The sequence below is a fragment of the Schistocerca americana genome, chromosome 5, assembly GCF_021461395.2.
Source record: "Schistocerca americana isolate TAMUIC-IGC-003095 chromosome 5, iqSchAmer2.1, whole genome shotgun sequence".
Taxonomy (NCBI): Eukaryota; Metazoa; Arthropoda; class Insecta; order Orthoptera; family Acrididae; genus Schistocerca; species Schistocerca americana.
The window spans coordinates 409,994,016-410,282,373 of NC_060123.1; the positions used below are offsets into that span (position 1 = coordinate 409,994,016).

General features: G+C 40.2%; 1 protein-coding gene and 1 non-coding gene across 2 annotated transcripts; both read left to right on the top strand.

Annotated features, from left to right (window-relative positions):
* Positions 1-73,731: 73,731 nt before the first annotated feature.
* Positions 73,732-224,799, top strand: LOC124616178. Its single transcript, XM_047144464.1, has 8 exons — positions 73,732-73,812; positions 110,633-110,730; positions 112,633-112,761; positions 113,301-113,429; positions 114,145-114,273; positions 137,711-137,839; positions 206,428-206,588; positions 224,223-224,799. The coding sequence occupies exons 2-7, from the start codon at positions 110,646-110,648 to the stop codon at positions 206,529-206,531; spliced, it is 705 nt and encodes a 234-aa protein (XP_047000420.1). The 5' UTR covers positions 73,732-73,812; positions 110,633-110,645; the 3' UTR covers positions 206,532-206,588; positions 224,223-224,799.
* Trnat-cgu lies at positions 108,465-108,538 on the top strand. The gene has a single exon. It is a non-coding gene; the product is annotated as a tRNA-Thr (tRNA).
* Positions 224,800-288,358: the final 63,559 nt, after the last annotated feature.

The following is a 288,358-nucleotide window of genomic DNA, read 5'->3' on the forward strand; positions in this document are numbered from 1 at the left end:
AAGGCTACACCATATTGCTTTATGGATCTTTTGTGTGGGAATGTAGTGCAACCTACAGCCATGTTATGTGATAGTGCAAACTGAATAACTCGGTGTCCATTATCATTTGCGTACTCATGAAGGCTATGCTTTCCCATCGTGGAATTCTAATGATCTTTTCCAGTTTGTGCATTGAGGTCTCCCATAATTATTTTAACATCATGCTCAGAGCATCTGTCATAGGCTCCCTCGAGGTTCTCATAGAAGGGATCTTTATCCTAATCATCTGCTGCTTCTGTAGCTGCATGTACGCTGATCAACGAACAGTTTGCAAATCGGGTCTTCAGTCTCTTGTGAGATTCTAGATGTTATTCTAATAAATCCACCCACTATATGTTTAAATTTTTGTCTTACTGTGAACCCTGTGCCAGATTTGTGGTTGCTCTTTGGACCATGGTAGAAAATTATCGAGCTTTCCATATCAAGCACTCTGTGTGCATCCTGCCCAACACTGAAGGTGCCTCTGACAGGTGCCCTGGGAGGGACATCAGTGATCTGGTCAGCAGTTAATTCTACTTCTATTGTACAGTCAACATCTGCTGTAGTGATCCACTCACGTCATTTGCCTACATGTCTGGTTGTAAAGACAGCATCACGTCTTTACATTTAGTTGGTGTCATTAGTTTTATGTGCTTTAATATGTAAGAACAACACTGTCAGTAATTTATAAAATAAGTGCTCGTGCAATAACACTTATTGATCAAGTCAGAAACAAGTTATTTCATGTTAAAATTGCTTGAACTATCACACCTAGCAGCGACAGCTGACTACTGATACATATCGCAAACCATGAGTCACTGACAAGTCCTGTAGCAACGGCCCGTGTACATTAAGCTCCAGATACTGGTTAGTTGAACTAAGTGGAGAGTCAAACCATCCAAGGTCAAATTAGTGAGGTTCTGCTGCACTGTCACTAAGAGCCATATTTGCCCCTTCTATTAAGCTTGCTATCACCACTTCACGCAATACGTTTTACTCACTCAGGTGCAACATGCTTTTCCTCTTTGCCCACTGTCATCAGCTTGAGCAACCGCTCGTAAAACGCTTTTTGTGTGTGTGTGTGTGTGTGTGTGTGTGTGTGTGTGTGTGTGTGTGTGTGTGTGTTTTTTAAAAAAAAGCAGCAGTAGCCTCAAAGCTAAAGGTAGTAAAATGGTTGGTAGCAATTTCTTATGTTCTTTATTTTACAGTATATCAAAAATTTTCGTTTCATATTATGTTACTGCTACCCTTCTTGTAGTTACCACAAAGTAAAGCTCCTATACTGAGTACTCAGTTGTTCAAAGTGATTACCAGTGCATGGCACACACAATTTTACCGTGCACTCTCAAATATCCCTGTTATCCATTATACATTGAGACAGTTTACACTGTAGTTTCATACACTAACGACTTCATGTAACCTCATTATTGAAACCGAGTCATTTTATTGAGTACTGCAATGTTTTAAACCCTGCATGGAAACCACAGTACTTACTTAGGTCTTGTATTGGAAAATATAACACTGTTTGCCGTATACTGGGTACTACAATAGAAGTTTACATAACTAAATATTGGCAAATAACACTTGTAAATTGAGAAATACACTTCAGAATAACATGGATATTTATACTTATACAGTGTGTCCCTGGAATAATAGCCAATATTCAAGGATATGACAGAGATGATCATTCAGAGCAAAACAGTGCCATAAACACGGGCTCTAAATTGCATACCTTACGAGCTCTGAGCACTTGTTAAGTTGGTAGAGCACATAGTCATGAGGGGTAAAGATCCCAGGTTTGAGTCCTGGTCAGGCAGGAAGTTTCACAGTACCTCTTTGAATCATATCAAATCTGTTGAGTTGAGATGAAAACCAAATATTAAAAATGTGACACTGAAACAATATTAAAAAACTGGAAAAGTTGTGTTCAAGGGAAAAGATGACATTGAAGTGTAATTTCAGATTCTGGAGTATCACAGCAATCACCAAGCTCAAATTCCTCAAACAGTTAAAAACAGAAATACTAAATTATATTTATACAGAATATGATAATTTAGAAGAAATGGAGACATTGTATGAAAGTTAACATCATCTGTTTAATATTTAACAAACAAATTGAAAGATTATTAGTGGTCTGCCTTAAGAAGCTAAAATGTGAAAATTGTTTTTGGACCAAGTGCAACATGTTTCTCACAGAAAGGAGGAGGACAGAGTTGCTGATGAGATGTGTTAGGATACAGGCATATTATGTAAATTCTTCTCAAGTTATAATGTTTCACAATTTTAGTTCTTGTATTTTGGCTGAAATACTTCTAAGGTATAAGCTGAGCAAGAAACCTAAATAAATCATGAAGAGTATTGAAACTTAACAGCTGGTGTTTTCTTTATGCTAATTAAATCCATTATGAGTTCTTGCAAAGATGTGAGTGTGAGCTTAGAGATACTAACTATGCAGTTTCAACTTGTATGGGATCATTGAGAACAAAGCTAAGTATCCTGTAAATATTTGTTTTTTTGAACAGAAACAGAACTTGTAATGCTGAGCTTAATGTCAGATGTGGTGGAACATGCTAATTCCAGTGGAGATATCGAGCAGTGATTACATTACAAGAGGTACAAACTCCAACAGAATGGCACCAAATCTTGAATGAACACAAGGTAATGTGCAGTGTTCGGAAGAGATAATAATTAAAGTTGACCTTCTACAGTTCCAGTCCACAAGTTGATGGAAGATTGTTGCTGGTGGTTTGAAACAAGTGTAGCATATCAATTTTCATCACCCATGACATGGCTGTTGTAGCAGCTGATAACTTCATCTCAGTTGAGCACACAATTCAAACTTCAGGAAGTTCTGCACTGCTGTAGTGGTCTGAATAATCCACTGACAGAACTGAACTCTGGCTTCAAAATCAGTAGGCCTCATTGTCTGCGTAATTGTTTATGATATGATTGTAATTGTAATGGCTGCTTCACTGGTATTCCCCACACTGTTTTCTTTGAAGTGGACTTGTTGACTTTGAGTTACTGATAAATCTTCTCCCACTTTTTCCAAAACCATCCCAGATACCACTGTGCAATCAGTTCTTTGTCAAGAACCTTGGCCAGCTCACTGAGGGTTTAACAAGGTTGTTCCTATCCGTGGTAATAAATTTCTCCCAATTAGGATGACACTTATAGTGAATTTTTTTGCTGAACATGTATTCTGCTTTCCTGACACTCGATCTTGCTGCACCATACATTAAAGCATGTATGCAATTTACTGTAATGAGCGATGGTCTGCAATTGATAATCAGTCAGAACTGCAAACAGTAAAATCTTCCCCTTGGACACATCACAGATGCCTATGAATTGTTTTTTAAGGTTTTGCAGCATCACTAACACCAGTGGAAGACTTAGTTATTTTACAATTAATTTGTGACATCAATATCAGCATTCTCTCTTGTTAAAAGTTAAATAAGTTGACAAGAGCTCCACCATTTGTTCTGTTTTTGTGACTGGATTATCATTGATGTTACTGTAGTTTAAAAAATCAGTGAAGAGTCAAGAAGCCTTTGTTACGTTAAATAAAAGCTTAGTTTCTCTGCTTTAATGGTGTATGAAGTTTCCATTTCAATAATGTGTGCAATATGATTGTAAATTTTACTCCAACAATGGTTCTGGCCCAATGAGTATAAATGTATATAAGCACTGCATTAGTGCCAATTAGATGATCTAAAACTCGTGTGTGACGAATATGAAATATTTGCCATTACCAGCCGAGTATCTTTATGCAACACATTTAGAAAGCATTAATTGACACTGAGCTGCATTCATAAATTTCACAGGAAAGAAAACATGTTCTTTTAACAACAGGGATGATGGAGAATAGACAAAGCATTGAGAAATGGAGTATACTGAATTATGCTTCCTGGTCGTACCAAATGAAAATGATTTCAACGGATTCTGATCCATGGACTACAATAGAACCTGGTGAGAGTGCATCATTTGGTGATAAAAAGGCATATACAGACTGTCCCACTTGCAAGGGGTCCCAGGAAAGATAGTTCTAAACATTATGATGAAAGAAGATACGAAAACAGGTTAAGGTAAGGCGCTAGCAAAAATCTTACTTTCCACATCATAAAAAATCTGACAATTCCAAAAACAGAATGCGAGGAACTTAAAAAATTAAATGCCCCAGATGCCAGCAAATTTTGCTTTGTGTAACTTAGATGGAAATTATGTATGCTAAAAATGAAGTATTGTGAATTTATGAAAAATTCTCTAGGACTGATAAACAAAACCGTAGCAGACTATGGAAACATTGGTGACAAAACTGAAGATGGATATCAAGCAATAACGAATGGAATGCAGGGCAGGTTTGTGCAGTTTGCCAGATAATTAAGTGTGGTACAATTAAGAGCCATCTGCTTACTGAAGATGGTAGGAGTTATGAATATAATGAAGATAAATATTCTGTAATGTCCTTGAAAGCTAATATTGGTAATCAAAGGTAGTTACCATCTTGGACACAGAAAGACAGGAAGTATGGAGCAACAGGAAGTTTTGGATAAAAATCGGGAGAGGACCCCAGAGATGCCACTCATACAATGTGGTAAAGATATGTCGCCAGGTCATGTCATATGCTTTACGTAAGTCAAAAAAGACGGCAACCAGATGGCGTCTGGAAAAGGCTGTTTGGATGGCAGACTCGAGGGACACATTGTGGTAGACCACCCCTGGTGGAAGCCACCCTGACATGGAGCCAGTAGGCCACGTGACTCAAGGACCCAACCCAACTGCCGACACACCATATATTCCAGCAGCTTATAAAGAAAGTTGGTGAGGCTGATGGGCCAGTAGCTATCCACATCAAGCAGGTTTTGGCTGGGTTTGAGCACCGGAATGATGGTTCTCTCCCGCCATTGCAATGGAAAGACGCCATCGCACCAGATCCGGTTGAAGATGATGAGGAGATATTGCTTGTAGTCAGACAAGAGATGTTTGATCATCTGACTGTGGATCCAATCCAGCCCAGGAGCTGTGTTGGGGCAATGTGCAAGGGCACTGAGGAGCTCCCACTCCGTAAATGGGGCGTTATAGGGTTCATTGTGGGGGGAGTTCTCTGATGCAGAGACTTGAGCATAGTGCTCAGCAATCGTGTTTTGCGTCGGTAGGTAACACGCCATTTATGTTAATGCCAGGGACACCTGTTGGGGTCTGGTACCCGAAAAGACGTCTGATCATCTAGACTTGGGAAGGTGTTATATGGCACACCCAATGGTCGACACGTACCTCTCCTGTTTCTGTCGTTTTATAATCTGCTGAACGCGGGCACAGAGCCGCTTAAAGGCTATTAGGTGCTCTAGGGAAGGGTGTCACTTATGTTGCTGTAGAGCTCACCGACGCTCTTTAATTGCCTCAACGACTTCCGGCGACCACCAAGGGACTGTGTTTCACCATAGCACCCTAGGAACGGGGGATCAGCGTTTTCCGTTGCAGAAATGATCATTGTAGTGACCTGCTCAACAACAACATTGATGGCACCATCTGGGGGAGATTCAGCAGTGACAGCAGAGGTGAAGGCTTCCCAGTCTGCCCATCTGGGTAGGCGTCCATGGGCAAGATGCCGTGGGAGTGACAGGAAGATGGGGAAGTGGACACTACCACACAGGTCATCGTGTGCTCTCCAGTGGATAGATGGGAGAAGGCCAGGGCTACAAACCGAGAGATCAGTGGCTGAATACGTGCCGTGTGCTACGATGAAATGTGTGGGGGCACCTGTATTTAAGAGGCAGAGGTTGAGTTATGACAGTAAATTTTTGACCTCCCTACCCCGGCCAGTAAGCATGGCACCACCTGAAAAGGCGTTATGCACATTAAAACCTCCCAAATGTAGGAAAGGTTTAGGGAATTGATCAATCAGTGCAGCAGGCACTGCACCATCTGGAGGAAGATATACATTGCAGACAGTTATTTCCTGCATCATCCTTATCCTGACAGCCACGGCTTCATGAGGGGTTAACAATTATGTGCTCCCTCATTGACAAACCACTGAAGTTCACATACTACCACTGTAGCAAAATAAACCGTACTCAGATTAATGAGTTTGGGAGGATCCTTAATGCAGCATGTCATTGAAACAACATGTTTTCATAATGTATTTGTATAAATATGAAGAACATCAAGAATGGCATGTTAAATTCAGAGGCAGTGGGCTCATTCTGACGCTGATCGTTGGTGGGAGAAGGAAAGTGATGTCACAAAATTGAAGCATTTCTAACTTTTGTGGCATGACATTTTTCCCTTGCTCTCATATATTCACAAAACTTGCCTGTTTATTCCAGTAACTGAGGGCAGAGTGTACAGTAATCGCCATGTTATTTTCTAGACAGATATAGCTTATTTACTTGCATTCGGTGTCCATTTTATAGCAAATGTCACACTGCGACACTCGCCTCCAAGCACAGAGGTATTGAGGTATCTATGCCACTCTTGGAAATTAAAGCCTAACCTGCTTCATTCGTGGAATAGATTCTAACCTAACCTAACCTCCTTGACCCTGCCACAAACTGACGAAGGAGATTGGACACACTGTGACCATGCTGTTGACTGATGTTTTCGGGTGAACTCTTGTGACAGCGTCGGACAACGGTTGTTGGTACCACTCGAGCACAGCCTTAAAGCTGAACCACTTTGCCCACATTGAAGTTAGACACGATCCAAAGATCACCAAAGTGCTTCGTCTGCCTTTTCATTTAGCAATTGTTTCTTATTATGCTGGTTATTAATACTTTTGAAATGATGGAATGCTAGCACATTATTGAGAGATGCTTAACTAGCAAGGGCACAAAAGATCCCCATTAGATACCTTCTGAGATTTAATTCACTAAGAGTTTCACCTGTTAGGCTAAATATACCACTCTCTGTGAAGAATGCCTTACGAAATCCCAACTGTGTAAATGTGCGGAAGCCATTTTGTGTCATAAGGCCATAAATCCTATCATAAACTACTCTCTCAAACAGCTTTGAGAACACTAGCAGCACAGAGATGGGCTGATAATTTAGTATATTCCTTGCCCCAATTTTGTGAATGGGAATCATTCTTGCATGTTTTAGTCTGTCTGGAAAAATCCCAGTTTTCATTGACTGATAACATAAATAGCATAATATGTGATTGATTAAGTCTGCATATGATTTTAGAATCTTATTTGATATACTATCAAATCCAGAAGATCCAGAAAGTTTTAAGTAATTTTATGACTATTTTTTTTTTTTTTTTTTTTTTTTCAATTTCCTTAGGAGTTGTGCTTTTGAAATGCAGTGCTGTATTTGGTGTGATTTAGCAGCTCTATGGCTTCTGTGGGAGGCTGTTTATTATGATTCATATTCTTTCACCTACAGTGAGAAAAAATTTATTGAAGTCAGAGGCTATAAATTTTTGATTATTCTTGTCTGAACCACTACCAGAGGACTGTGGAGACCTGTTTATTCAGAATTTATGTTCCTGTTAGTCTCACTTTTTATGATGTTCCATATGGTTCTTACTTTATTAGTTGACTTTCTGATTTTCTCTGCATAAACCATTTGTTTGGCCGTCCTGATTACACATGTTAGAGTTTTTTTTTTTTACCTTCACTGTTAGGTTTGTACTAACCCTTTGTTCTATATACAGGTCTCTCTCTCTCTCTAGCACATGATATTTTGATGCCAGCTGTTATCTACTCTTTCTTTCCGCAACAGGTTGATTTCATTTTAATCTATCTTTGGGAGAAGCAGGCCTCAAAATGTTTGAGAAATAAGTCCAGGTATGAAGTGAATTTCTCATTTGTTGTAGCTGCCTGATACACTTCCTCTCATTGTTCGTAGTGTAAACTGTTTCTAAACGAGCTAGTAGATTTCGTATTTATTATTGTAACATGTTTAACCTGGGTGTGATCATTTACTGTTTTTGTACTAGTGAGTTTTAAGGTTGTGAACTGACCATCATGACCATTTATTATGGCTTGTGTTTTTACGTTATTGTAATTTGTGCGGACTAGAAACAGATTATCAATCAAGGTCTTGGTGTGCCCATGTACACTTGTTGAGAGTGAAACTGTTGGGGGTAGATTGAAAGTTGAGCACAATGATTCCAGTTGTTTATGACTGTTACTATTAGTGTAGCTTTCAAAGTGCTGTTCAATACAGTACTGAGCTACATCTGTGGTTTGTGATCTAAGAGTACAGTGCATATAAATTGCGACCCCATCTTGCTGTAAATTGGTCTTGCAGTAGTAATAAACAATTCTATAACTATTTAAATATATTTAATTAATTTCTGTAGCTTCTAGGCGATGTTCAGTTAGGCATAGCACATCAGCAATAGTTTTATCAGTGTCAGCTGTTTCTTGAGGAGAAATCAGTCATTCTTCTTCTTTATTTAAAAGGCTTCTTATATTTTGGTGAAATATTTTTAAACTGTTCAAGTAATCTATTGTAATTCCAACAGACTTCATGACGTTAGATTTGACATGAGCTAAATTATTATTAATGGGTACAACATTTACTGTGTAACTTTCCCTATTCTCTAGCCTAAAAAACACTTTCTTTGATTGTTAACCACTACAGGAATGTGCTGTAGTGGCAAACAATCACTATTTCTCTTTTTTTTAAATGGGAAACACAACATTTTTTAAAACTTCTCTTGCATCTGAAATGGGAGAATTACAATGAATAATTTTCACATGTAGGATGCTGCTGCTATGCGTTTATCTGTTTCCTTGAATGATGTATCCCCCACTACTAATGTTCATTTTATATAAGCCTGATGCAGGCATCGTATAATTCCTGAACCATGATCGGATGTGAACGATGGACACTATATGTCTCTGGAAAGCTATAGTGTGCTCGTATCACACAGAGCAAGTGTTTTACAGTAGTAGTTTTTTCAGTTTTACAATTTGATAACATAGTTTATCGTAGAGAAACCAGGAAGAAGGATATATGTCATGCTCTTGAAAAATATTTCTCACGATAGAATATTAACAACGCTACATTCCATATGATTGATAGGTCGGAAATGCAGGCGATCTAACATTATAGCCTGTTTTAAGTGCAGAACGTTGTAGCCTTAGGAGTGTGTGTGTTTATGTTCTCTCTTACCAATACCTTCCCTGTACCGATCCTAGACTCTAGAACAATACTTCAGAGTTGATATATGTGAAAATGCGCCGAACTCCATTCGTCTGGAGCTCTGTCACATATAAAAATCATTTGTTTCTTGTTCTTCTTAACTGTCTGCTATTACATCACAGCACTTTGAAATACGTTACTATACATCGATAAGGAATGCTAAGCCCCTTGAAATGGTCGCATCTTGAGAAATCTCATGCACTTGGACAGGTTAGGACTCAGAAAGCTCCATTCATTCACGAAACGTGGAGTGTAGCTGTCTTCTTCTGGTTGGTTGCAGAGTAATTCGCTAATGGTGCTGCAGGGCAGGTTGGTCACTGGCAGTGTGAGGAGGGTCTTTCACTCTCTAATTTTATCTGAAGACAGCGAGAATGCTCTGTGACTCCCATATGCAGAGAGATAGATCATAAATTAAACACTATGCTCAAGGTGATAGAATTATGCGGAGCGCTGTCTGGTATACTTTGATGATTTATATGTTCGAGAATTAACACTGAATGGACATACTGCACAGTCATCTATCCATGTTCACAATGATACTCGCAAAGTGTAGAGGAGGTGGTTTAACTATGATACTGAAATTGGGGAAACAGGCTGTCACATCATTGGCCGGTGTTGAAGTTACTGTAAAATTGCTAAAATTGTTCTCGCTATCAACTGTGATACTCATTATTAGAGTACACCAATGGTGTCTTTTCCGTACCATCCATGGACTGGCACACTGTTGGTTACCACATAATGATTGATTGATATCGCTTGTTTGAGTTGGGAGAAAAGGTTTCGGTGGATGGACAGCACCTTCTGGGGTGGATAGCGCTGAAACACTGATCATGTTCATGAGTGAAATATGAGGAATCAGTCGAAGGGAACGCGGAGCCATCAGCTACTCCGTCATTGTGAGAGACGAGTCTAAATGTAGAGCTCGTGAATCACCTTCAGACTGCAGTTTGGAAACCTATGCCGATGCTGTAAAACTCTTCCAGTTTGCTTGTGTTGTAACTGTCTTTTATTTAAAATCAGCCGATGTGTGGCATGTTATGCTATCCGCCATAAGAATCTGATTTACACTGTGCAACATCTAGTTTCCTGCGAAAGGCCATGGATCAGAACTTCTTAATGTCAGTTTAGAACCTGGCACGGGTCTCGAAGTTGTGGCAGAAAAAAGGAAATGTTTGACATTGTACAAAAGCGTGTAAGAAAACAGTGTTCGAAACAACTATAAGGATCAGTGGGAGCGTCTCCTGCAATTTAGTATAGTCTGTGGGATACGATCAGTCGCCTAGAGAATAGGTGATCAAATTTTAAAGTGGTTTCTGCGAAGCCGGTATATGTATAGGATCATGCCATGGAGGCAGCAGCAGTAGCAGCAGCATTTTGAGGTGTAAATTCGATGAGAGACTGGGTATACCGTTAGGAATGCTTGGATGGCTGCACACTGTGCTATTCTGCCGAGCATTGTGAAAACTCTTTCTCCGTGCTGGACCAGACTGCAGCTATGCATCATTGTGCCAGCATTGGTGCCTAGGTGGCTTCTAAATCGGATGAGCTTTTATAATTCGTAATTTTTTTTCTCTGTTGGGGGGTAGAGAATAATGATGATATCATATTGGGCTGATTGATTTGAATGGACGCGGATCTGTAGTACTTGTATGTAGTTTGCGGATGTACCACATTGCGCGCATTTCTGCCGAATGGTCAAAACACAGTCCTGTTGCTCTTACTGAGGTCGTTTTGTTTCTACACCGGTTGCAGAATGTGATGGATATGTCTTTCTGCGACTTTTGCTCAGTTCCAACTGAAAATTGGAACAATCACGTGCGGAAAGCTGTAGAAATGGAAGCAGTTGGAAGATGCGTAGAGGGTGACTAAAACCATGTTGCAATTTTACTGTAGCTGCTAGTTTCGAGGAAGGTGACTCGTTTCGAGATATGGGAGTGCCAGAAATATGATTGAGTAGTTGTTGTAATCAATAAAGGAATTGTCAGTAGGATCCAACGCAGGTATGTGCTTGAATGGAAAGACCCGATTCCAAATCATGGGCATCATTTCTAGCGGATAGCATAACACTATAGATCTGGGAAGCTAGTGTACATTTTCTTACAGACTCAATCGGCACATCATCTAATACTGCTGTTTGTGTTCCTTCTCAATCAGTCATCGTCTATAACTCAGTGGATATATCGCGGAACCTCTGATATGGTTTCGAGTCAGAATGTGCTATAAATACTATAGAATTATCTAGCTGGGGCGGTGTGAGGGAGTCGCAAATACCGCTTACATACCACGTTCTTTAGTCGAATCACTTTCAAAATTCAGTGATTTTATCACGAGGTCGGTATAACAGTGACTGTATACTCAGGAATAGAGGCAACTTCACCTAAGTCCAGCTGCAGCTTGCAGCTGCACTCCCGCCTGATCACGCCAGCACCTGTGTCTAGGTGAACATGTATTTGGATAGGAGTTTCTCTGGTGTCAACTATGAAAGGGATGTCGCCGCCTCATGCCTGAGGGCACCTGTGTATAGTCTGAGAGCTGATGGCTACGTTACTTCGCGAGGGTTGCCGCTAACCTCGTGTGCTCTCTACTGGACGGGGTGGCCGGCGGACGGTGTCTGCGTCCATTGACTGCGGGTCTGTTGCATTTTTTTGCGAGGAGGTCTGTAAGCTGCGCTGTGCGTTATGTGGACAGTTTACAAGTACGGAGCGTGTCTACACATCACTGTGCTGCATTGTTAAGGAGGAGTCTGCATGTCTGTACTGAAATTATTTCGGTAAATTAGGAGTTGTTTGTGTCTGGAGAGCATTATATAGGAGTAGTTTAGATCTGTGGGCTGTGTGGCGTGACCCCAGGCATGTCAGAGCGTGCATTTTGTGTCAGTATGATAAATATACTCCATCTCTAAATAAAATGTTCCAAAATAAATAGAGTGCACTGCTTCCTTACTCTACCCAGCAGCCGAGCTAAGGCTGAGTCATTTTCACACCATTTTCCCCCTACAGACCACCATCTCGAATTACATCACAGGAGGGATGACAACACCCTCTGGTGGCTGTATTGTGTACTAGGTCAGTTGGAGTCTAGATCTCATGGTGCAGCCACAGCTGCAAAATAAGAACTGATGTTCAGCACAGGCAGAGTCGTATTCCTGCCATTTGCCCCCACCATCTTGGGTTTTGTCATGAAACAGATGACAGCGCTCTCTAGTGGTGGTACTGAGTACTAGGTCCAGACTTTGTCATGAACACAGAGTTTGATGCCATCTTGGATAACTGCACTTACATCATCAGCTGGTGTCATGGCTGCAATCTCGGACGACAGCACCTCTCTGCTGGTGGTTGTGTGTACTATGCCAGTTGGAGTGCAGACCTCCTGGCGAACTCACTGGATGGTGGTGCCGTCTCTGATTGTTTAAGTAAAGACTGGGGCATGATTTCGATAGTTAACGATTAGCATGCATGTTTGCAGAGTATTTTAGGTGGATTATTATTTTGACAATGTACGAGTTGTTTGGCTCTCTGGACGTAAATGTTTTGCATTATTTACGAGTGGTTTGCATGTCTGTGGGCTGTGCAATGCGTTATTTTGACAGTTTACAATTAGTAAGCACGTGTGTAGAGCATTATACATGAGTTATTTAGGAGTAGTTTGCAGGTCTCTATGCAGTGTGGGATGTCAGAGCATGTGTTCTGTATCACTGTGATAAATATACACCATCCATAAATAAATTGTTCCAAAATAAATATAGTACACTCCTTCCTCTCTCCAGCAGCCCAGTGCAGGCTGAGTCCATTTCCCACCAATCCCTCGGAAGAGGTGGCGGTCAGGTGACTTAGGTTGGTGGAGGTGAGCTTTGTTTCCCGCAATTTTGTTAGGTTGGTAGAGAAACCCCAAGTGACCTTTCTTTACCGGCAAAATTCAAACTTGGCGCCAGTTCCTAGGAAGAGGTGGCAGTCGGGTGACTTAGGTTAGTGGGGATAGCCCAAGTGACCTATCTTCCCACGATTTTCTTAGGTTAGTAGAGATAACTGTGGTGTGATGTATTATCCTGTTGGAATTTGAACTTCCAGCCATTTTTCTAGAGGAGGGGAGGGGGCTGACCGAGGTGGCCGAGCAGTTCTAGGCTCTATAGTCTGGACCCGTGCGACTGCTATGGTTGCAGGTTTGAATCCTCACGCAGGCAGGGGTGTGTGTGATGTCGTTAGGTTAGTTAGGTTTTAGTAGTTGTTCTAGGGGACTGATGACCTCAGAAGTTAAGTCCCATAGTGCTCAGAGCCATTTGAACCATTTTTTGAGGGGAGGGGAGGGGGGCGTGGCACTTGCCTGCCAAAATCTGCCATATTGAATGACATCATAGCCGCCATCTTGGATGATGTCATGCACTGTTGCCAAGTCTATACACCGCCATCTTGGATGATGTCATTATCGCAATCTTGGATACATCTGGCAACAATGCAGAGTGGGCTCGTGCTTGCTTTGTCGCAATACTGCTCTGTCATCGGGCCCCTTGCGACCTATCCAGCGCTTGGGTACAATGAAGTTCAACCAATTACGTACTGCGCTATGCCAGTGAGGTGGCACACCATCTTACTGGAAAATGAAGTTCTCTGGCTCATCGTCTTCCAACTGAGGGAAGAGCCATTGGTCTAGTGCATCAAGGTAAGAACTGCCATTTACAGTAGGTGCACCAAAAAAGAAAGACCCATAAACTTTCTGTCGGGAAAACAGTCACTTTAGGGAAATCTCGTTGCATTTGTACCACCTTGTGAGGATTTTCTGAGCCCTAGATGTGCACTTTGTGAGTGTTATCATGTCCACCAAGGTGAAAGGTCGATTCATCACTGAAGACAACAAGATCCAGAAAATTTTCATCATCATGAAACAACATTTCATTTGTGAAGTTAGCATTTAATCCATGGTCTGCTGTCCTTAGAGCCTGTAATAACTGTAAATGGTAAGGACATAGTTGTATGCGTTTTCTTAAAACTTTCCAAACAGTCAACACGGGAACTTGTAATTCACGACTAGCCTTCTGGACTGATTTATTTGGACTACGACTGAACAACTCTCTCACTCGCTCAACAGTCTGTTCCCTTTACAAAGGCAGCCGGTATCTTCAAATTGATGATACCATCTACGAATGTTATTATCACTTGGAGGATCACAACCGAACTTCAGCCGGAATGCACATTGCACAGTAACTACAGATTCGGTCTTTTCTGTTCATTAGTCGCCATCTTCGCTACTACCGCTGTCTAGCAGATTGCGGCGGAAACACTGCATGGTGCGCATGCGCACTGGTGCCAAACAAAACTGAGTTGCTCTTTCATTTAACATATCATTTACAACTGTAAGTTTAATGTCATAAATATTATAAAGCGTTAAAACCCCGATATTCATTTATAAACACCCTGTATAGTATATAGTAATAGTTCGCGTATAGTACTGCATGTATATTAATTTATGTGTGCATGCGACAAAATAGTCACGTTGCCATGGGCTGAATAGATCACGTCCGCTATGCTCGCTGCAACTGGCTAAGTAGATCACGTGTCCTGTGATCAGATTGCGTAACAAAAGTACATTGTACAGTGCAATCTCAATTTCACAGTTTCCGACGCTACGTGCCGTATTTGGTGGATTCCGTATTTATACTTGCTTAGTGCGCAAATAAGCAGTTTTAATGCTACAGCACATTCAAGATGTATCACAAAGACGTCCTTTTCTTCTTGATCTATTTTGCCTGAAATTGCGATACTGATGTATAAAAATGTAACCATAAAGTAAATTTATTTTCTATTAACATTTTGGTGGTCATCTATGGTCTTAATTAGACCTTAGACCCCCTTTTATATCTTCTTGGATAGATGCAGCCGATGGGTCTGGGACAGAAGACATGGATGCATGCATCTCATTTGTTCTTGTCTTTCGAAAGATGAGGTTTAGGTCATCATAAGAGTGACAGCATTTGTTCACCCTTTTCAATGCAAATCTTACGAGCAGTGGCAGCTCCTGTTTAAGAGCGCAAGTGCATTCAAACACCCTAACTTTCGACACCTTGCGGATATATCGGTTATTTTTCTTTGAATGTTGTTAAACGTAACATAGATCCTGCAATCTGAAAGGTATGGCACTGCGCTACTGCTCCTCCAGAAACCACGAAACTTGGCAACAGGATCGCGAGCACACCTTCAGTTGTGCTCGTTTTAAGGAGCTTTCAGACATGTGCAACTCGTGCGATGCAGTGTGATGCAGTTGCCACACAAGGATTTGATAAACAATGTGCACGATTCACAATGTGCACAGCTAACCTTTGCCACTCAACTAGACGTTTACATCACTGCAACCAAGTTGTAGCACACTGCGGCACACTTTTATCCCCATTCGCTGGGCATAAATACTGCTAGATGATAGCACGCTTCTCATAAATGCTAAGTTACTCACTATACACTGAAGTGAAATTAGATCAGACGTCAGTATATGTTAAAGATGTACTGTCAGTAAACCTACTTTGTGGGATTCTGAATGAGATGCAATATATTATGTTTAGGATTTTATCATACAGTAATCCATTTGAGGTGCTGAGAACCATAAAGGGCCTAAAGCACATCAGCGTCAGTTGTGAGATTGTAGCATTTATTCAAGCTTCTGAAATCTGTTGATATTGTGGTGAGTCAGGTTTATCTTTGCTGTAGGCCCGCATGGTATATGAAAATGCACGAAAAGCTGTATCACTGGTTTCTCTGGTATTCACTTAAAAGTGGGATCGATGGCGATGTGTTTTAGGCCCTTGTGGATCATGGCGCCTCATTCTAGTCAAGTGGCCATGTTGGTAGACATCGCAACTTGAGTTTAATCATTTCCACCAACTGCATTTTGTGTTTGGAGTTGGCTGTTTACTATGCAGAAATCGGCTTACCTGTGCAGTGTAAACATGAATTATGCTGAATCTATTTTAAATGCAAGCACAAAAGTAAAGCTGTGAGGATGTGTTGCGAGTCGTGCTTCTGTAGCTCAATTGGTAGAGCACCTGCTCGCGATAGGCGAGGGCCCCGGGTTCCAGTCTCGGTCTGGCACACAGCTTTAATCTGCGAGAAAGTTTCATATCACCTCACACTCCGCTGCAGAGTGAAAAATCTTATTCAGCGAACGGAAAAGTGAATTACCAGGAAGAGTTAAACGCAAAGGACCTAGCGTCTCCGGGAATGGATCCTTTGATTGAGAAAGTGCCGAAATCAAATAAGGGTGACTACAAGCAAACATTTAACAAGGAAGTCTATAATAAACACAAGTTGTTGTGTTGGTGCAGCTTACGAATATCAGATTTTCAGCCCGGTAGTAAATTCGTGGACTAATACATCTGATAGGTATCTTTTACATTTGCCCGAAATAATGGAAAAGCACAAGAACTCCCACTTATACAAAAATGCGAAATGGAGACTTCTATTGTATTGTATTTGCGAAAGCTTACACATTATTTTGTTATTGCCCTAAACTGTACTTAATTATATACAAAACAACAAAATCTCACAAAAACAATTCTTTCTTTTGTCGGATACATTACGTATCCTATTGTCATTATTATTATTATTATTATTATCAGTGGCTGTACTTGTATAAACTTGCTGATAAGCATAACTGTTATACAGCAGATGCTATTAATTTCACACTCACAGATTTATCTGAATCCAAAAATTTGTGATCACCCAGAATGTATACTCACCAGCCGCCACTGTTTACGAATAAAACTGCGTTTGAGTCTGAGGTTGATACATTGTTCCCAAGTTATTTTATCCATGTTAACTTAGCTAAATACATGCTCAATGTCCACGTCAGAATATGGTAAAATTAAAAATTTTGTTGCAAATTTAACTAGTTCTGGTAAAGGTTTGTTTCCAGCAACTCCTTTATAGTTCAGAACTTTACACCAAAATTCAGTTGTGGATTAAGTATGGTGCCATTGTGAGTGGACAATAATTCGGTTTTGAGACATAAGTTTATCAGTTGGTGTCGCATTGATCTTAAATTTCTGCGCTATTTCGACAACTGATGGGTTAATAACCTAATGGGTTTCTTGTACAAAAAACATTGGCATCTTCTGTAGAACTAAGAAGCTCGTGGTCAGTTTTGGTTGTAATTAGTTGATAGATTTCAGAGTAAAACTTAAGCATGGCTGTTTGACTTATTGTGCGACTTCACACGTTATGTTATATTCACTTACCTTTGTCTCGAAAGCATACCCCCATACACGTACGACGACGGATCTTTTGTCTTTGACAAAGATAAGACAGGTATTGCATTAAAAAAAGTCTATTTTGAATTTTTTGGCTAGATGCATACACTATTTTTACCTGTCTAAGATAAAAAATGAGTATGTTTTTGTTGTGGCTGCTGTAAGGAGAGAACGGGTTAGGTACAGCACGAGTTGGTGGACAGAGGTTTCCGCTTGTCTAGTTCTCAGAGAACGCCAGACAAGGTTGGAGAAAACTGCTACAACTCATGATGAAGACTACACCTCTCTCTTGGCCACAAATGTACTCACAGTCGCCGTAAGATTTTCTGGGAAACACTTTCAAAATGATATAGTTGAACGAACAGTGGCAGTGTGGTATCTTCTGACGGGTCTAGTGAAGCAGGGGATACAACCCGTCGGCTTTGAACAATGACGTCATTCCTTAGTCATAGATAGTAATGTCTTCACTTCGAGGCATAGATAATAAAGCAGTTCTGTGTTCTAATAAGCCCTATCATTAAAATAATTGAATGTGAATCTAAAAGCGATCGTTTATCTATATTTCACTATTTTACCATATTTCACTTTCTTATTCCACCAATATGCTTCAGTAGCTGATAAGTGTTTTTTGGCTTATTAAAAAAAAATATCTCACGAGATAGAACAAACTGATCCTAAGATACAGATGCTTCAGTAGTTGATAAGTGTTTTTTGGCTTAAAAAAAAAAAAAAAAAATCTCACGAGATAGAATAAACTGATCCTACTTCATTAAGCAATCAATAAAAAAACCAAACTAAAACATAACATTAAAAAGCCAAAAAACACTTATCAGCTACTGAAGGGAGCTACAACACTAAGAAGAATCGTTTCTCGGCTTTTGACAAGATCACTGTGTAGTTCCCTTTCAACAAGTGAAACACAAAGGTTAAATACACAATCAAAACGTATAAAATGAAACAGGTTGCAAATGTAACGTACGTGTATTTCCACCCATTCGTTACCAGTGTACATATATCAAGGTCAATGGAAGTCTGGTATACATATACACTCCTGGAAATGGAAAAAAGAACACATTGACACCGGTGTGTCAGACCCACCATACTTGCTCCGGACACTGCGAGAGGGCTGTACAAGCAATGATCACACGCACGGCACAGCGGACACACCAGGAACCGCGGTGTTGGCCGTCGAATGGCGCTAGCTGCGCAGCATTTGTGCACCGCCGCCGTCAGTGTCAGCCAGTTTGCCGTGGCATACGGAGCTCCATCGCAGTCTTTAACACTGGTAGCATGCCGCGACAGCGTGGACGTGAACCGTATGTGCAGTTGACGGACTTTGAGCGAGGGCGTATAGTGGGCATGCGGGAGGCCAGGTGGACGTACCGCCGAATTGCTCAACACGTGGGGCGTGAGGTCTCCACAGTACATCGATGTTGTCGCCAGTGGTCGGCGGAAGGTGCACGTGCCCGTCGGCCTGGGACCGGACCGCAGCGACGCACGGATGCACGCCAAGACCGTAGGATCCTACGCAGTGCCGTAGGGGACCGCACCGCCACTTCCCAGCAAATTAGGGACACTGTTGCTCCTGGGGTATCGGCGAGGACCATTCGCAACCGTCTCCATGAAGCTGGGCTACAGTCCCGCACACCGTTAGGCCGTCTTCCGCTCACGCCCCAACATCGTGCAGCCCGCCTCCAGTGGTGTCGCGACAGGCGTTAATGGAGGGACGAATGGAGACATGTCGTCTTCAGCGATGAGAGTCGCTTCTGCCTTGGTGCCAATGATGGTCGTATGCGTGTTTGGCGTCGTGCAGGTGAGCGCCACAATCAGGACTGCATACGACCGAGGCACACAGGGCCAACACCCGGCATCATGGTGTGGGGAGCGATCTCCTACACTGGCCGTACACCACTGGTGATCGTCGAGGGGACACTGAATAGTGCACGGTACATCCGAACCGTCATCGAACCCATCGTTCTACCATTCCTAGACCGGCAAGGGAACTTGCTGTTCCAACAGGACAATGCACGTCCGCATGTATCCCGTGCCACCCAACGTGCTCTAGGAGGTGTAAGTCAACTACCCTGGCCAGCAAGATCTCCGGATCTGTCCCCCATTGAGCATGTTTGGGACTGGATGAAGCGTCGTCTCACGCGGTCTGCACGTCCAGCACGAACGCTGGTCCAACTGAGGCGCCAGGTGGAAATGGCATGGCAAGCCGTTCCACAAGACTACATCCAGCATCTCTACGATCGTCTCCATGGGAGAATAGCAGCCTGCATTGCTGTGAAAGGTGGATATACACTGTACTAGTGCCGACATTGTGCATGCTCTGTTGCCTGTGTCTATGTGCCTGTGGTTCTGTCAGTGTGATCATGTGATGTATCTGACCCCAGGAATGTGTCAATAAAGTTTCCCCTTCCTGGGACAATGAATTCACGGTGTTCTTATTTCAATTTCCAGGAGTGTATTACATACGTAGGTCCTTCTGTCATCAGTAATACTGATATGTACGTAAGAAAGGACTGTTAGTAATAGCGGAGACGAAATAAACAGCACATCTACAATCTGTATCCTGTGTTCCACTTAGGGTTTACTGAAGCGGAGGATACATCGTTCAGGCGAAGAACAGGGCAGCAATGCTAGTGAAAACGAAGAAATCGCCTTACGACAAACTCGTATTCCGGACTGTACTTAAGCAACACACTTCGAATCAGCTTTTAATTTGTATCGGGTGTTTCATTTGCGGTTTAGCGAAGCAGGGGATACATAGTTCAAGTGAACAACAGGACAGCAATGCCACTTGAAACTAAGAAATCGAGTACGCTGAACTTGTATCCTGTACTGCACTTAAGCAATACAGTTCGAAAGACTTTTGAGATACAATTGACATACATGCAACGTGATGTATTCTTTGCTAGTAATTTCATTCATTTCTTTCCATTGTATTTTGCGCAGAAATACTAAGATACAAACACGCATTATCGTTAACGTGAAAATACTACTGGCCCTTACATATGTGAAATAAAGTTTATCTCTCTCGCATACCTTTGTTTCTCAACATTCTCCTCAGCTCTTTCATCTTTGTAATACATGCTCTCTGGCGACTTGTGACGTCATTGTTCAAAGCCGACGGGTTGTATCCCCTGCTACACTAGACCCCTTCTGACTAACAAACTGGACGCTTAGGGAACATCTTGAACACACAAGCTGAGGGCGAAATATTGCGCGTCGTTCGGACCGTGATAGTACCAGATTCGCCCAGTATTGTTAATTTGTGAAGAAATCACTTCCCACTGCATCGCAAAACATACTAACAGTTTTTTTGTTTTTTATTTGAAGGTACGGGGATCCAACATCGAATAAAAGTTCGTAAAAGAAATTTATCTTTTCCACAAATTCAATTTTTTACTCTTGATAATCGCGATTACATGTTGACCTCTGCACTACACATTACTTCTATATGCAAAAGTATGTCCAACAACAACAAAAATACTATGTCCAATCGGCATTACTTATTTCCAACAATTACAAGAAAACATAGATGCTCCTCTTTTCTTTTCAGCAAAGAGCTTTGTCGTCAGAGCAAAGAGCGTTGCCGTATCAAATTCCGGAGCGTGTCATCACTGGTATTCGCAGCCGTAATATTACAATCATATTACATTACTTAGGGGCATTACACACTTATCTCCATTGTCATTTCCTAATTCCTGATAAAATGTAGTGCCAATTCTTTCTTGATTAAACACTGAAGCGCCAAAGAAACTGGTATAGGCACGCGAATTCATATACAGAGATACGTAAACAGCAGAATACGGCGCTGTGGTCGGCAACACCTATGTAAGACAAGAAGTGTCTGGCGCAGTTGTTAGATCGGTTACTGCTGCTACAGTGGCAGGTTATCAAGACTTAAGTGAGTTTGAATGTGATGTTACAGTTGGAGCACGAGCGATGGCACACATCATCTCCGAGATATCGATTAAGTGGGGATTTTCCTGTACGATCACTTTAAGAGTGTACCGTGAATATCAGGAATCCGGTAAAACATGAAATCTCTGACATCGCTGCGGCCGGAAAAAGATCCGGCAAGAAAGAGATTAATGACGACTGAAGAGAATCGTTCAGCGTGACAGAAGTGCTACCCTTCCGCAAATTGCTGCAGATTTGAATGCTGGACCATCAGCAAGTGTCAGCATGCGAAACATTCAACGAAACATCATTGATATAGGCTTTCAGAGCCGAAGGCCCACTTGTGTACCCTTGATGACTGCATGACACAAAGCTGTATGCCTTGCCTGGGACCGTCAACATCGACATTGGACTGCTGATGACTGGAAACATGTTGCTTGGTCAGACAATTCTCGTTTCAAATTGTATTGAGTGGATGGAGGTACACAGGTATGGTGACGACCTCATGAATCCATGGACCATGCATGTCATCAAGGGACTGTTCAAGCTGGTGGAGGCTCTAAAATGGTGTGGGGCATGTGCAGTTAGGGTGATATGGGACCCCTGATACGTGTAGACATGACTCTGACAGGTGACACGTATGTAAGCTTCCTGTCTGATCACCTGCATCCATTCATGTTCATTGTCGTTTCCGACAGACTTGGGCAGTTCCACACACAGAGAATTGCTACAGAATGGCTCCAGGATCACTCCTCCCAATTTAAACACTTCCGCTGCCCACCACTTTCCCCAGACATGAGCATTATTGAACATATCTGGTGTGTTAGTTATGTTGGTCGATTTTGCAATAACCATGCTGGGAGGCAGCCCAACAGCTAACACAAAGTGTATGAATCGGCATGAAATGAGAGATAATTACTACTTGCGGTACTGGAATTAAAGCATGAATGTTGTTGAAACTAAATTTGGTGCCATGAACAGTCTACCTCGCAACATAAGAAAAATACAATGCACCATACCAAAGTCACACAAACCGTATTTTGCAGCAACTTGGTGCTTAACAAAAAGTCAATTGTTCTATATAAAGGAAGTCACTATTAAATTACGCTGATGTTACAACTAATGTTCTGTGGCTGCCAATCATACAGTCCATCCATTAAATCTTAGTGTATGTATATATTATGAGACCTGCTTGTGTACGTAAAATACTTACGAATGGATGAGAGTGTATTTCAGTATTTGCTCAGCAAAGTGGCTTCTCATATTACAAAAAAGAATACTCTTCTGAGAAATGCTATAAGTGCAGAAGACAGGCAACATGCGACACTGGTGTTTCTTGAAACAGGAAAGAGCTACTCTAGTTTACAATACGGCACTCGAATATCACATTGCACATTAACTACAATATTTCCAGAAAGATGTGAAGCGATTTATAAAGCACTGAAGGGGAAATATGTGAATGTAAATAAATGTTTAGTACACTATATGAGCGATAAGAACTATTTTTATTTTTGAATAATTAGTGGAATTAGTGTCCAACAATTACAAAATTAATAAAAAGTACGAAACAGAAGAAGCGCTTTTTAACTAGTGGCATCTAGAGTACAAGAATAAACAAAGTAGGATGGAAAGCTAAGAACGAATTTCTTATTTTCTATTCTCTACTCGGGCTTGCTGAAAAGCTTCCTGGATGTAGCTGTGATTGTGGACATGAAATCTCCTGCAGCATTTTCCACTTGCCCATCAACACACAATTAATAGCATCCCCTTGCTCACCCACACTCTTGTCGAGGCAATTTTATTAAAAAACAAAGAGTCGAAGGAACACACCAACTTTGAAGCCATATTTACAAACACACTACAGAGTACAGAGACTTCAGATAGCTGTAGCGACGCTAGCGCTCCAAGCGGTTACATTTCACATTGCAGTGAACAGAAGAATAACGACTTTATGTTCAAATCTACGCGAGGCACTAGATTTGATCATATTTATTTGACAACAGGCGACATTTGACAAAGTTCCCTATTACACTATCAAATTTCTTTGACATATCAACTTTGACAAAGAAATATGATAGTGCAATACCGGCCTTAGGCAGTATCATATGATTAATTGGTTGCTGTCTATTACCCATGTGGGGAGCAGGTCAAAGCCCTTTGTTTCTCGGACTTGCAAGTAGACGTATGTCATGTTAAATGGAGATGTCAGCTTTAGCTTATGATGTCTACATATAACAAAAGAAAAACTAGTTATAAGAAAAGGGGTACAATTCTGTGCGTAATCAACAACGCTTGGTCAAGCCTCTTTCATTATTGCGCCCATGCGCGTGGCAAGTAGTTGGCGGCCTGCACTGGCACTTAAACGTTTGCGTCCTTGCTGAATACTTTTAACTCGTGCGTGTCCATTTCACGCGGAGTGAAACAGCGAAGTCGCCTTGGAGTCCCCCACAAATAATTTGTTCGTTTCTTGGAGACGATGAGCGTGCTTTGGGGTAATTTCGATGCTGTGACAGAAGACCTCCAATTTTACGGCCCGGGACCCATTGTTCACCCATGGTAACGCGCATGTTCAGCGGAGAGGAAATCCGTTGATCAGCACCCGACGAAGAGGTAAGGTCTTTATAAAATATTTCTCCATTTATTCAGAATTGAGTGTAGTAGGTTTGCACACGCGTACTAAGCGTCAACACACTTCACATTAAAAAAAAGTCACTTTTACACAGGTTCCTTGCCGAACTGCCGTCCAACTCTATTATTCACTTATTTTGCACAAAGTGCCTGCTTTCCAATGCTGTTACTCTTTAAACAAACCATTATCTACATAGTTACAATTTTAATACATACTTTTGTTACATATTATTTCTGACATTCCACTCACACTTACTTCATAAGCAGTCATTTTGATTATTTGCACAAACAGTCATATCACATTAGTTTGTAAATAATAGGCTCATTCACATTCAGATTATAGAATAAATATGCGTAATCTCATCTAACAGCGATCATCCACATAAACATATAGATACGTATGTTTGGGTATGACAAATCTTTACATAATAAGTATTATACATAACTCCTTTCACATTATTCATAGGAGCTTGTTATTTATTTATGGAGCAGGTGAGAAAGCATCTCGAAATAACACCGCAAGTTTCCATGCTTGCTATTAAATGGAGCCGGGTTAAAGACTTCACGTCTTAATCTTTCTTGAACGACTTCCGACCAGTACTTATCTAAGAAAGCACGTTGAGATTACTCGTAACTGTGACAACATTCTGCTATTTCAGTGGCCCACAGAAGAGCATCACTTTGGGTCTAACCAACAACAAATCTTATCTTTAGAGCCTTTGTCCAGTTACGCGCAAGTACGTTGTGGAACGCACTGATAAAAACTACCGGGTTCTTCAGCTTTCCATCTGCCGAATAGTGGGAAACTGCCTGTGTCTAAGCAACCCTTCATCAGCGATGATGGATGTTAAACATGCAGCATTAACATCAGTGTGTCGCTACAAGTGTGCGGAGCACTGTGTGGCAATTGCACTTGTGTTGTAGTTACTGCCGTAGGTAAATTACGAATTTTACAGTCTTCACTTGCGCTCACTATCGGGCTTGTGACAAGATGTGGACAACAATTACACGCATTCGTCTTGGGCACATGTAGTTGAATATTAGCAACCTGACCTACTTCATTTGATGATTTGGTTTCCCTTTTCTTCATGGCCTCTTCTACCACATTTACATATGCTTTGCATTCAGATACTATCTTCTGCGCTAATGTACTACTTTGATATAAGTTACCTGCTTTGGTCTCTTAGTTATGTCGTCTATTTTTTCTATCTGAGTTCTTTCTTTTTTGGCACATTGAGACTCTAATTCCAAGCTTTCTACTCTTATTGTTAGCTCCTCTACTGCCAGTTGTAATCCTTCATAGTCCTTGTGTAGCGTGTTGACAGTAGTGGTCACTTTTTTTATAGTATTACACATTTGGTTATGATTTGCTCTTATATTATTATTCATGTCCGTGATTTTCTTTAATTCACTTTCTACGTGTTCTTGATTGTCACTACTTAAACCTACCTTTCCGTTCAAAACAACAATACTTTCTCTAACATCAGAAATAACCTCCTGTTTTGTTTTTTCGTTTGCTTTAAATTTTCAGATAATTCCGTGTGTAGATTTTCTGTCAGATCGTTGAATTTTTGTGTGACACTGTTTTGGAAATCATCCAGCAACTGTTTTTGTCCTTTTGTGAAATCTGAAAAACCTTACGACAAATCGCTGCATTTTGCGTTCACGTTACTAAGTTGTTGTGTAACTGTATTGAATTTCGTGTTCATATCGTTCACAGTTGTCAGTAATTGCTGTAACAGCTCATTGGTGGTACTATTATCGTTGCTATTAACTGTACTTTCGTACTGCCGATAATAGGTATCCGTTCTATGTTGTCAAAATACATTGCTGTTTCACGTTCCTCTGTTTAGTTTAGCAGCGATATATCGCTTCGGGAGATGCGTGAAACAGTCTCATCGATAGTCATCATGGTATCGTCATAGTTTATGTATCTGTGCTGTCGTTTGTTACATCTGGGTACCTATCTCTGTTGCATGTCGGCTTTCTGTTAGCTCCGCAGTGGGTGAGTCTGAAAGCGCAGGATGAGTCTGAATGCACACCGGTAAAGTCAGACGTCTTTGCATTCAGATTCACCTCTCCGGGGCGGTTGGCTCTTCCTTTTCATTTATCTGTTCGTGCGAATCACCGCCATCTTGGCCGATTGCACGTTCCTTACTACTACTATCAACAACGGGTAATTTTTGTTCAGCCGTTTCGGTCGTGCTAGCAATTACCAAAAAATAGTAAAAATTAGTTGAAATTTTTTTATGAAAATAAATCTTGCACCTGAAACCAGCAATTTCCTGAAAAACACATTGCGATAAACTCCTGTCAATTTGTCGAAAAACATTACGACACAAATGATTGAAATTTCCGTGATAATTTACACAATGCTAGTGAGCCAAAGCTTGGTATGATTTTTGAATCTTTTCGATTAATAAATTTCGTTCTAGGGAAAAGGCGAGGAAAAAGGAAAGAAAGCTAATTACGACAAAAGAGGCGCTATTAAGCATAATCATGCAAGCTATTGCGCAAATTTACTACCTTCCCTGCGTGGTCAAGCAGCTCACTTAAAGTCTCCCGTTGATGAATATATTGGACTTCTTAATTCTCTGCTCCTCGTTTTTATATTATGATCTTCGTTTTCATATAATATGACTTTTGTTGCACTCGTATTCATGCAATTAGAAAACACAAAAATTAGTTTTTCTTTTACACAATATAACAATTTTTTCGTATATTCATTTAACATTCGCTAGAAAAAGGTTGTTCATGTTTAGTTATGACTTGGTTCTGGAAAATCGGTCACCAATTGCGTTAGTTCTGTTGGTCGATTTTGCAATAACCGTACTGGGAGGCAGCCCAACAGCTAACACAAAGTGTATGAATCAGCATAAAAATTACGTAACGAGAGATAATTGCTACGTGCAGTACTGGAATTAAAGCATGAATTCTTGTTGAAACTAAATTTGGTGCCATGAACAGTCTTCCTCGCGACGTAAGAAAAATACGATGCAACGTACCGAAGTCACACAAACCGGTTTTTGCAGCAACTTGGTGCTTAACAAAAAGTCAACTGCTCTGATTAATATACACAAGACGTTTTGCCGGATGGGAGAAATTGCTGCCACAATTGCAGACTAAAATCAAACGTAAAAATAAAAAATATTCTTGCGTCTTTTATAACTCGCAATATATATTTTTTCCTTTTGCTTTTTTATCACACACAACACTTACACGTTGTTGACACAGGAGTAAAAATTACACGTCCTTCTTGTGTGAGATCTAAAACATAAATACTCTCAGGCAGGATTTACACAAAAGTTGTTAAAAAATTGAATATTCCCCGGACATATATCGTTGGTTACAAAGATTACTTTAAATTCCTATCTATGCCGTTTTCTGCAGCGATGTACCGATTTCTTATTACTAATGACGAAAAGAAAACATTCCTGTGAATTGATACTGCGGGGAAAAAAAAGTATTACACACTGGGATGCCTTGCAACGTGCTGTTCAGAAGAGATCTCCACCCCCTCCTACTCCTACGGATTTATGGACAGTCCGGAAGGATTCATGATGTCAATTCCCTCCAGCACTACTTCAGACATAAGTCAAATCCATACCACATCGTGTTACGGCACTTCTGCGTGTTCGCCGGGGCCCTAGACGATATTAGGCAAGTGTACCAATTTCGTTGCCCCTTCAGTGTATTTGTTCTTTGGCTATGAATGAAAGTATTTGCATTCTTGTGTTAAATGGTAGTGGTCAAAATAGAAGCATACTCCCAACGTTAGGCGCGATAAGGGGCCCCTTAGGGACACGGCTGCCAAGCAGAGGAAATTGGAAATTTGTGATAAGTTCCCATGGGACCAAACTGCTGAGATCATCGGTCCCTAGGCTTACACGCTACTTAATCTAACTTAAACTAAGCTATGCTAAGAACAACACACACACACACACACACACACACACAAACACACACACACACAAATGTCGAATCTCCGAAGGCGACTAGACCGCACGGCTAACCCACGCGGCGAGCAGGGGAAGAATGCCAATGTGCACTCCGTATGCATACTGGGTGGAATCATTCCAGATATGGAACGGGTCCTTCCGGATGCCATGAAGAGCATAGGATGCAGCCAATTGCAGCTGGTCGCTCATGACGGTACCAGTGATGTGAGTCACTTTGGATCGGAAGAGATTGCTCTGGTTTCGACTGGCTTACAGAAGTGGTAAAGGATTTCAGTCTTGCTTGCGAGATGAAAGCAGAGCTAACCATTTGCAGCATAGTCGACAGGACCGATTGCGGACGTCTGGTACAGAGCCGAGTGGAGGATCTGAATCAGAGGCTTAGGCGGTTCTGCGATCGTGTAGGCTGCAGATTCCTCGACTTGCGCCATAGGGTGGTTGGGTTTTGGGTTCCGCTGAATAGGTCGGGAGTCCAGTACAGGCAGAAGGCGGCTGCAAGGATAGCAACGCCTGAGTGGCGTGGACTGGGCGTTTTTTTTTTAGGTTAGATGGTCCCATCGGTATAACAGTTGTAAATGTGTAGGGAAAGTACAAGAGTTCAGAGCGCTAATAGAAAGCACTGAAGCTCAACTCGTTATAGGCACTGAAAGTTGGCTGAAGCCGGAGATAAGTTCAGCCGAAATTTTTTTCGAAGAACCTAACCGAAAGGACAGGTTACACACAGTTGGCGTTGGCGTGTTGTTACTGTTAGAATTAGTTTACTTTGTCGCGAAATTGAAGTATAGCGTCAGTATGGGCAGAGGTCATTCTCGATAACCGGAATAAAATAATAATTGGATCCTTTTACCGACCTCTCAATTCAGATGATACATTTGGTGAAAGGTTCAAAGAAAACTTGAGTCTGATATCAAACAGGTACCCCACTGATACAATTATAGCTGGTCGCGACATTAATTTGCCCTCGATATGTTGGCGAAAATAGTGTTCAATTCCGGAGGTACGCATAAACCCTCGTCCGAAATTGTGCTAAACGCTTTCTGTGAAAATTATTTAGAGCAGTTAGTTCATGAGCCCAAGCGAATAGGAATTGGCTGTGAAAACACCCTTAACCTTTTAGCAACAAATAATCCTGAGCTAAGCGAAAAATATACCTAAAAAGCAGATAAAAATTCACTTGGCACCTTCCTGAAAGACGATCTCCATTCCTTCCAAATTGACAGTGTAAGTGTAGACCAGATGTGGCTTGAACTCAAAGAAATAGTATCGGCAGCAATTGAGAGAGTTATACCAAATAAATTAACAAACGACGAAGCTGATCCTCCTTGGTACACAAAACGGGTCATAACACTGTTGCAGAAACAACGAAAAAAAACATGCCAAATTTAAAGGGACTCAAAATTTCTAACATTGGCGATCTTTTACAAACGCTTGAAATTTAGCGCGGTCTTCAACGCGAGATGCTTATAATAGTTTCCACAACGAAACTTTGTCTCGAAACCTGGCAGAAAATCCAGATTCTGCTCGTATGTGAAGTACGCTAGCGGCAAGACACAATCAATGCTTTCTCTGCGCGATAGCAATGGGGATACTATCGAAGATAGTGCTGCCAAAGCAGAGTTACTAAACAGAACCTTCCGAAATTCCTTCACCAAAGAGGACGAAGTAAATATTTCAGAATTCGAATCAAGAACAGCTGCCCACATGGGAACTAGATATCCTCGGAGTAGTGAAGCAAATTAAAATCACTCAATAAAAGCAATCTTCCAGTCCAGATTGTATACCAGTTAGGTTCCTTTTAGAGTATGCTGATAATAGCTCCATACTTAACAATCATAAACAACCGTTCGTTCGACGAAAGATTCATACCCATAGACTGGAAAGTTGCACAAGTGACACCAATATTCAAGAAAGGTAGAAGGAATAATCCACTAAACTATAGGCCCATATCATTAACGTCGATGTGCAGCAGGATTTTGGAACATGTATTGAGGTTAAACATTGTGAACTAGCTCGAAGAAAACGGTCTATTGACACACAGTCAACACGGATTTATAAAACATCGTTCTTGTGAAACACAGCTAGCTCTTTACTCGCACGATGTATTGAGTGCTATAGACAAGGGATTTCAAATTAATTCCGTATTTCTTGATTTCCGGAAGGCCTTTGAGACTATATAAACGATTTGTGAGACAATCTGAGCAGCCACCTTAAGTTGTTTGCAGATGACGCTATCGTTTATCGACTAGTAAAGTCATCAGCGATCAAAACAAACTGCAAAACGATTTATAAAAAGACATCCGTAGAGTGGGAAAATTGGCAATTGGCCCTAAATAACGAAAAGTGTGAAGTCATCCACATGAGTGCTAAAAATAATACGTTGAACTTCGGTTCAAATCTAAAGGCCGTAAATTCAACTAAATACCTAGGAATAACAGTTACGAACAACTTAAAGTGGAAGTAACACATAGGGATGCTAACCAAAGACTGCGTTTTATTGACAGGACACTTAGAAAATGTAACAGATCTGCTAAAGAGACTGTCTACACTACGCTTGTCTGTGTTCTTTTAAGAATACTGCTGCGCAGTGTGGGATCCTTACCAGATAGGACTGACGGAGTACATCGAAAAAGTTCAAAGAAGGACAGTACGTTTTGTATTATCGCGAAACAGGGGAGAGAGTGTCACTGAAATGATACAGGATCTGGGGTGGACGTCATTAAAAGAAAGGCGTTTTTCGTTGCGGTTCAAAAATGGCTCTGAGCACTATGGGACTCAACTGCTGTGGTCATCAGTCTCCTAGAACTTAGAACTACTGAAACCTAACTAACCTAAGGACAGCACACACATCCATGCCCGAGGCAGGATTCGAACCTGCGACCGTAGCAGTCGCACGGTTCCGGACTGCGCGCCTAGAACCACGAGACCACCGCGGCCGGTTTTCGTTGCGGTGGAATGTTCTCAAGAAATTCCAATCACAAACTTTCTCCTCCGAATGCGAAAATATTTTGTTGACGCCGACGTTCGTAGGGGGAAACGATAACAGTAATAAAATAAGGAAAATCAGAGCTCGCTCGGAAAGAAACAGGTCTTCGTTTTTTTCCGTGAGTTACACGATTTTGCAATAGTAGGTAATTGTGAAGGTGGTTCGATGAACCTTCTTCCAGGCACTTAATCGAGTATCCATGTAGACGTAGATGTATATACATATAAATATAGGTAGTGCGTTTTTAGTCTTTTGTGTGTTCAAGTTTTTTGTCTGTATTTTCAGAACTCAACCTTCGTTTGGCCTTTTAATGATTCCAGACACTAGATTTTAGCCACAATATTGCAGTTACAATACTTAGAGTATGAACTTGTGAAATTGATTTTCGTCAGTTGAAATCTCTCTTTAACCTCGGACATCAACCCCTACTCTGAATGACTATACTTCGCCGTCATTGTCACTATATTACTAGTGAACTCTAACCACTAACCAAACTGTTCGTCCACGTAAGATGGCGATTGGCGTGGTGGCTATCGGGAAAGACCGTTCCAACGCAATATGGCTGCCGATGGCAGGGACGCGGTGAGGGGAAGGCATCGACTGCTTGTAGTAGTGCTGTATTGCGCTTAATCTGATGCAGCACACGTGGAAATAGTGCTTGCTAAAGTGTCACCTCCGTCGGATCCGAAATCACCTAATTTGTTAACATATTCATGCTTCAGAGAGTTTTATCTACAACTTATGTATTATTTATGTATCGAAAACAATGAAAAATGGTTGTAGACGAATGAACAACTTACGACACTATGAATTGAAAGTCAAAAACTGATTTTTGGAATTTGATTCAACATTGCATTTATTAAATGCAGCACAGCAGTAATGTTATAAAGTGTATTTAATTACGCCTGGAAGAATTTTCAAAATGATGTTCACTAAAGGTCACTGTCATTTGTATTTGATTCAAGATCATCATCATCATCGTCATCACATGAGGGAGTGATATTGATAACTTTATCTATGGCCATTTGCATTATTCTGTTTCGTGTTCCGGCTGGCGCACATTCCAGCAGTAAGGTCTTGTGAAGTTACTGAAATGGAAACAGCACTAAAAAAATTCCGCAGTCTCTGGTCTCCGTGATTTTATCCCCGACGTACGCTTTCACGGCTAGTTGTTTTCCTTTATTGTAGTTAACAGTTCAGCTTTCCTCGCTGAATCATTCTACATACTAGCCATTAAAATTGCTACACCATGAAGATGACGTGCTACAGACACGAAATTTAACCGATAGGAAGAAGATGCTGTGATACGCAAATGATTAGCTTTTCAGAATATTCACACAAGGTTGGCGCCGGTGGCGACACCTACAACGTGCTGACATGAGGAAAGTTTCCACCGAGTTGTCATACACAGACAGCAGTTGACCGGCGTTGCCTGGTGAAACGTTGTTGTGATGCCTCGTGTAAGGCGGAGAAATGCGTACCATCACGTTTCCGACTTTGATAAAGGTCGTATTGTAGCCTATCGCGATTGCGGTTTATCGTATCGCGACATTGCTGCTCTCGTTGGTCGAGATCCAATGACTGTTTCCAGAATATGGAATCGGTGGGTTCAGCAGGGTAATGCGGAACGCCGTGCTGGATCCCAACGGCCTCGTATCACTTGCAGTCGAGATGACTGAGATCTTATCCGCATGGCTGTAACGGATCGTGCAGCCACGTCTCGATCCCGTAGTCAACAGATGGGGACGTTTGCAAGACAACAACCATCTGCACGAACAGTTCGACGACGTTTGCAGCAGCATGGACTATCAGCTCGGAGACCGTGGCTCCGGTTACCCTTGACGCTGCATCACAGACAGGAGCGCCTGCGATGGTGTACTCAACAACGAACCTGGGTGCACGAATGGCAAAACGTCATTTTTTCGGATGAATCTAGGTTCTGTTTACAGCATCATGATGGTGGCATCTGTGTTTGGCGACATTGCGGTGAACGCACATTGGAAGCGTGTATTCGTCATCACCATACTGGCGTATCACCCGGCGTGATGGTATGGGGTGTCATTGGTTACACGTCTCGGTCACCTCTTATTCGCATTGACGGCACTTTGAACAGTGGGCGTTACATTTCAGATGTGTTATTACCCGTGGCTCTACCCTTCGTTCGATCCCTGCGAAACCCTACATTTCAGCAGGATAATGCACGACCGCATGTTGCAGATCCTGTACGGGCCTTTCTGGATACAGAAAATGTTCGACTGCTGCCCTGGCCAGCACATTCTCCACATCTCCCACCAACTGAAAACGTCTGGTCAATGGTGGCCGAGCAACTGGCTTGTCACAATACGCGTCACTACTCTCGATGAAGTGTGGTATCGTGTTGAAGCTGCATGGGCAGCTGTACCTGTACACGCCATCCAAGCTCTGTTTGACTCAATACCCAGGCGTATCAAGACCGTTATTACGGATAGAGGTGGTTATTCTGGGTACTGATTTCTCAGGATCTATGCACCCAAATTGCGTGAAAATGTAATCACATGTCAGTTCTAATATAATATATTTTTACAATGAATACCCGTTTATCATCTGCATTTCTTCTTGGTGTAGCAATTTTAATTGCTAGTAGAGTAGTTTCTTTGCCTGTCTTGCAACCACTCTAACATCGTAATTCTGAAATCATATTTATTAAGCGTTCACTCGAACATCCTGCTGTGGTTTGGCGTTTGGTCCATACAGTCATAGAATTGGTGGAATGTTACGAACCACTGAATCTGCATTTCCGACACCTCCCCCCTCCCCGTCAAAGTCCGCTAGTTTCGTCGATTTCAAGTTGTCAAGAAGTTTGAAATCAGTGCACATTCCGCTACAGGATGACAATTTGTTCCAATTTCTTGAGCAATTTCTTGCACCTTACTGCAAGTACTTACCGAATTATCTTTTCGTTGAAGTTCGCCTCAAACTTACAGAAGTTGCATGTGTTCAGTACTGGTGTAAAAATAACATCATCGAAAAAGAGAATGGCACAAAGACAGATGAGCCGAAACAAATATACCGTCGGAGCCCCCAAACACGCATAATTGGCACCATCAGTCAACGAACTGCGAAACGAATTTACCAGTTAATTTGTTTCACCAGAAGGGGAAGTAGGATGGAAATACAGACGTCTTTAAGCTTTAACAGATTTTGTAATGTTACCATAAACATAAATGCATTGCATTTGTGGTAAAAGTCGTAAAATACCGCTTGCCAAAATCAAAGAATAATTAAAAGGCAGTCTCTTGGTGAGATACTGCACCGCATTTTTGTTTCCTCTTATCATATACTTGATTGTACAATAGATCAGAGATGTTCGGAATTGGCATATGACATCCGCAAAGTTTCAGTCTAGGTGAAGTCCTCTGGTTTTAGTTAACTGAGTTATGTTTCTTGGTAACATCAATATGTACTCTCTAATTTTTTTTCTTCCCCCCATGAACCATGGATCTCGCCGTTGGTGGGGAGGCTTGCGTGCCTCAGCGATACAGATGGCCGTACCATAGGTGCAACCACAACGGAGGGGTATCTGTTGAGAGGCCAGGCAAACGTGTGGTTCCTGAAGAGGGGCAGCAACCTTTTCAGTAGTTGCAGGGGCAACAGTCTGGATGATTGACTGATCTGGCCTTGTAACACTAACCAAAACAGCCTTGCTGTGCTGCTACTGCGAACTGCTGAAAGCAAGGGGAAACTACAGCCGTAATTGTTCCCGAGGGCATGCAGCTTTACTGTATGATGATGGCGTCCTCTTGGGTAAACTATTCCGGAGGTTAAATAGTCCCCCATTCGGATCTCCGGGAGGGGACTACTCAAGAGGACGTCTTTATCAGGATTTATATATAGTTTGGACAAGAAGAGAATAGAAGCTTTCGAAATGTGGTGCTACAGAAAATGCTGAAGATTAGATGGGTAAATCACATAACTAATGAGGAGGTATTGAATAGAATTAGGGAGAAGAGGAGTTTGTGGCACAACTTGACAAGAAGAAGGGACCGGTTGGTAGGACATGTTCTGAGGGATAAAGGGATCACCAATTTAGCATTGGAGGGTAGCGTGGAGGGTAAAAATCGTAGGGGGAGACCAAGAGATGAATACACTAAGCAGATTCAGAAGGATGTAGGCTGCAGTAGGTACTGGGAGATGAAGAAGCTTGCACAGGATAGAGTAGCATGGAGAGCTGCATCAAACCAGTCTCAGGACTGAAGACCACAACAACAACAACAACAATTTATTTTGTGTTTCGTCACGATTTTTATCCATTAATAATAATGCAACAACAGTGGTGGCTGCTCTGGTTTCTAAGAATAGCTGCACTTCTTTAAGAGGTACTTGCGGCAAGTTAATGAAATGAATTTTCCCCAGTGGCTTGGAGACGTAAACTTGAGTGAGTTTTTGTTCTAATGTAAAGAACTGAAGGGCTTGCAGAAGATACTTGGTAGTGGACGTAAGCATTTTGCAATACTTTTCATTTAGCGGCAGCTTGACGTTGCAGCGCTCGGAGACATATGAACATCTTTCAAGCAGCGTCCGTTTTCTTCGCTTCTGGCACGTTGGCTAAATCGTCATGTTAGCGTGGCCAAACAGTACAATCACCATCCCGCAAGAATGAGTAGCTAACAAACAACAAAATCAACAAATGAACCCCGATCTGAATTTGTTTAAGTTTCGGACGTAAACTTTCGGGATTCACCTGTCCATCCACAACGAACTACTTTGGATGTTCAAGTACGACATTATGACACTAGATGGCAGGTTTAATGTGGATAAAGCAATGTGGTGGTAAGTAAAACGTTCCTGATAATGAAATTGTGCTTTTTTGTGCAAAAAACACACGATCGTTGACTTGAAAAAAATGCTAAAAAATATGGTATATGCTAATTTGACTTCTTTCGTGCTACATCATTTGAAAACATGCTACATTTAGCAATAAAAATGCTAAATTAGCAGCGCTGTGGGTAACCGTATAGTTTCAGTTGATAAAATATTCCAGGCTATTTTACTGAGGTCGAATGAATTTCACCTTATAACCTAAAGTTCGTCCCCAACTGCGGAGGACGTTTTCAAGAGGGATCGTAGCTTGTTTGAATGTCCGATGCACACCCTGGCTCGCTACTAACCACCAAAATTCCGCTTCCGCGCAGTGGCGTGACGTCACATGTTTTGAATCTGCGAACGCAATTTGCCGTTGTCGACTGCCACCCCATGGTGGACGACTGGTACACATCTTCTGCAGCACCAGGATCCAGATGTCATTCAGTTTCACGCCATTCTCCTCCCTAATGAAATTCCTGGGGTGTTTTACAATCTCCATGGCCTCTCTGCATAACCTTTTACGGTATCCCCGTGTGTCTTCCAGTGTTTGAGCCCTAAAAAACGAATGTGGTGTCTCCTGGTTGCAAAGCATGTTCCTCAACAGCGATCTGTCAATCTCCCCTCTTCTGCAATTGCTCTTCCGTTCTTATAGTCATTTTTGACCGTTCTTTTTGAAGGAACAGGGCGAAAAACTGAATAACATCCGGATTCCCGTACTGAAGAAGATGTGTCCCTCTCTCCCAACAGGGGGTGACAGCAACAGAGGACGACGGCAACGCCCAATTGCGCTCGTGCGTTCAAAACATGAAGTCACGTCACTACGCGGAAGGGGAGTTTTGCTGTAGCCAGGGTGTGAATCGGACATTCAAAGAAGTTACGATACCCCTTGAAAACGTCCTTCAAAAATTGTTCAAATGGCTCTGAGCACTATGGGACTCAACTGCTGAGGTCATTAGCCCCCTAGAACTTAGAACTAGTTAAACCTAACGAACCTAAGGACATCACAAACATCCATGCCAGAGGGAGGATTCGAACCTGCGACCGTAGCGGTCTTGCGGTTCCAGACTGCAGCGCCTTTAACCACACGGCCACTTCGGCCGGCGAAAACGTCCTCCGCAGATGGGGACGAAACGTTGGGTTTTATGGGTTTTAATGCGAAATCTATTCGACTTACATTTTATAACAGTGTAGTTTGTTCGCAAGATCCTGAGCTAAATTCCTGGATCGGCTAAAGCCGGTGAATTCGGTCGACGTCTGAGTGTACTCTATTCGTCATAGGAATAAACCTGATGTAAACAAACAAAAACACGATGATTGGTCAGAAGCATATGTACACTGCTTGTGTGTTAGATATCTTATTACTTAATTACGTTGAATGACACTTTATATATTCTAAAGCATTCTAAAGCATTAACAGCCATCAACGTTTTTTCTTAGTCACTCTTTAACTGTGTAGATTTTATTACGAAAATCGTGTACAATCACAGTCTCTGTACTTTTCTACTCTGATTGTCGCGCTGATAAAGCGCAGTATGAAAATGGCTGAGGCTGCTTCCTGCGGCGTAGTGAAACACACTTGCGGAACACGATTAAAAGTGCCGAGAAATGGATTGTTCTTAATGTTTTTCATAAATTTACAGAAAAATCGGCTTTGAAGTTGTCCTTGGCAGTGTCTTTGATACTGTTGAGATACAAATACACACTGGGCATTAAGCGGAATCAGTAGCGTAGTAGATTGACAATCTCGTGCAGATCATAGATCACTGGTTAAATTCTGGCCTTAGTCATTTTTTTCGTTTGATTCGAAATAGCTACATCTCGGAATTGTAAAATTAATTATCGTTTTTTACGAAAAATCAACGTCTTCTCCTTTCTAATTGCATATTGGAGGAGAGATTCCTGTTTTCATTTCAAATGTAAGTTCTTAATTATCGATATATTACGAAAGACTGTTAATACAGGTTGCTTAAATTAAGAAAACACAACAATTTAACTTTTTAGGACAAAAATTAAAAACCAAATACTCTTTAGACAATATCCATTATTTTATATCACATACAGTCTCACACAAATCAGAGTGGTAAGTGCTGCAGAAAGATGAAAACGATTATTTTCACAGTATGGAGCACTTTATACACATGCTGCATTTTTACATTTGCTATTGTACCATTACAATATGACCCCAACAGGATTGATCTCGAGCCAAGTTAAGGGATTTGTCGCGAGAAATAACAAGAATGTTAAGGTACAAGATGAGCTGGAACTATTGCAGGTAGCCTTTACACGTCGGACGTCGGACGCTGTCGGGGTATAGAACGTCATGTTATAAAAGACGAGGAGAAAATGCAGTGCCTGGGTGGCTTCGTGGATTCTGTTGATCGACTCGTTATCAACGTAGCAGGTGACAGTCCCAGAACAGAAAGGTTTTTCTCAAATTCGAATAAGGAAGGCGCTAAGATACACCAGACGACTGCCTGGACACGACTTGGCTCCCGCTCCACGTGAAACGGAACCCAATGAGATTCAAGCAAACGCGGAAGAATACATGGTGTAATGTTTATGTCAAGTTTATTCTTATGATGAAAAAGGTATGCGTAGGGGGACCATACGTCCCGATTAGTCGGGATTGTCCCGTTTTTTGAGGCTCAAAAATTTGTCCCGACTTTTTTTTTAAAAAAACAAGCTATTTGTCCCGATTTTCAAGGATTGTTTTCAGACATTTACAAAGTGGTTAAAATATTTTCTGAGTGTCGATTTTATAAACTATCAATTGAAACTGACATTCCGTACGTTGGTACCCCCTGATAATGTACAGCTTAAGCACTATAATTGTTGCGTACTCTTATTTTCTTTGCTTTTGCTTGCCATTGTTGTCAGCACTGAGTATCAGTTTCGCGAAGTGCTAGCACATCGTGGCGATGACTAAACGAAAATCAAAGTTTTCGGAAGAGCTTCAGAGGAAATTTCCTTGTTTCACTCTACAGACAATGACTGTTCGGCAAAATGTAACTGTGCTGTATCAGTGTCTCATGGTGGTGCTGCAGATCGCAAGCATCATATGGAATCAGAGAAACACAGGAAGAATCTTCGATCGGCAGGTTCCTCGCAAGAAATGACGAGATATTTTATAACTTCAAATACACAGGAACAGAAAAACGTAGCTGCAGCAGAAGGAACCCTGTCATTCCATGTTGTTAAACACCACCACAGCTATTATTCTAATGACTGCATTGTTCAACTAAACAAAAAAAAATTTCCTGATTCTAAGATTGCAGAAAATGTTTCGTGTGGAAGAACAAAGTTTGAAGCAATTATCAACAATGTTATAGCTCCGCATTCCCAGAAACAGGTAATAGCTGCTGTAAAGAGTGCAAAATACTTTTCAATATCTACTGATGCTAGCAACCATGGGCATCAGAAAATTTTTCCTGTGATAGTTCAGTATTTTTCTGTAAAAGAGGGTGCACTGCAGACGAAATTGCTTGATCTTAATGAATTGCAGAACGAAAAGTTCGAAACAATTTACAATTATCTTTCTCATGTTATACAGTCATTCAGTATCATCTCAAAGTGTGCTGCATTTGGTACAGACAATACTAACAGTAATTTTGGGGGGTTAATGAAGAAAGAGGGTAACAATGTTTTGACACATCTGAAAGAATAATTAAAAAACTAACATTGTTGGCATAGGTTGTTCAGCACATGTTGTAAATAACACACTTCAAAGTGCTTGTGATGTTTTTACCTGTTGACATTGACTGTATTGTCATGAAGTTGTACAACCATTTTCATATTTTTTCTATTCGTGTTGCAGAACTCACTGAATTCTGTGAATTTGTTGGTGTCACAAAAATTTACTTTCGTTTTCCAAAACAAGGTGGCTTTCATTGTTGCCAGCCATAGAAAGGATCTTGAAACTTTATGAACCTTTGCAATCTTACTTTTTGTCACAGTCTAACTCAAAGTGCCCTGCAATCTTAAAGAGTTTTTTCAGTGATCCTATAAATGAATGTTATTTACTTTTTGTACATTCACAAATGAATGTTTTCCAACAATCCATTCTGAGCATTGAGAAACAGAATAATGCCATATGTGAAGTATTAGCAGTCTTAAATAAAGCTTTGACAAGTCTAAATTCAAGGAAACATGAACATTTTGCACCACTAAGTGTAAAAAACTGCTGAATGATTGTGATGACCAGTCTGTTAAGAAATTTGACATAGCAGTATCAATGTTTTATGATGCTTCAGTAGACCCTTTATCCTCATGGTTACAGGGAATAGCTGAGTTTTCTGTATTCTCATGGATGATGCTCACAGAATTACCAGAATGGTCAGTAGTTGAAAATACTTTAATGTGGCTAGATGAAAAGGGCATTCTAGTAAATGACAGCCTCTTATTTGATGAAATAGTTCATATACAGTCATTTGTAAAACAACAAGTGGAAACAGACAGTGAACAATGGAATCAGTTGATGGCACATGAAAAATGGTGTAGGTTTTTCAGATCTTGCCAGTGTAATGAACAGTTCAGAGAATCGCTTAATATAGCGCAGTACTTCTTTTCACACCCTGCCCACAATGCAAATGCTGAAAGAGTTTTCAGCTTACTATCGTCACAGTGGGCAGATGAGAGGAATAGATTTACGGTGAGGAGCGTTAAGTGCATTTTACTGACCTGTTTAAACTTCAGTAAATACAGTTACACTGACTTCTATTCATACCTATTAGGCAAACCTGAGTTGCTGAATGAAATTTCATCTTCGAAGAAATATGATTGCAGTGTGAAATCCACAAAACCATAAGTTCCTTGTGTTCACTAAGAACTTTTTTTGTAGTGATTGTTACTGTATGTCTTTCTACATTCTGTGTTATAAATGTTACATTTCTTAATAAGTAAATTTCTGAAAACTTGAAATGTACTTCTTTGCAGTCTTTCCGTTCTTTGTTTGGTTTTGAACACACACACACACACACACACACACACACACACACACACACACAAATATCAGTGAAGGCTATGTTTTGCAGAGGAAGAAGAAATGTTAGCATTAAAAGTGATATTTAACGAGAAGTAAAATTTGTCCCACTTTTTGGCCAAGAAAATGTTTGAAAGTCCCACTTTTGTCCGAAGAAAATATGGTCACCCTAGGTATACGTGTTTTTTGTCTGGCCACTGCCAACAATGGCAATCCAGCACTGCAATGTTGTGTGTCCCGTAGTCTTTACGAAGTAACTGTAATGCCGTGACGAGCCAAATGAGTGAGGTCCACATGTTAGGCGTCGTTTGCTTCCTCTCCAGTACGTCGTTAAACTCGTAGACTTGTAGAGCAGCTCCACTTTGTTAAAATAAATAAATAAATAATAAAAATCCCAGGTGGCGTTGCGGCAAGCATAGCACCATTGTCGTGCCCCTACATAAATCGGCTCTCGCCGTTGTTATTTATTCAACAATCTTGTGACGCTCTATGATAAATATAAAAATAGCCGACTGCACAAGTTCGTCAATACACACTGCTGAAGTGGCTCCCAAGTACCGGCACGAACAGTTATCTGCGATAATCATATCACGTGGAAATGAATGGTGCAATAATTTAATCTGGAAATGAGGAACAGACCGTCATTTCTCGGAAACATCTGTACGCTAGCGTTGAAAAAGATGAGTTGTTTGTACATTTTGTTTGAGGCGTTAGAGTTTTTTCTTATTCTACATCCGACTTTAGGTAAGTAGTGTGTCGTTCATCGTTTTTTTACCATTCCCGGCAGTGTAGTAAGTTATTATTCTTACGAGAGCCTCACGTCAGGTGTACAAGTAATACGTTTGCACCACAGATAAAGCTGCAAAATGTTATATAAAATTTGACTTATTATTTCGCTTGAAGATGTCCGATCGATCTACTGGTTGCAGTGGCGGCTTCAGTATGTTCACTTGGGTGGGCTAGATTATAAAATGGGTGGGCCTAGCTTTGAGCTCACATCGATAAATATGGAGGGGAAAAGCAGCTTAAAACATTAATTTATTGACCTTACATAATCCACCAATAAATTCACGACAGCAGATATAAAATGCCGTATTTGGTTTGTACTGCATATCAAATTTAGGTCTGTGTACTGTGTTTGTAGTCACTGTATACTTGTAGTTATTATGTGCATTTAATATCTGCTGCAACGAGATAAAATTTCATTCATTGGCTCGATGTATTTGCAGTGTAGTGAACTTATGTTTGCCATTTGCTTCTTTAGTTACCCACCTCCCCCCCCCCCCCCCCCCCTGAAAATCCTATCTCATTGCTTTTCATTAACTTGAAATTCCATAGCTCATGATAGCATTGTCTATTCCTTGTGAAGCAGTAAACAATGTTGATTTCTGTGCCCAGTGTCAGTAACAAAGTTTTAGTGCAAAACCAGTGAAAGAATCACACTTCCATCTATAAACCAGCTTCTCAACATGTGATTACTTAACATCTAAGTCAATGACCTAAATATTTGACCTTAAACATGTAAATGAGAAACAGTTTGGGGAAGGTTTGAAATTTTGCTTCAAATTCTTTGGAAGTCGTTAAGTGCTCTCATTATCAAATACTGGATGAATATAATCTGGGTAATTTGCGCTAGTTTTTCATGCGTCAAAATGAATTTAGCCTGATGTCTCCTGAACTGTGTGTCGTGCAATCATATAAGTTTGCAGGTACATTCCGTGACACACGTAGATACTACCTGCAAGGTGGATTACCAATAAAGTTAGTAGTAAGGAAATAATAAACTAAAACGTTGTGCCTGATGCTGATGTTTTATTGCATGGACAGCGGAAATGTAGTAAGCAATAAACTTTTTCCTTTCAGTTTCCCACTCCATCGTGGCAGGCTGTTACAGCAACTGGTTTAAAATTGTTTCAGGACAGAATCGAGACCGTTTCTGTTATGAAAAACTTTTTCCTTTCGTAATTTTGTGGACGCTACCAGCAAGAAAAAGTTTCTAAAAGCTTTCAAATTACGTAAAGTTTCTCGGAAGTCCTTGCGTGCTCTCATTATCAAACACTGGATGAATAAAGTCCGGGTATTTGCGCGCCATCAGCTACGTTGCCTCGAGACAAATGCACCGTTTCTTACTATAGTTGCCTTATTGTGTTAAGCTTCTAACTTTAGTTTACATCTCTCAACGGGTAGATTATGACAGCTCTTTGAATCCAGAATGAGATTTTCACTCTGCAGCGGAGTGTGCGCTGATATGAAACTTCCTGTCAGATTAAAACTCAGTGCCGGACCGAGACTCGAACTCGGGACCTTTTGCCTTTCGCGGGCAATCTGAGCTACGGGGCGTGAGCCGTGCTTGGGTAGCTCAGATGGTAGAGCACTTGCCTGCTAAAGGCAAAAGGTCCCGAGTTCGAGTCTCGGTCTGGCACACAGTTTTAATCTGTCAGAAGTTTCAGAATTTTGAATTTTTAAAGTTGGTCAGTAACCGAGCGAAATATTGAAAGTCAAATTTTTGTTGCAACTCGAGGCCGTTTGAGAGACAGCCTGCAGATAGATTTGGGTACCCTGCCCCGGGTAAGCCGTGTAATATTACATACAGGGTAATTTTTTCCACCGTTAACAAACTGTAGGGATTGATCGCGGAGAGGATACGGAACAAAAAGTGTCTAATGAACTTATGTCTGGAAACGCATGGTTTCTATGCTAGAGACTATTTATTCAGTCACACTTTGTTACAAATACTGCAGTCTAATGAGCGCTGTACCATGCAGCCACAGTTCCAGTCTGTGTTGAGAATTATTTCCATGCGCCTCAATGCATGCTTGTATGCGCCATAGCATGATCTGCCACACACGTTCACATCGGCCAGGCTGCATCCGAACAGCACAAGGGGAGCACGAATATGTTGCTCCAGTGTCTCCACATCTGGAACGGGCTCTGCATACATTGCTACATAACCATAAATCGTACGAGTTGAGATCCGGTGAACGAGCAGGCCATGCAACTGGACCTCCTCATCCGATCCATCGACCAGGGAAGACACGATTGAGACGCATCCGGACATTAACAGCGAAGTGAGCTGGAGCACCATGATGTAGCAGCCACATAACCCTTCAAATCATCAAAGCACTTCTTCCAGCGAGGGAGGCAAAGCCAGTCGCAAGAAACCCCGATAGTTCCGATCTGTTTGGCGCCGTGGAAGGAAGACTGCTCCCAAAATTGGTCGCCAATTATCCCGGCCCACACATTCCGGCTGCTGATTATTCGCTACCGCCACACCATCTACATCTACATCTACATTTATACTCCGCAAGCCACCCAACGGTGTGTGGCGGAGGGCACTTTACGTGCCACTGTCATTACCACCCTTTTCTGTTCCAGTCGCGTATGGTTCGCGGGAAGAACGACTGTCTGAAAGCCTCCGTGCGCGCTCGAATCTCTCTAATTTTACATTCGTGATCTCCTCGGGAGGTATAAGTAGGGGGAAGCAATATATTCGATACCTCATCCAGAAACGCACCCTCTCGAAACCTGGCGAGCAAGCTACACCGCGATGCAGAGCGCCTCTCTTGCAGAGTCTGCCACTTGAGTTTGCTAAACATATCCGTAACGCTATTCCGGTTACCAAGTAACCAAGTAACCCTGTGACGAAATGCGCCGCTCTTCTTTGGATCTTCTCTATCTCCTCCGTCAACCCGATCTGGTACGGATCTCACACTGATGAGCAATACTCAAGTATAGGTCGAACGAGTGTTTTGTAAGCCACCTCCTTTGTTGATGGACTACATTTTCTAAGGACTCCCCCAATGAATCTCAACCTGGTACCCGCCTTACTAACAATTAATTTTATATGATCATTCCGCACGCATACTCCCAGATATTTTACAGAAGTAACTGCTACCAGTGTTTGTTCCGCTATCATATAATCATACAATAAAGGATCCTTCTTTCTATGTATTCTCAATACATTACATTTGTCTATGTTAAGGGGCAGTTGCCACTCCCTGCACCCAGTGCCTATCCGCTGCAGGTCTTCCTGCATTTCGCTACAATTTTCTAATGCTGCAACTTCTCTGTATACTACAGCATCATCCGCGAAAAGCCGCATGGAACTTCCGACACTATCTACTGGGTCACCACATGGGTTCTGCACACTATCCCACAGATGACTCTTACGAAAGTTAAAGGTACCACTCGGCGTAAATGTGGCCTCATCTGTGAATAGGATGGATGAAACAAATCGCAGAATCGTCGTTGCCTGGTGAAGAAACCAGTGACAAAACTGCTCCCGATGTGGAAAGTCTTTCGCTAGTAAGCTCTGCACTCGATGTAAGTGATAAGGGTAGTAACAACTGTCATGGAGAATGTTCCACACGGCCGTCTAGCTTACCCTGTATTGGTGGGCCAACTGTCTGTTACTGACACGGCAGTCACCTTCCACAGTGTAAATCACATTTTCCTCCAAATCTGGTGTCCGAATATTTCGGCTGCGTCCTTCATGATTTCCTGCTTCCCGAAACGACCCCGTCTCAGACAAACGGCAAAATGCTGTTGCAAATACTGAATGCTGTGATGTTTTCGGCGGGGATAGGTTTCCTGATACAACCATGCTGCCCGCTGCCCACTGCCATTTGCCTTTCCGTAAGTAAACAACATATAGGCAAGCTCTCGTTACGAATACAGAACCATTATGTACAACGCTGTATCATATCTACTAAAAGGTGAGCCATCAAGAGAAGTGTATCGGACACAACATTACCAATTACTGTGGCAGAAGAGGGCACTAGGGCATGACGTATGAGGAACGGTACCACCCTCTAGGGGGAAACCATGCATGTTACATCGCGTATCAGACCGCAGTATTTGTAACTAAGTATGATTGAATAAATGGTCTCTAGCATGGAAACCACGCATTTCCGGACATAAGTTCATCAGACCTTTTTTGTTCCGTATCCTCTCATTGATCAATCCCTAGAGTTTGTACATGGTGGAAAAACTCACCCTGTATATGGATAACCTTTCCACTGCAGAAAAAAAAACCTGTAAGGAAATTCAAACCATCACGGCGACTTTACTTGTTGCAGGCAAACGAAATGTAAACCAGTGTAATTTGCGCATATACCACCTGAGGATTACGGAGTAACTACCGAAATGCATTGTAGTTACGTAATAAAGCCAGGGTCTGATTCTCTCTTTTCGTTGGCATTTTAGGTGTACTGGGCAGTAACAGACTCAGAAGCCAGTGCACCACAGACGAAAATATTTTCAAAAAAATACATGCGATAGTGAATTTACAAATGGCTCTGAGCACTATGGGACTCAACTTCTGATGTTATTAGTCCCCTAGAACTGAGAACTAGTTAAACCTAAGGACATCACAAACATCCATGCCCGAGGCAGGATTCGAACCTGCGACCGTAGCGGTCCTGCGGTTCCAGACTGCAGCGCCTTTAACCGCACGGCCACTTCAGCCGGCAGTGAATTTACACAGGTAACTTAGTAACTGTAGTGACTTAAAGAGGCAAGATAGCTGATTAATATTTCATTTCTACAACATTTCCAGTTTCTTTTATTGTTGAGGTCATAAGTACAAGGGTCTCTTTTGCTACCTTACAATCATCACTTCCTATGCCAACCTCACGTAAATCCAGATAGCCTGACATTTTCTCTCCTCTCTAAACAAACTATCGGGAGAGCAGCGAAAAATTGAGGCTTTTGAAATGGGACAACAAAAACATTACAAAAAACGACCAATAAACGGATTCGGAAGCCACAGCACATCTACATACGTAATTATCTTTCCCGATTCATGTAGTCCCTGGCACTAACAGTAATATTCTGACAAACATTACCATCCTTGTATCAGAAACTTCAGTACACCAGTAAACATAAAGCTTATCTTCCATTACATGCGCTCTCTTATAAAGCAAAATACTAAAAAAACATTTTCATTTTGTATCCGAAACTAAAGTACACCAATGTATATAAGCTATAGTCTGTAATACATAGATACGCTGTTAACAGCCAAATCTTGAAAGGTGTATTGTAGCGATCGCTGCTGCGTAAACAAACAAGAACACGAGCGGCCCGAAGAGGGAGGAACGTAGTGGGCGAATAAGCCCCACCTCCCTCTCGTAAAACTAGGGCCCTGTTCTGTATCGTTCATACGGTTCGGTCCCGTACGTTAGCTTCGGTAGTGACGTCAATTTCGGTTTTTTATCGGAAGTTCCTATTTAGTAAGTATCTGAGACCTGATACCGATCAGTCCTCCTGCCGATCTTTCGACAATTGTACCAAGAGGATTTAAATTTCAGTATGGCCCTCTCGTTCGGTTCGGTATGTTTTATTTACACCTAGAATTTGTTATTTTAAACATACTGAGCGGTTTTAGCTTCGGATTTAGTGGTTGTGTTACTGAAGAATCACCAGGACGGGACCGGATAGAAAGTGTGTAGTTCATAATAGACTATTTTCCTTTGTTAGAAATATGGTTTGTATTGTTGTTACTGTGAATGATTATAACATAAACATAAAAAAACAGTTTCGGTTGATATTCTCACAAAATACCTGTTATTTTTACGTAATTAAGAGTTTAAATTTCAAAAGGTCGGCTGTGCTTTTTCTACAGTATATATCATGAGTGTTAGCTGAAATTACTAGTGACTTGGCGCACTCTTTTCCGCAAATGGTTCACTTTTTAACTATCGAACTTGTAAGTAACAATGCAAAGGAATTTTGTGAAGCCTGATGGAGGAAACCTTTCGATCGGCAAAATGGCGGAAAGAAACAGAATAGGGCCCTGGCAGGCTACGTCCGTATTCTGCACTCCTGAGAAGTCAGAACTAAAATAAAGCCTAGTTTACACGACGACATTGGGTTGCCCCACTCGCTCCGTGGAATGAGTTGCACGCAAATGGTTTCATATTTGACTGTAGACACGGCGAAGGCCAGTATACACATCAGTTTCATCGTTTTGTGGGCTCCTGCCTGAGTCGTGTCTGAAATGAAAGTTTTGGTAGCTGCACGTCGCACGAGTGGTGATGGAGTTAAAGCTTGTGGCGTGGAATCGCTGCATAGGAAAAAAATAAGGAACGTGTTTCGATTCGTGACTGTATAAAGAAAAGACGTTGGCTCGGTTGCTCAGCATCCTTGCCGAAATAATTTGTAATGGGAAACACAAGAAGTTCTTTTAATTATCTTAGAATGTCACCAGAACTGTTCACGTTTCTTCTAGAGTCAATTATGCGATAAGGAGTAAAGGTACTGTAATGCATGAAGCACTGTCGCCAGAACTGAAATTACATGTCATATTGCGTGCAATAGAAACTTTCGAAATGTGGTGCTACAGAAGAATGCTGAAGATAAGGTGGGTAGATCACGTAACTAATGAGGAGGTATTGAATAGAATTGGGGAGAAGAGAAGTTTGTGGCACAACTTGACTAGAAGAAGGGATCGGTTGGTAGGACATGTTTTGAGGCATCAAGGGATCACAAATTTAGCATTGGAGGGCAGCGTGGAGGGTAAAAATCGTAGAGGGAGACCAAGAGAGCAATACACTAAGCAGATTCAGAAGGATGTAGGTTGCAGTAGGTACTGGGAGATGAAGAAGCTTGCACAGGATAGAGTAGCATGGAGAGCTGCATCAAACCAGTCTCAGGACTGAAGACCACAACAACAACAACAACATTGCGTGCATTACAATCGAGAACACTCGGCTTGCTATAAGATACGGTTTTAGTTGGTGATAACGCTATTTCATTAACACTAATAATTATTAACATTAACAGTAATTATTATTAACATTAAGAACAATAATTATTCAAAGCTGGTCGCATTAAGAAGAGAACGGTTTGCAAACTACTCTCTTGAAGATGGATCTGTACAGTGGCTATATTTCAAAATTCTAATATATGTGGATAGGAAGCACAGCTGCGATGTTTTAAATCGATGAATATTGAATAAAGAATGCAGCTTCTTGAATCTGTATAGCCTTCTCTCCTGCCAACAACATTCCTTTACAAAGAGTTGGCCAACTCAAACGATAGGACTTTAGTCTTGTAGACGAGAGAATTGCCACAGCTAGAATTACACTTGCTTGTATATTTCTTAATTCAGTTGTGTATGTGCTCCTAACTCAACAAATTTTGCCATGCAGCTCGGATATTGTCAGACCATTTATGTCATGATCGCACATGAGTCTCAGCGACAGCAATTTATTGCTTATTTTTCTAATCAGTATGTTTCTTATTTTTCTAATCAGCGTCACTGAAATCTCACAAACACCTATGCAAAGCACAGATACCCAAAAAGCGAACATTATTATGCGTTCCCCACTTCATATTTCAGTTTGTCTACACTCGACGAAGAAACGTAACCTCAAAAGTCATGCAACTAGTGTCGCCAATGTTGGAACACGCCGGAAGTGTTTAGTTTCACCAACGAGTTGCGCAAACGCGCGGCGAGCATGCGCAATGGCCGGTAGAGCAGTGTCGTCATGTAAACTAGGCTTTATGCTCATTATGGCTCACCAATCCCAGCTCGTGTTTTGAAGGACGAACTCCAACTCTAACATGGACGATATTTAGTCTCTTCCTTCATTTAAGAAAACAACGATCAACGCAAAATACAAAGCGAAACAAGTACACCAAACATTCGCCAATGGCTATAGAGCTATTTTTTGCTGAAGTTGGCAGTATCGTAAACGTATTTCGTGACCGACCTCTAATGGTACCTTTAGGAACCACAGACGAAACCACCTTCTACCTAAAACTGCAATTATTACCTAAAACTGCCTAGATATAGTATCCACATGTAACATACTTCGATACAAATGGCATCTCTTTCCTGAGATGCCACATGACAAAAACAAATTACGCCTTAAAACAAGCAATAGCATGAGTACATTAATTGTTATGTTCAGCTGAAAAACAGGAAAATTAGCACCACTGAGAAAAAAAAGAATGAAAAGCTGTGAAATACAAAATAAGAAACAGGTGTTTACTTACTTTTAAAACAGATTAATCCTGTTGTTGTTTTCAGTTATGACGAAATCATCAATTAGGCCTACTCTTTGCAAGTCAGTGGTCTTTGTCACAGTCCTTTATTGTAAGAATAGCTAAATAACTTAAGCGTTCATCAGGCACTGAATTCCGTAAATAACATTTTACACGCCACATATACAGAAACGTTCTCCCACATGATGCAGAGTGAACTGGAATAGTCACTGCTGTTTCACTTAACTTGTACAAATCATGTAACACAAGTGTATATTTGCTCTAACAACTTCAGCAATGCAAGTGTACAAGTCAGTCTTCACTCTGGTCTGATGTTCATGTCTAATGACTGTTCATATCTAATGATAAGAATTTTTAACATATTAAATTATTCCATAGTTTGAAATACACGTTTCTGAAATTCAGTGTCTATTAATACGTAAAACTTTATCAACTACTAAAGATATGAAATCACTTTGTTGTATAGGTTCTAGGCCGTCTTTATGCGGCAAATTACAAACAATTTTCCAAGATGTTTTGTCAATTTTCGTATTCTACCAAGAGAAGAGGAATTTGTGGGAGCATCGGCGCCAATTTTTATTGCCATGTCTACACTTTCTTTCCGTACATCTGATTCACACATTTGATTAGACTGATCCCTTGTAGCTTCTACTAAGTTGACTGCAGCAACAATATCACATTTTGCCCTGAGGGAGCCAATGACTTGTCCAATGACTTGCACTTTTCTAGCAAACATGTAAACAGGCATAAATGAGAAACAAGAGAAAAATTAACTTTGCATTCAATCCTGATGCTTCTGCCTCTCGTTCTGAATTTTCTGCCTGAATGTTTACTAGTGTTGCAGCAATAGCTTGAATTCGTCACAGGCAGACATGATTAGATTAATACTAGTTCCATGGATCATGAATACGATATTTCGTAATTATGTGGAACGAGTCAAATTTTCCAATACATGACATAATTAAGTTAATTTAACAAAATACTTAAGTTAATATAACAACCTTTTTTTTGTGTTTTTTAATTTTTTTATTATTTTATAATTTTTTTTCTTAATTTATATCTAAAAATTCCTCTATAGAGTAGAAGGAGTTGTCATTCAGAAATTCTTTTAATTTCTTCTTAAATACTTGTTGGTTATCTGCCAGACTTTTGATACTATTTGGTAAGTGACCAAAGACTTTAGTGGCAGTATAATTCACCCCTTTCTGTGCCAAAGTTAGATTTAATCTTGAATAGTGAAGATCATCCTTTCTCCAAGTATTATAGTTATGCACACTGCTATTACTTTTGAATTGGGTTTGGTTGTTAATGACAAATTTCATAAGAGAGTATATATACTGAGAAGCTACTGTGAATATCCCTAGATCCTTAAATAAATGTCTGCAGGATGATCTTGGGTGGACTCCAGCTGTTATTCTGATTACACACTTTTGTGCAATAAATACTTTATTCCTTAGTGATGAATTACCCCAAAATATGATACCATATGAAAGCAACGAGTGAAAATAGGCGTAGTAAGCTAATTTACTAAGATGTTTATCACCAAAATTTGCAATGACCCCTATTGCATCAGTAGCTGAACTCAAACGTTTCAGCAGATCATCAATGTGTTTCTTGCAATTTAATCTCTCATCAATGGACACACCTACAAATTTGGAATATTCGACCTTAGCTATATGCTTCTGATTAAAGTCTATATTTATTAATGGCGTCATACCATTCACTGTACGGATCTGTATGTACTGTGTCTTATCAAAATTCAGTGAGAGTCCGTTTACAAGGAACCACCTAGTAATTTTCTGAAAGACAGTACTGACAATTTCATCAGTTAATTCTTGTTTGTCAGGTGTGATTACTATACTTGTATCATCAGCAAAGAGAACTAACTTTGCCTCTTCACGAATATAGAATGGCAAGTCATTAATGTATATTAAGAACAACAAAGGACCCAAGACTGACCCTTGTGGAACCCCATTCTTGATAGTGATTATTAAAAATATTTTCAACTTCTGACTTTTTGTTCGTAAAGTTTTCATTCAATTTGATGGTAATACTGTCTTCCTGTGCTCTTGGTTGACCTGTTTCTCTTTTAATAATATTCCAAATTGTTTTAATTTTATTATCAGAGTTGCTGATTTCAGACATGATACACATACTTCTGGATTTTTTAATAACTTTTCTTAATATAGCACAGTAGTTTTTGTAATGTTTGATAGTTTCTGGGTCACTACTCTTTCTTGCTGTCAGATACATTTCCCTTTTCCGGTTACAAGATATTTTTATACCCTTAGTAAGCCATGGTTTGTTACAAGGTATCTTATGAGTATATTTAACTATTGTCTTGGGAAAGCAGTTTTCAAATGCATTTACAAAAATGTCATGAAATAAATTATATTTTAAATTGGCATCAGGTTCACGGTACACCTCATCCCAGTCTAACTGCTGTAGGCTTTCCCTGAAATTTGCAGTTGTTAAATCGTTGACTGAACGTACTACTTTGGAGGACTGTTTAGTATTGCTGAATGGAGCTATGTCATATATTGTAACTAGCTGTGCACCAATCTCAACAGGCTGAGCATTATCTGGTTAAACTTATCTTGGTCTATAAAGAAGTTATCTATCAGTGAGCTGCTATCCTTTACCACCCGAGTACGAAAATCAATAACGGGTGTCAAATTGAAAGAACCGAGTAATACTTCAAGGTCATTTTTCCTATTACCCTCTTTCAGAGAAACTACATTGAAGTCCCCGCAAATAATAATTTGCTTCCTCCTGTCTGACAGATAGCACAACAAGGAGTCCAAATTTTTCAGAAATAGATGAAAATTTCCTGATGGGGACCTATATACAGTTACAATTATAAATGTGCCTTTATTTAATTTAAGCTCACAGGCACATGCTTCTATATGTTTCTGTACACAAAACTTTTTTGTTTCTATACATTTTGCACAATGATAACTTTTGACATATATGGCAACTCCTCCTTTCTCCATATTTTCTCTCATTACATGTGCAGAGAGCTTATATCCACTTACATTTACCTTATCTATATCAGTAACAATGTGATGCTCAGACAGGCATAGTATATCTATTTCATCCTCAACTTCTAAATCTTCTAAACAAACCAGAAGCTCATCTACTTTATTCTTTAAACTCCCAATATTTTGATGAAATATACTTACATTATTTTTAATTATTCTTTTATGAGAACCTCTCCTTCTTCTAACATTTGCAGTACTCTCCTGTCTGAGTTTCTCATTGTGCTTAGGCCTAGTTCCTATACCAGTGGTCACATGGTGTTCAGAGAGGCAGATTATGTCAACTGGGTTGGGTGACTTTAATTCATCACTGCAATTACCTAGGACTGAGATACAACTTGGTGGAGATAAAATTTCTGGTGATTGGTGAAAATTTATAATTGACAAATGTGATTGGTGATCCAATTATATTAACAGGCCCATCTAGTGTCACTTAAATTTTTAAATTCCACTTCTCCAATCTTCGGTTTTATTCGTGTATTAATAGACATTTGATGCAGTGCCGACCCCCTTATTAAAACATAGAGCCCTTGCGGTGTCATAAAAAAATTTGTAGTCGACTTGATCCCTCTGCATTTTGCTACTGTGACGAGATTCAACTTATGGATCGTACAGTATGTGTAGAGGTCTTGTGGGACTTCCCTGCTTAAAATAGCTTGAACACTTGCACAAGAACCATTCATAACTGAAGTTCCATCTTAAGTTTGTGGAGTACAGTAATTAAAACTAATTCCACTGTTTGCTAGTGTTTTTTTTTTTTTAAATACAGAGTAACAAAGAAGCAGCATCAAATATTTTGCAGGTTCAAATCCTAGAAACCTTTCATATATGTTAACACCTAAATAGTACAAAATTACAATTGGTAGTTGCTCAATTTTTGAACAATCTTTTGTTGTGGATTGGGACTGGGCACTTTGATGAAAAGCTCGCTGCCTCAAAAAAAGATACTAATGTATATACCGATATACTGTCCCAGCTTCCTTCTCAGACCACTGGAAAGGTGAGTAACATTTGTCAGTAGTGTTGAGAAATGTCTAAAATTGAACAAGGATCTTCAGCCCAATAGGATACTTGTCAGGTTATATAGAGAATATTCAGTTAAGTTGAATCCTGTTTTAATCATAATATACTGTAAGTCTGTTGAACAAGAGACTGTGCCTAGTGATTGGGGAAAATGACAGATTTTACTTTTCTACAAGAAGAGTGATCCACAAAACTGCCATCCCATCTCATTGATGTCTATTTGCTGTAGAATTCAAGAACATATTCTGAGTTCAAAAATAATGAGGTATTTTGAACAGAATGACATCCAGGCCAACCAGCTTTAATTCCGAAAATATTAATCATGCAAAATCAAACTTATGCATTTCCTACATGACATCCTGAAAGCCATTGATTAATGACCAGGTAGATGCAGTCTTTCTTGACTTCTGAAAAGCATTCGGCTCATTACAGTACCACAGTTTTCTGACATCAATATGATTATATGCAGTATTAAAAAATTGTTTCTGTGTTGAGAATTTTTTGGTATGGAGGACACAACATGGTATCTTGGATGGAAAGTCATTGGCAGAAGTTGAAGTAAATTCAGCCATGCCACAGGGAAGCGTGCTGAAATCCTTGTTCATAATTGTGCAAGGGTCATTCAATAAGTAATGCAACAATTTCTTTTCTGAAAGCAGGTTGGTTTTATTCATAATTCGAATGCACTATGTCATTCCCCACTCTTCTGGCTGCAAACCCCTGTTTTAACTGCCTTATGCTACCTTACTGGGAGGGCCTGTATGCCCACATGGTATGACTCTACTGGTCGGTGTCAGAACAAATGTCATGCTGCACCAAAAACCTCCCCATAAGTCATGTACTGCTTATCGTAGGATACATCATTGGTCCAAACAGATGGAAGTCAGAAGGTGGTTGAGGTGGTCGAGCAAGAACAGTCTAATGAAGTTTTGTGGGCTTCTCCTGGGAATGCCGACTTGTGTAGTGGGACTTCTGCCACCGAATGTATCAGGATGACCAAATGTAGTGGGAAGAGGTAGAAGGCACTGTATTAAGACTCATCTGAGCCTTCTAAATGATTTATTTGTTTTCACTACAGTGCTCCATTCATCTCGATCCACGTCACAGGGTCCTGCAATGCTGAGGCCACCACCTCAGGGACCCAGTGCAATGCACTGCTGTGTTTTGGCCTGGTAGGGCTGCGTCGTCAGGGCTGCAATGGCAGGCGACTCAGCAGTCTTCTTCTCCGTTGAGTCAGTGCTGCTCCGCTGTGAGCCGCCGAACAGCCCACTGCATCCTTCCTCGCTAGCGTAGCTGAGATCGCGGCGACCACAAGTGTCCGTGATCCGGCATCCAAATCTGTGGCCCTCGCCTCGGAATGCCTCCGGCATGTGTTGGAAGCCAGGATGAGTGCCCTCGGTAGCGACCCGAAGAGTGGCCCGCCTCTGGCTGGCTGGCTACAGGCCCCTTGTAGGCCTCAAAGGGCCGAAACGAGAACCTGTTGTGGACTTGGACGCTGGCGCCCCATCTGCTGCTGCATGTAGCTGGTGATGTGACACGCCCCGCCATCCAGGAGTGCTGCCACACTTGAATGACTCCCGTTAGAAAACGGCACCTATTTATACTCGACTGTGAGTCCCTGTTTTTCTAACGCACTGATCCGAGTCATGTACTCACTACACCCAGGTTGCTCCAGTTGGCCCCTTGTGCCTGTAGCTTGCGCCATGCAAACTGCTGCGCTTATGCTTTGCGGTGGTCTGACGGCCCTGTGGCCTCCATTCTAGTTCCCAACCATTGGTATGTGTAACTCACTGCAATCTGGCCCACATCTGGCTATAAATTGTGCTCAGAGTATTGCACAAAACTAACTTTCTCTATCCTAAACAGTGGTAGCACTTCATTATTCCCCCCTTCGGAAAGACCCAGTCCGTGGGTTGATCCTTAACTAGCTCTAACTTTTTTGGGTCGGCACCTATGGCGTATTTCCTTACTATTGGATAACTTAAATGTGGTCTAGTGCCCCTTAAAACCATGACATGAACAACACGTAAAAATTCCTTACTGGGCGACCATTGCTCCATCAGCCCCTTACCTACTCATCTCACGGCCTCAGTATCCAATCCACTGGGACTTGACTACCCTTGGTTTCCTTTTGGAATTAGCTCTCCACCTGATCAGAAAGAAAACAAAACATAACAAAGTTAAGGCTGCGATGACACTTGGCACAGAGGTACTCAAAATGATCATTATTTGCCATTGCCTTTCCCTATACTGAGCGACATGTTGCACAAGCTGTTCTGCTGATATGCGCCCCTCTTGCTCTAAAATGAACTGGTTTATGGATCTCAACAGATCTGGCTCCAGAGTTTTATTTAACAAGGTCAGATTCTGCCTTGGCAAAAACTCTAAAGTAGCTTCTGGCCAGTACAGCTGTGGCTGCGTAACATTCAATTGTGTGACTCCTGAAATTGACGCTGGCACGTGGAAGGCTAGTCCTGTTATGTTACACTTAGTTCCATTGATTAAAATTCCGCTCCCCTAGAGATCTATACGTTTCGCTTCTGCAAGTACTCCCCACTCAAAATAACTTGCTACTACTACCAAAGTCTCGTAGGTGGAGAAGATCCAATGCATCCCGACCCGTTGCAAGCTCAGTTCCACGATGTCCCTTGGACAATCTATTCATTTCCCCCTGGCGAAAATTAACTGCACCGTGCACATGTCCCACATTTGTAGCTTCACGGGTTTTCCTCCAACATTCACTATTTTTGATTCAAACTCAGCACCGATTGTGTGACTACTTTCATCCTTAAATTACATTATATGAACTAGTGCAATAAACACGACTTTCCTGACCCAGCACTGTCGATAACTAAAAATTTAAACAGGAAATCGTACGACTCTGACATCGTTCGACACATATTTATTACGGCTTTGCCGCAAAATTTACTCTGACTCATTTATTTCTCCAGAACTGTGTTTGATTCCTCGTCCAACTACACACGCGTTAGACGCTACACTTCCCTTTTCAGTGACCTGAGGACAGGGATCACCATCACCCTTCCTCCCTCTTCAAAAAGACTGTTGTCCCTAGCAAGCTCACCGTACTCGAAAATACATATACGAAAATGCAATGCCTACCTAATCTATGCAAACCCAATGATACATAACAAGAAAACAAAAAAACAAAATACTAGAAATACTTTACTGCTTTCTGGATTGCAAAGTATACGGTACTTCATGCTGGACTCTATCTCCCTGGTTATCTCTGTGCTTGGCACCTCTCTTCACTCTCCCTTTCTTGCTCTTTCCTTCCTGTGACATAACTTGAATCACATCCGGGCAACCCTTAAATGGCCGCAACCGCCCAATGTGTACTATCGTTGTTCTAGTTGGCAGCTGAAGCTTAACATTAACGGGGGATGTGCTTTCAACAACTTGGTATGGCCCTTGATACCTCGTGACGAACTTCTTCATTTTCCCTTTTTGCGTATAGGGGCTGGACAGCAATACCCATTGCCCCACTCTATACTGCGGTAAACTTCCATTCTGCTTTATTGCCTCTTCCTGCCTTTCCAAAGCCTTTGTATTCACCTTTTGTACCCATTTCCAAACATCCTGAATTGTTCTTGCAAATTTCCGTACAGATTCACCGGTCCTTCCTTTCTGTATCTTCACTAAATCAAACAGTGACGGCATTTTTCGCCCGTACCCTACCTCGTATGGAGACAAACCGGTATTTGCATGGACTTTTGCATTATATGCACATACAATATGCTTCAAATACTCGTCCCACTGGTGGTGATGAGAATCCACATAAAACTCAGCATCTTTCCGATTGTTTATGTTTACCCGTTCTGTCCTTCTGTATGCTTGTGGATGCAACGTGCTCGTCCTCAACTTCTTTACATTCAACAATTTACACAGTTCCTTGACTAAATCCGACATGAAGTTGGTCCCTTGGTCAGTCTCCAGTACACCAAACTTCAAAATTCAGTTGTTTACTAACGTTTTCGCGACCATTGCTGCCTGTTGATTTGGCATAGCCACCATCTCCATGTACCTCAAAAAATGATCTATTATTGTGAGAACGAATCTGTTCCCCAATGATGTTTGCCTAAAAGGTCCTAAGATATCGATGTCCAACAAAGAAAATGGACATGTCGCTTCTGGCAATCGTTGTAGCTATATCTGTTTCCAGCTCAAATCTGATCTCTGTGCAAATGGTATACAATTCTTGACATACTGATCCACATCCACTTTCCTACCTCTCCACCAATACCTCTCCACCACGACTATGCCTGGTTCCCAGCAACTATTACTATGCTCTATAATACCGTCCACAAGCTGCTGATCAATGAAATCCACCACAATCGGCTGAAAATACCTCGGTATTTTGTATAGTTTACAGTAAACAGGTGCTTCATTCCCTGTTAGTATCCTATGTTGAATTAATGGAGCTGCTGGTAACGGCTCTTGTGGAAAAACAAATCCTTGAATTCCCACAACAATTCTTTCATATACTCCTCCTTTCAAATACTTAATTTTGTCACGCTATGCAGTTCTATCGGCAGTTAGTGGTTGATCACTTCGCCTATCTCTTGAACACCAGTCTTCGTCATCTGGCACATCAAATTTGCTGCGAAAACTCCTTTACTCAAATTCGCGTCTACAGCGCTAAAATTATCCACGTTCACGGGAACTACTCGCCTGTCATTCCCCTCCTGTACGTGTACAACACTACGTTTCACAAAACAACCCAATGGACCCAAAACTTCATTATCCTCCAATGATTCAATAACACATACTGTACCCATAGGTAGATCTGACTCCACACTTACCCAAAGCGACTTCCTGGTGCCACTAGACACACACTCATGCGAATTAAGCCTTAGTGCTAATGTATGCGGTTCAGTTGGTTTGTTCATTACGTTGAACGCCCCTCATGACAGCTCCGCATTGACTACAGTTTCCCCTAGCTGAAATAACATTCCACCAAGATCCACAGTTCGTCGTTCAAGGTCAATTTTGGCATGATGTTGATGCAAGAAATCTACTCCTAGGATCATGTCATAGCCCTCGCTTATCCATGGTACTACCTCCATGCATGCATTAAATCGGAATTTCTTTATTCGAAAGTCAACTGTCACCAACCCCAAAGGCGTGACCGCCTTATCCCCCACTCCATGCAACCTATAACGTGGTGGGTCTAGCTTCCTTCGTCCCATTATATTCCTAGTAGCCGCTGACACTTGTGCCCCTGTGTCCAACAAAATCTTTAACTTTTTAGTTCCTATGGATCTTACCACTGACATTCCAGCTCTGCATACGTATTCGTAGCATTGAAATTAAACGGGAGCTCTCTTAGGTGGGTCTTGGGCCCCCTCTGCCGTTTAACGCTTGTCCACCTCTCCTATCTCCATTTCTCCATCCACCATGCTGCTGATTTCCACCCCTTCCCCTATTCCTCGGTGACTGGGTACATTGCCTCTGCACATGTCCCGCACGACCACACTTAAAACATTTCACAACCACTGCAAACGCTGTTTGCCTCTTACGTACCCCTGTTGCCATGTCTATTTCCTCACATTGGATTGCCAGCTGAATGGCCGAATACAAATCTTTTGGATCCCCGTCACGCACTTTCTGCGATATATGCAGCGGTAACCCTCTCAAAAATACATCAAGTGCCCTTTGCTCGGTCTCCTGCAACAGAACACCATTCATCTCATCGCTTTGACCCAACTCGTAAGTATACTCGTTAATTTCTCTTATTCTGTTCGCAAATTTCCCTACCGTCTCCCCTGTCTCATCGTCATTGTACTCACCCTCTCCCTAAAGTACCGAGCGCTATTCTGTTTCTCGTACCTTTGTAAAAGCCCCTCCTTCAACTGCTTAAACAGCCCTGCCTTCCTTAAGGCCTCAGAACACCTTACATATTTCTTCGCTTCACCCGTTAATCTAATCTTGGCTACGTGTAAAAGTTAAGTGATTTAGACAGGAATATAATTTAGTTTAACGCCGACAACAAATTAAATACGTGCATTAGTGTATCGTTTAGTCTTGCCGTAAAAGGTTTGACTTTTCTTTGCGTATTTTTTCAGAAAACACGAAAAGATCGTAACTTCGCGAAGTCGCGCTTAGGCTTAAATTTTGTAAACGTGTTTGTTTCTTGTTTCACGGTAATTTAACTAGTTTCTCGGTAACAAATAAGTAAACTACCGTAAATAGCGTATAACTTCATTGTTTTAATACAGATTTCAGAAAAACAGCGTAACTTTATATCAGAAACTTGCCTATATACATTTGTTTATAGGCCTAATTCTCGTAACGTTTTTGGAGAATCAAAGTTAAAGTATCTCGTTTAATTGGCCTTTTTTTCATTCCATCGAGTGAAATATATAATAAATAGCGTATACCTTCGTTGTTGTAATACAAATCTCAGAAAAACAGCGGAATTTTAAATCAGAAACTTGCTTATATACATTTGTGAATAGGCTTAATTCTTGTAACGTCTTTTTTATTTTCGGTAATTTAATTGATTTATTCTAGCTAAAGTATTATTTTTGCCATGAGTGAGAAGTGCCTGACTTGCCGTAGAATTGTTAGTTCCGGGGTTTGGTGTGATGGATGCAGTAGTTTTTTTCACTGGGGGGACTGCAGTGGCGTGGGTGTTGGGAAAGTGGATCAGGCTCATCAGTGGTTATGTAGGATTTGCAGCAGAGATAGGAAGATAGTGGAACAGGAGGGGAAAATTGCTGCCCTTCAGGCTGAGCTAGATCAGGCTAGGGAAGATCTGGACAGGTTAAGGAGGGAGAAGGGCAAAGAGAGGTGGGAAGTGGCAACAGGTAGCAGAAGGAACAGGCCTAGAACTAAGTCTGACAGTTTTGTGGTGAATGTCAAAAATAAGTTTGACCTGTTGCTTCAGTTAGAAACTGATGAGCCTCAAGCAGAGGTAGGTGTAGACAGGACACAACAAACTTTCAATAGGAAATTGAAAAAGAATGTAGGAAAGTCATCGAAAAGGAAGAAAGTTTTGTTGTTAGGCAGTTCTCATGCCAGAGGTGTAGGCCAACTTCTGCAGGAGGAAGTAGGACCAGAATACCAGGTCACAAATTTTTTCAAACCAAGTGCTAGTCTGGATCAGGTGACAGAGGATTTAGGTTCACTCTGTAAAGGATTTACCAGGGAAGACACCGTGGTTATTGTGGGAGGGCCAGGGAACAGCATCGACAGAGATCCTGGGTACAGTATAGAGTGTGACCTGGTAAAGATTGCATCGGCATCGAGACACACCAATGTTGAATTTGTATCTGTCCTGAGACGCCATGACTGGCCTCATTTGAACTCTTCTGTTGGGAGAGTTAATTTGGAGTTGGAACGGCTGCTTGGGTCGGGTGCGGGGGCTCATATTGGTGTGGTACCTGTAGATTATCTCAGTAGGTGGGACTATACCAGGCATGGCCTACATCTCAACAGGAAAGGGAAGGGGAAACTGGCTGGAGTAATAGCAGGAAATTTAAGGGGGGGGAGGCACTGCCATGAATGGTAAAATACCAGTGGTTACAGGTGTTGGAGCAGCACCTTTTTTAGGATAGATAAGACAGAAAGATGTCAAGTTCTACGAGAGGTCAGGATTGAAACAAATCTTCAGTTTAGGAAAGAAATTAAACAGCACAATTCTAGCACATTGGATCACCAATCACAGCTATCAATTATAAATTTTCACCAATCACCAGAAATTTTATCTCCACCAAGTAGTATCTCAGTCCTAGGTAATTGCATTGATGAATTAAAGTCACCCAACCCAGTTGACATAATCTGCCTCTCTGAACACCATGTGCTCACTGGTATAGGAACTAGGCCTAAGCACAATGAGAAACTCAGACAGGAGAGTACTGCAAATGTTAGAATAAGGAAAGGTTCTCATAAAAGAATAATTAAAAATAATGTAAGTATATTTCATCAAAATATTGGGAGTTTAAAGAATAAAGTAGATGAGCTTCTGGTTTGTTTAGAAGATTTAGAAGCTGAGAATGAAATAGATATACTATGCCTGTCTGAGCATCACATTGTTACTGATATGGATAAGGTAAATGTAAGTGGTTATAAGCTCTCTGCACATGTAATGAGAGAAAATATGGAGAAAGGAGGAGTTGTCATATATGTCAAAAGTTATCATTGTGCAAAAAGTATAGAAACAAAAAAGTTTTGTGTAGAGAAACATATAGAAGCATGTGCCTGTGAGCTTAAATTAAATAAAGGCACATTTATAATTGTAACTGTATATAGGTCCCCATCAGGAAATTTTCATCTATTTCTGAAAAATTTGGACTCCTTGTTGTGCTATCTGTCAGACAGGGGGAAGCAAATTATTATTTGTGGGGACTTCAATGTAGATTCTCTGAAAGAGGGTAATAGGAAAAATGACCTTGAAGTATTACTCGGTTCTTTCAATTTGACACCCGTTATTAATTTTCCTACTCGGGTGGTAAAGGATAGCAGCTCACTGATAGATAACTTCTTTATAGACCAAGATAAGTTTAACCAGATAAATGCTCAGCCTGTTGAGAATGGTCTTTCTGATCATGGTGCACAGCTAGTTACAATATATGACATAGCTCCATTCAGCAATACTAAACAGTCCTCCAAAGTAGTACGTTCAGTCAACAATTTAACAACTGCAAATTTCAGGGAAAGCCTACAGCAGTTAGACTGGGATGAGGTGTACCGTGAACCTGATGCCAATTTAAAATATAATTTATTTCATGACATTTTTGTAAATGCATTTGAAAACTGCTTCCCCAAGAAAATAGTTAAATATACTCATAAGATACCTTGTAACAAACCATGGCTTACTAAGGGTATAAAAATATCTTGTAACCGGAAAAGGGAAATGTATCTGACAGCAAGAAAGAGTAGTGACCCAGAAACTATCAAAAATTATAAAAACTACTGTGTTATAGTAAGAAAAGTTATTAAAAAATCCAGAAGTATGTGTATCATGTCTGAAATCAGCAACTCTGATAATAAAATTAAAACAATTTGGAATATTATTAAAAGAGAAACAGGTCAACCAAGAGCAGAGGAAGACAGTATTACCATCAAATTGAATGAAAACTTTACGAACAAAAAGTCAGAAGTTGAAAATATTTTTAATAATCATTTTCTAAATGTTGTGGATATAGTAGGATCCAGGTGTTCATTAGAAGATGCTAGGCTGTTAATGGAAGAGGCCATACCTATGCAATTTGATACAATTGAAATCTCACCCACTTCTCCCTCTGAAATTAGGAAAATAATAAACTTGCATAAAAGCAAAAACTCACATGGAATTGATGGCATTTCCAGCAAAATACTAAAAGCTTGTTCTCAACAGATAAGTAAGATTCTCAGCCACCTGTGTAATAGCTCTCTGGAACAGGGCATTTTCCCTGATAGACTGAAATATGCTATTGTTATACCTTTGCATAAAAAGGGGGATAGATCTGATGTCATCAATTACCGTCCAATCTCCCTTCTAACAGCTTTATCCAAAATTTTTGAGAAAGTAATGTATTCAAGAGTAGCTTCACATATCTGTAAAAATGAAGTACTAACAAAATGTCAGTTTGGTTTCCAGAAAGGTTTTTCAACAGAAAATGCCATATATGCTTTCACCAGTCAAATTTTGAATGATCTGAATAACCGAACACCACCCATTGGGATTTTTTGTGATCTCTCAAAGGCTTTTGATTGTGTAAATCATGAAATTCTGCTAGACAAGCTCAAGTATTGTGGCATGAGTGGGACAGTGCACAAATGGTTTAATTCGTAACTAACTGGAAGAGTGCAGGAAGTTGAAATAAGTAGTTCTCGTAACATGCAAAGATCAGCACATTCCTCAAACTGGGGAACTATCAAGAATGGGGTTCCACAAGGGTCAGTCTTGGGTCCTTTGTTGTTCTTATTATATATTAATGACTTGCCATTCTATATTCATGAAGAGGCAAAGTTAGTTCTCTTTGCTGATGATACAAGTATAGTAATCACACCTGACAGACAAGAATTAACTGATGAAATTGTCAATACTGTCTTTCAGAAAATTACTAAGTGGTTCCTTGTAAACGGACTCTCACTGAATTTTGATAAGACACAGTACATACAGTTCCGTACAGGGAATGGTATGACGCCATTAATAAATATAGACCTTAATCAGAAGCATATAGCTAAGGTAGAATATTCCAAATTTTTAGGTATGTCCATTGATGAGAGATTAAATTGGAAGAAACACATTGATGATCTGCTGAAACGTTTGAGTTCAGCTACTTATGCAATAAGGGTCATTGCAAATTTTGGTGATAAACATCTTAGTAAATTAGCTTACTACGCCTATTTTCACTCATTGCTTTCATATGGCATCATATTTTGGGGTAATTCATCACTGAGGAATAAAGTATTTATTGCACAAAAGCGTGTAATCAGAATAATAGCTGGAGTCCACCCAAGATCATCCTGCAGACATTTATTGAAGGATCTAGGGATATTCACAGTAGCTTCTCAGTATATATACTCTCTTATGAAATTTGTTATTAACAACCAAACCCAATTCAAAAGTAATAGCAGTGTGCATAACTACAATACTAGGAGAAAGGACGATCTTCACTATTCAAGATTAAATCTAACTTTGGCACAGAAAGGTGTGAATTATACTGGCACTAAAGTCTTTGGTCACTTACCAAATAGTATCAAAAGTCTGACAGATAACCAACAAGTATTTAAGAAGAAATTAAAAGAATTTCTGAATGACAACTCCTTCTACTCCGTAGAGGAATTTTTAGATATAAATTAAGAAAAAAAAGAAAAAACAAAAACAAAACAAAAATATTAAAAAAATAAAAAAATAAAAAATAAAGAAAAACAAAAAACAAAAAAATAAAGTTGTTATTTAACTTAAGTATGTTGTTAAATTAACCTAATTATGTCATGTATTGGAAAATTCGACTCGTTCCACATCATTATGAAATATCGTATTCATGACCCATGGAAGTAGTATTAATCTAATCTAATCTAATCTAACTGCTCATCAGACCAACCATTCATCACAGCTGAAGTCTCCAACTCCTCCACAAATGAACACACATCCTCAGATGCCTTGCCAGAAAACGGAATAATCGAACTTGCGGCAGCTGGATCAATCTCCTCCACCCTGATCAGATGCGGTTTCCCGCTCACTTCTAGATGTTAATTCATTTCTCAACTGCATATTGTCTGTTGTCAACTGTGCTACTTTTCGAACAAAGTGCATGCTGCTTCTGGTTCTGACACACCTCGCGTCCCCGACTCTGCCATTGTGTTGCTTTCATTCCCAGTTAGTCCCGAAACAAAACATTTGTGCAAGAACAACCTGACTTCCTACAGCTCCGTATAATCACACTCAGTATTATCATAAACCCATATAAAGGTAATCAAATGCCATGAAAAAAAAAAAAAATAAACCTTACTGCCCCAAATACACTAACGCTTACTCTGAAAACAAAAGATACTATGCCCACGCAAAACATCGACAATGTGGCTTGCCAGGAGCCATACTCGAAAAAACAACCAAAAAAGGTAAGAAAACATCCAATACTCAAAAGAAAACTGGTGAAAATTCACCACATCTTGTGACTGTAATGCAGGTGATGGGCTCGAACATCATTCTGGACAGAAGACGTCTGCCATTCTGACACCAAATGTAGTGGGAAGAGGTAGAAGACACCGTATTAAGACTCATCTGAGCTTTCCAAATGATTTGTTTGTTTCCACTACAGTGCTCCATTCATCTCGATCCGTGTCACAGGGTCCCGCAATCCTGAGGCCACCGCCTCAGGGACCCAGTACAACGCACTGCTGTGTGTTGCCCTGGTAGGGCTGCGTCGTCAGGACTGCGATGGCAGGCGACTGAGTGGTCTTCTTCCCTGTTGACTCAGCGCTGCTCCGCTGGGAGCCGCCAAACGGCCCACTGCGTCCTTCCTTGCTGTCGTAGCTTAGATTGCGGCGACCAGAAGAGCCCATGATCTGGCGTCTGAATCTGCAGCCCTTGCCTCAGAATGCCTCTGGTGTGTGTTGGAAGCCAGGATGACTGCCTGCGATAGTGAGCCGAAGAGTGGCCCGCCACTGGCCGGTTGGCTAATCCGCGTGTCAGCCTCAGAGTGTCGAACCAACAACCCGCCTTGGACTGGGATGCTGGCACCCTATCTGCTGCTGTGTGTAGCTGGTGATGTGACATGCCCTGCCGTCCAGGAGTGCTGTCACACTTGAATGGCTCTCGTTAGAAAACAGCACCTATTTATACTCGGCTGTGTGCCCTTGTTTTGCCAACACACCGCTGCAAGTCATGTACTCACTACACCCAGGTTGCGCCAGTGGGCCCCTTCTGCCTGTAACTTGTGCCATGCAAACCACTGCATTTAAGCTTTTCAGTGGTTCGACGGCCCTGTGGCCTCCATTCTACTTCTCAACCGTTGGTATGTGTAGCTCACTGCATTCTGGCCCGCACCTGGCTGTAACTTGTGCTCAGTACTTTGCACAAAACTAACTTTCCCTATTCTAACGGTGGTGCCGCTACACTTGTGTGAGACCTTCAGTTATCATAGAGAAGGAGAAATTTGTTTTCATTTTTGTGGCAATATACAGATTGAATTCGTTTCTTCAGTTTCCTTAGGGTAGCACAATACACTTCAGACTTGATTATTGCATGATGAGGAAGGGCATCAAACAGATTAATCCTTTCAGAGGCCCAGAAAACTGTGACTGTGCCTTTACTGGCTGATGGTGTGGCTGTGAACATTTTCTTCAGATGAGAGATGGTGTGGCAACACTCCATGGATTGCCATTTTGTTTCAGCTTTGAAGCGACACATGGTTTGGTACCCAACAGGCACAAATCTTTTAAGAACCGCAACTGGTGGATGAGTGTTTCAGTACTATCAGCAGAGACATCCAGTTGTGCATCGAGGTGTTTGATTTTGACCCATCAATCAACTCAGTTGAGAGTGTCCACATGTTCCAACATTGCAGCCATCACAGTTGTGTACAGCTGGCCAACCCACAGGAGATGAGACCTTGCTGTGATGATGACAAATGCCTTGTCCAACAACTCACCCTGCTGTTGTTGACTGCCAGGTCTCTGTAGACTTTTGCAAGCACTTATGAATATCTGTGATGCTCTGGTTTTCCACAAAAAGAAACTTAATGACAGCTACTTGCTTGGAATGCACCTCCATTACAGACACCGTTTTGAATGCTGTGTATAGTGCTGCAACCTTTCTGAACTTCGTGAAACTATGGGGGCTGAAGTGGAAATATTCAGTGATGGCCCACAACAAATTGTGCATTTTTCAACTGAAGTTGGCTGAGAAAAAAAATTGTGAATTACTTACTGATCACCCCTCACATATTAATTGCTCGTAGAAAATATTAATTGTAACCACAAGAGTTTTTGCGGATGATAAAGTTATCTATAATGACACTGTATCTACAAAAATCTGCAGAAATATTCGGTCAGATAGTGATAAGATTTCAAAGTTGTACAAAGAATGGGGTCTTGCTTTAAATGTACAGAAACACAAACTTATGCACCTCAGCAAATAAAAATAGAATACTTACTTTTGACTACCATACAAGTAATTTAGAGGAAGAATCAGTCAGCTGGTACATACATTTTGGTGTAACACTTTTTAGATATGTGAAGTGGAATGATCACTTACATGCAGTCATGGGTAGGTTAGTTTCAGTTTTCAGTTCATGGGCAGGCGGCTGGGGTAATGCAGTCTGTCTACAAAGGAGGCTGTTTAAAAAGCACTTGTGTGATCAATTCTTGAATATTGCTCTAGTCTGTGGGACCCGTACCACATAGGATTGACGGGGGATATTGAATAAGTACAAAGAAGGGTGGCACGGATGTCCCCATGTTTTTTTTCACTTGCAGGAGACCATAACTGACATGTTGATAAACCTAAATTGGTAAACTATTTATGAAAAGAATAGTTGGTACTCACAGTATAGCGGAGATGCTGAGTTACAGTGAGGCATAACAAAAAGTGTGTCAGAAAGTGAGGTTTTGCACAACAAGGCCTTCATCAGAAATAGACAATATACACACACACATTCCTGCAAACACAACTCACACACACATGACCACAATCTATGGCTGCTGAGGCCATTACATGCCATCCTGGATTTTCCATTTTTAAATTAGTAAACTCTCAAAGATAGGTGCAGTTTATCCCTTGGCAACCTAATCCCAAAAATTCAAGAACCAATAGGAAGGGAAGAGTCTAAAGGTATTCCTCAGCTCTCTATGTATCACTCACATTTACATGATTAGACTAATTGCAGGATCCACTGAAACATTTAAGTAGTCATTCTACTCATGCCCAATACACGATTGGAACAGGAAGAAACTCTAACTTATGGTACTATGCTGAGTCTGCCATGCACTTCAAAATTGTGGAAGAGTATGTATGTAGATGTCAATGTAGAACAGCCCAAAAGATCCAGTTAAAGTCTAAAATACAAAGGGTAATAGGAATGTTTTGCAATACGACGCAACAATAAGTCACAGGAGGCTGATTGCTGCTCTGTTCTGAGATTATTTCATACTCGCATTGTAGCCACTGTGGGCGCAGTCGTTCTCTAGTAGGGTTAGTCTGAAGTGCTTGCTATGGCATCGTGATCACGAAGTGAAATTTGGGAAGTTTTGCAGTACAATTTCACGCGTGGTTTAAACATAGACCAGTTCTTTGAGGAAATGGCTCTTGCACTTGGTGACATGTGTCCACATTGTGCAACTATGGTCAGGTGATACAGAGAATTCCAAAGAGAAAATTTCATTCTGGAGGACGCGGAGAGGACAGGAAGGCCAGGACTGTCAGTTAAGGAGGAAAACATTGATGCTGTGAGGAGAATGCTAGACAAAGACATGTGAATCACCCATAAGGAGGTAGAGGATACCTTAGTGCTAAATGCACTAGCAATTCATTCGATTCTGCATGATCATTTGGAAGTAAAGAAACTTTGTCGTCTCTGGATGCAGCGTAGACTGACGAAAGGGCAGATGACAGGACGTGTGACTTGGTCCATGGAGATGTCAAAGCAGTTTTCTAATGGGAAATCTCAATAAGTGAATAACATCATGACAGGTGACAAGACTTGGCTCTACTATTATGAGGTGCTGACTAATATGCAAGTCTGGGTCTTTGAAGGTGACGACAAACCTGTAGCTATCAGAAAATCTCGATTAGCAAAGAAGAAAATGATAGCTTTTCTTTTCATATCAAGTGAATTGTGTAGTGTGTTGTTTTGGACACACAGAAGACAGCCACAGCTAAGTGGTATACTGAGCAGTACCTATCCAAAGTCATCCAGTCTTTGAAGAACCTGTGACCGAAGTCAAGGATAGACACTTGGTTCCTCCCTCATGACAACGCTCCAGCACACCGTGCCAAAGCATGCACTGAATATTTGTGAGGTACAGGACTGAAACTTCTTGAACACCCTCCTTGCAGTCCAGGTCTTGCACCTTGTGACTTTGTGCTATTCCTGCATGTGAAAATGGAGCTGAAAGGAATGTAGTTTTCAAGTGATGAGGACCTCCTGAGGGCTTGGGACAATGTGTGTGCCTTACTCCCTGCAGAAACTTGGGAAAACTGATTTAGAGATTGGTTCTGGAGAATGGAGATGTGTAGTCAATGTGGCAGAAATTAATTAAAAAAATTAAATAAATAAAGCTGTATTGCAAAACTATCCTAGTACACTATGCAACAGTGAGGTCATGTATAGCAAACAATGTATGGATTGAAATGATAGTGACTTATGTTGTAGTAAACTATTTGATATACTGAGCACCTTGCTTAAATAGCCTGTGGCTCTGCACAATTCACACTTGACTCCCCAGCACCTGTGCACCACAATTCACACCTGGCTCCCACAGCATCAGTGCACCACAGTCCACACCTGGCTCCCACAGCCCCAGTGCACCACAACTGGTGAAAGTCATTGAAATATATGCTGGTCACAAAGTTAATTGTCTTATCACTGGTACTGGCCATTAGCGATACAATAGTAACAGGTACTGCAGATGCTGGGTCTCTGATAATGGTGGCGGTTGTATCATGAGTTATATGTGTTAATTGGATAAACCACCTATGGCACTGCCTCACTTTCATGTCTGTGGTATCTGTTCTTCAATTCTATTGAGATTCACCATGCTACTTTCACCTACATCTGCTCCCTCAGTGTTCCAGCTCAATGGCAACATTTTGAAGAGTATTATACTCATCATCTTCTGGCAAAGTGTTGAGATATTGCGGAAGCAATAACATTTATACTGGTTGTGTAACCCCTCCCTCCACCTGGCTACTGGCAGTTGGGTACTGTCCAGTTGGCAAGTGGGAAGGGGTCTGAGATTGCTGTGGTGCTGGTAGTGGGTGCATGTTCGCATCTTTGTCTAGGCATTATGGGTGGATCTTAGAACTTGGACAGTTCCGGTGTGCTCTTGTCATATTGTGGCTAGTGCTGATGCTGGACTCATTTGTTATCCTGCATCCCTGTTGACCAGTTTCTCATGAATCTGTATTGCAATGGATCCTTTTATGATGCTGTTCCAATAGTCAGTTGCTCAGCATAGAATCCCAGTGTTCTGAAAGTCAATGTTATGGTCTTCCTTGATGCTATACTTTGCTATCACTAATTTTACTGTATGGCTCCTTATAGCACTTTGAAGTACAGTGCTGTGGTAGTCCAATCTGTCATTGGCCACATTCACAGACGATGCTGTAAATCTATTGTACATTCAGTTTAAATCAATCTTTCACAGAGCCCAGCCACTGTTTTGTCCTTTTCTAGTAGCCTTACAGTTTCGGTTGTTGAGAATGGTCACAGGTATGGAGGGCAAGTGAGTCTCTTGTCTCCTCTTCCTGTTCCCAGTTTGTTGCACCTTTTCTGTTCTTGAATGCCCTCCTAATCTGTGCATCACTGTACCCACTTTTTAGAACATTTCCTTCAGGTGTTGTAGTTTGTCTGAAAGCTTTCCTTGTTGCAGATGACATGCACCCTATGTACCATGGTGATCAACACTGTCTGCCATTGTATTGGACATGACAGTTCATTGCATGCAGGTACAGGTCTGTGTGGGCCTCCTTCATGTATACTGAATGGCCTAATGTATCATGTGCATTCATTTTTGTTAGTATGTCTAAGAAGGAAGACAACCACTCTAATCTATTTCCACAATGAAAGCAATGTTTTGATGGATACTGTTAAGGTGGTCCAGAAACTCATCCAGTCCCTGTCTGCTGTACTCCGATTATGTGAGTGAAGAAATCGTGCGTTTTTGAGGTGAAGAACTCATTGAGCCATGTTCAGGGCTCATTTTCGTCTGGAAAGGAAGTTCCTTGAAGGTTGTTTGGTAGAGAGTGGAAAAGGTGAAAATCTGAGGCTGCAAGAATCAGGTGAATAAGGTGGCTGCAGAATGACTTCCCAACCCCTATATAGTGTTTTTTGATGGCCTAGCAGAAAGCAAACGGGAACTATTATGGAGTAGTATCACTTCATGCAATCTTCCTAATCATTGTTCTTGGACTGCATCTGCAAGACATCTCAGCTGTTGACAATAAATGTCAAACATGATGGTTACACATTGGGGAAGCTATTTGTAGTACACCATACCATCGCTGTTCCACCGGATGCATAACATTATCTTTTCTGGATGTGTGCAAATCTTTGTAAAGGCAGATGCTCTTCTCTTTGGTCTCATCCACTCCTTCCTTTTCAGTATGTTAGCACAAAGACACCATTTCTCATCACCCCAACGATGATACAAGATAGGAATGGTTGGTGTTCTTCATGAGGTAATTGATGTTGAGCAAGCAGAGACACACATATGGCCAAGTGCTGATTTCGCTTACAGCGCTTGGTAACAGTACACTAAATTTCTGAACCTCCCCCATTGCAAGCAAATGTTGCACGATGGTGGAAAGAGTACAGTTCATCACATTTGCCGTTTCTAGAGTACACTGAGGTGCGTAATTGTGAATTAATGCATTTAAACAATCTTTATGAAACCTCCCAAGATCTTTCTGAAGGTAGAGGGTCACTAATGTCAAAACATTCCTCCTTAAAATGAGAAAACCATTTTATTGCCATGGTATTTCCAATGGCATTATCCCCATTCATGGTGCAAATATTTTTGGCTGGCTCTGCCCCTGTCACCCCTCTATTGAATTCAGACAGAAGAATATGTATGGAATGTTCGGATTTCTTCATTTGGCACTCCCATTTTCTAACATCCACAGCTCCATCCACTATCTCCAAATGACAAAATGACAATATGTGAACTCAAATAGCATCAGTGAACTGCAAACAAAAAATGATAATCAATAAATAAACTCATAGCAAGTGGAAAATCAGCATGCAAAATAAAAATCCTAAGAACTTATACACCAACCTAATAGAACAGGGCTGTACAGACTTGTTACTACCTTGGGCTGCAAAACTTCTTAATGTGACTACATAAGGACTAGAGAGTTCAAAAATATAACACCGTGATGCAAGTTGTCATTCTGAATTGGGGTCCCCCTACCCCAATGCCAGATGGACTGGGATCAAAAGAACTTGGTTCTACAAGGGCCCATTCTCCATTTTTGGAGGGAATAAAACACAAAACAACAAAATTACAAGAACAATAGTGTGGGGCAGGCTGCCATCAAATCAACCATGGGCTGCATGTGTCACGTGGGCCACAATCTGTGCATTCTTGATGCAGAGATTTGTGATCCCTCTAGTCTGCCAACCACTGTTCATGATGAAAGAGTGGCTTGGCTCTGAGAAAGACCCACTTAAACTGAATGTACCTGGGAATAACAGCATCACTTGCAAGTATCCCAAGCAATACATTTGGCAAACATAACACTGTATTTTGAAATGTTGCGAGGAGCACATCAGGCATATGTGACTGGTACATACAGAGAAACCAGTAACAAAAAAGCATTGCATTAAGGAAGAGCACAGCTCTGACTCTCAGACCATCAATGTGCTGTGCCAAGCAACTGGCTATTGGGACATTATTATAAAAGGATCCATTGAAATATGGATTCACAAGAATTCTGGTCAACAGGGGTGAAGTACACCAACGCGGTGCAGCACGGAATACAGTGTTAGTGGCAATACAACGACAGCACACCAGCACTGTCTGTCTTGCCAGAATGCCCAGCAGAAATCTGAACATGCATCCACTACCACCACCACAGCAACTTCAATCTCTGGCTGGCGGTACCCACCTGCCCATAGCCAAGTGGAGGGGGACACACTACTAGTATAAATATTATGAAATCTGTAATATCTTGTCACTTTTCCAGAAGGTGACGAGTATGACACTCTTCAAAACATTGTGGTACTTTAGCACTGCCATCTGGATGGAATCACAAGAGCTTTTCACCAAAAGTATATGCTGGGAGAGTCTGCACTCTCACATACTGCATTTTGTCATAGTGTCAGCCCTCTTTGCCACATCACTTTTTATTCCTCTTGTGTGCTGCTTACATACTTACAGCCGAAAGCACATCTCCTTATAGAACATTGATCCACTGGTCTCCCTCCACTATTTTTGATCTGATGTGCTCCCCAGTGCTGGTACTAATGACTCGGGTTTAAGTTACATGCTGTGACATGGTTGTGATGTAGTAACAGTGAAACCTTGCTGTCGACTATTTAATGTTCTTCAAAGTTTAAAAACTCATCCAATTCTGCAGTCAATTCCATTTGATCTATAATACTAAAATATCCTGCCACACTATTAAGCATTCCTGCTTTACTGCTTGATAACTGAAAGACAACTGAAACAGAAGGAGCATTATTTCATATAGTAAAATTAATGCAGTTTATGAAATTGGTCTCCTGTTTGAAATATGTGAAGCAGGTACAAATTATGTTTTCCTTTTTTGTTATTCATTGGTCTGTTGCAGGTGATGTCCACTTTTCAACCCTTTTTCCTCCAATACATGAGTGCTGTGCATCCGTACAACATGAACACAATGTAAAAGTTCAGTAAGTAATAGTCCTTATTGTTAATACTTGGGCAGCTCTCCAAAAGTATGTCTGGGTAGCATATACATCTTCCTATACCAAAGGTTTTATTTTGTTGTTATATCAAGGTAACTGTGCAGAGTATAAATATCCAACAACTAAATGTAGCAGCTTTTGTAGTCAGAAGAGTGTCCTCATATTATTAGGTACATATGTTAACATGTTGAATCCACATACTGTTTTTTGGTACATTTGTGAACAACGAATTTGAAGACACCCAGTTGCAAAGAGTACTCAGTTTTATCCTTTTTTATTTATTGCTGGCCTTCACAAATTCTGCCATCTGTAAACTACAGCAGGCTATACATTTTTAATTTTTATCATTAATATTATTCTATAATTTTATCTAGTAACTTTTCCTAGATAATTACTATTTAACAGCACTTGTTGAGAAAATTTAGCTACTTACTATCTCAACTATATCCTAATTAAGATGGCTATCCTTCCATTTTTCTCGCACCCTAGTTTACAGATAACTGCATGAGTTAAAAATAAAAATAGCTATTATTGCCATCTGCATAGTGAGATTAAAATTATAATTCTATTGTACTTTAAAGCAGATGTCATCATTTGTAGCCTCTTGCCCTAGTATGAATGTTACTGTAATTTGGAGTACCTAAACTGGGCAAAAATGTCAAACTCTTGTAACTTAAACATTTGGTTAGAAGTTTCCACTGATATGCAATGAGTTAACATTTATTTTACATTCTAATAGGCCAATTTTGTGCCACTGTCAGTGCCACACATCCTTCAGTATTGCGATTGTTTTCATTACTCCAGGAAGGTCTAAAGTTTTTGATGACAATTGGATTGCAATCTTCCAACTTCTTTTACAAGTGTCGACTTACTTAGTACGCACAGCCGATCTTCTTCTCCGGATGGCTGGCTACGTCAATCTCTAAAAAACTTCTTTTCCAAAGAATGATGCTAGTGAAAGGAACATTTAAGACTCACTCTCTCTCTCTACTCATGAAATAAGTAGGTACTCGTAGAATACTTTTAGTTCACCATTGATATATTTCAACTTCCATAAGGAACAAAATTTTCATTTCTCACATAAATATTCAACTTCTTGTAAGTCACCTGTGTGATCTCACATTAAACACATTAAGATATGTGTACAGTATAGTTGGTTTAACAACCACAGAAATTGTGAACATGTCTTGTCTCTAGCAAGTCTGTGTTAAAAGTTACTAAAAATATTTCCAGATCAACTGTTCTTTCATCACTAACAATAGTCACAGTTACTAAACCGCACAGAATAACACAGAAGTTCCTTGGTTCTGACGTGCACTTTCATTACGACTTCCATGGACCTACCGACAAATACTTGTCGCTGCCGTTCGACCGCCGTGTCTACAGTCTTCTCATGGCAAACTTCCAACCTGCACACACAGACAGGTGACACGCAATAGATACGATGTCTCACACTTATATCTAAAATATCATGTGTTTGAGACGGTAGAAGACCGAGTGGTTCTAGAATTTACGCAGAAATTCTCGAATCCCCCCCCCCCCCCCCCCCCCCCCCTCAGATCGAACACGCAATATTTTACACATAATCAATATGTACATTAATATGACACATAAGAACAATTCACATTTTAACAGTATAACCTTTTGCTTACTACTTACCTATTCTTTTCTCATTTTACTTTAATAATAAAGAGTGAGCATTTCACTTAAGGGTAAGGAATATAATTCTTTTTCTTTTTTCTTCTGTCTTTCCAGTCGTAGGCTCCAGTTGTTCATGACACATGAATAATCAACTTTTGTTCTCACCTATTGTACTACCTTTCCAAAGTATGTACACATTCATTATCTGTTGTAGTTTGGAGGCACTCTGGGCAACATGAAAGTGTTCATTTTGACACTCGGAAAACTTACACAAAATGTAATAGTGCTCGTTGTGCATAGAATTCACACCTTCCAGAATAATTCCTATAAAATGTGTGACTTCTGTCATGATACAGTCCTTTTCTGCTAGGATCAGTATCTATACCTTGCCTGTGGGTTGACCATATGAGTGCACTTCCTCTTTTCATTGTGGTAGGTATGTCCCTTTATAAAACATTCCTATTTTTTAGGCCACAGCTCCTATCTCCATGTAGGTACAACTTCCCTATATACTTAGAAAATGCCGGATACACCCCCCTTATCCTTTCTGAGTAGGCCTCATGGTTCATTACCCCAGTATATGTTCCTATGTATACTACAATAAAGTATTTTCTGGTAAAGCTACAGTCATTCTCCAGTAAATCATCAACTCCCTAGAGTCCTCCTCTACTCGTCACTCCTTACCCTTAGTATATACAATGTCTATCTATAATTCAAGTCTCACTATCCTATTATTCATCAATTTATCAGAGTATTTGCTACACTGACTTTTCTTAAATATGCATCATGATTAATTCCAATCTTGCTTGCGTTCTCTTTCAATACTCATGCCTCCTTTTTATGTGCACTCAATGTAGAATCGTCATAGTTCATACTTCCCAATATGGAATCATCATAGTGTTTATATACCTATATGTGTGTGTTCTTATATCTATATACATATAGATAGGTTAGTTTTTATATCAATAGGCGATGTAGAACCATCATATTGTTTATATACCTATATGTGTATGTTTCCCTATGTACTCATATTCTTTCCCCTACAATACTTGGCGGTTCTCACATTGCGACCAGTTTCTAGTCTGTAATTTTAATATTTGTTTATAAATGTAATTTTGTGTGTATGCGGATTTGTGTTTGTGTAGTCTGATTCATCAGCCTTCTTATCGAAAGATAAGATGTAGGTTATTGGAAACCACAGAAACCAGGAAGGACTTCTGCAATAGAAGTAGGTGAATATGGAAAGAGGGAAAAAATAGATATGTCCTAAAATGAGTAGTACGAAAGAAAGTAGATAGAAATGTAGCTAAGATCATATAACAGAAAGAAGATAGCCCCAAAGACAGGTAACCCTTCCCACCCCCCTTCCCCAGGATCCCTACCTCACAGGTACTTGAGCGAGACACCGGAGGAGGTTTGGTGTTAAATCGTTTCCTGCAGAATGGACATTCCCACTTGAGGTTCCCGAAGGAAATCCTAGCAACCCTATGGAAATTGTAAGTGATGAAGAAACAGGCACACTTGTTTGTGAGGGTTGTTTGAAAGGTGTGATGTGTGTTTGGCGTTAGTCATGATTTATGTGTTCTCGTAAATCACGTTTTTATCCACAATACCCACCCCTTACAGAACTGATATAAACACTCCCATCAACATCACATCTCATAAAAGGTGTAAAATATTCTATACAAAGTAGAAAATCTATATACTAAGTTGTCACAGTTGTTTTATTAGTCATCCACTATTATATGTTTTGCTAAATAAATATTTCCTTCAGTTCACTAAGAAGAATATGTATCAGGAAGTATAAATTGGAACTCTGGACCAGTAATGTTACATTCATTGTACCTGTGGTCTAGGGGTAGCATCTTTGATTCATAATCAAAACGTCTTTGGTCCTGGGTTCGATCCTCGCCACTGCCTAAATTTTGATAAATAATCAGCATTGGTGGCCGAAGACTTCCGGCGTAAGAAGTCAGCCTCATTCTGCCAACGGCCTTGTCAAAGAGGGCGGAGGAGCGGATAGAGGTTCAGGGCACTCTCTTGTCCTAGGGGTGGGAAATTGCCCCTAAAGGCGGAAGAATCAGCAATGATCAACGACATGAGGATGCAGAAGGCAATGGAAACCACTGCATTAAAGACACGTAACGTGTATCCACAGGACATGTGGCCTGTAATTGAAGAAGTGTCATGGTGATCTCTCCATTGGCAAAAGATTCCGGAATAGTCCCCCATTCGGATCTCCGGGAGGGGACTGCCAAAGGGGAGGTTACCATGAGAAGAAGATTGAATAATCAACGAAAGGATAACGTTCTACGAGTCGGGGCGTGGAATGTCAGAAGCCTGAACGTGGTAGGGTAACTAGAAAATCTGAAAAGGGAAATGCAAAGTCTCAATCTAGATATAGTAGGGGCCAGTGAAGTGAAGTGGAAGGAAGACAAGGATTTCTGGTCAGATGAGTATCGGGTAATATCAACAGCAGCAGAAAATGGTATAACAGGTGTAGGATTCATTATGAATAGGAAGGTAGGGCAGAGGGTGTGTTACTGTGAACAGTTGAGTGACCGGGTTGTTCTAATCAGAATCGACAGCAGACCAACACCGACAACGATAGTTCAGGTATACATGCCGACGTCGCAAGCTGAAGATGAACAGACAGAGAAAGTGTATGAGGATATTGAAAGGGTAATGCAGTATGTAAAGGGGGATGAAAATCTAATAGTCATGGGCGACTGGAATGCAGTTGTAGGGGAAGAAGTAGAAGAAAAGGTTAAAGGAGAATATGGGCTTGGGACAAGGAATAAAAGAGGAGAAAGACTAATTGAGTTCTGTAACAAGTTTCAGCTAGTAATAGCGAATACCCTGTTCAAGAATCACAAGAGGAGGAGGTATACTTGGAAAAGGCCAGGAGATATGGGAAGATTTCAATTAGATTACATCATGGTCAGACAGAGATTCCGAAATCAGATACTGGATTGTAAGGCGTACCCAGGAGCAGATATAGACTAAAATCACAATATAGTAGTGATGAAGAGTTGGCTGAAGTTCAAGACATTAGTCAGGAAGAATCAATACGCAAAGAAGTGGGATACGGAAGCACTAAGGAATGACGAGATACGTTTGAAGTTCTCTAACGCTATAGATACAGCAATAAGGAATAGCGCAGTAGGCAGTACAGTTGAAGAGGAATGGACATCTCTAAAAAGGTCCATCACAGAAGTTGGGAAGGAAAACATAGGTACAAAGAAGGTAGCTGCGAAGAAACCATGGGTAACAGAAGAAATACTTCAGTTGATTGATAAAAGGAGGAAGTACAAACATGTTCCGGGAAAATTAGGAATACAGAAATACAAGTCGCTGAGGAATGAAATAAATAGGAAGTGCAGGGAAGCTAAGACGAAATGGCTGCAGGAAAAATGTGAAGACATCGAAAAAGATATGATTGTCGGAAGGACAGACTCAGCATACAGGAAAGTCAAAACAACCTTTGGTGACATTAAAAGCAATGGTGGTAACATTAAGAGTGCAACGGGAATTCCACTGTTAAATGCAGAGGAGAGAGCAGATAGGTGGAAAGTATACATCGAAAGCCTCTATGAGGGTGAAGATTTGTCTGATGTGATAGAAGAAGAAACAGGAGTTGATTTAGAAGAGATAGGGGATCCAGTATTAGAATCGGAATTTAAAAGAGCTTTGGAGGACTTACGGTCAAATAAGGCAGAAGGGATAGATAACATTCCATCAGAATTTCCAAAATCATTAGGGGAAGTGGCAACAAAATGACTATTCACATTGGTGTGTAGAATATATGAGTCTGGCGATATACCATCTGACTTTCGGAAAAGCATCATCCACACAATTCCGAAGATGGCAAGAGCTGACAAGTGCGAGAATTATTGCACAATCAGCTTAACAGCTCATGCATCGAAGCTGCTTACAAGAATAATATACAGAAGAATGGAAAAGAAAATTGAGAATGCGCTAGGTGACGATCAGTTTGGCTTTAGGAAAAGTAAAGGGACGAGAGAGGCAATTCTGACGTTACGGGTGATTATGGAAGCAAGGCTAAAGAAAAATCAAGACACTTTCATAGGATTTGTTGACCTGGAAAAAGCATTCGACAATATAAAATGGTGCAAGCTGTTCGAGATTCTGAAAGTAGGGGTAAGCTATAGGGAGAGACGGGTCGTATACAATATGTACAACAACCAAGAGGGAATAATAAGAGTGGACGATCAAGAACGAAGTGCTTGTATTAAAGAAGGGTGTAAGACAAGGCTGTAGCCTTTCGCCCCTACTCTTCAATCTGTACATCGAGGAAGCAATGATGGAAATAAAAGAAAGGTTCAGGAGTGGAATTAAAATACAAGGTGAAAGGACATCAATGGTATGATTCGCTGATGACATTACTATCCTGACTGAAAGTGAAGAAGAATTAAATGATCTGCTGAACGGAATGAACAGTCTAATGAGTACACAGTATGGTTTGAGAGTAAATCGGAGAAAGACGAAGGTAATGAGAAATAGTAGAAATGAGAACAGCGAGAAACTTAACATCAGGATTGATGGTCACGAAGTCAATGAAGTTAAGGAATTCTGCTACCTAGGCAGTAAAATAAGCAATGACGGACGGAGCAAGGAGGACATCAAAAGCAGACTCGCTATGGCAAAAAAGGCATTTCTGGCCAAGAGAAGTCTACTAATATCAAATACCGGCCTTAATTTGAGGAAGAAATTTCTGAGGATGTACGTATGGAGTACAGCATTGTATGGTAGTGAAACATGGACTGTGGGAAAACTGGAACAGAAGAGAATTGAGGCATTTGAGATGTGGTGCTATAGACGAATGTTGAAAATTAGGTGGACTGATAAGGTAAGGAATGAGGAGGTTCTACGCAGAATCGGAGAGGAAAGTAATATGTGTAAAACACTGATAAGGAGAAGGGACAGGATGATAGGACATCTGCTAAGACATGAGGGAATGACTTCCATGGTACTAGAGGGAGCTGTAGAGGGCAAAAACTGTAGAGGAAGACAGAGATTGGAATATGTCAAGCAAATAATTGAGGACGTAGGTTGCAAGTGCTACTCTGAGATGAAGAGGTTAGCACAGGAAAGGAATTCGTGGTGCATCAAATAGTATTCTCATGAATTAAAAAATTATTTTGAAAGTAATGCTCCCAGACAGGGTTCTCCAAATTTATCCAGAAATATGCGACCAATAAAGGAGTTACCAGGCATCTTTCAAGAATTCAGTGTTGGAATCATTGTAATGATTCAATAGAACACACAAAATTGATGATGTTGATTTTACCAACTTTTTGCAAAGAAACTGGTGAAGAGATTACATACCAAGACCATCTGAAGCAAAAATATAACCTAATTATACATGGAGACTGCACTGATCAAAAAAAACTGAGGGAGAGAAGAACTGACCAGGCAGACTTAATATATCTTGTCCCTGAGCTGTGCCAAATGACAGAGATCAAAGACAACAGGTGTGCAAATTTCCACCTCATGCTGCAGCTGAGCAAGGTCGGGACAAGACCAGACTGGGGACAGGCAGGTGCGAATGCACTGTGCAAATCCTTACCTCATGCATGCTCTTGCAGAGTATATAAGAGTAGTACCAGAAACACATATGCAGAAGGCTCTTTAGTCCTCCAAGAGATTATATAGTGAGCCAGAGGTTGTTAGTAGTCTGACCGAATGGAACAAGGAAATCCCCCACCAGGAACCATTGTGAATGACGTAATCACAAATGCTATTTAGTATGATCTTTTTTTTCATAGTATATCTGTGTGTGGGATGGTAGAATACTTTAAGATTTTGAAGGAATTCAGTGCATGAAAACCACTATAGAAGAAACACTGAGAGCAACTCGGGATCCGACGGTCGTCACTCCGCCCATTAACTCAGAACGTTTACATCCCTGGGGGATATATGACTCTGCCCGGATCCCATTGATCTGATATTAACGTCACTTGAGCAAGTGCAGACCAGCACTTTTCATTAAATTTTGTTTGAAAATCTCCCCACTGCAAAATAATCACCACTTCACTAGGTAACACAGCATTAGGTGAAGTTATTCTATTTTCTACTCTGTCCTGGATAAGTATGTATTGTATTGTATATTTATTGGTCCTGTAAATCACACATTATACAGGGGTACATAATGATATAGGACAAGTCAAATAATTGCAATAAAGTTTAACAGAAAACTGCTGTATGGTTTCCAGTATATAGCAATATAAGTCTAACATATGGGAAAAACATTTCACAAATACACAAATAACTTTTACACGTACACATTTCTTACTTTCGGCCTTGGTTATCGGATACACACATATGGCAGGTGATCAAAAAGTCAGTATAAATTTGAAAACTTAATAAACCACGGAATAACGTAGATAGAGAGGTAAAAATTGACACACATGCTTGGAATGACATGGGGTTTTATTAGTACGATGTTTATGCAGAATGGCACTCCATCCCATATTCCACGTGAAAGATCTCATGTGCACGTCGTTTGGTGATGATGGTGTGCTCAGCCACCACTTTCGTCATGCTTGGCCTCCCAGGTCCCCAGACTGAAGTCGCAAGTGTATTGTGATCGACCGACATCTTTAGGGATGCTGAAAGACAACATCCAACGCCAATGCCTCACCATAACTCTGGACATGCTTTACAGTGCTGTTCACAACATAATTCCTCAACTACATCTACATACATACTCCGCAATCCACCATACGGTGCGTGGCGGAGGGTACCTCGTACCACAACTAGCATCTTCTCTCCTGTTCCACTCCCAAACAGAACGAGGGAAAAATGACTGCCTATATGCTTCTGTACGATCCCTAATCTCTCTTATCTTATCTTTGTGGTCTTTCCGCAAAATATAAGTTGGCGGCAGTAAAATTGTACTGCAGTCAGCCTCAAATGCTGGTTCTCTAAATTTCCTCAGTAGCGAGTCACGAAAAGAATGCCTTCTTTCCTCCAGAGACTCCCACCCAAGTTCCTGAAGCATGTCCGTAACACTTGCATGATGATCAAACCTACCAGTAACAAATCTAGCAGCCCACCTCTGAATTGCTTCTATGTCCTCTCTCAATCCAACCTGATACGTATCCCAAATGCTCGAGCGGTACTCAAGAATAGGTCGTATTAGTGTTTTATAAGCGGTCTCCTTTACAGATGAACCACATCTTCCCAAAATTCTACCAATGAACCGAAGATGACTATCCACCCTCCCCACAACTGCCATTACATGTTTGTCCCACCTCATATCGCTCTGCAATGTTATGCCCAAATATTTAATCGACGTGATTGTGTCAAGCGCTACACTATTAATGGAGTATTCAAACATTACAAGATTCTTTTTCCTATTGATCTGCATAAATTTGCATTTATCTGTATTTAGAGTTAGCTGCCATTCTTTACACCAATCACAAATCCTGTCCAAGTCATCTTGTATCCTCCTACAGTCACTCAATGGCGACACCTTCCCATACACCACAGCATCATCAGCAAACAGCCGCACATTGCTATCCACCCTATCCAAAAGATCATTTATGTAGATAGAAAACAACAGCGGACCTACCATACTTCCCTGGGGCACTCCAGATGATACCCTCACCTCTGATGAACAATCATCTTCGAGGACAACATACTGGGTTCTATTACTTAAGAAGTCTTCGAGCCACTCACATACTTGGGAACCAATCCTATATGCTCGTTCCTTAGTTAGGAGTCTGCAGTGGGGCACCGAGTCAAACGCTTTCCGGAAGTCTAGCAATATGGCATCCATCTGATACCCTTCATCCATTGTTCTCAAGATATCATGTGAAAAAAGGGCGAGTTGCGTTTCGCTGGAGCAATGCTTTCTAAAGCCGTGCTGATGCATGGACAGCAACTTCTCTGTCTCAAGGAAATTCATTATATTTGAACTGAGAATATGTTCAAGAATCCTGCAACAAACTGATGTTAAGGATATTGGTCTGTAATTTTGAGGATCCGTCCTTCTACCCTTCTTATATACAGACATCACCTGCACTTTTTTCCAGTCACTCAGAACTTTACATTGGGCAAGAGATCCGTGATAAATGCAAGCTAAGTAAGGAGCCAATGCAGTAGAGTACTCTCTGTAAAACTGAATTGGAATCCCATAAGAACCTGTCGATTTATTTATTTTCAACCCATTCAGCTGCTTCACAACCCCAGGGATGTATATTACTATGTCCTCCATAAGGGAATCTGTATGAGACTCAAACAGCGGTATGTTTGTATGATCCTCCAGCGTGAAAGATTTCTCAAATGCTAAATTTAAAATTTCAGCTTTTGTTTTGCTGTCTACAGCTATTGTTGAGGAATGATTGTGGACATATTGAGCATTTCCTGTAAAGAACATCATCTTTGCTTTGTCTTACTTTGTTATGCTAATTATTGCTATTCTGATCAGATGAAGTGCCATCTGTCAGAAGTTTTTTGAACTTTTGTATTTTTTTGGTTCTAATAAAACCCCATGTCATTCCAAGCATGTGTGTCAATTTGTACCTCTCTATCTACATTATTCCGTGATTTATTCAGTGTTCAAATTTATACTGACTTTTTGATCACCTGGTATGTAACAGACCACATATAATACACAGATAATACTATTTCTTATTTTGGCCCTAATTGTATAAACTATTTATAATTTTCACATATTTACATTGTAGATAAAAATGAATTGACAGTATAGTACCAATTCTGTAGCAAGTAGTCACTCACTGCAGTTTTGAATTTATGCATGCCGGTTATTGCCTTAATGTTTTTAGGTAGTTTATTATACAGTCTTTTTCCTGCTTGCAAGGGTCCTTTTTGTTTTAGTGTCGTATGTGAAAACTGCATATGTAAATCTTGATTATTACTTGTGTTGTATAAATGGATATTTTGGTTTTTTGGAGCAATCTTGCTATTTTCAGCGATTTTCCTTATAAACGTTATTGTTTATGGGATATATAGGCATGGTAATGGAAGAATATTAAGCTTTTTAAATGAGGGTTTGCACGAAGATCGAGGTTCTGTGTCTTCCATGGCTCTTATAATTCTTTTTTGTGCAACAAAACAGCTTTTGACGGATGGTGAATTTCCCCAGCATATTAAACCATATCTTTGTAGCGATTCTGCCTGGGCATAGTACACATTTTTTATGACTTGCATTGATGTGCGTCCAGCAAGAACAATTATACCCTAACAAAAGGTATTTAATTTACTACATAGGTGTTCTGTGTGTTTCTGCCATCTTAGGTAATCTTGGATCCAAACTGCCAGAAATTTGGTGCTATTTACAATTTCAAGTCTTTTGCCTAACAGTTCTATGGTTGCAGTTGAAGGCTGTTTATTCTGCACTGTGTGTAGATGCATAGTGTTTGTTTTATGTATGTTTATTATTCAGTTGTTCATTGTGAACAATTCTGATACATGTGAAGTGCTCTTTTTTATTTCATTTTGGAGCTTCTCTGGGGTCTTTTCTTTGATAAGTATATTTGTATCATCAGCATATTTAATGTACTTATAGTTAGAGCTGGATGGTTCCAAGTCATTTACAAACAGCAAGAACAAGATTGGTCCCAGTACAGAACCCTGCGGCAGACCATATTTAATACACTGTTTTTCTGATTGACAAGAAATTAAATGTTTTCCTTCTTTGTACAAGACTTCAACTATTTGGTGTCTGTTTTGCAGATTTGGCTTTACCCACTAATAAACTGGGCCTCTGACACCAACATTTTCTAGCTTTCTAAGCAGTTGACTATGGTTAATGATGTCAAATGCTTTTGAAAGATCTAGGAATATTGCTGCTATGTGTTCTTTTTTATCTAATGCATTTAAAGTTTCAATCAATAATAGCTGTCTCAGTGGATTTACATTTTCGGAAACCATGCTGTGTAGCTGAGAAAAGTTTATTTTTTTCAATGAAATCTTCGAGTCTTTTATAAAAGATTTTTTCAATTATTTTTGAAAGAACAGGTAGTAGAGAGACTGGCCTATAATTTGTTATATCTGTTTTTTCACCCTTTTTGTACAATGGCTTCACTTTAGCTATTTTTAACCTTTCTGGGAAGGTTCCATGAGAAAGTGAAATATTGCATATGTCTGCCATGGGCCTAACTACTAAGGGTGCACATTTTTAAATGATATGGTCTGGTATGTAGTCAATACCAGAGGAAAATTTTGATTTTAGCTCCCCTATTGTTTTTAGCATTTCCTGTTCACCTGTTGGTATAGGAAGAGAGACTTGTTACTATGGATATTTTTAGTGTGATTTGCAGTGGCAGCATATTGAAATTTTTGCTTCACCAGAATCTCAGCTGCCTCAGAGAAATATGAGTTAAAATTATTTGCTATCTGCTGGGAATAAGATATTACAGAAGAGTTTTCTTTCAGTTTCATATTATGGTATTCTCTCCATTTTACTCCTGTTCCAGTACCAGAGGAAAATTTTGATTTTAGCTCCCCTATTGTTTTTAGCATTTCCTGTTCACCTGTTGGTATAGGAAGAGAGACTTGTTACTAGGGATATTTTTAATCTGATTTGCAGTGGCAGCATATTGAGAGTTTTGCTTCACCAGAATCTCAGCTGCCTCAGAGAAATATGAGTTAAAATTATTTGCTATCTGCTGGGGATAAGATATTACAGAAGAGTTTTCTTTCAGTTTCATATTATGGTATTCTCTCCATTTTACTCCTGTTTCATGCCTTACAATGTCCAATGTGGCTTTCATTTTATTTGGTGCATTTGCTATGAAGGAACTATTTGCCATTCTTTTTGCTTCTTTTATGATTTGTGTTAAAATCTTTTTGTAATTCTTAAAAGAGGAATCAAATTCTGGGGATGTGGTATGCTGTCTAAATATTTCATGAATTAATCTCTTTTTCTGCGCAGATATTTGTATTCCTGTTGTGACCCATTTTATTTTCAGATCCTTTTTTGTGACTGTCTTTTTATGGAGTGGAAAGCAAAGTTCCAAATAATAGCTAAAACTATTTAGGAGTTTGTTGAACTTATCATTTGTACTTCTACATTCATAGATGTCTTCCCAAGTTTCTTTACTCAGGTAGTTAAGGAAATGTTGTATATTCTGATCATTATACTTCCTAGATGTCGTTGTTAGACATTCAGTTGAACCAAACTGTTTTCCTAATCTTATACTAATTTCTTGGGCTGTGTGGTCCCCAAAGCCTGTATTGTGGGGCTGTGTTGAATATTGCAAGAGCACATTTGTAAATGTGTGATCAAGGATTGTGGCTGAGGTTTTTGTGATGTGTGTTGGTGTTTCTGTAGTAGCCTTTAAATTGAAAGTTGCTAAGAGGTTCAGTAATGCAGTTTTTTGTTTGGACTTACTTGCAAAGTCAATGTTGAAACCCCCACATATAATAAGTTTTTTGTGTGTAGTCTTGTGTAAGGTTCTTTAACACGATGTTAATATCGCCAGTTTGTGCCCGGTATAGGCAAATTATAGCAATTTTTTCACCTGAAATTTCAGTTCCATTTACCTCAATATCCTTCTCTACAGATAATTTTTCTACATGAGGCATACATTTAAAATTAATGCTATTTTTAACATAAGTGTAGCTACCACCATGTTTACACAATTTCTGAAAAAAATAACTACCCAATACAAAATTTGGAATGCATATCATATGAAGTTTCTCTTTATCAAGTCAATGTTCAGCAAATATAATACAGAAGTATTTTTCATGTCAATTTCTAACAAAATATGAAATTTGTTTACTCTATTGGATAGCGATTGTACATTTTGATGAAATACTATCAGGTTTGGAGTTAAACACGAGTTTTGAAACTTACTGCCCTTAGTACTTATATTTATAATGGAAATTTTGCATGGAAGATGTTTTTTATATTCAATTTTCACTTTTGAATTTTCACCCCCTTCACACAGTATAAGTTTCCCTTACTCTTAATGATTTTACAGATGTCTGTAATCATTTTACTGAAATTCATTGAGCCTAGTCTATTTAAATGCACACCATCCTTTCCCAAGCATTTGTCACTTAAAAATTTGTTGGGGTCAATGAATATTGTGCCGAGTTCTGTGCAGAATTCCACTTATAACCAGTCTTGAGTTTGTGTACAATGCTTTGACTGAACGAATGATGTTTCTCGTCTCACTTGCAATTCCTTCCTGACTGCTCCTCCGTATTGAATTCATCCCAGAATGAATAAAAACACCTTTGTAATTGGTCTTTGGATCATTTCCATTTTTAGTTGTAAACTGTTTTGCATTTAAGAGATTTTTAAAATGTTTGTTGAGCTGATGAGGTTGGATACCAGGGCGAACATTGATTTCACACTTAGGTGAAACTACATATTTTAGTATTGAATCGCCAATAACAAAGAATTCATTTTCATTAATCTGCTTTTGTGAAGCAATTTCACATTTCATCCTTCACTGTTTTCCAGCTGTACTTACTTACCGATCTGTTTTATGCTCTCGCATAGAATTTGGGCTGCGTCAATGAGCGAATGTGTAATCAGCACCGGTGAGCAGGAACTGGTGCCAGTGGCATGGGCTGTTGGTTTCTGCATAGGCGTCAGTGAGCGGATGTGGAAGTAGGTCAGCATCAGTGAACAGCAACTGGTGCCGGCAGCGTCAGATGTTGGTTTCTGCATCTGTGTACCCATGGTATGTGAGAGCTGTATACTCCCCACACAAAATCTTCTTAGTCATATTGTTCTAGGCATATCTCTTCTTAGTCTAATATGTTGAGATCTTCTCTCTGGTTTTCCACATTGTGACTTTCTCACTTCTTCTCCCTTATTTGCATTCACAAATTCTCTCCATCGGATATTTGGGAAGAATCGAATTCTGTGAAATGGTCCCCTTGTCTTGTTTTGCTCAGTTGCTATGGCAACACTTATAGCTTTTTCTCTCATTTTCATCTAAAAATTCCATTTTTCCTTTGGTCCTTTCACACCAGTCACAACATTCTAACGTTTTTGATGACAAGAATGTGTGAAGTTGGATTGCAACCTTCCCTCTTCTTTTACACACATAGACTTACTTGATATGCACAGCCCATCTTCTTCTCTGGACATCAACCTCTAAAAAACTTCTTCTCTGAAAAATAATGCTAGTGAAAGGAACATTTAAGACTCGCTCTCTCTCTCTCTATTCGTGAAGTAAGTAGGTACTCGAAGAATACTTTTAGTTCACCATCGATATATTTCAACTTCCATAAAGAACAAAATTATCATTTCTCACATAAGTATTCAACTTATTGTAAGTAACTGTGTGATCTCACATTAGACACAATTAAGATACATTTACAGCATAGTTGGTTTAACAACCATAGAAATTGTGAACATGTCTTGCCTCTAGCAAGTCTGTGTTAAAAGTTACTAAAAATATTTCCATATCAATTATTCTTTCGTCACTAACAATAGTCACAGTTACAAAACAGCACAGAATAACACAGAAGTTCCTTGGTTCTGCCATGCGCTTTCATTACGACATCCATGGACCTACCGACAAATACTTGTCGGTGCCATTGGACTGCCATGTCTACAGTCTTCTCATGGCAAACTTCTGACCTGCACACAAAGACAGGTGGCGCACAGTAGATAAGATGTCTCACACTTATATTTAAAATATTGTGTGTTCGAGACAGTAGAAGACCGAGTGGTTCTAGAATTTATGCAGAAATTCTCAAATCACTACAAAGGATATGTGCTGTCCCACTACAAGTTAATAGAATTAACAGATTTTAATAGGAGCTCAGAGCAGTGGGTATACTGGCTTCCCTCCCATTTCTTGATCCAAATCTTCCATTACCTCTAATTCCTCAGAACCTCCCATGACCTCTACTTTTCCTGTTCACTTAAATCACCAATCACATTACAGTGAGAATAGCAGAGGACACAGCAGCTATTGGATGTGTGCCATGAGTGGTTTCAATGCCTACAATTTGCCTCTGTAGTGAATACAAAGTGAGAATCATTCCCACAAGAAAGTGAGATGAAATGGTTAGTTTCTTCTCTCTGCAGTGCAAAATGCACTATCTCCTGAAAAGAGAGGTATGATGCAAATTTTATTCCTTCACCAATTTGTGGGTTTGTGCCCTTGATAAATGTATCCACAACTCTCACCCCTTCAAGAAGCACATCATTTCTTCCTTCTCTGATCCCAGAATGTAAGTATGATGTGAAGTGGATTGCATGCAGTCTGCAAAAGTCTCAAAATCTTTTCCAGTCCATAGACAGAGAGTGGACAGCTACAGCTTGCTGTGGCAAAACTTTTTACCCTTTTTGTTAGTATATCAGTCAGATAATCCATTAGTGTATACATCAAACTGTGATTCAACTGACTCCACATAGGATTTTGTGTCTCCAGTCAACTGTCAGTGCACACCATTCAGCTGAAATCTGTCAGGCCAAGAATGTATTAAGCCAGCATTTTATTTTAGGGTTTCTTATTAGGTTCCCTTTCAGCAGAAGGTACATTGTTACGTGAGATGTCGGTGACAATTAAACACTGCTACACCAGTCCTCAAGTTTTTGGAGTGTTGTATTGCATTTGTCTTCTATAATTCTTCTGTAGTCACCACTTACAAAGAACAGCATGTCATCTGCAAATGCCACAGATCTGAGGGAATAGGATATAGTTGTGGATAAACAACTAGAATTCTCTCAGATACAGATTTATTAGCACTTCTTCCAGTGGAAGCGGTCGACTGGTAGGAGACCGGGGGGGTGAAACCCGGTACATCGACAGCGAAGTCAGCAAGCGATGCCGGCGGCTGTGGAGGACGTCCTGTCCTGGAGTGGAGGTGTAGCACTTCGTCAGCAGGCAGGTGGAGAATCACCTTGCCAGAAGGCCTAACAAAGGCATGTAAATTGCCACACTCAGCACTTGTTCTCAATTTAAAGCAGCGCACCACACGAGTTTCTGCACTTCCTCCCTCAACATTGTCACACGTGAGTACCACAAACACCGTATCGCCATCTACGACAACAGATAATTTATGTATGTCATGAGGGTGTACATGTATTGTGAATTCTTGGGTGGCACCTGTACAAGCAATGGCAGGGTGGCAGGTAACGCCATGGCAGGGGGAAGCATCTGCGAAGAGGGGGGTGGCAGGTGCACTGGACTGCGCAGGCGATCAGCTGATGGACGAGGGAGTGACCGAAGGCAACGAGGAGCCAGCATGGATTGAACGGCGTGACAAAGAGCTGTCACACGAAGACGGTAACACAATGGTAGAATCCGAGTGGTTGGCAGTTCGACTGCGAGGGCTGTGAGGAGTGAAACCTCGAAAAGATTGGCCACTCGAATTAGATGAACACGGAGAAGAAGCATGCTGTGGAGAATTAATACCTGAATGTGTGGTATGAGAAGATGGATGGGCGCTCGAAGCAGGAGTGGGAGAAATGGGGGCAGAATTAGGGAGGTTCACCTGAGGCTCAATGAAAGCTGGTTTCACTCGGTTGAGTGAGACTGTGGTTACAGAGTCTTTTATGAGGAGATCCATGTTATTATCTGAGCGTTTGACGACCTTGTAAGGACCTGTGTAGAGTGACTGAAGCGGGGCTTTGATTGAGTCGCCTCTGAGAAACACGTACTGACAAGAGTCTAGTGTGCGCGGTACATACACGCGCAGAGGTGTATGAGTAACTGGAGGTGGTGGCTGAATTTTGCTGCAGTGCAAGTTCACTCGCTTGAGAAGTGAAGGGAGTTCAGAGGGCTGTGGAAGTGGGGTGGGAGTGACTAATTATCCAGGCAAAACCAGAGGTTGGCCATACACAAACTCGGCTATGGAACCCTTGAGGTCTTCCTTGAAAGTCGCACGAAGGCCAAGAAGCATGAAGGCAGTGCTTCTGTCCATAGTGAGTCATGGCAATGCAAGGCAGACTTTAAGGTGCGATGCCATCGCTCGACAAGCCCATTGCTGTGGGGATGGTATGCGGAAGTATGAATTTTGACAATACCACACGTTTTACATAAGTTGGAGAAAACTGAAGACTCGAATTGTTGTCCCTGGTCAGTGGTGAGGTAAACAGGTGAGCCAAATCTAGAGATCCACGAATCTAAGAATGCTTGACTTACTGTCTCAGAGGTAATGTTCAGAATAGGCACAGCCTCAGCCCACCGAGTCATCCTGTTAATAGCTGTAAACAAGTAACGGAAACCCTCGGAGGGGGGCAAAGGGCCTACGAAGTCCACATGAACATGGTGAAACCGGCCTGGTGGTTGGGCAAAACAGCCAAGGGGTGGGGAAGTGTGCCTGGAAACTTTTTTCTGTTGACACAACACGCATGCCCTGGCCCAAGACTGACAGTCGTGGCACATGTCTGTCCAGACAAACCGTTCAGATACCAGAAGGGTGGAAGTTTTGACACCGGGGTGTGTTAATGTGTGTAATTTGTCAAAGACCTGGTGTTGAAGTGACTTAGGAATGAATTGCCGCAATGTACCAGTCGATTCATCACACCACACTAAGTCAGATATGCCAGGGAAAGTAGAGCGTACTGGTTGGAGAGAGGAGCTGTGGTCTGAAATTAACTGGATGGTATCGGGGTCTGCTGATTGCAACCGAGGTAGGTCCGTTAAGTCAATTAAGGTTGTGACAGCACCAACGCATGAGAGAAAATCAGCAACCACATTGTCCACTCCTCGGATGTAGCGAATGTCATTTGTAAATTGCAAGATGTAATCGATGTGACAAAAGCGTCGTGGGGGCAGATCAGCCGCAGGATTTTTTATGGCAGGAACCAATGGCTCGTTATCAGTGAACACATAGAAATCTTATCCCTCAACATCAATTCTGAAGTGTCTTATGGCCTCATAAACTGCAAGTAATTCTCTGTCGAATGCTGAGTATTTCTTCTGCGCGTTGTTTAGCTTTTTTGAGAAAAACTGGTGGGGGGTCGTAACATCATTGTATGTCTGACTCAGTACTGCGCCGACAGCATTGTCACTAGCGTCAGTAGCGATAAACATTGTGGTGTCCGCACATGGGTGAGCAATAGTGGCAGCAGAGGCCAACAGCTGTTTGAGTTCGTTAAATGCCTTGTCTATGTCTGGTGTCCATGGGACCTAGTGGGTGCCAGAAGTTTGTGGGCCAACGAGAGCATCTGTGAGAGGAGCCTGCACCACAGAAGCAGCTGGCAAATGTTTACGGTAATAATTAACTGTTCCGATGAACCTGCATAATTCCCTATAGGTCTGGGGGCGTGGCATCTCGAGAACAGGCTTGATCTTGTCCTGCGGTGGTGTCAGACCGTCCAACGACACAACATGACTTAGGAAGGTGACGGATGACTGGTGCAATTGAGTCTTTTTATTGTTCAGTTCAATACCAGTGGCTGCTAAAATATCTGTCACGACTTGAACACGCTCCTCACTCTGTTCCAAAGTAGAAGCAAAAACCAATATGTCATCCATGTATGCAAAACAGAAGTCTTGATGGGATACAGTTTGACTGATGAAACGCTGCCACATTTGGGGGGCGTTTCTCAACCCAAACGGCATAAATTTGTATTGAAACAGCCTGAAGGGAGGGGTTATGGCAGTCTTTTTAATATCCTCCAGAGCCATAGGAATCTGATGAAATGCGTGCGTACAGTCCAAAACAGAGAAGTACTTTGCACCTGCGAGTGCATGATTGAAGTCCGCAATGTGTGGGACTGGGTATTTATCAATGATGGTGCGGTCATTTAAACGCCTATAGTCTCCGACAATATGCCAAGTACCATCTTTCTTTTGGTCAAACAGCATAGGACTAGCCCAGCAACCAGAAGAAGGTTCGATTATTCCCTTTTGTAATAGATCATCTAATTGTTCTTTTGCAATTTTCATAAATTCCGGCTTGAGGTGGCATGGGCGTTGCGATATGGGTGGCCTGTCAGTTAGACGTAACTGATGAACTGTGCCATTAGTGACTACTGCAATACGTGGCATGGCACGACAGTCAGATGTCCGTGAAGCAGAGCAGGCAGTGGCGGATGGGCAAACCTGTGGCGCTGAGGGCACGGAAGTACAGGTGTGCCAACCGCTCGTAGGCTGTGTAAAGGCCGCACGTGTGTTAACATGGGCGAGGTTGGAACACTGATTCTTGGTAGCGGGCCATGCCGCTACGAGCGCTGTAGGCATGAGTGGACGTGGCCGAACAGCAGATGGCTGTAGTTCATTCCCACGAGCTTGGGAAGTTAATTGTCCATTTGGAACGCAAGGAACATGAGCACTCGGGCATACACTGTCATTACAAGAGGGGGTGCTGACACAGTTTACAGAGTTCACAACATTGTAGTTAATGTGTGCGGCACGGGAACACCAGATTGGACTGACCTTGTCTGTAGCCGACGAGTTGCCTGCTTGTTGTGTCACGAGGCGTTGTTGTGTGGAGGCCAACTCGTGGTGTATGTTGCGGAGATGCAGCAGCATTTCCATACGTTCCATCCGCAACTTTGAAGACTTGGCGCACTCCACTAGCCACTTGTTAGTCCAAGATTGCATCTCCAAGGATAGGTTTAAACACTTCTCAGCACAGCACACATGTTTAGTTTTAGCCGAACTGTCACTCGGCAGAGCGAAAGGAATATGTTTGTTTAGTGGGGGGTAAAACACAGTATTTTGCACAAAATCTAGTGACATCTGATAGTTCTTGAGGAAATCAATTCCAAGAATAGGTTCTTCAATTGTTGACACTAAAAACGTCCACTCCAGCTTGCACTTGGGCGAAAGTTTCACTGTATATAGAGTAGAACCCGATCACTGTAGGGTAGACAAGTTCACTGCACGAAGTACTGTTTTGTGTGGTTGCACTTTATTGGTTGCTAAGCAAACCAGCAGCAAAGAGGTGTCTGCACCAGTGTCTACCAGAAAATGTACACCTGATTGTAAATCGCAAACATAGACTCAACCACACTTACTGTTGTTGTCCGAAACGGAATGCAACGTTGGATGGTGCCTGTTCTATACATCACAGGAGGTGGCACCGCAGCCTAGCTGCGGTTGGAGTTTGGGTAAGAACACGGTGACTGGCAGTTGCGAGCTTGCTCCCCAAATCTTGCATGGAAGTAACAGTAACATTGGGCGGGCCTGTGCTCCTGCAGGTAGTTGCTAGGTGACAGAGTATGTGACCCAGAGTCTTCCACAGAGGCCGATGCACTGTCGTTACGGGGAGTTGAAGGTGTAGGCAGGGCAGCTAGTTTAACAAACTTGTTATTAGCAGCACCAGCCAAGGGTGTGGTGTCAGAAAGCTTCTTAGTGCGGTCACGTCCAGAATGCAGTGCACGGAGCTCACATTGCCTGGCGGAGTATGCTCTGTTGGCGGCGTGTAAACATTCATTTACTGGCCTATCTTCATACGCAGAGATTGCAGTCTGGACAGGCAAAGGCAGCTTTTCTGTCCAGATTTCTGTGAGTGTGTCATCAGGCATAACTTGCTCATGGACGAGAATATGGATGCACCGCCACAGCTGGGACGGAGACCTGTCACTGAGAAGATCTTCGTAGATGAGCTGCCGCACATTTTCTCTCCTGGTTTTCGAGATGCGCTCCAGTGTTGTCTGTTTTGCCACAGCATACTTCACTGCTAGGGGGGGGTGCTTTGACCAGATTGTAAATTAAATCGACGCGGTTGTGAAGATGGTTTATGAGGCAGGCGAAGCACAGACATTGAATGTTTGCTCAACCAGGATAACCAGAATTCCGGGTGAGAGGGTTTGAAGTCTGGTAGTTTTGGCAGATTTGGCACTGCAGTCACTGCGGAGGTGCATCTATTTCTTCGGACGGAATTAGAGCATGCAGAAGATAGCGAGTGTCCGAATTATTGGCGCCCCGTAATGCGGGTATCACGGAATTCACTTGATGCCAGGGGGGGATGGGGGGTGGGGGTGGGCGGCTGAGAAGCGACGGATGCTTGAACAGTGGGAGGATCGTAGTCAAAATGTGCATTCTCATTGACGTGGTAGCTCGGAGAGAAGCCACAAGTACTTAAGTACGCCAGTGAATGTCCGTTATGCACACTGTATTCACTCGACCGTGAGTGGTGGGGCTGGTTGTAGATGTCCAGATAATTACTGTCCAGCACAGAATTGTTGACTTGATTAGAAGCAACACAAGGATCCCACACATGTTCACTAGGATGCACACTCGGTGTGATATTTGCTGTTTGGCGAGCATTGAGCACCTGTTGACTAGCCGGCGCGGAAGGGTACACATGTGGTGGGAACTGATCCGAGTTTGAATTTACTACTGGATTTTCAAAAGTAGCAAAACTTCGCTCGACGCCCTGAACTGTATTGAATTGTGTGTTCGACACAGGAGTAGGAATGTTCCGAACAACACTCTGTGGAGAACACGTGGAAAGGTCTAGGCTAACAAAGCCAGAGTTCGCGACCATTGGTGGTTGGAAGAAACTGGCGGCACTCGATGAATTCCACTGCATGTTTGGGCTGAAGGATTCCAAAGAGTCTTGCAGCATGTCCACTATGATGGCAGGAGTGCTGGAGAGATGTTGCTGAAATCCGGGCAGCGGTGAATGCTGAAAGGCCATTGTCTGAAGCTGAACAACGGCCCTCATGATCGCGAAGAAACACGATGCGGTAGGCACATAAACAACCTTCGGGTGGTAACTCGGATGCATATTACACAAAAAATGGGGTCACCAGTGAGGGAATAGGATATAGTTGTAGGTAAACAAGTAGAATTCTCTCAGATACAGATTTATTAGCACTTCGCTTCTACACAGATACAAGTCCATAGGCTAACTGCCGTTAGCGGCCAGCATCCTCCCCAAAGCCCTCTCCTCAAAGATAACACACTTATACACTGAACAAATATTGGTATTTACAGCACTCTACGTCACAGGTCCATTTATATTACCACTGTCAGATAACTTCTGTAGTTTGGTCTTCAGTGCTACATCCCAAAACTCTGGACTACGCACTGATCCCTGCAAAGATACTTTTTTATTATCTTTGTTATTTTCTTTCCTGGGCATGTTAAAGAACCATGTAACCATTCGCAATAATAACTCAGGCACTTGTGCTTCTGGACACTCCAAATCTCTAAGTGACCAAAGGAAGTCAGCCACCACATGTTATCAAAAGTGGCAGCAGTATCAATAATCATCCCTACAGTGTATGTGGAATGAGTTACCTGTCACTAGAAAAAATGCCTTTTGCATCTTCAGTTGACTCGCCTCTTCAAAACTGTACTCATGAGGGCTCATCCCATGTAGCAATCTGTGTGCTTGTAATCTTTTGCATAGTAGTTTTTCAAATGTCTTTGCGAGAATGTTCAAGAGACAAATTGGTCTGTAGGATTTGGGTATCACTGGATCCTTATCTTGCCCTTTACTAATTATTATGAGTGATCTTCCACAGTGCAGGGACCGTTCCTTGCAATACACACTCATTGTACAGTTCACACAAATAACTATCTAGTTGGTCACACAGGGTGGTGCAGGAATGTGGTGGCATTTTCAGATGTCTTTCCCAAGAACAGTGGTACGAAAATGACAATGGGAAAACTATGCTGAACCATAGTACAGTAGAAGAAATTCTGGCACGCTTAACATGCTTCTCTATAGTTACCTGAAAGTTTAAGCCTACTTCCTGATTGAATGGGATCCTTTTTTGCTTGCAGCTGTTACTGGAATACTGCCTGTCTTTGCAGTAAATTACATTTGTGAGTGAGTTGTAGGCATTTTGCCCACTGAAGTTAGTGAGAAGGCCTGCACAGAAAAATTGAAACATAAACCTGCAAATGTGCTAAGAGTTCTCCCTTGGATTCAGCACCTGAAAGTGCATCAACATAAAAATACTCTTCCCCAGCTACTGTTGCCTCATCTTCTGGACAGGTCGGCAGCTGTAAAGAGGTGCTTTAGCAACACTTAACAATTGTCATCTCGATGTTAAAGTGATGATGATGCTGTGGGGTGTGAATGGCTCAGGCAAGGAGACAAGAACAGCTATGTATGCGACACGCTAGACTGGCTGCATGAACAGTGTAAAAGGTGTTGACAACACGGCAGCAGGCAACAGTGAAGTGTATAGTGAGCTGACTGTTTATCGGTCCAGGACTCAGACTGTCACTTGCTAGGCCAGCTAGCTTCTGACGCTTAATACATGGCAAATGCTATAGAATACTTTAAAAAATTGAAAATTTGTGCCAAACTGGGACTTGAACCCATATTTCCCACTTGTTGCGAGCGATCACCTTAACCACTTCAGCTACCCAAGGACACTTTCAGGAGCAGCCCAAATCCCCATTTGTCCTGGTGTCTACTGTCTCTTGTGCTATGATGATATTACCATGATTCCTGCCCAGGAGGGTGACATTGTTTTCTCTCATCATTGCCTCGCTGTATCATGCAATATTACAGTGCAGTGTGTGAGACACTGCATTGACAATAAACAGCTGCATCAAATTAAGAATCAACTCACAAATTGTGATTATGGTTCCACATCAGCATAGAATATTTCAGAACAGGGTTCTAGTACCACTACAGCACAAATTTTCATTTGTTCTAAAATATTATACAGCTAATGTGGAAACATAATCACAATTTGTCAGTTCATTCTTAATTGAATGTGGTTATTGACTGTTAACAAAGTGTCTCAGATACTGCAGTGCAGTATTTCGTACCACAACAAGGCAATGATGAGAGAAAACAGCATTCACCATGGACCATGGGTGGGAATTATGGCAAAATAGTGTGGCCACAGGTGAGAGTAGACACCAGGACAAATAGAAATCTAGTCCACTCTTGATAACAAGCTTGAATAACCAACATGGTTAAGGCACTTTTGACAAGTGGGAAATCTGGGTTTTAATCCCAGTCCATCACAAATTTTCATTTGTTCTGAAATATTGTAGAGATGATGCAGATTTATAAACATAATTTGAAAGTTCATTCTTAATTGAATGCAGCTGTTGTTCATGGAAAACTTTACCACAAAATTACAACCTACCTTATAGACCAAAAGGTGGGCTATCCCACTTCTGACACCAATTTGTACAGGGTCAGAGTGGCTCCTGGCTGGGATAGTGAAGGATGTGGCACCCAAAGGAAGCTTGTGTAATAAAGGAGTTATTTAAAAATTAATTTGAAATATTCTTTTGACATAATATATGTAGGCATGCCCACACTGGCCTGTGTATATTGTTAGGTAGCCAAGGTGGTCGCACAAAAGTGTTAGTCTTAGTGGTGGAACAAAGTATAAAAAAGAAGGAGTAAGAGGAGATGGTTCATGTCATAACTACTTGAAAGCTGATACCAGGGAGGAAGCATCCATTTTATACAAGATGCTCCAGATGATGGTCAGCAGCCAACATATGACTTCTATCCCATCCTCCCTCTTGGCTACTTACAGCAGTGTACAGTAAATTGTTTGTCAGCAGGTTCCACAGGAAAAAGCAATATTTACTGAAGTGACAGTCCTACTAAGAATGTGGGCCACAATGAACTTAATTTGAACACTGCAGATGAAAATTTATGTGAGAAATAAAAATTTGTAATACTTCCTTGACTGGCTGGGTGGCCTGCACACCAGCAAATCCCTGAGCTTCAGCAAAGCACACAAATACTTTTGCCAGACACTTAAGATAATCATGTAGCATGGGATTACAGATGAGTAGGGCAAGACTGTTGAATATGTATCCATCATCCCTAACGGAGATAAAGATAGGACAGCTTAATACCTTGAGACGTGTCAGCCTGTTGCATGAGGTTAGAAGAGCGGCAGAAGAGTCACTGTTAGATGTATTGTGCCTCCAAGAACAGTACACAAAGGCATGAAAGATCCCCAGTATGCCAATAACTGCCCAGACAGTCACACAAGGGCAATGTCCTATGACAGCAATAATAGTACTTAACAATGACCTAACAGTGATAAAAATATCACAATGCTGTTCAAACATGTAATCTTTGTGGAAATGTTAACCAAAAGGGAGAGTTGCATCTTTGTTTCCATGGATTTTAGATTTATTGGTGAGAATGATTATCTCCTAAGACTAAAGGATATTAGTCACCTAAGATGAACTAAGCCTCTTCTGTACTCCATTGATGCAAATGCAAAGCCAGTATTGCAGCATAGCCACCTGACTGATGATCGTGGAAGACAACATGAATAAGCCTTTATGGAACTCAACCTACAGGTATTGAATGCACCTCACAACCTGTCAACGTATGAAGGGAAGGTCAGAGCAATGTCAAATATTGATGTCACTTTAGCAAATATGGCAGCGGCATGCTGTATGAAAAGCTGGAAGTTTTGAGAATGGAATGACGTTGATGACTACAATATCATACACTATACAATCACTGGAAGAGAAATATAAGATGCCACAGTAAACATGCGCATAATGATAAAGTATAAGATCAAGGATACTAACTGGGAAAAACTAATGAGGGTGTTTTAGTGTCCATGAAGTCCATTGCCGGGTGATAATGCAGATGTTAAAGCCCAAGAACTGGCGGTGGCTATTCATAGAGCAATGGAGCCATCAATACCTGTCAGCAGAGGTCATTCTAAAGGAGTACCTTGCATCTGGACAGAGGTGCTGTAGAAATTAAGAAGTGAAACAAGAGGAGCCATGAAGCTACACTAGAGCAGCATGGCCCAAGAAGAAAGAGTCCAAAGTTGCATTGATTCAGGTATGTTATGCAGTGTTTTAAGGAACAGTTAGGGAAAACAAAAATGGAAGGATAGAAGCAATTTGTGGATGCTATCTTAGAAACTGTGATGGGGGTGTACCATATGAAATAGTCTGCAAGAAAATATGATCACCACCAGCATTACCCAAGCTTAAAAGGAATGATGGGACAGTAACAGAAAATTGAAACAGCCAGCTGCCCTGCTAATGGAAACACATATGATGGAGATGAAGGCAAGACAGATGATCAGCATAGGTTACAGAAAATGTTATGGGAAGACTACAGAATCAATAAACTTGTGTACCCATTCCATAAGGCAAACAATTTTAAGACAGGAAAAAAAAAGAAAAAATTCTCCGTGACTGGATGGGGTCCCTGCTGAAGTAATACAAGCCCAGTGTGACCAATTAGATAGTTATTTGTGTGAACTGTACAATGGGTGTGTATTGCAAGGAATGGTCCTTGCACTGTGGAAGATCACTCATAATAATTAGTAAAGGGCAAGATAAGGATCCAGTGATACCCAAATTCTACAGACCGGTTTGTCTCTTGAACATTCTCACCAAGACATTTGAAAGACTACTATGCAAAAGATTACAAGAACAGAGGTTGCTACATGGGATGAGCCCTCATGAGTACAGTTTTAAAGAGGCAAGTCAACTGAAGATGCAAAAGACATTTTTTCTAGTGACAGGTAACTCATTCCACATACACTGTAGGGATGATTATTGATACTGCTGCCACTTTTGATAACATGTGGTGGCTGACTTCCTTTGGTCACTTAGAGATTTGGAGTGTCCAGAAGCACAACTGCCTGAGTTGTTATTGCGAATGGTTACATGGTTCTTTAACATGCCCAGGAAAGAAAATAACAAAGATAATAAAAAAGTATCTTTGCAGGGATCAGTGTGTAGTCCAGAGTTTTGGGATGTAGCACTGAAGACCAAACTACAGAAGTCATCTGACAGTGGTAATATAAATGGACCCGTGGCATTTGCAGATGACATGCTGTTCTTTGTAAGTGGTGGCTCCAGAAGAATTATAGAAGACAAATGCAATACAACACTCCACAAACTCGAGGGCTGGTGTAGCAGTGTTTAATTGTCACTGACATCTCACAAAACAATGTACCTTCTGCTGAAGGGGAACCAAATAAGAAACCATAAAATAAAATTAAATGATGTAAGAATTAGCAGAAATGCAGTAATGAGATACCTAGGGGCGTTTCTGCATGAACATCACAACTCAGCACATCATGTAGATGAAGCAGGCAAAAAAGGTACAAACATGATGAATGAATTTATAACCACGACAAATAGGCAATTTTGGCTTCCTCTGAAAACAGTCAGAGTATACCACCAATCTGAATTCTCACGTCATAGGATATGGTGCAAGCATTTGGGCTCTTAGTTTGCAGCTAGTGAAGCCAGGCTCATTAGTGAGAACAGCTGAATGAGCAGTGCTACTAAGATTAATGGGTGCCTATTGCGTATCACAACAGTGGCAAAAAGAACGGGACATTTCAGGCACAGGCAGGAGAATATGTGAATATCTCCCTAACATCAAGGAGAGATTGCAAATGAGATTTCTTAACACAATAAGTGGATTGATACATTACCTGACTGGCCATGTCCCTTATGCTACATATGTATACGAAATCAGAAGACGGGTGAATGATAGCTGCGCCTGTGTGGGCACACAAGAACACACATTGTGGGACTGCATGCTCTATGAAGATGCAGCAGATAATGGACATTAGGTATTAAAGATGTTGGATCCTAAAGCAGCTCTAAGGGACGAGCCGACCTGGTGCACCTTGGACAGTGCTGTAGCCATAGTACCCAGGAAGGCCAAGGAAGACTTCATGAGGCATTCAACCATAAGTCACCATGCTGACATCTGGGCTAGACAACATACTCTATAGATGGAGAGAAGATAACTGAAGTCAGTGACTACTGAATGAAGTACTGTCTCAAGAATCTACATTGCAGTTGTGCAAGTAATCACAGAAGTGTGGACTTTAAGATGTAACAGTGATCGGTGGAATTACTTGCTTCAGTGAAAATGCTGCTGATGTGCTGCCCAATGCCTAATGAATCCAGCAGACATTGCTTGTTGACTGGGGTGGTATGAGGGCAGATCCAGTAGTAGAAACAACCATGTACAAGCTAAGTGCACCTAAATAAATGAACAGACAGAGAACAAAGTCTGTAGTGCCTGTAGTAGATTAGTAGTTGGGTAACTGTTTCATTGTAGCTTTGTAGTAGTAAGAGTTGCATTAGTTTTTAAAAAAAATTAACTAATAGAATTGGATAGTTAATACATAATTTATTATTAATGAAGAAAATGTGATTTGTACAGCCATTTTACCTTTTCAGATAATAGGCTGCATTTATGAATAATAAATAAATAAATTCTCCTAAGACCTTTGCCTTTAGCATCATTGAAAAATATGTAATAGAGACAGATGTCTTAAATACCACCTAACATTACTCATGTAAATCACTTAGATGGAGTATAACATCACCACTTACGTCTTAACAGATGTCCTATCATTCTGTTCCTTCTTCTTGGCAGTGTTTTCCACATATTCCTTTCCTTGCCCATTTTGCGAAGAATCTCCTCATTCTGTACCTTATCAGTTCACCTAATTTTCAATATTTTTCTGAAGCACCACCTTTCAAATGCTTCTATTCTCTTCTGTTCTGGTTTTTCCCACAGTCTATGTCTCTTTGCTATACAAGCTGTGCTCCAGTCATATGTTCTCAGAAATTTCTTCCTCAAATTTAGACCTATGTTTGACACTAGCACACTTCTCTTGGGTAGTAATTCCTGTTTTGCCAGTGATAGTCTCCTTTTTACATTCTTCTTGCTTCATCCATCATGGGTTATTTTGCTGCCTAGGTAGCAGAATTCCTTAACTTCATCTACTTCATGATCACCAATTATGACATTAAGTTTCTTGCTGCTCTCATTTCTGCTACTTATCATTACATTCATCTTTCTTCAATTTACTCTCAGTCCATACTTTGTACTCATTAGACTGTTCATTCTGTTCAACAGATTCTGTAATTCTTCTTCACTTTCACTGAGGATAGCAATAACATCAGTGAACCTTAACACTGATATCCTTTTATCTCGACTTTTAATCTCACTCTTGAACCTTTCTCTTATTTCTGTCATTGCTTCTTTGACATACAGATTGAACAGCAGGGGTGCCCCTGTCTTACACCCTTTTCAATTGGAGCACTTTGTTCTTGGTCTTCCACTCTTATTGTTCCCTCTTGGTTCTTGTATGTATTGTATATTACCCATCTTTCCTTATAGCTTACCCCTATTTTTCTCAGGATTTTCAACATCCTGCACCATTTTACATTGTCGAACACTTATTCCAGGTAGACACATGTTATGAATGTGTCTTGATTTTTCTTCAGTCTTGCTTCCATTATCAGCCTTTCTCAAAGCCAAATTGACTGTCATCTAAAAGGTCCTCAGTTTTCATCTCACGCAAATATGAAATCTATTTACAGTAAAATTTGGTCCTTTCACACTGACATTTCTAGTAATGGTTGTTAAGCAATGATGTTGTATAGTGTTGTCAGTTTATTGTGTTTAGCCCATTTTCAACACAATCCTGTTATTTCTAGGATTCTAAAATATTAATGTGATGGATATTTCACTTACTAAAAGTTTTATGCATTTACATCTGTTTGTTTGGAAATGCATGGCAGGATGCTTCATAGCAGTAGCTTTCTGTATCAGTAAAAAAATTATGTCCAATTTAGAAAGATTTTTTTGGTCTAAGTACATCACACTGCTTCAGAAATGGAAAGGTTTTATGATTAACATCATAGTTCAAGTAGTTGTGACTGAGAATCAAAGCAGAGCACATTTCAATATCCTAATATTGACTTGGAGGAAGGCAGAGATGCTAATACTGGCCTCATAAAATGCTACTATACGCTCTCACATGGGTCACACACAATTCATATAATAGGCAACCCTGTGATGTTCTCAGCAGAACATGAATGTTAACCAAGCAGTGTGATGGGTCCTACCAAATTTGTTTTTGAAGACTTCAGTAAGTGTCATTCAGACACATACATACAACCTCGTTTTCCTTTGTTTATGATGCTGATTTTACTCTTGATTCTTGACTTGGCTTATGAGTGTTTGGCTTCTGCTTTGGTTACAATTTGGTTCTGAATTCATGTTTGACTATTTCACTATCATCTACCAGCCATGTTGGTAGACTGTTCTCTCAGCTTTGCTGCTCTGGACCAAACTTGTGTAGCTCTAATATTAATTCAGTGCTTGGAACATTCACAACTCAGTCCCAAACTAGTTTTTATCAAGCACAATAGATAGGTGGGAACTGGATCAATTCCTTCTGTACAGTGACTTTTTTAATGTATGTCCACAGTTTTTTTTTAGTTTATGGAAACAAAAGTTGGAATTGTAGTCGTAGAACAGACTGTGCAGGAGTGATTAACCAAACATCAAGAGCAACACTAGTAATGCTGCATTTTCAGCAGAGATAGAATTGCCAGCTGATACAGCTACTGAAACGAACTCAATTGTTGGCAGCTTTCTTCAAGTAGTAGAATATGAGTTAGTTTAAAGTGTATGGCCGTTATCTGATCCTAGCTGCATGAAATTTGTGATCTGCTTTCTGGCCATTATAGTTAGCCGAATAATATCTTGCTGGCCGGTGTGGCCACGCCGTTCTAGGCACTTCAGTCTGGAACCACGTGACCGCTACGGTCGCAGGTTCAAATCCTGCCTCGGGCATGGATGTGTGTGATGTCCTTAGGTTAGTTAGGTTTAAGTAGTTCTAAGTTCTAGGGGACTGATGGCCACAGATGTTAAGTCCCATAGTGCTCAGAGCCATTTTTGAATAATATCTTGGGCTACAAGACTCAACTTTAATCATTGTATCTAACAATCAGATCAACCTGATAATAGACTGTGCATAACACTGATTAGAGCCATCATCAAAAAAAATGTGATGCAAACTGCTTCCCCTGTTGTATGTATAATTAACTTTGCCAGTGTGTGCCTCATTCAGCAGGCATCCAAAAAGTGTTGCAATGCAGTTGTGCATGGTACTGTGCTGATACAGCTGGTGGCATATTGTGATTAATTGCTAGGATACTGGGAAACACAAGCAGTCTATAAATGAGATTGCTTACTAAACACTTGTGTGACTCATGTAGAAAACTGTCCATACCAAATAGTACTGACAGCAATAGTGAACACTTTAGGACAGTACAAAGACCACAGGTACCTTTTTTGCTTTGTTTTCTTCCCATAAATGCTGAAAAACCTGTCCTCACAGATACTTGAAGACAGATGTCAACTATCCAGTGAATGCCCATTTATGAAGTTTCAAGAATCAATATTAAATGAGGAATATAGGATTATATTTCAGTCCTTTATGAATCGATCCCATATGGACTAGAAAGGCAAGAGGTATTTAAGCAGTCATTTTCCCCCACACTTCATACACAGCTGAAATGGGAAGGAACCATAATATGCGGTACGTGAATGGTACCCTCTGTCATGCTGTTGATAGTGGTTTATTGAGAATGAATATAGGTCACGTTGGTCACTAATATTCATAAGGTGCAGTTCTCAGTCTACATGGGCTTAATTAAATTGCACAGTTAGCACTGTGTTGGCTCCTTGTCACTGCTACAACCTCAGCAGCACATTGACATCTACAATGGTCAAGGTATTTCACTAAGAGACCAAATCAAAGTCAAAGGAATGTGAAAAAATGTAGCAATAATATTATATCTTCTTGTAACCAAAGTGCTGGTGACAACTAATACTTTTGATGGAATTTTTATCAGTTTTGTTTTAAAGTTTATAATGAAGCATCAATAGCATCAACTGTAATGCTGTTTGGCACCCTAAACAAGCTAAGCATTGAATATCATCAACTGTTTAAAACCCAAAGCAGGCTGTGCAAAAATTTTAATGTACCTAAATGATCAGGACAGCCATGTTTTTGCAGAGTACATCCAGGACCATGCCTACATTTTTTGCAGATTGATCTTGATAAACATTTGTAGCTCCTCTTAGACACAACAAGGAACATACCAGTATGAAATGTGGCTTTAGATGCCTAACTATACAACAGATTCTGTCCAGAGTAGCCAGTGCTCCTGCGGTTTTTCAAGTGAGCTCTAGAGATATTAATATGTGATATCCTAAACTGAGCCAACTACCTAGTTGACATTTATAGCTTCTTTGGGCCAAGCATCATAAAAATACCAAGGACACATATTTGGTAAGTTTGGGCTCAAGCCCATGTTGTAGCATGTGGACACCATTGACAAATTGCCTGTGTTGAGAGATGTTTTAAGAGTGACAGTAATTCCTTGGCAGAAATTATGTCCCATGGGACATAATACTGACTTTGATAAGCATGAAGCCATATACTTTGTCTTATATGAGATCATAATTACTGCTCACAAAACAAATTCAGCCTACTTCATTAGTAGGTGGTGTCATTTCAGTGGGGATGGCTAGAGTATCATCCAAAAGGAACAGATGAAAGACTCAGAACATTCTTTTCACTTTGGTTCTATCTGAATATCATAATCAGTCCTTTTTTTATTCACTACTGAAAAGAGGAAGAATGCTGAGTCAATTATCCTACCCACAAAGTGTCATTTTCTCCATGCTTTGCCGTGGGGATAGCCATGACAAAGGTGAGAACTTGAAGTCACATTTATTGACTCAGAAGGGGCACTATGGTCAAGCACACCAATTGAGCCTTTAACACTTGTGCACAGGACTTGTCAGCCCCTGTGCAACATTTATCTCCCTGGCCAAAACCCAAACTGGAAGCAATGTGGCTACTTGTGGGGAACATATTCTCTAACTTCTTTTTCATGGCGTGGATGTTGATCACTACGATTGATACTTTGTCTCTATTTTGAAATCAGAGGGTGCTGCACACACTATAGCAACCAACAATGATTCCCAGTTTACTGCATCTGCATTTAGCTCTTCTGCCAGTGCAGTGGAATAGAGCACCTGTCCATGACCATCCTCCCATCATCAAATTCTGAGGTGGCACACATGATCAGGACATTTAAAACACAGGCAAGGACAACAGTAATGTAAACATCTTTCAAGGAAACAGTAAGCAGTTTCTCTCTGTGTATCAATCCAGGTGGGTGGTCAATTAATGTAGCAGAACATAAATTTTGCACATATACAGACACCAGATGTTGCATTGTTTAACCTCCCGCAACCAAAAATGTGGACCTGGAGCCAAGACAGTGCAGACTTCCAAATTGGTACTTGCTTCTTTGCAGGCACCTGGAATGGTCACACAGCTTGGTTACCAATCACTTGAGGCACCAGCTTTTTGAATTTTCCACTGGACACAGTCAGCTGGTGAAACACTGAAATCACCACTGGCCATGATTAACATGACAGAATGCATTCCTGCCTATGGTGGTCTGGACCCTCACCCTTATCTCCACCCCAGCTGCAGTGGCACTATGAATTAACACCACATAACCAGATGCAGCATTTTTAAAGGCTTATACAGAACAAAGAGAGAATCTTTTCTGTCATCTAAGACACTCCCAGCATCCAATCTGCCAGAGGCCATTCCAAGTAGTACCCCACAGTCTGTAGAGTGCTGGGTTCCATTATTACCATCTTGGCAAAGTTGGTCAGTCCAGATGAAGTACAACTAGTTGGAGCAAGAACTTCAGCATCAATTGACCATCACCTGCCACCATTGGTCTACGTGCTAGTTAAAAGGAAGAGGGATTTAATATCCACCAGTGGCAATATCCTCCAATGAAGTGCAGAGATGTTATTGGTTTCTGAGTAAAAGACTTTCAGTTGTCGTCAAATGGGGCAGAATGCAATTTGCAGGGTGTGATGTGTCCAATTTACGGGAATGAATGATAATTAATTGAAACCCTCAGCTGCTGACAGGTGTTGTTGATATACCTCAATGGGGACAGCTGAAAATGTGTGCCCCGACTGGGACTCGAATCCGAGATTGCCTGCTTACATGGCAGACGCTCTATCTATCTGAGCCACCAAGGACACAGATGAATAGCGCGACTGCATATATAGTTAAATGCTACCCAGCCATTGAACTTTGTCTGTGCGAATGCCCACAGGTTGTCCAAACTCTTACTGGAATCGTCACCTAAGTGTGCGCGAGTAATGAGTGGATGGGCAAATAACTATTAGATACATTATGCATATAGATTGTGGATAGTTGGGAATGTGAGTCTTATGGGAAGTGTGCAAGGGATAAGTCCATGCAGTCACACTATTCATCTGTGTCCTCGGTGGCTCAGGTGGATAGAGCATCTGCCACGTAAGCAGAAGATCCTGGGTTCAAGTCCCAGACGGGGCACACTTTTTTAGCTGTCCCCATTGAGGTATATCAACAACACCTCCTAGCAGCTGAGGGTTTCAGTTAATAATCATTTATTCTAGAGTAGCTGCATGGGTATCAATGGTATCTGTTCTTTTGAGAACAGTTACTATCTTCATATACATAGTTAAAGGCTACCCAGCCATTGACCTTTGTCTGTGCGAATGAGCACAGGTTACCCAAACTCTTACGCAAATCGTCACCTAAGTGTGTGCGAGTAAAAAGTGGATGGGCAAATATCTATTAGGTACTTACGTATGTAGATTGTGGACAGTTGGGAATGTGGGTCTTATGGGAAGCATGCAAGGGATAAGTCCCTGCATCACACTATGCATCTGTGTCCTCGGTGGCTCAGATGGATAGAGTGGTTGCCATGTAAGCAGAAGATCCTGGGTTCAAGTCCCAGATGGGGCACACTATTTTAGCTGTCCCCATCGAGGTATATCAACAACACCTGCTGGCAGCTGAGGGTTTCAATCAATTATTATTTAGTCTAGAGAAGCTGTACGGTCATCAGTGCTATCAATTCTTTCAGGAACAGTTACTATCTTCATATATATAATTTATAGGAAGGCTGCCCCAACAATATGACAGACATGTATTGTTTATGTACAAAGAATCAATAAATGTTATTCAGATGTCTTTGTATGACTTTTGTCTCCTTTGTTTTTAAGGTATGAATTTTCCTCTTGCTTTCTTGACTAGGTTTATGATTTCTCAGTTTCTACTTTGTTTATGGGTTCAATTTCTGGATGTTTTTCTAGCAACTATTATCTCTGATGGTTGGCTGTTCTCTACTGCTCCACTTTTCCAAACTGAATTTTTTGAAGCTGTGCTACTACTCCAGTGCTTACACACATTTTCAGGTCTGCAGCATTCACAGGGTTCTGAACTTGTTTCTGCTGAGCATCTTCTATAGATTTTTAACATATTTTAATATATTTTTCTTTTGTTAAATTGTATGTGTTTCTCAGTGTTGTGTTTATTCAGATTTATGCAAATGCATTCTTACTGTTCTGGCACAGATTTTCAGTAGTCATGACATATTTCATTACCTTGAGGCCTCACCATTTATGAAATGTGTCTGCTGATATCACTTCTTGTCATCACATCTTAACTGAGTTTATTCCTATCATCCATTCATTTCATTTCAGCAAATCTAATGCAACTGTTATTGTTCTTCTCTAAGCATCTAGTGAGGGTGATGTATCAGAGTGATTAATCGGGGAATGGCTTCTTGACTTCTCACAATAAACCTTGTTGTGTAAGAAGTGCAGTCTTCGGTAATGAGCGTCTATTTGGCATTGAAAGTGTGAGGAAATAAGTTCACAGTTACTTTGAGTTAATGGAAAGGAAGGGGAAAATATGTGTTCCTCTTGTTTGCGTAACTAACCATGTCCTATAGGACAACATATACATTTGATGGAGCTATGTCTCATTTTACCGATGCTGATGAGTTGTTTGAGATAAACAATGTAGGAAATCATAGCTTGCTACTTACTATAAAGAAGACATGTTAAGTTGCAGACAGGCAAAATTAAAGGATGCTTACACAAAGCTTTCAGCCACAACCTTCATCAGCAAAAGAGGAACACACACCATTCTTACCCACAAGCAAGCATGCCTGGCACATACATGACCACAATTTCTGGCTGCTCAGACCAGAATGCATTCCAACATTATGGTCTGAGCTGCCAGAGTTGACAGCCATGTGTGAATGAAGTGTACTTGCTTGTGCATATGAATGGTGTGTGTTTCTATGTTTCTCTTTTGCTGATGAGGCTTGTGGCCAAAGGTTTTGTGTAAGTGTCTTTTAATTGGGCCTGTCTGCAGCTTAACGTGTCTTCTTTATGGTAAGTATAAATCTATTTTTTCCTACATTGTTGATATTCCTGCATGGATTTTCCATTGTTTAATTGTTTCTTATAATAAAACTGTTGGTATTTTTATGAATTTTACATTTCTTTATTGTGTCTGTTGAAAAGTAATATGTGAAATTAAACTGTTGTAATTCACTTAATGAGCTAATGAACCTCTAATGTTTAATCCTGAAAACTGCTACTTCATTTCCAGGCCTGTAGAATGGATGGTTATGGGATTTGCTGCATTTATATTGGGAGTAATTATCTGTGTGGGCTGTGTGAAATGTTGTCTTGGAGACGAAACAAAGTGTAAGTACATCAGTATAGTTTGTAGCAGCTTAATTTGATGTTTCATAATTTTTAATATAGTGATTTGCCGAAATTTCAACTAACATGTGTTGTTGTTGTTGTCTTCAGTCCTGAGACTGGTTTGATGCAGCTCTCCATGCTACTCTATCCTGTGCAAGCTTTTTCATCTCCCAGTACTTACTGCAACCTACATCCTTCTGAATCTGCTTAGTGTATTCATCTCTTGATCTCCCTCTACGATTTTTACCCACCAAGCTGCCCTCCAATGCTAAATTTGTGATCCCTTGATGCCTCAGAACATGTCCTACCAACCGGTTCCTTCTTCTTGTCAAGTTGTGCCACAAACTTCTCTTCTCCCCAATTCTATTCAATACCTCCTCATTAGTTACGTGATCTACCCATCTAATCTTCAGCATTCTTCTGTAGCACCACATTTTGAAAGCTTCTATTCTCTTCTTGTCCAAACTATTTATCGTCCATGTTTCACTTCCATACATGGCTACACTCCAAACAAATACTTTCATAAACGACTTCCTCACACTTAAATCTATACTCGATGTTAACAAATTTCTCTTCTTCAGAAATGCTTTCCTTGCCATTGCCAGTCTACATTTTATATCCTCTCTACTTTGACCATCATCAGTTATTTTGCTCCCCAAATAGCAAAACTCCTTTACTACTTTAAGTGTCTCATTTCCTAATCTAATCCCCTCAGCATCACCCGACATAATTCGACTACATTCCATTATCCTCGTTTTGCTTTTGTTGATGTTCATCTTATAACCTCCTTTCAAGACACTGTCCATTCCGTTCAACTGCTCTTCCAAGTTCTTCACTGTCATCGACAAACCTCAACATTTTTGTTTCTTCTCCATGGATTTTAATACCTACTCCAAATTTTTCTTTTGTTTCCTTTACTGCCTGCTCAATATACAGGTTGAATAACATCGGGGACAGGCTACAACCCTGTCTCACTCCCTTCCCAACCGCTGCTTCCTTTTCATGCCCCTCGATTCTTATAACTGCCATCTGGTTTCTGTACAAATTGTAAATAGCCTTTCGCTCCCTGTATTTTACCCCTGCATCTTTAGTATTTGAAAGAGAGTATTCCAGTCAACATTGTCGAAAGCTTTATCTAAGTCTACAAATGCTAGAAACGTAGGTTTGCCTTTCCTTAATCTATTTTCTAAGATAAGTCGTAGGGTTAGTATTGCCTTACGTGTTCCAACATTTCTGCGAAATCCAAACTGATCTTCCCCGAGGTCAGCTTCTACCAGTTTTTCCATTCATCTGTAAAGACTTCACGTTAGTATTTTGTAGCTATGACTTATTAAACTGATAGTTCAGTAATTTTCACATCTGTCAACACCTGCTTTCTTTGGGATTGGAATTATTATATTCTTCTTGAAGTCTGAGGGTATTTCACCTGTCTCATACATCTTGCTCACCAGATGGTAGAGTTTTGTCAGGACTGGCTCTCCCAAGGCCGTCAGTAATTCCAATGGAATGTTGTCTACTCCTGAGGCCTTGTTTCGACTCAGGTCTTTCAGTGCTCTGTCAAACTCTTCATGCAGTATCGTTTCTCCCATTTGCATCTTCATCTACATCCTCTTCAATTTCCATAATATTGTCCTCAAGTACATCGCCCTTGTATAGGCCCTCTATATACTCCTTCCACCTTTCTGCTTTCCCTTCTTTGCTTGGAACTGGGTTTCCATCTGATCTCTTAATATTCATACAAGTGGCTCTCTTTTCTCCAAAGGTCTCTTTAATTTTACTGTAGGCAGTATCTAACATAGTTGTTTGTTATTCGGTTTTATTATTTAATATTGTTTCTGTGCTAATTTTTAAGTTAAATTTTCAGTTTTTTTAAATATATTGTTGTGAATAACTTTGTTACAGCTAATGTACAGCTAGTGAGTCAGCGACACATTCATCAGAATGAATGTAACTTACAGCAGCCTGTATCATTACGGGCCTCATCTCCAATTCCTACCAATACAGCAAGGCCTACATCACATCCCTATACAGGTGAATGAAAAATTCGTAATAATTTCATTTGCTAGTAAATTGCATATCTCCAATTGACAACAAGTTGAATTTACAAAATTTCACCTTGGACAAAAATGAAAAGAGGCAAACACCCATATATAAATAAGAGATACGTTGTGCCTTAACACTTTGAATGTCAAGGTAACAAGCGATTAGCACACTGCAATCACATTTGGGAGGACAATGGTTAAAACCTGCATTGGGCCATCCTGATTTATGTTTTCCATGATTTCCCTAAATCACTTCAGGCAAATGCTGGGATAGTTCCTTTGAAAGGACATAGCAGACCCCATCCTACCCTAATCTGATGGGAGCGATGACTTCGCTGTCTGGTCTCCTCCCCCAAATCATCCAACCAACCATTTGTTGGCATCGTGCTTTGTGGTAGTAGTTTACATTTCATTATTTCATCAGCATAATTGTTTTTTGCAGTATTGTTGTTTAATATTGTTTCTGTGCTATTTTTTAAGTTAACATTTTCAGTTTTTAATGTACTGTTTTGAATAACTTTGTTGCAGCTACTGCACAACTAGTGAGTCAGCGACACATTCATCAGAATGGACATAACTTACAGCAGCCTGTATCATCACGGGCCTCATCTCCAATTCTTACCAATCCAGAAAGGCCTACAGCACGTCCCTGTCCAGGTGAGCCAAGATTCATAATAGTTTCACTTACTCATAAATTGTGGGTCTCCAGTGGAGAAGACTCTGAACTGAGACAATTACACCCTGAACAAAAATGAAGAGAGGCAAATACCCACATTTAAATAATTGTTATTTTGTACATGAACACTTTCAATGTCAAAGTAACAATCTACTGTTACCCCCTATGGATGCCACTATTGTCAGAAAGCTATTTCATCAGTACTTCATTTAATCTACATGTACATCAATAGTTATCAACTTTTGATCATTTTTACAGTGAAATATTGTCAATCAGTAACTCTGCTACGGTGTTGTTCATTTGTTAACACCAAACAAAGTGATACAGCGGTTAGCTCACTGAACTCACATTTGGGAGGACAATGGTTAAAACCTGCTTTGGACCATCCTGATTTATGTTTTCCATGATTTCCCTAAATCACTTCAGGCAAATGCTGGGATAGTTCCTCTGAAAGGACACGGCAGACCCCATCCTACCCTAATCTGATGGGAGCAATGACCTCGCTGTCTGGTCTCCTCCCCCAAATCATCCAACCAACCATTTGTTGGCATCGTGCTTTGTGGAAGTTGTTTACATTTCATTATTTCATCGGCATAGTTGTTTTTTGCAGTATAGTTATTTAATATTGTTTCTGTGCTATTTTTTAAGTTAACATTTTCAGTTTTTAATGTACTGTTTTGAATAACTTTGTTGCAGCTACTGCACAACTAGTGAGTCACCGACACATTCATCAGAGTGAACATGATGTAAGGCAGCCTGTATCATCACGAGCCTCATCTCCAATTCCTATCTGTCCAGAAAGGCCCACAGCACCACCCTGGCCAGGTGAATGAAAATTCATAATATTTCATTTACTCATTTATATAGCAAGAAAAACACATGAGATACAGTGAAGTGCAGATTGTGCATAACACTGTACACACTTGCTGGACAACAGTAATACAGCTTACAGAATAGGCCAAGCATTTGTTTGTGGTTGCTTAAATAATACTGTTTATTAGGCTGTTCACCAGAGCATGCCAGAGGGCCAACCCAGATGGCCTCTGTAAGTGGGCCTATGAACTGTATCGACATGCGATCTCTGAAATCGTGCGTGTCATTAGTGAAGTACATGACTCCTCCCTTCTAGTGGTGGAGAAAACACATGCGTTCATAAAAACACTAGGCACAGAAAAATACGTGGTACACAAAAAATGCATGATACAGAAGAAAAACACTGGTAGAGAAAAAGAGCACTGGTGAAAAAAAAAAAAAAAAACAAACAAACACTGATCTCACATGGCACAGAAAACACCAATGACGATGCTCACATCCATCTCATTGCCTGACAACAGCCCTGTGGCATGCTCTTTTGAACTGCCAAAGAAAGAATATTAATAAGTGATCGCAAATGAGTGTTCAGCATATTCTGTAACTGCTACTACTGGTGTCCAGGCTCTGGCCCTGGCGATGCTCAATGATGGCAGGGACCCAGTTTGGCAAGCAGCCAAAACCACAAACCCGGCACACAGAGCCAGAACCATCACAGAACAATGACACTGGCAGAAGCAGCATTGGATGCATCAGATGAAGGAGGATCTGTGGTTGGCATTTATGTAGCAGCTACACTGGGCTCTTGTCCCCCTCTGGCGTCAAACATTATGAACTCAAAAGCTTCAGGGGATGTTCTGAATACATACTTCCTCATCTGAGTAAGTGACTGAAACATGTGTTGGGCTTCACCATTAGATTGAGGATGAGATGGGAGAGATGTGAGATGAGAAAACCACTAGCCTGACAAAAAGATGCAAATTATCAAGAAACAAACTGGGAGCCATTATTTGTAACCATGATATATGGAAGTCCCTCAATTGCAAAAATCTGAGACAAGGCCAAAATAGTGGCCACTGCAGATGTGGCTGGACAACACACCCCACAGGGAAACTTGGAATAGGTGTCCACAACAATGAGGCAATACTGATTTAGAAAGAGCTCAGCAAAATCAACATCTTGATGGTCCCACAGGAAAAAGATACCTGCGGGGTTGCCTGTTGCTGAACACAGTGAGTACAAGTGGTGATAAGCCACATAATGTGCCTACCTATGCCTGGCCAATATACATGGCAGTGAGCCAAAGCTTTGGTGGCAGAGGTCCCCCAATGACTGATATGCAGCTGCAAGCTTCAGTATGTTACAGTGTAAGGAAGCAGTGTGCTCCATAGCTAACAAAAGAACCATGTCAGACACAGAAAGACAGTGTTGGATGGAGAAGTAATTACACAAAGAATCCAAGGCATGGCCTGGGGGTTTTTCTGGCCAGCCTCTGCTACACAAAAGAGAGGACCTGACTAAGTACAGGGTCCATGGCAACGACCAATACTATTGTGGCACTTATGGTGGGAAGACCATTGACTTCATTCTAGTTCTCAATATTTAAATAGAAACAAAACAGCTCATACTGACTGAACACTGGGTCTGGTCTGATTGTAAGGCAAGGTAAGAGATAGGCACTGACGTGTTGTGTCCTCAGCCAGGAATGGATCAGATAATCATATTTGGAAATGAAGAAAACCCACTCCTGCAAACAATGCACTGTCTTGTCCAGCACAGAAGCAAAGGGTTAAAAAGAGCAACCAATAGCTCGTGATATGTGATTAAGTGGAACTTAGAGAGATGTAAGAAGATGTGAAATTTCTTGAGGGCCAACAAAATTGTTAAATCCTCCTTTTCACTCAGAAAATACCACTGTTGAGTGAGAGTTAAAATCTCAGAAGTGTAAGCAATGGGTCATTCAGATGCATCCATGTATTTGTCCACCAACACTGTGCCAAGACCTTGCTGAGAGGCATCTGTAGCCAAAGTGAGATGCTGACCCAGATGAAGAGTGGCAGATGGTGGCTTAGGTTTAGGCGAAGTGAATGCTCAGTCACAAGCTGGGGACCAGAAAAAAGGCACATTTTGACACAAAAATATGTGCAGTGATCAAGAAACAGTGAATGCATCTGCTTAAAACTAAGGGCAGTACGCAAGCATATGCAGAAAAGCCTGCAGTTCCTTAACAGAGTTTGGCTACCACAAAGCCACAATTGCTTGAACATGGGGACACAATGGCTTGATTACTGTGTAAAAAACCTCAAAACTTAGGTTCTCAATTGATGGCTAAAAATTGAGATTTGGCAAGATTGCAGTGCAGACCCACAGCCTGCAAAACAGATAACAATGATCAGAGATTGCTAAGGTGGTCCTCTGTGGAAGAACCCGAAACAGTGATATCTTGAAGGTAACTGATGCAGCCAGATACAGACGTTGTCAACTGTTCTAAAAAATACTGAAAAATTGTATGCATGCTAGCAATGCTGAAAGGCAACCGTTGATATAGGTATAGGCCATTAGGTATATTGACAGTGGAAATGTGCCTAGTGGCGTCATCCAAGGGGAGGTGGAGGTATGCTTGCAACAAATCAGTCTTGGAAAAGTAGTTGCTGCCTGACAATTTTGCGAGCAAATTATCAGGATAGGGCAAAGGCTATGTATCTGTCACAGACTGTGTGCATTACTCATAACACTGATGTCATTATAGAGGCGAATCTTACCCATCAGCTTCTTAATGATGACCAGTGGTGTAGCCCATTCAGTGGAAGAAATAGGTTGAATGACATCGAGTGACATCAAATGGTCTAATTCATCCTTGACAGTGTCATGCGACGTGAGAGGCACCTTGTGACAAAGCAAGCTGGGATCTTTTTACCTCCCCTCTTGTTTTGCCATGTGCCTCCGTAAATTCATTTTTTTCATTTCTGACTAATTACCATTAACATGCATGACTATAATCTGCATTTTCATAAAAGAAAGGGAAAGTTTGGCCCTCAGTTTTAAAGAATGTAACACCAGATCTAATTTTGTGCTTAGTTTTGGGTATGAAATTTATTTCCTAAGTTATTTTGACTTTTCCTAGTTAATATCTTTCATTATAGGGTGAAATCTGTTATTGTTCCATAACTTAAATTCTATTGTTGATTTATAAACAAATATAAATTCTGTACTAATTATAAACATTTGGAAGACAAAACACCGGCATTCTTTAACTATTTATTTGGCCCTATTCGAAAACATGTTAGCAAAGCCAGCCCTTAATTACTTCCAAAGTAATTACCAGTATTGTCAAAAGTATTGTTTGCATAACTATTTCTGTTAATTTCATCATGTAAACAAATAATTCAGTTTAACACTTGTAGTAGAAGAAACTGTTAAAAAGAAGGAAGTTTTAGATATATTCAGTTAATTTAATGAGTTATGTTTTAATTGTAATTTCTGTAAATTAAACATCAAACAATGTGTAGTTTCAGTACCTATTATTGTGATGATATACAAAGGCCCAATTTGTGGTCTTGAGTCAGTCAGTCAATCAGTTTCATTAGAGGAACACGTATTGGTTAGATCGACAACAATGTATCAACTTAACTGTGAAATAAGTGTAACACAAATAGGCCATGTGTTAAAACAACGAGTGTCTGCTCAGTACATACGGTATTATTCTGCAAGAACTGTGAACTGTGTGGTTAGGTTTTTACTGCTTGTAGATGTTCAGCAGCAAACTCTTGTAGCAGTACGCTGATGTTGCCTGCAACCTATTAATGAGGCTTATCAAAATTTGCCAATAGTTAGCTGGCCATATAACTGTGTAGTATGGGGGGGGGGGGGGAGGGGGGGTGGTTGTGAACATTGAAAGTAAAGAACTGTGAAATGCAACTGTGCAACTGTTGGCTACATCATTTAAAGTAGTCAGTGTTGAACTTCAACCCCCCTATTTTTCAGCCAGTATAGCAACGCAGTATGTCAACACCAAGGACAATCAACAAAGAAATGTAGCAGGTGAATGTCACAACCTGTCATGCCTGAAATCCAAGGGCAGGTGGACTCTTTCATGGTAATGTGAGCCTGAAAACTGGTAGCACAACCAAGCCCAGGGGGAAACAAGTTGCTGATATGGAACTTCATCTGGCACTAAATTTACCTCATTGACAATGGAGAAACCGAAAGTGTTAAACACATATAACCTGAACAGCTCTCCAATATGGGAATGATCCACAACAAGGGGGAGGTGAGAGGGCAAATGAGAGACAGGAGTAGCGAACTGATCTAGGATCAGAATCTGCTGGTTATTGCAACTAAACAAGTTCTGTGAAACCAATGTGATGGGAGGGGCCCCAAGCCCACGTATGTTTGTGCATTTGTTAAAGTCACAGCAGCTCCTGTGTTCACTTGCATTTTTAATACATCTTTTTGGTGAAACAGTCATTGTAAAGATACAGTTTATGTCCATCACTACTACTGTATCTGCCACGTTAGAAGAGGAGTTACACACTGATCCAATGTTGCCTTTTTTTTGACATTTTTTGCAAACCAACCAATGCTTAGGGCACACTGTATGCTCGTGTTGGACAAAACAGTACAGGCAGCCTCTGTTGTGATGCAGCCTGTTGCTGCTGTGGCCAGAACTGACACTCCCCCTTGCAATGCTGACTCAAAGGTTGTACTGCTGCAATGGCTTCCCCGCCATCCTGAACACTTGTGGTGTGCCTAACAGGGGTTGACTGATCAACTTCTGAACGTCTGTAGCCTGTGACACTTGAAAGGATTGTGCTATATTGAGCACATCTGTAAGTATTGGATTCTCACATTGAAGAGCTCTTTCATGGAGTTCCCTATATGAGGCTAGACAAATAATAACATCACTCACAATTTGATGAGTGTAGGATTCATGGCAAATTTACGACAATGGCTCAACCCATGTAATTCCGCATCTTAGGTTTGTAAGATTGATTTGAGCATTTCTGACAATGTAAAATTCTACACACAATTTAATTACATGCCTTCTGTCACTGTAATATGTTGAGAGAAACTTGCATATTTCATCAAATGATAAGCTGGCTGGTTCTTGCAAAGGTGTAAATTGGCATAACACCTGATGGATTCGCTGTGAAAGCCAGGAAAGAAAGAAAGCCCAACACAGGTCTGCATTGTGCATGCAAAAATCCTGGAAATGTTGATGAAAACTGTGCCTTGTAGGAGTTCCAATCTTCAGCCAACTACAGCTTGCTGTGGGGCAATGAGACATTGGAATATTTCTTCCATTAGATGTTTGTCAGGTGACTTAGCACTGACACTAGCAGTGACAAGAAAATCTAATCCCCATTCATCACCAAATCTGATATAGCAGGAACAAACATGATTTATGGAATGTAGTACTTTATAGAGAAACACTTAAGGTACAATGAAGTACAGGTTGTTCATAGCACTGAACACATTGTCTGGACAACAGTAAGACAGGTTACAGAATGAGCTGAGCTCTCGTTTGTGTTGGCTTAAATAATAATGTTTCTTTGGCAGCTCACCTGAGTGTGCAGGGTGCCGACCCAAATGGCCTCTATAAGCAGGCCTGTCAACTGTATGGATGTGTGATCTCTGAAACTGGGCATGTCATGAGTGAAAGTACATCACTCATAAACTGTGGATCTTTAATGGACAAGACACTGAGTACACAAAAATTACACCTTGAACAAAAATGAAGAGAGGCAGACACCATTAATAACTGATATGCTGTGCATTAACACTCTGAATGTCCAGGTAACAATCTATTGTTACCCCTACTGTTGCCAGTACTGTCAGAGTGCCAATTTGTTGGTAATCTGTTTAACTTATAAGTACATTGATATTTATCAACTTTTGATTGTTGTTACAGTGAAATATTGTTGACTCATAACTATGCTGCTGGATTGTTCATTAGTCGACATTGTGCTTTGCGATAGTCATTTTCATTTAGTTATTTCATAGGGCGTCTTTTTTTGCACTGTTATTATTTAATATTGTTTCTGTCATGTTTTTCTGTTACTTAATGTTTTCAGTTCATGTGTTCATTTGCTTTTGTGACTTATTTTTTAAAAATGTGTCCAACAATGAAATTTGTGAGTTATTGGAAAATAAAAGTGATACAGAGTATGTTAGTGAAAGCAGCAGTGGTTCAGAAAATGACACTGAAGGTCATGCTCATACATTGATTGAAAGTGAAAACAGAATGGAGAATACACAGTACACTGAAATGTTTGCACCTGAAACACTACTGCTGCTACCACATCTACTCCATGAAGTGCTCGGAACAAAGCCTATGCCATCGGCGGGACCTTCTGAAATTGAACATTGAAATTTATTTTTCACTGCAACATTACATCAACTAATTGTTACCAAAACAAAGAGCTCAGGTAAGCAATTTATATCTAAACTTGCTGCTACTTTTCCTAACCCATATAAAAGAAACTGAATATCACAGTAGCTCAGTAAGAGGTTTTATACTATGCTTACTTAATATGGGACTCAACAAAGACCAACAGTGTATTTCCTTGGTTTGGCACAATATATTCTGCTTAAAAACACAAATGTTAAGTGATACAGGACTGCATACACAAGACAGACTGTAATGCACTGCTCAGTTACTATAATTTTATCTCTGTGAATAATATTAAAAGTTTTATTTTTCTTATGTCATTTTATCCAGAAATTTTTGTAGATTTTATTGACATTAGTGAGCTTTCTTTCAGTCAAGTGTAATTTTAATTATGTAGAAACAAAACCAAATTTATATTTTTATTTAAAAATTCTTTTTATTTCATCATTTATAAATAATTTAAATGATGAAATTATTTCATCATTTGTAAATAATTTAACCCCCCCGGTGAACCATGGACCTTGCCGTTAATGAGGAGGCTTGTGTGCCTCAGCGATACAGATAGCTGTACTGTAGGTGCAACCACAACGGAGGGGTATCTGTTGAGAGGCCAAACAAACGCGTGGTTCCTGAAGAGGGGCAGCAGCCTTTTCAGTAGTTGCAGGGGCAACAGTCTGGATGATTGACTGATCTGGCCTGGCGACACTAACCAAAACGACCTTGCTGTGCTGGTATTGCGAATGGGTGAAAGCAAGGGGAAACTACAGCTGTAATTTTTCCCGAGGGCATGCAGCTTTACTGTATGGTTAAATGATGATGGCATCCTCTTGGCTAAAATATTCAGATCTCTGGGCGGGGACTACTCAGGAGGACATCGTTATCAGGAGAATGAAAACTGGCATTCTACGGATCGGAGCGTGGAATGTCAGATCCCTTAATCGGTCAGGTAGGTTAGAAAATTTAAAAAGGGAAATGGATAGGGTAAAGTTAGATGTAATGGGAATTAGTGGAGTTTGATGTCAGGAGGAACAAGAATTGTGGTCAGGTGAATACAGGATTATAAATACAAAATCAAAAGGAGTAATGCAGGAGTAGGTTTAATAATGAATAAAAAAAATAGGAGTGCGGGTAAGCTTCTACAAACAGCATAGTGAACGCATTATTGTGGCCAAGATAGACACGAAGCCCACGCCTACTACAGTAGTACAAGTTTATATGCCAACTAGCTCTGCAGATGACGAAGAAATTGAAGAAATGTATGATGAAATCAACGAAATTATTCAGATAGTGAAGGGAGACGAAAATTTAATAGTGATGGGTGACTGGAATTCAGTAGTAGGAAAAGGGAGAGAAGGAAACATAGTAGGCGAATATTGATTGTGGCTAAGAAATGAAAAAGGAAGCCGCCTGGTAGAATTTTGCACAGAGCACAACTTAATCATAGCTAACACTTGGTTCCAGAATCATAAAAGAAAGCTGTATACATGGAAGAAGCCCTGTGATACTGACAGGTTTCAGATAGATTATATGATGGTAAGACAGAGATTTAGGAACCAGGTTTTAAATTTTGAGACATTTCCAGGGGCAGATGTGCACTCTGACCACAATTTATTGGTTATGAACTGTAGATTAAAACTGAAGAAACTGCATAAAGGTGGGAATTTAAAGAGATGGGACCTGGATAAACTGACTAACCAGAGGTTATGGAGAGTTTCAGGGAGAGCATAAGATAACAATTGACATGAATGGGGGAAAGAAATACAGTAGAAGAAGAATGGGTAGCTTTGAGGGATGAAGTAGTGAAGGCAGCAGAGGATCATGTGGGTATAAAGACGAGGGCTAGTAGCAATCCTTGGGTAACAGAAGAAATATTGAATTTAGTTGATGAAAGGAGAAAATATAAAAATGCAGTGAATGAAGCAGGCAAAAAGAAATACAAATGTCTCAAAAATGAGATCGACAGGAAGTGCAAAATGGCTAAGCAGGGATGGCTAGAGGACAAATGTGTGGATATAGAGGCTTATCTCACTAGGGGTAAGATAGATACTGCCTACAGGAAAATTATGCAGACCTTTGGAGAAAAGAGAGCCACTTGTATGAATATCAAGAGGTCAGATGGAAACCTAGTTCTAAGCAAAGAAGGGAAAGCAGAAAGGTGGAAGGAGTGTATAGAGGGTCTATACAGGGGCAATGTACTTGAGGACAATATTATGGAAATGGTAGAGGATGTAGATGAAGATGAAATGGGAGATCCGATACTGCATGAAGAGTCTGACAGAGCACTGAAAGACCTGAGTCGAAACAAGGCCCCCGGAGTAGACAACATTCCATCAGAGCTACTGGTAGCCTTGGGAGAGCCAGTCCTGTCAAAACTCTACCATCTGGTGAGCAAAATGTATGAGACAGGCGAAATACTCTCAGACTTCAAGAAGAATATAATAATTCCAATCCCAAAGAAAGCAGTTGTTGACAGGTGCGGGAATTACTGAACAATCAGTTTAATAAGCCACAGCTGCAAAATACTAATGCGAATTCTTTACAGACGAATGGAAAAACTGGTAGAGGCCAACCTCGGGGAAGATCAGTTTGGATTCCGTAGAAATATTGGAACACATGAGGCAATACTGACCCTACGACTTATCTTAGAAGCTAGATTAAGGAAAGGCAAACCTACGTTTCTAGCATTTGTAGACTTGGAGAAAGCGTTTGACAATGTTGACTGGAATACTCTCTTTCAAATTCTAAAGGTGGCAGGGGTAAAATACAGGGAGCGAAAGGCTATTTACAATTTGTACAGAAACCAGATGGCAGTTATAAGAGTTGAGGGACATGAAAGGGAAGCAGTGGTTGGGAAGGGAGTGAGACAGAGTTGTAGCCTTTCCCCAATGTTATTCAATCTTTATATTGAGCAAGCAGTGAAGGGAACAAAAGAAAAATTCAGAGTAGATATTAAAATCCATGGAGAAGTAATAAAAACTTTGAGGTTTGTCGATGACATTGTAATTATGTCAGAGACAGCAAAGGACTTGGAAGAGCAGTTGAACGGAATGGATAGTGTCTCGAAAGGAGGATATAAGATAAACATCAACAAAAGCAAAACAAGGATGAAGGAATGTAGTCAAATTAAGTCAGGTGATGCTGAGGGAATTAGATTAGGAAATGAGACACTTAAAGTAGTAAAGGAGTTTTGCTATTTGCGGAGCAAAATAACAGATGATGGTCAAAGTAGGGAGGATGTAAAATGTAGACTGTCAATGGCAAGGAAAGTGTTTCTGATGAAGAGAAGTTTGTTAACATCGAATATAGATATAAGTGTGAGGAAGTCGTTTCTGAAAGTATTTGTATGGAGTGTAGCTATGTATGCAAGTGAAAGATGGATGATAAATAGTTTGGACACGAAGAGAATAGAAGCTTTCAAAATGTGGTGCTACAGAAGAATGCTGAAGATTAGATGGGTAGATCACATAACTAATGAGGAGGTATTGAACAGAATTGGGGAGAAGAGAAGTTTGTGGCACAACTTGACTAGAAGAAGGGATCGTTTGGTAGGACATGTTCTGAGGCATCAAGGGATCACCAGTTTAGTATTGGAGGGCAGTGTGAAGGGTAAAAATTGTAGAGGGAGACCAAGAGATGAATACACTAAGCAGATTCAGAAGGATGTAGGTTGCAGTAGGTACTGGGAGATGAAAAAGCTTGCACAGGATAGAGTAGCATGGAGAGCTGCATCAAACCAGTCTCAGGACTGAAGACAACAACAACAACAACAAATTTAAAGTGAAGATGTATGACAATGTGGGCATATCATAATAAACTACATGCATTTGTAGACAAGTGACATTTTTTTCATATTTTTAAATTGAATGCAGCATGATGTATGGCAGCTTTCATAGAAAACTGTATGACAGTTTAAAAATATATACTTCTTAACGTTCACCACTCAAAATGGCTGACTGCAAAGGTGTCAACATGTAACAGCACTGGGACATAACTAGCTTTTGAGCTACTTCTCTTTTATTTATGTAGTCACATATACAACCTAATATGGCTACCTGTGGCCATGGTGATACCCTTTATGTCTTATAATGTGGAATGGGGTAGCAGGTGGGCAAGGAATAACAGGGAGACTAGTCATGGTTAGTGGCAGTAGCAAAAAGGGGGCTAAAGGTGACATTCACAAAACTGAGAAAGGGATTGGAGTTGACATGAAGGGTCAGTAAAGTATAAGGTTTGACAGGGGAGTATTTGTTAGGAAAAAGGCGGCAGAGAAAATGTGAATGTTAGATTAGGTTGTCCATATTGCATACTGGGAAGAGGGATTGTGGAGTTTTAAGCTAGGAAGATTTCAAGAGTGGAGTATACGCTGAGGGACAGTTTCCACCCACCCACATTGTTCACAGGAGCTGGTTCTGGGTAGTAGGGTCCAAGTGGCATGGGCATTGAAGCAGCAGTTAAAGTTATTTATTTATTTGATCTGATCCGATTAGAAGCATCAGGCCCTCTCTTACACTGGATCAGGGTGCTGTTATGTGCAACATGTTAAGCAACAGCTGGAATCAAACAATGGAAAATCCAGGGTGGAATGTAACAATATTATGAGAAGTAAAGTTGCTATTCACCATATGGCGAATATGCTGAGTCACAGGCACAACAAAAGACTCTCACAGTTGCCTGAGACTGCAGGCATGTGTGTAACTTGCATTTGTGTGTGTGTGTGTGTGTGTGTGTGTGTGTGTGTGTGTGTTGATGAAGGCTTATGTCCAAAAGGTTTAATTGAGATTCTTTTTGTTGTGCCTACCTGTGACTCAGCATCTCCGTTATATGGTGATAAGCAACAGCTTGGTCAGGTGACCTTAGCTTCCTTCTTTGTGGCTTAGACTGTTTTCTAGGACTCCCTGAGATGTTGGACATCATAACCAAACTGAGGATACCCAACTGATGAACATGCAGCACACACTACTACCAATGATTTCTATAGTTCAGCTAGCGTAGAACAAGGAATTAGTGGTCATAAGGCCTGTACACCATCATTCAATATGGTTGTAAATAGGAATGTAAAAAAGGTAGGAAAATATTTCTGCTCAGCAAGAGTGACAAAATATGGATTTCATGTTACCTGAGTGTAAAATTCAGTAAATGTAACATTCAGCAATCAGCAACCAAAATACATCTCTGGAACTGAAAATGTTGATCATGAAGGGCAAGTTGTGAGATATGGGAAAGACCTGCCATTGTTTTGCAGAGCTATGTTTGAAAGCTGCTACAATAGTTAAAAGAGGTTCACTGCATATTTAAATACAGCCAAAGCCTCACAGGCAAATAAAAATGGAACAAAACCAAAGTTAGGCTAAGGAGAGCCGTGTGTAAAGTACTCAACATACACTCCTGGAAATGGAAAAAAGAACACATTGACACCGGTGTGTCAGACCCACCATACTTGCTCCGGACACTGCGAGAGGGCTGTACAAGCAATGATCACACGCACGGCACAGCGGACACACCAGGAACCGCGGTGTTGGCCGTCGAATGGCGCTAGCTGCGCAGCATTTGTGCACCGCCGCCGTCAGTGTCAGCCAGTTTGTCGTGGCATACGGAGCTCCATCGCAGTCTTTAACACTGGTAGCATGCCGCGACAGCGTGGACGTGAACCGTATGTGCAGTTGACGGACTTTGAGCGAGGGCGTATAGTGGGCATGTGGGAGGCCGGGTGGACGTACCGCCGAATTGCTCAACACGTGGGGCGTGAGGTCTCCACAGTACATCGATGTTGTCGCCAGTGGTCAGCGGAAGGTGCACATGCCCGTCGACCTGGGACCGGACCGCAGCGACGCACGGATGCACGCCAAGACCGTAGGATCCTACGCAGTGCCGTAGGGGACCGCACCGCCACTTCCCAGCAAATTAGGGACACTGTTGCTCCTGGGGTATCGGCGAGGACCATTCGCAACCGTCTCCATGAAGCTGGGCTACGGTCCCGCACACCGTTAGGCCGTCTTCCGCTCACGCCCCAACATCGTGCAGCCCGCCTCCAGTGGTGTCGCGACAGGCGTGAATGGAGGGACGAATGGAGACGTGTTGTCTTCAGCGATGAGAGTCGCTTCTGCCTTGGTGCCAATGATGGTCGTATGCATGTTTGGCGCCGTGCAGGTGAGTGCCACAATCAGGACTGCATACGACCGAGGCACACAGGGCCAACACCCGGCATCATGGTGTGAGGAGCAATCTCCTACACTGGCCGTACACCACTGGTGATCGTCGAGGGGACACTGAATAGTGCACGGTACATCCAAACCGTCATCGAACCCATCGTTCTACCATTCCTAGACCGGCAAGGGAACTTCCTGTTCCAACAGGACAATGCACGTCCGCATGTATCCCGTGCCACCCAACGTGCTCTAGAAGGTGTAAGTCAACTACCCTGGCCAGCAAGATCTCCGGATCTGTCCCCCATTGAGCATGTTTGGGACTGGATGAAGCGTCGTCTCACGCGGTCTGCACGTCCAGCACGAACGCTGGTCCAACTGAGGCGCCAGGTGGAAATGGCATGGCAAGCCGTTCCACAGGACTACATCCAGCATCTCTACGATCGTCTCCATGGGAGAATAGCAGCCTGCATTGCTGCGAAAGGTGGATACACACTGTACTAGTGCCGACATTGTGCATGCTCTGTTGCCTGCGTCTATGTGCCTGTGGTTCTGTCAGTGTTATCATGTGATGTATCTGACCCCAGGAATGTGTCAATAAAGTTTCCCCTTCCTGGGACAATGAATTCACGGTGTTCTTATTTCAATTTCCAGGAGTGTATTTTAAAGTAAAATTTTTTCTACCAATCTGACAGAAAATTCTAAGAAATTTTGCTCTTATATTAAATCAGTTAACAGGTCAAAGCAATCTGTCTGCACTCTTTTTATCCATAATGGCATCAAAATGGAGAGTGACAGAGAAAAGGCTGAAATACTAAATGCTTTTTTCCGAAACTGTTTCACTTAGCATGGTCATACTGTAGTTTCTCCTTTAAATCATTGTGCGAATGTCATGTGTATTGAAATATGTGACCCAGGGAATATTACTCTATAGAGATTATGGTATGTGAAAGAACATGCTCCTCATCTAGCAGCAATGTACCGTATGTCACTGTAGGAATGAAACATTCATAGAGACTGGGAACAGCACAGGTCATTGTCAGACAGCAGTCTACTATAGAACTTTGGAACATGTTTTACGAACTTGTATTATGTCATTTCTGAAGAAGGAATGCTTCTCTGTAGAAGTCAACATGGGTTCTGAAAAGAATGATTGTGTAAAACCCAGTTCACTGTTATTGTCTATGAGACCCAGATAGCACTAGAGGCCAATTTCCAGATTGATTAGATTAGATTAGATTAGATTAATACTAGTTCCATGGATCATGAATACGATATTTCATAATGATGTGGAACGAGTCGAATTTTCCAATACATGACATAATTAGGTTAATTTAACAACATACTTAAGTTAATATAACAACTTTATTTTTTTGTGTTTTTTGTTTTTCTTTATTTTTTATTTTTATTTTTTTATTTTTTTAAATATTTTTGTTTTTTTTTCTTTTTTTTCTTAATTTATATCTAAAAATTCCTCTATGGAGTAGAAGGAGTTGTCATTCAGAAATTCTTTTAATTTTTTCTTAAATACTTGTTGGTTATCTGTCAGACTTTTGATACTATTTGGTAAGTGACCAAAGACTTTAGTGCCAGTATAATTCACCCCTTTCTGTGCCAAAGTTAGATTTAAACTTGAATAGTGAAGATCGTCCTTTCTCCTAGTATTGTAGTTATGCACACTGCTATTACTTTTGAATTGGGTTTGGTTGTTAATAACAAGTTTCATAAGAGAGTATATATACTGAGAAGCTACTGTGAATATCCCTAGATCCTTAAATAAATGTCTGCAGGATGATCTTGGGTGGACTCCAGCTATTATTCTGATTACACGCTTTTGTGCAATAAATACTTTATTCCTCAGTGATGAATTACCCCAAAATATGATGCCATATGAAAGCAATGAGTGAAAATAGGCGTAGTAAGCTAATTTACTAAGATGTTTATCACCAAAATTTGCAATGACCCTTATTGCATAAGTAGCTGAACTCAAACGTTTCAGCAGATCATCAATGTGTTTCTTCCAATTTAATCTCTCATCAATGGACATACCTAAAAATTTGGAATATTCTACCTTAGCTATATGCTTCTGATTAAGGTCTATATTTATTAATGGCATCATACCATTCACTATACGGAACTGTATGTACTGTGTCTTATCAAAATTCAGTGAGAGTCCGTTTACAAGGAACCACTTAGTAATTTTCTGAAAGACAGTATTGACAATTTCATCAGTTAATTCTTGTTTCTCAGGTGTGATTACTATACTTGTATCATCAGCGAAGAGAACTAACTTTGCCTCTTCATGAATATAGAATGGCAAGTCATTAATATATAATAAGAACAACAAAGGACCCAAGACTGACCCTTGTGGAACCCCATTCTTGATAGTTCCCCAGTTTGAGGAATGTGCTGATCTTTGCATGTTACGAGAACTACTTATTTCAACTTTCTGCACTCTTCCAGTTAGGTACGAATTAAACCATTTGTGCACTGTCCCACTCATGCCACAATACTTGAGCTTGTCTAGCAGAATTTCATGATTTACACAATAAAAAGCCTTTGAGAGATCACAAAAAATCCCAATGGGTGGTGTTTGGTTATTCAGATCATTCAAAATTTGACTGGTGAAAGCATATATGGCATTTTCTGTTGAAAAACCTTTCTGGAAACCAAACTGACATTTTGTTAGTACTTCATTTTTACAGATATGTGAAGCTACTCTTGAATACATTACTTTCTCAAAAATTTTGGATAAAGCTGTTAGAAGGGAGATTGGACGGTAATTGTTGACATCAGATCTATCCCCCTTTTTATGCAAAGGTATAACAATAGCATATTTCAGTCTATCAGGGAAAATGCCCTGTTCCAGAGAGCTATTACACAGGTGGCTGAGAATCTTACTTATCTGTTGAGAACAAGCTTTTAGTATTTTGCTGGAAATGCCATCAATTCCATGTGAGTTTTTGCTTTTAAGCAAGTTTATTATTTTCCTAATTTCAGAGGGAGAAGTGGGTGAGATTTCAGTTGTATCAAATTGCATAGGTATGGCCTCTTCCATTAACAGCCTTGCATCTTCTAATGAACACCTGGATCCTACTATATCCACAACATTTAGAAAATGATTATTAAAAATATTTTCAACTTCTGACTTTTTGTTCATAAAGTTTTCATTCAATTTGATGGTAATACTGTCTTCCTCTGCTCTTGGTTGACCTGTTTCTCTTTTAATAATATTCCAAATTGTTTTAATTTTATTATCAGAGTTGCTGATTTCAGACATGATACACATACTCCTGGATTTTTTAATAACTTTTCTTCATATAACACAGTAGTTTTTATAATTTTTGATAGTTTCTGGGTCACTACTCTTTCTTGCTGTCAGATACATTTCCCTTTTCCGGTTACAAGATATTTTTATACCCTTAGTAAGCCATGGTTTGTTACAAGGTTTCTTACGAGTATATTTAACTATTTTCTTGGGGAAGCAGTTTTCAAATGCATTTACAAAAATGTCATGAAATAAATTATATTTTAAATTGGCATCAGGTTCACGGTACACCTCATCCCAGTCTAACTGCTGTAGGCTTTCCCTGAAATTTGCAATTGTTAAATTGTTGACTGAACGTACTACTTTGGAGGACTGTTTAGTATTGCTGAGTGGAGCTATGTCATATATTGTAACTAGCTGTGCTCCATGATCAGAAAGACCATTCTCAACAGGCTGAGCATTTATCTGGTTAAACTTATCTTGGTCTATCACCTATCAGTGAGCTGCTATCCTTTACCACCCGAGTAGGAAAATCAATAACGGGTGTCAAATTGAAAGAACCGAGTAATACTTCAAGGTCATTTTTTCTATTACCCTCTTTCAGAGAATCTACATTGAAGTTCCCACAAATAATAATTTGCTTCCCCCTGTCTGACAGATAGCACAACAAGGAGTCCAAATTTTTCAGAAATAGATGAAAATTTCCTGATGGGGACCTATATACAGTTACAATTATAAATGTGCCTTTATTTAATTTAAGCTCACAGGCACATGCTTCTATATGTTTCTCTACACAAAACTTTTTTGTTTCTATACTTTTTGCACAATGATAACTTTTGACATATATGGCAACTCCTCCTTTCTCCATATTTTCTCTCATTACATGTGCAGAGAGCTTATAACCACTTACATTTACCTTATCCATATCAGTAACAATGTGATGCTCAGACAGGCATAGTATATCTATTTCATTCTCAGCTTCTAAATCTTCCAAACAAACCAGAAGCTCACCTACTTTATTCTTTAAACTCCCAATATTTTGATGAAATATACTTACATTATTTTTAATTATACTTTTATGAGAACCTTTCCTTATTCTAACATTTGCAGTACTCTCCTGTCTGAGTTTCTCATTGTGCTTAGGCCTAGTTCCTATACCAGTGGTCACATGGTGTTCAGAGAGGCAGATTATGTCAATTGTGTTGGGTGACTTTAGTTCATCAATGCAATTACCTAGGACTGAGATACAATTTGGTGGAGATAAAATTTCTGGTGATTGGTGAAAATTTATAATTGATAGCTGTGATTGGTGATCCAATGTTCCTTGGCCTCTGGAAGACATTTGATATAATTCCGCAGTGCTGCCTAATGAACAAAATACAAGCATACAGACTGTCAGACCAGCTATGTGGTTGGAGTGAGGAGTTTCTAGCATGCTGTGTTTTGTACCAGCATGTTACTCTCAACCAAGAGAGATGCATGCAGAGGAGTCACAACACTGTAAAATTGTAGTGAAATGCAGGAATACGTGCAGAGAATTGACACTTGGTGGAAGGATTGGAAGCTGACCCTCAACATAAACAAATGTAATGTATTGCACATAGATAGACGCAAAGACCCATTATTGTACAATTATGAGTTTGCAGAACTATAACCGGGAGCAGTCACACCCGCAAAATACCCAGGAGTATGCATATGGAATGATTTAATGTGGAACAACCATGTAAAACTATTTGTGGTAAGGCAGATGCTAGACTGAGATTCATTGAAAGAATTCTCAGGAAGTGTTGTCCACAATAGGACTGTTGATAAAATATCAATATATCGATGTATCAATATTTTTTTCAAAAAATATTGACATATATCAACAATATTTTCTTCCCTTATATACCGATATATTGATATGAAAATGGCAATATCGAATGCTGATATTTTTATTTTATGCTTTATTTTCTCATAATTTACAGTGAATATTTCGAATTGTTCTTTTAAAATTGTAGTAGAAAATAATTTTACTTTCACAGTGTGCAGTCCAGGAATCTTACTAGTTTTTGATCTTTCAATCACATCCAGTCTTTCCCTTTGACTGTGTCAAAGAAGTATAGTGGGCAAAAAGAAGTCTGACGATCGTACAAAAGGGGGGATGGGGAGGGGGAATAACAAGATTTACAGTGTGAAGAGATAGCACACTACTTGTATTAAAAACAATTTTTAACACAAATGGTGTGCTATTTCTTCACATCAGACTTCTTCAAGAATTGTTGCTGAAAATGATGAACAAATATCTAAGCGACAAAATTGGTCCTTGCGGCGGGCAGAGATGTATGAGCGGGAAATGCTGACATAATTGGACCCTTGGAACTACCAATGGAAACTAACACTAAAACTTCAAGGTCGCTGGTGTCTTTAGAAATGAATATCAGAGAAGAAAATGTGACGTGTTCCAGGTAAATCAGATATGTGACAAAACCGAACAACAGACCCATTGGACACCTTTTACTGTGCCACTTACAGGCAGTTTTCATCGTTAGCAAAGTGGTTATTACTGAGTATGAATGTGCATCATTTTCCTTTCAGTCCTTGTTCTGAGTGGAATAAGAAGGCTGGTAGTGTGTTGATGTACAGAGTAACTAATAATAAATGAATACTTAAATATACAACTACGAAACTGGAAGTATATTTACAATGAATACTTTTTTTCGATATATCGAGGGCTGATAGTGATACATTTTATGTATCGATATATTGGATTTCTAGATGGAATGAAACGATATAATGAAAAGGATAGTTGCTACTCACAACATACACATACGCACACACTCACGCAAACGCAACTCACACACACTTGACCACAATCTCCAGCAGCTGGAGCCAGACTGCGAGAAGCAGGGCATTACAAGAGTGGCAGCTGGGGAGGGGGGGGGGGAGGGGGGGAGGGGGGGAGAAGGAGGCTAGGGTGGTGAGGGGGAGGGGTAGCAGGGTAGGGGTGGGAGACAGTAAAGTGCTACTGGGAAATGCAGGGACAAGATGGAGAGTGGGGCAGCTAGGTGCAGTCGGGCAGTTAGATGGTGGGTGGGGGAGAGAGGGGGGGGTTAGCATAAAAGGAAAGAAGTATAAAGACTGGGTATATTGGTAGAATAGAGGGCTGTGTAGTGCTGGAATGGGAACAGGGAAGGGCTAGATGGGGAAGAACAATGACTAACAAAGGTTAAGATCAGGAGGGTTACAAGAACATATGATATAATGCAGCGAGAGTTCCCACCTGCACAATTCAGAAAACCTGTTGTTGGTGGGAAGGATACAGGTGGTACAGGCTGTGAAGCAGTCATTGAAATGAAGGATGTTGTGTTGGGCCGTGTTATCAGCAACATGGTGGTCCAGTTGTTTCTTGGTCACAGTTTGTTGGTAGCCATTCATGTGGACAGACAGCTTATTGGTTCTCATGCTCACATATATATATATGCAGCACAGTGGTTGCAGCTTAGCTTGTAGATCACATGACTGGTTTAACAGGTAGTCCTGCCTTTGATGGGATAGGTGATGTTTGTAACAGGGCTGGAGTAGTTGGTGGTGGGAAGATGTATGGGGCAGGTCTTGCATCTAGATCTACTACTAGAATATGAGCACTGAGGCAACGGGTTGGGAGCAGGGGTTATGTAGGGATGGATGAGTATATTGTTTAGGTTCGGTAGGCAACAGAATACCACTGTGGGAGGAGTGGGAAGGATAGTGGGTAGGACATTTCTCATTTCAGGTCCAATGAGAGGTAGTCGAAACCCGGGAAGTTTATGCAATTCAGTTGCTCCAGTACTGAGTCATGAGGGGAGTGCTCCTCTGTGGATGGATGGTAGGCTTTAGGAGGTGTTGAATGACTGGAAAGATAAGGCATGGGAGAACTGTTTTTGTGCAAGGTTTCGAGAGTAATTATGATCTGTAAAGGTCTCAGTTATACCCTCAGTATTTTTTGAGAGGGTCTGCTCATCTCAGGTGGCTAGGCTGTGTGGAAAGGACTTCTTGGTATGGAATGGGTTGTAGCTGTGAAAGTGGAGGTATCGGTGGTGGTTGGTAGGTTTGAGATGGGCAGAGGTACTGATATAGCCATCTTTGAGGTGAATGTCAACAGTCGGCATCGAGGAAGGTGGCTTGATGGGTTGAGTAGGACCAGGTGAAACAGATGTGGGAGAACGTGTTGAGGTTGTGGAGGGATGTGGATAGTGTGTCCTCACCCTTGATTCAGATTACAAAGATGGCATCAATGACTCTCAGCCAGGTGAGGAGTTTGGGATTCTGGTGTTTAGGAAGGATTCCTCTAGATGGTCCATGAATAGGTTGGCACAGGTGCTGACATGTGGGTGCCCATAACTGTACGATGTCTTCAAAGGAGAAGTAATTGTGGGTGGGGATATAGTTGGTCGTGGCGACTAGGAAGGGGGTGGTTGGTTTGGAATCCGTCGGGTGTTGGGAAGGTAGTATTCAATAGCAGTAAGACCATGGGCATTAGAGATGTTAGTGTTAAGGGGGGTGGCATCATTAGTGATGAGCAGGGAACCATCTGGTAAAGGAACAGGAACTGTGGAGAGTCGGTGGAGGAAATGGTTGGTATCTTTTATATAGGAGAGTAGGTTGCAGATAATAGGCTGAAGGTGTTGGTCTAAGAGAGTAGAGATTCTCTCATCGAGGGCACAGTTACCAAGCACAATAGGGCATCCTGGGTGGTTGGGGTTAAGGACTTAGGAAGCATGTAGAAGGTAGGAGCATGGGGAATGGCAGGGTTTAGGAGAGAGATGGACTCCAGGGAGAGGTTCTGGGATGGGGTGGAGTTTGAGGAGAGACTGGAGATTCTGCTGGATTTCTGCAATGGGGTCACTGTGGCATGGTTTGTAGGTGGATGAATGTGACAGCTGGTGGAGTTCTTATGCCAGGTAATCCTTGCAGTTCAAAACAACAGTGGTGGAGCCTTTGTCAGCAGGTAGGATTATAAGGTCAGGATCAGTTTTTAGGTGGTGGATTGTGGATCTTTTTTCGGATGTGAGATTGGTTTGCATGTTGAGGGATTTGGGAAGTTATGGTGAGGCAAGATTTGAGGTTAAGAAACTCTAGAAAGTTAACAGAAGGTGATCTAGGGGCAGTGGGGGTGGATCACGATTGGATGGAGGAGTGAACTGAGTCAGGCAGGGTTCAACATTGGTCTTAGGTTTTGTCTGATTGGTAGGGTTGGTGGTGAGAAAGTGTTTCCACTGTAGGGACCAGGAGAAGGAGAGAAAGTCTTTAATAAGTCCTGCATGATTGAATTTGTGGGTGGGGCAAAAGGTGAGGCCTTTGTAAATTGTTATATGGATTCCTGGTATTTTTAAAAATATCAAACAGTCCTCCAAACACACAAAAGAGGTAGCTTACCTAACCCTCATTTGACCAATACTTGGGTATTGGACTCAGCTTGGGTATCAGAATTGGCTAGGACTAATAGAGGAAATAGAGAAGATACAAGGAAGAGTAGTGTGTTTAATTACAGATTCATTTAGTAATAGAGGAAGCATCAAGGAGATGCTCAGCCAGTACCAGTGGCAGACTGCAAGACACACATTCTGCATCATGACATGGTTTACTGTTAAAATTTTAAGAGAGTACATTCCTAGAACAGTCAACCAATACACTGCTTCCTTTTATGTATATTAGTCAGAAAGACCATCAAGGTAAAATTAAAGACATTCAAGCTCACATGGAGGCTTACTGAAATTGTCCTTCCTGAGAACTGTTCACAGCGGGAACAGCGAAAGCAGGAAGTGACAGTAGTACACTAAGTTTCCTCCACCAAAACCAGTAATGTGGTTTGCAGAGTATAGATGTAGTTGGCTATAAATGAATTAGGTGCTGCATTACTGAAACAATATCAAACATTTCACTACCACTCTCCCACTAACAACTCCTTCGTATTATGTCAGTGAGAAGTGCTGGTCAGCATATCTTCTTTCTCGCAGTTCCTGTTCCCTAATCTTCTGCTAGTACCCTACCTAGTCCTGTAACCTCACCCTCACATTTACAATCCTGTGGTTTGCTATGCAGTAACTTCCCACATTACTTCTGTCTCAAAGAGAATATTGGATTGAGTGCATATTTATTCCATAAGAAACAAATTTATATGCACTAAATGAAAGTTCAGTTGTGAAAGAAGTAAAGTTGCCTTTTATCTATGTGAACTATTGTCTCAGGTGAAACATTGTAGTTTTAAAACATATTTTGCTGATTTTTCTTTTCCTTGGATTCAGCTCTGTAACAAATACTTGATTTGACTGGCTTGTTATATCAATTAGAAAACAACATTTATTGATTTAATTACTTTCAAAACGTTTCATTCACAAGCAAAAGTCTAATTCATACTTGCGTGGTTGAGTGATACTAACTGACCAACTCTTACATCTGGCAAACTGTTCCACTTAAGCAACATTAATCGGGTGATTTTTGAAATGTTACCTGTTCTTATTGTAATTCTATTTTTAGATGGCAAGAAACATATATGTGTTTTCCTGAATTCACACATCACTTTTGTGTTTAATTAATGTTCTATCATTTGTCTATATGTTTATGAATTCCTATTTTTCCAAACATGAATTGATTAAATGTGTTTTTATTGTGGTTCTTTCTACTATAGGAAGTGAAATTCAGCACAACATTTAGAAAATGTGAAATATGGTGATTTGATGTTGCAAAATAGATTTAAGTGTTCCCACTTAACCAAAAATGAGGATATAACCAGTATTTTCCTTTAAATTCCTAATTCAAAGTATTGGATGGAAATCTAATTTCTTAACAAAGCTATCTACTCCTTAATAGTATTTCACTTTTGTTGTACTGATAATTTGACAGCACAATAATCCACGACAAAACCTGCTACTACACTTCAACATTCTTTTTCTAGATTCACAACACTCTTTAGTGAAGCTGACAGAGTTATATGTTCCTAGATGTGTTATTTGTGAACTGAATGCTAGGAAGATATATTAGTAGTGGAATACTCAAGCTGCCTGAGCATTTATTTACTCCAGTCTTCTAATGGAGAGGGGAAAGAAATGAACTTCGTTTGTATTGTAGTATTGAATGCATTTTGGTTACATGTATTCAGGAATTATAAATCATTCAACAAAGACATACATATACATAATTCCAAATTAATAAGTGCAGTATTCAAATTAAGAAACACATTATGCAAATTACCTGATCAACCTTGTCCTTTGTATATCTTTCTCTCCTCTCCCACCTACTCCATCACAACTTGTCTCTCTTCCACCTGTGTCCCTACAGCCTCTACCACTTTCACCTGTCTCCTCACACCCTCTACCTCTTCTATCCCACACCTTCTTCCTCTTCCGCTTGCCACCTGGGTCCATCTTCCTTTTCCACCTGCCGAGTATCCCTCTCCACCTTCCACATGCCTCATACATCCTCCTCCTTCCATCTTCACCCTTTCCATCTCTTCCTCCTCCCTCTGTGTCCATCTCTTCCTCCCCCCTCTCTATACCCATCTCCTCCTACTCCTCTGTTTCACACAAGAGAAATTAGCAGAAAGGACAACGGCACCTCAATGTTGTTTACAGCTGCTTCATTCACTATTTCATTATCTTTAATGTATTGTTTTGAATTACTTGGTTACAGCTGATATGCAACTAATGAGTCAGCAGCCCAGTCAGCTGAATGTCCATGGTCTGTGGCAGTCTGAGTCAACGCTAACGCCAGTTCCAGTTGTTATCTGTCCAGAAAGACCTACAGCACCTCACTGTTCAGGTGATTCAAGAGATAGATTCCTAATAATTTGAACAATAGAAAATCCAGGGTGGAATGTAACAATATCACAAAAGGAAAATTGCTACTCACCATATAGCAGAGGTCAGATTCACAGATAGGCAGAACAAAGAGAGTGTCACAAATAAGCTTTTGGCCAATAACATCTTTGTTGAAAATAGACAAGAGACATGCAAACACACATTCACTCAAATGAAACTCACTCACACATGACTGCAGTCTCTCGCAGTTGAAGCCACAGTGGCTTTGGCTGCCACAGACTGCAGCTATGCGTGAGTGAGTTGCATTTGTGTGAATGTGTGTGTGTGTGTCACCTTTTTTCGACAAAGGCCTTGTTGTCTGAAAACTTATTTGTTACAGTCTTTTCATTGTGCCTATCTGCAACTTAACATCTCTGCTATATGGTGAGTAGCATCTTTCCTTTTCATAATTATTTAATTTGATAATTAATTATATGCGTTTGATGTTCAGGAAACTGAAGTGCAAAAGTTAAAAGTTACACTTTAAACAAAATGAGAAAAGGCAACTACTTGTGTAGAACTAAATGGTGAGTTTTGCATACCCTCATAACAGCACAATAACTTAACCAACCAACCAACACACACAATGGCACACAAACACGCATCTGTGTTCATTCGTGCGGATGCATGCGCGTGCGCGTGCACACACACACACACACACACATGTGATTGTACTTGTCCTTAGTGACACTGAGTTTTGTGTATTGTTAATGGCTCATGAAGACAGGAGGGGGGCTCTGTTCAAAAGCTCAATACTTTTGCAGGCATTTTCACTGTACCTGTCTGTGACTCAATGCTTCCTCTATGAAATGGTTGGCAATCTTGAGTTGTTGCTATCCATGTTGGACATACTATTTTTCAATTAAGTTGACATACCTGAAATTTTTATAAATGATCTGTAGATGAATGAATGACTAACTAATTAACTAACTTTAAAAAGTGATAAACAAACTGTAATTTGTTTTGATGACATAAGTATACTAATGAGTGTTTTGAACTCAACCACAGTAGACACATCTCAGATGGTAGCTTAACAGACCTAGAATTGGTTCACAGCTAACTGTTTAAGTCTTAATACCCCATAAGTTTATAATTTGTGATTTCATACAAGCAGTAATGACCTGTTAGCACATTAATTCATTTGTTTCCATGTCTGGTCGGCATTACTAGAACTTAGCAACTCTGGTGAGTTTTTTATTTGCCATGACCAAGTTCTGCATAGTGCAAGATTGTTTCAGTAGAGGACACATGGGCAAGTTGTCTGATCTTGTGAGATCCACACTCACAGGACATGTCGCCATCAGCTGGAAGGATGACCCATTTTTTCATGTTGTTAAGCGGTACTTAAGATAGGTAAATAAATTAGTAAAATCAATGTGAAGTGAAGTAGAAATTAGAAAATAAATGAAAAACTTAGTTTACTTTACAAGATTGAAACACTGGCAAACAGCGGGCAGTGCAGCAGTACAACAGCCGGCGCTTGCAAGTCAGCATGTTCAGGATAACCCATCACCCTCCCCACATAAGCGGAAGCTGTCGATTCAGCCATCAGGGCATCGGCCGACCGGCTCACGTGTTTCTCAATTGTCACATGTGATCAAAAGCCCTCTCCTACATTCCAAGAGCCAATGACCAACGTTAATAAGATTCTTCCAGAAGCTTTTCAATGTGACAGAAGAGGCAATGACCATGAAGTCATTCACCTCCAGTGAACTGAAGTAAATAAATGTGCGAGACGCAGTGGGCCTGACAGTAGTTCAGTTTCAGTTTGAGTTCAGTTCCAGTACAGTTCAGTCAGTACTGAAGACCATCATGTGGGAAGAGACTACATCGTACACAGAAGCACCGAGTCTGCCGCTGTAATGGAATAGCAAGCAGCAGCCTCGCCGCCAGATGACTGAAGTTAGAAGGTATTTGAAGGCTGATTTTTATGTACCTGGGTGACTCGTGAGGATGGGAAGGAGACGGCCTCACATCAGCAGTCACCTGCGAGCTGGTGATGAAGATCTGACAGCTGAAGACTGGCAAGCTGGAGTCCGTTGTTTGAGTCTGGGACACTGGCCTTCCCCCACCACACCACTCCGCTGGCCGACGCACAACACTGACACACGTGGCCGCATAGAGATGAGAAACACTGGGATGCCACATCCAAGGTATCACAATCCGATTCACAACTTCGTTCTCAATAATTAAACGGGCCACCTCACGATGCACGTCTCCAGTTAACTGGGTGAAACAGCGACACGAGATACACACCGCCAGGCGTAATCAAATGCCGCCGCTCACGCAGCAGAAGGCTTCACAAATGACACAGCTGCCGCTCTCCCAGCCAGAACAATCCAGTAAGGAAACCATTGTACAAATCTTTCAATAAAAGTTATCTTATGTAAAATGCTGTTTCATTCTACCTCATACCTGAGCCAAGGAAGAACCCTCCCTGCCCACATGTTGTTAAGAGAGAAAAAGTAATTTATTTAGTGTTTTTCACTCTGTCATAATGCTTTATAATCAAATGCCCTTTGCAGTAATGCTCATCCTGATAATTGACTAGCATCAAAAGAGGTTACCCAGTTTCAATGTTGTCCTTGCAGTGGGGGATGCCCACAGTAGATGACTGAGTAATCTCCATAAGGGGAAGTACAGTTCATTTTCTCAGGCTAGCTCTTCCTTTGCAGCGATATCTAGCAGCTGCTTACTCATCCACTAGGTGATGTGGTTAGACTCCAGTGTTCTGTCCTGTGCTTGAGTCATATTGATGAAGCTCTTCTTAGATTTCAAATGACAGATTATACCTCAATCTTCATACAATGTATGGTGGGGATCATTCCTCATTCAGCAATGATGGCCCTTCTGGCATTCAAGGGGAAGAGGTGTTCCAATAGTTGGGTAGACCTTGTCAACTGGAGTTGGATTCATATTTCCAAACAGGATTTGGACAGTCTCATTGACTACAGTGTCGAACTGCTGAGCAGATGCAGTCCACCCAGCCATGGTGTACTCTGAATCTGTTACACATTCAGAAAGAGAGGAAGTTTTCAAGATGTGAGAACTAGTGCTCCAGGTAGTGGCTAGAGCTTCATCAAAATATTTTTTGCTGCATTAACCTTCAGCTTTGTGTCATGCCTATGCTTTTTGTAGGACAGTTTACAGTCTAGAGCAACACCCAGATATACTGGTGTCAGGCAATATTGAAGTCATTTACCTTGCATGTGACATCCAATTCTCAACAGGCTTCTCTATTCCAGAAATGAAATGTGCAATCTGGGTCTTGTTTGGATTTGGCCTTAGATGATTGACATTATCATAAAGGCTAAGCATATCCAGTGACGAAGTCAGCTTTTCTTCTAGCTCTTCAGACTCCTTCCCTCACTCTGAAATGACATGACTTTCCTGTAATGGGATGATCATTAATGAAAAAAATAAAATAAATGAATAGAAACACAGTGCATTTAATTTCTTAGGATCCAGTTGGCTAAAAAATTAAAACTGAGTTGAAACATAAATGAAGGAATCAAGAAGATCAGTTCAGTGTGTTTCTCCCTCTCTCATTGTAATGTATTTATATTTGTAGTGTAATAATGGGTGCTGGTGGTTTTTGCTTAAATTCTGCTGGGAATCTGTTCTCTCCTTGCTAAACAACATGGGGACAGAGGTAATACTGCTTGCTCACCTGTTGCTAATTAATGTTGATTGTCAGTAACTTCAGACATTGGTTGCATTGTGGTGCTAGTGTTTATGGTGTGTGTGCTGTCTTTCTGTATATGGCCCACATAATGAAGTTTTAAATTTCCTTTCACAGTGCTTAAAAGTTACATAATTTGTGCTACTTCTGCATGCCACATCTGAAGATAAACCTGAAAAGGCTCAAATACTAGTTAATGCCAATAAAAAAGTTTTCATAACTGACTGGTTGCAGTTATCTGTCTTTATACGCAAATTAATCTATATATGGTATTAACAACTAGGTATGTTCTAAGTTCCTTTGCATTGGTACAGATTAGCAACTACTTTCTTTGTTTCTTACAGGAACTTGTTATATATCTTCCCGCTAGAGTACACAATACCATTTTGAGCCCTAAGTAAAAGGACAAAATCTATGTGAAAATAATTTTTGTGTTTGGTATTGTTTTTGTGCAAACATCATTTCAGCTGAAACTAATTTTTATTGACAGAAACAAAAAACATCTTTTGGTTGCTGCAGACATGCATACTACATGCTGAGCTGAGTACTGTGTCATTATCGTCTAATGCATCTTATGGCAATATGTGGACTGTGTTGGTTTCAACCTTGGCTGGGGTTAGCCAAACAGCCTGCTTTGCTCTGTGCTGAGCATTTCTGGTGTGCTTTCTGTGATGTCTCTTTCAGTTGTTCTAAGATTTTTTACTGCCAAGATGAACATTGCTATGTGGTTAAAAATTAAGTTCTGATGTTAAAACTCCTCTGTAAATTAATGGTTTTACAAATTTGAGAGATTTAAGACAGCTTTTCCTTCAACAGTTTCTGATTCAATTTTGGCAACCCACTCTAAAAATAACTATCACTTTCAGATACTTCAGATGCTGAAAAAACTATCAGTTAAATCTTGTGCTGAAATGTGAGACTGTTGTGTTACACTTGTTGATCTATGCCTCAAGACTTTCACAATCAGGGTCTGTTGAGGAGTTATCACTTATGTCAGTGTCGAATAATTTATCCTTACTGCGACTCTTAATGAGTCAACTCATCAATAGTGCTGAATAAAACTCAGAGGTCATGTTTAAACTCAACATCACTTAAGGAGTGGTAGAGCTGATGAGTTAATGTATTAACAGCAGTCAAAAGGACTAATGTATTGAGAGACATGTCTAAGAATTCCTAGAGCCATAAAAATACTTCTGCAGGATGTACAGTCATTTGCTTTACAAAACATTCTTGCTTCCCACTTTGCTAAATAAACACTTTATTTACAGGGTTATTACAAATGATTGAAGCGATTTCACAGCTCTACAATAACTTTATCATTTGAGATATTTTCACAATGCTTTGCACACACATACAAAAACTCAAAAAGTTTTTTTAGGCATTCACAAATGTTCGATGTGTGCCCCTTTAGTGAATCGGCAGACATCAAGCCGATAATCAAGTTCCTCCCACACTCGGCGCAGCATGTCCCCATCAATGAGTTCGAAAGCACCGCTGATGCAAGTTCGCAGTTCTGGCACGTTTCTTGGTAGAGGAGGTTTAAACACTGAATCTTTCACATAACCCCACAGAAAGAAATTGCATGGGGTTAAGTCGGGAGAGCGTGGAGGCCATGACATGAATTGCTGATCATGATCTCCACCACGACCGATCCATCGGTTTTCCAATCTCCTGTTTAAGAAATGCCGAACATCATGATGGAAGTGAGGTGGAGCACCATCCTGTTGAAAGATGAAGTCGGCACTGTCGGTCTCCAGTTGTGGCATGAGCCAATTTTCCAGCATGTCCAGATACACGTGTCCTGTAACGTTTTTTTCGCAGAAGAAAAAGGGGCCGTAAACTTTAAACCGTGAGATTGCACAAAACACGTTAACTTTTGGTGAATTGCGAATTTGCTGCACGAATGCGTGAGGATTCTCTACCGTCCAGATTTGCACATTGTGTCTGTTCACTTCACCATTAAGAAGAAATGTTGCTTCATCACTGAAAACAAGTTTCGCACTGAACGCATCCTCTTCCATGAGCTGTTGCAACCGCGCCAAAAATTCAAAGTGTTTGACTTTGTCATCGGGTGTCAGGACTTGTAGCAATTGTAAATGGTAAGGCTTCTGCTTTAGCCTTTTCTGTAAGATTTTCCAAACCGTCGGCTGTGGTATGTTTAGCTCCCTGCTTGCTTTATTCGTCGACTTCCGCGGGCTATGCGTGAAACTTGCCCGCACGCGTTCAACCATTTCTTCGCTCACTGCAGGCCGACCCGTTGATTTCCCCTTACAGAGGCATCCAGAAGCTTTAAACTGCGCATACCATTGCCGAATGGAGTTAGCAGTTGGTGGATCTTTGTTGAACGTCGTCCTGAAGTGTCGTTGCACTGTTATGACTGGCTGATGTGAGTGCATTTCAAGCACGACATATGCTTTCTCGGCTCCTGTCGCCATTTTGTCTCACTGCGCTCTCAAGTGCTCTGGCAGCAGAAACCTGAAGTGCGGCTGCAACCGAACAAAACTTTATGAGTTTTTCTACGTTTCTGTAGTGTGTCGTGACCATATGTCAATGAATGGAGCTACAGTGAATTTATGAAATCGCTTCAATCATTTGTAATAGCCCTGTATTTTTGGGGTATTGCACTAGAGAAAAATTCCATAAAACAACAAAGAGTGGAAATGTGTGAAATAATCCAACACACTTGTCTTTAGGTCAACACAGTGAGAGAGGGCAAAACATACTGAACTGATATTCTTGAGTAATTTATATATCTGTCAATTGTAAATTGTTAGCCAACTGGATTCTAAGGAATTATATTCACTGTGTTTTGTTTAGAATATGACAATTAATATCTACTGTGCATTAATGTGTGCATACAAAAGGACAGCCTGCTTCAAGGCTGTGTGCAAGCTCCTGCACTTTTTAATATTTGACCAATGATCAGCCCATTATGGAACAATCAAGGAATTTCATCTATGCTGATGATACGCAGTGTCTGCCCAAGGGAATGAGTTTGAAGAGGTAGAAGAGAAGTTGACTTCATCATAGGATATGTCTGGTCATTATGATGAAGTCAACCTGTAACCTCCCCCTTCCTAATGCACCTACTGCATTGCGATATAATTGACCATGATCATGCATGCCTCATAAAATTTTGCATTGAGTAAGGCTATCATTACCAACGGAAAATAATACCAGTTAGCAGGAGGAAAGTGTACAACAGATGCTTCTGAAGGATAAGTATGATCTAAATACTAATAATAATTTTGAAATCGGTGGAATGTAGTGCAATTCCTCACAAACCACACAGGGACGGGGGGGTGGGGTGGTGGTGGTGTGGTGGTGGTGGGGGGGGGGGGGGTTTGGGTGGGGGAAGAAGGGTATCATGTAATATTTTAAAACAAAAAATACTTGTTAGCAAAAAAGGGATAATTAAACAGTTGGCAGCCCATTAGGACAATGAACATTCAGAACCTTAAGAAAGGTAATAGTAAATAAAATTAAGCAAATAATCACTGGCATGGCAACATAAGGTTGTCATGCTTTTCCACAATACAACAGTTCACTAAAAAATTAGTGAATCAGAAAGCGCTGAGTTCGTAGTTACTTAATATGTAATACTAAATTTTGAAAGCAAAGTTAAATTAAGTTGCTAGGTCAATAAATGACTTCCTGTAATTGAAACTCTATTGTGCAAAAATGGCTTTCAATAACCTCAGTGTAATGTAATGCAAAATTTGGAAAAGGGCAAGAAATTTACTTTTAATTATTGAAAGACTGAATTGAATTTTAGTTCAAGCAAAAGAGCAAATGAATTTGCTTTTAACATGAGAACAATAAAATACATACCAAGCCAGCAGAAGTCACTCGCTAAGATGATTACAGAATAAATGAAATTGTTACTCTTAATTTTTGCTGGATCTTTAGTAATCAGTTTTGCCAGTAAAATTTTATGTTACTTTGTTGTTGTTGTTGTTGTGGTCTTCAGTCCTGAGACTGGTTTGATGCAGCTCTCCATGCTACAGTATCCTGTGCAAGCTTCTTCATCTCCCAGTACCTACTGCAACCTACATCCTTCTGAATCTGCTTAGTGTATTCATCTCTTGGTCTCCCCCTACGATTTTTACCCTCCGCACTGCCCTCCAATACTAATTTGGTGATCCCTTGATGCCTCAGAACATGTCCTACCAACCGATCCCTTCTACTGGTCAAGTTGTGCCACATCCTTCTCTTCTCCCCAATCCTATTCAATACTTCCTCATTAGTTATGTGATCAACCCATCTAATCTTCAGCATTCTTCTGTAGCACCACATTTCGAAAGCTTCTATTCTCTTCTTGTCCAAACTACACTCCTGGAAATGGAAAAAGAACACATTGACACCAGTGTGTCAGACCCACCATACTTGCTCCGCACACTGCGAGAGGGCTGTACAAGCAATGATCACACGCACGGCACAGCGGACACACCAGGAACCGCGGTGTTGGCCGTCGAATGGCGCTAGCTGCGCAGCATTTGTGCACCGCCGCCATCAGTGTCAGCCAGTTTGCCGTGGCATACGGAGCTCCATCGCAGTCTTTAACACTGGTAGCATGCCGCGACAGCGTGGACGTGAACCGTATGTGCAGTTGACGGACTTTGAGCGGGGGCGTATAGTGGGCATGCAGGAGGCCGGGTGGACGTACCGCCGAATTGCTCAACACGTGGGGCGTGAGGTCTCCACAGTACATCGATGTTGTCACCAGTGGTCGGCGGAAGGTGCACGTGCCCGGCGACTTGGGACCGGACCGCAGCGACGCATGGATGCACGCCAAGACCGTAGGATCCTACGCAGTGCCGTAGGGGACCGCACCGCCACTTCCCAGCAAATTAGGGACACTGTTGCTCCTGGGGTATCGGCGAGGACCATTCGCAACCGTCTCCATGAAGCTGGGCTACGGTCCCGCACACCGTTTGGCCATCTTCCGCTCACGCCCCAACATCATGCAGCCCGCCTCCAGTGGTGTTGCGACAGGCGTGAATGGAGGGACGAATGGAGACGTGTCGTCTTCAGCGATGAGAGTCGATTCTGCCTTGGTGCCAATGGTGGTCGTATGCGTGTTTGGCGCCGTGCAGGTGAGTGCCACAATCAGGACTGCATGCGACCGAGGCACACAGGGCCAACACCCGGCATCATGGTGTGGGGAGCGATCTCCTACACTGGCCGTACACCACTGGTGATCGTCGAGGGGACACTGAATAGTGCACGGTACATCCAAACTGTCATCGAACCCATCGTTCTACCATTCCTAGACCGGCAAGGGAACTTGCTGTTCCAACAGGACAATGCACGTCTGCATGTATCCCGTGCCACCCAACGTGCTCTAGAAGGTGTAAGTCAACTACCCTGGCCAGCAAGATCTCCGGATCTATCCCCCATTGAGCATGTTTGGGACTGGATGAAGCGTCGTCTCACGCGGTCTGCACGTCCAGCACGAACGCTGGTCCAACTGAGGCGCCAGGTGGAAATGGCATGGCAAGCCGTTCCACAGGACTACATCCAGCATCTCTACGATCGTCTTCATGGGAGAATAGCAGCCTGCATTGCTGTGAAAGGTGGATATACACTGTACTAGTGCCGACATTGTGCATGCTCTGTTGCCTGTGTCTATGTGCCTGTGGTTCTGTCAGTGTGATCATGTGATATATCTGACCCCAGGAATGTGTCAATAAAGTTTCCCCTTCCTGGGACAATGAATTCACGGTGTTCTTATTTCAATTTCCAGGAGTGTATTTACCGTCCATGTTTCACTTCCAGACATGGCTACACTCCATACAAATACTTTCAGAAATGACTTCCTGACACTTAAATCTATACTCGAAGTTAACAAATTTCTCTTCTTCAGAAACGCTTTCCTTGCCATTGCCAGTCTACATTTTATATCCTCTCTACTTCGACCATCATCAGTTATTTTGCTCCCCCTTTAAGTAATTGAAATTAATACTCTAATTTGTAAATTTGCTAAGTCTCTGTTATGCAATACAAGAATGAACAGTTACTGACACAGCAAAATTTAGACTAAAACTGGTCATTAGCAAACAAACAAACTGGCAGTAAGTAGTAAATCAATTTTAACATTTTTATGACACTTGGTGATTGCATGGAAAGAAAAGGGACCCTGCTTGGTATTAATGTCTGAGGACAATGACAACACAGGTGCCCTACAAGTTTTAACTATTGCATATTATTATCTATAAAAGTTAGTTGAAAATTGTGAAATAAATGCCACTGAGTAATTCCTCTACAATATTAGTTATACTTTGCCACTTAACGGTCTTACAATTTTGTAACTGAGTGGATGATGAAGAATGTAGGTGATGACAGTGCTGAGCTGTTACTGTTGCTGCTGTTGGTTGAGAACCTTGAGCCATCTACAGAGCCACAGATAATTGTGGGACAGGCAGTAATCAGAATTGCAGCTTTCCTCTGCCTGTTCACTACTACCATGCTCTCAATACTTATGGGTTAATGGACCTGCACTGACATGATCATAGCTGCACACCTCATCTGTGGGACTGCCCAACAAAGTTTCTACACTCTTTCATGACTCGAGCTGCTCTTCTTCCTCTCTGCTCACATCTCAACAGAGACTTTTCATATGCAGAGATAAACAACGGCACAGCTACTGCCAATTCATTGTTGCCATCAATACATTTAAATAAAGTGCTTATTCTTGGGAATAAGCTAATATTGTTAACAAGAAATGACAGTAAGGAATTTATATATTGAGAGGCCAATGTCAAAATACCCAGACTTGTGAGCAGAGGTTGACAAGAGGTTTGTGAACTTACACCACTCATTGCCCGAACCATCCATTTCTGAGCCAAAAATATCCTTTTAGAATGGGGAGAGCTACCCAAAAATATAATACCATACAACATGAGCAAATGAAAATAAGCAAACCAGACTAATTTTTGTGTCGAACGATCACTCATTTCAGATACCGTTCGAATAGTAAAAATGCGACATTAAGTCTTTGAACAAGTTCCTGAATGTGGGCTTTCCACAACAGTTTACTATCTATCTGTACACCTAGAAATTTGAACCATTCAGTTTGACTAATCATGTGCCCATTTTATGAAATTAAAATGTCGTGTTTTGTTGAATCATGTGTTAGAAACTGTAAAAACTGAGTCTTACTGTGATTTAGTGTTAGTTTATTTTCTACAAGCCATGAACTTATGTAATGAACTGTGCTATTTGAAACCGAGCCAATGTTGCACACAACATCCTTTACTACCAAGCTAGTGTCATCAGCAAACAGAATTATTTTAGTCACCCCTAATACTAGAGGGCATATCATTTATACAAATAAGGAACAGGAGTGGCCCCATCACTGATTCTTGGGGCTTCCCCCACTTGATCATACCCCACTCAGACCCCATATCATAGGCGTTCTCAACACTATGAATAATGACCTTTTGCTGTCTGTAGTTAAAGTGAGAGGTGAACCAATTGTGAGCTACTCGCCGCAGTCCGTATGATCCAACTTCTGGAACAATATTTTGTGATCAACGCAATCAAATGCCTTAGTTAAAACAAAAAATAACCCTAGCATTCGAAACCTTTTGTTTAACCCATCCAGTACCTCTCAGAGAAAAGAGAATATAGCATTTTCAGTTGTGAAATGACTTCTAAAGCCAAACGGTACATTTGATTGCAAATTGTGTGATATAATTATCCTTACAAACACAGCATTTTCAATAACTTTAGCAAACACCGATGGCATAGAAATAGGTCTAAAATTGTCTACATTATCCCTTTCTCCCTTTTTATAAAGCAGCTTTACTACTGAGTATTTCAATCATTCAGGAAACTTACCATTCCTAAAAAAAAGTTACAAATACGGCTAAATACAGGGCTAACATGTGCAGTACAGTACTTTAATATTCTGCCAGGCAGTCCAACATATTCATGAGAGTCCTTAGTCTTCAGTGATGTAATTATTGACTCTATCTCCCCCTTGTCTGTATCACAGGAGTATTTCAGACATCAATCTCGGAAATGCATTTGTCTAGAGAGTTATATGATTCCCTGTAGAAACTAAATTTTTATTTAATTCACCAGCAATGCTCAGAAAATGATTGTATTTGTACATATACCTGATTTATCAGTAACAGAAAATTTTTACTACAAACTGGCTTTATATCTTCGACCTTGTGCTGCGGACCAGACGCTTCCTTCACAACTGACCATATGGTTTTAATTGTATCCTGTGAATTAGCTATTCTATGTGCATACCCCATATTCTTTGCCTTCCTAATAACATTTTTAAGCACCTTACAATTCTGTTTGTAATAGGCTATTGCGGCTTGATTGTGACTACTTCTAACATTTTGATATAATTCCCACTTTGTTCTATATGATATCCTTAGCCCACTAGCCAGCCACTTGGGCTGCCTTTTACTGCTAGTACCCCATTTAGAACATTATAATGGAAAGCAATTCTCAAAGAGCATGATAAATGTGTTAAGGAAAGCATTATATTTGTCATCTATGTTAGCGGCACTAAACATCCTGCTACTCTTGTTCCTTAATAAGGTTTAAAAAATTCTCTATTGTTGTTTGATTAACTTTGTTACATAGTTTGTAATTATATGTGGCATTTGTTTGAGAACAAAAGCCTTTTAGTGTTAAAATTTGTGCATCTTGGTCTGAAAGGCCTTTCACCCTTTTACTAACAGAATGACCTTCTAGTAATGAATAATGAATAAAAATATTATCTATGGCTGTGTTACTGTTCCCCTGCACCCTATTTGAAAAAAAAATATGATTTTAGGAGATCTACCAACATCCTTTTCCTTGCACCATCGTATACAAAATTTATATTGAAGTCACCACATATAACTAATTTCTGCTACTTCCTATAAAGTGAATCAAGAACCCGCTCTAGCTTGAGCAGAAATGCTCTGAAGTCAGGACCTATAAAGAACAACAATTAAAAGTTTAGTTTCACTAAATTCAACTGCCCCTGCACAACAGTCAAGTATGTGTTCAGTGCAATGCTGTGATATGTCTATGAACTCAGATGGAATATTGTTTTTTTATGTACATGGCCATTCCCCCATCCCACAAGGAACTCCTTGAAAAAGAGCCAGCTAATCTGTGTCCTGGTAAAGGAAGCCTCTGAATTGTCAAATTATTTAAGTGGCGCTCCAATATACCAATAATTTCAGGGTCAACATCTTTTAGCAGTTCACCAACTTTATCTCCAACACCTCTTTTATTTTGATGAAATATGCTAATTCCTTCTCTACTTGGAAACATGACATTCTCTGAAGGTGAGCCCTTAGTTAGAGGGAGTTCCTCTAAGCAGGTGTACCTATCAGCTGACTTCAATCTAAAAAACATGCAGCTCTGACACCAACTACTATAGGAATTTTTCCATGAGTTATCCCACCATCAACTGTCACCTATAAGCTTTTCCAGCCTCCCCTTCCCTTACCTATTGAGGTGCAGGCCATGCCTAGTGAAACCTGATATACTGATAGACTCAACTAGCACCGCTGAAATGTGATCCATGCCCTCTGCCATCAGTGCTATCTTTACCAGATCGCCACTTACATCTTATTCCTAGTCTCTATCAAGACTGTTCTGTGCCCCACCCACTATCACTATCTGATCCTCCTTCGTAAAATTCCTACATAACTCCCCTATGCTGTCAGTCACCTGAGCCAACCCTGCACTGGGCTTCACAATGCTGGTGTCCTGGTACTCACTCCACAACACTTCCTGCAACTGCTGGCCCACACCTCTACCATGCAAACTTATTATCAGCAGAACCTTCTTCTTTCTTTTAGACTTTTCAAGTGAGGAGGAGGAGGAAATTAGTGTTTAACGCCCCGTTGACAACGAGGTCATTAGAGACGGGGCACAAGCTCAGATTAGGGAAGGATGGGGAAGGAAATCAGCTGTGCCCTTTCAAAGGGACCATCCCGGCATTTGCCTGAAGTGATGTAGGGACATCACGGAAAACCTAAATCAGGATGGCCGGACGTGGGATTGAACCGTCACCCTCCCGAATGCGAGTCCAGTGTGCTAACCACTGCGCCACCTCCCTCGGTACTTTTTAAGTGACTTAGATCTCCTAACTGCTGAGGACTGCTGCATGTTCCCTACACCTACAGCTACAAGAGGCTCCTCTCCACTCAACTCCGACAATTGGTCAAATCTTTTGCATATATGCGAAGTGTAACAATCTGAATACCTCCTCCTCCTAGCTGCTATCTTGCCAACTGCCAGTTCCCATTCTCCAGCACCCTCACCCTTCTCAGCCTATCTAGTTCCTCCTTTGCATGTTGTAACTGCACCTGAAGGGTATAGACCTTACGCACCTACTCCTCTGTCAACTTATTTGTCCTACAGATTCTGCTTTCCCAGGAGAGCATCTCACTAGAATGCCCACTGTCATCCCCACTGCATCCCCCCTTATGAAAATACTTTGAACAAATCCCACACCATAACTCACTACTCACAAACCTATGACAGAGCCCACACTTCTCACTTGTGGTAAAATTTTACTGTTACTGAAAAAAAACTATACATCTACGTTACCTATCTTCAGTTACACCAGTAGAACTATTTATAGAACTAACAATAGCAGTTTCAAAATTCTCTCTACTAAGAAAGAAACTACTTGTATTAATACTACTAAACCACAACTAATACCAATAGAAACAAAATTTCACAACATTATTAGCTAAAACCAAAAATTAGGCATCCGCTGGAACACTCAATGAAGTTAAAACACTGGATGAAAATTTTACTGAAATATTTCACTAGAAACAATAAGAAACATCAGCTGAAAACTAAAGCATGAAATTTACTAAAAGACGTCAATGCACAGAAAACTCTAAAAAGCCCAGCGAGCGAATGTTTCGAAAAGTTTATTAAATCGTTACTTCACCACAAACAGCTGAAAACTATTAAATTTAATAACTGAATAACAGTGCAGAAATAACTTTGTCAGTAATTAGCTTTATAACTGCTACAGCTGCAACTGCACACCGCAAAATGTAAATCGAGCTACAGTTTGTCATTTGAAATCTAGAAAGAGGTTCATCAATAGGACTCAAGTACAGGAGGAACACTGGAGTCTAATTGCATATCAGGCAGATGAGTAAGCAGCCACTGGATATTCCTGCAAGGAAAGAGCTAGCTGGAGGAAACAAACTTTCTTTTCCTGTTTGGAGATCATTAAATCATTTTAGCATAGGCACACTCACTACCCACCAACACACAAAAATGGGGCATCCTTTCAGCTGATGGTGACATGTTCTGTGAGCTTGGAACAACACAAGATTAGACAGCTTGCTCATATGCCCCAAGAACAACTTGATAAATGCAAATAACAAGGCCACCAGAGTTGATAAGTTGTGGAAATGCTTATTAGACATGGAAATAGAAGAATTAATGTGCTAACAGGTCATTATTGTGTCTATGAAATCACATATTATAAATCTTTGTAGGATTTTTTAATTCTGACTGACAACCTCTGTCTCAGTTAAGGAACCACCATACAAGGGGTACAGTAATTGAAAAACTGTCTCTTCAAGCCAACAGCAGACAACAAGAATTTCACCAACTGTTACTTGGTATCTATAGCAAGGTACTCCACTTTGCACAGCACACTTAAAACAGGGTTTGGCAATTTAGCAAAATTACAGAATTAACCAAATTATAATTTCCCACATTAAAAGAGGCATTAGCCTTATTTACTGACACAAGATTTTCATCCTGACTTCCCTGGTACTTCTAGCCCATCCTAGTGTGCTTAACATTGTCTGTAATTCCATCACTCATGCCTCCAACTTGCCCCCTTCTGACTTCTGTTTAGCCTCAGTCACCACCAAATTCAAGTCTCTTATATGATGGGCCAATGTGCAATCTAGAGTTACAGGGTACGCATGAACAATCAAAAACTGACTACTTTTCAAAACGAGTAAATTTTTCTCAATATCTCCAAGAGAAGCCATGCAATGCTTGTGGGAGCACTCACTTGACCAACAACCTGCATTGACCTCCCTAGTGCCATTTCTGTCCCATCCCTTTCTTCTAGTTCTCCATGGATCTTTAATTTGTACCTTATTTGATCCCTCATTAGGAAACTGTTTCCAATAACCTTCCTGGGCTCCATGGGTCCACTGAGTATAGCTGAAACAGATCAAATTCAAATAAGTACTCTTTAGGTCCACTGAGTATAGCTGAAACAGATCAAATTCAAATAGGTACTGGCAGAACAAATTACACTATACAAAATACCATAAACTCCATGGATCCCCATTAATGTTTGATACAAGCTCAGCCAGGTTCCCATGACTATTTTGTAACACACTACTTCCATTTTGTTTGAATCTGAAGGAAAGTCTGGGTCTTAAGGGACTGAAAATTGTTGGTAATGATTATACATATAAACAATTATTAATATCATCACAGTTTTCTTATTACCTTACAGATGAGTCAGTTAAGGAAGTGATTAAGCAAAATATGAATATTAATTTTAACCAATTAAGGAAGCGGTTTTAAAAGCCAAACAAATGAATAGCTTTGTTTGTGCACCTTCTTTTCTTTCCTTTAAAATTGAGATAAATAAAATAAAGTGAAGTTAAACAAAAATTTTGCAGCCTCTTAGAATTTCACAAGTCAAACAGAAATGTTGTAACTTTGTGAAACATCAGTTGATATAATCAAATTAATTTATCACAGAATTTAAACAAACATGATAGTTTATATCTAAAAACAAAGATGATGTGACTTACCAAATGAAAGTGCTGGCAGGTCGACAGACACACAAACAAACACAAACATACACACAAAATTCAAGCTTTCGCAACAAACTGTTGCCTCATCAGGAAAGAGGGAAGGAGAGGGAAAGACGAAAGGATGTGGGTTTTAAGGGAGAGGGTAAGGAGTCATTCCAATCCCGGGAGCGGAAAGACTTACCTTAGGGCGAAAAAAGGACGGGTATACACTCGCACACACACACATATCCATCCACACATATACAGACACGTATCATCTTTGTTTTTAGATATATTTTTCCTATGTGGAATGTTTCCCTCTATTATAAACATGATAGTTTGAATCACAGCATCAAAATGTGAGTTAAATGTTACAAATAAGGAAATGCACAAGACTATAGGTACCAACCTGATGTCACTGGAAAACATTGGGATGCCTTGCAACACGTGAAACCCTCTAAGAACTTCAAAGTATCAGAGGCTGTGGTGATGCTCAGACACAAAAGACAGGACAGTAATGTGCAATGGTCATAATAGATGCAGAGGCTAGAAAGGCACAGTTGACAGCAAGAAACAACGGTGGAAGATGGCTGAAAACTACACTGGGAAGGTGTGGGTAATCTTAAGTTCTGTTGAGGTAGCCTTCCTTGCATACCCAAGGCATGGCCTGCACATGTTGACTGAGTAACAGGCACCTGAGGCAGCACTGTTGGTATCCCACAGCCAACTCAGCAAACACACTGCACTCAGGCCTGCCTCAGTCCTCCTTCCTTCAAGACCACTAAAAACCGATTGAACCACCACCTCTGCTAGCTGCCCTAGCCAACTTCCATCTTGTTTAAGCAAAGATCTCATTTAAGGCATGACACGACTATCGATGGTCATGGCACGGTTCAGGAATTGTGCTTTTTCTTGCGCTTGACAAATTTTTAGTGATAACTTGTGTTAGCAGCAGTACCTCTTAATAAATTTCTAAAAGTTTCACCCTGAACAGGTATCAGTGGGCTCATGAAAAGAAACAATCCTTTGCCAAAGGAAAAGCTGCTACTGTAGAGGCAGCCTCTATTATGCATCACCAGCTGCCATTGCAGTTGAATTACAACACTGTGTTCTAACATGGTCACTTTATCAAAACATTACAGAGTATTGATATTGCTGTGAAAATTAGTGCATATGGTGATTTATTTGGTCAAATAACCAAAAAACATTGCCATGTGCCAGTGATGAAGTGAATGTAAAATAGTTTACATGCATAATTACAACAATTTGTTCTAACACAGCCACTTCATTAACACATTACAGAATTTTGATATTGCTGTGAAAGTTAGTTCATCTGGTGATTTATTTGGTCAGATAATCAAAAAACATCACCATGTGCTAGTGAGGAAGTGAATATAAAATATTTTACATAAAAAATTTAGTATTATTATCTTTGGTAGAGGATTAAAAGATCCTGGGTTCTTATTTCATAATAACCTTTGTTTCCCTTTCTTCTTTTGTTTTCTTTAGGCAGAAAAGAAAGTTACAAATATATTGTCATAGCAATATATTGTCAATACATACTCCACCTCAGTTACTGCCAACAACTAGTAACTAGTAGCCTCCATCATTTATATATTTATAAAGATGTGGCAATCAGCTTAATGTACATAATTTTGGAGTAAGAAGAAGGAGTAGAAGCTCTGTACCATAGACAGGCACTGAAAAAAGAGTGAAAAGTTTTCTGTGATGAATCTTTTAACAAGCTGGAGTACATATAGATATTTGCTTGTGTACAGGCACACATGTGCATATGCACTCTCATGTTCGTGCACACTTGCAACAACACAAACCTACACCTCCACCCACACCCACAACCACCCACCCACTATCCCACCCACCCACTGACTAGCCCTGCCCAACCCCCACCCACGTGCACACACATTGCACTAGTGAGAACTGGAGTTCAGGAGGTGGAATGGGGTGGGTAGAGGGTGAAAGAAGTGGGTGGGGAGGGGTAGGAGGCAGCTCTGAGGGAGGCAGCAAGTGTGCCAGATAGGAATGTTGGAGGGAAAGGCAGCAGGCACACAGGTGAGGAATACGAAATGTGGGCACCAGACCTGGTGAGTTGCACACCTCTTGACAGTGCTGATATGAAAACATAAATTGGGAGGGGTGTCAGTATAGAGAAAGGGAAACTGTTGGGTTGAGGGTGTAAGTCCTCAGTGAGTCAGTGGCACAGTCTGACTGTCCTGGTGTGTGTGTGTGTGTGTGTGTGTGTGTGTGTGTGTGTGTGTGTGTGTGTGTGTGTAAACAAACTGTCTGAAAGCTAGCAAGGTTTCATTCTTTTCTCTGTGCCTGTCAATGACTCAGTGCTTCTATTATTTGGTGAGATGTCTGGTTCATTCCTAAATTATTTGCATTCTGGTAGAACTTTTTTTACCGTACTTAATAATCACCTTATTAAGATATACTGTTCATTTCGACATTTTACATCAATTTTAAATTCTTGCCATATCATAGAACATTTAGTTCCCCAGTTTTTCTTTACCATTAATGTTTTTGTGACAAAATAATATTAATACTTAAAAATTTTAAATTTATTACAACACTTTTCATTTTATGTAACACCATAAACTATTTCGTTAATATTGGGTTTTAATAGTTGCTTACATGGTTTTCAATTGCTTAAATTGACTGGAGGGTGAAAATAACTTTTTCTTTCAGATTAATGTTACAATTTTTTATGCATTTGAAATTTATTTGACATGGCCAGCAGACAGCTCCATACATTTCTTTTTTTATCAGGCATTATTAGTATGGCGAATTTCTAGATTCAATTTTAAATGAACGAAAACTCTCCAAAAAATAATCAAAGCTGAAAATTGTCTATACATAACTAAAAGATAATCCAAAGACTGAAGAATGGGAACTACAAACATGAAAAACATATATGTATCAGGTTGTACTTTCATTCTGTATGTTATGTTCTACATTACTACCCAACATTAACAGATAAATCATAGTGTACAACATGGATAGCAACCTCTGTATTTCTTCAATATAAAATTATCACCAGTGTTTGAAAAGTAGACCATGTATGAGCCTGAGTTCTATATAGCCTCTGCCTCAGTCAGAAAGTTTATGCACATTCTTGCAGATAGACATTTCACCTTTATCAATGACCTTAATGCAGTTTTGTTGACTGTGTGTCAAAAATCAGACAAGGCATCACTCTTCCCGTTGCAGCATCTGGACTTCATTGTGCAGTTTGCTACAGGGACTCAGAATGTTGATCATGAGCAGAATGGGAAAGGAGGCATACTGTCTCACATTGATGCCACTGGAAAGGAACTTGACTTCATAATCCTTCCCAATGGCCATGAAGGGGAAAATCAAAAACATTCCTTGAACCATTGTCATTCTTACAACTGCAACGTCTTCAGATGCCACACTTGAACAAAGCACTATATTGTGACGTATCTTGTCGATGTCATAAGCACAACTGTTCATCATAGCAGATTTCTATCAGGAAGCAATTTTCTCTCTCCTCAGCCTTTTTCATCCAAGAGCAACAGAGTTGTGGTGATGAGGTATTGTTCTCTCCCTGTTGGAACATACTTGCTTACCTTGGTGAGCTGTTTCAAACCATGGTCTACCCTGAAGTGGCATATAATGTGGAGAAGGTATTTAAAAGATTGATTTCAAAAGATATGTTTCTTGCTGCAGGGTAGGTTCATTCTACCAGATCTGACTGAGGCTACTAAATCAAAGAATAGCTGTTCTTGTCTAAAATGTCTGTGCTATATTCTCATTTTAATAATATGTGTGTTGCTATGAGGTGGCCCTAACATACGGTTCTTGATGTAAGAACATATACTTGCCCATACTGTGTACTATCAAGTTCACACACATAGCACTTCTCTCAGTAATAGCCAGCATAATGATATAATTCATAATTTGCTGTCCAAAGAACCATTATTTTTGCTAGTCAATAAATGACTAAAAATTCTCAAGAATTAATCAGTTTTGTATGATTGCTCAGTACTTCACAGTTCATCAATATTCAGTAATCTGAAATTTCAGAACTAGGACTGCATAGCATCCATACAATTTTTTTAATCCATTGGAAAAGTCACATAATTTTCTAAAAATTTAAAAACTTCTGTCAACATTTTCTAAACTGCTCTGCTTCTCAGTGGGGGAAAAAAATTAAAACATTTTTACAAAATTACTAGAACATCAAAATAAAGGTCCTTCATGTTTTTAAAGCTGAATTCCAACTCCTGAAGATGAGTGTGTGCATATCCCCCTCTCCTACAGAATGTGCAGTTCTTATCTTCTCTGATTGGTTGGAACATACTGTACAAAATCAGCAAAATAGCTTTTTGTAGATGCGTGGTAGTCCCTTCTTGGTCAGTCCTCAACTACTAATTTACTTTAATCATTTACTAAATTTGGTGTTTTCCAAAAAGCAAATAAACTGAAAATACTCCTAATTTTACTTGTCTTAAGTTTTAGCTAAATGGGTTGAATCTAAATTTGGCTTCAGATCAGGGTTAGGAACTGTTAAATCTGCCTTATCACTTTTAACACAGTGTGTGAAGCAACTAGAAAGCAAGCTAGTGGTTCAGAATAAACTCTTTGATTTATCAAAAGCTTTCGACACTGTGTCTCATGAAATCTTATTTAACAAACTGCAGTTCTAAGGCTTTACAGGAAGTGCTCTGGAATTGATAAAATCTTATCTAAGTAATAGAGTGCAGAAGGTGGTTTTTAATGGTGCAGAATCAGATTACTTACCTGTGGGCATGGGTGTCCCACAAGGTTCTGTACTTGGCCCAATTCTATTTATTATTTACATAAATGACTTACCATGTAACATAGTTGGGCCGTCAACTAGGACTTACTTATTTGCAGATGATCTTGCAGTCTGTGTAACTGCAGAAACAGCACAGAAGGTGATATATGAAGCAGACCAGTGCACTGTCAAAGTTAAAAATTGGTGTAAAGCTAATTCCCTTTGTGTCAACCGAAAAAAAAAAAAAAATACAAGACCTGTATGAATCATGGAATAATAACACTGAACTTTAGCAGAGCTCAAATGCTGTTAATTTCCTTGGAATCTTAACTGATTCAAAATTATCCTGGGGTACCCATATAGAAAAAGTGGGAAGCAGCATCAGCAAAGGAATATTTGCTCTAAGGAAGCTTCGTCTCTGTCTAAACATGCCAGTACTTAAAGTGGTTTATTTTGCTTTAATACACAGTCACATTTCCTGTGGTACAATACTGTGGGGACATCAAAGCAAGGCAGCTAATGTCTTCAAACTACAAAAGAAGGCAATAAGACTGATGTGTAGCTTGGCACCCAGAGCTCACTGTAGGCCAAGCTTTAAAAAATTACAGATTATGACCCTGCCGTCAATATTTATACTACAGTGTGTAATGCATATTAAGGAAAACTATCCGAGTTATCAACAGTATGACATGCGACATAATTATAACACAAGAATCAAGCAGGACCTAGTTTCTTTCTGATCTAACTATAAAAAAACACAAAAGTGCTTCTTATACAAGTCCATAAAATTTTTTAATGCCATACCCCAACATATCAGGGATCTTCCAATTAAACAATTCAAAGAAAAAGTAAAAAATTTAGATTATATTAAATTTACTTTCATTCCAATTGATCCGTAGTGAGGAGGTCCTCCAGGATGTGGAACATGTCAGAAAAACAATACATGGCAAATATTTACAACTAAAACAAATAAGCTAATGTACCATTCCACAGGTCCCAAGTGGAATGATCGTCATTTTTTAATGAACACTATATGAAAGTCATTTTACAAATACTAATGCACTGAATTTAAAATAAAAAAGTTTTTTATATATTTATAACGTAATAAACTAACACTGTCCACTTCTTCTGTCTTCTTGTCGTCATACGTTAGACATATACTCGTGGGACAGACCTTACAAGTTCTGAAGCGCATGTAGTGTGTTTTTTCAAAGTTTAGTGACAAAGAATTGGCTAGGAACCAGTGATTAATGTCCACAAATATTTTATTAGCTGATCTTTCTAAGACTACGCTTGATTTGCTATTTATTGCAATGTTTGTATCATCAGCAAACAAAACGAACTTGGCATCTGGTAATGTTACTGATGAAAGGTCATTGATATACACAAGAAAAAGTAAGGGCCCCAAAATGGAACCTTGTGGGACCCCAAATGTAATTAGTTCCTAGTTGGATGATGCCTGATAGCTTGGTACATGTCTCTTTCCTAATAACACCCTTTGTTTCCTGCCAGAGATATAAGATTTGAACCATTTTGCAGCATTTCCTGTGACACTATAATACTCTAATTTACTTAAAAGGATATTGTGATTTACACAGTCAAATACCTTTGACAGATCACAAAATATACCAGTTGCCTGCAATTTTTTGTCTAATGAATTAAGCACATTTTCACTGTAAGTGTAGATAGCGTTCTCAATATCAGAACCTTTTAGAAATCCAAACTGTGACTTTGACAATATGTTATTTGAGATAAGATGGTTATAAAGCCGACTGTACATTACTTTTTCGAAAATTTTTGAGAATGCTGGCAACAGTGAAATTGGACGGAAATTTGATGCTATTTCTATATCTCCCTTCTTAAACAGTGGCTTAACTTCAGCATATTTCAGCCATTCAGGAAATATTCCACTGATAAATGACTGGTTACACAGATAGATTAATATGTTACTTAGCTCAGAATCACATTCTTTAATGAACTTTGTTGATATTTCATCATACCCACTAGATGTTTTTGATTTTAAAGATTTTATGATGGACATTATTTCTGTTGGGGTAGTGAGGGTCAAATTCATATTATCGAAGTTGCTTGAAACTTCTGGTCTGAGGTATTCCATAGCAGCATCTACCGAACCTGACAACCCCATCTTTTCAGTAACAGTTATAAAATGTTGATTAAAAAGTTCTGCTACACTATACGCATCTGTCCCCAATGTATCATTTAGTCTTAATGCTATTTGCTCCTCTTCATGTCTGGTTCTACCGCTCTCCTCCTTCACTATATCCCATATTGTCTTTATTTTGTTAAGAATTTCTTCTTGAACTCAGCATTTATGAAACTGATGAATTTTTAAGGGAGGCAAAGAATATGGTATGACTACACTTTCTGATCAGTTTTTATATGCTTCTATATATGAGTAAGTCTGTAATTGGCTAAATTTACTATGCGATATCAATTTGTACCAGAAGTTTCTCTGATTTGTTTTTGTGTGAAGGTACCATAATTATTTGTGTAAAGTTTATATTGTGTAATATTTTTCTTGTTTTTGTAATTATTTGTGTAACATTTAAACTATGTAATATTGACTTTTGTAATGCCTCAGATGATCTCTGAGTCTCTACAACAATAAAAATCAATCAAAATCAATCAATCAATTAATCTATCTAAGACTCATGTGATGCAGTTCAGAACCAAACAGTCAAAATGTGAGCAGATTAAGATTGTACACAATAACTAAGGTATAGAAGAAGTTGACTCAGTCAAATTCTTAGGTTTAAATGTAGATAAAAATTTGAGCTGGCAGGCACACATTGAGTACCTGGCAAACAAAGTGGGCAACTTTGCATTTGCAATGCAAATATTGTCAACTGCAGCTGACATGGACACACGAAAAGTAGCATATACAAGCTGCTTCAAATCCATTTTTAGGTATGGTGTTGTTTTTGGGGTAACTTGACAAACATAGTGTATGTACTAAAAATACAGAAAAAAATCATATGAAATATGTGCACGGCAAATCACAAAGAACCATGTCGACCACTATTTAGAAAACTAAAAATATTAACTCTGCCATCCTTATACATATATGAGATTATTATATTTTTGTACATCAAACTTGAATTATTTGAGGGAAACCATTTTGTTCATTCACATGATACCAGAAACAAACAAAATTTTATGCTCCTCACCCACCGCCTCAGACTGTATGCCCAGGGACCTCAATACATGGGAATGAAAATTTGTAATAAATTAACAAGGAACAAGTTGATGCAGATGAATTTAGGTTCACTTAAAAGAAAGTTATATGAGGTATTGACACTGAAGTGTTATTACTCAGTGGATGAATTCATTCAGGACAAACTGGAAATTTGAGCTGGGTACAATGTGTTATCCTTATAGTGTTGTTATTTATTATAGTGCTATTATTTATTAATGTAAAAATTATTGTAATTGTTTTATAAATTTTTGACATGGCTCCTGCATGTAAACTAAATTGAGTACAAATGTACGTCATGAGATGAATAAAACACAATTCACAAAAAAAAATTTCGCAGTTCAAGTAATTGTGAGTATCTCAAATTATTTCAAATACAAAACTGAAACTTATACAGAAGTTAACTGTTGTTCTGAAACGCTTCATAAAATTTCATAATCATTGATATATGGGAAATGACATCATTAATTTACAGGTTGGTATGTGATTTAAAGAGTCTGCGAGCACAGTGACGACAGATGGTAACTTTCCAGCATGTTCTGTAGGGCACAAGAGCACTGAGGAGCAAATATAATCTTACAGCTCTCTAACTGCCAGTTCATGTCGCTACACCACAGAGTCAATGATTTAAGCATATCCTTTACCTCTATCAAATAAGTACCAGTACCGTCTGACAGGGATTGACCATTTCACTCATTGGTCTATGGTCTATCCAATAAAGCTGTAAAAGCAATAACCATAGCCATGGACTTCTTTCACAAGTGGATTGCTTGCCTCATTGTATTCTGGCGTACCACTACCAATCAGGGCAAACATTTTGAGTCATATCTCATAAAAGCACTCCCAACATTGCTTGACATGAACTGAATTTGAATCTCTGCCTGTCACAGTGCTATTAATGGTCTTGTGGAACGACTCCATTGCCAAATACAGGCCTTAGTCACATGCTATGCCATAGAGTACTGGATTGACAGTCTCCCTATTGTCATATTAGATCTCTTGAATTATGTTAAAACAGGATGTCAGCATGACAATAGCTCAATCAGTACATGGATAAATATTGAAACTGTCTGGGAATTTCCTCACTAACACATCAAAGAACATCATTGAGGCATCAGATTTAGTACATCGTCTATGTCTGAAAATCCACAAGCTTCACCTTGGTCTTTCAAAAGCACATGTTTTCTGCATTTATTTTCTGCATCTTGCATTTCTGTAAACAGATTTCTGCCTGACATGGTGCCATATGAAAACTTCTGTGAACATCACACGAAAGCCCATATGTAGCACTGGCATGCCATGACAGAACTTTTAGCATTGACATAACTGGCCCTTCCATCGTAATACCTGTATTGACAGTGTACATAGTGAAAAATTTTCATGGCAGAAAGTGTTCAAAGTCAAAGATATTGTAATGCATGTCATTCAGCATTAGCATGACCACTAGTGTTGTTTGTTCTTTGGTTTTCCTTGATTTCTACGTGCATCCAGAGATATTGCTTACTCGCATTTGTGATGCTATGATTGTTAAATGTTGAAAATAAATATCTAGTTATAAGACATAACATTTATTGATGACCCCAACATGGTCATAAGATAGCTGTGCTGGATAAATGCGATTAGTAAGAAACAGCCACACCAAGTGACGTGATCAAGGTGCATCTCATTAGTTTAAGCAACCGTATCAGTGACAACCTGTGCGTAAAACTCCTTGCACCACAACTTGAACATGGAAAAGCCATGCCAGCTGCCCTGCATGTTTCCTACATGTTTTACATATGAGGGTGGTTTGAAAAGTTCCCAGAATCACCACGAGAGGTCAGCACTAGTGCGAGCTGTTCACGTGATGTTCATTTGACTGTTCCCTGTAAGCATGTGCCATGTCAGTGCTCTTGGAAGAGAGCTGTGGTGGTGACATGACTCTGTTGTTGTTCCCATGTAGTGATTTGTGAAGATGGAAAAAAATTGAGATTCAAGCAGTGATTAAGTACTTTGTAAAGAAAGATAGGAAAGCAAAGGACATTCATGCCGATTTCCAGAATACACAGGGGGACTCTGCTTCTTCATATTCAGCTGTTGCCAAGTGGACAAATGAGTTTAAATTTGGTCAGGAGAGCTCAAATGTTGATCTGTGCAGTGGTCTGCCAAGATGTGTCACTACTCCAGAAAGAATTGCAAAAGTGCACAAAATGATCATGGAGGATTGCCTATTGAAAGTGCATGAAATTGTTCAGACTCGCCAGATGTCATCTGAAAGGGTATATCACATTTTAACTGAAGAATTAGAAATCAAAAAATTATCTAGAAGATGGGTGCCACGACTCTTGATCAAAAAGGCATTAGAATGGACATATCAGAACAATGTTTGGCCAGTTTTAGGAGAAATGAACAAGATTTTTTGCACTGGATTGTGACCACAGATGAAACTTGGATGTACTATTATACCTCAGAGAAAAAACAACAGTCAAAGCAGTGGCAACTTGCTGATTCTCCACCACCAAAGAAAGCAAAGACAATGCCTTTGGGGGGAAAGGTCATGGCATCAGTGTTCTGGGCTGCAAAAGGGATTTTGCTTGTAGATTATCTCCCCACTGGCCAAACAATTACTGGAGAATACTATGCTAAACTTCTGGACAAACTGCAACAAAGGAATGCAGAAAAAGGCCAGGTTTACCAAGGAAGAAAGTCGTCTTCCATCAAGACAATGTGTGCCAGCACAAATGTGCCATTGTTAGGGCAAAATTACATGAACTATTTGTCATATCCACCTTGTTCCCTTTATATAGCTCCATCAGAATTCATTCTCTTCCCAAAACTGAAAGTTTTTCTTGGTGCGTGAAGATTCACTCCAAACAAAGAACTGATAGCTGGAGTTGACAACTATTTTGCTGGCCTGGAGGAAACTCATTTTTGAGCTGGGATCAAGGCATTGGAACATTGTTGGACCAAGTGCATTAATCCAAAAAGGAGACTACATTGAAAAATAAAAAAAAGTTTGAGTGATGTAAGCACTTTTTTTGTATTACATTCGGAGAACTTTTCAAACTACCCTCGTAGAATACCAGCACCAACAAATGGAGGTGAGGAGCCAGCAAGCACAGTACTCAGTCATATTTCAAAATGAAGCCACCTCCATTGTGGCAACAAAACCTGATGCTTTGGTTCTCATAGTTGGAGAGCCAGTTTATGCTGGCACATGTTACTGCTGATGAGACCAAATACAGTTACGTTGTCATGGAAGTGTTGGTTTCACCAGGGCACCTGCCTGCCTTGCAATTGTCATGATGATTACCATCTGTTTGCTGCAAACAGCTCAACCATTCAGATGTGTGGATGGATAACATTAGCCCTCATCCTGGGTCTCTGGCATATATTTGAATGGCAGTTCATAGTCAGGGGTGTGGTGCACCTGATACTAGGAGCAGACTTCTTCTCATTTTCAGGCTACTCCCAGATTTTTGACACTGCTTGCTCTCTTCTGGACATGATGGCCACACTAAACAACCAGAGTTGATTTTATCACAATGACTGTGCTGTAGTACAAACAACAACAGGAGATTCACCATACATTACATTTATTAGGCTGTTTCCAGAAATTATGGAACAGACACCCATGCTTGCACCAGTGTAACATAATACAGCACACGACATACTGACAACACTAGGCCTGACAACACTAGGCCCACCAATTCACATGTGACCATGATGTTTGAAACCTGAAATGTTCAAAGCAATAAAATGAGAGTTAGCCTTCATATTGGTGCAGAGAATCTGTCGACCATCCAGTAGCAGCTGAGCATCACCACTTCATGTAGTACCAAAGAAAACTAATGGAAGAGACCCCTGCAGTGATTATCATTATCTTAACAGCCAGGCTATACCTAACTGATACCCTGCTGCACTTTAAGGACATCACACATAATGTGCAAAGATCTAGTGTGTGCTTACTACCAAGTACTGGTCATGCCAACAGATGTCCCCAAAACAGCCATGTGTACCTTTTGAATGCACAAGGGTGCCATTTGGTTTATGCCATCATAATCATCATAAGTGTTCTGCCAAAAGGCAGGTTTTCACATGGTAGTTCTCCAGGCTGTGTGGTCTTCTGCCATCCTCTTCATGGCTGCATAATTTCCTCTTCCAGTTATGTCATCTATCATCTTGTATCTCCTTCCTCCTATCAGTATTCTCCCACAAACCAATCCTTCCAAAGCATCTGCTAGTAAGCACTCCTCTCTCAATGAATGTCCCAGCCAGTTCTTTTTCCCTTCTCTTACAACCTTCAGCAGACATCTTCTCTCACCAACCCTTTCCAATACTCTTTGATTACTCACTCTTTTCATCCAACTTATTCTCTTCATTCTTCTCCACATCCACATCAAAATGCTTCTAACCTTTTTCCATCCTCTCGTCCCAGCGTCCATGTTTCTGCCCCACATAGTGCCACACTCCAGACAAAATATTTGCCAAGCCTTTTCCTTAGGCCTTTATCTAATTTGCCACATAAGAGTCTCATCTTTATGCTGAATACCTCCTTCGCTATGGCAATTCGAGTTTTCACCTCCTGGTGACATCTCAAGTCTTCAGTTATTGTGCTCCCAAGATATTTAAATGCATTTACTTGGCTAATGCTAGATTGTCCTATTTTAATATTGGACAGTCTGCATCTTGTACTGATGACCATACTCTTTGTTTTTGCTGTGTTTATTTGCATCCCATATTCCACACAAGCTTCATTCAGATATTTCAGCATGTTATTCACTGTCCGCTCACTTTCTGCCACTAATACTATGTCATAAGCAAATCTTATACATTCTATTCTCTTTCCACGAATACATACTCCTCTTTTCCCATCTACGCCTTTTGCAATAATCTCTCCAAGGTATGCGTTAAACAACAGTGGGGAAAGTCAACAACCTTGTCTAACACCTCATCCAATGCTGCTTCTTTCTGACATTTTATTTCCAATCCTTATCCTTACTTTCTGGTGTAAATATAGATTTCGTATCAGTAGTCTCTCTTTCCAATCTACTCCTTTCCTCTTGAAAATACCCATCAGCTTGTACCACTGAACTCTATGAAAAGCCTTTTCTAAATATCTAAAAACAGCAAATATTTCTCTATCTTTTTCCATATATCTTTCCACTATAGTTCTCAACAGGTCAATAGCATCTCTTGTTCCTTTTCCTCTTCTAAATCTGAACTGCTCCTCTGCAATACCTCTATCCAGCTTGCCATATAGCCTTCTATTCAACACTCTCAGCAAGACTTTAGCTCCATGAGAAATTAGTCTGATGGTCCGATGCTCTTCACATTTTTAAGTGTTTCTCTTTTTCTATATTGGTATCATAACTGTTGTAAGGAAGTCCCCAGGCCATCCCTCTTTGTCATATATCTCGTGACAAAGGTAGATTATTTCTTTTCTTGCCTTGTTTCCCAGACTCTTCAACAGTTCTGCTGGCAAATCATCAATTCCACATGCCTTCCTATTCTTCATCTCCTTCAGTGCCTTTTCTACTTATGCTTCCAAGATGGTGAATCCCTTTCCATCTTCTGGCACATATTTCTCCTCTTCAACCTTAATTTTGCTTTCATTTCATTATACAGACATTCAATATATTCTTGCCATCTGTTCAAAGCCTCCTGTGGTTCTTCTGATAGAGTACCATCCGCTCTTTCTATTTTCATGTTATTCCTCTTTCTTTTATGTTCAAAAACTGTCTCACTAGCCAGTCTATACATCATTTCACACTTTTCCTCTTTCTCCATTTTCTTTATTTCATTGCATTTCTCTTTCATCCATTTCCATTCTTCCCTTGCTTCTTCAGTTTCTCTTCTTAATTCACTATTCAGTTTCCTGTACCTCTTTTTGCCTTCTTCAGTTTCTACACTCTTCCACTTTCTCTGCTCTTCCATCTTTTTCAACATGTTTTCTGTTATACATTCTTTCCTGGTGCTTTGAGATACTCTAATTCCTAGTACTTCTTTGGCAGAGTCCATGAGTACTTCCCTCATTTTCATCAACACTATCTCTTTGCCATTTTTCCATAAATCTGTTCTCCAAATCTGATGCCTTCCCTACCTCTTGTCTATGTAATGCTGTGCAAAATTTTTAAAGATTTCTGGGTGAAGTGACTCATGATTTTGAAATCTGCTTCATTTACACCAGGATCTATTAATAATGTCAGTTCAAGAGCAGAACATGTGGAACATTTACACCAGCTTGTTGATCATCTCAGTGCTCACAGTTTGCTCATTAGTCTGACAAAATGTGTTTCCAGAGCAACAGAGGTGCAGTTCCTACACCACACCATTAACACCCATGGAACACAGCCTTCGCATGAGAAAGGGTCAAGGCAACATCAATCATTCACAGCTGGCAACAATACATGAGTTCCATTGGTTCCTGGGAGTTATGAATTTTTATTGTCACTTTGTTTGAAAACATTCCCTCTTAGTGGCACCATTAAATGAGTTCTTATGGGGGGTGCATGACTATGATGACAAAGTAGATTGCATCTCTTGCCATCATGGTCGACACTTCCATGACAGCAGTGAATGCAGTACTGCAAGAATGGATGAATCATTGCAGACAGTCATTGGAATTTTTTAGCAAGAAGCATTCTCTTGTGCAACAAAAACATTTGTGAACTATACGCTGTATACACCATCATTAAAAAGTTTCAACACATGCTTGAGGGGCTTCAATTCACCCTGGTTACTGACCTCAAGCCTCTAACATATGTGTTTTGACAAAGGTCAAATTCATGTGCAGATTGCTATGTTTATATGTATCAAAGCACTGCCTGCCAGTGCAATAAGATTAATTGACATGTTTCTGCACCATTCAGTAAATTTCTAACACCCAATTAAACATTTTGAATACATAAGTCAGTGTCTAATAAGACCTCTGCCACTATCAGAGGGGTTTACCTACTGTCTTACCACAGTTGATTGCTTTACATCCTTGACAAAGCATTTTCCCAAGGCAGATATCACAGTAGAGACAGTAGTTACCGCCTTTTCAGTGGATGGATCACCTGTTTTGGCATTCCTTTATGTATCACCAAGAATCAGGACAGACAATTTGACTCATACCCGTTCAAGGTTCTCGCTGTGCTTTGGCACAAAGAGGATTAGAACCATTGCATATCACCCAGTGACAGATGGACTGGTAGAATGATTACATCAGGACATGAAAGCATCATTGCATTATCGTAGTTTGCAGCATTGGACAGAAATGCTACCCACTTTTCTACCAGGCATCTGCATGTCTGTAAAGGAGGATTTAGGAACCATAGTAGCAGAGGTGGTATATGGACAACTAATTGATCCACTGGGCAAATTTCTTTAGCAGCACTCCAAGTGATCTTATCAAAGCATCAGAATTTGTTACAAAGCTGCGGTCATACATACAGCAACTGCATCTGATAGAAAATAACTCACTGAAATCAAATGGGTGGCAAGAATACAACAGTTTGTCACCCATTGTTTTGCAATTCAATTGATAATATCGTTAACACTGGGAGGAGAATGCTGTAGTGACAGTGTACATAGTGAAAAATAATCATGACCCTGTTGAAATTCAGAGATGTTGTAATGCACATTATTTTGTGTTAGTGTGTCCACAAGTGTTGTTTATCTTTGGTTTTTCTTGGTTGCAATGTTGTATCCTGAGATATCACTTACTCATGGTTTTATATGCTACACTATTTAAATGTTGGAAATCAATATTGTGTTGTAAGACCCAACATAGGCATCAACAGACTTAACCTGTCATTTATCCCAGCTGAAACTAACATTGGTTCAGAGCCATCAGCTAACATTGAGACCCTACCTTTCTGTGATCCCATGAGGATACCATATGCACCTAGACTTCCACTGCATGGCTGTAATCTTCGAGTAAACCTCCAGTCACGATTCATTTTGGGAATTGTGTATACTTTAAACTCAAACATTGTTTACACTTAGGAGGGAGAGAGCGGAGAGCATTAATGTAGACAGTAAATTGTGAGATATATTTTACATCCCATGTTGAATCTTTGATTATTTTAATTATATCTGATTTCAAACAAATGAATGATATAAATTTTCTTAACAGTCTCCTGACAGGTTACATAATGTCTTAAATAAATAGTATTTTTGCAAGACAGGTTCTTAGTGATGATTAAGGGAACCAACAAGGGTAAATCCCAATATTCGTTCCTAATGTTGAGGCCATTTAGCTGTTAATGCCCCTAAGGTAACAGAGTTGATGGACATTTTTTATGTGAAAGAAATATGAATGGGGTACTCAACAGTCTGCATGGCAAGCAGTATAGTGAATCAAAACTTCCAACTCCATTGCCATTGACCAAATGAATGATGGGTGATGCAAATATTGACTAAATGTTAGATGATGATATGAACTCATGACTTTAGGGCTATTCTGGCGTGAAAACAGTAAGTGAACTGGTTATATTGATACTATGCCCTGACATTCAAAACAATTCAGGTCTGGGCTGAGACTGTTTTGAGCACTGATCTGCAAAGATTTAGCTTCTTTCATACATGTCCTCTTGTGCCTGATCTGAAGACTGGTAAGTCATATGCAAAATGGAGCACCATTACAAGTCTGTATTGTATGACATCACAGGTGTCCTATGTGCTGTATGGCATCACAGTTGTCCAGTGTTGGCCATATCATGGATTTTGTACTCTTATTCTTTCACAAAGAATACAACTGTTGCTAAATGAATGAAACCTGCTGTTAAATTAGATTTGTCAATACTTACTGTTGTACCATTTAGAAACATTATTTTCTGTGGATGAATACTGCATAATTTTTGATTGCAGAGATGAAAGAATATGTATCAGATTCCTCAGATGTGAATGCCTTTTTCCAGAATGCAGTATCTTTCATTGTATCAGAGAAACTCTGTCATGATGACTTGTCGTACCACTGTATGCTATAGGTTATCCTGACCACTTTGAATTGCTGACAACTTCCAATAGTAAATGTTAAACAGTGGAAATCATAGAGACTGAAATGCTATACTTGGTTCAAAACATTTATTCTCCATCTCTGTTTCATTTGAGCATTAGCTGCCCATACATTAAAAGAAATGTTCATGACATTTTCTTGGACCAACAGATACCACTCTTTTTCATAAATATCTGACTTGATCACAAATTATATAGAATTGACAATGAATGATTTCAGCTTGTCACCATTGTCAGATCTGTTACAAACATAAAAAGAATGGACTAATTTGACAAAAATGAGCTCAATTAGCTGAGTGGTAAATAAACAAAAATAGAGGAATACAAATAAAGGTAACATGGCGGACAGTCATACATACCAGCCATACCTACCTTTGAAAGTGTTCTGACACAAGTGTCATTGTCATACAATCTGTACACACGTGTTCACAGTGAGTGCTGGTGATGGCCTGGGAGTGTCATATAGTTCCACCGACATAACTATAGCCATAAGAGGGCACTGATGGTGAAGTACATAAGTAATCAGCATCATAAATTCAGCAGTTTAAAATAGGATATACATAGTCATTCATTAAAATTATTTCATACAGAAAAAACAGGTGTCTGGTAATAAAAGAAAAGGAATACAATATGTAGAAAAAAACCTATACTTAAAGTCCTAGTGAAATGGGTAAAAGGTATTAAAGAGTGTAAATCTCCTAGCATGACAATGTAAAAACAGAACACTGTGTGAAAACTAGAATAAAATGTGTAAAAAGTAATACAGAATCTGTTAATTAAAAACCTTTCAGCATGACAAAGCAAATCAAACATGACATTATGTGAAAGATGACAGAATAGTTACTCAATTAAATGTCTCAATGCTCGAAGGGCAATAGCGCATTCAGAGTAGAATTCAACAGGAATTCTACATCTACATCTACATCCATACTCCGCAAGCCACCTGACGGTGTGTGGCTGAGGATAGATCTATCAGTTCTCCCTTCTATTCCAGGCTCGTATTGTTCGTGGAAAGAAGGATTGTCGATGTGCCTCTGTGTGGGCTCTAATCTCTCTGATTTTATCCTCATGGTCTCTTCGCGAGATATACGTAGGAGGGAGCAATATACTGCTTGACTCCTCGGTGAAGGTATGTTCTCAAAACTTCAACAAAAGCCCGTACCGAGCTACTGAGCATCTTTCCTGCAGAGTCTTCCCCTGGAGTTTATCTATCATCTCCATAATGCTTTTGCGATTACTAAATGATCCTGTAACGAAGTGCGCTGCTCTCCATTGGATCTTCTCTATCTCTTCTATCAACCCTATCTGGTATGGATCCCACACTGGTGAGCAGTATTCAAGCAGTGGGTGAACAAGTGTACTGTAACCTACTTCATTTTTTTTGGATTGCATTTCCTTAGGATTCTTCCAATGAATCTCAGTCTGGCATCTGCTTTACCAACAATCAAATTTATATGATCATTCCATTTTAAATCACTCCTAATGCATACTCCCAGATAATTTATAGAATTAACTGCTTCCAGTTGCTGACCTGCTATATTGTAGCTAAATGATAAGGGATCTTTCTTTCTATGTATTTGCAACACATTACACGTGTCTACATTGAGATTCAATTGCCATTCCCTGCACCATGCGTCAATTCGCTGCAGATCCTCCTGCATTTCAGTACAATTTTCCATTGTTACAACCTCTCAATATACCACAGCATCATCTGCAAAAAGCCTCAGTGAACTTCCGATGTTATCTACAAGGTCATTTATGTATATTGTGAATAGCAACAGTCCTACGACACTCCCCTGCGGTACACCTGAAATCATTCTTACTTCGGAAGACTTCTCTCCATTGAGAATGACATGCTGTATTCTGTTATCTAGGAACTCTTCAATCCAATCACACAATTGGTCTGATAGTCCATATGCTCTTACTTTGTTCATTAAACAACTGTGGGGAACTGTATCGAATGCCTTGCGGAAGTCAAGAAACACGGCTTCTACCTGGGAACCTGTGTCTATGGCCCTCTGAGTCTCGTGGACGAATAGCGTGAGCTGGGTTTCACACGATCATCTTTTTTTGAAACCCATACTGATTCCTACAGAATAGATTTCTAGTCTCCAGAAAAGTCATTATACTCAAACATAATACGTGTTCCAAAATTCTACAACTGATAGACGTTAGAGATATAGGTCTATAGTTCTGCACATCTGTTTGACATCCATTCTTGAAAATGGGGATGACCTGTGCCCTTTTCCAATCCTTTGGAACGCTACACTCATCTAGAGACCTATGGTACACCGCTGCAAGAAGGGGGGCAAGTTCCTTTGCTTACTCTGTGTTAAATCGAACTGGTGTCCCATCAGGTCCAGCGGCCTTTCCTCTTTTGAGCGATTTTGATTGTTTCTCTATCCCTCTGTCATCTGTTTCGATATCTACCATTTTGTCATCTGTGTGACAATCTAGAGAAGGAACTACAGTGCACTCTTCCTCTGTGAAACAGCTTTGGAAAAAGACGTTTAGTATTTCGGCCTTTAGTCTATCATCCTCTGTTTCAGTACCATTTTGGTCACAGAGTGTCTGGACATTTTGTTTTGATCCACCTACCGCTTTGACATAAGACCAAAATTTCTTAGGATTTTCTGCCAAGTCAGTACATAGAACTTTACTTTCGAATTCAATGAACACTTCTCACATAGCTCTCCTCACACTACTTTTCACTTTGCGTAATTTTTGTTTGTCTGCAAGGCTTTGGCTAAATTTATGTTTGCTGTGAAGTTCCCTTTGCTTCCACAGCAGTTTTCTAACTCGGTTGTTGTACCACGGTGGCTCTTTTCCACCCCTTACGATCTTGCTTGGCACATACTCATCTAATGCATATTGTACGATGGTTTTTAACTCTATCCACTGATCCTCATCACTATCTGTACTTGAGACGAAACTTTTGTGTTGAGCCATCAGGTACTCTGAAATCTGCTTTTTGTCACTTTTGCTAAACAGAAAAATCTTCCTACTTTTTTTAATATTTCTATTTGTGACTGAAATCATCGCTGCAGTAACCACTTTATGATTGCTGATTCCCTGTTGTGCGTTAACTGTTTCAAATAGTTCGGTCTGTTTGTCACCAGAAGGTTTAATATCTTTTTGCCATGAGTTGGTTCTCTGTTTAACTGCTCAAGGTAGTTTTCAGATAAAGCACTTAAAAAAATTTCACTGGACTCTTTGTCCCTGCCACCCATTATAAACATTTGAGTCTCCCAGTCTATATCCGGCAAATTAAAATCTCCACCCAGAACTATAACATGGTGGGGAAATCTACTCAAAATATTTTCCAAATTTTCCTTCAGGTGCTCTGCCACAACAGCTGCTAGGCCAGGGGGCCTATAGAGACATCTAATTACCATGTTTGAGCCTGCTTTAACCATGACCTTCACCCAAATTATTTCACATTTCAGATCTCCATCGGATAATATTGCACTTTTTATTGCTATTAACGTGCCTCCCCCTTCACTGTCCAGCCTGTCTGGGGTATACATTCCAATCTGAGTTTAGAATTTCATTACTGTTTACATCTGGTTTCAGCCAACTTTCTGTCCCTAGTACTATGTGGGCATTGTCACCGTTTGTTAATAAGAGCAGTTCTGGGACCTGCAGTTTACTGTTACCGCATTAATATTGTTATTCCCTGTTGTGTTTTGCCTACTACTAATACCTTGCCGCATCTCAGGAGGCATCTTGTCGGGCCTAAGGAGGGAATTCTCTAACCTAAAAAACCCACATGTGCGCTCCACATGTACTCCGCTACTCTTGTAGCTGCTTCCTGTGCGTAGTGCACGCCTGACCTATTCAGGGGGACCCTACATTTCTCCACCCAATAGTGGAGGTCGAGAAATTTGCACCCCAAATCTCTGCAGAATTGTCTGAGCCTCTGGTTTAAGCCTTCCACTCGGCTCCAAACCAGAGGACCGCGATGGGTTCTGGGAACAATACTACAAATAGTTAGCTCAGATTCCACCCTGCGAGTGAGGCTTTCCGCCGTCACCAACTCCGCCAACTGCCTGTATGAACTGAGGATGATCTCTGAACCCAGACGGCAGGAGTCATTGGTGCCGACATAGCAACAATTTGCAGTCTGGTGCATCCAGTGCTCTCTATCGCCACCAGCAGGGCCTCCTCCACATCTCAGATGAGACCCCCTGGCAAGCAGTCAGAGTGAATGTTGGAGCTCCCAATCACTAATAAACCCCTCCCCCCGTGTGCCTGCTCGGACCTTGCTGAAGGAGCGGCCACATGTTCACTCACAGGCAGAGCGGCCGATGCCATACGGCCAACCTCCACATTGACCCTCCACCTCGTGCGCTGCGAACACCGCTGAACCTGCCACTCCTCTTGGGGAGAGGGTGGCCCAACCGCGCCCGGTACCTGCGAAGATGTCTCGACAGCAGGGACCATGGGTGAAGCATGTAACACCTAGGGTGTACCATACGATGCACCAGACTCCCCACTGCCGCTACACTCCGAGGCACCAGCCTGAAGACGGCTGACCGCGGCCATCAACATGTTCAACTGTTCGCGAACGGTAGCCAGCTCCTCCTGCATCTGTACACAGCAGTCACTCATCCTATCCATCCTAAGAAATCAATTTACTGTAGAGAGTTAGTCAACTTTTAACTAGACTGCTGATTCACTAAAGGCGGCTGATAGCTGACTAAACTGTGGTTACTAGACACTTCTTGTTGAAAACAATGAAAATAGCACTACCTGTCTCTGGACTGTATTCAAAACAAACACTAGCACTAATGGCACTATGGCTGACTAAAGGGACTCTCTCTGACTGTATTTAAAACAAACACGAAATCTGTGGAACACTATTACTAGCACTCGAAAATTAAAGTTTCCTAAAAGCAAAAACACACAGAAGAAGAAGTGACAAGTAAGAGAAATACAGTTAATACTCAAATTAACATAGCTCGCTGCACAGCAGATGTGACTCAGATGGCAGTTGTCTCACAGCTTCACTGTAAAGTGGAGGTACTTGTGGAAGAAGGTCCAGACAAGGCCAGTAGCCATTGTGCGTGGCTGCACACTGAGCCACTGAAGTGCACGACATTGTTTAGACTAAAAATTCTTGAATACATTCTAATAGGCATTCAAGTTAAACTCACTCTGTTTGTTAAGCAATAACTCTGATTACCATTTTCTCCATTCTCTTCAGCAGGTTCAGTAATTGCCCTTTTAGTGCCCTGTGCAATGATTCCAGATTATCCTGCATATTTCCTGCCACATAATTTTGTTTATCCAAATGTGTTCCAAATACTCTCTTATTCTGGCTATATGTGTGTTCTTTGAAAAAAAAAAGTCTTAAAATTCTTCCCATCTTACCAATATAAAACCTTTTAACAGTCCTGGCAGTCGATCTTATAGAGCAAGGATTCCAAATATCTATTACCGTTGTTGTCAACTTTGTCATAGCCTATAACCAGTCATACCGTTCACATGAAAACCAATTTTAAATTCATGTATCAGAAAGCTTGCAGAATTCTGTCAGAAAGTGAAATTCTGTTAGAAAGTGAACCATTGTTGATTCTGGCTGTAATATGCCCATTTTTACTTTTTAGTGTGACAGAATTTGGCATTTATAATTTTGTCAGTAGTTGTTGGCTTCCTAAATATGTTGATTTTGAGTCTCCATTATTTTTAATTAACCTGAGATCAAATTAGCTTATACTTCCCTCTTCATTCAGTTCCAGCATAAAAATATTTTTTTTTTTTTTTTTGTGGTTGCATACATTCTTTTTTGCTACCTTTCCTGATTTCTTTTTTATCACCTTTCTGCAATAGTAAGATGTCATCTAGATAACATCTGTGATAGATAATTTTTTTGCATATGTCAGGATTTTGCTCAACAAAATTATTTTATAGTTCATTTCTGAAGTTCTCAGGTAAATGTCTGCTAAACATGCCCACTGCAAGTCCATCCTTTGGATAAAAAATCTTATCTTTAAATTTTAAAAAATCGAATGACAACCAAGTTCTAAAATTTCCATAAATTCTGCTATTTTCCCTTGATGAATCTTTTCATGTGTTAACAAGTTCCTTCTTATAAACTCCAATGTTTTGTTTACTGGGATGTGAGTGTATAGATCAAGGATGGCAAAGGATTCAGCACATGAACAGAGCTCTGGCTCACTTGCCATAGCTCGCTCTCCTGGCTACATACTTCACCCACTGCCACACAACACTGCTCAAGCATGAGCATGGGGAAGAGGGGGAAACTGCAAAAGCATCACATTTACATGGCAATGCAGTCACATTGCATACATCTTGGTTTCATATTTCCCAGTAACATAAAAAAATCCGTGTTAGTTGATTATTGTTGTACTGAAGATATAATTTTTATCTGGTACAGACCATAGGCATATAGACAGATACAGACAGTGTCATACTTTCTTTTTGCACTCATGTTGCCACATAATCATGACTTATTTAGTTCCATAATTGAAAAAACTTCACACACATATGTTGATTGAAATAATTTTATCACATTTGCAACCTTATTATGAAGGCATGGAAACTGTTTTCAAGGAAAATGATGTAGACCTCCTGGGCAGTTTGAAAATAGAAATTTTAAAAGCAAATTACATTTCAAGTCAATCAGTTGCAACTGCACATGCAGAGAGGCACTCTCAGCTGAAATGACAAACAGTCTCAAAAACAGATGTAAGTGTGGCAGTCTCATCAAAACTTTTAGAAAACTACCCTTATAATTCTTTCAAGGCCACAAAGAATTCTCTGAGGTGCATGTTTTCTCTAACACCAGTGAGCTTAGGGATGTGAGAGATATTTTTTGTCAGAATTTTTCCATTACACAGTGTGATTGTCTTTTTAAATGCATCCACCTCAAATCGGAAATAAGTTGTTTCTCACATTACAATGTCTTACTGTTTAGTGTGCAGTCAATTCCACTTAAAATGTGAGGTGTCCAAACCATTCTGGATGTTTTAATTTTTATTCCTGCTCTACTTTTTCCTTTATAAATTCAAAAGTAATAGGTTTTAAATTTTAAAAAAATGTTCCACTTATGCTCCCTGCCTTAACTGGCATACTATTTAGTAATATATAAAGTGTAAATACTCTTTGTTCAATTTTGTTGAAAACAGTTGTAACTGACAGTAGAATAATCCATGTGACTTCAGAAAATTTATTTGTATCATCAATTTCATCACATGCAAGACTGCAAATTTAGAACAAAGTCTTTCTTGATGTACAGAGCAATGAATCCCATCTGTTGATCTTTGTAGTGTTTTGCTTTTTCATCATCAACTAAATCTTTAATATCTGTATGCATGGTGTTGTAATGTTAATTCATAGCAAATTAGTGGTACCTATCAATTATGCAACTATATATTATACAGTAGATATTGAGAATTCTTATCCTTCTCTTCTGTTATGCCCATTGAGTTTAGAGGCTCAAGTCAATAGATTGCTAGATTGCCTCTTTTTGTGCAAACAGTCGCTTGGCTTGTTAACTTCTTTAATACCATGAACAAATAGTGAAGGGTAAACAGCACTAACATCATGAGTCTGATGAACTGAAGAAAGTCATGCCGACCAAAATATGCTGCACGGAAATGCTAAATGGAACGTTGCACTGTACCAGGTACTTCAAAGGACAGAGCAAAGCTGAGGCTGGTAGAGCCTCAGCCCACACATCATGTTCAAGAGTAGTTTGGTACACCATGGCTTAGCCTGATACAGATTAAAAATAACTAAGGAATCTAAAATTTTTCCAGATGGATGGTACCGGGGGTAGGCAAAATAACATGAACACCTGTACTTACTTGGGAATGGTTTATTAATATGGAGTTGGACACCCATTTGCCCATAATACAGCTGTGATTCTTCTTGGAATACTGGCATGTAATGATTGTATAGTTTCCAGTAGAAAGTTTTGTCACTCTTCAATCAAAACCTCTTTTAACTCCTGTAATAATGAGGGAGGCAGAAATCTGCTCCAGAGTCTGCGCTCCATTACCGCCCACAAGGGTTCAGTAATGTTCATGTCTGAGGACTGTGCTGGCCAGGGAAGACACTGCAGTTCAATTGCATGCTCCTCATACCACAATTTTACTGTCCTGGCTGTGAGAAAGGGTGCATTATAGTGTGGAAATATGGCATCATTGCCGGGGAACAACGTTTGAATTATGGGGGGCACCAGATCATCTAAAATGTTGACATAATTGTTTGCTGTAATGCAGCCTGTGAGAGTAACGATGAGACTAGCAGAATACCATGATATAGCTGCCCATGCTATCACACTTCCACCTCCATGCTTAACCTTTGCAATTATGCAATCCAGATGTAAAATCGACCCGATGTTGTAAATAACAAAATGTCGACCTGTTGGACCATATGACATGTTTCCACTGATCAACCATCCAGGATTTATGCTCCTGATCCCATGTTTTATGCTTCTTTGCATTGATTGTCATCACTAATGGTTTTGGTATAGCAGCTCATCCATGAATATTCATTTTATGGAGTTCTCAGCAGACAGTGTCGATAGATATGGGGTCTCGAAGATGGCTGTTGAGCCATGCAGTCACTTTAGCCACCCTAGTTGTGTGTTGTTTTGACACAATTTGTGTTAGTATATGACAATCTCTGTCATTTAGTTTTGATTTGTGAACACGATTATACAGGGTGTTACAAAAAGGTATGGCCAAACTTTCAGGAAACATTCCTCACACACCAATAAAGAAAAGATGTTATGTGGACATGTGTCCGGAAACACTTAATTTCCATGTTAGAGCTCATTTTAGTTTCGTCCATCTACGCTCAATGGAGCACATTATCATGATTTCATACGGGATACTCTACCTATGCTGCTAGAACATGTGCCTTTACAAGTACGACACAACATGTGGTTCATGCGCGATGGAGCTCCTGCACATTTCAGTCGAAGTGTTCGTACGCTTCTCAACAACAGATTCAGTGACCGATGGATTGGTAGAGGCGGACCAATTCCATGGCCTCCATACTCTCCGGACCTCAACCCTCTTGACTTTCATTTATGGGAGCATTTGAAAGCTCTTGTCTACGCAACCCCAGTACGAAATGTAGAGACTCTCCGTGCTCGTATTGTGGACGGCTGTGATAAAATATGCCATTCTACATGGCTGCGTCAGCGCATCAGGGATTCCATGCGATGGAGGATGGATGCATGTATCCTCGCTAACGGAGGACATTTTGAACATTTACTGTAACAAAGTGTTTGAAGTCATGCTGGTACGTTCTGTTGCTGTGTGTTTCCATTCCATGATTAATGTGATTTGAAGAGAAGTAATAAAATGAGCTCTAACATGGAAAGTAAGCATTTCCGGACACATGTCCACATAACATATTTTCTTTCTTTGTGTGTGAGGAATGTTTCCTGAAAGTTTGGCCGTACCTTTTTGTAACACCCTGTATTTACATGATGATGTCTTTCCACGCTTTGTGTAGGCTGTCATGACTATTGAAACAGTTGCTCTTGGAACATTCAGTCGGTTGGCTGTCTTGGTTACCAATGCTCCAGCTAATTGGGCCCCCACCATCTGCCCTCTTTTGAACTCTATTAGGTCTTTCATTGAACGTTGACCTTGGCCCCTGAATGCAAATATGAAGTGTGCACTACTCATAAACTAACCTGCACTGATTCTTAGTCCATATTGAACATGCAGAGTCCAGTGCGATACATGTCTTATGTGCGTTGTTGACCATCAAACACATCCATACCATTACCACCACTGTTCGCATTACTTTGCCTATCCCCTGTATGTATTTTGTGTCCCTCACACATTCATAACTACAGGGGCTGATATACAAAGACTGAGATTGCTCTCTCTCTCTCTCTCTCTTTTTTTTTTTTTTTTCCACAGATGTTTATTCCTCTGTTTCAGTGTTTACATGATATTTTACAAAGTACTCCCATTTGACTTGAAATCACTTTTATAACACCTCTGCCAGTCCTCAAACACATGGTGCAGGACATTCTTTGTCCTTGACATTTGCCTCACTTTTCTTGAGCGCTGTTTCAGTGTTCTCAAATTGTATGCCCAGAAGCTTTGCCTTTAGTGACGAGAATTAAAAAAATTACAGTGTGCAAGATAATGGTTAATTGAGCCAGAAACTTGCCATGTTTACACTTCCAGATACAGTCCCCAGTTCATTCCTACTTGCAACAAATTTGCCTAATGCATAAGTTCTTGTAAAGATTCCTTAATCTGGTAATGTTGAGACCATGTTGTCGCCATGTGCAAGTGGTCATATAATACCAGAATCCAAGCTTTTAGTGCACACAAGCAGTCCTCCTATGTTTTGTAGCCATAGCTTCCTCAAATTAGTGGGCTGCAATTCCTTTTTGTGAACCAAAAGCAATACAAATAAGTCCTGGACACAAAATGCATTTTAATACTTGTGCACTGTAATTGTTAATTTTTTTGAGAAAACTATAGAAGTTGTTGTTAATCGATTATAGTCTCCTTGATAAAGCTTTGGTTCCATTAACATGTAAATTAACAGGCATCATGCCAGTTGAATCATTAATCCACACTACTGCTGCCTTTGGGACATAAAATGAAGCATACTCTTGCTGTGACATTCCCAAAAGTCACTTTAAAAAGTAATTATATAGCATAGTCAGCCGGTGATGATGTTATGGATCACAAATGCACAAACATGTTTCTCCATAAATAATTAATAACACTCTTCAAAGTTCCTCTGCACTATTCAAAAAATTTACGGGAATGCAGCTGGGTGATGTCATCAACAACTGTTGATGTTTCCACAGGAGCACACACTGCCATTTTCAGAGCATAACTGCAGCAAGTAAACACTGTGCAATGGAATTTAAAAACTCCAGAAAGATAAAACAAATACACACACACACACACACACACACACACACACACACACACACACACACACACATACACATTGTAAACGCTATTGCCATTACAAACCAAAGATGACTGACATCAGGAGAAATAGATAGTGAAATTAATAATCAATGGCTGAGGTAGCGTTAACTCTGTCCCTCTGTTTTTTGACATCTCCTCCATGTCCAAACAACATTGCTTTGGTTCACTCTGAGAAGCCTGGACACTTCCCTTGTTGAGAGCCCTTCCTGGCACAAAGTAACAATGCAGACATGATCATACCATGGTATTGACCGTCTAGGCATGGTTGAGCTACAGACAACACGAGCAGTGTACCTCATTCCTGATGGAATGAGTGGAACTGATTGGCTGTCGGACCCCTCTGTGCAGGGAGGAGACCCCCCAAGAGGGATCATTGCCGACAAAGTTTTATTAAATAAGACTTTCCATGCATAATGTTCGGCTGTAGCCGGCTTGGGCATACTGTGGTGGAAGGTGCTGGCCGGAAGACTATGGTCGGCACATTCCTGCCACGTGCTCCTCGGTCAGACTCAAGTCCCACGGGTTGGTTGCGCTGACGGGGGTACTCTACTAGCAAGGCGCGTTGGCAGAATCAATCCTCCAATCAGAGACTAATCGTGTGATCACTTGGGGACGCGGCCGGGAGTGGCGAGGGCGGCTTGGAAACAGCTCCGCGCACTCTTGGCTTCTGACCTCGGCCCCGAGTAGTCGCTCCTCTAGCCTCTGCCTCTCTGATGAGCAGACGGCAACCCCTCTTGGGGCTGCTCGGCCCTACGTAGGCACCACTGTACCTTCATTACAAGAATAAACTGGGTCCATTCCACTCAATTAATTTTCATTTTACAACGCCCTCCGCTCCTGACTTCTATCCTGACGAACAAATGGTGTCAGGAGTGGGATGCGACCCACCTTACAGTTGTAAAATCAACTCATCAGTTTAGTATGAGTACTATGAAGGGGCCGAGGCTGAGTAAGTAAAGGAAACTAGACCGAACGTGGTGAGGCTGCAGCGCGCCATGCGCGTGCCAGCCGGTCGCCTGCATTGCAGAATGTGCGTGGCCACGCACTAGCGTGCCACAAGCGTGACGCAGTTCGCCGCCGGATGCGAGCCGAGGAGGGTCCGCGATGCAATCACGCTCGCCGACGCCGACGCCGCTGTCCGTAGCTGCCACGGGTCACCGCCTGCGCTAGGGTCCGGGGTGCGGCCCTCACGACGCCCCGCCGTCACAGCTGTCCGTGCTGTCGCCCGCCGCCTGCTGCGCCTGCGCGTGATCAACGCACCTGCCACCGCTCGTCGACACCGCCGCCGTCCGTCGTCTGCACGCCACCAAATAATGTAAGTCGCTAGCGACGCTACGGTGGTGTAGATGCCCACACTATTGTAACATGCCGATCACCAAGCAGCAATCGGAGGCAGGAGCAGCCGGAGCGGATGAAGATCCCCTCTTGACGCTGCAGTGCCAGTTAAATCAATTAATTCTAACTAACGCAGAGCTTAAGCAACAGATAGATGATCTTAAAATGGCTTCTCCGCAATCTAATGTTGCTAAGCCAGTGCTAGTGGAAGAACAGCCGAAGCAGGTGATTCCACCACTCACTAGTGCAGAATCACCTGTGGCAGTAGCCACCTCTACTTTGGTGCAGAGCTTCCCAGCAGTAGCGTTTATTCCGGCGTTTGCTGGAAAGCCGCAGGAGGATATTCAAACGCTTGTCCAGAATATCCAGGACCTCAGAAAGCTTTGCGGTTGGCCAGATGAATTTCTCTTAAACGTGATGAAAATGAAACTCACCGGCGAAGCGCGGAACTACGTGCAGTCGGTCGAGAGCTTGAAAAATGCCCCTACCTTCCAGTCCCTTGCAACAGGGTTGATTGAAAGGTATACAGACAAACGTGGTACTATTTACTATCACGATTTGCTTTCCACCCTTAAGCAAAAAACGGGTGAAGATTTAGAAGCATTCACGGACATGATTAGAAGCGTCGCATGCCACACGTACGCACTAAGTGCCAGTTCTGCTCGTAACGAAGTTCTGTTGGAAGAATCGGAATGTTGTGCGATAGACGTGTTTATTCGTGGCATAAACCCTCAAATAGGGGGCGAAATCAAGGTAGCTTCCCCCCGCACCTTACACGAAGCCGTGCGATTAGCACTCTTGAGAGAGGAGGCGAGCCGATTTGTGGCCGTCTCCTCGCGGCAAAGCGAGCCCCAACGTGTCTTTTCGAACGATACTAAGTGTGGGCACTGTAATAGCCAAGGACATGTGGCAGAGCAATGTCGCGTGCCATATTGTCATCAGTGCAGGAACATGGGTCACCAAAGCGTGCATTGTCCAAATAGTAGGCCACAACCGCCTGCTAATTCCAGGCGAAATGCAAACCAACCACAGAACTCGGGAAACGGCCGCGGGGCAGAAAGTGCCACCCCTCCCGGCCCCCGTTAAAAATAGTGACCCCCCTAGTTGATAAGGGAATCACGCAGGTGTCAAGCGTGGTTGACGATGGTGTTAGAGGCCGTAAACCAATACGCGTGCTAATTGACACTGGCGCACAGATCAGCTTGGCATTTTTATCAAAGAGGGATAAAAGAACATTGCAACCGCCACGGTACCATATCAGTGGTATTGGTCCCAGCATAGTGAAACCTGATGGCAGCTGTTGCGTTGAGTTCATGTTGGACTCCACAGAATATGCTTTTACGATGGAGGTTGTACGGAACAGGCACACAGATTACGACATCATCCCGGGAAGTGACTTTCTGCGTCATTTCCAGGGGGTTATTGACTATAGGTTAAATACCGTCCAATTCAGCGACAACGTGCACCGTTTTGGACGTGACTGCACGTTGCGGGCGAGCGGAGCTGGGAAAAAAGGATCCGTTTCCCAAGTTTCGGAGTCTCCCGTAACGATGCTAAAAGCCGATAATCCCGTGGAGATACCAGAAGGCACAGGAAAGATCCTTCGGGTACCTGTCGGGATCCGTGAATCCGAAGAGGTTCATTTCTTGGTAGATCCACTCTGCTAGAATGAAACTCTTGACCAGATGCAGGTCCATGTAAAACGTAGCCTGTGCAAAGCACAGCAAGTACAGAAAGAAAATTGTGTACCCGTGTGTTTAGACAATTTTAGTCACAAGCAAGCTTTAATACCGCGTGGTACAGTATTAGCCAGCTTACAGGTTATCACAGAAGATAAGTTGCCAATGAGAACCCCTTCTCTGAAAAAGAAAAAGACTGCTGCCGCCTCTCAACACCTTTTGACAATCATGTCACATCTGACAGATAAGTTTAAAGCTGAGCTTAGTCACCTCCCATTGCATGAACAAAAGCTAATAAATGAAGTATTGAATGAGTATTCATGGTTGTTTGAAGACAGGAAATATTTACCAGCAACAGATCTAATCCAACATGAGATTCCAACCGGAAATGCTAGGCCAATAGCTCAAAAGGGGTACCGAATTCCCTACCATCTTCAGTCAGTGGTAGAGGAAACTATACAACAGCAATTAGAAGCAGGAATAATACAACCCTCTTCTAGTGCGTGGTCTAGCCCAATTGTAGTCGTTCCAAAGAAATCTATAGACGGAGAAAAATCCTATCGCCTCTGTGTAGACATGCGAGCAGTAAACAAAGTTACTACTCCAGATCGTTATCCATTACCCCGGATCGATGAAACACTCGATCGTCCGGGCAATTGCCGGTACTTCACAACATTAGACATGCGCAGTGGGTATCATCAAATTCCAATTGCTCCTCAAGATCGAGCTAAGACAGCTTTTGTAGTTCCTGGTGGCTTATATGAATTCTTAGGGATGCCTTTCGGGCTTCGCAACGCGCCAGCAACCTTTCAGCGATTTGCAGATCTGCTATTACATGGGTTGAAACCTACTATGTGCCTTGTGTATCTTGATGATGTAATTATATTTTCAAAATCCATTGCTGAACATGCTGAACATCTATGCAATGTACTGTTGCGCTTGCAAAATGCTAATTTAAGCTTAAAATTAGAAAAATGTTCTTTTGCTCAATCACAAGTGCAGTATTTAGGTCATGTCATCAGTTCCAGCGGAGTCAAACCAGATCCACGATTAACTGAAGCAGTAGACACTTTTCCTATTCCAACAAATTTAAAGGAATTACAATCCTTCCTTGGCCTTGCAAATTATTACCGCCGTTTTGTTAAAGATTATGCTACTATTACCAAACTACTTACTAAATTGTTGAAAAAGGATACTCCTTTTGTTTGGACGGATGAATGTTCGACCGCCTTTCAAACAGTGAAAACTATTTTAACTAGTTCACCTCTACTTGTTTACCCAGACTTCGCTGAACCTTTTATTTTATCTTGTGACACATCTGATTTTGCTGTAGGATGTGTCCTAAGCCAAGCACAAGATGGTGAGGAAAAACCCGTTGGGTATGCCTCTCGTCAACTGAATAAAGCAGAAACTAATTACAGTACAACAGAAAAGGAATTGCTTGCCCTTCTTTTTGGAATTAATTATTTTAGATGTTACCTTTATGGTCGCAAGTTTACAGTTCTTACCGATCACTCTGCTCTGCAGCGGTTATTGAATCTTAAAAGACCCTAGCAGCAAACTTATGCGCTGGGCCATGAAACTGTCAGAATATGATTTTGAAGTTCGGCACAAGCCTGGTCGGTTGCATCAAAATGCTGATGCGTTAAGTAGAAAGGTGCGTGTCATTCAATCAGATGAGGTATCAATTGAAGAGTTAAAAGAATCACAGCAGGTGGACGTTCAATGTCAAAGGTATGCCGCCTTGCCAGAATTTGAAGTAACAGACGACCTTTTGTATCGAAGAACTCCCCATGGAAATCGTTTGGTAATACCGGAATGCTTGCAGCAACGTATAATACGGCAATGCCATGATACAATCCAAGCATGTCACAGCGGAAAACGCGCTACGAACGCTCGAATTGCAACACGTTATTGGTGGCAATACCGACAACGTGACGTGGACAGGTGTGTAAGATCTTGCCTGCCGTGTGCACAACGAGCACAAAATAGGCATCCGCGAGTGCCGCTGCAAACACTTCCTCAGGCATCTTCACCCTTCGAAATTCTTGCTTTAGATTTCCAAGGTCCTTTTCCACAGTCGCAACAAGGTAACAAATACATTTTGTCTGTTATTGATCACTTTTCACGTTATCTAATTTTGGTTCCCCTCCCCGACATGACAGCTGAAACTGTGGCAAGAGAGTTTGTAAATCGTGTGATACTACGTTTTGGAAGTCCTGATGCCATTTTAACGGATCAAGGAACCAATTTCATGTCTGCTTTATTTGTACAAGTTTGTAAATTGTTAAGAATCAAAAAGTGGCGTACAACTCCCTTCCATCCTAAGGCCAACGGTCGCGTTGAACGCGTACACCGTACAATTTGTAAAATGTTATCCTATTATGTTGCAAAAACGCATGCTGATTGGGACAGATATGTACCGTATATTTCTTCTGCATACAACACCCGAATACATGAATCCACGGGATATACCCCTTACGAAGCTGTGTTTGGACGGCCGATGAATTCGTCGTTCGAAATAGACAAACTACTTCAAGGTGTAGAAATAAAGGAAGTAAAAGGTTTAGCCCGCCGGCTAAAAGTGGTCTGGTATAAGGTAAAGAGGAATAATATCAAAGCTACTAATAAACAGTTGCACAGGCAGAACAAAAATGCTGTTTTACCGACTTATCAAACAGGTGATTTAGTGTTACTACGAAACCAGGCAATCAAAAAGGGACGAACTAAAAAGTTCTCTCCCCACTTTGAAGGCCCATATCGGATTGTACGGTTGACCTCACCAGTCAATGCAGAACTGCAATTAACCGATCGTATGGTGATAGTGCACTTTGACCGCCTGCAACCTTACCACGGTAGGGCTGTGTCACCACAACAGGTCGCAGCCCCCGATCCGCCTGTGTCACCTCCACCTCAAGTGGAAAAAAGACGAAAGAAAAAACGGAGGAGATTACCTCCACAGGGTTGTAGATACCCTTTGCGGAATCGACACCCTTATGGGTTGAGGTCGCGTGATTAATCACGCCTAATTAGAGTTTTATGTTATGTTCTATTGCAGCTTAGTTTAAGTCATTTTCTCCAGGGACTTGGAAGCAAGACGTGCCTGGCCACTTACACTTGGTGTTGGCAGAACCGCGGCTACTAACTCCGAATAATATTCTTCAATGTCCTCTATTGCCATCTATTTGGCAAACCAGTACATGTGGAGTATTTTTACTCCAAGCTTTTCTTAATACTTGTTACGTTGACGTCTAGTGTATTGTACTATATGTCGTAGTTCTGTATTTGCTGCAGCTAATCGTAAGTAATCGGAACAGAAAAAGCCAGGACTTGAAATGCATACGCCTCGTACGCTTTGTTTACGGGACCAGCTGTTGGCGGGGCAACACATCAGCTGTTGCCTCCCCTCCTCTATTCAGCGCTGTCCCTTCTCCTTGCCAAGAACTGGCCAGCGGCCATCACTTTTTCTCAGCCAGTAACAGCGCTCCGCGCGATGACGTATCTTATCGCCACGTGCGCTGCCGCCTCCAGCGTCTCAACACGCGGCGCGTCCGAGTAGTTACAAAAACAAACCGCAAATTACTGCCCCATCCTCCATGTATGACAGACTACAATGCATTTACCATCATTTTATATAACTAACAGCCTTTAAAAAAAGAAACTCTTATTCTAGATAATTAGCAATTTCTAATTCATCGTTATTTCTTGTACACGCTAAGCGCGTGATATTTGTCGCTGCAGTGGCGGCCGGTCTCTCGCGGCTACACGTCGTCTCACATAACCGCTGACGTGCCGGTGCCTACTCGGCACCTACGCGTGCGCTGCGCGCTCGCTAACAGCTCCAAGCTGGTTTCTTTCATGCAGCCGGAAGACACGGCAAACAAAATTCATTCAAACATCCCAATAAATCTTAACATAAATATTAAGTAGATGTGATTCATTGTCTAAATTCTTTTCCTTGTTTTGTTTCACATTAGCTGGATAAATCACACGAAGTTCTTAACAATTTACATTATTCTGCATACCTTAGTCTGCCAATCCTATAAGTGAAGTTTCACTACTGCTTTGATTCATTGTATAAGCTACAAACTACAGCCCTAACCCTCTTACACATCGAACTATGATGATATTTAACGTTATCTGCCTTGGACAAGGCCAGATATGGGCCAACCAATGCAATGCCATGGGTTTTTCATGCTACTGACGAGGCACAAACGACCAATCGTCCAGGCTGCCGTATATCGGTGGGCGATTGTTCCTTGGGTGCTACGCAGTTATTTTTGCCCTTCCCATTTATTTTACTCTACTGCCGTGGTCATTGTTCTATCCTGTTTTCCTTCTTCTGTCGATGAGGAGGCCCCTACAACATGTTAGGTACACTCTTCCGACAGTACCGGTCTTTTAATCTTACCACCTATTTACACTGAGATATTGCTCTCCCTTGTTGCAGTCTTGCCCCAAAATATCGGCCGATGATCCATTGTGAGATACGTACTTTGCCTCTAATTAGCCGGTGATGTAAGCGCTACGGGAACTGTGCCTAGTTGTCCTTTCAGTTAAATTTGTTATCGTCAGTTTTAAAACTAACACACACGCAGCCTAGCAGCCAGCCCCAGGTGGCCAGTGTTACATGTTAATGTTGAGCATTCTGACTACTTACAGCATTATTATTATACATCATTGTGTTTTTATTTTCCTGTCAATATATGTCATTGTTTTTAATTATGTCATTATGCTAGCGCTAGTGATTTATAGTTCATGATTTTCATTTTATGTAGTGTTATGTACTGCACACACAAAAAGTGACGCTATTTATGCATGTATTTATTCTAGCTTCAGAGCTATTTTTATTGCTTGAACAGTCGACATTTTCCTAGTACAGCAGGTTGCTAATAACAACGCTGATACTTTTATTCCATGTATCGCAGGAAACCCATGTGCCTACACTAATTCTTATTAAGTCAGACGGACGCCCTTAGGCCACTGAACCACGATATCGCAGATAGCTCCAATGCACTGCCTACCCTTCAATTATTAGACAGGTTGCCTTAGCACTGTCTGCAGGTTGCTCCATTGCCCTGCAAATTATATAATCATCAATCCAAGTCTGCAGATTGCACTAATGCACTGCTGAACTTAATAGTCGAGTCACTCACTGGTAGCTCATACGCACCGCGAACTTGTACTTACACGTCACCGAATCCTAGGCTCCTAGGTTGACCACAAAACAATTCATACATCGATTGCCGTGAGACAGTTTGCACTCACACTATGCCTTTGGCACTCAACCACAAATGAACTGAGCCCCAGACGCTCTTTTATTACATTTTATACAACGCCACTTTCTTCTAGATGGCAATTTCATTGCAAAATCATCGGATTCTGCCAAAGATTCAGATACCGTTCCCCAGATGGCAGCCTTTTCTGTTGCTGAACGGATTCGTTGCTTTTCACCATCTGACAGTGCAAACTGCACTTTCAAGAACAACGTTGTTATATACACACACTGTCGAATTCTACTGACGTAGTCCCTTATGCACTTCGTCAACCGACTAAAAAACAACTTCCCCTGACAGATTTTGTATCCGATTCGGAAGTTTACATTCGGGAAATATTCCCTTTATTTTATTTCTTGTCAATTATTACTACTTCAATGTCATGTTTTATGGTTATCAATTTATAGTTATGATTAATGTTAGTACACTTTATGGTTATACGTTATTTTTGTGTCATATTCGGTATTCCCTTTTAACTTTCATTGTTTCTGGACTGGAAGTATCTCTGATAGCACCTATTGGCCTTCAATTCGTATCCGCCATCAGCTACCATTAGTCACACATTTACACAACACTTCATACGCCCAATAACAACTTACAACACACTCACACTGTTCATATCCGCACTACTTTGGTGTAACTTGTTGATGTTACCAGACCTCTATTGTCATATACTAAGTACATGAACAAGGCTTTTATCGTTTATGCCCTCCGCTCTTCGGAAGGGGAAAGGGAAGTATGTACGTATGTACGTTAGGTTCAGTAGCAGTTTCTTTTAATCAACGACGTAATCAATTTACCTGTTGAACACTTAAGTTGCTCTGTTAAAATGGAATCAAACGTCTTTGTGACATCAGCTATTCGTTTATTATTGCTTTTCAATAAACTGTTACTTTTAAGTTGCACTTACAATGTCTTAGTCTTGGACGCAGAGCCACTAGCGCTCTCCGACGCTGTTATCTGCACCCAGCACTCTGCCGCCTCAGCGCTGATAAAGCTGCGCTACGCCACTTCCACTGCTTCGCGCCCAGCCTCTGTATTCACAAGCAACAGACTCGCTCTCGATAACATTCATTTCTGACTTCAGTACAGTTAATCTCTCTATTGACCACTTCTGTAAGTAAAGATCCTATGATTATTGAGTTAACTTGAGTTGTCCTACCCTCATTCGGGTTTTCTACAGCTGAAAAACCACTCAATATTATTTCTGAAATTTATGAAGTACTTCACCTGTCTCGCCGTGTCGAGCCTTAGCGGGGTGGGTGCCCCTGCGTAGTGGCCAATGCGTGGGAGGTGCCTAGGCTGTGCAGGTTTACACCGCGATCACAGGATTCCTTCTCATTTTATTCATTAAAAAAAAAAATAATAATAAAATAAAAAAAATAAAAAAAAAACTTTCTTCGTACAAGATCTCAAATTAATTAACGACACTTGGCCTTCGTCCCATAGCAGGTTGAAAAATTTTTCCAGCGAGTTACGCTTAGTCTGCGCTGCGTAGTACTTCCTCCGTGTTCAGCATCTTTTTTGCTGACGCGTGATTGATCAGCGGATACTCAGTGTTGAATTACACCATTGTCTTGCCGCCTTGCTACCCCCACGGCTGCCAAACTGTTGGTTGCCTGCCGTGATTCTACTTCGTGGCCTTCTTCATCAGTAAGCGTGACTGAACGGGTCCATCGTTGCTACTTGCCAGGTAATTATTGCTACAACGTTGTACCCCCTCTCTCATCTCTGAATTACTCATCAAGTAAGCCAGGAAATTTTTACTTGTAGGGTCATTAATACTTTCTCTCGCAGTCGACCGTTATCAACATTGGAAGCTGAAAGCAACCTCCCCTTTTACTATGCTGCGTTGGAGGTCCGACTTACCTGTAATTCGGACGGTATTCGGATGCGAATGAGGTTGCCAATCACGTGTGCAAATTGCGAATATGAGTGCTATCAATTATACACTTTTCCAGTCTCTTGGGCTACCCTTCACCACCATGTTGTTTGGCAGACTCAAGAATTTTTAATAGTTAGTCGGGATCGACAAACTCACGCCACTCTCTCTCGCGCTGAACTATCCAGTTGCTTCCATACAACACATTACTTATGCTCCACGCTAATTTTACACACTAACACTACTGAGTGCGAGATGTCACTGTTTTTAGCTGAAACTACTACACCTCCATGTCCTCGTGTTCTAGTCTCACTTCGTCAACCAATAATTCAGCCTGTTGGCAACAGTTTTCTGTTCGCTGTTCCACAGACTGTCACCGCCACCCTGGTGTGCCAGCGTTCAACGTCAGAGACTGAATCGTACCGGGTAACACTGAATAATAGTGGCCTAGTGTATAATAGTTCAAGATGTGACGTATGCGCTGCTTCTATAAGGATATCAGCTCAATTGCACTCCAACTTTCATGTCACCATTCCCACATTTACCTTATACCTTCCTGAACTCTCTTTTAACTCCATCACCATGAGAAGCTAAAGAATTTACTGAATACCAATGATTCAGATCTACTCCAATCGATCAATCATCTCCTTACCCAGGAACACAACCAAGTTGCTCTTGACCGAGTGGCCTCACATATTGCTGATTGGCACCAAACCAAGCGATTAACCACCGTTGTATTACCCAGCGCTGGTTCGGTAATAATCATTGTAATGATTCTGATTATAGTATCCTGGATACTCTGTAAAAGAGGGTTTTGCAAATGTTTCACTTCCTTCCGAGAAGTAGTACCACCCGCACAACCTGAAGGTGAATATCACACCTGAAACTACCTGCCAACCTTGGTGCATGCGATCAGGCATGACCCCCCTTAGAATTAAGTGGTAGTCTAGGTGTCAGGTCAATGAACTAATTTTGTAATGGATTTGTATTTCTATGTAAAGTCTGTGGAAGCACAATTTAACTGTCGAGTCTTAACCCTCATGTAAGTCATTTTGTTGTCTCTTTAAATTTTTGTCATTTTATAATGTTCTCATTCACCCACTTGGGCAGTTACCATTGTAATCCTAGATTTAAGAACCCAAAGTAATATTACGGGAAAAAACCCCCTTGTGACTGTTAGGCCTGGGAGCATTCTCTCACCCCCACGAGGGTGGAGTGTTTCAGTGTGCTGTACTCCGGTGCCCCTCATCATCGCCTGGGTACCCACCATCACTGATACCGCCGACACACACTCACAGCATGGCGCCGCCCCACTGCCGTCGCACCAACTTCACAAGTTTGTTATTCAAGAACCTTCCTTCAGGCCCTTCAGGCCACTTTGTAACTTTTGCACATATTGATATCACTATGTTATGGGACCCTTCATAATGATCATATATTTTTTTAAATGGAATAATCAATTAGAATAAGCTCATTCATTTCCATCCAGAGAGCCTTCTTCGGAAGGGGAAAGGATGTGCAGGGATGAGACCCCCCAGGAGGAATCATTGCCGACAAAGTTTTATTAAATAAAACTTTCCATGCATAATGTTCGGCCGTAGCCGGCTTGGGCATACTGTGGTGGAAGGTGCTGGCCGGAAGACCATGGTCGGCACATTCCTGCCACGTGCTCCTCGGTCAGACTCAAGTCCCACGGGTTGGTTGTGCTGACGGGGGTACGCTACTAGCAAGGTGCGTTGGCGGAATCAATCCTCCAATCCGAGACTAATCGTGTGATCATGTGGGGACGCGGCCGGGAGCGGCGAGGGCGGCTTGGAAACAGCTCCGCGCTCTCTTGGCTTCTGACCTCAGCCCCGAGTAGTCGCTCCTCTAGCCTCTGCCTCTCTGATGAGCAGACGGCAACCCCTCTTGGGGCTGCTCAGCCCTACGTAGGCACCACTGTACCATCTTTACAAGAATAAACTGGGCCCATGCCACTCAATTAATTTTCATTTTACAACATCCTCTGCTCCTGATTTCTATCCTGACGAACACCTCCATCTAATAGGCACTGCTCATACATGGTTGTTTAAACTTTCAGGCAGGTTTAGTGACATCTCTGAACAGTCAAAGGGAATGTGTCTTTGATACAATATCCACAGTCAATGTCTATATTTTGGAGTTCTGGGAATTGGTGTGACGCAAAACGTTTTTTGATGTGTGTAAGCAAATGCAGCTCTCAGTCTTTGATTGCATTCTTGGTTATAAATGGGACATTACATGTTGTTAACGATTGACCTAAATAGGTTCTGTGTCTTGTGGAATTTAGTTCCAGGTCATGTAGGTAAACTAAATCAACCATTGTTATAGGTGATTTCAATGTGGACTTCTTAACAGAAAATAGAAACAAAATGGACTTTGAACACCTGATGTACTGTTACAACTGTTACCAGTGGTGGACACTCCAACTAGAGTAACAGCCAGGTTCTAGCACTTTAATAGATAATGTATTTGTAGATAAGGATATGTACATGAATATAATAGAGGGAAACATTCCACGTGGGAAAAATATATCTAAAAACAAAGGTGATTAGACTTACCAAACAAAAGCGCTGGCAGGTCGATAGACACACAAACAAACACAAACACACACAAAATTCTAGCTTTCGCAACCAACGGTTGCTTCATCAGGAAAGAGGGAAGGAGAGGGAAAGACGAAAGAGTTTGAGCCTTTACAAATGTCTGCTTGTGTCTGTGTATGTGCGGATGGATATGTGCGCGTGTGCGAGTGTATACCTGTCCTTTTTCCCCCTAAGGTAAGTCTTTCCGCTCCCGGGATTGGGATGACTCCTACCCTCTCCCTTAAAACCCACATCCTTTCGTCTTTCCCTCTCCTTCCCTCTTTCCTGATGAAGCAACCGTTGGTTGCAAAAGCTAGAATTTTGTGTGTGTGTTTGTGTTTGTTTGTGTGTCTATCGACCTGCCAGCACTTTTGTTTGGTAAGTCTCATCATCTTTGTTTTTAGATATATAAGGATATTTACAATAATTTAACTGTGAAAAATGTTATAAATGGCCTCTCTGATCATTAATGGCAAGTCCTCACTCTGAACCAAATAAATGTACAAAGGAAAGAAAATTTCATTTGGAAAAACTTTAGGATTTTAAATGAACACATCAGTGAAAGCTTTAATCAGCAATTACAGCTAGTGGACTGGTCTCCTGTGTATGCTGCAATTGATGTTAACTTAAAATTTAATACATTTATAATTGAAGTTACAAGTATTTTTGAAGAAACCTTCCCAAAAAAAGTAAATGAGAGAAAACCTGTTAAAATCTGGAAACAAGCCTTGGATTACTAAAGACTTCAAAATTTCTTGTAAAACAAGAAGAGAACTATATGCTGCAGAACTATATGCTACTCCCAGTAGGAGTATGCTCTATAAACTGTACAATAAAGTTCTGAATAAGACCATACAAGCAGCAAAGAACATGTGCTTGAAGACAGAAATTGATTACTCGAGCAATAAAGTAAAAACTATTTCGAATTTTGTAAAGAAAGAAACAAGGAAAAGTGCAGTTAGCAGTGAAAATATCCAAATAAACAGTGAGGGTCATCTTGCTAGCAATCCAAAAATAGTTGCAGACACATTAAACAAACATTTTTTAACAGTACAGAAAAAATAGGTTTACAAGGCTCCATGAACGACGCCATCAATCTTTTGAAACTCAGAGTACCTAGTTCAATACAACATATGAAGGTAACAACACTCACTGTTCAAGAAATTGAAGAGTTATTAAATCTCTGAAAAGTAAAAACTCTACCAAGATTGACAATATTTCTAACAAATTATTAAAATACTGTTGCAGCCATGTAAGTAAAGCCCTCTGCCACATTTTTGATGCATCACTTAAGCAAGGAATAGTTCCTGAGAGGCATAAGTATGCTGTTGTAAAACCGCTGTATAAGAAGGGAGATAAGATGGATGCTGCTAACTATTGGCCAATATCACTACTTACAAGTTTTTCAAAGGGTTTAGAGAAACTAATGCATGCCAGGATAGTTAAGTATCTCAGGCATCAAAATATCCTCAGCGAAAGTCAGTTTGGATTTCAGAAAGGTTTGTCAACAGAAGGTGCAATATTTGCATTTGCTGGCAAAGTCTTGGAATCTATCAACAAAAAATTAAGGTAGCTGGGATTTTTTGTGACCTAACAAAAGCGTTTGACTCTGTCAGTGACCAGATTCTTTTACAAAAAGTTGCACATCTCAGTATAAGTGGTTCATCAGGGGAATGGCTTGACTCGTACCTGACAAACAGCAAACAGAAAGTTGTAATGGATAGTCAAAATGGAGTACCATTATTTTCATAATGGGGTACCATCACATGTGGAGTGTACCAAGACTCAGTTCTGGACCCCCTACTTTTTGTTATCTTTTTAAATGATCTGCTTCTCTGTACGGAATATTGTAGATTCACCATTTTTGCAGATGATGCTACACTACTAATTGATAATTCAGTAGATAAACTTGAGGAAACAGGAAATAAGGTCTTAAGTGAAACAGTGAACTATTTTAACATTAATGGCTTTTCTTTAAATTACACTAAAGCAAACTATGTTCAGTTTCACACAACATTCAAAGATGAGGAAATAGTAGTAAAAATAGGTGAGCAGGTAATAATCAGGGTGGATACCTTAAAATTCCTAGGCTTGCATATTGACAGCAAACTGAACTGATCAAACCACATTGTTGTGGCAGCGTATCAGGATGACCAAATGTAGCAGGAAGACACCAAATGTAGTGGGTGGGTGCCACGAAGTGCTGTACTAAAACTCGGTGAGAACTTTCCAAATGATTTATTTGCTTCCGCTACATTGCTCCGTTCACTTCGGTCTGCATCACAGGACCCCACAATGCTGAGGAAGCACCCCAACGGCCTGTTTAATGCAATGCTGTGTAGTGCCAGCCTTGGCCAGCCCGCTGAGTTCTGATGATGTCAGGATGGCTGCACCAGCAGCTGACTCAGCAGCCACTGTCCTTGTTTTCTCCACGCTCTTCCACTGGGAACCATAGGCTGGCCCCGCTGCTGCTTCTTTCTCGCTGGTGTAGCTGAGAACACGGCGGCAATGACCGCCCATGATCCGGCGTTCGAATATGTGGCCCTCGCCTCGGAAGTCTCCAGCGTGTGCTGGGAGCCGAGGCGACTGCCCTTGGTAGCGAGCCAAAGAGTGGCCCTCTGCTGGCTGGCTGCGGACCCCACGTTGGCCTCAGAGGGTCAAACAAATGACCCGCCGTGGACTGGGATGCTGTTGCCCCATCTGTTGCTTAGCCCAGCAGTGTGACATGCCACCATCCAGGAGAGCTGCCACACTTGAATAAATCTCATTAGAAAACAGCACCTATTTATACTCAGCTGTGCGTCTCTGTTTTGCCAAGTGCATTGCTTCGCGTCACGTATGCATAACACTTAGGTTGGCCAGTGGCCCTCTTCTGCCTGTGACATGCACCATGTACACTGCTATGTGTGCCCTCTCAGGCAGTTCTATGCCCCGGTGGTCTCTATTTGCCTTCACAACTGCTGGAATGCATAACTTACTGAAATCCGACCCACATTTGGCTGTAACTTGTGCTCAGAATATTGCACAAAACTAACTTTCCCTATCCTAAACAGTGGTGCTGCTTTATTATTCCCCCCTTTGGAAAGACCTGGTCCCCAGGTTGACCCATAACTACCTCTTAACTTGTTTGGGTCGGCACCTACGGCATATTTCCTTACTACTAGAAAACTTAAATGTGGTCTAATGCCCTCTTAAACCATGACGTGAAACAGAACATAAAAATTGCTTACTGGATGACCACTGCTCAATCAACCCCTTACCTACTCAGCTCACACCCTCAGTATCCAATCCACTGGGATTTTGACTACCCATGGTTCCCTTTTGAATTAGCTTTCCACCTGGTCAGAAAGAAAACAACACATAACAAAGTTAAGGCTGTGATGACGCTTGGCACAGAGGGGCTCAAAATGATCATTGTTTGCCATTGCCCTTCCCTATACTGAGCGACAGGTTGTACAAGCTGTTCGGATGATATGTGCCCCTCTTGCTCTAAAATGAACTGGTTTATGGATCTCAACAGACCTTGCTCCAGAGTTTGATTTAACAAGGTCAGATTCTGCCTTGGCAAAAACTGTAAAGTGGCTTCTGGCCAGTACAGCTGTGGCTGCGTAACATTCAATTGCACAACTCCTGAAATTGATGCTGGCAGATGGAAGGTTGGTCCTATTATGTTGCAATTCATTCCATTGATTAAAATTCCTCTCCCCTCAACCCGTTGCAAGCTCAATTTTGGCTCCATGATGTCCCTAGGACAGTCTATTCCTTTTCCCCTGGCTAAAAATAACTGCACCGTGCATGTGTTCCATATTTGTAGTTTCACTGATTTTCCTACAGCATTCACTATTTTTGATCCAAACACAACACTGATTGTGTGACTACTTTCACCTTTAAATTTACATTATATGAAGTGGTGCAATAAGCACAACTTTCCTGTTCCAGCACTGTAGATAACAAAAAATTTAAACAAGAAATTGTATGACTCTGACATTGTTCATCACATATTTAATATGTCTTTGAAGCAAAATTTATGCAGATGCATTTATTTCTCCAGAACTGCATTTGATTTCTCCTCCAACAACACTCCACATACATCAGACAAGACACTTCCCTTTTCAGTGACCTGAGAACAGGGATCACCATCACTCTTCCTCTCTCTTCAAAAAGACTGCTGTCCACAGCAGGCTTACAATACTCCCTCTATCCTTCCTGTGACATGGCTGGAATCACATCCGGGCAACCCTTTGGCCGTAACTGCCCAATGTGTACTATCCTTGTTCTAGTTGGCATCTGAAGCTTAACATTAATGGGAGATGTGGTTTCAACAACTTGGTATGGCCCTTGATAACTCGTGAGGAACTTCTTCATTTTCCCTTTTTGCGTATAGGGGCTGGACAGCATTACCCGTTGCCTCACTTTATACTGCGGTAAACTTCCTTTCCCCTTTACTGTGTGTTACTGCCTTTCCAAAGCCTTTGTATTCGCCTTTTGTACCCATTTCCAAACATCCCAAATTGTCCTTGTGAGTTGATGTACAGATTCACTGGTCTTTACTTTTTGCTTAAACTGCCCTGCCTTCCTTAAGACCTCAGAACACCGTACATAAGTTTCCCCTTCACCTGTTAATCTAATCTTGGCTATATGTAACAACTGTTCATCAGACCAACCACTCATCACTGCTGAAGTCTCCAAGTCCTCCACAAACGAACATACATCCTCAGATGCCTTGCCAGAAAACAGAATAATCAGACTCGCGGCAGCTGGATCAATTTCCTGCACACTAGGCAACAACGACTGATCAGATGCGGTTTTCTGCTCACTTCTAGATTTTAATTCATTTCTCAACTGCATATTGTCCACTGTCAATTGTGCTATTTTTTCAATCAAAATCCATACCATTCTGGTTCTCACACACCTTGCATCAATGACTCTGCCACTGTGTTGCTTTTGTTACCAGTTAGTCCAGAAAGAAATATTTAAGTACAAGAATAACTCGACTTCCTAAAACTCAGTATCATCATACTAGTATCATCCCAACCCAAACAAAAGTAATTAAATGCCACAAAAAAGAAAATAATAAATCTTACTGCTCCAAATACACTAACACTTATTGTGATAACAAAAAATACTATGCCTACACAAAACATCTAAAATGTTGCTTGCCAGGAGCCGTACTCAAAAAAACAAAAAAGAAGAAAATGTCCAACACTCAAAAAGAACAATTTTGTCAGCACTCACCACATCTTGTAACTGTACTGCAGGCAGTGGGCTCGAACGTCGTACTGGACAGACGACATCTGCTATTCTGACACCAAATGTTGTGGTGGCTTCCGGCACTGAATGTATCAGGATGACCAAATATAGCGGGAAGACACCAAATGTAGTGGTTGGGTGCCAGGAGGTGCCACATTAAAACTCGGCGAGAACTTTCCAAATGATTTATTTGCTTGGACTACAGTGCTCCGTTCACCTCGATCTGCATCACAGAGCCCTGCAATGCTGAGGAAGCACCCCAGTAGCCTGTGCAATGCAACGCTGTGTTGTGCCAGCCTTGGCTGGCCCACTGAATTCGGATGATGTCAGGATGGCTGCGCCAGCAGCCGACTCAGCCGCCACCATCCTCGTTGACTCCACGCTGTTCCACTGCGAGCCGTAGGCTGGCCCCACTGCTGCTTTTTCCTTGCTGGCATAGCTGAGAATGTGGTGGCAATGACCACCTGCGATCTGGCATCCGAATCTGTAGCCCTCGCCTCAGAAGTTTCCAGCATGTGTCGGGAGCCAAGACGACTGTCCATGGTAGCGAGCCGAAGAGTGGCCCTCTACTGGCTGGCTGCGGACCCTACGTTGGCCTCAGAGGGTCGAACCAACAACCCACCGTGGACATGGGGGTTGTAGCCCTATCTGTTGCTGCATGTAGCCTGGCGGTGTGACACGCCCTGCCATCCAGGAGAGCTGCCACACTTGAATAAATCTCATTAGAAAACGGCACCTATTTATACTCAGCCGTGTGCCTCTGTTTCGCCAAGTGCATCGCTTCACGTCACGTATGCATAACACTTAGGTTGGCCAGTGGCTCTCTTCTGCCTGTGACTTGCGCCATGGAGACTGCTGTGTGCGCCCTCTCTGGCAGTTCTATGCCACCATGGCCTCTATTTGCCTTTGCAACTGCTGGTATGCATAACTTACTGCAATACGGTCTGCACCTGGCTGTAACTCATACTCCGAATATTGCACAAAACTGACTTTCCCTATCCTAAACGATGGTACAGATACAATATCTTGGACCTATGAAAAAGATTGAGTTCAGCAACTTACGCATTATGCATTGTTTCTTCTTATAGAAGTGTGGAAACCATGAATTCATCCTATTATGGTTATTTTCATGCCATTATGACATATGGAATTATATTTTGGGTTTGTCAATCACTGGCTAAAAAATTACTGTGTGCACTAAAAAGAGCCATAAGGATCATGTGTGGAGTCCATCCTAGAGCCACATGCAGGAATCTCGGGAATCCTTACATCCACTGCGCAATATATATTCTCTTTGATGTGCTTCATCAGGAAAGAAAAATCAATTTTTAAACTGATTAGTGAATATCATAGTCATGAGACGAGAAGTAAACATGATATCCATTATGAACAGGCAAATCTAAGTATGGTACAGAAAAGAGTCTATTTCACTGGCTGCAAGATTTTTTACACCCTCCCTTCAAGAATTAAGTGTTTGGTAGAAGATGAGCTCTTGCTTAAAAAAACTTTAAGACAGTTCCTATTACAAGGATCATTTTATATGATAGAAGAGTTACTGAACTACAATGTTTAGCATTTCTTTTATTGTTAAATGCAAATAAGTGCCCAAATCTACATTAGTAAGGTTGACTATTCTCCTTGTGAAAACATGTTGTTGTTGTTGTGGTCTTCAGTCCTGAGACTGGTTTGATGCAGCTCTCCATGCTACTCTATCCTGTGCAAGCTTTTTCATCTCCCAGTACCTACTGCAACCTACATCCTTCTGAATCTGCTTAGTGTATTCATCTCTTGGTCTCCCTCTACGATTTTTACCCTCCACGCTGCCCTCCAATACTAAATTGGTGATCCCTTGATGCCTCAGAACATGTCCTACCAACCGATCCCTTCTTCTGGTCAAGTTGTGCCACAAACTTCTCTTCTCCCCAATCCTATTCAATACTTCCTCATTAGTTATGTGATCTACCCATCTAATCTTCAGCATTCTTCTGTAGCACCACATTTCGAAAGCTTCTATTCTCTTCTTGTCCAAACTATTTATCGTCCATGTTTCACTTCCATACATGGCTACACTCCATACGAATACTTTCAGAAATGACTTCCTGACACTTAAATCAATACTGGATGTTAACAAATTTCTCTTCTTCAGAAACGCTTTCCTTGCCATTGGCAGCCTACATTTTATGTCCTCTCTACTTCGACCATCATCAGTTATTTTGCTCCCCAAATAGCAAAACTCCTTTACTACTTTAAGTGCCTCATTTCCTAATCTAATTCCCTCAGCATCACCCGACTTAATTAGACTACATTCCATTATCCTTGTTTTGCTTTTGTTGATGTTCATCTTATATCCTCCTTTCAAGACACTGTCCATTCCCTTCAACTGCTCTTCCAAGTCCTTTGCTGTCTCTGACAGAATTACAATGTCATCGGCGAACCTCAAAGTTTTTATTTCTTCTCCATGAATTTTAATACCTACTCCGAATTTTTCTTTTGTTTCCTTTACTGCTTGCTCAATATACAGATTGAACAACATCGGGGAGAGGCTACAACCCTGTCTTACTCCCTTCCCAACCACTGCTTCCCTTTCATGTCCCTCGACTCTTATAACTGCCATCTGCTTTCTGTACAAATTGTAAATAGCCTTTCGCTCCCTGTATTTTACCCCTGCCACCTTTAGAATTTGAAAGAGAGTATTCCAGTCAACGTTGTCAAAAGCTTTCTCTAAGTCTACAAATGCTAGAAACGTAGGTTTGCCTTTCCTTAATCTTTCTTCTAAGATAAGTCGTAAGGTCAGTATTGCCTCACGTGTTCCAGTGTTTCTACGGAATCCAAACTGATCTTCCCCGAAGTTGGCTTCTACTAGTTTTTCCATTCGTCTGTAAAGAATTCGTGTTAGTATTTTGCAGCTGTGACTTATTAAACTGATAGTTCGGTAATTTTCACATCTGTCAACACCTGCTTTCTTTGGGATTGGAATTATTATATTCTTCTTGAAGTCTGAGGGTATTTCGCCTGTTTCATACATCTTGCTCACCAGATGGTAGAGTTTGTCAGGACTGGCTCTCCCACGGCCGTCAGTAGTTCCAATGGAATATTGTCTACTCCGGGGGCCTTGTTTCGACTCAGGTCTTTCAGTGCTCTGTCAAACTCTTCACGCAGTATCATATCTCCCATTTCGTCTTCATCTACATCCTCTTCCATTTCCATAATATTGTCCTCAAGTACATCGCCCTTGTATAGACCCTCTATATACTCCTTCCACCTTTCTGCTTTCCCTTCTTTGCTTAGAACTGGGTTTCCATCTGAGCTCTTGATATTCATACAAGTCGTTCTCTTATCTCCAAAAGTCTCTTTAATTTTCCTGTAGGCGGTATCTATCTTACCCCTAGTGAGATAGGCCTCTACATCCTTACATTTGTCCTCTAGCCATCCCTGCTTAGCCATTTTGCACTTCCTGTCGATCTCATTTTTGAGACGTTTGTATTCCTTTTTGCCTGTTTCACTTACTGCATTTTTATATTTTCTCCTTTCATCAATTAAATTCAATATTTCTTCTGTTACCCAAGGATTTCTACTAGCCCTCATCTTTTTACCTACTTGATCCTCTGCTGCCTTCACTACTTCATCCCTCAAAGCTACCCATTCTTCTTCTACTGTATTTATTTCCCCCATTCCTGTCAATTGCTCCCTTATGCTCTCCCTGAATGTCTGTACAACCTCTGGTTCTTTTAGTTTATCCAGGTCCCATCTCCTTAAATTCCCACCTTTTTGCAGTTTCTTCAGTTTTAATCTACAGGTCATAACCAATAGATTGTGGCCAGAGTCCACATCTGCCCCTGGAAATGTCTTACAATTTAAAACCTGGTTTCTAAATCTCTGTCTTACCATTATATAATCTATCTGATACCTTTTAGTATCTCCAGGGTTCTTCCATGTATACAACCTTCTTTCATGATTCTTAAACCAAGTGTTAGTTATGATTATGTTGTGCTCTGTGCAAAATTCTACCAGGCGGCTTCCTCTTTCATTTCTGTCCCCCAATCCATATTCACCTACTATGTTTCCTTCTCTCCCTTTTCCTACACTCGAATTCCAGTCACCCATGACTATTAAATTTTCGTCTCCCATCACAATCTGAATAATTTCTTTTATTTCATCATACATTTCTTCAATTTCTTCGTCATCTGCAGAGCTAGTTGGCATATAAACTTGTACTACTGTAGTAGGTGTGGGCTTCGTATCTATCTTGGCCACAATAATGTGTTCACTATGCTGTTTGTAGTAGCTTACCCGCATTCCTATTTTCCTATTCATTATTAAACCTACTCCTGCATTACCCCTATTTGATTTTGTGTTTATAACCCTGTATTCACCTGACCAGAAGTCTTGTTCCTCCTGCCACCGAACTTCACTAATTCCCATTATATCTAACTTCAACCTATCCATTTCCCTTTTTAAATTTTCTAACCTACCTGCCCGATTAAGGGATCTGACATTCCACGCTCCGATCCGTAGAACGCCAGTTTTCTTTCTCCTGATAACGACATCCTCTTGAGTAGTCCCCGACCGGAGATCCGAATGGGGGACTATTTTACCTCCGGAATATTTTACCCAAGAGGACGCCATCATCATGTAATCATACAGTAAAGCTGCATGCCCTCGGGAAAAATTACGGCTGTAGTTTCCCCTTGCTTTCAGCCGTTCGCAGTACCAGCACAGCAAGGCCGTTTTGGTTATTGTTACAAGGCCAGATCAGTCAATCATCCAGACTGTTGCCCTTGCAACCACTGAAAAGGCTGCTGCCCCTCTTCAGGAACCACACGTTTGTCTGGCCTCTCAACAGATACCCCTCCGTTGTGGTTGCACCTACGGTACGGCTATCTGTATCGCTGAGGCACGCAAGCCTCCCCACCTACGGCAAGGTCCATGGTTCATGGGGGGGGGGGGGGGGGGGGGGGGTGTGAAAACATATTTTGCAATATTTATTGTCTGTAACACTTATTATATTGCCGTATTTATTTATTTATCTCTCAAAATTGATTTTCTGTAGTAGAACCTAAGTTACTGTTTACCGTAATATGAAATCATTTTGTTTTGTTTTTATGTGCTACCATAGATCTCTGACACATTCCATATCCTGTGATACTGTCACAACATGGATCACTGGAACAAGAAATAAATAAATAAATAAAAAATAGCTCTGAAATAGACAGATTCATCATTTTTTATTTATATTTCTCTTTTTTATTTGCAAACAGAAAACAACTAGTGTCAGCGTTTTTCCTTATTTCTGATTGAAATTCATTTACAAGATTTTTCTTGATTTGAACTATGTTATTATCTGCAGAAAAATTTTCAGTTTTTTTTTAATGTCATCATAATTATAAATTATTACACCAATATTGCTGTCATCAGCTTTTATGACTACAGCTTGATGCAATTCAAATGTTAAGATCTTTTATATTTTTTGTGTAACTATGTTTGTAGCGAACTGCCTTGGTGATATCTTTGATAGCTTTTACTGCCACATCCATTTGTTCAAACATCTTTGAATGAAGTGCGAAACATAATCAAGTACATTAACAGACTTTATGTCTTCAGTTGATACTGTCACTAATGCCACTTCCCTTCCTTGGAAATACCTGTGTGATATCCCTAATGGACATAAATAGAATTTAGCAGTTTGAGAAAGATATTTATCTGGTACTGAATAAAGTTGATCTTTGGACCTGAGTCTGATCACATCAAGTACCAATTCTCCCAGTATTGATTTTGAATGTGTTTTATTGCTCAGTACGTTTAATTGCAGTTTATCACATTTAGACAAAATTTTATTGACTCTAGATAATTTTTTCATAGTGTTGAAATTATCATAATGAATATATTTTTTGCCTTGTATTTGTATTACTGGGTCAGTGGTGCACAGTAGTTCCTGATTTTCTACTCAGCTTCACATTTCTTATAGTTATTTGTGCAAGTGCTAGGAATATTAGAATTAACAGAGTTCAGTCAAAAGTATTGGTTATAACTAAGTCTTTGTTACTAAGAATGATAACCTCTGTATGCTGATGTAGTTCTCTTTATGATTACCATGTATACATTATTTGTGATTTTTGTTTTTTATTTGTGCAGTGATGAATTTATTTTTAAATTGCAGATGCAGATTCACCTCCTCCATATGAAGTAGTTGCACCACCTCCATATGAAGTGACAGTTGCTAGTGGAAGTTACGTCTTGCAGGTTACATATAACTCTGATTAAAAACAATAAATAAACAACTTCTTTTGAATGTGGGCAGCACAGGATTTGCTCTTTTGTGTGAGTTTAGATTTTCCTGGCACATGATGATTTTGAACTGTTCTTTGGTGTTCAGCCAGATGGTAATTTGTAATTTAATTTGCATGAAACATGTAATTACAGGCATAGCAATTGGTAGTACAATACAACAGAATACAATCTAATTTTATTTTATTATATGAACTTAAGAATGTAGTCCAAATCATTTGACATAATAATACTTTAGATTTTAGTTTCCACAGTAGGCTACAGAAGCACTGCTCAGAGAGCCACGATTTTAGATGTTTCTTGAATGTCTCTCCAGTTATTACCTTCAGTTCATTTGGCAGTGCATTGAAGTATTTTGCTCCATTAATATAGGGACTGTTTGCTGTTTTTATTTCAGTCTTCTATGTATCATACAGTAATTTTGTACTTGTCTAGTGCTGTGATAATGAATTTCTGCATTACAACATGTATACTTCTTATCTTCTACAGTTAATACTATTGTTTCAAACATATACATAGAATAGATAGTCAGAATTTTAAATTCTATAAACAATCCCTTACATGATGTTCTAGCATCTTTTTTGCCTAAAATTCTCAAGGCTCTTTTCTGGAGTTTAAATACTTGGTCTACATGAGTTTTGGGAGCCCCTCGCAACAATGAAAAACCATATGCTAGAAACGGATGTATTAAACCAAAATACATCATCCTCATTGCTTGGGTATTGATGTATGGAGCTATTCTTCTTAAAACATATAGGCTAGGTGATAGCCTTGCACATACATTGTCAATTTGTTATGTCCATAGTAGTTTGCTATCTATGCATATACCTAGGAATTTACACTCACTGCAGATTTCCCCTAAATTATTACTACCTCAAGAATCAATACAAGTTTGCAAATCACCAACATTGAAGGGGATTATATCTGTTTTTTGTAAGTTGACTTTTAGATTGTCCTTTTCAAACTTTTCCTTTGCAATATCTATAATTTTTTTACCTTTATGCCGAGATTAAGAATATCACTTCCCCAACAAAGGCCTGAAGTGTCATCTGCAAACATTGTAATGAAGGTATCATTTTTTACTATCTTTCGGAAGTCATTAACGTAACATATAAAAAGGAAGGGACCAATTATCGATCCCTGAGGCACACCAAATTTAATATCCTGACCCTTGATGTATAACTTTTTAATGTTTCTCCATTATTGTGTGAGATTGAGGTACACTGTCTTCTGTTTTTTAAATATGATGTGATGAGGTGCAATAGTTTTCCACTTATGCCATCTCTAGCCAGTTTTGACAGAAGTACCTTATGATTAACCCTATCAAAAGCATTGGATAGGTCTAGGAAAGCTCCAGCTACTTGCATGCCTTCATCAATTTTGTCAAGAGCTTTCAGCATAAATTGAAGTGTTGCAGTCATGGTGCTACGACCACTTCTGAAACCATGCTGAAAATCTCCCAGGATGTTGTGCTTATTATAACACTCTAACGTATATTTCAGAATTATTTTTTCAATTAACTTGCTAAAAACAGAAGTTAAAGTGAGTGCTCTGTAATTTTCTACTAGTTGTTTATCACCTTTTTTTTGTAGAGAGGTTTAACAATGGCTAATTTTAGTTTGTTGGGGAACACTCCTTCTTTCCACCAAAATTGTGCAATATTTAGGAAAGCTGATTGTTACCATCCTCAGGCAGTCCTGATAACTTAGTGTCTTCAGCTGGATACTGTTTTTATATTCCTTCCTTTCTGTTGTCAGTCTGGTCATTCAGTGCCCATGAGTGGCTCCTCTGGTGAGATGAAGGGGAAAATACATGATTGGGACATGAGCCACAGTCGCCAGTATCTGTACCACTGTCACAGGCATTCATCAGGATGCTGCTGATGCAGACTAGGCTCATCTTCAGTTGGTATGGTAAAAGCAGATCTTCCTACACAATGGCATAATGCGTAGAGTACACTTATGTAGGACCCAAACCTTACTTAGATGGAGACTGCCAGCTTTATTTATAAGTTAATTGTGTACCAAGATCTCAGTATAAAACAACTGACTGTATGTTCTTCTTTATCTATTGATGCTAATGCTTTGTGTAGCTTTCCTGTACCACCCTGACAGTCTGGCCAACACACATTTTGCCACAGTATCATGGAATGTGTTACATTTCTGATTTCCAGAGTCCTGGGTCATCCATAACAGGCCCTAATGAGGCTCTCCTCTTGGATGGTGTGTTCAACATGCATCTGACCATATGAGGTGTGTTCAAAAAGAAACCAAACTTTTGCTGCATCAGCTTTATTATGTATTGTATAACATTTTAAGCACGGTCTCCTTCAAAATAGCCCCCTCTACTGGCAACACACCCTTCCCATCATTTCTTCCAGTTTTGGAATGGCTCCTGGAACACATTTTGTGGGATGACATGCAGGTTTCTTGTCACATTGTCTGTATCTCCTCTATGGTTTGGAAATGATGTCCTTTCAACGTGTTTTTCAGTTTGGGAAACAGGAAAAATTCTGCTTGGGCTAGGTCCAGGGAATACAGTGGATGGGGCACAATGTGAATGTGGTGTTTCGCTAGATAGCTGCAGACAAGGAGTGACTCCCGAGCTGGTGAATTGTCATGATGCAACATCCAACTCTGGTTTTCCCACAATTCAGGCCTCTTCCTGCACACAGCATCCCTCGTGCACACTAGGGTTCCCTGGGTAGACTTTCCTGCTTACCATCTGACCATGTGGCACAAATTCATGATGGAAAATGCATTTGTAGTCAGAAAACACAAAAATCACCACCTTGATCTTTGACCAACTCATGCACACTTTTTTTGGAGGAGGTGACTCTTTGTCCACCCACTGCTATGACTGCATCTTTGTTTCAGCATCACAGTCATACACCCACATCTCATTGCCTGTTATGATGTTCTTAAGATAGTTCTCATTGTCATTAACAGCAGCAAGCAATTCCTCTCACAATTTAGCATGGGTCTGTTTTCGATCTTCATCAACAAACATGGTACAAATTTTGCACTGACTCGATGCATCTCAAGTTTTTCACTCAAAATTTGATGGAATGATCCTATGCTGGTGCCCACCACCTCAGCAACTTCCTGAACAGTTAAATGATGATTTCCATGAATCATAGAATGAACACTATCAATATGGCCATCATCTGTTGATGTGGAAAGACGTCCAGACTTGAAATCATCATAGACTGGTAATCTGGCCTGTTGAAAGCGTTTGAACCACTCATAGCACCGTGTGCAAGTCATAAAGTCCTCCTCATACGCTTGGCTAAGCATTTGAAATATCTCTCTGAAAGTTTTTCCAAATTTGTAGATACGTTTCACACACACATTGCTTTTCAAGTTCCTTCATTGCTCTAGTCTGGTAAGCAGGGTGTACATAAGCTTACTTCAGTGGCTATGGTTTGCTTGCTAACTGTCTGAGTGATGTGAGACAAATGGTAGTTTGTTGTCTAAACCTGCCACTAGTTGCACTTTGTAGCCACAGCACACTCTCCCTGCTGTTTGGCACGCTATTTTAAAAATTTGGTTCTTTTTGAACAGCCCTCATATATGCTTCCATCTGATGCTGCTAAATGCACACCGATTGCATATATTTTGGTACGTATGTGCCTGCATGGCAGCTCAGTTGGCCTCCATCCATGACAGTGGGAATGTCTCTGCCTGTCTTGTTTTTCTGATATTCAGATTTGAAATGTGCACTGCAATAGAAAATCCCACCAGTTGTGAGGTGCAGTCTGTGATACAGCTTTTGTTGGCAAAAAACCTAAAACTTATAGAAATTTATTGTGAACTTTGCGAAGTATATGGAAACAATGTCATGAGTGAATGTTCTGTCTGGAAATGGTGCATTCAGTTTAAAAATGGCCAAACCAACTTTCATGAAGAATAGAGAGTGGACGCCCGAGCTTTTTGACTGACGATCTTGTTGCTAAAGTTGATGAAACAATTCGTGAAAACTGTCGCTTCACAATAACGGAGCTTTCACTTTCTTTTCCACAAGTTTCATGGACTTTTTTGTTTGAAATTGTCACTCAAAAGCTAGGCTACCACATATTTTGTGCATGATGGGTGCACAAAATGCTTACAGAGCACCACAAAGAACAGTGAATTGGGGCAACATTGACATTTCTGGAGGCCTACCACAAATATGGTGATTCATTACTGGATTGAATCGTAACTGGTGATGAGACTTGGGTGAAACATGTCAATTGCGAGACAAAATTACAGTACATGGAATGGGGGCGCACAAAGTCCCGAGCGTGCTATCTATGTGTTTTGATTTGAAGAATCGAAGTTGGTGACAACAGTTCAGCGTACTTTGTATGGAAAGTACACTGGCCTACAGTTAATGAGTGGCATAACTGTTTTGTAGAAACAGGGGGGTCAGTAAGACGTGGGAAACCATCAAGTCATCCAAGTACATCTGACAATGTTGTTGAGTGAGTGAGACAACTTTTTGTTAACAGCCCCATGAAATTGACGCAGCATGCATCTTGCAAACTGCAAATCCCACATGTGACTGTTCAGTGTGTGTTGAGAAATGATTTGCATTTGATACCATATAGATTGATGATCATACAAGCAATAGGAGATGATAAAATTGCTTGCAAGTACTTCTGTATGGATATGTTAAACTGATTACATGAGGATGAAAATTTTTTGGACAAAATAATTTTTTCTGATAAGTTAAATTTTCACTTAAGTGGAATGGTTAACACACATAACTGTAGGATTTGGGACAGTGAAAATCCACATCAAACATTGCAACATGTTCGTGATAGCTCTAAACTGAACGTTTTTTGTGCATTGAGCAAGAACAAAGTGTACAGCCCCCTTTTTTCTGTGAGAGAACCATCAACAGGATAGTGTACCTGGATATGTTACAACAATTTTTGATACCACAGATCGATGAGTATGACCAAGAACAAAATGTTTACTTGATGCAAGATGGCACACCACCCCACTACCCACACACATCCGGAATTTTCTCAGTGAACACTTTACAGGTCAGTGGATTGGCCGTGATGCGACAATTGCATTGCCCCCACGTACCCCAGACCTGACAAAACTTGATTTTTTTTAAATGCAGATTCATCAGGGATATCATGTTTGTACCTCCTGTGCTAGCTTCTCTATGTGAACTTAGAGCAAGAATTTATGCCACCACTGGGCAAGGTGCACCTGAATGCTATAGTGAGTTTGGGAAGAAATTGATTTCTGATGGGATGTGTGCAGAATAAAAAATGGAAGCCACCTACAACGTCTTTAGTTTAAGGTAGAAAAAACGTGATGTGTTTCCCCACGAAGTAACACTAACCCCAGCTCTATATCTTCTCTCAATAAATTTATATGAATTTTTAAAGTTGTAAAGTCCTTTTTCAATCACGCCCTATATGTGCTGTGTCCTAGTGTGTCATCTGGTGTTCACTTGCTGAGCATGTCCAGAAACAGAAGTTGATTATTTTCTTCCATCTCTCCATCATTAACTTGAGGTTTAGGTATAGACACACACACACACACACACACACACACACACACACACACACACACACACACACACAAACACACACCATTCTGTCAGTCTGTCCATAGTAATTTCAACTAAACAAGAGATAGGTTGATGAGAGAACTATTTCAAAGATTGGTTCAAATTTGTTTCATATGAACTTTGTACTGTAGTAAAGAGGGAACACTTGAGGCCACATGGTCTAGTCAGAAACTTTGACTCTACTAAATGAAATGTGCTGAACTGTGTATGTGGAGCTAGCATTTGTTGCTGAAGAGGTTCAGCATCACTGTCAGGTTTCTTTAGCTCATACGTTTGAACACCAATCTTGATTATGGTTGGACAGAATTACATCCATTCTTTGTGAGATTCAAGTAAACCACAAAATATAGGATGTGCAACTGTCTGTGGATGAAGTCTTCTTGCCAAGTTCCCTTGAAAAGTGTTCTAGAAAAGTCTGGTGGTCTTCCTCTTCACATGATTAATTAGATAAACTTCTGTCCTCCTGCAGATGTTATCTTTTACTAGGTTGTAAATTTTCTTGCTGTATACTTGAAGCAGTAAAAGGACTGTATAATTCCCTTTGCATGCTAGGAAGGATGACTTTCACATAATCTTGGAGACTTTTAAGCACTTTCTCCTCCTCTCTGGAGAGGTTCGTCTTTGGTGGAATTGATCTAGTGAGTATATGGCTTGTTTCATGTTGTATTTCCTCTGCTGCATATTTCCCTTCCATGTTTTTAGTGGAGCCACATACGGGAACTGTGGGCCTATCACTGTGAGGAAGAATGGAGGAGCTGGGTAGACACCCCAGCAGAAAGAAATCAAACATAACAAATCCCTGAGAATGGGAACAAGTCAGATTGCTGAAATATCAAACAATCTGGGCAACAGCAACTGACTGAATACCCAAGAACAGTTCAATTGCTTTTTTGATTATTATGTGATTATCACTAATAGCATCTCTGGTCACTAATGCTTTCGAAATCACAAAGCTTTGTTCACCATCCACATGGATTTCCTCCCATTTATTGCAGCCAAATTTGATTGTTGGGGAACTGTTGTATCCATATTACATTCAAAGAAACTTAAGAGGCAAGAAGCATTTTTTTGTCTTTGAAATCAGATGGAACTACAGTGCACTTATGACAAGTAGTAAGGGATTAGGGACCAAATATGAGACTAGGATCACTAACAAGAACTACACTCCTGACTGAAAGCACATTTATTGAGGACATATGAAAGCAAATATGGTACTGAACCACCTGCTTCAGCAGATAATGTTACTATTTATGCAAATACCCATTAGTTAGGAAATTCCATTATTCTATAATTAAGTCCCAGAACAGTGCAGTAATTCAAAATATTTACAGGAGGTGGGAAACAAACCAATGACACGCTAGTACCTACCAGCAACTGGGATCACTACTCCATCGTGGCTAGAGCATAGCGTGTGGCAGTATTATACATCAATACATAAAGATTTGAGTGAAAAATACCTTACCTTATTGTATTTTGATGGGAATGATACATATTGAAACTATGCAAAATAGGTGAGGTTTTGATCATCCATCCCAGTGGCCATATTGTAACATTCTGGGCAAAGATGTTGTTACTACCGCTCCATCTTTCCTCTTTGTCACTGGATTTTTCATTTGCCATGTTATGGATTATCACTTATTATGTGGAATTAAAGTGTTGTACACTAGACACAAGGATGTGAAAAATTAATGTTGTACACAGTGGGACATAAATTTCTTTGTTAGAGAATTCATCAGGGTAGAATCCGATCTGCCAACAAATCAGTGCACATCTTTTCAGGCAAAGTCCCCCAGGGTAGCAAATTGTATTGATCAAATCATCAATGAAATTTTCCAAGGAAGTATGCATTGGCATATAGGAATTTGTGTAGTTAGTTTTCACTTAGGTGACAGTCCTGAGAATATACAGTTGACACCCCTACAGGAAGTGTCCTGCCAGTCAGTGACCATTGCAGTTGGTGCACTGGTAGCCAGTCAGCTTTGACAGCTCTTCCTTAGTACTTGTGTGCACTTGACCCCTGCATCTTGTACCACTTCACAACAAAACTGTCATTCTTGGGCTTCAGGTCACAAACTCATAAATTAAATCTAGATGATATTGAAAAATCAATACATTAACTGTATTAGGAAATTGCAGTTCCCTTGATTTCTGTCACTATGCTACACAACATTAAAGAAAGAGCATAAATTCATCAAATGATGTTGCCATTATAGTGAACACGAGTTTACTGAAGAAATTTTTGTTCTACCAATGGAAGATCATTGCTAGTCAGACAGTCTTCAGTAGAAATCTCACAGAAGCTGTAACACTGCAAGTGTATGATAATAGTCTTTGAAATTGAAAACTGTATTGGTATAAAATAAAGGGTGACAGCAGTGATCTCGCTAGAAAATTTTAAGAAACAAATGTGAAAGAAAACTAGTGGACTATACTACCTACCCAGCTGCAACCAAGAAAGGAAGGAAAAATTATCAGTATGACAGACATGATGAACAAATGACAGCTCTGGAAGTTGAAATTACCTGAAACAACTGATATCATCATAAACAATAACTTAAAGTGAAATGCATTGAAAATCCAACCAAATCATTGAATGAAATGTCTAGAACAGGCTGTTCTAACACTGCCTCATGGGACACAAGCACCTCTGAGCACTCCCATCAGCTCACTTGCAGATAGTTGCAGGTAGGATAGGCTACCCACCAGGGAGCCCTAAGTGCTCTGCACGTTTGTGGACCACATGAGAGTCTCGACAAGAAAAGAAAGATTGTGTAGACTGTGGTCCAGTTGCCTGATTTGTTGTCTGTCATCTGACAGGGGTGGGGCTCACTCAGATTGGAAAAGGCTGTTCTGGAAAACTAACAACCTGTTGCAGTAAATTCTGAAAGTTTCATATGGAATCTCAAATCTGCCTTACTAAATGCACTGCTGTAATGCATGCATCACTAATACTGTAAAAAAACTCTAAAGGAAATTCTTCTGGTGTGGCAGAGATCACATAGTCTTGATTCCTGGATGAAAATGGCTTCAAGAAGAATAGACTATTTCTGGAAAACCTTGTGAAAAGCACACATATTGTAATTCTTGAAATCATAGAAAACATGCCCACTAACAGGCTGGTGTGTCTGCTTAGCTGTTATATCTTCCCTAGGTTTATTTGACAAACAAGTGGAAGAACTGAAAGCATTCAGCATTGTGTTTTAGTAATTTGCAATAAGATGATACTTTTAACACAGTCTTAAAAGTGCCCTTCAGTATGACACATTGAAATAGAGCCCAAACAGTGGAAAATTCAGTAAATGTACTAAGGTACAGTTAATTTTTAGCGATCTCAATGTTAGATAAGCACGTTGTGGAGACAAGTCATCAATGGGACAGCAAAATATTGAAAAGTAACTGATTGGAAAACACCTCACCAGCTGATACTCTTCATTGGGGTCTCTCAACATCATATCATATTCTCTGTACTCAAACTCCACAACTCTACAGAAAAATCATAGCGAAACACTAATTTTGTAATAAAACAAGCAGCCAATCTTCCATTTGTAAAATCATAGTAACTGTCGCAAATTCAGCATGCGCCCATACACTGATGAGCCTCAACATTATGACCACATACTTAATAGCTTGTTTGTCCATCAATACATCACTCATACTGCATAACAGAGATCTGACAGGTTGTTGGTAGGTTTGTGGAAGTATGTGGCATTAGATGTCTATGCACAGGTCATGTAATTCACATAAATAATGGGCTGCTGATTTGCATACGTGGTGATGGCACCTGATAGCAAACCAGAAGGACTCTGTAGGACTTATGTTAGCTGAATTTGGTTGCTGAGACATCAATGTGAGTTGACTATAATGCTCCTAAAACCATTAAAGATGACATCACCATTGGGGAAGATATCAAGGGATGTAGGTGGTTTGCAGCTGTCAGCATATCTTCAATTACTACCTTAAGCCCCACACAAGCACAGGAGAATGTCTTCCATTGCATAATACTGCTTGAACCAACCTGCATCATTGCCACACTGCATGTTTTCATCTGCCGCTCACCTTGATGACAGTGTTTGTGGAGACAGACATCAACTTAATGTAGCCAAAATGTGATTCACCCAAAGAGTCGACATGTTTCTGTTGATCAACGGTCAAATCCCGATGGCCTCATTCCCACAGCAATTGTAATTGATGATGTCATTAGGTCAACATGTGAACACATAGGGGTGACCTGCTGCAGAGCTCCATGTTCAACAATGTAAAATGAACAGTGTGCTCTGAAACACTTTTGCATGCACCAGCATTGTGCACTTTCAGCAGAGATGTCACAGATCACCACCTGCCGTACTTTATATAGCAGATAAATCCTGCAAACTGCATGTTCTGTAAGGAGTCATGGATGTCCAACCATTTATTGCCTAGAGGTGGTTTCACTGTCCTTCTAGCTCTTTCCATAGATGCTCATGGCAGTAGCACATGAACATTTGACCAGCTTTGCCATTTTCTAGGTACTCGTTCACACACTCTGCATAATAATAATCTGCCCTTTTTCAGAGTTGCTTATCTCAATGGATTTCCCCATTTGCAGCTCATATCTTGACTAGGGTAATCCCCCGTCCATGTCTGCTCCACTTACATAGTTTTGTTACCATGTCATGTGCCCACAATGCCACCAAGTGGCATCCAATGTCATGGTGGGCAGTGGTCATAATGTTTTGGCTTATCAGTGTATATTACTGCTCTTACAACCCATTGAATAATTGAGATGAAAATGTGCAGAAACAAGACTGAGACTGTTACTAGCTTTCAAACAAATTGTTTGACAGAGCTTGGATTACACATACACATATACACTTGTACAGCTACATCATCATGGCTGAGGAAATCATGCCAACAATGGAGCTTGACCAAGGTAAGAGGTTGTTATCAAGTGGAGTGGGCAAGGAGAGAAAAGAAATAGGGAACAAATGGCTGGTTTGGGGAAGAATGGCTGGCAGAGGGAGTAGGCACATGGGATAGGAATGACTATGATGTGGAAGAGTGATTAGGAGAGAATTAAAAAACAGAGGAAGAGGATGACTGTGGAGAGGATATTGTGAGTGCAGGATGAATGACGTTAGGATTCTGGAGCAGGGCAGAAATGAATGTGTGGAGCAGGGGCTAACAGAGATATATGATTGAATATAATAGAGGGAAACATTCCACATGGGAAAAATATATCTAAAAACACAGATGATGTGACTTACTGAACGAAAGTGCTGGCAGGTCGATAGACACACAAACATACACATGAAATTCAAGCTTTTGCAACAAACTGTTGCCTCATCAGGAAAGAGGCAAGGAGAGGGAAAGACGAAAGGATGTGGGTTTTAAGGGAGAGGGTAAGGAGTCATTCCAGTCCTGGGAGTGGAAAGACTTACCTTAGGGGGAAAAAAGGACAGGTATACACTCGCACACACACACATATCCATCCGCACATACACAGACACAAGCAGACATTTCATTGACAAAGGCTGTTTGGTTGAATCTGGGAGTGGGGCTGCAGGTGAGGCCTTTGGATAGGACAGAGGTTTCGGATTGGGAGAGAGGTTTGGAGGAAAGGTTAACTACTGAATTAGGGTGTTGTGGTTCCAGATTGTGTTGATTGGAATTTTGAGGTTTTGGGGGGAGTGGAGCTGGAAGTGGGAGATTGAGTAGATGGGAGGGACTGGGTCTGTGTGCAATGAGAGGAGGTTGAGGTTTGCTGGAAAGGTTGTGAAGGGTGAGTGAGTTGCCTTTCCGGAGGTGGGAAACCAGGAGATTGGATAGTTTTTTGAGGTGGAGGGTGGCATACTGTTCTAATTTGCGATTGGCCTGTAGGAGGATGCTCTGAACAGCCGGTGTGGATGTGGGAGAGGAAAGATTGAGGACTTTTATTAAGGATAGGAGTTGACGGGTGTGTTCATTGGCTGAGTTGATGTGTAGGTGAAGGATTAGGTGGGTGAGGGCAATGGATTGTTCAGTTTGGAACTGGTATAGGGACTGATGGAAAGAAGGATTACAGCCAGAGATGGGAACTTTAAGTGTGAGGCCTTTGGGGGTAATGCCAAATGTCAGACAAGCCTGGGAAAATAAAATATGGGAGTGTAATCTGGCTAGGGCGAAGGCATGTTTGCGGAGGGAATGTAAATAAAACTTAATGGGATCGTTGTGGGGATGTTGTGAGGGTGACATGGTATTAGAAGGTGGAAAGTGTAACATGAGGCTGAAATGAAAATGAAAATAAAAATATATGGCGAGAGATAAGGTGAACTAGAAAGCAACTGGAGATCTGGTGTGAAAAAAGGCGAAAAGGCGTTGGTTATAGCTGGGCTATGTTGATCCTGTGGTGAACTTGGGTTGGTAGACAATGATGTGCACAAAGGTTATGTGGTTGTGTTGCCGCCAAAACACGTTAAAGGGTGGAGCAATTCGGGAAAATTTAGAAAAAACTGCGTGTAAATGTGATGGTTTTGTGGTGGCAGATTGTGAAAAAGGCTAACAATTGTCTGACGAAGAAATAATGACGTTAAAACCTGTGGGAAGCGGCTAAAAAAGATCAGTGACGTGGGAAAAAACGGAAATGGAAAAAAGCGAAAGTTATTGGAACTGGCCGAAATGACTGTTTAATAGCTGAAAGAAACTGTTTGTGAACTGGAAACGGTGGATTTTGTAGCAGCAGTATTGTTGAAAGCGGAAAAAAAAAAAATTTTTTTGGTTATGGTTTGGAAGTGGGTTACGTATTATTGAGTATATATAGGCGGGATAAAATTGTATGGTAGATTCGGTAAAGAGGAGAAGGTGAATAAAAAGTGAAACTGTTCGCAAAAAAAGAAAGAGAAAATAAGATGACAGGAAAGATTTCGAAATACAACAGTGACAATAACAAACGTAATTGTTGGGTTCAAATTAATGATTGAATATAATAGAGGGAAACATTCCACATGGGAAAAATATATCTAAAAACACAGATGATGTGACTTACCGAACGAAAGTGCTGGCAGGTCGATAGACACACAAACAAACGCAAACATACACACGAAAGAGGGTAAGGAGTCATTCCAATCCTGGGAGCGGAAAGACTTACCTTAGGGGGAAAAAAGGACAGGTATACACTCGCACACACACACATATCCATCCGCACATACACAAGTGTGTCTGTGTGTCTTTCTGGGACTGGACCAGACTCTGAATGTGGCTCTCCAGTAGGGATACAACTTCCTCAAATCCTGCCCTGAAATGAGATCCATCCTTCATGAAATCCTCCCCACTCCACCGAGAGTGTCTTTCCGCCGTCCACCTAACCTTCGTAACCTGTTAGTTCATCCCTATGAAATCCCCAAACCATCTTCCCTACCCTCTGGCTCCTATCCTTGTAACTGCCCCCAGTGTAAAACCTGTCCCGTGCACCCTCCCACCACCACCTACTCCAGTCATGTAACCCGGAAGGTGTACACGATCAAAGGCAGAGCCACATGTGAAAGCACCCACATGATTTACCAACTGACCTGCCTACACTGTGATGCATTCTATGTGGGAATGACCAGCAACAAACTGTCCATTCGCATGAATGGACACAGGCAGACAGTGTTTGTTGGTAATGAGGATCACCCTGTGGCTAAACATGCCTTGGTGCACGGCCAGCACATCTTGGCACAGTGTTACACCGTCTGGGTTATCTGGATACTTCCCACCAACACCAACCTATCCGAACTCCGGAGATGGGAACTTGCTCTTCAATATATCCTATCTTCCCGTTACCCACCAGGCCTCAATCTCCGCTAATTTCAAGTTGCCGCCACTCATACCTCACCTGTCATTCAACATCATCTTTGCCTCTGCCCTTCCACCTCAACTGACATCTCTGCCCAAACTCTTTGTCTTTAAATATGTCTGCTTGTGTCTGTAAATGTGTGGATGGATATGTGTGTGTGTGCGAGTGTATACCCGTCCTTTTTTCCCCCTAAGGTAAGTCTTTCCGCTCCCGGGATTGGAATGACTCCTTATCCTCTCCCTTAAAACCCACTTCCTTTCGTCTTTCCCTCTCCTTTCCTCTTTCCTGACGAGGCAACAGTTTGTTGTGAAAGCTTGAATTTTGTGTGTATGTATGTGTCTGTTTGTGTTTCTATCGACCTGCCAGCGCTTTTGTATGGTAAGTCACATCATCTTTGTTTTTAAATATATTTTTCCCATGTGGAATGTTTCCCTCTATTGTATATATATATATATATATATATATATATATATATATATATATATATATATATATATATATATATATATATACCCTCTGGCTCCTATCCTTGTAACTGCCCCCAGTGTAAAACCTGTCCCGTGCACCCTCCCACCACCACCTACTCCAGTCATGTATTTTTCCCATGTGGAATGTTTCCCTCTATTGTATATATATATATATATATATATATATATATATATATATATATATATATATATACCCTCTGGCTCCTATCCTTGTAACTGCCCCCAGTGTAAAACCTGTCCCGTGCACCCTCCCACCACCACCTACTCCAGTCATATATATATATTTTTTTCACAGTCCACCATATGACTCATGGCAGAGGGTACCTTGTACCATTACTAGTCATTTCATTTCCTGTTCCACTTGCAAACAGAGCAGGGGAAACAAATGTGTAGATGCCTCCATATGACTCCTAATTTCTCAATCTTATCTTGGTGGTCTTTACGCAAAATCTATGTTGGAGGCAATAGAGTTGTTCTGCAGTCAGCTTCAAATGCCAGTTCTCCAATTTTTCTCAATAGTGTTCTTTCGAAAGAATGTCACCTTCCCTTTGGGGGCTCCCAATTGAGTGCCTGAAGCATCACTAAACACTTGTTTGTTATTTGAACCTACTAGTAACAAATCTAGCAGCCTGCCTCTGAATTGCCTTGATGTCTTCCCTTAATCCAGCCTGGTATGGATCCCAAATATTCAAGCAGTACTCAAGGATAGGTTGCACTAGCATCGTATATATGGTCTCTTTTATAGAAAACGACATTTTCCTAGATTCTCCCAATAAACTGAAGCCAACCATTCACCTTCCCTACCACAGTCCTCACATGCTCATTCCATTTCATATTGCTTTGCAACATTATGCCGAGATATTTAAACGATGCGACTGTGTCTAGCAGGACATTACTAATTCTGTATCTGAACATTATGTGTTTGTTTTTCCTACTTATCTGCATTAACTTACATTTATCTACATTTGAAGCCAGTTCCATTCATCATATGAGCTGAAAATGTTGTCTATGTCATCTTGTATCAATTCTGATAACTTACTGTACATCACAGCATCATCAGCAAACAGTTGCAGATTGCTGCCCATCCTGTCAACCAAATCAATTATGGCTAGGAGGTTTATGGGATTGTAGGATATGTTGCAAGGACAATTCTGATCTATGTAACTCAGAAAAGCCAGTTTTGGTGGGAAGGATCCACATAGCATGGGTTGTAAAGCAGCCATAGAGATTGAGCATGGTAACATGTTTAGCTCAGCACCATGTTCTGTCACTTCATGGCCAGCTCTCAGGCACTGTTTAAAGGTGATCATTCATTCAAAAGGATGACTGGATGGTCGTCATGCTGCATAGAATGCTGTGTAAAAACCATGGCAGAGCTGGAATATGATATGACTGCTTTTACAGGTAGACCTGCTTCTGATAGGATATGATTTGCCTGTGATGGGACTAGAGCAGGATATGCTGAGTGAGCGCACTGTCTTTGTCACAAGGGTATGACCCACGTGACAAGAGACTGCAAGTAGCTGTGGCTGGGTGGGAATATTCAGCACAATACCATTATGAGAATGTTGGGAAGGGCTGTGAATGAGGTGTTTGACATTTCTGGACATGCTGATAAATAGTCAGTAGTCAATAGTTCAGTACAATACCTTTATGAGAGTGTTGGCCCCCCCCCCCCCCCCTCCCACTCGCCCAACTCATTTTTCTCACCCTCACCCTAACTTCCATCTCATAGTAAGGAGGACTTCTTAAGTAATAGAACCCAGTACATTGTCCTCGATGGTGAGTGTTCATCGGAGGTGAGGGTATCATCTGGAGTGCCCCAGGAAAGTGTGGTAGGTCCGCTGTTGTTTTCTATCTACATAAAAGATCTTTTGGATAGGGTGGATAGCAATGTGTGGCTGTTTGGTGATGATGCTGGGGTGTATGGGAAGGTGTCATCGTTGAGTGACTGTAGGAGGATCAAGATGACTTGGACAGGATTTGTGATTGGTGTAAAGAATGGCAGCTAACTCTAAATACAGATAAATGCAAATTAATGCAGATGAATAGGAAAAAGAATCTTGTAATGTGTGAATACTCCATTAGTAGTGTAGCACTTGACACAGTCACGTCGATTAAATATTTGGGTATAACATTGCAGAGTGATATGAAGTGGGACAAGTATGTAATGGCAGTTGTGGGGAAGGTGGATAGTCATCTTCAGTTCATTGGTAGAATTTTGGGAAGATGTGGTTCATCTGTAAAGGAGACCACTTATAAAACGCTAATACAACCTATTCTTGAGTACTGCTCAAGTGTTTGGGATCCCTATCAGGTCGGATTGAGGAAGGGCATAGAAGCAATTCAGAGGCAGGCTGCTAGATTTGTTACTGGTAGGTTTGATCATCACGTGAGTGTTACAGAAATGCTTCAGGAACTCGGGTGGGAGTCTCTAGAGGAAAGGAGGTGTTCCTTTCGTGAATCGCTACTGAGGAAATTTAGGGAACCAGCATTTGAGGCTGACTGCAGTACAATTTTATTGCCGCCAACTTACATTTCATGGAAGGACCACAAAGATAAGATAAGAGAGATTAGGGCTCATACAGAGGCATATATGCAGTCATTTTTCCCTCGTTCTGTTTGGGAGTGGAAGAGGGAGAGAAGATACTAGTTGTGGTATGAGGTACCCTCCACCACGCACCGTATGGTGGATTGCGGAGTACGTATGTAGATGTAGTAGATGTAGAATAAGTGATGATCAGTAATCTGCCTTTTATAGTCTGACGGTGAGGGTGGGAAAGGTAGGGGTATAAGTACAGTTTGCATAAATATATTTCCTAGTAATTGCCAATAACATTATGGAAGACTGTGGTGTCACTCAGAACCCAAGCCACCTTTTCCAGTACAAACTGCTAGACTGCCTATTCAGAAAGGAAGAAATTTTAATACTCAGTGATAGGCCAAACATAAAACTCATGACAATTAATCATGCATAAGTTTAATATAAAAGCAGTTTAAACAAAGGCTCAACTTGTATTCAGTTAGCAATGTTATTACGTGTTTGGTGATTTGCAATGCTGTGACAGTTTATTTTATTACAGTTCATTTACACTGGGCAGTGTTTTCATTTCTCCTACTGCTTTTAAACTCTTTTTATTGCAATTTTACACATAACTGCTTGTTATACACTTTATGTTTGCCCACTGTATGCTGGTAGCTTGACAGCTTGGTGTCCTGTCCTCTTGCACATCAAGTAAGTTTTTACTTATTCAGTATACTTATAAACCATTATCTCATGCAGTTTTATAATTTTTGTCAGCATTATATGCACTTAAGGTCCATTCCTTGCATCTACCACTTAATGATGGTCAATAGCTGAATTGGGCAGTAGTAGAATACAGACAATAATTACCTCTGATGGCAAAAATGTTGCAGTTTTAAAAATTTGTGCATGACTGTGGTTTCAAAAGAAATCATATTTATGGATTCATACTTGTGCTTCTGAAGAATTTGCTCATGTCAATGTTTGTCAAAATGCCACAGTCATCATTAGGTGAAGCCAACTGTTTTGTTATAACTAAGGATAATTTGTATGTTTTTTTAAGGAAGAAAAGTGATTTTATTCTGTGTTTTTTATTGAGCTGGTTTGCAGATCTGGGGACCCACAACAATATGTATGAATACAATTTCCCAACAAGTGAAATAGAAGTCTAACAACCTATTGAAAACGCATGGGGAGATGTGCAAAACCAAGGATCTTGTACTAATAACACAATTATTCAACATGAAATGAATTTCAGAAGCCACTTTAAACTTTGCCATACTGTTTGTTTACAGGATTATGAGATGTGTTCAGCTGTTGTTGATGAGCTACAAACTTTCAAGGAGACAATGTCATCCTGTGACTCTGGGAAGTGATACAAAGCAGTGTAAGATGAAATGTCTTCATAGGCCTTAAAAACATCTGAAATTTAGTGTATTTACCTCCTGACAGTCGAACTTGACTATAAGTGGGCTCTGTGATGTAATTCTCATATCAATTTAATGTTCTTAACTGCTCTTGTATATATTCATTATCATAAAACATATATTCAAAATGCTCAGTTCTTTTTTTAAAAAAAGTGTTTCATTTTAAGAAAATTCTTTTAGCTTCACCAATATTTATTGTACAACTTGTAGAGGGAAGACTTTTGGTGCACTAATAGATTTTGTGGAGATCAGTGAATTTATCTGTTGTTAATGTCAGCTTTGCCATAGGAATATTTTACACTGTGTTGCTTATGATACAGGAAAATATTGATAGTTTTGATATTTCTAAACTGAGTGCAAGTCTTTTGTAGCACAGCTATGGAAAAACTGAGATTTTACTTTATTCAGTAAAAAAAATTGAAAACTATTTGTAATTATATATCTATGTTTTTAGACATACACAAAATAACTTGATTAAAAAGGATTTAACTGTAAATTTGATGTCAAAATTGTAGTTCATTAAAATAACTGTTATGAAATAAGAGTGGTATTATGATAAATACATGTAAATTTCAGCACTAATAATGTATAAGCTGCTAAACTGGGGCAGCAATAAACACCATAAGATTTTTGGAGGTGCTGACAGTGTCACTGTGGATAGTCAGCAGGAGTTGACCAGTACTGGTGGTAGGGTAGGGTGTTTGGTATCACCTAGTTGTAGCTGTTTAATTTGGGAGTTAAAATATTTTTGATATTCAATTCAGTAAATAATGTTGTATATGTAAAGGGTTCTGCCTGAAACCAATACTAGTTGTTGTTTGCAACAGTGGAAAAGAAAAATTCAAATGGCTCTGAGCACTATGGGACTTAACATCTGAGATTATGAGTCCCCTAGAACTTAGAACTACTTAAACCTAACTAACCTAAGGACATCACACACATCCATGCCCGAGGCAAGATTCGAACCTGCGACCATAGCGGTTGCGCGGTTCCAGACTGAAGCACCTAGAACCACTCGGCCACACCGGCCGGTGTGGAAAAGAAGATATTGTGAAATGACCTTCCACAGCAAACGTGTTATGCCTGAATCTACAAAAAGATAAGCAAAAGTTAACTGTACTTCTCATTCTGCAATGAACTTTTGTTTAGTGCATAAAAATTTGTTTCTTGCTGAACAAAAATTCATTTAAGTTCATATTTTATTTGAGCCAAAATTTAAATGGGACTTCACAGTTCATAAAATAAAATGAAAACCAGACGATAATATAATATTCAACAAAGCTAGATTGTGTGATATTTCTACAAATCTGCAAAAGATATGGAAGAACTTTTCCACCATCTATTAGGTATGGATCAATTCGTATCCTTCTGACTTTGGCTAAATTGCATGATATGAAAAGTCAGAAGCTGACCTCTTAATAGTGATCTGCAATAAATGATTTTTATGAAACAAAGTGAGGTTTTGAACAGTGATACTTGTAATGTAGAGGTAGAGTTTCTATCCAGTCTTTTAGCAAAAGTAATAAGAAGCAGTGAGAAATCCACCATCTGCAGTGTAGTGACATGTGGGTCAGAATAACACACCCGTAAGGGGACTGTGAGATCAGTGGCACTCAGTTGGAAAATTGCACCATACAGTGGTAATAACTGTATCACATATCTTGATGTCGCCACACCAGGGAAAGTCTGTTGTTATGGACGACGTGATTAGATTCCAGGTTTTAGTGAAAAATATGTACCTTGGAGTGATATAAATATCCCTGAATTTTGAGGCAGAGCATTACCACCATGACACCAAGGTTACAGCAGGCAGTGAGATGACTGGGCATTGGCAGCGGCAGCCCTAGGTTTGGGACTGGGCTGTGCCTGTTGCTACCAACAGTGAGTTTCTCACAGGGCTTAGTGCCACAGCAGTGTCAACCTGTCATCTGTGCCTGCTGCTGCCTGAACTGAGTTCTCCATGGCACTTAGTGCCTCATTGCCAGTCACCATCCAACTTCTGCCAGAGGGCAGTGGGTCAGATCCTACATGCTGCAGTCTCTGCGCACTGCCGTGGTGAGTGGGTGCAGGGCTGAGGGACCACTCCAGGCACAATTGTTTATGGAGAAGTAGCACACCACTGACATCATGACCATGGCCTGCAGAGGCCACTATCCATCCATGGGCCAGCCAATAGCAATGCAGGGTCCCTACGCAGCATCCGCTCACCAGGATGGAGGCTGCCACCCGTACGTACATCAGTGCGACAGTGCCAGCCAAGATGAACAGAATGAGGCATGTTCAGGGTTGCTGAGTCTTGACAAAGTATATACCAAAGTTGAATAAAACGTTATCTACTGTCAGCAGCTTTTCCACTGTCCCTCCAGCCTGCCACCCCTACCACTCACCCCACCAAGGGCAACTGCACACTTCAGAGTGATGTCAGGGGAGTCAACACTACCACAGTCAACAGCAGGGGTTGTGATTCCCCCCCCCCCACCCCCACCCCCCGCCCCTACCCCTTCCCACCATCCTCTCCAGCAGCTGGATGTCCAAGCCACAGCATACAGTGTCGTGAGGGAAGTGAGACTGTTTCGTTCTTCTTTGATGACAATCATGGGGTCAGGCATTAGGAGGCATTATAATAGTAGATAGTAGGGTTAGTTTTGTAAAACCAGAGAACCAGTGAACTTACCACAGTATAAGGGTAATTATAGAAGTGAGATGAATCAAATGTTCCAGAATTTGAAGTGACAACTGTCAATATGAGTAACTCAGAAATATATATCTTTGGTCTAGTGAAGCAGCTTAAAGCACTTAATAAAGTCAAATCTTCCACTCCAAATAGCATACCAATAAGTTTCCTTTCAGAGTATGCTGGTACAATAGCCCCATACTTAGCACTCACACACAATCAGTCAGATGATGAAAGATCTGTCCCAAAAGATAGGTCATACCAATACTCATTGCTGTTCCTAATCTACATAAATGATTTAGAACATAATCCGAGCAGCTCTCTTACACTGTTTGCAGATGCTGCTGCCATTTTCCATATAGTAAAGTCATCAGAAGATCAAAACCAATTGCAAAACGGCACAGACACAATATCAAAATGGTGGAAAAGGTAGCAGTTCACACCTTTCTCTGCTGGTAGAGAAGACTTAGAGTATTCTAGAGAAGAGTCGGAGCCTAGCCATGAAACAGTTTGGATGTGTGTATTAGTAGTTCCAATGGAAATGTTAAGTTGCCGGATCTAGCAGTGTTTCATACATCAAAAGTGTTGTAAAGTGACGGCAGAATTATTCCAATGGGTGTGTAGAAATTTCGGAATTTTTAAGTGAATTTTGAGACGAGAAAAGACATAAATTCTGCATGGTGTATTGAGCAGGTCGGTGGCTAAAAACTGTGACTGCATTTGGTACCAACAGACTTAATATTTGGTGAGCATTCTCAATCAAAAACAATCCGTATTTTTGTAGGTATTATGTTTTTGGCAAATGCAACACTATAAACTTGCTAACATGAGAGAAAAGGTTTGTGAGTGACTGTGTTGAGACTAGCACGGGCTTGGCAGTGATACTTGTTCACCTAAGTTTCAGAATATATTAATTAAGGACAAAATTTCCAATCTTTCATTTCCTGTGAAAACTATTTCCCGGAACGTAGATAGTGACTTTAATTGCAGCCTGGTTCATGTCGAAGTACAATTGGTTTCACTCGGCTTTCCTACTGATGATCTGCTGAGACAGTGTTCACAGGTAGGTGCAGGTTCATCATAAAGGGAAGGAAAGAACCGCACCACTGCAAAGTTTCTCAAATTTATTGAGATAGAAAGGGCTTAAGTCTTTATTTACCAAAAGGTAAACTGTGCTACTTTTTACAATTTCAGATCTCATATTTGCAGTAAGTCAACATATATGGATATGAAAATTCATAGAATCAATCATTGTCTGGGTAAGTCTACTTGCTTTTGATTATTTTGAGAATACTTCATTAGTGTGACTTGTAGTCACAATTATAGCTTACTACCATTGTAAGAGCTGTGCTTATGCCTTCTTCATTGTGCTATTACTGTGTACATGCATTGCTATCTTCGCAATGTGAGAGTACCTTTCTTTTATCCTTCCACACAAAAAAAGTTCTGGTCATTCCCACTATGGTTTCACCTGACCTAAGTATAGGCCATCCCTTCTGTGGATTCACCTACCATTTACTCTCCATCACATTCATTATATGGCACAGGTCACTCCTTCCATGGGTTTGTCTGACCTAGGATTAGACCATATCTTCTCTGCATTTGACAGTCCTTCCTCACTTCTGTACTTACATAAAACTGGGTTCACCCTATCTTAACATGTTTAACCATATTCCCAGCTTCTTACTTTTGTAACTTCCAGTGTTTAAATTTCTCCATAGTATATTGACTCTACCTGGTCACCTCAAACATGTGTTCCCTAACTCCTTTGTTTGTAACCTTTTACAATGCCATAACTTCTGTGCAGTCTTTCGAATTGTGCGGTACAGAGCCTTCTCTCATGTTATCCTTTCTACACTCATTTTACCCATTTATTATGCATAATATTCTTGTACTTGCTGTCGAAGGCAACTCACCAATGATCTCTTTATTGTTACCAGATCAGATTACAATGTTTATATTCCTTGATCATCGAAGTGGTCACATTTATATCACACTAAAAGAAAATCATGGAAAAGTGTGGTTTGGGATGAATGGGACCCAATGGCTCTATCTTAATTGTTCTTCATATCTTTATACCAATACTCATTATATATATGATAAGGTAGCTTCTCACACTGCTGAGAATACTCCTACATTTGTTATTAATCTCTACTTATTCTTCTATAATATTTACAAGATACAAAACTTTTACTCAACAGCTTTTAATTCCTCTGTTTCATGTTAAAATATGTAGTATATTAATACTTATCACATTTTTTTTCTTACATTTATGTAAATATTTTATGCATTCATGAACTCTTACCAGCATTAGCATGAGTCTTTTAGACTAATTTTCTTTTAATTTGTTTAACAAGTGATTAGTGCTAAGCCCTCTCTTGCTACTGGCAACACTAATTCTATCCACCACAACCCAAGAGCTTGCATATTACAGTATTTAATTTGCAATTATATATTAGTTCATCAGCATCTCCTTAACAATGAATATTAGCTTCCTTCCTTTACCACTACCCCCCCCCCCCCCCTGCCCCAATTTATTTAATGTCTCCAACATATACCTCTTGAGATCACAGTACGAATGACCTTTTAGTTTACCACATGTAAAAAAAAGTATGTCAGTACATTATATGTTTGTTACTCTGGATTACCTGTATCATCTTGTAGCTTTACCTGTGGAAACAGGTTGTTGTTACCACACTGTAGCACTTCTTCTGAATTAGATAACACACACACACACACACAAAAACCACTGTCTCTGGCTGGTGAGGCTAGACTGTGAGCTGCTGGGGGAAGCAATCCGGGTGGTTGGGATACGGAGAAGGTTGGGGCAGGGAGGGTAAGGGATAGCAGGGTAGGGGTGGGGGATGGTAAAGTGCTGCTTGCGGGAGCATTCAGGAATGGGGTAAGGAGGGGGGTAGGGCAGCATCTCAGTAACTGGGTGGTCCAGCTGTTGGCTGTTATGTCCTATTGCAGAGACATGAGCCACGATCCAAGGGGTTGGGGCTCCCTCCGCCTTGTTCCAACTCCTTGTATCATGCCTCATATCCCTTTAATAGACCTTAATGCAAGATCTGTCTCATACATCCTCCCATCACCACATACTGTAATCTGGTCACTAGCATCACTTATCCTGTCAAAGGCAGGGCTTTCTGTGAAAACATTAATGTGATATACAAGCTAAGCTGCAACCACTGCGCTACATTCTATGTGGGCATGACAACCAACAAGCTGTGGCCAAGAAACAGCTGGTCCACCCAGCTGCTGGGCATGCTGTCCAACACATTGTTCTTCATTTTAATGACTGCTTCATAGCCTGTGGCACCTGGATGCTTCCTACCAACACCAGTAGAAAAAAAGTAGAACATCATATGTACAAAACATAAAAAAGTGCAGATGTTTTACTAAAATAAAGCCTATTATTGTTTTTCACTGACATATGTTCTTTGTACTCAAATAACAGGCTGTGCTTGTTACTTTCACGCTTTATGACAGGAATGTAACAGATGGCTAAAGAAACAGATAATAGGATAGCTGAAGAGGAAGAAATTGCTTCAAGGAAAATTAAATATGAAGTAATGAAGCAATTAACTCAGACTACCAATGCATGTCACTCTGCTGAGTTGGTGAAGGGTGCAAGTTATCCTGGGGATTTATTCACTTGATAAAAATATTATTATATAAGGTCATTTTGCATAATTTCACCTAAATAAAATTACTATCAGTGTTTTATTACTGGTTCACCTCATTTTTCTAAAGGTAAATCTCTTGACATTTCTCTTCCTAGTAATCTAGCAGATGCAAGGGACATGATCAAATTGAACAAAACTGTGAAAGCAGCAAGGGTGTTAGTGAAGGTGAATACAGCAGCTATGGAGTGGCATTCCATGCAGATTTTGAACTTAGAGAATGGCAAGGTGAGCAACGCACACATGCTTCGACAGCTTACTAAGGAAGTTATGGATTGTGCCAGAGCCTTGGCTAGCACACTAAACTAGGATTTGAAGGCAGTTCAAGCATGAGTGCAACTGTTAGATGCAAAAATGAAGCACTATAGGATGGTATCAGGCATGCAAGAGCGTAGTTGACATATTTGTAGGAAACCATTCATCAGGTACTACATGGACAGTTAAGTCCAGTCTTGCTGTCATCTGACCAAGATCTGAGATGGTTCAGAAAGGTGCAAGGAGAATTATTGCCATAATTAAGTCCCCTCCTCAGGGGACACCGCCTTAACGTAGCACTGTCTGTGCAGGCGAGGAGGTTTGCATGCTCCGGATCTGGAGGGCTATGCCGGCGGTAGCGTAGCTACCAGCAGGGTCACCCATGCCGGACAGGCCAAAGGGGAGGAGCCAGACAAAGTGTGTCCCACAACGATCTATTGCTCCCCTTTCCTATCCCAAACCTGTCCTCACCATTTCCTTTTCCTGTCATTCCCTGGTATATGTACAAAAGGGCAGAAAGACCTCTATAGGCATGGAGAAGCCAATCTTTCTATGGGAGAAAACCCCGAACGAAAAATCCTGGTCCTCCAGGTTGGGGGTTGGCGACGGGCTACCAACCTGTCCTGGAAAAAATAATCACCGGTACTAGCATCACAGAAGAGCCTCGGATAGGACTGATCTCTGTAAAACGACCTAAGCAAGAACAAGGACTACGGAAGGAAATACAACTAGGGACCTGGAATGTCAGAAGCCTATACCAACCTGGGGCAGCAAAATGTGTAGTAAGGGAGGCAGATAAGTATCAAATTGATCTATTGGCCCTGCAATAAACAAGGAAATGGAAAACTATGTCATATTCCATGGAGCCTCAGAAACAAACCACTCACTAGGAACTGGTTTTGCAGTGAAGAAATCACTCTGTACCACTCTCATAGATTTTAAATCAATCAGCCCCAGAATCTCACTCCTAACCATAGACATGGGAAAACACAAACTCACATATATAAATTGTCATGCCCCAACCGAAGAAAGCGATGACATCAAAAAAGATATTTTCTATGAGGAATTAGAAACGGTTTTAGACAATGTACCAAGTGAACATTACAAAATTATCCTTGGAGATTGTAATGCGAAAATAGGGAAAGAAGCAGCCTTCATGGGGACCGTCGGAAAGCACAGTTTACATGATGTGAGCAGTGATAACGGCACTAGGCTGGTTAGCTTTGCGACTCCAAAAGGCTTGTTTATAAGTAGTACTGATTTCGACAGGAAGAGAATATATAAAGGAACCTGGGTGTCTGCAGATGGGAAAACAGTGAACCAAATTGACCACCTAATTGTAGAGAAGAGAATAAAGAAGTGGATACAAAATGTTAGAACGGCAAAAGGTGCGGAATGTGGATCAGACCACTTCCTTGTCAGAGGAAGGATGAAAACAATATGGAGAGCCAGGAAGCACAAAAGAATGCAAGGAGTCACGCAATATGACCATGAGAGTCTGACTGAAGATAATATAAGAAGAACTTTCAAGATAGCACTAACAAACCGTTTTGAGGCTTTGAATGAAGAGGAAGGAGATACTGTGGTAGATCAGAACTGGAAGGCGATTGCAGAGACCATTAAAGAAACAGCCCAAGAAGTAATCCCAAAGCAAACTAGGGGAAAAAGAGTGTGGTTCAATGAGGAGTGTGAGGGAGCTATCAGGGAGAGGCAACAGGCCAAACTACTGTGGATACAAAGCAACATGCAAGAAGAAGAAAAATCGAAGTTTGAAGAAACACGACAGCAGACCCAAGTCACATTGAGGAAAGCAAAGAGAAAATATGTTAAAAGTATCATGGAGGAAGCTGAACAAGACTTTCATGGAAATAGGTATAAAGAACTTTATAGAAAAGTGAAAAGTTTTAAAGGAGGGACATACCATCAACACAGATTTATAAAAGATGCCAATGGAAGAATGTTAACAGAAGATCAAAAAATTGGAAGAAGATGGATGGAATACTTCAGAGAATTACTAAACTCTGATGAACCAACCGAACTACTTGAGTTTGATGAACCAGTAACAGTAGACCCAGAATATCCTCCACCCACCATTGAAGAGATAAGGAACCAGATTAAAAACCTTAAGAATGGTAAAAGTCCAGGTGAGGACGGTATTCCTGCTGAACTTCTCAAGGCTGGAGACGAAATCCTCTGTTTCAAATTCCACAAGCTAATCGAGCAAATTTGGGTAAAACATGAAATACCAGAGGAATGGAAGGTAGCTGTGATATGCCCCATATATAAAAAGAAAGACAAATCCATATGTGACAACTACAGGGGCATAGCGCTACTTAACACCTGTTATAAGATCTTCTCCAACTGCCTATTAGAACGAATAAAACCTATAGCAACAGACATAATTGGAGAATACCAAGGAGGTTTCCAGGCAGGACGATCAACCATGGACCAGATTTTTGTCCTAAAACAGGTCTGTGAAAAAACGTACGAATACGGACGAGAGATACATCTCCTGTTTGTAGACTTCAAGAAGGCTTACGACAGTATACATAGACCTAGCCTGATTAGAACTATGACAGAGTTTTGTATACCAAAGAAGTTGGTCAAACTGGTAGAGGTATGCCTAAATGACACAAAACTTAAGGTTAAGGTAGGCAATCAAATGACAGAAAGCTTCCAAGTTGTAACAGGATTACGCCAAGGAGATGGGCTATCACCTGTCCTCTTCAACCTGGCACTTGAGAAGGTAATGTGGGATTTCAACAAAGAAAACATAGTGGGCATTCAAATTGGTAATGAACACATTACATATCTGGCCTATGCAGACGACATTGCACTATTAGCATGCACACAAGAAGATCTGAAGAGAAGTATCCAGACCTTGGAGTTATTGGCAGCTAGGATCAGTCTACAAATTAGCTCTGAAAAGACAGAGTATATGACCATAGGAAGAAAGATCCAGAACTCTCAAGATTTAATTGTGAACAACACCAGGTATAAACATGTGAAAGAGTTCAAATACCTTGGATCATTTTTTACAGAAGTAACATCAACTGAAGCAGAGATAAAAGCACAACTGCAGGCGGGAAACAGATACTATCACTCTCTAGATCCTATATTAAAATGTAGAAGTGTCTCGCAACAACTAAAGCTACGGTTGTATAAGACATTAATAATGCCAGTAGTACTTTATGGTTCTCAAACCTGGAGCACTCGAAAACAAGACCTTAAGCGACTGCTAACATTTGAAAGGAAAGTCCTCAGGAAAATATTTGGACCAGTCAGAGATCAGACTACTGGAGAATGGAGAAGATGCCATAACACTGAATTAGAAGAGCTGTACAAGGAGCCTAACATCTTGGGAGTGATGAGAAGCAAAAGACTGCAATGGGCTGGACATGTTGTTAGAATGGAGGCAACAAGATGGCCCAAAATCGCAATGGACTGGATCCCGTCACGCAGAAGACCAGTGGGAAGACCTAGAAAGAGGTGGATCGATGGAGTGAGAGAAGACCTGTTGCAGCTGGGAGTCACGGAAAACTGGAGACAGATAGCAGAAGACAGAGATGGATGGAGAGCTCTAACTGTGGTGGCGCGCGGTCCTCTGGGCCTGATCGCGTGAAGAAGAAGAATGAAGAAGAAGAAGTGGAATCAAGCAACCAGAACTTGCCATTCCACAGCCATGGAGCAACTGTGGGTCTGATGACAGATGATGCATGGTTATACGTATCAGTGAGGATTCCACTAGCAGACAAGCACGCATTGTTTAAACATTATATGGTGCATGCCTATCCAGTGAAACTCATGGCTGTTGGGAGATTTAGGCAAGTAAGAGAGTAAGGGGTGTTGTTGGTGGCAGAAAATGGGGTTCGACACATGGTGATGACTGAAGGTGAGCTTCAGAAAAGTCAGAGTGGGGTTGTCACATCATGCCTTACTCATGAGGTCATGATGGGTGAAAGCACATGTATCAGACAGTTGTTCAGGGTTAAAACAGAATGACGCCTATGCCAAAAGGTGGTGATGAAAAGAAAACCATATTTTCAGAGAGCAAGTCTGTATTTGCTGTACTCAGTATACGATGGCAGAGTAGTGCTTGCTAGTTGCTGTGAGCAAATAAACCTCATGGGAGCAAGACATTTGGAATTAGAAGACAGTGGAGTGTTGATCAATGGGACTAAGTGTGATCCCATGGGGCCTATGTTTCATTTACCAGCTACAATGACAGGAATTACTCTGTTGGATGCTCAGCTGTAGTGGCCAGACAAACCTCTAGAAATGTTGTCCAAACAAAATATTACCTTTCCAAACAACACCTGGGTACCAAACATGGACCATTCACAGTGAGATGATAACCACATGGGAAGGGTGATTTGCTGTGGGGAAGTAGTTGCAGCATATGGAACAATGTTGCGATGTTAGACGTCAGGTATCTGTGACCTGTAGTGTCTCAGTCCCTAGCACCATAGTGACTGTGGTTTTCCTTTACATAGCTCTTTCATATGTGAAATGATGAGCCATTCTGAAACCCTATCCAGGGATAATCGAAGTTCCCATAGATTGGATTCGCCAAGTGAGGGATGAAAAATAGATTTATGAAGTTGAAGATTAATCCAGTAGTACCTAGGCCTACCAACAGCAACAAGGGTACCAATGTAGCATCCTCTCACCAGGGCGGAAGCCATGGCTCCTACATCCGCTCTGGCGAGGATCAACAGAATGAGGTGTTTTCTGCCTCACTGAACCGTAACAAAGCAATACCAAAGTTAAATAACATATTCTCTACTGTCACCAGTGTTTCCACCCCATCTGACCCATCACCATGACCACTCACCCCACTGAGTGTAAGCGTAAGTGTAAGTGCACTCTTCATGTAATTTAGCCTGCAAGTTAGGGAAAAGTCTGTAACGTTGTATTTCTTTTTGGAATATGGTATCGGTCTTTTCCCATTTTTCCACCTTGCATGTGTCATTGTGGCTTCAAACTTATAATGTCTGAATGCTGATTAGTCATCCAAAATGTGTACATCACACAGTTATCTTTTGCAGTAGCTATTAAGAATCTAAATGTAGTGGAGTAGCAGAGAAGACCATATTTTGACACTATTGTATTTTATGTTCATTGTCATATAATGCAACCCAAGGAAATGAGTGAAAAAAAGGCAGTGCATTCTAGAGACACATGGAAGGACAGTTCAGTCACTAGTGATGCCAGATGTTAGTGAGTGAAATCAGACAGGCAACAGCTGCAGAATTAAAAAATGATGTCCAGAAATAAAGGCAAACTTCTTTTGAGCGCCATATTAAAATAAGTTAGTGCTGTGATCAGGCATAATCTATACTACCTCCATTTGTTTTGTATTGGTTGTTCATAAGATAGGATAATCTATGCCCGCATCTCGTGGTCGTGCGGTAGCGTTCTCGCTTCCCACGCCCGGGTTCCCGGGTTCGATTCCCGGTGGGGTCAGGGATTTTCTCTGCCTCGTGATGGCTGGGTGTCGTGTGATGTCCTTAGGTTAGTTAGGTTTAAGTAGTTCTAAGTTCTAGGGGACTGATGACCATAGATGTTAAGTCCCATAGTGCTCAGAGCCATTTGAACCATTTGATAATCTATTTGTCCACATTTGCTATGTAAAATACACACTTGGAACTATGATGCAGAAAAGGATAATTTTTAATAATTGTGTAATTTTTAGAATGATGTGTGAGGTCAGACTGTCTAAATGTTGTATTAGGAATTTAGGTCGTTAATATAGGGTCACATTTCTTGTATAAAATAATGAGTGTGTTTTTAATTGCTTGTTAATAATCATGAGTAAATAGTTACATAGTTTGCAACTTATTTCATTAGGAGGGAAAAAAGAAGTGAATGGATAGGTTTTCAGTTTTATTCTAACCAAACAAAATTGTCACTTATTCACTAAAATATATGTAGCAACTGATATTTTATCATATTTGCTATAAATAGAATACTGTACCCAATTAACTACATTTTTTGTGTGTGATTTAATGAAGTTTACTGCAGAAGAGATACATTTCATCCTGGAATTATGAAATATTCTTCATTGTGAGAAGAGTCTAATGTTTAATCTTGGATTTCTTTACCAGAAAATTGTTGTTGAATTTTTACCTTTTTGCTTAAAATATTTTCAATCGAACAAGAGCTGAAACTTTTTAGGGTCAGCAAAACTATTGGAATCAATTACAATAACCTGAAATCACTGATTTGACCAAATGAGTTTTTCTCAGATACTACCCTATGAAATTTCTTGCTACAAAATTAAATATTAAGTTGAAGTCACCAACGGACATTGTAACAGTGCACTGCAAAATGGTGTAAATAACTGATAATAAAATTTGATTTTGTATTTTTCTTTGAAATAATTCAAGAAACTTTTACAAAAACTGATATAAGTTGTAGCAGATGGTTACGTAACTGTGATTTCTTTTATGTAATTTTTCATACTGTTCAAGATGTAACTTCTCTGTCTCGTCTAGTTTTTTTTCCTATCATAGTGTAATATTTTTCAGCAACCATCTTCATCCTCAAAGTATGGCCTTCCATTTGCATAAGTTACCCCCCCCTCCCAATTTGATTTGGTTGTTACTATTTACTCACATCAGCAAGATTAACGTTTAAAGCAAGATTCGTATTTAACACAATTTTACATTTGGGTTCCGGAAATACAAGCTCTTTACTTCACCAATCAAATTTCACTGTGACCATTACAATCCAGTCCCCTATAAAATAATATTTTCACTTAAATCAGGTAGTACAAGATATCCTTGCATAAATTCTATATCACCTATGTTAAATGATAATAGCACCTGTTTTTCACAACTTTACTATTTCACCTTGTTACTACCCTTATTTTAACAACTAACAGGCGTGTCAGTGAATCCAGAGCTATATTTATTTTTGTCCCTTAATTCTTCAGAAATCCCTCAAACAGGATTGACAGTGTCTGTCAAAGATTTACCAGTTTGAATTGTAAATGTATGGACTTTCCTGTATCTCACATTTTTTGTCTTCTTCATATAATAGATCATGTTCAATTTCACTGAAATCAATATTTTATATTCAACATTTTTCTATGAGTACTTCCTTTTTTGTTGTAATGCACTCATAGGTACACAGCAGATTCACCCTCATTCTCACATTTTTATTTACAGGAAAATTTTTAAATTTAGGGTCCCCATTACCTGACTTATTTGTCATTTCTTCCTACCAATCTGGCTGCATCTTCTGACAAATTTCTCTTAAATTAACTCTGATTTTATTGTTATTGTCATTACAGTTATTCCAAACAATCCTCAAAATTTGATCTCTTATGTTCTTTTCATATTCTTTCTTATTTCCACTATTGGTTACTGACTTACTGATGCTGACTGGCAAAATATGATTCTTCTGGGTTTCTCTACCAGTATCCTGACTTCCCCAGCTATCTTCATCACTACCATTTAAATTGCTAATTTCCACAACTTCTGTAACATTGTAATCAACCTCACCTCTATCATTATTAACAATGTCATCATTATTCTCATTACAATACATGAAAAAACTTCTTTATGCCCCAGTACATGGGTATCCACAAGTGTCATTATCAGAATCAACAAAAATTCTCTTAACTTCTACTTCCTCATAATTCATCAACTTATTTATACCATACTTATCAAAATAAAATCTGAAAATTCTTCCACTTTTAAAATTTCGTTTTGTGACAGACTATAGAAAGTTGTGAGCACCTCTGAATCAAACTCTATCTCTTCTTTACAACTATTTTTAGTTTTTCTGCCATCACTTACATTAATATTCATTGCTTTCGAAAATTACCTGCCAAAACATAATTTATTCATCCAGTATGTTACCCTGTTCTTTTACTTGCAGGATCCTTGATTTCTTCCCCCATGAAATCTTTTCCTGTAATTGTTCACCCAGTTTTGGTTTATATTTCTCACCCAAACTTACAGGTTCCTAGTGGGATGACCCTGAGTTTCTAATATAGAAAAACTGAGAACAATATCTACTTCACTAGGGATGTATATAAGAAGAAATAAATAACACTTAGTGGTAAATGTAGAGAATAATCTACAGTAATTCAACCAGAAGCACTTTAAGTAGCAGAATATTTAAACAAAAATGGCAATGATGAAAATCCTGGAAACCATGGAAAGAAGGTTACCAAGGAAATTTTTGAGGCTGCTTAAAGAGAAAACACTATACAGAAGACAACATAATACACTGAGGTGGCAAAAGCCATGGGATATCTCCTAATATTGCATCAGACCTCCTTTTTCCTGGCATAGTGCAGCACCTTAATGTGGCATGGACTCAACAAGTTGTTGGAAGTCCCCTCCAGAAATGCTGAGCCATGCTGCCTCTAGAGCCATCCATAATTACAAAAGTGTTGCCAGTGCAGAATTTTGTGAATAAACTGACCTCTTGATTATGTCCCATAGATGTTCAATGCCATTTATGTCAGGTTATTTAGGCAGCGAAATCATTTGCTCGAACTGTCCAGAATGTTCTTCAAACCAATTCTGAACAGCTGTGGCCCGGTGACATGGTGCATTGTCATCCATAACATTCCATCATTGTTTGGGAACATGAACTCCATGAATGGCTGTAAATGGTCTCCAAGCAGATGAACATAACCATTTCCAGTCAATGGTCAGTTCAATTTGACCAGAAGATGCAGTCTGTTCTGTGTAAATACAGCCCACACCATTGTCGAGTCACCACCCACATGCACAGTGCATTGGGACAACTTGGATCCATGGCTTCATGAGGTCTGCTCCACTAGAGAGCCAGAAGAGCATCTGGAACTACATTGTAGCCTGGTTGTCATATTTTGTTTCAGGTGCTTGTCATTAGATATTGTCTCTACTGTCTGCAGCTTTGATACTTGATGATAAAATGTGTGCTTTTAGCCTCTCTCTCTTATTGTTTTTTAGGAAATGTTTACAAAAAAGGATGGCTATAGTGCTCCTGAGTGTTACATTGCATTTAGTGGCTCAGAATATGAAGTAGAGTGTGATGTTACTTCCATAGATACTGAAAATAATGACATTTTGCCAGTTTGTGACAAGTGCTTGCTAGTGGTGTGAGATAAATACATCCACTGTGCAGCAGCCAACTCCTCCAAGATTTATGTTACAGGAAACCACTGTGAAATATATTGGTTAGACTTAATAGCTACACAGAAACCAAAAAATTACTTCAAGTTTCAGGATATTTTAGTCAAAGTCTAGCATATGAGTATACGTGGGATTTTATTACTGGTGATCTTCAAACCATTGTAAGTGATTATTTTGAACTGTAAGAGCCGTCTTTTTATGTCTATATGTAATATCATTAATTATAGGAGGTTTATCATTAAAAAAAATTATTAAGTTAAGAAGTTAAAAACCCTCAAAATGCCAGACTTTTAAATCATTTTCTGGAATGAAACACAAAAAAAAGAAAAAATCCTGACTATACTATATTTTTTCTCCTTTCTCTGAGAGACTGAAGGAAGGGTGGGGGTGATGCTCCATGTTGCCTCCAGGTATGGGTACACTTTGCCAGAAAGGAAAGCTTGGATTACACAAACCTCACCTTTGATGGCTTAACAGTGAACATGGCACTGCAAAGATGCTGAAGGACTTCTTTAATATGCTCAAGACATTCATAGAAACTTCAACTGAAAACTACTACATCATCAGGTTAGTCGCAATTACAGCAAAACTTCAGATCTGAAAAAACCTTGTCCATAATTCTGGAGAGGACCACAGCACTTGTAGGTATCCAAAATGGAACTCATAAAGATTCCAGTTATGGTAAAACCCATTACAGGATCTTCTCCCCCAGATAATGGAATCTGATAGTACCTCTCATTCTGAAACCGGCCAAACACATATGCAGATCAGGTAATGGTACTGACTGAAGAACAACTTTTTTGCTTAAGGCTGATAAGTCCACATTTGGACATATCTCGTCCTGCCCCTTGGGTACAACAGGGGGAAAATAGAATGATCGAGATGTCCTAGTAACATATCATCTATGATGACTTTGAGCTTCTTCATGTGAGGTTGAGAGAGTCAGTATGGGATAACATCAAAAAGCTCTGTTTTATATTCTTCCTCTTTCACTTCGCAAAGAATTACACATGGTCAGAGGAACTGTCATTCGTCAGCACCATCTACTGTGGCAACAATGAATTTCTGGACATGTGTTCACAGTACCTTTTTCCTCCATTTCCAATCAGGATTCCAGCCCTGCAGTTTGTTAGTTTTATTAACCCTCGACTGGTGAGCAATTTTTCATAATACAAGCAGATATGCTGTGCACTTTGTACACTGTATGAGCAAAATTACAGTTTAATCTTAGTTTAAATAAACAATGACAAATAAACTCAAGTAATAGAAGATAAAGCACTGTTTCATTAAACAATAATGAAATAAAGTTTCATTCACTTTGGCCATGGACAGGTGTTACTGAGGACATCTGCCTCATTGTGGGATTATGCTGCTAGCTCACAATCTGGGTCATTTTTTTTCTTGCCTAGCTCACTTGGTATTTTGTATTACTGCTGCCCAATTGGATGTATGAGAACACAATTTATTACTATGTTACCTGAAGCAATAATGAAGGAATAGATATGGGCTTTTAATTGTGAAATAACAATGGAACCATGCAAAACCATTTTATTTGTGGTTGGTGCACTTTATATTCTTGAGGGTTAATGTTCACCCTGTATAGACTCAGGCATAGCCAGCAGCTGAATAATCTAAGAGAAGGAGCCACGGCTTTTCAAAGGAGTTAGTTTTTTCATAATATACCATACTTACTGGTGTATAACACTGTTACAAGTAATTTCTAGAATGATCAGTGTTAGGGGATTAGTACTAGTTATAATTTGTTGTTGGTATACTTCACAGAAGTTGCTTTAGTAGCTATGAATAAATAAAGATTGACTTTCTTTTATGAAGAAGTTCTTGAAAACTGGAGAAGATTATGAAATCATAATTAGCTAATCATGGCATAAAAAAGATTTATTTTGTTGAATAAAAACGATTTTGTATAAAAAGTGGATGCATTTAATAAATTTATCATGGTTATGGATCAAAGCTCAAGTTCAAAACACATGCAGAATAGGATTAATAATATTTCCTGAATATGTGCACCAATCTGTTATTGCAATGAAGGCCCCAGCCATGATTATGCATGGTATGGTTATACCATGCTTCACACATATTTACAAAGCACAAAAATAAAAATCAAAAAATTTAAACATATTTCTTCTCCAGAGAATAAAATTCTACAATAGAAGCAGTACCACATAACTGACTTTCTAATTTCCCAGAATGTGGTCAGTCAGCTGAACTTACTTTTTTCATTGCAGCTGATAATACCACAGGAATTATGAGTTGTTATTTCTTTATAAATAACTGAAGCTGAAAGAGTACTGTGGAGTCAAACAAGGTAAGAAAAGGTGTAAATCTCACATAACTGTAAAGGTGTGAATTCCTCTGTATTTGGAGGGCTGGAAACTGCATGAGGCTGTTCACAGACTATGCTGTTATCTATAGGGAGGCTGTGATGCCTGAAGAATAGCAAAATGCAGGAATATATGCAGAGGATTGATGACTGGTTCATCTACATCTACATCTACATCTATACTCCGCGAGCCACCTTACGGTGTGTGGCGGAGGGTACTTATTGTACCACTAACTGATCCCCCCTTCCCTGTTCCATTCACGAATTGTGCGTGGGAAGAACGACTGCTTGTAAGTCTCCGTATTTGCTCTAATTTCTCGGATCTTTTCGTTGTGATCATTACGCGAGATATATGTGGGCGGTAGTAATATGTTGCCCATCTCTTCCTGGAATGTGCTCTCTCGTAATTTCGATAATAAACCTCTCCGTATTGCGTAACGCCTTTCTTGAAGTGTCCGCCACTGGAGCTTGTTCAGCATCTCCGTAACGCTCTCGCGCTGACTAAATGTCCCCATGACGAATCGCGCTGCTTTTCGCTGGATCATGTCTATCTCTTCTATTAATCCAACCTGGTAAGGGTCCCATACTGATGAGCAATACTCAAGAATCGGGCGAACAAGCGTTTTGTAAGCTACTTCTTTCGTCGATGAGTCACATTTTCTTAGAATTCTTCCTATGAATCTCAACCTGGCGCCTGCTTTTCCCACTATTTGTTTTATGTGATCATTCCACTTCAGATCGCTCCGGATAGTAACTCCTAAGTATTTTACGGTCGTTACCGCTTCCAATGATTTACCACTTATGGCATAATCGTACTGGAATGGATTTCTGCCCCTATGTATGCGCATTATATTACATTTATCTACGTTTAGGGAAAGCTGTCGCACCATGCATTAATCCTCTGCAGGTCCTCCTGGAGTACGTACGAGTCTTCTGATGTTGCTACTTTCTTGTAGACAACCGTGTCATCTGCAAATAGCCTCACGGAGCTACCGATGTTGTCAACTAAGTCATTTATGTATATTGTAAACAATAAAGGTCCTATCACGCTTCCCTGCGGTACTCCCGAAATTACCTCTACATCTGCAGATTTTGAACCGTTAAGAATGACATGTTGTGTTCTTTCTTCTAGGAAATCCTGAATCCAATCACAAACCTGGTCCGATATTCCGTAAGCTCGTATTTTTTTCACTAAACGTAAGTGCAGAACCGTATCAAATGCCTTCCTGAAGTCCAGGAATACGGCATCAATCTGCTCGCCAGTGTCTACGGCACTGTGAATTTCTTGGGCAAATAGGGCGAGCTGAGTTTCACATGATCTCTGTTTGCGGAATCCATGTTGGTTATGATGAAGGAGATTTGTATTATCTAAGAACGTCATAATACGAGAACACAAAACATGTTCCATTATTCTACAACAGATTGACGTAAGCGAAATAGGCCTATAATTATTCGCATCTGATTTATGACCCTTCTTGAAAATGGGAACGACCTGCGCTTTCTTCCAGTCGCTAGGTACTTTACGTTCTTCCAGCGATCTACGATAAATTGCTGATAGAAAGGGGGCAAGTTCTTTAGCATAATCACTGTAGAATCTTAAGGGTATCTCGTCTGGTCCGGATGCTTTTCCGCTACTAAGTGATAGCAGTTGTTTTTCAATTCCGATATCGTTTATTTCAGTATTTTCCATTTTGGCGTCCGTGCGACGGCTGAAGTCAGGGACCGTGTTACGATTTTCCGCAGTGAAACAGTTTCGGAACACTGAATTCAGTATTTCTGCCTTTCTTCGGTCGTCCTCTGTTTCGGTGCCATCGTGGTCAACGAGTGACTGAATAGGGGATTTAGATCCGCTTACCGATTTTACATATGACCAAAACTTTTTAGGGTTCTTGTTTAGATTGTTTGCCAATGTTTTATGTTCGAATTCGTTGAATGCTTCTCTCATTGCTCTCTTTACGCTCTTTTTCGCTTCGTTCAGCTTTTCCTTATCAGCTATGATTCGACTACTCTTAAACCTATGATGAAGCTTTCTTTGTTTCCGTAGTACCTTTCGTACATGATTGTTATACCACGGTGGATCTTTCCCCTCGCTTTGGACCTTAGTCGGTACGAACTTATCTAAGGCGTACTGGACGATGTTTCTGAATTTTTTCCATTTTTGTTCCACATCCTCTTCCTCAGAAATGAACGTTTGATGGTGGTCACTCAGATATTCTGCGATTTGTGCCCTATCACTCTTGTTAAGCAAATATATTTTCCTTCCTTTCTTGGCATTTCTTATTACACTTGTAGTCATTGATGCAACCACTGACTTATGATCACTGATACCCTCTTCTACATTCACGGAGTCGAAAAGTTCCAGTCTATTTGTTGCTATGAGGTCTAAAACGTTAGCTTCACGAGTTGGTTCTCTAACTATCTGCTCGAAGTAATTCTCGGACAAGGCAGTCAGGATAATGTCACAAGAGTCTCTGTCCCTGGCTCCAGTTCTGATTGTGTGACTATCCCATTCTATACCTGCTAGATTGAAGTCTCCCCCTATTACAATAGTATGATCACGAAACTTCTTCACGACGTTCTGCAGGTTCTCACTGAGGCGCTCAACTACTACGGTTGCTGATGCAGGTGGTCTATAGAAGCATCCGACTATCATATCTGACCCACCTTTGATACTTAACTTAACCCAGATTATTTCACATTCGCATTCGCTAATAACTTCACTGGATATTATTGAATTCTTTACTGCTATAAATACTCCTCCACCATTGGCGTTTATCCTATCCTTGCGGTATATATTCCATTCTGTGTCTAGGATTTCGTTACTGTTCACTTCCGGTTTTAACCAACTTTCCGTTCCTAATACTATATGCGCACTATTTCCTTCAATAAGAGATACTAATTCAGGAACCTTGCCCTGGATACTCCTGCAGTTTACCAATATTACGTTAACTTTTCCTGTTTTTGGTCTCTGAGGACGGACGTTCTTTATCAACGATGATAATGTCCTCTCTGGTAAGCCGTCAGGTATTTTATTGTTTCGCCCAAGGGGGGGTCCCTCTAACCTAAAAGACCCCCGTGTGCACGCCACACGTACTCTGCTACCCTAGTAGCTGCTTCCGGTGTGTAGTGCACGCCTGACCTGTCTAGGGGGGCCCTACAGTTCTCCACCCAATAACGGAGGTCGATGAATTTGCAACCATTATAGTCGCAGAGTCGTCTGAGCCTCTGGTTTAGACCCTCCACACGGCTCCAAACCAGAGGACCGCGATCGACTCTGGGCACTATGCTGCAGATATTAAGCTCAGCTTGCACTCCGCGTGCGATGCTGGTTGTCTTCACCAAATCAGCCAGCCGCCGGAAGGAACCAAGGATGGCCTCAGAACCCAAGCGGCAGGCGTCATTCGTTCCGACATGTGCTACTATCTGCAGCCGGTCACACCCAGTGCGTTCAATAGCTGCCGGAAGGGCCTCCTCCACATTACGGACGAGACCCCCCGGCAAGCACACCGAGTGCACACTGGCATTCTTCCCCGACCTACCCGCTATTTTCCTGAGGGGCTCCATAACCCGCCTAACGTTGGAGCTCCCTATAACTAATAGGCCCGCCCTCTGTGACTGTCGGGACCTTGCCGGAGAATCGGCCACTGGCCCAACAGGCGAGGCATCCTGTGGTGGCTCGGAAACGATGTCATCACCACTAGGAAGCACCCCGTACCTGTTGGAAAGTGGTAAGGCAGCTGCCACGCGGCCAGATCCCACCTTCGCCTTTCGGCCAGGCACGCGCGAGCCCACCACTGTCCGCCATTCACCCTGGAGTGATGGCTGACCGGTAAGATGCTCACTGCCAGAAGACGCAGCAACATCAGGGGTTCCATGTGATTCCGAGGCCACCGAAGTAGGCATAGGTCTCACCACAGTTGCCCCAACGCCACTACGAGCCGACGCCTGCGCCTCGAGCTCGATGAGCCTAACAGACAAAGCCTCCACCTGCCCCCGAAGAGTGGCCAATTCTCCTTGCGTCCGCTCACAACAACCACAGTCCCTACACATGACTATGTTTACCCTACTCTATACGGTGACAAATTCCCAAGATAATCTTCTGATGAGCTACTCTGATAATCAAGAAACACTCACTGAAATACGAGACGCGAAAACTACGCTAGGTTTTCCCAGAAAAACTATTTAAAAGCTAAGCGCAGCAAATAAGTACAAAAACGCTTTATACAAACAGTACTCGCTGCTGCTAGTGCTCTCGCTCTGGCTGTCACAAGACAACTGCTGATTCAAGTGACTAGCGGCTAACGGCCGCGAAACAAACAAAAGACGGTTTTAGGGCGCTTTCTGTTCTAAACAATCAAGAAAACACTAAGAAATCTAACACGAAAACTACGTAAAGTTTTATCAAGAACTGTTAGTTACTATGCAGAGCAGATAAACACAAATAGAATCCCTTCCTTAGTGGAAGGTCGTAAACAAAATGCAAAATAAACGCTTTATACAAACAGTACTCGCTGCTGCTGGTGCTCTCTCTGTCAATCACACTCAAAATAAATCTCCACTTTTGTGCTACTTTGAAGTGAATAATGTTATCTTTCTTGGTGAGGAGATCACCTTCTGAAATGATGTCCCTTTCAATACACTGTATTCTTGACTCAATAACTACTTTCCAGCACAGAGAGACTTGTAAAAAGCAATAACAGTCTGCTGTGATATGTGTGCATTAGCATTTACATGCCAAATCGACTGGAAACATTTGCATGGTATTGTTTCTTCAACAATGTTATTGAAAATTGTAGTGAAAGTATATTTCTTAAATATGACGTCATATACAGAGAAGTAAGTTTTAGATGTAAACAGCTTGTGGTATGCCATCATGTTAAAGTGGTACATGTTTTCTCTCAGACAGTCATTGGCTACTCTCTGTGCTTTTGTTTTGATCAGGAGCTATTGAGAATCTTTAAAATATCACTAGATACAGTGTTATCTGAAGACTCATCATCTTGAGGATTGCTGTGAGTTGTGGATATTTCTGAAAATATACTACTTTCCAGCACAGAGAGACTTGTAAAAAGCAATAACAGTCTGCTGTGATATGTGTGCATTAGCATTTACATGCCAAATCGACTGGAAACATTTGCATGGTATTGTTTCTTCAACAATGTTATTGAAAATTGTAGTGAAAGTATATTTCTTAAATATGACGTCATATACAGAGAAGTAAGTTTTAGATGTAAACAGCTTGTGGTATGCCATCATGTTAAAGTGGTACATGTTTTCTCTCAGACAGTCATTGGCTACTCTCTGTGCTTTTGTTTTGATCAGGAGCTATTGAGAATCTTTAAAATATCACTAGATACAGTGTTATCTGAAGACTCATCATCTTGAGGATTGCTGTGAGTTGTGGATATTTCTGAAAATATGAGATGTAGGCCCAAAAATTATGGCCATGAGCAACTGAAGTGCATTTCAGGGATTAAAAATGGCTGGAATGGCTGTAGTGAATGTTTATAAGTTACCATCTCAGTTCTGGCACTCGAATATGATCTAAATTTGACCAGGAAACCATGTATACTGGTGACTATAATTCACACCAGACCACATAAGGTTATCCGACATCTTCCTCAGAGGGTCTTATAATCACATTTTATGAGTCTGCTGATAACTAAGTGCTACACTTGCTCTGTAATCTCAAATAGAGCAAAACTCTTAAATCTGAAGACTAAGACTTAAAGATTTCCCCCAGCTTACTTTTTTGAGTAGTGGGCTGACTTACTGATGCTTTTCTAGCTACCAGGGCCTGTTAAATGACTGGACCTGTTATGTTTGATGCGCAATTATACTTCCTGAACATTCGAATGCACATTTCTCTGATGGTATTCAAGGAAGGATGACAACTGCTTTTCAAACTAATAACCCTTATTAAAATGAACAACAAATGTGGAACTTATAAATGATGGAACTATTTTAACCATAATAGGCTGTCCATTTTATTCATTTAATGCACCATGCATGTAAATTACGTTACTGGCCAGTTTAGACCTTGGGTCTGCAGTGTAATGCCGAAAGCACAGTAAATAAGTAACACATATTAGTGGATAAGATTATGCTTGCGTATTACAGTTATTGTTTAAATTATTTAAATGATATTGGTGATTGTATGCCACATTTAAAAAAATGTCTGTGTAATGAGTGGCGAGAAACATTCTCACATAGAAACATTCAAATGTTACAGGCCCTAGCATACTATCTAATTTTCCATGCTCATATGTACATATAACTGCTACAAATCATAGGAAACATGCATCAACCAGAAAGCAAGTTATCACCAGACAGAGCTGCAGTCATGTGATTGCAAAATGGCTCTGAGCACTATGCGACTTAACTTCTGAGGTCATCAGTCGCCTAGAACTTAGAACTAATTAAACCTAACTAACCTAAGGACATCACACACATCCATGCCCGAGGCAGGATTCGAACCTGGGACCGTAGCAGTTGTTCGGCTCCAGACTGTAGCGCCTAGAACTGCAAGGCCACTCCGACCGGCATGTGATTGCAGTCTTGCATACATGCCATTAATTCTCATTAAACTTCTTTCTTGGTGGACAATAACAAAGTTATAACCAGTGCTTTTTTTCTAAAAAAAGTTTGAGGGTACTCCGGCATTGGATATAATGCAGCAAAAATTACTTATAACTGAAGCATGGGATACCACCTGTCTGCTTTTAGCCATGATGTCATCAACATGTCTAACTATAAAAAAATAATAAAAAATAAATAAATAAATAAATAAGAAAGATATCAGACTCTTCAGTTGACTTTACTACAGCTCAAATGAAGGTTTACAGTTTCACTTTTGTCATCCACTGATGTTGAACTTCCTGGCTTAGGTACAGGAGAACAAGTAAAATGGTTTGTTAGTTTTCTGCTCATCTCTCACTTCCAACTTAACTTAGAAGTTGCAACGAAAGACAGGACACACTGTAAAACTTCACACAACTGACAAGAATGGAACAGCAAACACAAACAAATAAAGAACAAAACAAAGATGGCAATGAATCGTGAAGGATCATGGTAGTGGGACCGTAGAGACATCTAATCATAGTTCGGTGTTTGCTCGTATGCATATCAGTTTAGTACTACCATTGCCCACTATTAGTGGACGAAGGCACTACATGCTTGTTGAACTGGCTGCCAGCAATTCAGCTGTCTAGAACGGTTGCCGTAGCTTCGAAATTCTTGAAACAGTCAGTGACATCACTTTTCCCACCAAAAACTGCACTGGTATCATTCATATTGCAATTACCAACATGAAAAAATGAAATAAAAAAATTACGTCCATTAAATAAATCTTTGGCACTCTTCCAAGTTCTCAACATCATATAAAAATTACTTTGTCGACAAAAAATTTTAGGGGTACGCATCCCCCAGGGCTCCCCCAGAAAAACAACACTGGTTATAACCATTGTAGGTGTTATCAAACTTCCATTATTGCTGCAATTATGCTTTGTGGTTTTAGTACTTCTTTTCAAAAACTGGCCTCAATTTTATACGTTATTGCTGAAAATAGCCTCTGCACCTGTTGTTATACAAATCATAAAGTGGCACAACGTTACTGACCCTTGCTACTGTAGTAAAACTATCCTTACATCTGAAACAATGGAAGCTCCAGATTGGAATATCAACAATATTAGGGAAAAGATGCTATCTATCTGTCAACTTTTAAAATTATTGACAATACTGTTAATTATTTATAATACTATCAAACACTAAAATAATTTACATTCATTATTGCTATTAAAAAACAAGTGTCTTTCTAGTAATATTTTTCACTTAAGTGATCTCATGTGTTCATTTCCTGAAAGCAAAATATTAAAATTTATAATTTTCATCATTAGTAAAATTGTAAATCCCTTCTATGCAGAGATGAAACTGTCTAAAAATATTCTGTTATGCAAGCCTGTCTGCTCATTTAACTTTAGTATTGACAGTTTTTTGAGATGCTCATGTATCTCAATCTCTTCGACCAATGGAAAATCCTGGACAGAAGGTAAGAGTACTATCAGAAGAATAGCTACTACTCACCATATTGCAGAGATGCTGAGCCGCAAGTAGGCACGATAAAAAGACTGCCGGAAAGTGAGCTTTTGGTCAACAATGGCTTTGTTGAAAGTATCGTCGAAAATAGACAAAACACACACACACACACACACACACACACACACACACACACACACACACACACACACACACACACACGCACAGTCTGGCTCCAGCTGCCAGAGACTGTGGTCTATTCTTGACAAAGGCCTTGTTGGCCAAAACCTCACTTTCCAACAGTGTTTTTGTTGTGCCTATTTGTGACGCAATCTCTTTGAAGATATCCATGGTTTTTCCTTATCTGCTCTGTGTAAAAATTTTCATGTTTTGTCTATACCTAACACTGAATGGCTTCTTTCTCTCAAATGCATACTAAACATGAATGGGTTACTTCCACTGTGACTGACATTCTCTTTCATACATACATTAAAATTTCTCCCCATTTGACCAATGTAAAATTTATTGCAGTTTCCACAATATATTTTGTAAATTCTGAATTTATTGAAAGATGACATTTTACATCACAAAATACAGAAAGAGCTGCCTTTCAATAAATCCAGAGTTTACAAAATAAATGGCAAAGAATGCAAAAAATTGACTTTAGCCAAATGGGGAGAAATTTTAACACACACCATTAAAGATCATGTCAGACAAATGAAAGTATTCCATTCACATTTAGTATGCATTCATCAATCTTACTTCAATGTGATGTTGTTGTGGGGCTTTTGATTGTAATAGCACAGCCCTAGCAAAAAGTGCTCAACATTGCAGTATAGTGGTACAGCATTAAGCCACAGGAGCCATGTGACACTGCCACATGCTTGCTGGTCAGTGAGCACTTTGGTCTGCAGTGCAGTGCAGTGCAGTAGCACCACAACAAATGCACTGTGACACATATAAATCTGGCTGTGTGGACAGGTAGGTAATCAAATTGACAAATCATCGAATTGTTGTGCACCACAGTACCCAGCTTGACCTTGTAATGGTCCAGAAGAGTCATAACTTAAAATGATGAGTTTAATTATGTGGAAGCTGTAACAATACTTTGAAATATTGTAATTGTTGAGTGTTATTTATACTTGGACAGTGCTGCTCACAGTAGTAGTAGTATATGTGTAGTAGTAGTAGTAGTAGTAGTACTAGTAACAGTGTTAATGAGTGTGTGTTAAGTCTGAAGTCTGTGTTAGTTATTGTCAGATCATGTTAACACCAAAACTGTGCAAAATTACGTATTGTTTTGTCTAGTGAAATTGAATACAGTAAATGAAAAGTAATCTGAAACAGTTGGTTGATTATTACCTTAGCTACAAAATATCCAGGCAGATGACTGAATTACATTTCCCAAAGCTAAGTATATTTTTAAAACTTTTTCTTAGTTGTGTTTTTGCCATTCAAACTTTTACTTCTTGGTGATGTATATGGGCAATTTTTTCAATAAAATCTAGTGTTTTTTTTCAGAATTTATTTATTGCTGTGATTACAATTTGTTATTTCATGAATTTACAATTTGTAGATGTCACACCTGCGATCACTACTGCTCCACCATCATCCTGACAGGTCTGCCTGCCAGTGTTCAGCTGCAGCACTGATGGGCCAAGGGTCAAACTAAGGCCTTCCTACCCTCTGAGCCGTCGAGTCTCCACCAGTGCCAGCTGCCGCCAGCCGAACACTATACTGGAGTTTGTACCCCAAATGTCTATACCTCTATCATCTTCCATAGCTGGGCTTGTCCTGGCAACCTTGCTGACAACCCAACAGTCCAAATGCCATTTCAGCATGTCATAGCACTATTGGGAATGTCTGCTATTCAAGGTTGTTCCGAACTTGTGTCGTGCTGAGTGTGGCAGTTACTGACATATTTGTGACATTACTTTGATGCTGAGGTCCTTGAGATTGATACTTGACCAAGCCCATGAACATGGATGCCAAAGATCCACACCGTGCTGTGCCACTTGAAGAGGGGATGCACTTTTAGCTGTTCTAAGATTTTTGGAACAATAAAGAGTTTTCACGAATAGTGTCTGTAGCCACCTTCACCTCTGACAGACTCCTGTAGCACTTGCCAAACAATTGATCCCACAACACTCAAGGGGGAGCAGCAAACACCATCCTGACAAACTAGAATAATTGCCCCCACACCTACATCATGGTCATCGCAAACTAGATTGCTATATTTTGATATCAGAAATAGGATTGGCAGAGATGTTTTACTGTCAACATTAGTGCAGTCAAGAGTAAATAGCAGCATTTGATTTGTAACAACTAATTGGTTCCTTGTGTTTGTTTTCCCTGGTTAAGTATCCATTCCCTTTTTTCTTTTCTTTTATAGAATATTTTGGGGGGTAAGGTGTGGGATGCGTCACCAATAGCCTCTCCCACACAAATGTCAACCTCTCCGGCACGTGGTATCCCCTGCTACGCTAACGAGGCTCTGGCGACCGAGTTTCTCCCGGGATAAGGAGAACCCTCTACTAAGTCAACGACCTTCTAGAGGGCGGATGAGCTGGTAGAGCAAGGGCACCCTCTTGTCCTTGGAGTGAGAAATCACTCCTAAAGACGGAAGAATCACCAAGGGTGGTCAACGGCATAGGATGCTGAAGGCAACGGGAAACCACAGCATTAAAGATCCAATGGATATCCCCAGGAAAACTCATCATGGCAGGGTTCAATGTCAAATTATCCGGAGTTTCAACTCCCCCACTCGGATCTCCGGGGGGGAGAGCCTTGAACAATGCCACAAGTAAATACAAAAATAATGCAACAATAGCAACTTGGAATGTAAGATCATTATACCAACCAGGCAAAGTAAATAATGTTATACAAGAAATGAAACGCCTAAAAATTAACATTTTGGGTGTAAGTGAAACAAGATGGCCTGACTCAGGAGAAATGACCATTGACAACATGAAAGTATATTACTCGGGAAATTCTGATAGCCAGCACAGGAATGGGGTAGGAATAATTTTAGATGAGTATGCTAGTAAATCTGTCAAAAGCATTTTACCAATCTCAGATAGAGTAATCAGTCTACATTTACAAACGAAACAAACAAATATTAATTTAATCCAAATCTATGCTCCAACAGCCGACAAAGACCAAGAAGAAATAGGAAAATTTTATGAAGAATTAACACAAGCAATAGGAACCTCAAAAAGCAGAGACATTGTTATCATCATGGGAGATTTTAATGCCAAAATAGGTGAAGGAAGTGAAGGTGATCTTATTGGACCTTTTGGTTTAGGAACAAGAAATGAAAGAGGAGATTTGCTGTCACAATTTTGCCAGGAAAACAATCTGTCTATTACAAACACATTTTTTAAACTCCCTAAACGAAGACTTTATACTTGGAAATCACCAAGAGACTGCAATGAAGAAGTTTGCAGAAATCAAATTGATTTCATACTCATAAGCAAGAGGTACAAAAATTCTATTCATGGTGTGAAAACATATCCAGGAGCTGATATATTTTCTGATCATAACCTTTTAGTAGCAAAGTTCCATGTGAAACTGAAAGCCATACAAAAGAAACAAAAGAAGGACTATATAAATACAACTATTCTAAGAGACCCCTTGACTAAACAAAAGACTTCTGAAGAGATTAATAAGGAATTAGTTAGGATAAAGAATAATCAAACAGAAGACATTGATGGCAAATGGAAACTTATAAAAGACACATTAAATAATGCATGTAAAAACACAATGGCGACCAAACACAACATGAAAAAGAAGTGGATGACAGAGAAGATATTACAATTGATGGAACAAAGAAGAATACTTAAAAATAGAGATGAAAGTGAGTATAAAAGATTACATGCAGAAATACGAAAAGAAACACGGCGAGCAAAAGAAGAATGGTACAAGGAACAATGCTCTGAAATTGAGAGTTATGAAACAAGACATGATAGTTTCAACTTACACAAAAAAGTTAAAGATTTAGCTGGATTTAATAAAAAGAAAAGTACAAGTTTATTGTTAGATAAAAATGGCAAAATAATTCCTGATGTTAAAGGTAAACTGGACAGGTGGACAGAATATGTCAAAGAACTATTTGAAGAAACAAGAAAAGATCAAAAATTTTATGATAACATGATCGGAGAACGAGGACCAAGCACATCGAAAGAAGAAATATTACATGTTATCAACAAATCAAAGACAGGAAAAGCCCCTGGACTGGATAAGATACCAAATGACATCCTGAAACTCATAGGAATAGACCATATAGATATATTTGTACAATTGTTTAATGATATTTATAATTCGGGAATTATTCCTAGGGATTGGTTGACATCTACCTTTGTTACATTACCCAAAAAGGCTAATGCCAAAACTTGTAATGATCACCGTACAATAAGCTTAATGAGTCACACCTTAAAGATATTTCTAAAAGTTATACACCAACGAATATACAAAAAAGTAGAAGAAGGTATAAGTGAAACACAATTCGGTTTTAGAAGTTCCCTCGGTACAAGAGAAGCATTGTTTGCTTTTAACATATTAGCGCAACGATGTATGGAGGTTAACCAGCCACTATATGTGTGCTTCCTGGATTATAATAAAGCATTTGACAAAGTTCGTCATGATCATCTCATAGAATTGTTAGAAAAGAAAACACTTGATAAGAAAGACATCCGCATTATATATAACCTCTACTACAATCAAACCGCAACCGTGAAGGTAGAAAATGAGTTATCGAATGATATAGAAATAAAGAGGGGTGTGAGACAAGGTTGCGTTCTCTCACCCTTATTGTTTAATATGTATTCAGAAGACATAATCCAGGCAGCTCTATCAGATGAAATAGCTGGCATTAAAGTGAATGGGCTAAACATTAACAATGTTAGGTTTGCTGATGACACTGCACTACTAGCTGGAAACCTCAAAGATCTACAATTACTTCTTGACAAAGTCGCAGAAAAAAGTGAAGAATTTGGCTTGACTCTTAACGTAAGCAAGACTAAGTTCATGGTGATATCTAAAACACACCAACAAGAAAATCTTACAATCAATAGGGAAAGAGTCGATCAAGTACGTAAATTTAAATATCTCGGAACAATTGTAAATGAGGAGACTGAAAGCTCAGAAGAAATTAAATCGAGAATAGGACAGGCCAGAAGTATCTTTAATAAGATGAAAAATGCATTCTGTTCGAGAGACATTTGTTTAAACACAAAAATGAGGTTGCTAAGATGCTATGTATTCTCAAAATTATTATACGGAATGGAAGCGTGGACATTGAAAAAGAAGGACATGAACAGTTTAGAAGCTTTTGAAATGTGGGCATATAGAAGAATACTTAGAATTAGTTGGGTGTCGAGGATTACTAATCAAGATGTCCTAAGAAGAATGGGAAAGGAAAAAGAATTAATTAAAACTATTAAAGTAAGGAAGCTACAATATTTAGGCCATGTTATTAGGGGAGTAAATTACAAAATATTGCAAATAATACTAGAAGGGAAAATTTGTGGGAAGAGAACGAGGGGTAGAAGACGGACATCCTGGATTGACAATTTAAAAAATTGGTACAACTGTTCAACGTCAGAACTCCTTAGATCAGCCAAATCAAGATCAGAAATTGCCGTGATGACAGCCAACCTTCTTAGAGGAGACGGCACATGAAGAAGAAGAATAGAATATTTTATAAATGAAGGTATATGTGTATGTTGGGAAAGTTTAGGTGAATGTAGATAATAGGTGACTGGGGGCATAGCTTATTGTAAATAGTGTTCTCATGTTAATTATGAACTGAAAAGTCCTCTGAAGGTCTATGGTAGTGGATATGTGATTTCATATTCACTGAGTACCTGTCATGTGCTCTGCTTCTCTCTTCCTTTTCCTTCCCATGCAGCCCTCCTTCTGCTCTATCTGTGATTCTGTTCTCTAGTGAGGTAGATGTAAACAATGGTACAGCTCTAGCAGTATAAAAATAAATCAGTCTTGCAACAGTTTTTTTTTGTCTTACCATCATGTGATTCTGACTCAAAACAATGTACCCCGAACCCACACCCCGCCCCTCCTCACCACATCCCAGACGCTGACACACTTCCTCGAGCACATTGGGAGGCAAGCTTGACCCAGACCAAATCTGCCCCACAGGTTAATAATCAAAGATAGTGAGCTGGCCAACCTGGATGTGGTTTTTAGGCAGTTTCTTGCATTGAATTATGTAAGCACTGGGCTGGTATCTGTGTCCTGTCTCAGTTACATGTTATGCAAACATTTAGAGATTGTTCTTCCACGTGAATATGACATTTACCCCAAACACAGATAAATGTGCTACACAGCTTGTGTCCTGTGAGATGAGTGAGGGACTGCTGACAGATGTCACTCATAGACACCATTATTAAAACCCTATATCTGTGATGACATCAATACACCACTTTTGGTTCCTTGAAGTTCAGTCTGCATGATAGCAGAGAATATACTTAAGATAACCATTAGAATCAGTGTAAGTAATAATGGGAGTCATAAAGAAAGAATGTATCAAATCTGAGGGAAATGTGACTAGGAGGAAATGTTATTGAGTAATAAGAGTTGAATTGAGGGGCATAGACTGTAGCTGGTAGAGCACCTCTCGTATCACAGAGCTCATGAAGCACAATTCACTGATGAGAGCTGAAGTCATATGATTTAAGTGTTAGATCTGCAGACGCACTAATTAGAAGTGCAACTGCAGCAACTTTATCATGGATTTGTTTTAGTAAATAGCTTATGTTGACTTCTTCTTGCCAAAATTTTGTGCTTGTTTTACAACTTAGTGATAAGTTGTAACAGGCTATTAGGATAATGTGTAATGTGACGGAAGGATTCAGCTAAGTATAAAGCTGAGAAATATAATCCATAGAAAAGAGTGAGTACATAGCTCTTTAAAGTTAGACAAGTCAAATGGTAGTTCTGTTATACGAGGTGCATTCAAGTTCTAAGGCCTCCGATTTTTTTTCTCCGGACGGGAAAGAGATAGAAACATGCGCATTGTTTTAAAATGAGGCCGCGTTCATTGTCAATATGTCCCAGAGATGGCAGCACTGTATGGCAGATGGAATTTTACCGCCAGCGGCAAGAATGAGAACTGTTTTAAATACTTAAAATGGCGACGTTTTCCTTACTTGAACAGCGTGCAATCATTCGTTTTCTGAATTTGCGTGGTGTGAAATCAATTGAAATTCATCGACAGTTGAAGGAGACATGTGGTGATGGAGTTATGGATGTGTCGAAAGTGCGTTCGTGGGTGCGACAGTTTAATGAAGGCAGAAAATCGTGTGACAACAAACCGAAACAACCTCGGGCTCGCACAAGCCGGTCTGATGACATGATCGAGAAAGTGGAGAGAATTGTTTTGGGAGATCGCCAAATGACTGTTGAACAGATCGCCTCCAGAATTGGCATTTCTGTGGGTTCTGTGCACACAATCCTGCATGACGACCTGAAAATGCGAAAAGTGTCATCCAGGTGGTGCCACGAATGCTGACGGATGACCACATGGCTGCCCGTGTGGCATGTTGCCAAGCAATGTTGACGCGCAATGACAGCATGAATGGGACTTTCTTTTCATCGGTTGTGACAATGGATGAGACGTGGATGCCATTTTTCAATCCAGAAACAAAGCACCAGTCAGCTCAATGGAAGCACACAGATTCACCGCCACCAAAAAAATTTCGGGTAACCGCCAGTGCTGAAAAAATGATGGTGTCCATGTTCTGGGACTGCGAGGGCATAATCCTTACCCATTGCATTCCAAAGGGCACTACGGTAACAGGTGCATCCTACGAAAATGTTTTGAAGAACAAATTCTTTTCTCCACTGCAACGTGTGCTGTGCTGTTTCACCAAGACAACGCACCCGTACATCGAGCTAACGTTATGCAACAGTTTCTTCGTGATAACAACTTTGAAGTGATTCCTCATGCTCCCTACTCACCTGACCTGGCTCCTAGTGACTTTTGACTTTTTCCAACAATGAAAGACACTCTCCGTGGCCGCACATTCACCAGCCGTGCTGCTATTGCCTCAGCAATTTTCCAGTGGTCAAAACAGACTCCTAAAGAAGCCGTCACCACTGCCATGGAATCATGGCGTTAGCGTTGTGAAAAATGTGTACGTCTGCAGGGTGATTACGTCGAGAAGCAACGCCAGTTTCATCGATTTCGGGTGAGTAGTTAATAAGAAAAAAAATCGGAGGCCTTAGAACTTGAATGCACCTCGTAGAATGCCTCCTGGAATTCCCAAAACCCTATCCCTGGGACACAAATAAATAAATCAAAGACATAGCCTACAAGTGTGTTAAGACCTCTTCAGTGAGAGAGCTTGAATAGCACTGTAGGAAGAAGTGAGTGAATTACTGAAAGTGGACTTCATCGTGTATGTAGTGGACAACAGTCAAAGTGTGATAACATATCTTGGTATTTATTCACCAGACTACTGCTAGTTTTCACTTCTAGCTGGTGACTGGAACCTTATAAACTGTGGACAGGTTTCAAATGTATCTGGGTATCCATTTTGTCCATTGAAGAGTTGTGAAAAAGGACTTTAAAAATGATGTGGACATAGAGAAACAGAATCTGCCTGCAGTGAACTGTAAAAAATGAACTAATCTCAGGTACATTCACAGTGGGAGTTCAAAGGGGTGAATTCTTTGAGGAGAGGAAGAGTGTAATGGCACAATCCTAGGCAAGAGGGCTTGATACTGTAAAAAGGGACACAGTGACAGTACACTGGCACACCATTACATTATGGCAACTGCTGAGCCCTTCTGCAAGCTTTCTGGTCAGTGCCTGGCCAGTTACTGAAATCAGGGACATTTTGCCACATGACATTCACAACATTTGTGGTGGTAACACCACAACATATCCACTTTGGTGTCTATAAATATTGGCCATTTAGTCAGGTAAGTCATTGAATTGGAGAGTCATGAAGTCAGCGTCTTTCACAGTGTCGGCTTCTGCCCTGAGGTCACTACCAGTTCACTGTCATCCTGAGAGGACCACCTGCCTTGGGATCCAGCTGCAGTGCAGATGGGTTGAGTATCAAACTGATGCACTCCTAGCCTCAGAGCTCCTGGTTGCCCACCAGTGGCAGCCAATGCCACCCAGATACCAGACTGTGGTTCACACCATGGATGTCTATTCCTCTGTCACTCACCATGGCTGGGAAGGTTGTAGCCACCTTGTTGACAGCATAACAGCCCAGACCACTGCAGCACTTGGGACAACGCTGTTGGGAATGTTTACCATATCGGATTGCTCAATACTTCGGCTGTGCTGAATGTAGCAGCTACTGATATCTTTACAGGAATGTTTCATTCCTGCATTCCAAGAGACTGAAGCGTGACCATGCCTATTGTACATGGAGATTGTGTATCAATGGCAGGCTCTGCCATGTGACCAGAGCGTGCACCTATAGCTGCTCTTAGCTTATTGGGACAGTAAAGAGTTTTCATTAGCACTGTCTATCTTCCTACAGCCAATTTTTCTTCTGATGACCTCCTGCAGTCCTCACAAACTTGCTGAATCCACAAAGACCAGGTGGGATGGCTGAGTACTAACCTGACAATCTGGAGAATGGCTCCTCCACCCCTCTGTAGTTGTGACTGTCATCAGGGCGCTATGTGTCTAAGGTAATGAGGAATGTTTGATGCAGGCTTGTGCTCCAAACACATGTATTCTTGTTTAAAGAAAATTCTCAATTATATGCCATCAAACAATCAGTACTGCCCATTTTGTTTGAAATGTGCTTTTCAGTTACAGCTAGAACCACAACGTACTTGGAATTTGATTGAGGTAGGCGCTAAACCTCTGTAAGTTAGAAAAGTTATGTAAACAACTAAGGGGCATAAGAAGAACAAAAACAGCTCTGACTTCCCTTACACATAATCTTATAATCCGTAATTATCTAATGTATGGTTGTACTATTGGAGATAGCTGACCCAAGAGAGGAATATAATAAGCGTGTCAAACAATGAAACCATAACCTTACAACAAGTCTGAGAGATAAGAGGAAAAGATTGAATCACCAATAAACTATGGATAAAAGTAATTCATGGAACATCAATTGCAATTGGAGTGCAGTATGTGTGGTTTCAAACTAAAATACTTGTCTATATGAAGAAAAACTAAAGTTCTTCCAGCTGATCTTTTTATTATTATTTTTGAATGGTGTATTTTATACTTTTATGTTTTATATTGTGTTTTTTAAGCCCACACTAGTAAACAATGTGAGATCATCAATGAATGGACTCTGTTCCAGCTAATATTCTGGTGTCCACCAATTAATTTGATATAAAGTGTTTCATTTTGTGTATGATCATTAAATCATTTTTTAACACACTAGCAGATCATTTTTGCCCATCACAACAATACAACATGGACCTTTGGCAAATGAAGATTTATCCTTTTTGCCATGTTCATTCACTCCCTCAACCATATATTGTTAAAACCCTATCATGAGGGAGAGCTATCAGGGATGTGGAAGGTGTCAAATTATACATGGACAAGCATAAGCAGGCACTGCAGGCTACCTCTGTAAATCATCCAGACAACAGAATTTCGACTAGTGCTACTGTAACCATACAGATACTCATGGAGACTTCTTCTAAATTGATTTTTAGACACTTATCAAATTAGAAGAAAAGTAGCCACTTTGAAAAGACAGCTTCTCCTCCTCTCTTATTACTCATCTGCTGTCTGAATCACAGACTTCAGACAACACATTTGTGTAACTTAATAAAGACTACTGTCAGCTTTTTATGTACTGACAAAGTGAAAATCTGTTAAATTTGAACATAAGAGTTAGATGGAATTTCTGTCCTTAGTTCCAGATATTCTGATAAATTGTAAGAATGGCTAATGAGATATTCTTGCACATTGTTTTCAGTTATTTTGGGCTTTTTAGATTTTTACCTCTCTGCCAGTACCTGTTGTTGACTCTTGTACCAGAATGTAAAATTGTATATATGTATATTTGTATTACGATTCCTTAATTATACCCTGTTTTTTCCATTATGTTTTGTACCTCTACTATAAATGATGCATATTGTGTGTAATGATGACACCTATGCAAAGTAATCTGTCTATGGGTGAATAAATAAATAAGTAAATAAATAGATAGGTAAATAAATTCCATTCTGGACATTAGATAGTGGTGCATAGACCATGTTAGTTAGACTGTCAGCGAGAGCAGTACTGCTAGTTCCTGCTACTAATAAGGCAAGTACACTATTCTTTGTTACATATTTTTATGAGCTTAAAAGGAGTGACTGCAGTAATGGACAGGAACTGTGATTGCTGTGTACAAATGCGAGCTGAGTTGGCGACCCTTTGCTCACAGTTCCAGGCAGGGTTGGATTCTGTCACACAGCTTGAGGCTGCTGCCAAGGGGTGTCACTAAGGGGAATTGAACGCGGGGATGTGAGGGACATTGAGCGCGTCCGTGTCCTCCGATTGGTCCACTGCTGTGGCCGCCCCGGGTACTGCCTGCATTGAGGTTGACCCCTCACCTGTGGTTGAGTGGGAGATCATTCCAAAGTCTGGCAGGCAGCAAAAAACTTTCCTAGGGGCCGATCGTAGTGCCTCTCCAGTTCGTTTGATGAACAGGTTTCGGGCGTTACCTGTGGCTGACGATGTCTCTGAGCCAGATGCAGTCATCCACCCTGTTTCAGAGGAAGCTTCTCGGCCCACAAGGTCTGGGCATTCACAAAGGGTGGGTTTGCTGGTAGTTGGGAGCTCCAACGTTAGGTGCGTAATGGGGCCCCTTAGGAATATGGCTGCCAAGGAGGGGACGGAAGCTGGTGTGCACTCTGTGTGCATTCCAGGGGGAGTCATTCCGGATGTGGAAAGGGTGCTTCCGGATGCCAGGAAGAGTACAGGGTGCAGCCAACTGCAGGTGGTGGCTCATGTTGGTACCAATGACATTTGTTGCTTTGGATCAGAGCAGATTCTGTCTGGTTTCGGGTGGCTAGCGGAAAAGGTAAAGACTACCAATCTTGCTTCCTAGATTAAGGCAGAGCTCACCATCTGCAGCATCGTCGATAGAACCAACTGTGGTACTTTGGTGCAGAGCCAAGTGGAGGCTCTGAACCAGAGGCTCAGGCAGTCCTGTGACCATATAGGCTGCAGATTCCTTGACTTGCACCATCAGGTGGTGGGTTTCCGGGTTCCGCTTAATAGGTCAGGAGTCCACTAAACACAGGAGGTGGCTACACGTGTAGTGGGGGCTGTGTGGAAGGGACTGGGCGGTTTTTTAGAGAAGAGTGTCTCAGGGAACCACAGAAGTGACATCCGTCTAAAAGTGAGCAGGTAAAACACAGTAAGGTAGTTGTACGAACAATTGGTATTGTAGTTGTAAATTATTGTAGCTGTGTTGGGAATGAACCAGAGCTCCAAGCCCTAATAGAAAGCACTGAAGCTCAAATAGTTGTAGGTACAGAGAGCTGGCTAAAACCAGAAATACATTCAGCTGACATTTTTTCAAATAATCAAACAGTGTTCATAAAGGATAGATTAAATACAGTTGGCAGTGGAGTATTTATTGCTGTCAGAGGTAGTTTGCCTTGTAGCAAGGTTCAAGTAGATAGTTAGTGTGAAATAGTATGGGTATAGGTTATACCTGACAATCAGACTAAACTATTAATTGGATCATTTTACTGACCCCTGACTCAGAAGATATAGTTGCTGAACTCTCATTTCAAATAAGTACCCCACTCCTACAATTATAGTCAGTGGTGACTTTAATCTACCCTCGATATGCTGGAAAAATTATACGTCTAAAGCCAGCAGCAGGCATAAAACATCATCCGAAATTGTACTGAATGCTTTCTCAGAAAATTATTTTGAACAATTAGTTCATGAGCTCACGGGAAGCGTAAACGGTTGCGAAAGCATACTTGACCTTTTAGCAACAAATAATCCTGGCCAAATAGTGAGTATTGTGACAAATGCAGGGATTAGCGACCACAAGGCAGTTGCTGCTAGGATGAATACCATAACAGCTACAACCATCAAAAAGAAATGCAAAGTATATCTATTTAAAAAAGCTGATAAAAATGCTCTTAATGCCTTTTTAAGAGACAGTCTTCACTCCTTCCAATGTGATCATGTAAGTGTACAAAAGTTGTGGAATGTTTTCAGAGATATAGTACCACCAGCAATTGAGAGATATACACCACATAAATTAACAAGTGATGGTACTGATCCCCCATGGTACACAAAACAGGTCAGATCATTGTTGCAGAAGCAATGAAAAAAGCATGCCAAATTTAAAAGAACACAAAATCCCCAAGATTGGCAAAGTTTTACATAAGTTCAAAATATGTCACGTACTTCAATGCAAGATGCTTTCAATAATTTCCACAAAGAAATTCTGTCTCGAAATCTGGCAGAAAACCCAAAGAGATTCTGGTCATACATAAAGCACACCAGTGGCAAGACCCAATCAATACCTTCACTGTGTGATAACAACGGTGAAGTCACTGATGACAGTGCAACTAAAGCAGAGTTATTAAACACAGTTTTCTAAAACTCCCTCTCCAAAGAAGATGAAGGAAATATTCCTGAATTCCAATCAAGAACAACTGCCAAGATGAGAAACACAGAAGTAGATATCCTCGGAGCAGCGTAAATCACTTAATAAAGACAAGGCCTCTGGTCCAGATTGTATACCAGTCAGGTTCCTCTCAGAGTATGCTGATAAAATAGTTCCATATTTAGCAATTATATATAACCACTCACTCACAGAAAGATCGGTACCTAAAGACTGGAAAATCGCTCAAGTCACACCAATACCCAAAAAGGGAAGTAGGAGTAATCTGCTGAATTACAGGCCTAAATCACTAATGTCAATTTACAGTAGGGTATTGGAAAATGTATTCAAACAATATGAAGTACCTTAAAGAAAACAATTTATTGACACATAGTCAGCACGGTTTCAGAAAATATCGTTCTTGTGAAACATAACTAGCTCTTTATACTCAGGAAGTAATAAGTACTATCGACAGGGGATGTCAAATTGATTCCATACTTCTAGATTTCCAGAAGGCTTACGACACTGTTCCTCACAAGCGACTTCTAAGCAAACTGCGTGCCTACTGAGTATCGCCTCAGTTGTGCGACTGGATTCAAGATTTCCTGTCAGAAAGGTCACAGTTCATAGTAATACATGGAAAGTCATTTAGTAAAACAGGAGTAATATCTGGCTTTCCCCAAGGAAGTGTTGTAGGCCCTCTATTGCTCCTGATCTGTATTAACAACATAGGAGACAATCTGAGTAGCCCTCAGAACACTTAGAAGGTGCAACAGGTCTACTAAAGAGGCTGCTTACACGACGCTTGTCTGCCCTATTCTGGAGTATTGCTTTGCATTGTGGGACTGATGAATGACACCAAAAAAGTACAAAGAAGGGAAGCTCATTTTGTATTATCAAAAAATAGGGGAGATAGTGTCACAGACAGGATACATGAATTGGAGTGGCAATCATTAAAACAAAGGCATTTTTCGTTGTGATGGGATCTTCTCATGAAATTTCAATCACCAGTTTTCTCCTCCGATTGCGAGAACATTCTGTTGGCACTCACCTACATAGGGAGAAATGGTCATCACAATAAAATAAGAGAAATCAGGGCTCACACAGAAAAATTTAAGTGCTCGTTTTTCCCGCATGCCATTCGAGAGTGGAACGGTAGAGAGACAGCTTGAAGGTGGTTCATTGAACCCTCTGCCAGGCATTTTATTGTGAATAGCAGAGTAATCACATAGATGTAGATGAATGTAGATGTGGTATTTGTTTTTACTTCTAGTATTGTTGTTGTGAGTTGCACAGATAATCCTTAATTTACTCTTGAAAAAAAAAAAAAAAAAAAAAAAAAAAAAAAAAAAAAAAAAAAAAAAAAAAAAATACTGGCATGTACGTCTAAGAATCCAAGAATCCCTTGGTTGCTGAAAGGATGCAACAACTTGATTGATTATCAACTTCACATAATATTGTTACTGCTTGGTCCTGCAGAATAATTACATTTTTGACCTCAACTGTATTTTCCCAAAAAATATCATATAAACAGTATTGAGTGAAAGTCTTCAAAGTATACTAGTAATCTCATCTGTCAAGGCAATGAGAGAGATATCAAATTGCGAAGCAATCAGAAATGAACATTTTGCTTATCCACGTGCTGGTGCCACTGCAGTTTATTGTCCATCATGATGCCAGAGAATTTTATAGATGGGGCCTCATCCTATGTGTGCCCGTTGATCACTACTTGTGGTACCTGAACTCACTTTCATTTGTTTGAAGCTGCATAATACATGTCTTCATAAGTTTAAGGATTATACCATATGTTGTGAACCGATTGTAAGGGCAGTCCACTATTCTGAGTTTCTTGTGGACATGTTTGAGCACTTCATCAGTTTACTAGTGACATCAATATACATCACAGTTTGAGAAAGGACAGGTTAGTCATTTGTGTCAAGATTAGGGGAGGACCATTTACCAAACTTTGTTGTGCAAACGTGTGATTTATTAAATGTGTAAAAACCCATAATTCACAGAGTTATGATCCCATTATGAAGTTCTACAAAAAGGAAAATGTGACTCATTATTTCACATCAATAATGATAGTAAGAGTGGGCTGGTAACCACTGCTTGCAGCTACAATTCTGATTGTGTGTAGTTCTTGTTCAAAATCAGTGGTGGAATCAAGAGAATACAGTGGATCATAAAATAAAAAGCAGCATGTTAGTACTGGCAGGGTGTACTGAGGAAGCTAAAATATAGGAGTCTATTTATGAGGTTTTTTCTGTATATTTTAAATTTATAGCTTCATTTTGTTAATGGTTGTGTCTTCTATTTTAATACTAAACTGAAGGTTCCTGTGTTGTTTCTTCACATTTTTCAGAAAGTTTTGGAACTACGTGGTTCTTACTTTCCACATACACTGCCCACCATCCATCCAATACATTGAATATTTTGTTAGATATTCAAAATTTTGATATGCAGCAGCAGTGTTTTTGAAAGTTGCAACATTTCTCAAATTTTCTTGTGTTAAATTTTAGATTAATAAACACAAATAATTTACAGTATTTCTGTAATAGTTAATTGTTAATATAATCGATAGAATTAGGCTCTTAGAAATTTTCTTCTTTGTTAATATATAAGTTAATTCATTCCACATTCTTGAAGGTTTTACTTCATTAAGGGATCTGCAGAACACGGTGATTGATGGACCAGTGTGTGAAGTAGCACTGATTGTTATTCTGAGAAACACTTGTTAGCTGCCTCTCAATTTGGTTGCCATGGTAAGTTCTCTACAGAGAACTAAATTGTGGACAGAGCTGAACAAAAGTACTGCCATGTTGCTACACCATATATCTGATTGTGTACAAATTTCTACTTGGGAAATTAAAATGTATTCAATTACTGGCATGCCCTAAACATAAAAATCAGATCACTGTGACTAAAACCACACTGGATCCATACAAACTCAAAATGGGTGAATATAGCAAACAGAAAGTAAAGTTCAGTGGTAGCAAACACAAGTTCTTATTCTGCATAATCAGCCATCCAAAACTTCAAAATACTTTCCAAAACTGCAGTTTTGCAGTATGTATGGGTTTACTATAGTCTCCTAAGTATCAAAAGCAGAGAATCACACAGAACAACACTACACAGGAGTAATATAAACTCCAAAGTTAGTTAGTCATACGTTTCATGGATCATTTTGCATGATAGATCGTAATGATGTCAAATGAGTGATTTTATGTTCACATCACAAATTAATTTATACATATGGCTACGTTCCTACGTTCTGAACACTTATAAGGTGTTTTATTTATTTTTTTTTGCCCTCTACTCACCCCCTTCTACACATTACAGTAGGAAAACCTTTCTCAGTTTGTCATCAAATTTTACTTTGCTGTCTGTCAGATGTTTTATATTGTGGGGTAATTGATCAAAAGTTTTTGTTGCTGCATTGTGCACCACTTTTTGTACTAAAGACAACCTTAATTTGGAGTAATGAATGCCGCTTTTCCTTCTGGTATTGTAATTATGTACCTCATTGTTCCTTATGAACTGTAATGGATTATTTACATCAAACTTCATGAGCGAATAAATATACTGGGAAGCAGTAGTCAGAATTCCCAACTCCTTAAACAGATGTCTACAAGATGATCAAGTGTGAGCACCACATATTATTCTTACAGCATGTTTTTTTGCAATGAAGACTTTCTTTCTTAAAGATTGGTACCCCAGAACATATGATATTATTGAATGAAAATACGTAAAATATGTCAATTTTCTGATTTGTCTCTCCTCAACATTTGCAATGGTTCTAAGTGCATGTGTAGTTGAACTAAGTTGTTTTAGGGGGATCTAAGATTGAATGTTTGGGGACCCTATATGTATTTCTCTCCTGTCAGAATTATGTCCCTGGAATATTTATTTCTTGAAGTACTAAGAATAACTTCCTGCATGTTTTCATTAGATATGACATTATCCATAGTTTGGCTATGTCATCAATCCCATAAAATGTCAATTTATCAAGGAAAATACTGTGATTCACATAGTCAAATGACATAAGGAGGTTGCAGAAAATACAAAATGGCACTATTTTATTATTAAATGCTTGCAAAATCTAGATAACGTACATGTAAATGGCATTCTCAGTAGATCAACTCTTCTGAAACTCCAAATGTGATTTACTAAGGATACTATTGGTGTTAAGGTAGTATTTTAGTACTCAATTTGAAACACTGTCAAAACCAGATGAGTATTTATTTTTGAGAGAATGTATAATTTTCTTAATTTCAGAAGGAGAAGTTGGTGATACATTCATATGAATGAATTTTGTGAAAGTTATATTTTTACCATACTGCTTTGATTTTGCTCTTGAACTGTTTGTCCCTGTGCTTTGTACTGTATTTAAGAAATGATTATTAAATGCATTTTTCTACCTGTGACTCATCATTTATAGCCCTTCTATTCAGTTCAGTATTGATGTTATCTTGTTCCGTGGCTGGTTGTCCTGTCTCTTGTTTTACTGCATTCCATAAAGCCTTAAGTCTGTTGTTGGAAGTACTGACTTCTGACCTTTCCCTTTGACAAAATTCTGTAATCTCCATAGCGATCCATGATTTTTTACATGGCTGTTTTGTATCCTCTCTGATTAGCTTATGTGGAAAGCTACTTTCAAATAATGATATGAATTTATCATGGAATAGATTAAATTTTATGTTAGCACTCATTATAAATTACATACCATGTCATCTTCTGTAAACTATTCTTAAAGATATTTGTCCTGGAGTCATTAACTATTCTAACTGATTTCCATGAGGAGTATCTGTAATGTAAGATGCTATGTCATTTATCCTAACTAACTATGCATCATGATCAGAGACAGCATTTTCACTGGGTAAACAGCTACTTTCTTGCTTTGAGTTTCATCAAAGAAAATGTTATCAATTAGGGTTCTACTGTCTGTATCCACCTTAGTTGGAAAGTTAACTACTGAGGTTAAATTATAGGATCCAAATAACATATCCAGATCATTTTTCTTATGAGAATCCCTTAGAAAAATCTACATTGAAGTCACTGCAGACTATTAACTGCTTGCTGCTGTCTGACAGATAGCACAGTAAAGAATACAGATTCCTTATAAATACGTAGTTCAAAATTTCCCAGTGGGGATCTGTATACAGCTATAATTATAAGTGAACCATTTTTCAGCATTAATTAACAAGCATACACTTCTATGTGCTGATCACTACAGATCTACTTTCTCAATGTTTTGAACTTGTGTTCTGTTTTAATGTACTGTATGTAACAACTCCTCCTTTTTACATGTTATTTCTGGATGAGTAAGCTGCAATAGCACAATATTTTAGACATAACTTTTCTAACCCTGTGATTAAGTAGTGCTCAGAGAGGCACAGATGACTATCTTTTCAATGATCTCTAAATTTTATAAACAGACAAGAAGCTTTTCTGCCTTACTACTCAATCCTCTAATATTTTGATGAAATAAGCTAACCTTACTTTTCTGTGCATTATTAAGCATTTTGTGGGGCTTTTCTGTTATTTTCACCTCTTTCAAAACAGAGTGCCTGAACCCTGATTCTGACCTAAAAAAGGTTCCCCTCCAACACCTGTAACCACAGACATCTTGCTATGTGTGATGCTTCCCCCCCTCCCCCCCCCCCCTTATATTATCTGCAAGAAGCTCAGCCAACATATCTTCTATTCCAGTGCAGGCCATGTCTCATATATTCTCATTTTACAATTGTACAAACTGGTACTGCACTCATATGAGACCCTGTTCCAGTCAGCAGCAGCCTGCTCAACTCAGTGTTCACATGGCTCACTGCAGTTTTTACACAGGACTGGTCATGGCACTGCAGGTCCTCCACAAAACACAGATTTGTGTGTGTAGTTGCTACTCCTATTTCATCTAGGTCACCACTAATGCTGTAATTACTGTTCTTAGTCAGGCTGTTCCCTGCTCCACTAACTATAATAATCTAATCCTCTTTGACAAAACCTTTGCACAAATCCTTATGTCCTCTGTCACTTGGCTATGGCTTGGCTTGGCTTCACAATCATTGTGACATGGCACCCAGTCCCTAATTTGTCCTGTACCATCTGGCCTACACCTCTCCCATGACTACAACCTAGCAGCAAGATTCTTTTCTTCCTGTCCCCTTTTGGTGCTGACCTACACTGAGTTTCTTTGCTAGAAGTCTGTTGCACCTTACTGTGACCTGTAGCTGGATGAGGCTCTTCCCCCATACTTCAGATAACAAGTCAAATGTATTCATTGCTGTTAGCTCAAATGTAGGATATAAAGGTGAAGAACTGTTCCCCTCTTGCCCATTGCTTGTTACCTTTACCCATTTCACAAGTTCATTTTCCCCCTTCAGCCTATCTAGTTTAAATTTCATGTGACCTAATTCAGCCTGAAGGGCACAAATCTCAGTGATTCTCTCATTTTTTTGCAAAGCCTACCATGTCATGTGTGAGCCTAATGAGTTCCCCACTGAGTTTCCCATTCAGTTCCCCACTGCAGTCATCCCACAGTATACACATAACACTCCCTCTTTAACTATCCTATGGCAACATTACACCTATCGTGCATTGCAACACAGATTACATGCTTAAAAATAGAATTAAATCATCTAACACTACACAATTCTTTGTGATTTATGAACAGCAAAAATTAGGCACTCAGGTTAGTGCTTCAGGTGTATAATATAATGTAAAAAGTTATTTACTTCCATTTACAACAAGAGCTTCATACCCACTCAACTGTACTATCCATTAAATTATCTTAATCACAACAGAATGAACTTTACTGTATGCAAACTGCACGTAAATGAAAGATTCTGAATCAAACAAATTAAGATTTATGCTACTTTGGAATGGATATACTGAAAGTAAGTTGTTGGAAAAAAGAACAATTGATCAGGGTTCTGTAAGTTAATTCTGCCAAAACATAAACAAATATATGATTAGAACCCACCTTACAATGCTTTCACGTTTTCTGGACTAATACGTAAAGGAAAATGATGCTATCATAGTACACCAAAAAACACAGAGATACACCTATTTATTGAATAATTTGTACTAAGATGACTGTTATTACAGTCTAAATAACTTATCTTTATGAGAGAGCAAAAACTCAGATGAATCGCCTGACACAGGCGTGAATGAGCATGGAAAGTATAGTCCTGCAAGGTTCAGTAACACCACTTTGCAGTCTTTTACCTACATAAAATACCTTACAAAACTTTAAAGGACTTTTCAGAATGATCTACATAATCGTTTATGGCAACGCAGTACCACAGTAATTAAGTGTCAAATAGTGATAATTAACTGAAGTTCAAAGACAACAAAGCTTAAGTACTGCAGAAGGTTGGATTTGTAAGTCACTTTCTTTGTGGGTGGTCTGTACTTTCCAAGGATTCTCCCACTGTATCTCAGTCTGGCATCTACCTTACCTGCAGTTTGGTTTCTGTGGCTGTTTAAATTGCTCCATGTGCATACTCTCGGATCTTTAATTTATGTGACCACTTCCAGCAATTTTTCTGCAATTGTAAATCATTCAGTAAAGGGTCTATCTGACTACTCACTCACAATGTGCTACAGTCTTATACATTGAGGGTCAGCTGTAATATTTTTGCACCAGTCATCAACCCTTGGCAGGTCTTTGTGCCTTTTTATACATGGAACTTCTAGCATTATCCATGTAGTCATTTGTACATAATTGAAAAGCAATGGTCATACTAATACTCCCTCGAACACTCAAAGTTACTTTTATGTCTGAAGATTTCTCATGCTTTCTTCTGTCTGCTAGGAGCTATTTGATCGGTACACAAAACTGGTCTGTTATTCTGTATGCACCTTCTGGAAATCAAAGACCAAACTATCAATGTGGGTGCTATAATCTACTACCTTCTGGGTCTCGTGAATGAAAAGAGTGAACTGGGTTTAACATGATTTTTGTTTTTGGAATATACATTGATTCCTAAGGAAGATAATTTCAGTCTCCATCAATATCATGATAAGCGAATATAAAACATACTCCAAAATTGTATCAGATACTGAAGTCAGCAATGTAGGCTTATAACTTGGAGAATCTGTTTCATGGTGCTTCTTGAAAATGGGAATGACCAGCAAATTTTTCCAGTCACTGGGAATGCTTCCCTTCTCCAGCAACCTATGGTATACTGCTAATAGAAGGGAAGCAAGTAATTTTGCACACACTACATAGATCCATATAAGTATTCCATCAGGTCGAGTTGCCTTTCCTCCGTTGATCCTCTAACATTCTAGGTTGAGAGGGAGCAGCAGATTAAGAACCACATTTCCTCCCTGAAGAAGGAACAATTAGGAATTTCATGTCATCAAGAAGGAAAATGCTTGCCAGTCATTCCGTAACCTTGTATTTTTTAATAGTCTTGTAAAATGTAGATAATGCACACAAAGATGAAAGAAGGAATTATTTACTGAAAGGTGCGTATGCAAAAAAAACAAGAAATTTGGCAAGGGCTAAAAAAAAGTCTCAAATGGAAAAGAGCTGCTATTAAACAACAATAGGAACATGTTAAACTATGGTGAACTAAGAAAACTATTTGAAATATCTTCCAGAGGGTTTAGCAGATACAATGAAAATTTATTAAGATAAAAAACTGAAAACAATAAGATCTTCTAAATTGGTAAAAAGACCCAGAAGATTCTACAAATATGATAGCTTCAGTATAGATGTTTTCAGTGTTTTGAAGATGTTGAATAAAAGGGCATTTAGACAACTGAAGAAGTTCAGAAACAGTGTGACAGTACAGGGTATAAAGTGCAAGCAAAGCCTAGGAAGAAAACATTTAAAAATACATAAAACATCTTACTGTGAGATAGTAATTGGGGAAGGGAGATGTCAGAAATGCTACAGAATACTTTGGGAAGTTATTATTAGTGATTTTAGCATTTTTAGACCGAATGTAGGGCTCAGTGTTGTAATCTGTGATTTAAGATTTTCAGGAAAGGATCTTGGGAAAGAAGACCATGAATAATAACAGAGGTTAGTGCCAACAGTTTGGACCATATCTCTATTATAAAATTGAGGATGGCATCAAGTACATTGAGAAAATACCCCTCACACTAGTGTGAACATTGTATCAGTCTTTGTTCGATATGAAAAGTCAGCACAAACCATTCTGTGCAGCCAGTTTCCATCATGTCCTGGTGATTTTCAATATATTGTCTAGGTTTTTTCTGGCATAAATTTATCCAGAACACAGAGACACAGAATAAATATAGTTACAGTTGATACAGTTACTAACAAAACAAAATATTGCAGACTGCACAAAAGTGGAAACATGAAAGACTATGCATTTAGTATCTTCCATCAAACATAACAAGCCTTAGCAAAATTCAATAGGTTCATTTTGATGGGTACAAGCTAGTACCACTGTAGAACCAGCAAGAAGGAAAGACTAGCTGTACAGAATGAATCACCTAAAACTTGCACCACAGATATTGCTGCAATGGAAGGTGCTACTGATGTGCTGTCTTCACAGAATGGATTGGTAGGAAGGAGCTCATGCTGTCAGCCAATCAACAGATTTTAATAATTCTTAGAAAATGTACTTTTTGTGTGTACAGACTCTTTTTTTAAATGAAACAATGCCTATTGACATTAACAAAGAACAGATATGGTAAATTAAAATGTCTGTGGTGTTTGTTGCAGAATTCTAGTGCAAGTCATTTACAAGATGTCATATTTTGTAAAGTTCTCACACAGACACTTGTATAATACCTGTGGTAGCACACATTAAAGAATAACACAAGTGCATTCACTGGTTATGTGGATACTGAACAGTAATGAGGTTGTGTTCAAAAGTTTCATTGGCAGTGGAATTACATGCTTCCAGTCTGGCAGGGAATGACTGCTGCACAAATGCTAACGTTTAAGCAGAGATATCCAAGCAGGCTACAGTAATACACGGTTGCATATCACCAGGTGTAGTTGGTCTGTTCTTGTGGACAGAGTCTTTCAGCTTTCCCCACAGAAAAAAGTCTACAGGCATCAAATCCAGAGAATGGGCCATCCAAGGTACATGCCGTCTTTGTCCACTCCAATGATCTGGAAACAATTCATGAAGATGTGATGTAGTACTTAATGTAGTATGGGCTGGACAGCAACCATTTTGGTACCACAAGTTCCTTATAGTCTGCAGAGGAGCCTCTTCCAGCAACTCTGGAAGATGGTCGGTTAAGAGGCTGCAATACTTGTTCACTATTCCACACTACACATTTACTCTATATGGATGCTGACTTTCCACCTGATGAAGCCAACAGTCATTGCCAACAGACCAATGGTACATGTTTTGGCATTTCCCCTGACCATGATTAATAAATGTGGCTTCATCACTAACTAAGGTACATGATACATCTGGAGTATCCTGCCTTAATGCGATCTACAGAAGTTAACATGATTCTCATAATTTTTTCCATGCAGCTCTTAATGGAGAAGGATGTGATAAGGTTTGAACCTATGTTGATGGAGAATGCATAAGACACTTGCCTAACTCATGCCACTTCCTTGCACAACTGCACAGGAGCTAACATGCAGATCAACTACAACAGCAGCAAGAACATGAATTTCCCCCACTTCTGTCATCACTTATTTTCTGTTGTTATGTTGCAAAGGTATCACGTTACCATTCTGATGTAACTTATTGCAGAGATTGATAAATAACTGCCAAGATGGTTGATGTCTGTTGGGTCTTGCTGCATACACTATACACGAATAAACTCCAATCTTCCTTATGTTCTCCGTACATCATGAGCATGTCAGCTTTTTTTGCATTGGTAAATGTCATTGTCCACTCATGACCTACTGCCTAGACTGTCACATACTAACTAACTAGCAAGTCACAATGCACCAAGAAACACACAAGCACATTGTAATCAAACATAATAACATTATACCTAGCAACTATGAAGATTGAATGGCACAAACAAATATCAGTGTGGAAACTTTTCAAAATACGGTATCTCATAAACGATTCATGCTAGAAACCTGCAACAAACACCACTGACATTCTAATTTACCCTACTTTTTTTGTTAATGTCAAGAGACATTGTTTAACTTAAAATACTAAATGAAACTTCCTGGCAGATTAAAACTGTGTGCCAGATCGAGACTCGAACTCGGGACCTTTGCCTTTCGCGGGCAAGTGCTCTACCAACTGAGCTACCCAAGCACAACCCTCACCCCATCCTCACAGCTTTAATTCCCCAGTACCTCATCTCCTACCTTCCAAACTTCACAGAAGCTCTCCTGCGAACCTTTCAGAACTAGCACTCCTGGAATAAAGGATATTGCGGAAACATGGCTTAGTCACAGCCTGGGGGTGTTTCTACAATGAAATTTTCACTCTACAGCAGAGTGTGCGCTGATATGAAACTTCCTGGCAATTTTAATCTGCCAGGAAGTTTCATATCAGTGCACAGTCCACTGTAGAGTGAAAATTTCATTCCAAAATAGTAAATGTTTGTACAGAAATACACTTTCTAAGTATTACAACAATCTGTTTATTGCTAGCAGTAGGAGCCTCTGACTAGCAATCCATTCTTTGAAAACCACACATCAGTACTTGTGGTGCAAGTTTTAGGTGATTAGCCCTGAAAATGTAAAAATTTGAGTTGAGTCCCAGGCTACAATGTTGAATGAGATCTTTTAGTACTGACAGCTTACTGGTCACCTTCAGATAACAATGTTGTTGGCACCTACAGTCATTGATATCCAGTTTTGAATTATTTGCCACAGCAAAAGCCCTGCAAGTATTAAAGGACATAGTGCAATAGCCACTGACAATATGTTTTTAGACCTGACAATGTGCTTTTAGATGCAAAACCCATAGTCAATGGTTTGTCTGACCATAATTGTTAAATGTTAACAGTTCAACATAATAATAAATATGTTTATTACTACTGACAGACACACTAAAAGTAAAAGTGGGGACATAAGACCCATTGTGCAGGAACCATTGGATTTTTAAGAAGGAAGAACAGCAATCAGTTGTGAACAATCTGAATTTAATTGCAGACCGCCTCTAGAATGATCATCATCAATGCTAAAAACAGTACAAAAGACAAAAAGTCAGTAAAGTAACAGTGCATACAACCAGTGTCATGCAGCCATACAAGGTATACAAAAAGACACCTAAGTTTGGGAGTTGTTCAAGAGCTGGCTGTTGGACGGGAGCAGGTATGGTAGTTCATAAGGCATATAGATTCGGAATATCATATCACTTCATTATATACTCAGTTATGTTTCATTATGAGTGCTATGCTTGTGCCTTCTTTTTGATAACTTTTGTTTTCCAAATGCTTACCAGTACTTTACTGTAGGTTTCCATAACAATTACCTTGTTTCAAAGCATCTTTAAATGTAAATTTTAACCACTGTTTGTCAAATGGCTAATCTTTTTAGATGTTAAGTTTGTCAGCACCATCTGTCACTTATTTCTCCTGAGGCAAATTTGGCCTTCTATGTTCTCCCTCTTTATATTTTTAGTCTTTTTATTACCAACATAGTTCTAATCATTTACCTATAGGTTCAAATATTTTCAGTTGTAATCGTTTACCCACTTTATGGACAAAAATGTCACAATATTATACGCCTACTCTCTGATGTAATAAATGCCCACTGGTTTGTGTAATTTGTGTACAATCAAATAGTTTGACCTGACATAATTAATGGTTTGCCCATGTAGAGGGTGGGCATGTACGGTCTATGCAATTTTTACTCCAGTATATTTGGGTATTATATATTTTCAATTTCAGTGGTTTAGGCATTTTATGTAGTTAAAAACAATTCACATTATTAATAAAGGTCCACTGATTTTTGTAATTTATTTGCAATAAAATGGTTTGGTCTGGCATAATTAATGGTGTGCCCATGTAGAGGACGCAAATGTTTGGATATGATGCAACGAGAGGCCACTGCAGTCTTTTTGTAAGCAACAGCTTCAGTTTTGTATTAGGCTTCCACCACTTTGGTTCCTTGGCTGTATCTTTTATATTGACTGTTATATGTATTTCTGTATTCAAATTGTGGTCTACATGTGCCTGAACTTGGTGTCAGTGTCACCACACAAGGTATTTTACAGTATGTTGTCTTTTGCACATACTTTGAATGGCTGTCTATTTGTACCAGTATTATGAAAAGTATAGTTGCTGCTCACCATACAGCTGAGATGATGAGTCACAGATAGGTGTCAGCAGCCAGAGACTGTGGTCATGTGTGTGTGAGTTGCATTTTTCATGAGTGTGTGTATGTATGTTGCCTATTTCTGAGAAAGGCCTAGGTGGCCAGAAGCTCACTTTGTAACAGTCACTTGTTGTGCCTATTTGTGACTCAGCATCTCCACTATATGGTGAGTAGCAACTATCCTTTTTGTAATATTGTTACATTCCTCCTGGATTTTCCACTGTTTGATTCTATGTTTGTACTGTTTTTGGACTGATGATGACTATTGCGTAGTTGAAACTGGTTTGCAGTAAAATTCAGATTGTTTGCAACTGACCACTGTTCTTCCTTCCTGATTATTCTAGTTCTCAGAAGTATTAGTCCCTTACTCAGGACCAAAGAGTGATAAAGTGGTGAAGTTCAAAAAGAAAAGGCAGGGTAATTATAGCGCAGGATGGGAGGGATCCACCTCTAACATTAATTAGTTTTCTCAGTAGAATGCACATCTGATACAACTGAAAATATTGACCAGTTAGGTACAAATCATAGAAGAAAACTGTTGTGTCACAGACTCATAAACAATGATACGAGCACAATAATTTGAGATAAATTGAGGGAGCATGATGGAGAGAAATTTGTGAGGCAGATCATGTAGATGAAAATTTAACTCATTCTTAAACACATTTCTACAGAACATTTGTTTTCCTGTAAGACAAACAAGAATGAAAACAAACAAAACCAAAGATTGGAGATGGAACAGTTCTGGGATTAAAATGTCTTGTGGTGGGTAATGAGAGATCTGCGTAATTCAAGGGACAGGCTGTAGTAAAGAGTTGAAACCCTATTACCAGCAGCATTGTAAAGTCCTGGTATCAGTTATTAAGAAATGAATCTTATGCACTATGCTAAAGAAAGGCATTAACAAAGTCTCTGATTGTGTAGACAACAAAATTCTACTTAACAAACTAAAATATTGTGGCATTAGTGACATCTCTCTTGCACAGATAATAGAAAGCAGATGATTTCATTGACACTGTGTCACAGGTGTCAAACTAACCTCAGGATGGGGGAATATAATATGTGGAGTCCCACAAGGAGCAGTACTGGGCTCACTCTTATTTGTAATCTACATAAATGAACCCCCATTCGCTTTAAAGGAGAGTTCAAAATCTGTAATGGTTGATAATATTACAAGCATTTTAATCAAGGGCTCAAACTCAACATTAACACACACTGCTGAGAAGATTGTTTGAACAGATCTAAAAGTGGGTCATGGCCAACACTTTAACTTTTAATCTCACAAAGACTCATATTAAATGATTTCAAAGAAGCAAAAAGGATCTTCTAGTACCAGAAGCAGATATTAATGGTCATATACTAAATGAAACACCATATGTAAAATTCCTTAGAGTCCATTTGGATAATTGGTGGTGAAGTAACTCCAGCTTGTCTGAACTATGTACTGTACCTCGGTCATTTCTAGCCCCCAGTCCAATCCCACCTTCACCATGCCCCAGGTCTTTGATTTCACTCATCCTGCATACACATCCTCTTCCCTACAATCTCCCCTTCCTCTCTTCTGCCTCCCCCTCTCAATCAACTCTGTCACCTTATCTTCATTGTGTGGTGCATGAACTCACTGAACTCACTGGCTGCTGTTTCCCCCTCCCTATGCGCCTGCTGCCTCCTGGCCCCCACATCCCCCCCCCCCCCCTCCAACACTCTCCACCCAATAGCCACTCTTTGCCATCTTGCCCCCTGTGCCTCTCCTTCTTTTGTGAAATAGTAAGGTGGAACCTCTCCATTTCTGCACCTTTTATATTACTATATTTTTTCTGATTTTTATCCTGTTTTCAAAACAGTTACTACCTACATAATATGTGGCATTTGCATAAATATTTCAGATTGTTATCTGAGTTTTTCCACTCATTATTATCTGGTTTATTATTTTGAATGCACTGATTCCATTAGTGAACATAGTTTTCATGAGAGCTCTGTTAATTTAATTATATGACTAACCAAAAGTAATACTTAAGTTTGTCATATGCAGAACCTTGTGAGGAGCTAATTGACATAATTAGTTAAATTAGCATACACGTTTAGAATAAGCTGCCTTTCAACTTTGCTGCAATGTAATTCAGTTTTCACAAGACCAATTAACTTAAGAAATAATGAAAATTAAAATTCCAGACCATAATAACTTTCAATTGCAGATTTTGCCTCAGTGGTTGACAGATTCTGACTTTTGCCACTGTACTTTTGTTGTCCTAATTTTTATGCATGATATGACCTGCTTCATTAATTGATTAAGCCACTAATTAAGATTCTGCATAATTTACCATAATGTAAAATATTTTCGAAGATGGCAACTGTACTCTAAACAGGATATTCCCAATGTAGATGCTTAAGACGGTTCTAGAAACTTCTCTGATTTCTTAATCCATAACATATTTTATAAACTACATTACTGCCTTAGCACACAATCCATTCAGAATAATAAAATTTAACCTAGCCATTTTTCAAATGGTAATGTAGTTTCAAAATTACCTGGTTTTTAAATAGTCAAATCTGTCCTAGAATCCCCAGTGTGGGCTGAAATGTAGCAGTGGTAACACCTATGTGCAATAGCCCATAAAAAGGTCTAGGGTCCAAAAACTCACAGGCAAGATTTATGTTGAGGGAGTCCATGCCAACAGTTCTTCGAAAAAAGTGTCTGTGAAAATTTGCTGTAAGCATTCATACAGGCAACATCATGTAGCAAAGCCTGTCATGAGAATTAACTCAAGCAACATCTATTTGTAGGAAAGCTAGCAGCAAGTTTTCACATGATTAACATCTCTTTGTTAATATTACAGAAGAAAGAACATCTAACATCTTCATTAAAATCTATAATTTACTTTCCTACAATCAGTGCCTTTACAGCAACATTTACTATCTTTAACTTTTCAGAAGCATTCAGTAGATTACATTTGTGCCAAATGTGTAATTGTGTTACTATTATGAAAGGCAGTAGAAAACTAGATGCATCAATGAACTGTGTGCCCCAGGAATATTATGTTTCTATCATTTTGTCAGTCTCCACCTGACGTGCTGAAGAGCACTGTGATTACATTTCTACTGTTGCGCTATTGTTTTGGAGTGTGGAGTTGTTTACCTGTAATAAACTTTTATTGGTGTCAGAGGCTGGTCATTATTTTAACACCAACAACAATAAATGCAAACTATATTAAAATCCATTTGAAATGTTTTGGCATGTATTATTGGACAACTTTCCATGGTTTTCAGTAATATTGTGATTTCCCAGTGATGAGATGCCATGGGCAGAATATGAAATTGCATCTAAACAATATTCCACTTTGTCCTCTTGTCCACTTCACCTGACACAACCTCTCACTGTAATTGCATTACAGAACTGCAGTTCCAGCACAAAGTATTCATCCAAACAATGTAGCAACACAGGTGTATGAGTGTATGTATTTGTATGCATATATACATACATAAAAAAAAAGTTTTGCAACACCTCGGTTTCAAGAGTTCCGGAACCTGTACCAAAAATTGGAACAGAGATTAACATAAACATCATTTCCGCCCTTTTTATTGCTCATTGCACATTGTACCAACATACAGTGAGACCTTCAGAGGTGGTGATCCAGACTGCTGTACACGCCGGTACCTCTAATAGCCAGTAGCATGTCCTCTTGCATTGATGCATGCCTGTATTCATCGTGGCATACTATCCACAAGTTCATCAAGGCACTGTTGGTCCAGATTGTCCCACTCCTCTACAGAAATTCGGCATAGATCCCTCAGAGTGGTTGTTGGGTCACGTTGTCCATAAACAGCCCTTTTCAGTCTATCCCAGGTATGTTCGATAGGGTTCATGTCTGGAGAACATGCCGGCCACTCTAGTCAAGCAATGTCATTATCTTGAAGGAAGTCATTTCAAGATGTGCACAGTGAGGGCGTGAATTGTCGTCCATGAAGTCAAATTCCTCGCCAGTATGCTGCCGATATGGTTGCACTAACGGTTGGAGGATGGCATTCTCGTATCATACAACCATTATGGTGCCTTCCATGACCCCCAGCAGTGTATGTCAACCCCACATAATACCACCCCAAAACAGCGTTCACTGGACAGTGAGTCAAAGGCATTCAACGTGACCAGGTTGCCTTCAAACACATATCTAATGATTGTCTGGTAGAAGGCATATGCAATACTCATTGGTGAAGGGAACATGATGAAAATCCTTAGCAAACCATTTGGCATGTTGTTTGGCCCATTTTAATTGTGCTACATGGTGTCGTGGTTGCAAAGATGGACCTCGCCATCAATGTTGGGAGTGAAGTTACACATAATGCAGCCTATTGCGCAAAGTTTGAGTTGTAATATGACCTGTGGCTGCACAAAACAGTTGGAGGTTAACATTCTCATATTGTACAGCCATTACAGCACCTTCAATGACTACCAGCAGTGTATGTTAGCCCCACATAATGCCACCCCAAAACAGCGTTCTTTGGACAGTGAGTCTAAGGCATTCAGCCCGACCAGGTTGCCTCCAAACACATCTCCAATGATTTTCTGGTAGAATGCATATGCAACACTCATTGGTGAAGAAAATGTGATGAAAATCCTTAGCGGTCCATTTGGCATGTTGTTGGGCCCATCTGTATCATGCTACATGGTGTCGTGGTTGCAAAGACGGACTTCGCCATGGACGTCCAGAGTGAAGTTGCCCATCATGCAGCCTACTGCGCACAGTTTGAGTTATAACATGACCTGTGGCTGCACAAAAAGCATTATTCAATATGGTGTTGTTGCTGTCAGGGTTCCTTCAATCCATAATCCATAGGTAGCAGTAATCCACTTCAGTAGTAGCTTTTGGGTAGCTTGAGCGCGGCATGTCATTGACAGTTCCTGTCTCTCTGTATCTTCTCCATGTCTGAACAACATTGCTTTGCTTCACTCTGAGATGCACTTTGTAGTAGTCTCACCTGCTTTTTTTACTTGTTTGTTGTCCTCGGTGTTGATGCACTGCATTGCTACATGGGCTGAAAAATGAATTTTGTAATTTGGACACTCACTATGGTAAATATTGTAGCCGACAGATGCTCTGTTGCATTTTACTGTCTTTTACTTTCACTTTACACAACCCCCCAAATAATGCACAGTTATATATGTATGGCCAGTGCACTTTTGTTTAAACTTTCCATAAGCCTCATTAATAGTTTGCAGGCAAACTTCCACATACTGCTACAATAGTTTACTGTTGAACATCTACAAGCAGTAATAACATAAACACATAGTTCACAGTCCTTCCAATAAATTGAACCATCAGTGTCATTGCTTTGACATATGGGCTATTGATGTAACATTTATTTCACTGTTAAGTTGATGCATTGTTGTCGTCCTAAGCAATGAAGGTTCCTCGTCTAAATCTTGGCCGTGGGCTGACTGTCTCAGTACCAAAAATCAGGCCCTTATATATCCTCACAATAGTAGGTACTGAACTTACACATTGTTCCAACCTAATTTTATGGAAATTATATTTAATACTTACTTCAAACAATTAACTGAATGCATTGAAAGTTTGGTTATTTTTAACAGTTTCTTTTACTACAAGGGTTAAGTCAAATTATTTGTTTAAATCATGAAATTAACAAATATCATTACACAAACAATACTTTTGACAAAACTGTTAATTACTTTGGAATTAATTCAGGGCTGGTTTTGCTAACATGTTTTTGAATAGAGCCAAATAGATACTTTAAGATTACTAGCATTTCATCTTCCAAATGTTGATAATTAGTACAGAATTTATATTTGTTTATTCATCAACAATAGAATTTAAGTTATGAAAAAGTTTTTGATTTTTCCGTATAATAGGAATAGTCTAAATAAATTAGAAAATCAATTATACACATAAAACTAAGCACAAAAGTATATCTGGTTTTATATTCTTTAAAACTGATAGGTAACCTTTCTCTTTTATGAAAATGCAGATTATACTCAGCTATGTTACTGTTAATTAGTTAAAAGTGAAAAAACTTATTTTAAGGAGGCAGATGGCAAAACATGGGGGAAAGAAGAAATATCCCAGCTTACTTCGTCACAACTTCCCTTGTTGAGAGCCCTTCCTGGCACAAATTAACAATGTTGTCTTACACCCTTCTTAATACGAGCACTTCGTTCTTGATTGCATATGACCTGTCTCTCCCTATAGCTTACCCCTACTTTTTTCAGAATCTCGAACAGCTTGCACCATTTTATATTGTCGAACGCTTTTTCCAGGTCGACAAATCCTATGAAAGTGTCTTGATTTTTCTTTAGCCTTGCTTCCATTATTAGCCGTAACATCAGAATTGCCTCTCTTGTCCCTTTACTTTTCCTAAAGCCAAACTGACCGTCACTTAGCGCATTCTCAATTTTCTTTTCCATTCTTCCGTATATTATTCTTGTAAGCAGCTTCGATGCATGAGCTGTTAAGCTAATTGTATGATAATTCTTGCATTTGTCAGCTCTTGCCATCTTCGGAACTGTGTGGATGATGCTTTTCCGAAAGTCAGATGGTACATCGCCAGACTCATATATTCTACACACCAGCGTGAATAGTCATTTTGTTGCCACTTCCCCCAATGATTTTAGAAATTCTGATGGAATGTTATCTATCCCTTCTGCCTTCTTTGACCGTAAGTCCTCCAAAGCTCTTTTAAATTCCGATTCTAATACTGGATTCCCTATCTCTTCTAAATCGACTCCTGTTTCTTCTTCTATCACATCAGACAAATCTTCACCCTCATAGAGGCTTTCAATGTATTCTTTCCTCCTATCTGCTCTCTCCTCTGCATTTAACAGTAGAATTCCCGTTGCACTCTTAATGTTACCACCGTTGCTTTTAATGTCACCATAGGTTGTTTTGACTTTCCTGTATGCTGAGTCTGTCCTTCCGACAATCATATCTTTTTCGATGTCTTCACATTTTTCCTGCATCCATTTCATCTTAGCTTCCCTGCACTTCCTATTTATTTCATTCCTCAGCGACTTGTACTTCTGTGTTCCTGATTTTCCCGGAACATGCTTGTACTTCCTCCTTTCATCAATCAACTGAAGTATTTCTTCTGTTACCCATGGTTTCTTCACAGCTACCTTCTTTGTACCTATGTTTTCCTTCCCCAACTTCTGTGATGGCCCTTTTTATAGATGTCCATTCCTCTTGAACTGTACTGCCTACTGTGCTATTCCTTATTGCTGTATCTATAGCGTTAGAGAACTTCAAACGTATCTCGTCATTCCTTAGTACTTCCGTATCCCACTTCTTTGCGTATTGATTCTTCCTGACTAATGTCTTGAACTTGAGCCTACTCTTCATCACTACTATATTGTGATCTGAGTCTATATCTGCTCCTGGGTATGCTTTACAATCCAGTATCTGATTTCGGAATCTCTGTCTGACCATGATGTAATCTAATTGAAATCTTCCCGTATCTCCCGTCCTTTTCCAAGTATACCTCCTCCTCTTGTGATTCTTGAACAGGGTATTCACTATTACTAGCTGAAACTTGTTACAGAACTCAATTAGTCTTTCTCCTCTTTCATTCCTTGTCCCAAGCCCATATTCTCCTGTAACCTTTTCTTCTACTCCTTCCCCTACAACTGCATTCCAATCGCCCATGACTATTAGATTTTCGTCTCCCTTTGCATACTGCATTACCCTTTCAATATCCTCATACACTTTCTCTATCTGTTCATCTTCAGCTTGCGACGTCGGCATGTATACCTGAACTATCGTTGTCGGTGTTGGTCTGCTGTCGATTCTGATTAGAACAACCCGGTCAGTGAACTGTTCACAGTAACACACCCTCTGCCCTACCTTCTATTCATAACGAATCCTACACCTGTTATACCATTTTCTGCTGCTGTTGATATTACTCGATACTCATCTGACCAGAAATCCTTGTTTTCCTTCCACTTCACTTCACTGACCCCTACTATATCTAGATTGAGCCTTTGCATTTCCCTTTTCAGATTTTCTAGATTCCCTACCACATTCAAGCTTCTGACATTCCACGCCCTGACTCGTAGGACATTATCCTTTCATTGATTATTCAATCTTTTTCTCATGGTAACCTCCCCCTTGGCAGTCCCCTCCTGGAGATCTGAATGGGGGACTATTCCGGAATCTTTTGCCAATGGAGAGATCATCATGATACTTCTTCAATTACAGGCCACATGTCCTGTGGATACACATTACATGTCTTTAATGCAGTGGTTTTCATTGCCTTCTGCATCCTCATGTCATTGATCGTTGCTGATTCTTCCGCCTTTAGGGGCAATTTCCCACCCCTAGGACAAGAGAGTGCCCTAAACCTCTATCCACTCCTCCGCCCTCTTTGACAAGGCCGTTGGCAGAATGAGGCTGGCTTCTTACGCCGGAAGTCTTCAGCCGCCAATGTTGATTATTTATCAAAATATAGGCAGTGGCGGGGATCGAACCCGGGACCGAAGACGTTTTCATTGTGAATCAAAGACGCTACCCCTAGACCACGGGTACCCCCTTTTTACTGTAATGAGTGGAAATTCACTATGGTATATTTGATATATGTGACCCTGGATGTATCTGTTAGTTCTATCAAATGTTCCGTGTAAATTCACTTATGCAGTCTTGCCATGGTTTCGCATTCTGTTTTTAATCTGTTTCTATGTAACTTGATTGATAAGCTGATAATGCTATCATTACTGTTGTGTGCATACATGCCTGGGGCCTGAGGATGGCACATTGAAGCGTTGAAACTGGTTGCAACAAAATGAATTAAAATCATAAGGACAGCTGTAGGTGTTTTATTTGGTCACATCCCAAAGACCTCTTGCCAAAAGGATGGACATACAAAAACTTGATATACCAATAACAGTGAAGTTCATGAAAATAAAAGTTGCTGTGTGCTATATAGAAAATTTGTTAATTATGTTACTTCTTTACTTAGGTTTTACAGTAAAATACAAATTATGCTTTATTTTCAGGAAAAGACAATGATTTCGTTCAGTTTACATAATTTTTATTAAGTGAATTTTATGTAGACTCAACACCTACACTATGTGATCAAAAGTACCTGGCTGAAAATGACTTACATGTTCATGGCACCCTCCATTGGTAATGCTGGAATTCAGTATGGTGTTGGCCCACCTTGCCTTGATGACAACTTCCAGACTTGCAGGCATACGTTCAGTCAGGTGCTGGAAGATGTCTTGGGGAATGGCATCCCATTCTTCATGGAGTACTGCACTGAGCAGAGGTATCGATGTCTGTCAGTGAGACCTGGCTTGAAGTCGGTGTTCCAAAACGTCCCAATGGTATTCTATTGGATCAGGTCAGGACTCTGTGCAGGCCAGTCCATTACAGGGATGTTATTAATATGTAACCATTCCGCCACAGGCTGTGCATTATGAACAGGTGCTCAGTTGTGTTGAAAGACGCAATTGCCATCCCCAAATTGCTCTTCAACAGCATGATCTCATGGCAATATGAATTAATAAAATCCTCCTGGGCCTGCAGGCATGTCAGGTGGTTAAAATCCCATGAGCTTTTTACCAAGCTCTCCTTGGTTATTGTTAAGTGGTAGATTATTGCTGTATTATTGTAGCTTTGTCATTATACAGCCATGCTGCTGATTGTGATGTCACTGGTGCTCGCTTCCTCACCAGATAAAGTAATGGTTTTGTCCTGACTCTGTCATGCCTGCTTCAACCTTGCAATGGCTGGGATCCAGGCTGGACAGAGCTGCAAACTGTCATCTTTATTGATGGTGCTTTAAGATATTTTTATTTCTATAGCTTTTTTTATAATGCTATCCCAGCATCCATTTGTGCTCATGATGGGAGATCGTTTTGTCGAACATAATCTCAATTTTCTAAAGTGTGTTCTGTCATAGCTAGTTTTTCAGGATAGCGTAAGCACCTCCCATGTTCTGTCTGGACTTGCTGTACAGTGCATATTGTTTGTACTAGTAACAGCCACATTGACATGTCGTCTTGTCGAATCCATGCATTCTGAGCCCCAGATTGTCCTTCACTGGCCTCATGAGCTGTCATATTTTAATTTTTTTGAAACATTGTTCGTGAAAATAACAGTGGTCAGTAAGTACAATTAAAATTTTTAATTAAAAACAGTCTTGACCACCAAAATAATTTATTTTTTTCCTAAAAGGTGACCAGGTTCAATCTGTGTGAGAGCATCTTCAGACCAGTTACTCTGTGAAAGGTGTAACATTAAAACTTTAGAGGAGCCAAAAAAAAACATACACGGTAATAAAATAATGTACCTATGACAGAAACAGATGAAATACCCATAGTGAGTTTTGGAGAACCTCTCTGGAAAGGCATAAAGATCAAGTGCTGCATGATGTGCAGCTGCCATCATACAAACAGCATTACATCAGTGACAGCCGATGGCCATGGATGAAATCAGGACAAATCAGATGTAAGGTAAAATATTTAGTCACGACTAAAGTCTTCAACAAATAAAAATAGATCTTAACATAATATAACAAAAGAACATGTAAAAGAAAATTAACAAGGACATATACAATATTTTAAACATAGCTGCACAACAGCAACGGTTCCACGTAATAAAATTATAAACAGCTGCCTAGTTGCAATGGATAAAGAAATTCTTTACCTAGGTTTCGAGAAATATAAATTTGTCTTCTTCAGAAGGTAACCTAAGGGCAATGAACATCATAGCTTACATTAGAAAAGTATGAAACTTACAAGCCAAGAATAAATTTTAAGACAAATTAGGGAACTCTTGCATTACAGAAGTATGATAACGGTGACTGGTACTTACAATTTTACATTAGTAAGGACTAATGTACCATCACCGTTTTTACAATTGTTGGCATAGATCCATGTGTCAAAAATAAAATATAGGCCTAGAACTAGGGTTTGTCATGTTATTATAAAATAGCTCATGGATCTTGCAGAGCTCACAACCGACTGAGTGTAATCGGCGAGCGTAGTTACTCTGAAAACAGGGCAGGTGGTGTTCGTGCCAAGACACATGTGCCAATTGGTGTACAAAGGCAACACGTAAATTAGC

Excerpts from the sequence above, each read along its gene's own strand:
- LOC124616178 (XM_047144464.1), top strand. The coding sequence starts at position 110,646 with ATGGTTATGGGATTTGCTGCATTTATATTGGGAGTAATTATCTGTGTG. Across the intron at positions 110,731-112,632 it reads TCTTGGAGACGAAACAAAGT|CTAATGTACAGCTAGTGAGT; the intron begins GTAAGTACATCA and ends ACTTTGTTACAG. Across the intron at positions 113,430-114,144 it reads TACAGCACGTCCCTGTCCAG|CTACTGCACAACTAGTGAGT; the intron begins GTGAGCCAAGAT and ends ACTTTGTTGCAG.